General features: G+C 54.3%; 6 protein-coding genes and 2 long non-coding RNA genes across 14 annotated transcripts; 5 read left to right on the forward strand and 3 right to left on the reverse strand.

The window, feature by feature from the left end:
- Positions 1-1429: 1429 nt before the first annotated feature.
- NIN (ninein) lies at positions 1430-47871 on the reverse strand. Its single transcript, XM_086748720.1, is given in 28 exon segments — positions 1430-1565; positions 4509-4700; positions 8017-8115; positions 8647-8796; positions 9338-9517; positions 10779-10925; positions 11659-11772; positions 12294-12416; positions 13475-13588; positions 13978-14193; positions 15090-15159; positions 15790-15915; positions 17084-19138; positions 19862-20388; positions 21613-21734; positions 22046-22199; positions 23571-23660; positions 23977-24087; positions 24851-25025; positions 25203-25343; positions 26651-26787; positions 28249-28416; positions 29147-29293; positions 30461-30651; positions 32337-32376; positions 36553-36722; positions 43312-43393; positions 47689-47871. Coding segments are annotated over 28 exon segments (6087 nt in total). The 3' UTR covers positions 1430-1502.
- Positions 47872-57693: 9822 nt separating this feature from the next.
- On the forward strand, positions 57694-62857 carry ABHD12B (abhydrolase domain containing 12B). The gene is made up of 13 exons (XM_086749067.1): positions 57694-57790; positions 59288-59415; positions 59859-59961; positions 60047-60166; positions 60457-60487; positions 60642-60687; positions 60783-60912; positions 61151-61191; positions 61332-61411; positions 61601-61683; positions 62197-62275; positions 62418-62542; positions 62714-62857. The coding sequence occupies exons 1-13, from the start codon at positions 57708-57710 to the stop codon at positions 62733-62735; spliced, it is 1071 nt and encodes a 356-aa protein (XP_086605193.1). The 5' UTR covers positions 57694-57707; the 3' UTR covers positions 62736-62857.
- A 236-nt stretch (positions 62858-63093) lies between these two features.
- PYGL (glycogen phosphorylase L) lies at positions 63094-72947 on the reverse strand. Its single transcript, XM_086749066.1, has 21 exons — positions 72926-72947; positions 72206-72459; positions 70762-70863; positions 69935-70013; positions 69564-69667; positions 69102-69233; positions 68550-68661; positions 68391-68473; positions 67930-68073; positions 67653-67745; positions 67266-67412; positions 66325-66488; positions 66117-66231; positions 65866-65967; positions 65641-65788; positions 65469-65527; positions 64881-65022; positions 64509-64716; positions 64296-64430; positions 63683-63749; positions 63094-63482 (listed from the first exon to the last, which is right to left on the reverse strand). Exons 2-21 carry the CDS (start codon positions 72446-72448, stop codon positions 63294-63296), a joined length of 2568 nt encoding a protein of 855 aa, XP_086605192.1. The 5' UTR covers positions 72449-72459; positions 72926-72947; the 3' UTR covers positions 63094-63293.
- Positions 72948-74405: 1458 nt separating this feature from the next.
- Positions 74406-134414, reverse strand: TRIM9 (tripartite motif containing 9). 6 transcript variants are annotated; one of them, XM_086749290.1, is made up of 13 exons: positions 133545-134414; positions 101430-101525; positions 100867-100989; positions 93118-93228; positions 92171-92324; positions 89787-89932; positions 88058-88196; positions 83086-83274; positions 80668-80709; positions 80081-80104; positions 78751-79054; positions 77904-78066; positions 74406-76077 (listed from the first exon to the last, which is right to left on the reverse strand). In XM_086749290.1, the coding sequence occupies exons 1-13, from the start codon at positions 134358-134360 to the stop codon at positions 76015-76017; spliced, it is 2370 nt and encodes a 789-aa protein (XP_086605416.1). In that variant the 5' UTR covers positions 134361-134414; the 3' UTR covers positions 74406-76014. The 6 variants fall into 6 exon arrangements, with proteins under 6 accessions (XP_086605416.1, XP_086605414.1, XP_086605418.1 ...); XM_086749288.1 differs by having other exon boundaries at positions 89787-89944; XM_086749292.1 differs by lacking the exons at positions 80081-80104; positions 80668-80709.
- A 31574-nt stretch (positions 134415-165988) lies between these two features.
- Positions 165989-171930, forward strand: TMX1 (thioredoxin related transmembrane protein 1). The gene is made up of 8 exons (XM_086749216.1): positions 165989-166162; positions 166306-166421; positions 167015-167060; positions 167593-167721; positions 168892-168937; positions 169025-169126; positions 169820-169889; positions 170625-171930. Exons 1-8 carry the CDS (start codon positions 166020-166022, stop codon positions 170801-170803), a joined length of 831 nt encoding a protein of 276 aa, XP_086605342.1. The 5' UTR covers positions 165989-166019; the 3' UTR covers positions 170804-171930.
- A 3208-nt stretch (positions 171931-175138) lies between these two features.
- Positions 175139-177349, forward strand: LOC147600428 (uncharacterized). The gene is made up of 3 exons (XR_015258709.1): positions 175139-175379; positions 175505-176308; positions 176441-177349. It is a non-coding gene; the product is annotated as an uncharacterized LOC147600428 (long non-coding RNA).
- Positions 177350-179667: 2318 nt separating this feature from the next.
- LOC147600429 (uncharacterized) lies at positions 179668-186176 on the forward strand. The gene is made up of 3 exons (XR_015258694.1): positions 179668-180899; positions 185182-185433; positions 185647-186176. It is a non-coding gene; the product is annotated as an uncharacterized LOC147600429 (long non-coding RNA).
- A 31352-nt stretch (positions 186177-217528) lies between these two features.
- Positions 217529-234726, forward strand: FRMD6 (FERM domain containing 6). Of its 2 annotated transcripts, none has more exons than XM_086749528.1 (14): positions 217529-217663; positions 223982-224164; positions 224652-224742; positions 224999-225141; positions 225739-225815; positions 226533-226719; positions 227555-227710; positions 228987-229052; positions 229135-229203; positions 229329-229503; positions 230427-230762; positions 230878-231003; positions 231872-231963; positions 232071-234726. In XM_086749528.1, exons 2-14 carry the CDS (start codon positions 224066-224068, stop codon positions 232353-232355), a joined length of 1902 nt encoding a protein of 633 aa, XP_086605654.1. In that variant the 5' UTR covers positions 217529-217663; positions 223982-224065; the 3' UTR covers positions 232356-234726. The 2 variants fall into 2 exon arrangements, with proteins under 2 accessions (XP_086605654.1, XP_086605655.1); XM_086749529.1 differs by having other exon boundaries at positions 224999-225078.
- The last annotated feature ends 3566 nt before the right edge of the window (positions 234727-238292 follow it).

Raw genomic sequence — 238292 nt, forward strand, 5'->3', positions numbered from 1 at the left:
AAAAGAAAAAAAGTGACATTAGAGTCATTTAGAAAGCAGTTTTACAGCATTGCTGGACTGGATATTTTTCCAGATTAAGCATAACTTGCAGGGGACTTTCTAGCCAAGTTACCTTGAGCTATTTTTTGTAATTTGATTAGAATTGAAGAGCACGTCTGACTATTACACTTCGTAGTGGCTGCAGGAACCTTGAGTGAGTAGTTATGTGGAAACTAAGCATTATAATGGTCTCAGTACCTGTGATCCCTGTTTTTTGGCTTAAAGGTATTTGAGCATGTTCTATCTAACTTAATATTATTTCATGTTTAATGGGAGAAGCCAGCTTTAAGGCCATTAGAAAGGAAAAAGATCTTTGAAAGCAAACAGCTGAAATGGTTCATGGCTCCCAACTAGAAAAATCATAGGCCTTAAAGAGGTGCTTTGCTGACTTCTTCAAGTATTATAAAATCTACTTCAGTCTAGTAATTGGAGACAAAAGAAAAACTTGGAATGTTATCCAAGAAACAACCATGTTAATAGTTTTCCCTTTTCTGGCACTGCCTTTTAAATTTATGGCCACAGCAGCAGAATATGCTCATGTCCTATGCAAATTCTTTTCTTAAATCATAGAATCACAGAAGGGTTGGGTTGGAAGGGACCTTCAAAGCCCACCCAGTCCAACCCCCCTGCAAGGAGCAGGGACATCTCCAACCAGATCAGGTTGCTCAGAGCCCCGGCCAACCTGGCCTGGAATGTTTCCTGGGATGGGGCATCCACCACCTCTCTGGGCAACCTAGGCCAGTGTTCCACCACCCTCAGCATAAAAAATTTTTTCTTAAAATAGAGGGAGGTAGATTCAGACTGGATATTAAAACCCATTACCCCCAGTCCTGTCACAACAGGCCCTGCTGAAGAGTCTCTCCAATGTGCAGGTACATCTGCTAAAGAGAAGCTGAGTATCTGAACTTAAGCACAAAACCTTCCCAGAAGCCCTGATATAACAATGCTCAGTATCACGGACAAATATTTTGCCTAAAATTCCTTATTTCTTGTTCATAAAGCTGAAATTAGTGATACTATTAAGACAAGAGACATTATGTTTAAAAAAATTTTATTTTTCATTTACATCAAAAAAGTTGTCATCTTTCCCCTGTTAAAAAAGTTTATACATCTTATACAAAAATGTAGTATAAATACCCCAGATTTTCTTCAGATCTCATATAAAATTAGTACCGTTTGAGAAAAATAGTCTCTTTCCACACTGAACATCTCCACATTTTAAATAACATAAATAAAAAGTATTTGTAACAAATTAAAGACAACTTATAAACTTTCACAAAATAGCTTCTAGGCAAATAAATAGGAAATAAAATAGGAAATAACACTGTGGAGACATTTTTTTGTTATTTTTTTTTTATAAAAACCAGAAAATAATTTGATCCTCAAGTTTCTCAGCTTATGCCAGTTCGTGTGTTTGTGTGTGTTTATCATGGTAAGGAATGAGATCGTAAGCAGCCAAGCTGTCAGAGGTGCCCGATCCTCCGGTAGGAATCTGCATGCACTGCTCGCTGCTCCGGTAGCAAGGCCTAGAGAAAGAAGGCAAGTGGGATACTTCACCCTGATATCCAGATTTTCTTTTCAATACTTTGTTAAAAAGCAAACCGCCAATATAAGCGAAGCAAGCAACGCGAGACAAACAAAAACACACACGAAAGAAAACATGCAAAGTATCACATACTGGATTTCTCTAAATACTAGCATTAGCACTACAGAAATGCAACTGAGGAGATATTCAGGATGCATTTTCTAGATGCAGGGACTCTTTAGATGGCTCATCCATGTTTTTTGGAGGATTTAAAAGCATCAGTGGCAGTGCTGAACTTCAATTAGCAAAGCAGTTCAGTTTCTTAGAAGAAATAATCTGCCACTGTATATATATTTATTTTTAATATCACAGATTGCTGAAGAATATTTGTGAAAAATGTAGCCCAACTGACCTCCTTTGAAAGAATTTGCGTTTCTATTTGAAACCTAGTTGTAAGTCTTCTCCCGAGACAGGTGAACACGCTGTTGGTCTGAGGTGGTTTGAATTTTCAAATAAAAAGCTGAAGAAACGGGAACTTGAGCAACTCTAAGCACTCTGAGCAAAAATATTTGTTAGTTCTAAGACAACTTAGGAAAAGACTGGGTCGTTAACAGCTCCCAAATCCAGTATTGAGCAAGGAATATGGGAACAAGTGCAGCGAGTGGTACTGGGCAGCAGGTAAGAATCACAGCACTGGACATCGCACAAAATCATTTGGAATTTAGAAGAGTCCAGATAGGTTAACACAGTAGAAAAGGTTCAGGAACTTTAATTTAGTGAAAGTTGAATGTATGACAGTAGCCTTTGGAGGACGATTGCCCAAAACTTACTGTAAAATGCATGAGAACGCAGACCACCATAGCCATGATCAAAAAGCAATGAAAATTGCAAAGCATGATGAACACAAAAAAAAAAATTCCCAAAAGGAGGGGGATAACTTTGGATACCTTATTACACAGAAGGACTCAGGAGCTAAGAAAGCTGCAAAGTGCAAAGCAGCAAAACTAGGTGATTAAATTTACACAGAAAGCGTGGAGATAACCTGACGTTGTACTCACTGGTGAAAAGGTGATGAAGAGGGATTAGGATGCAATTTTTCAAGGTGCTAAAGGGGACATTAAAATGGACATAAGCTCAACTAATCCTAGAAATCAGGATGATGAAGAAAAATCAACACTGAGAATTAAAACAAGATGGGCTTACAGAAATGTCACAGTTGAGACAAACTAAAACAAATTTGGCCTTGTTTATAGTTGTAGAATGCATGTGTTTAATAATGATTTTAGAAAGTTAGCTAGTAAAGCCCATGGAAAAAAAAGCTGTAGGACATGTTATAAACTGGAATATCCACTCACTTTAAGCAAAAAAAAAAAAAAAAAAAAAAAAAAAAAGAGCAGTAGAAAAAAAAAGAGGACCAAGTGCATTAGTGCATTGACAGCAAATATTTGCAAAGCCTCTCAAAGTATTTTTAAATTCATGAAGCTTTCCAGAATAAAAAGCTTTTACAGGAAATGTAGAAGTGATTTATCTGTAGAAGTCTCAGTTCCAGGATGTGACGAGTTTGCAAATTGTTTCTCAGGCTTTCAAAGGCCAAATTACAAAGTCATCCCTCCTAATGCAATACAGAGCACATTCATTTGCAGATGCTACTGCTGTAATATGGCTTTTATTGATTTCAAAATTAGAGCGCACGCTCTAATTTCCATTCAGCTTGACCAAGTACATCAGCCTGTGGTAATGCACTTCTGTTGGGAGTCAGCTGGAAGTGAGAGAACCTTACAATTGATTTATTTTTACTTATCCTATATCATTTGTTGTTAAGTTCTTTTTTTGGGAAGAACTCTTTGATTTTCTACCTTTCTTAAAAAAAGAATTCTTATTCCAAGCCTTGGAAACTTTAGAAACTATTACTGCATATACTCTCTCCACAATACCTTTTTATCCAGAATACCCTACTAACTGTTCAGAGATTTTTGAGCATCAAAATCTTGCTCTTATTTTTTTTTTAAAGTGTAACTGCAATCTGAGTTTAAAAGGTAATTTTTTTTTTTTCTGCTAACAGATCAATAAAAATGTTAGCATTTTTATCTAAGTTATTTAGAGCTTTTTCTTTTCTCATAAGATAAAGCTGTAATATTATTTTAAAACCTATGGCCTGAGCCAAAGCTTTAGAGATTTAGAGATCTGGTTACTTTTCCAAGAGAAGAGTCATTTGGCAATCCTAGTCCCCAAGAGTAATTTTATATGGGAGATGCCGACTTTTCTACCGATTGCCTGTAATTCACTTTTGCATGTTAAAAATCCAAAGCAACACTACAAGTGACTTTGCCCAGTATGTGCAGTGGCTGTAATCTTCCTTGGAATTAGATTGTTTTTCCTCAGCAATGCCAATGTTGAAGTTTCTGTATAACAATAACAGTCTTCTCCAAACAATGTCTTGTCTTCTGGCCAAATAATGAAGATAGGCTGACCTTATAAAAAGGATTAATTTGTTTGTATTATGCTCTGCTGCAGCCGACAGACCTCCACGTGACAGCACCAGCCCAAACTAGTACTTTACGTGTGATGGGTATGTGCTTGTGCAATACATATAGTGTATTTTTTAAAACAAAGCTTCCAGACATGGATATTAAGTAAAGAAAACAAAACAAAACCTATAGACACTTACTGCACATGGAGCAGAAGGAGAAAAGCCAGTTGAATGTGGATGGGAGTGGTTTTTATTTCAAGGAGATTAAGAGGATGTCAGAATCAAGCTACGGCTCAAGCTAAATATGCTAAATAACAGGTTTTATTTGTACTTATCTTTGACAGAATGAATTTTAATTTTAATTTTTGAACTGGCATAAACAGAGAACGGATCAGAATTGAAAAAAAAAAAAAAAAAGACAACTAACCAGATATCCTTTAAAAGTTGTACCTTGCAGAGTAATGAGAGCTTTACCTGTTGCATGTTTGTTGCAGAGGGTCTGCTTTCAAGTTCTTCTTGAAGACGTTGACTCCTCCTCTCTGCTTGGAGTAGCTGGTGTTGGAGCTGCAGGAACTGTTCCTTGGGCACCACGGCACAGCCTTGCTGCTGGAGCTCCCGGGAGTGCGGCGAATGGCTAAGCATCACACTGGCGCTTGAGTGGAGCATCTGGAGAGTCAAGAAAATGAGCCATCAGGAGAAAGCAGCACTGCCAGTCATACAAGGTGTCTTCTAGGGACATCAGGTCAGTCCAGAACCATTTCTCGTACACCAGAGAAACAAGCCTGAACTCAATAACGGAAGCTAAATAGACAGCTTTTCTCTTTCCAATGAAAAAAAGATGCATCTTCGTGTGCAGTTCTGGACTCTAAAGGAATCTGAGCTTTGATTCGTAATTTCAGACCCGAGTTATAAATTCACTGAGTTTCTGATGAAATCCTATCAAAGTTAAATGGGCCTGTGGCGAGCTTGAACTTAGTAGTCCTTTTAAATTTTAACCTTTGTCTCAGCAGCTCTTTGAAAAATACCGTCCATTTACAAATGAGAGCACTAGCACGAGGCAGGCTGAAGAAGTTGTCCACCAGTGCAGATTATTTCTAGTCTTTAATCTAGGATCGAGATACAACATTCTGAAAAGCAAAACAAATTCTCAGTGTCATGTATGATGACTTAAGTAATTTGATGCCAGCTGCTATATTACATCCGGAATTCAGTATTTAGAATCCCGTATATCAGTGTTCACTACTCACTGTAGAAGTTTTAACACATTTTATTCGAGTCATGCGGAGTTTGATGCAAGTCTGGAGACCCCTAAGTGTCTGTTCTGCGTAAGCGAAAGTACACTCAGAGGGGCCCTGGAGATACGGATGCAGGTAGTAATCTGAAGTAGTTTAATTCCAAATTGAAGTCTTGCATTCACAAAAAGACTTGTCTACTGGATGAAGGCATTTCTGGATCTCCCTTCCTATGGTAGCATTGCAACCATGAGAGCCCAAGTTGGATAAACTGGCCCAGCATTAGATGAACTTTCGGACGACAGTACGACTGTTTCATGTGACTATTAGCATTTTTCTAGACTAAAGTAAAATCCAGGTAAGACTAGCTGACAGTTGTAATACTAAAAAAAGACCAGAACTGTACCGTAAAACCCCTGATGTTTCAGAAAAGCTGATTTGCAGCTTGAATTTGCATAAGATTAATACTTTCTTCCCATAAAGTTCAGATGACCACATCATAAAATTCTCACTTATTATCTCAAAACCAGTTACTCTGTTCCCTTAGGAAGAGGCGTATAAGATTTTGTTAGTGGTTTTAGTTTTCCTGTCACAAATGGTAGAATCAAGGCCTCAATTCATAATCATATTTCAGTTATTGAGCTCATCTATAACATAAACTATAAACATTTTTCATAATGGTGCAGCTCTTCTGGCCATGTTAGCATCTGTACATCTCTGCTGGCCCAGGTAAACAGAAAACAGGTTTATAAGTATTTTAAAATAAAACTATTTGTATTTTTTTTTTAAGCTATCAGGAGGTTCCCTTGAATTAACTTGTCTGTAAAGGAGCTGTTCTTTCAATGACAATATAAACAGTGAAAATAATGAGCTTTTGATGGAATTTGTTTAGGGCTTCCTGTAATGTTGTGAAGCACACAAGTATCAAATGAAAGAGCTGAAGAGACAGTCAGTTAACGTAACAGTATCTTAAAAATAAATACCAATTGTGTGGCTAATAAAAACTACATAGTCTTGCTGAATTCTTCTGTGGAAAAAAGTGGAAAAATAACAAACTTGCTAAACTATTAGGGATGGCACTGAGCGTGACCACGTATCAGTCAATATTACGGAAACACTTGACAGTCTGGTGACAAAGCATGCAGAGATCAGAGGTAAATATGAAAACACCTTCAAGCCTCACAGTCAATGGGTTAGTAGGACAGGGTTGAGCCACTTTTCATTTTCATACAATCAATTTAATCCCTTTTGAAGACAATTTATTATTTCTCTCTATTTTCTTGGCAATGCCTTAGAGAGATGCAACTTCTTGCCCTAAAGAATCAAATTGCATGATATACTAACCACGGAGAAGTTAGTGCAGCTGCCCGAGTAAAAATTTTACATAAAAATGAATAGTGGCTTCTTTACTTAGAAGATGCATGGAATTAAAAAAAAAATCCATAAAAGAAATAAATATTTGTTCCATGCTATGGTAGTACATTGAAAAATCATTGCTCTACCTTCGCACACTATTTCAGAAAGAGAACTGCACCCTTCTCTGCTAGTTCCAACCACTGAGTTCTAGACAGGTTAGCCACGAACAAAAGGAGAACAGGCACAAAAGAGAAAGTTAGAAGTCATAAAGTGCGAAGTGAATGTTACACACACCTGCTGTGAAAGTGTTATCAGGAGTAACAAAAGTCCTGCATGTTTGAAATACATTTTTTTAGGAGAAAGTGCAATTCCATGATTGGCGTTTATACTAAAGGGTTTAGCAGTGTTTGGAATTTTCCCAAAGCTTAATTAAGACTATATAAATAAAAGCGCAGGGCATATAAACAGTCTTTCAGTAATTTATCAAAATCTCATCTTTTCTCATCAAATCTTTATAATTTACAGCTAATTACACCGTATATTCAGCATAACATGTTTCCCATTTGCTCACTTGATGAAAAACATGAAGTGTATTAATAAGCAGTGTTGTAAAAGCCTCATCCAGAAGATACTTTGATTTACCAAACAAGTCAAAACTGGGTTTTTTCGGTTTTTTTTTTTAAATATTCTGTTTTAGACTCAAATTCAGAACACCAAATTTAGGCAAGACTGCTGAGAGACAACTCTGAGGTCTAGCTTGACCTTGGGGAACATGCTAACTTAACACAGTTAAGCTTGCCCGTTCCTGAAGCCAAGGACACTTAAGAATTCCGCAGTTTTCATAACATCCAGCACGATCCGTCTCCAGCAGTACTGGGCAGACATCCACATTTACAGCAGGCTTTGGAAGAATCTCAACTGAAGTTTTCCCTCATGCCTTTCGAGTAGCAGCAAGTTGTGTAAATTGTCATTCTATCCCGATCTAGATAAGACACCAAGTCTTAAATTTGGAAAGTTATCCCCATAGTAAATAAGCACAGGTTTCTACATTAAGAGCACCATTATGCAAAAATATTAGTTAGGAAACTGGAGGTTACATGTTTTAGGAAGTGTTAGCCTTGCCTCAAGCACAGAAGCAGATTTCTTCACTATTTGTTTTTCTACCTGAAGCCTTACGTGAATTACGATAAACCACCTGCTTCAGAGAAGCACGTTTGTCACACTTGACATCTTGATAATGAAAGATGAGATTAGGCATTAGAGGAGATTAATTCTAGTTTAGATTAGTTTCCTCTGTTCCTACACACCTAGAAGTTATTTTTAAGTTCATAGATTCAGTGAGATAGCAATAAAGCCCCACACTATGAGTATGGTCAACACTGATTGAGAAGTACCTCCATTAACTGATCATCCAGTTTCACTTGCTTTTTTCTTAGCCCGTCATTTTCTGAGCTGGTTTCCAGTTCGCGTTCAAGACAATTCATCTGACTGATCTATTAAAGACAAGAAGTTTCCTTAGAAAGATAATACTTTCTTATTTTATCTGTTTTTCTTCCAATACGCAAGTCATGAATCCCTGCACATCAAGACCATTCAAGACGAAAAGACATAAGTATTGGAACAAGCGTAATTCTTTGCTTAAAGTGACGTCTAAGACGGCGTTATACAGCGTCTCTGACACAAGTTTCAAGGAATGGGCAGGGTAACTGATTTTTAATCTAAAAGTGGTAATGCTAGCATACAAGTGCTGTGTGTTGCGGAGCAGTTAAGCAGGCTGAGTTTTGTTTATGGTTCCCATCTTCTACCGCTGAACTGCTCGCGCTGAGTAGAAGTCCTGCAGTGTATTGGCATAGACTTCCACCCTGCACGCTCTGCAGAAGCACAGGAGACAGGCAGCTCCTTGGGCCAGGGATTCATAAGAGACAAAGAGCGCAGAGTAAAAGAAGAAAATTGCAGCTACCCACGTTAGCTCTTAGAGATGGGAAGTACTGCACTGAGTCACGTATTTACCATCTAAAACTCACCTTCCTGTTTGCAGATGACAACTCCTTCTGAAGCTGCTCACACTCTCTCTTCAAGCTTAATTTCTCTTGCTCTATGGCTTTGACGATACCTGACTGGCTCTGATGCTTTTGGTGCTTTAGGGAAAGGACAGCGGATTCCAGCTGTCGGATCTAAAGAGACCAGAGATGAACAAATGTGGCAAGACATTCCAGACCATTCAACAAATCAAACTGCATCTACGTCATCTGAAATACTGAGCACTGAGTGATTTTGGACTCATAACAGGTTCTGGTACATTTTTGACATTTTAGCTTTGAGCAACGAAAGGCCTTTCCCTTTCCCCTTCCTGTAATCTGCCCAATACTGTGAGCCAAGAAACTGAACGTGAAGAATGCTAGGAATACGAAGAAGTTTTTATGAAAGAAAAAAAACTGAAGGGTGTTAACTAAAAGTCAGACCGGAATCTTAGATAAGAGTTACCAGGATTTTCTTTTAAAAAAAGAGCTGTTGGAAACATCATATGAGTGTCTGCATACTCAGTGCAGATAAAAAGGAAAACAATGCCCTTATGCATTCTTTCTGCAAGTGTTTCTATTCAAAACTAAGGAGCAGCATTCCTCTCCTGTATCACCCGCTGCAGAACAAGAATCCGTGACATTTTGCCTAGCACGCGGGGGCTGTCCCTGCGATCTGTCAGCTTGTTCGGGTTACCTTCTCCCTGGAGTGAGCCAGGTCTGCCTTCGTGCTCTGGACTTCTCTCTGCAGCCTTTCGTTCTCCTGCCTGAGCCGCTGCTGCTGCTGTTCCGTCAGCTGGTCCAGTTCATCCCAGTGCGGTTGCCTCTCTTGGTCCTGCAGCCCTGAGGAAGGCACAGCCACTTCTAGAACCCGATTCTTAAGACAGACAGAATTGCAGGGTTAGGCCTTAAACAAAGAAGAAGCAGACATTTTCTCTATTCAGGTGGGTTTTAAGTAGGCTTTCCGTAACCGCAGACTCTAAAGTCACAGGATTCCCATCTTCCTCCCAGGCCTACGCGCCGTTTTCCACCAAGAAACCCAACTTGCTAATCACAGTGCAAACCCAAAGCGCTTCCCTTCGCTAAAATCACAGATAATAGCTTTGCACGGCGTGGCTGATGTAAGTGCACGGAGTTCAACAACACCGAAAAGCAATTTGTGCTCCATTTCACAGCCTCATCAAGCAAAGAATAGAACTCAGAATTATATATTATTCAGTAATAGCTGTAATTTAGTTCCTGTTGTACGATTCTGAAACAGCCTATTTTCCATGTGGACATTAAATATTCCTTAATTACATGGCAAACAAGCCAAATTAGTAACTGAATTCATAATACCAATCCCAAGACTGCTGTCTACAACCTCCTTCAGCTACAGTTCCTCATCAGTTAAGAGAGGCTGATATGATACTGTGCGTTTCAAAACCAAGTCTGACTGAAAATCAGACCCCCCTGTCAATTAGTTTAACTGTTAATAAATGTATAGTTTTGATATGTGTAGATTAATACATTGTCCACAGATTTATTTAATTTTTTTTTTTGCACAAAAGATTTCTTTCAGGGAAGAATGAAGACTCAGGAGGTGGACTGATCATTGTGCATCCTCACGTTCAAAACTTAAAGTTTTTTAAAAATAAGTTTAAAATCTGTACATTATATACAGTCTGACAAGACTAATTATAGTTAACTATTTTTAAATGGAAAACTACTAAATACAGAAAACATCATTAAAATACGACTTTTTCTATACCCACTTCCTTTCAGCTTTTTTTTTTTTTTTTAATCATAGAATCACAGAAGGGTTGGGTTGGAAAGGACCTTCAAAGCCCACCCAGTCCAACCCCCCTGCAAGGAGCAGGGACATCTCCAACCGGATCAGGTTGCTCAGAGCCCCGGCCAACCTGGCCTTGAACATTATATCACTTGCTCAAAAAATAATTAAAAAAAAAAAAATCGATAGTTGTGTAACTCAGAGTCTACTTGCTCAAGCCTGCAGCACTATTTGCGTCCTTGTAGCGGACAAGCCAACCTAAAAAAAAATAAGTTGGCTACAGCAGCAGGCTACAGAGGGGAGCACTAGTGTCTGGAAAGCCTGGCATGCAAAGCAGAGCGACTTTGAGGCACCTGAAGATGGTTACCTTTTCACTGGCATTCTGCAGCTGCTTGTGTAGAGACATCACCTCTTGTTTAAGAGTTTCCTTCTCCTGCTGCGTCACCCGTAAGTCAGATTTTAGTCGGGACACTTGCAGGTTAGTGTTTTGCAGCGCTTCATCTAGACTCTGAGCCTGTAATGAGCAGAAGCACAGCTTGGCGTTTGCTGGACCAAGATTTCTTGTCAGCTTGATCTGCTAGGATGTGTATGCAGCACGTATCACACATATTTTGGATCTCTGATGGAAGGATTAAAGAAGTTACAATGCTCACAGCCTCCTCCAAAAATCCCAAGTTATTTTTTTAAAAAAAAACTTTCTTTTCCAAATTAGTAGCCATCCGCTTTGAATACAGCCACAACACTGCATTCAACAGAGATGCATCTTCCAGCCCTGGATATTTGTTATCATATGCTTGGATGAGATTTTTCTTGAATTATTTATTCTTCCTGGCAGCCCATGGCCAAGAAGAAGCTGCCAGGGTAATCAGCCAAGCAGATAGCCCTTCGTTCTCCTGCCTGGTGAGAGATGAGCCACCGCCAGAAGAGCGAGGAGCAACGGCAGAGCCTCTGCAGTGTTTTAGGAATAACTGCACAGAATGAATTGGCAAAAGGAACTTGGCTGGAGAGGCAAAACAACATAGCTTGTTCTCAGGGAAAAGAGTCCCTCATAGCATTTAACGAGTTTCCTCTCGTCCTTGAAGAACGTCACTTTGAAAGCCATCAAAGCGGCCATTCTTAGCTGCATGACATCTTTGCATGCATGAGAAGAGGGCTGTTTTTTATAAAAAAAAAAAAAGCACTACAAGAGATTTTTTTTTTTAAAGAATGCTTTTGATTTAGGGCTATAACAAACGTCATTATTATACCTTTTCTTGTGAAACAGTGAGCTGCGTTTTCAGTGTCTGACTCTGCTGTTCCCAGGACTTTTGTTCCTGCTTCAAGCTGCCAATTGCATTCTCTAAGCAGCTTACTTGAGCTACCTGAAACAAGATTATGTCAGTACGCCTGGCTCCTTCAGGATTCTCTTTAACTCCATTTGACTTTGAGACTTAAGCTAGAGGGAGTTACAGCTACGCAAAGAAAACACAGGAAAACAAAAAACCCCTCCGCTCCCAGCCCGCATCTCCGCACAACGGGATCATTATTTACAGCGTGCATTTACAGTGCTCATTTTCAGAGTTACAATACAGTAGAGTTGCAATAAAAGTGCAAGAACACTGTCTTCATTGTCCTGCTGCAATATTTATATCCAAGCCTCTGTTCCTTGCAATGTTTGGAATTTTCTACATAATCAAATTACAGTAAGGCTGTGCTTTAGAGTTTATGCTTTCTCTTTAAGACCAGCTAGGAAAAAAGGCAGTGGCAATTAAGGCTTTATCTGGCTTGAAGGTAAGAAAAAAAAAATCCAAAGTAGTTTTGGGTGATACAGATAATGATACAGGAATTTTAACAGCCCGTTCTAGCATATGTGTAGTGATGGGGATTTGCAGTTCTTCCTTACCTTATCAATACATCTGTTTAATTCCTCACTCAGGGCTTCTTTTTCTTTCTGCAGCTTTTCATTTTTAGTTATTAAGCTCGAAACTTCGTTTTGGAGGTCAGAGAGATCAGGACATCTGGGCAGCTGTGGAAAACAAACCCCCTCAGTTGTGTTTCAGAATTTTGCATGGAAGCGTTGCAGAAAGCTCTCTCCTCCTCCACGCCCAGCATCCGACTCGGGACAGAGCAGGAGAGAGAGGAGCATACTGCAGTTTGGTATGAGTATGACCCAGAGCATCCTTCCTACAACAGCAGTGCTAAGGATTCCTAACTGCCCCGTGATTCCTTGGATTTGCTTTAGGGCTGGTCTCACTCTGCTCATCTGTGAACGGGTTAAAAATACTGCACTGCTGACTTCCGATCCTTTTCCCATTTGACACAGTGCTTCAGCTTAACACTCTGCCTTCTCCTGTGCTGCTCTGTCTTTGCGCATTCAATCTTCGGTCTTTAATTACACTCAAGCCACAATCCACTCTCTAGTGAACAAGCCTCATCTGCTTTTCCTTTTTAAGACCATTATCTATCCTAAGTGTTGGGGGCATCAAATGAGTGCTTTACGCTGCAAAAAAAGTGACTTTGTGGAGCCCCAATCAGGAGAGCTAACTCATTTGTAGCCTTCATTATCTATGTTTATTAGCATGTATTTACAGCCAATTGAACCGCGCTTATACAGGCGATAACCAAGCCCTTCAGGAAGTTATCCTGAGAAGTTGTGAGACGTCAAAGTCTCCAGATGGGTTTAGCAATAGGAATTCTCTGCGAGAGGACGTGCTGGAATAGATCACTCCTTAAACAGAGCTATATGGGTATCAGCAGTTACACAGGAAAATGTTCCCCTGCCTATCCCGTCTGCACAAACTAGAAAAGCCCTGACTATTCCTTGATTAGAGCTTTAAGTCTTTGTCTTCATGGTCAAAGCCTGTCTTTGTAGATCCACTACTCCAGAAGACCTTTTGGCAAAGGCTAAGCAAAACCAACCTTATCTGAACAGTTGTGCATTGTACCCAGAGACTGTTTCAAGAGGATTTGTATTCCCCTACTGCTGTGACCTTTTTAAAAATAAACTATTTCTAACTCGAGCAAGGAGCAGGGCACATTGAGACAGCCAGCATTACCTGATGGCACTCAAATAGGATGCCGTACCTGTTTCGTCTTCTCGAGTTCCTGCTTGAGGATGTGGTTCTCCTGCTCCAACATATGAGCTTGAACCTTCATTTTCGACAGCTCCATCTCCAAGGAAGACACCATATTTGATGACTGCAAAAAGTAAAAGGCTCAGATTTCAACTTAGGAGATGCACAGGGTAACAAAGATTAACCAGGGGATGCTGCAGCCAGGGACATGGGTTAGAGCTGGGATGGCACTGGATGGAACAGAACAGGCATGCTGGACAATGCAGGTAAATATTTAGCATCGCTAAGCTCCATTTACAAGAAACTTGTAGGCTTCTACCTCCCTGCTTTTGGCTGCTGCTCTGCTTTCCTTCCACCCCTACTGCCACATGCAGTACATTTGCGGCTCGTACTTAGGATCTAAGTGCAGCTTTGAAAAACCACACACAACTCAAGAAAGAGATGCTAATTCCATAGCTCCTGGCATTCCTAAAAGTTCCATTGTTTCATACTAGAGACAGCGTAATCCCATACCTTTACTTTGGAGTTTTCCAGTTCCTCTTTCAGTACCAGTCTCTCCTTTTCCCACTCTTCCAGGGTACATTTTCCCGCTTCCCTTTCCTTTTGCTTCAGCACCCTTGCCAGCTGTTGATTCAGATCTTGCACATCTGCTTGATTTTTGGAGTTCCTCTGGCTAAGTTCTGTATTTTCAGAGTCCAGCTGCTGGTTTCTGGTCTTCAGATCCGCCACCTGCATTGGGACAGCAGTGTCAGTTATGCCTGCTTTTACACTGGGGATGAGATTTTAAAACCATTTCCGTTCTATTAAGGTGATTAAAGGAACTGACAAGTGTCACTCCAGTTCAACGGCGGCTCTGAGCGGTGGGGCGTAGCTGTTACTCTGCGTAACAGTCACGACCCCAGTAGCACTGCTTGCTTTATTTCCCTGTAGCTGGTTAGCTTGCTCCGTGCCCTAATTTTAGGCCAAATCAAGTAGAACTGTATTTAGGTGTAGGAATCCACCTGATAGCCTGGTGCACGCACGGTCAGCCTCACAAACTGTTAATTTCTCGTAATTGGCCTCAATTATAGCAGTTATGACATCAGTCATCTGGCACACCCCTCTGTTCCTCCTTCCCTTTGCCACACTGATGGATATTTTGAGGGTTATGCTGGTGAGCTAGGAGATTATTCGGAGCAAGCAGGATTTTAGTAAGTAATGCTAAGAGGGACATGAATGTAAGAGCTGCTAAAACCTTCTGCTTTCCCTCGCATAACAAACCACCCTTCAAATAAAAGCAGCAGTCTCATGGATAGGAGCAAAGGGTCACGGCTGGCAGCGTTCGTCGACCCAGCTAGCTGGGAAATTAGTAGAGGCTGAGTCACACAACCTCTGTTTCCCATGGGCTACTGCAGAGCGTTGCCCACAAAGATTACAAAAACCAAAAGATTTTTAACTTTATGTTTCTATTAAATAACCTTTCCAAGGTTATCTGGTCAAGCCAGCCTCATAAATCCCAAAGAGTTAATGAGAACAGTTACCAAAAAGTTTAAATTTATCTAATGGTCATTTTCTACTGCCTCTGTGGAACAGCTTTTATACAGTGAGGATTGCGACAGAGAAGGTTATGGGCTCAGCCCGTATACCTGCTTTTTCAGGTTGTCAACCATCTTCTGGACAGCCACTTTCTCCTTTCTCACCGCCTCTATCTTTTGCCTAAGGAAAAAGGAAAGCTCGTTAACGTTACAGTCACTTGTTAATATACACGCCTACAAGAATGGGCTGGGTTTTGACATCACCAGAAATGGTAATTTTGAATATTTATTAATGGTTTAGCATCACCGTCTTGCACAGGCCTGGCAAGTGCTCGTTTCCCTGAGATACCCATGCAGTTTTTTTCCTAAAAAGGGAGAATACTCCCAGAATCACGGATGGTTATCTACTTGCAAATGACCAAATCACTTACTCCGTGACACTACACCCCTCCTACCTTTTCTAAGGCTACACCAGCCCAACAAGCTGTGCCTTTGCTGAAGCAAGAACAATTGCATCAGGTCAGCTCATAAGCAGGTCCTGCGTTTGTGTGTGTTACTGGGTCATCCGGACTCCTACAGTTAAGCCCCTGCTTTCGCTCTAGGAATGGGCAGGACAAGCTGGGGCAGGGGAAAAAGGATGAGAAATAGACTGTCAACCAGCTGGATTTCCTGTGGCACTGTAAAATAAGTCCATTTCAAGTTTTGAAGAGTATCTAACACACGCTTTGAGAGCAGGGATGTAACCATGGTGTCTGCACCACAGCGAGAGCCCGAAGGCATACACGTGGTACGTGCCCCGTTGAGTTCTTACCGCATTTCTTCTCGGGATCCATTCAGCTCCCTCAGTTTCAGGCTGGAAGCACTACCTTCCTCATTCAGTAAAGTCACTTCATTTTTCAGAATAGCATTTTCTTCTCTGAGCTTCTCAGCTTCACATCTGCGGCAGAGAGATGAGACAAGTGAAAATTGTTTCTGCCTATTGTCTAGGCCCACAGGGAGAAAAATCCCTATACCTGTAATATTTCAAAACAAAGCTACAATTAACTCATTTTATGTATGAACAGTGTGTGGATTTTACATTTCATTTAGTAAAAGCGATCGCTGAAAAGGGGGCTTTTTGGGCATGCTTGTGTACGGCTAAAGTTAATTAAAATCCAAGATACCTAGTAAGAGCGTCACCTTTCAGTCCTTAAGTTACAAATAACAACTTTAAACAGCTTAACACCACAATATGCTGACTGCTAGGAGAGCGTGCTGTTTCCCCAGCTGTTTCTGGCGTCTGGGATGCTGGGAAGAGCACTGCTGGAAAATGCCTTTTCTGCTTGAGGTGGCTGTAGAGGAACAGCTTCGTCGTGGTGTAACACCCGAAAGAACAGTTTCCTGCAGAAAGCTGGTGCTGAACAATAATTAAGTCACTTGTAGCCACTTTATGGCCTCCAGAAAAAAAAAAAAATCCTTGCTGAAGTACAGCAGTTAAAAACAAGTAGGTAACCTATTATGTTCTCTGCGCTGTAATGGTATTTACCAGATCACACGCCTCATGGATTCCTAACACAAAGTGCTCCTGCTGGGAAAGAAATCACCGGAATTCTCTAGTATTAACTTAAAAATTGAGAAAAAACAGAAGCATTTTAGCATTCGAAGCAACGTTCAGCACTAGAAGGAAGCAAACCAAGTGAAGAGGTGGTATTAGTAAAAGCTGAAAGCATTCTGGAAGTGTTACCGTAGTATTTTGGACACAAAAATACAGGAGTTTCTGATGCACTGTCAGCTACGCGCTGCGAAGGCGACTGCATCTGCAGACAGAACGGCCGGCAGGTTGCTCCTGTTTTGTCGTTCAGTGTTAGGTCGCGGTCAGAGAGGAGTAAGTCACACACATTTATTTCAGCCGTCGTTATCCACGATTAATCAGCCTGCTTGCTAGTAATTAGAGCCCAAGGCACTCTTTGCTAATGAAAGCTAAACTACAGTGGTTAATGCAGCCACCACAGAGCAGGCAGGCGGCTACAAAGCGATGAGCGGGACGCTAGGTTAGTTTCTACGCGGCACATTCGATTACCGCAGGGCCGGCACGCTTCCCAAAAAGTTTGGCAAGTGTACGTTACCTCAGGAGATCGACTTTTTGCTGCAGCTCAGTGCACGTGCTTTGTAAGCCGTGCATCACTGGACTCCTCTCCTCGTGGAAATGCATCTCGTTTGGGTTAACCAGCATGGCAACGTCCTCCTTCAGCTTTCTGCTGGACTCTTGCAGCTCCCTCTTTTCCAGCGACATTTCTTCCACCGTGCTGTCGCTTCGGGCACACTTGTCTCGCTGACCTGCATGTTCTTCCAGCTTCCCAAGCTGGCATCGCAGTCTTAATTTGTCACCGCATGCCTCTCTGTTTCCTTGTGCATCCTGTTCTTGGACATCTCCCAATTCTTTATCTTTTTGGAGGAGCTGTGTGTTTTCCTCGCTGAACTTAACACTTTCCAGTTTACTTTCTTCTAGCTTGCCGTGAAGGCTTCTCAGCTTACGCAGGCTGTCTTCTAGCACTTTATTTTTTTCAGCTAACTTTAGCACTTCAGATTTCAGATCCTCGTTTTCTACCTGAATTTCTTCTTGTCGTGACAGAAGTTTAGCCTGTGCCGTTGAATTGTCTTCTAACTCTTCGACCCTCTTCCAAAGCTGAGCTATTACGCTCTTCAGCTCCCCGTCTGTTGACCCAGGAGCATGATCAAGCTGGAGAGAGGCTTCGCTTAGTTCTTCAGCCTTCTCAAGCTCAACCTGCAGCTTCAAAGCATCAGAAACAAAGGCTTTATTTTGGGGAGCCATTCTGTAATTTAGCAGGTGAGCCTTCTGCTGTTTAATGTCATCGTGTAACATTTTTGGTCTGGGAACTCTCTCAAGGTTTTTCTCGAGATCTCTTTTTTGCTGCAGCAGAGGCACACGAGCAAGCAGCTCTTGATTCTTGTCACAGTCCTGATGGCCATCAGCTTCCAGCGCTGCTTTACCTCCTTGCATCCCACCCCTCTGCACCTCCAGCGCACGGCCGCCAGCTCGGGCTTTCACACATGCTTTCTCCACGTCTGAATCCACCTCAGTCATTTCTTCCAGGTCTGTAGTATCAGCCTCCAAAAGCAAAAGGCCATTTGAATCTGTTCCCTCTTCTGCATCGTTACAATCCCTGGGCAACCCTTCGAAATCAGGATCTGTTTCATCTGGCAGCTGCGATCGTTCCGAGCCGGAGTCGGAGCAGCCAGGACTGGGAGGTCACGCGGGCTCCCGCTCCGCCGCTTGCAACCTGTGCTGCAGCCTGACGATCTCAGCAGCCATTCTGACGTTTTCCTTCACAGCTTGCTCGTGCACTTTCTGTAGATTTAAGAGGACATCCGCATCATCTCCCAGAGGTGCCACACCAGAGAAAGAAGCAATTTTGGTCTTTGCTTTGGCGTACTCCTTTTCCAGGACCCTGTAATGATTTTGTAGCGCAGAAAAACTGTGGGTCTCCCACTGCAATCTCTGTATTTTCTCTTGAAGGTCTGAGATTTCCAAACTCATCTCGGCCTTTTCCGATTCTGCCTTTACACAAATGTCTTTGTTTAAACTCTCCAGAGCAAGAAGTTTGGAATTGAGTTCTTCTTTCTCCTGCTTATATTCACTGTCAAGCCTCTCCAGCTTTTGCCTAACCATCTTCCCGGTTTCTTCCACCACGGATATATGCTCTTCTTTGTTCTTTAGCTCTTGCTCGTGGTCATTCTGCAGTTGCGCTATTTTATCATTCAGCTTTTTCTCTTGCTTCTCAGCAGCATTCCTCAGGTCTCGCAGCTCCTTCTGAAGCTGCTCCCTCTCACACACAAGCTTGTTCACTTCTTCCTTGAAGTTTTTCTCCAGGAGATCTTTCTCCTGGGTCAGGGCAGAAGAAATGGCCTTTTCATTTGCCAGACTTTGCTTCAGTTGCTCGCGGGCTTCAGCAACCTCCTGAGCAATTTCATCCTTTTCAAACTCCCACTGAGATTTCTCCTCTCTCTGCTGTTTAGCAAGTTCACGCAACTCTTGCTGGTAACGTCCTTCCAGATTTTGGATCGTTTCTTCGTATTTATTCACAAGCGTTTGTGTGTCGACAGAAAACTGAGTTTCTGTATGAGATGCTCTTCTGTTATAGTCACTTTCCATTTTTTTCCTAAACGTGGTTAACATAATATATTACTAAACTCTAGGCTAACTCAAAGAGATTCAAATGGGTTTATAGGCTGAATAAAACAAGGTAAAAATTACTTTTTCATGGAGTTTTAGAGGATGTGCTATTTGACCGGTGTTTCTGAGAGACAAAGTTAGATTTGAGGCTGTTTGTTGAAACTTCAAAAATAAAAATCTAATTGCTTTGGAAACAACTTATGAGATGTCCTCAGAAAAGGTGTCATGTACAATATATCCCCTCCTGTCTTGTGACCAGATGTGTGGGGGCAGATGTTCTTACTCCCATCCCTCCCTGTCACCCCAGGACAATTTCAGTTTCTTTTGACACTGGATCCTGGCTAAAGGCATTCACCAGCCATCCTTTTACTTCTTCAGAAAATAACAGCTCTGAAAAAATGCTTTAAAAGTGCAAAGCAGGGATTTGTAAAGCACAGGGATCCTGAACAGAGCCCAGATTAATCATGCCTGGTTATGCTTTAACACTATTCTTGCCTCTGGGTGAGCTAAAAATCAATATAAATATCTGCTTGAGAAAGGTCAGAGGACAGAGCCCCAGGACAGCGGCCCAGTGTTGCTGGAATAGAACAGGTAGCAGTGCTCAAATTACGCATTGCAAACCGTTTCTGCGCTAGGTTCACCTTGGTCACCACGCCAAGCCGTCACGGTCAGCGTACGCCACTCCGTCCCTGCCGGCAGCGACACTCACCTTTCCTCCTCCCGCTCCTGCTCGTGCTTCCTCAGCAGCTCTTGTTGGAGCTCTTCCTTCTCCAGGGCGTGCACCTCCGCCATCCTTTTCAGCTGCTCGTGGAAGCCACGTTCCAGCTCTCCCTTCTCTTCCTGCAGCGTCTGCACTAAAACTCTCATCTTTTCTTCCACCCAGACGCCGTTTTGAATCAGTTCTTCCCGTTCTTGACTGAACTTCTCATTTACCTGCTCCAGTCTGGCTCTAACGTCTTCTTCATGCTCCTGCCTCAACAGTTCTTGCAAATTGGCTTTTTCCTCCTCGAAATTGATTTTTAATTTGTTTTTCTCATCGTTATGTTTACAGTTGAGTTTTTCTTGCTCTTCTCTGAGCAGTGCTGCCTCTCCTTGCAGCTCCGCAATTTGATTTTTAAGGCCAGTTATTTCCTTTTCCATGACACGGATCTCTTCCACGTACTTCTTCCTCGCATCCTCTCGCTCCTTTTCACAGTGGATTTTTGTCTCCTCTAGCTGCTTCTCGTAATGGCTCACCTGAAAAAAGGAAAACAGATTGGGCTGGTTCATTTGCTACAGAATGTTCTACAGAGATATATTCTCAACATTTCTGTATTATATATTCCCCTATATTCTACAGAATATTTTGATTTACAGATTAGCCTCTTATATTGATTTTCTCTGCAAAGAACGCTGCAGTGCTCAGCTTAATTTCTTAGTGGGATAAAGATGATCATTACATAGTAGCCAGTGAAATTCATGCTTTCAAAATTCAAACAGATTTTGTCAGGGGGGTGCGGGGAGCAACTAGCAATTTTCAAGTCCTAAGTCAATTTTGCAAACTGCACGTGGGCTATTTATTTCAGTGATTACTTTTTTCAAAACCTCCCTCAAATTAAGAGGCAGATGAGGCCTTTTCCTTTAAAAAAGGCTTTTTTTTGGTTGTTTGAGGTGTTTGTTTGGTGGGAGTTTTTTTGTTTTGCCTGATGGGACCCCCAGCTTCTGGTCCTGAACTGACTCCTGCAGAACAAGCCTGGCCATCTCTGCGTCAGCGCGCTTCACCTGCGGAGCATGGCAGGGCTCGCTTGCTCGGAGCCATCGTCACCCCGACACTGATGCTAGCGCAGGCTGGGGGTGGGTGTTTGCTGTGCCCAAAGCTGTGCCAGCTTGCCCCACCACCACCGACAGGTACTGGAGCGGAGCTGCCCTGGCCTCCTAAGCCCATCCAGACCCAAGCTTTCTCCACGGAGAGCCAATGGAGATACTTCTACTTGTGTGGCAAGATTAATCTGAAGATGGACACTCAAAATGGGGAGCTGACTGCCCATTTTCAGCAGCACAGATATTATAACAGCAGCATTTCTATACTCCCACAGCACAGATCACATTTCAGTAGCATTCAGCAATGCAGGCTCCTGCCAGCAGCCCCTCTAACCCATAATTATCCCATGCCAGTGGGCATGAAGTGGTGAATTCAAATGCAGCAGGCTTTCAAGACAGGAAATGCAGTACTGCCTCGGAAAGGCTCGCTGCTCTCTCGTTAGCTGCTGGGTAGCGTGAGGATCTACTGCAGCATTCGTTCAGCCCTCCCCAGTGCCTCTCCATCACACAGCAAGATGCAGAAGGAGGAGGGAAGGTAGAGGCTCAGCTTCACATAAAAGTTATAATTTGACCAGGAATTAAAAGTCCTTCAAGACCGTTCCACCGGTATGAAGAGGCTGGACAAGTTGTGAAGCTCTGTTTTAAGTTAAAATAGCTTACTGTGTCTTCCAGCTCCTGTTTGAGGTGATGTAGATCTCTGTGATGCTGCTCCTTCATTTGTTCAATGGCCATTTCTGCCTCTATGCTCATATTTAATGGGTTGCAGTCTTCTGAACCAAGTCCTGTAAAAATAGTAATTATATATGCATTCTTGAAGCCCAAAGAGATACATTCTCAATAGAGTTATTTCTAATTAAATTTGTTTACTTGCAGCTCCCCAATTCCCATCACACACACAGAAGAAGCTGCAAATATTAATGTCAGCTTTGAATAGAGTACAGCATCCGTATTCCACGTAATGTTACACAGCAAAACAGAAGTGGTGATTGAGTCTCACTGAGAAATTTTGGGAAAATTTTGACGTAATTGCCTCTAAGATGTTATCATAAACACCTACAGCACAGAAGCTGGTCATACAGGAGATGTGCTTTACCTTGGTCAGGCTCAATAGCACTGTTGCCGTGACTTTTCATATCGATGTCGAACTCTTCCGACAGGGAATTTTTCAGCGAAGGCCTGAGCACTTTGCCTTGGGCACGGTACTCCTCCAGCTCCGACTGCAGCTCATCTATCTGGTCCTGCAGCTCCTGAGAGTCGGGGGGAAAAAGAAGCCTGAGTGAAAGCAACCAAGGCAGCTGAGCATCTGTACATCAACACATTCCCACCATGAGGAAACAAACCCCCAAAAGGGGAAAATTTTTTTACGCTGAGGGTGGTGGAACCCTGGTCCAGGTTGCCCAGAGAGGTGGTGGATGCCCCATCCCTGGAAACATTCCAGGCAGGTTGGCCGGGGCTCTGAGCAACCTGATCTGGTTGGAGATGTCCCTGCTCCTGGCAGGGGGGTTGGGCTGGGTGGGCTTTGAAGGTCCCTTCCAACCCAAACCATTCTGTGATTCTATGGTTCTATGACATTTAGGAGGGAATTACAGTAAAGACTTGTCATTAATTCTGCCATCATGCCACAGTTGGTCATCCTCCTGTCAGCAAAACAACGCCCTTCTCCAGCTTCCGACATGTGCAAGTAATGGATGCGCTTCTTACTAAAAGAGCAGAACCTTCTTCAGACTGAGGGCCTGAATATATTCTGCCTCTGAAGTACATCGTGCTCCAAGACCTTTCACTTTATTCATTCTTCCTATGACCTTTTTTTAAGCAGCACCTTAGGAACATTTTCAAACAGTTGAGAAATAGCTCCTCCAGCACCATCTACTTGAAAAATCAAATCAGAAGCAAGCGATCAAATTAGGAGAGAGATCCCCTCATTACTGCATTTACCATCTGGTACTTCTGCCCGCTTGCGAGCGGAACATCCCGAGTGTTTGTGCCAAACGCCATGCGCTCAGCTCAAACAACAGTGGTTATTGAGGGAAATGAATCCCTGAACGCGTAAACACACAATGCTAGAGATCTGAAGGGTTCAGAAAGCGAACCTTGAGTACTGACACATATCTGGCAGTACTCAAAAAAGAAAATCAATTGCATGTCCAAGCAACGTCTTATCAAGAAGTATCAATTCAACAAATATTTCTAGACAATCTTTGCTTGCTAAGAGAGCTACCGTGCTGTTTCAGATGAGACAGCCTTTTGCTGAGGCAGTCCTTTATTGAGTGAAAAGGTTCCTGCAGATCAGATGAGCCGAATGCTGTAACCATTGTAGTCATCAGAAAGGAGATATAGAAATAGGTAACTTGCAGGCTCACCTTAAAGAAGTATTTCAGCCATACAACATTTGGGAAGGCGAAGACAAGCTTTACACTTTCAGTTTTATTTTAAGAAAATACTACTGGTTTGGAAACCAGCAAAACTCCGATATATCTTATTGCTGCTGTAAGTTCCTGCAACTCTGAATTCAAATTATTTCATAAATCAAAAAACGGCTGGTGCACAGTTTGCAGGAAGGGCGTTCTCGGCGAACGTGGCAGATGAGCGGCAGGTCCCCAGCCCTGGGCTCCACTTACCCTGCACTGCCGCTCGTACTCGCTTCTCATCTGCGCCAGCCTCTCCTCCTGCAGGAAAAACTCCGCGCTGCTGGGATCCAGGTCACCGAACTGAAACGGCACGAACAGGACCCAGTCACCCTTCCACCGAACAGCCCTGCTCATCGCAGCCTGGATGCCGTTCGCAAGCAGTCCTGCAGCCTGTGCCCTCTCCCCCCTGGGTTTTGTTTGCTTTTTAAAAAAATTGTAAACACAGAAGCTCTGCTTTTTAAAAAATTTTAAGATTTGTCAACCAGGTAGGCTGTGCCTTGGTCACATCGGGATAGGGACCCCAAGAGCCTCCAGCTATGAGGTAAATTGGCAGCTCCAGTGTAGCAGCTGAAAAGCAATTTAATTCTGGAAGCACACTGGGAAGCGGAGGATTTACCTTCTCAGCCAGGACGTTTTCCAAGTTCCTCTGCAGTTTGCTTGCCAAACTTTCATACTCGGCCAGTTTTTCTCCCGTCTCCAATAGCTCGCTTTCCAGGCGGCTGTTTTCCTGGACCAAACAAAAAAATCCCCCAACAGCCTCAGCATTTGGAGAAGGAAAACATTAGCACGTGGTAACTCATTAGAGAGGATAAAAGAGTAATCTCCCAGTCACGTCAGAGCACAACACTGCTACAGGCTTCAGCCAAAGGCAGGGATTGTGAATTTGTTACCGTGCACACACAACCCCTCTTGCCACGGCAAAACAGCAACTTTTGTAAAACACCACCATACCATTAACTTTCGCTTGGTTTAAAAAAAAATTATATGGTTATGCAGCTGCCAGATTCAGAAAAAAATTGTGACTTAAGTGTTTTCTAAAAAAAAAAAAAAAAAAAAAGTTGGAAAATGATGTGAATCTGTGGGGTCATGGTGAATGATGCCATTACATTAAACAGCAGATAGTTTATCCAAGGGAAAAACAGCAAATTCGCTTTACATTTTTTTTTTTAATCAATATTTTAAGCTCCATCAAGATGTATTATCTCCTGGCTGGACAGCTGCACAGCCAGCAAGGCCAGCCCAGCCCATCCGACAGCCGTACACACACACACCCTGCACTTGATGGCAGCAGAGATTTGAACCGCAGCCTCACAAATCCGAGGAGTAACCTACCGAGGTGACCCAAAAACCAATTCTCACGGATACGCCTCTATCTTGCTGCTGGAATTCCTTTCAGCTAGCTGAACATGCGCTCTCATCCTCTCAACAAGGGCTACATTGCAAGCCTCCCTCCCCACTTCTGGGTCTGGCCGCATTTTAGTCCTCCGTACCTTCAGGGAAAGGGCCAGGCGGTCCCGCATGTAGTTCTCATCGGTTTTCAGCTTTTCGATCTCCTGCTCCAGCTCCAGCCGCTGTTTATTAGCCTGCTGCAGGATTTGCTCCCGCTCTCTCCGAAGCTCGTTCTTTAGAGCTGCAATTCGTTCCTTGTACTCCTCGTCCAGCTTCCTGTGAAGGCATTGGAGGCGAGAAGAGCTTGTAAGAAGACGCAGGTGGCAAATACCGCTGCGAGGGAAGCTTGGTGGCAATCAGCCAGCACAAAGCCACTACCTCCGTCACCAAGTCCCTGCAGTGCTGCGGCGGTGATCCCAAAGAGGAGAGGAGGGATGAACCGAAACACCGTACCTGAGGTTGTACTCGTTCCGGCGCTCAATGGCGGCGTGGTGGTCATCCACTTCAGAAGCCATCAGGGATTTCAGCTTTTCGGCTTTTTCCAAGTCTGACCGCAGCTTCTCTTTCTCTCTGGCCACTTGGTCAACCCGCTCCCTAGGGAAAGCGCAGCCGGCCTGGATTAGGTCACCTCCCCAGCTCCCACAAAGAAGGAACTTGCAAGAGGTTTGTCAGAGAAGAACAGCTCAGAAAGCTCTCCAAGGGTCTTTTATCAGCTGCATTTAGTCACTAGATAGGAACTTGCACATACAGTCTGGACCTGTCTTGACGTACCCCTTGGTCCCGAGACCTCCACATGCGAACTCCCCAGCTGTGTCTAGCTCTCCGAATTGCAGCGCTACACCATTTTGCTAGGCCACTTTCTGCCCCATTTACTCGTTCTTATCATTTTATGACCTTTACCACTTCATCCTACATCCAATCTAGTAAGATCCGTTACGTCGAGCAGCTTTCTTGATGGGAACTTAATAACCCAAACTATTCTATGATTCTATGAAATCTCTCCACTGAGTGAATGTAAAAAGGTATTTAGACGCATAGACGCAAATCGTCAGAAGCCTCATCATGTAGCCATAAAAGAGAAACAGGCAGCTTGCAAGTACAAGTGATAAGCTGGTAGGTAACGGGACGCGTGCAGTCTTAACGACCAGCAGAAGTCATCTATGGTTTCGCATAGAGGTGGATACGTAAGCTGATAAATATCTAAACTGTTCAAATATTTCAAGGCCAGGTTGGCCGGGGCTCTGAGCAACCTGATCTGGTTGGAGATGTCCCTGCTCCTGGCAGGGGGGTTGGACTGGATGGGCTTTGAAGGTCCCTTCCCACCCAAACCGTTCTATGATTCTATGAAATGTTTCCCATCTCCTACACTCCCTCAATAGAGAAGCCTGCATGGCAAGTCCAGCACAAAGTCAAACTGTGTTGACTTTCAGATGAAAAAAGTGGGAGCGCATGGTGTTTTTGTACCTCACACACACCTCTGTCCCACGGCAAAACCTATGTAACAATACTGCAAGAAATCAATTAGGATTAAAGTTGATGCTTATTAAGTTGCACCAGCCTCTGTCTTCAGTTTTGCCTTCCTTGGCCATCAATGACCACTGCAGATTGCAATGGCCATTTCCAGATCGCAGAGCGGGGCTGGAAACAGCCTGCTGCTTTGATTTATTTTTTTTTAAGTATGTTTTTCTGCAATGCTTGGGTTTGAGTGTTTTACCCATGCAAAACGAGAGAGCTGAAAGTTTCTGACCAAGCTAACAGAGAACCTAGCCTTCCAGCGACACGCCGATGCCCCTTGGAGAAGTGCTATGAGCCACCATTAATTAGCTGCTAGTTAAGCTCGGGCTTGGCCGCACGGAGAGGGCAGGGAGGAAGCGGCAGAGCCAGGCATTCTGGTGACTTACAGCAAGTGTCTGATTTCCGTTTTGAAGCTCGCCAGGGCTGCCTGGTGGACTCCGTTCTTGGTTATTAACAGCTCATTTTCTAGCGCCAGCGTCAGCTCTGTCAAGTTCACCTTCCCATCCAAGCTGAAATCCAAAGCCTGCGAAAACAACACATCGTTAGAGCAGAACGAGCTTTCCTGCCCTGCAGGAGCCTGCAGACATTTGTACATGAAGTGACAGAACACAATGAGGAGGCTCAGAAGAGATCTTTGCTTGCTGATTAATCTGTCACAAGATGCCTTTGGGACGATAAACCAGACATCTCTGCCACCTTCCTACGTTAAGGAGCCGCTGCCAGCTGCGGAGATGGAAAGCGTCCTGGTTGTGCTGCAAGACCAACAGGAAATTAAGCCCACGCCTGATTAAAAGTATTCACTCTCTAGGGGATTATGTATTCAAATGCAGCAAGAAAGTGGTTGAAAATGTTCCTGTTCAGCCAAGCCAGCTCTTGCAATAGAGACAACGTAGAGGAGGACTTCTAGGAGATACATGACAGCAAAGATCCCGTCTCTCTGAAAGCAAGTTATCATCAGCAACGGCTTGTAATTTCATGGAATCACAGAATGGTTTGGGTGGGAAGGGACTGTTAAAGCCCATCCAGTCCAATCCCCCAGCCAGGAGCAGGGACATCTCCAACCGGATCAGGTTGCTCAGAGCCCCGGCCAACCTGGACTGGAATGTTTCCAGGGATGGGGCATCCACCGCCTCTCTGGGCAACCTAGGCCAGGGTTCCTTCAGCCTAACTCTGCAGGGGCACAAAGCGCAGCAGGGCTGCGAACGCTGGAGGAACCACCCCAGCGACACCGGTGACAAAGCAAGCTACGAGCCAAGGAAAGCAACAAGCAGAAGAGAAGGCAAAGGCGTGCCCTGCGAGGCCGCTAAAAGCAGTACCAGGTTATCACGCTGGTCTGCGTGAGCCCGGGCTACAAACGGCTTTTATGGCCCGAGAGCAACAGCAGAGTTCTGGATGAAATGTTTGCGACAACCTGGATGTTCGAAATCCACGATTAAATGCCAAGAGAACCCTGCGGCCATCGCTGCTGGGAAGCTGGCGATGCTCTCGGAACAGACACGTGAAGTTATCTTCCCCCACCCATGGCGTCCAGTGAGACGGACAGAGATGGGGATTACTCCGGGTGTCTGATTTGCAGCCCACGTTACCCTTTCACTCTGTATAGCAAAACACTAATTATTGGGCAGGGTTTCAAGCACTGCCTTCCACCTCAGCACGAGCAATAATTCAGGTCCTCCCAGTGCTAAAACGTTTGCAGGTGCAGCTGTGTGGCGAGGCAAAGGAATTAAATTGCTTCCTGCAAATATACGCGACCTCTCCGAGCTCAGCTGGAAGTCACGTTACATTTTTATCTTTATCTTCTAGCTCTTTGGGATGCACCATCATTTCAATAGAGGAAATTAATGGAAATTTCCTAGAACAGTTGGATCCTTGTCACTAGAAGTCGGAATTTTAAAGGGGGGAAAAAAAAATCCAGCTACAATCCAGCATCCCACACTGGGGGAGAAAAAAGCAAATAAAAGGGGTGAGATGGAGCTGCTGTTACCTTCAGGATCTCCTGGCTGTTCTCTACGCCCTCCTGGTGCCAGCAGTCGAGGACACCCTCCACGCAGCCGTAGCCCATCCCGTCGTCCAGGCTGGAGAAGAGGCAGAAGCCGATGGTGCTGGGCATGGCCGAGGGGGTGGTGGTGCGCCTCCCGCTTTCGTCGAAGGACTGCCGAGAGAGGGGAGAGGCTGCGGCGGGGCGCGGGCAGAGCCAGGCATCTGGCCACCCCACCACAAGAAAGGCTTATAAATGTAATTTTGCTAACGGTACCCTGGAGATTAAGGATTTAAGTCTGCTTTTCCTCGCTGCCAAGCACACACCCGGCAGGAACGCCGCTGCTGACCTCACAGCACCGCAGCACAACCAGGCACTTCGGATTTAAAATAAATCTGAGGAGCAACAGTTCAGAGCTGCCCTCGATGCTCCAAAAGTGTTTTTCACTGTCCATTTCTGGTTTTAAAGCATCACCTCCCCTCAAAAGGCTGCAGGGAGCATGTGCGTAAGTGCTTTTGCTATAGCCCTCAGCTTTCAGGCAGAGACGAGTCGCAGACCTCAAACTCTAATTTGATTTTTTTTTTTTCTTTTCTTGAAGAAAAGATGCAGGACCTGCACACTCACAGCCTCCAGAGGAAACCTGCGGCATCTTCATCCCATCACTCTCACTTGTGCCCACCATGCCATCCCTTGCTCTGCTCTGCTCCGCTCCCCGGCACAGCAGAGCAGGGGAGCAGCAGCTCACTGCCACCACCTCCTACCTTGATGGGTCAAGGGGACCATCGCAGCTGCCCCACCACAGAGACAAACGGGGAGGAAGAGGAGGAGACAGGCCAGGTGGGATTTACCTAGGATTTCTCCCCCTCCTCCTCCTTTTACACCAGGATCCACCTGGGTTTCTCACCTGCATGGAGAGGTGGCGTTTCAGCTGCCTGTACGGAGTAGACGCTGAGGGTGTCATCGGCTTTCCATTTTTAAACAAGCCATAGAAGAAGTCCTCTATGCTCATGGTGCCATCCTGCTCCAGGTTTTGGAGCACCTCTTCAAGCACCTGCAAGAGGCAGGGGATAGAAATCACATCTGTTATTGCCAGTAACAGCACTGTGACAGTTTGGGACAGCAGAAAACATCCTACTCCCAAGGCCCCACAAAAGAAAAAAAAAGAAAAAAAAAGCAAAGCAAAAGAAAAGAGTTACCTGGTGCGCTGCATCAGCCTAACACTGGTACAGCAGCTTTCATACAGAAAATTGCAGAGCCACGTACACTACAAAAATCCTGCCTGGAAAAGCACGTAAGCTCCTGGTCATCTTGGAGCCTCCATCCTGCGAGGCAGCATGGAAAAAAAAAAAAACCACCTTGTTTCATCCTGCTCTCGAGACAGGGTTGACCTCAGGAGCTCAGTGCAAGGCAGTGAGACAGAAGATGCCAGAACCCCAGCAGCTTGAAGTGACCAGGCAAAAAAAAAAACCCACAGTAAGACACTGCAAGGTTATAATAAATCTGTTTTATGCTTCAGGGCAGTCTGCTTTCTGAAAAGCAAGACTGACCTTATTAGGATCAGAGATATTATGAGCAGTCCCTTACTATTTCTTTGTCTTCTTTTTTTTTTTGTTTTTTAATTTTTTTCCTACCTTGCCTATATTTTAATATCCTGAAAACATTTTGTTGCAAATGCCACAAAGGAATATCTTCTCAGAAACATGTTTTACGAAGGAAATAATTACAAGCCATGTTATTTTAAGATGCAAAACAGTCTGATTTTTTCATAAAACTAAATCCTAAATTGACAAGAGACTTTTTTGCTGAAGAAATAATTTTCTTGTGGACTCTTCCTGGAGGACAGAAACAGCCCACAGGCCTTCACAAAGTCAGAAGCGACCATCTATGAATATTTCAACCCGTATTTACTGCCTAGCTAGGAGATTTCTGGGATTAAGGAGACATGCCTGGAATCTAGGAGATGTTTTTAAATTCTGTGATTGCGTGAGAAGACACGCATGCCATGGTGCCGGCGAGGCTGGCAGCTGCCTTCTACTAGAGCATACTCCCACGTCGGATGGGTTGACACCGACAAACTCATGGGAAAGCCATGAGCTGGAGCCGAAAACCGCGTTCCACGTAGCGACCAGCACTTGTGCTTTAGGCTTGCGGTCAGCCACAGGACAGACTTTTTGGGGGCCACGCGCTGGTGTGAGTGGTTTTGTATGCGGGCACTCACCTCCCCGGCCACCGTTCGGAGCCCATACTGCTCGCAAATGGAGACAAGCTTTTTCCGGTTCAGGTGGCCGTCCCTGGTGATGCCGAGGTGCTCGCAGACCTCCTGCAGCTTCTCCTCTATCCAGTCCGGGGTGGGCAGCGATGCTCCGGGGGAGGCGTTCAGGTCATCCGGATTCCAGAAGCGCAACTGCCCTGGAAACAGGAGAAACTGCTCTGGTTTCTGCACATGCACTGCACATGAGTGACCACCAGAAGATCTGGGGGTTTTGCACATCACAGAGGACTTGCTGAGGGGAGACCTTGTTGCTCTCTACAACTGCCTGAAAGGAGGGTGTAGGGAGGCAGGTGTTGGTCTCTTCTCCCAAGTAACTAACAACAGGACAAGAGGAAATGGCCTCAAATTGTGGAAGCACTTCTTTACTGGAAGAGTGGTCAGGCACGGGAACAGACTGCCCAGGGCAGTGGTGGAGTCACCATCCCTGGAGGTGTTCACAGAACGCGTTGGCGTGGCACTCCAGGACATGGTTTAGTAGGCACGGTGGTGTTGGGTTGATGGTTGAACTTGATGATCTTGGAGGTCTCTTCCAACCTTAAAGATTCTATGGATGGAGAAGGGAGCCCTCCTCTTCAGAGCAGTTATGGGATGAAGGGAGAGGACTGAGCAAGTTGCATATGCATATGTACCTCAAGCAGGTTGAGAACTTCAGTGGTTGCCTGTCTCCATAAATGCCACCCCTCAGGTGCACCTGCCTAAACTCCCATCCCCTTTGAACATAACCTGTAGGGTATGTTTTGATATAAGTGCTTCCAAACACTCTTTCAGGGGAAGGAAAAAAAGAAAACCAATAGCCTTCAGCTGAACACATTTCCTCTACCTCCAGCAAATGCCTGGAGCAGTCTCACCCAGCTGGAAGCGCTCACTAGGCACAAATCAGTCAGAGCTTGCTCAGCTGCAAGGCCAGCTCCTTGCACCCGCTACCTCACCCTGGGGCTCAAAAAGTGGCTTTTGGAGCAAAAATTCAGAAGGCCACTGTAAGGTCTCCCTGGAGCCTCCTCTTCTCCAGGCTGAGCAGCCCCAGCTCTCTCAGCCTGGCCTCACAGCAGAGCTGCTCCAGCCCTCTCAGCATCTGCGTGGCCTCCTCTGGACCCTCTCCAGCAGCTCCACGTCCTTCTGGTGTTGGGGGCTCCAGAGCTGGACGCAGCACTGCAGGGGGGTCTCACCAGAGCGGAGCAGAGGGGCAGAATCCCCTCCCTCGCCCTGCTGCCTACGCTGCTGGAGATGCAGCCCAGGGTGCCGTTGGTTTCTGGGCTGTGAGCGCACGTTGCCGGCTCATGTTGAGCTTCTCGTCCATCAAAAAAATCAGAGTTACCAAACAAATCCAACATCAGTCCACCACCCAACATCTTTGCGTGCTGATGATTAGTGCCAAAGCCAAGAGCCACCCCGGGGATCCCCTCACTCCCTTAGAGGACAATTAGCAAACATGCTGCATGTGCTGACAGCTATTGCCTACCGTGCTCCACTACAACCAGTGGCCCTCAGAGCAGGAGAGGGGACCAGGACCAGCCCCAGGTGCTGCTCTGGAGGTGCTGGGGCCAGGGAGCACTGGCAGCAGGGCAGCCTCTGCACCGGGCAGGAGGGAGAAAAGAGGGCAGAGAGGGGGAGGCACAAAAGACTCTGCCCTCCAAGGAGCCCAGCTTTAGCTTTCAATTCCCAGCTTGGGGCTTGGTTGCCCCATGGGCACCTTGCTGAGCTCTGCACCACACCAGGTTGGGGCTGCCCAGGGCACCCAGCTGGCCTCAGACCACCTCAAAGCGCTCCTCCGATTCATCTTCAAAGCTTCAAAGCATGTACAAGTGCTGCTGCTCGCTCTTACCCTCGGCCTCGTACTCCTCGCTGTCTTGCGTCTTCCAGTGCTGGGGAGAAAACAAAAGGTTCCTGGGTTATTACTCTTGCAAGACATCGCCCGTATGAAAGAGACTCCGCGATCAGCATCAAACGAGACACGGGGCTCCAGCAACGCCGCCAGGCTTTCATCTCCCCGCTCCCCGCGGGCCGGGCTGGCGGCCCACGGCTCTTTGATGCTGCCTGTTTCTGGCACGCCAAGGTGCTTCGGTGGGGATGAACCACAGCTGCAGGAAAAGACGCCTAAATCCCGGCCAGTGACCCAGAAGAGGTGACAGATCAGAGGCTGGTGGGTTGATGGGGAGGGAGGAAGAGATTTGCCTGCCAAGCAAAGCGTGCTGCTTCTCTTCGATGTATCGATGAGGAAGATGAGGATGCAGGGATCACGAGCTGCACACAGGCCCCTGTAAGTCTGGGTTATCCTTTCCTTCCAGCACCCTGTTTTCAAAAATAGTTTGTTCCAGACCACCTCTAGGTCAGGAGACGGAGCCGTGCTGCCAACAAGCTGTCCGCTGAGCTAGCTAGAGAGAAAAAACCCAAAAAACCAACAAACCCATACTCTTCGCTGGTCTTAAGCCATCCCACTTCCTCTGTGGCAACACCACACCAGCTCAGGCGGCAGCGGGAGCAGAAGTACGTTGTCTGAAAGGATTTCCTCATGTACTACACATTGTCTTGTCCATGCCACCCCGGTCCCAGCCGAGGGAATTTACTCACACGCGACGCTCAGCGACATTAACTCCTGGTTTAGGAGCAGCATGGGCAGATGTTACTTCTCCACCGCTACGAGCGGATCCTTCTGCACGCACGTGACTGATGGATTTGAAGCCAAAGTCACCCAGGACGTAAAGAGGCTCTAAATCATCGTACAAAACTTCAACGTCTCGTTCAGATTACAGCTAAAAGCCATTAATCTACAACGTTACCATGGGAACTGGATTAGGTCACAGGACTTTTTTTTTAGCTCTGCTGCTCGCTCCCGTTTTGGCTGCTGGACCGGGCAAGGGCTGTTTGCTGCTGCAGCTTCTCAACGTCCCCCTCTGCTTTTGGGGAAGAATTGGGAAGAACCTCGAATGGAGAGGTGGGGGGGGCTTCACCTTTGCTTTCCCAGGTGGAAATCAGCCTGGCAGAGGAGGAGGACACAGGCAGGACTGGACACCATCCCACCCAAGCAGACCCTCTCACTTCAAGGACTCACCTCCAAACCAAGAACCCCAAACCACAGCCGACATGAACTCTGTAAATACCAAAACTTGAAGAGGCTGAAGATGGTAAGGGGTTTTCAGGCTGGAAACCCACTGCCACCAACCCCGAGGAGCTCGTGTGACCTCCCTCCTTGTGCCGAGGCCCCGCTGAGGAGGAGGAGGAGGTGGGGGTTCCTTTGTGCGGCGGGGGCTCGGGGTCAGCCACCGCTGGTGGGAGGACAAAGCGGGGCCGGGACATCCTGATGTCAGGCACGGCATTGTTTCCCCGGTCCCGGCGGTGCTACAGCTGGACGGGGGTCACGCACATCGTCGGGCCGCGCGCGGGAGCGGCGATTCCAGGAATGCGTTATTATTTGGGCAGGCGCGCGCTCGGCCGGGCTGAGGAGCAGATGGCCGCGGCTTTCAATGCTCGCCGCCCTCCAGCTCGGGGCCCGGGTGAGCATCTGCAGCCACCTCTCTTCCCCCTGCCATCTGCTTCAGCGAGACGGACCTTTGTTCTCTGCCAGAATATATTGCTAATTAAAATGACGATCAGGAGCGCACGCTGAGCCTCTTCTGCTTTGCACGCGGCAAGGTGAGCCTTCGCACCGACGCGAGCGGCCCCCATTTTTCCCTCCCCACGTTCTTGCCCAGGGATCAGCTTGCTGGGCTGAGAGGCCAGGGTAGAGACCCCCGAACGACGGCAAGTCTCTACAACTCGCTTTGCTGGTTGCCTCACATTTGTACAAGAATGTGAAGACAAAGAGGTTTGGGAGTCAGCATGGCCTTAAGACTGGCCACGTCTGGCTGGGTGCTGACCCGTGAGCCAAAGGGTGCTAATGCCCCTACCACCAGCATGGGGTTGGTACCCCGTGGCCACCAAACCCGCTCCCCATCCCAACCCTGCGCCACCGCCACCACACGGGTCATCATCAGATGGCACACAAGGCAATGAGGAAGCAAAAAGCAAGGTCCTGGCACTTCCCACACATGCTTGGCTAGCTCTCAGCTGGGCTTGAAAGCCCAACAAGACCCATCAGCCGCACCAAGAGTTTAGGACCAACAAGCTCAAGCGGCAGCCAGAGCCACAGACGCGCAGCTTTAACCCTCGCGAGCTTTCACCTTGCATTTCTCATCGCCCGTTGGCCTAGTAGCATCCGCGGGGACAAACTCAGGAACCTGGGGATCCCTACACCCCCCTCTGCTCACAGCGGGGTCAACGCTCAATTCAGACCCGGCTGCTCGTGACCTTGTCCTGGAAAGCCACCAGGGATGGAGGTGGCAGAGCCTCTCCGAGCAGCCGATCCCACGCACAGACCAGCCCTCCAGCCTCTCCTCTCGTGTTTACCGAGACGAGAAGGGGAAGGAAGCTTCTCAGACAGAGCCCGAGCCCTTTTAATTGGCACCGGTTGAAAGAAAGCACCAATTAAGCCACGCTGCCCCAGTTCTCAGGCCGGCAAAACACCCTGGGCTGGAGGCAGGCTCACGCAGCGCAGGCAGCAGCGTGTTTATACGCGCAGCAAGAGAAACCTGGGTAAAAGCTGTCAGTTATGCCAAATTCCAAGAAGTCAGTGGTTCAGGAGTCTCCAGCACCACCCAGCATTTCAGTCCCAGGACCCCCAATGCTTTCAAGCAACTGATTTCTATGCATACCAACAGGATCTTCTTTTACAGACAAGATAGTAATGCTGATAAAGATGAAAAATGGGGATTTTTACAAATTGATCCTGATTTTTTTTCTCAAGTTGCAAGCCACCCCGAAAGCTGTAAGAAGGGGTCCCACCAGGAGACCGATGCAGCCAACGGGGAGCACAGTGTGGTTACGTACCGGCTGAGTTAATTGACTCCCCCTGTTAACAGACCAGCCTTTTACACCTCCTCGACAGCTAAAACAGAGGAGTAAGATTAGAGCAGCCTTCTCTGTCGCGGGCATCGCTTCCCTGGGGCGCACGGGCAGATTAACAGCGATTTCAAGGCCAGGGCAGCCCATGTGGCCAGCACCAGGAGATGGATGAGCATCCCATGGCGGTGAGCAGAGGTTATGAGAACAGGGCAAAGCTCTTCTTCAAGTTGTTTTTTTGGGTTTTTTTGGTGTTGTTTTTTTTTTTTTAATTAAAAAAAAAAAATTAACTTTAGCTGCATAGGAATAACATTGGAAACCTGGAAACTGGAAGCCTCCCTTGCTTCCCCATGCAGGGCTGGGCATCCACCTATGCAAGCGAAGCCAGGGGACAGAGGAGGGAAGAAAGCAGCAGCATTTCTCCTTCCCGCTGGAAAACTCCCACCACACGCTCCTGAACACGCAATACTGAATCGACAATACTTGGCAAACCGGGCCTGGCTGGAACGAGCCCAGCTCCAGGGAAACGCTGCTGTGGCCGTATGCTAATGCGCCACCAAACCCAACCGCTCGTCACCTTTTGCTTTTCTGTTCTGGAAAAGCAAGAGGAGATTCTGAGGCTGAAAGTACTGGCATAAAGGGAGCCACTAATTTGGATCACTAAATCTGGGTGGGAAAAAAATTCTGGATTTCTGAGGAAGTACACGTGCAAACAGAGATGGGGCACGGGGGCTGCCGGGAGTCGTGCAGCTCTCGGGACGGTCAGCGTTTTGTTTTGGTTCTGGAGCATGCAAGCTTTTTGCTGGGAAAATAAAACACAGAGGACTGACCGGAGAAGCTGGTGGTTCTGGATTTAGGGCATCGTCCCAAGGCAGCTGCTCTGCCGCTCACCACTCCTCCTCCTCCTCCCCTCTACCAGAGCGTGCCGCAGCCACAGCCAGGATTTTGCGGACGAGCTAATGGATGAGGACGTGCTCCTTCTGCTCGCTTAGCTCCCAGCCCACACTTCGTTAGCCACGGAGGCAGCGTCGCGGCCCTTGCTTAATTGCTGGCCCGCGCCGCAGCCAGGAGCGCGGGGAGGCAAGCGGCACGGGTGCCCGGCCCTAGGATGGCGTGAGGAGCAGCGACATTTGGGGGGGACAGCCCAGCCCCTTCCCGCTCACCTCCTCGCAGCCGCTGGAGGCGATGTGTGGGGGACACGCTTCCTCGCCCAGCGGCTCGATGACCGTCACCTCCGCAAAGTCCTCCACCGACTCCTGGAACTCCGGCAGGGACCGCCGGCCGTAGCGTTTGCCGCCTTTGATATACTTGGGTTGCGCTTCAGGGGAAGAATCTGTGAAATTCAAGAACAAAGTGCATTGGTAACATGATTTTTGGAGATCCAGCACGCAGGGCTGGTTTGATTGCAGTGTTTCGAGCACCGAATTGCCATCACCATCCCCACCGTGCTGCTCCTTTCCAGGACTACCACCTTCACCGTGGCATCGGGCCTGATGGGTTGGAATTGATCCTGCTCAAAAGAAAAAAAAAGTGGAATCAGGGCTCCCTCAACCTTGCAAACACAGCCTCGGATGGAAAGTCCATTAGGTCTCTCCTCCTTGCACTAATCTTCATTAGTGGCACCGGGCAGGTTTAATTAGGGACAGCGTTGTGCTTAGGCAGCTCAAGTCTCCAGATTACACAGACACCTGGGTGACTGCTGCTGCTTTCGGCAGATTTAAATCACAGCTCGATTAAAAGTGTGAAAACAACCAGGGCAGTGGAAAAAAAAAAATAAATAAATTGGGAAAGTTTGGAGGTGAACATCTCCTGGGGGCTGACACGAGCAGCTGATGCGGGCGACGGCGGGGCAGGCCCCAGCTTGCGCTGTGCGACGAACACCAACTGCAAGATCTAAATAAATAACCCTTTGGAGTCGTCGTCGTCATCTAATTACAGGGGTTTGCGCGGCTCCGCTCGCATTCCCCGGCTCCAGCTTCCCGCAGCAAGCTCCTGCCTTCGGGGAATGAATTATCCGGGAGCACTCGCAGATGGGGATCAAAATGAAAAATAAATAAGCACGTTCCGGGCTATTTTCAGTACGAATCACCCGACGTCTGGAGCAGGGGGCAAATTAGACGAGGACCAAATTAACCAGGGATTCAATTAGGGAAAGGCTCTCTGCCACACTTTGTTTTGCTGTTTGCTAACCTTACCGTCAAACCCCCCCCCCCGGGACTCGATCATCTTTATTTTCCGCCTCTCACGGCGCACCGAGGCAGCGGCGAGAGCAGCAGCTTCTTAAAATTTTATTTGCTGAGCGCTCCGGTACCAAATAAACGCGAGAGCGCAATACTAATAAAGAGCAGGGAAGCTGTTCAATCACTGACAAACGGTACGGAGAAACCCCCCTGCCCAATTGCCTCCTCGGAAAAATATTCCTTTAGATATGGAAGAAGGCTTCAAGCTTGTTAGAGGAAAAAAATATTCTGCGACTTAGCGATGCAATGAATTATAAAATACACAGGCCTGGGAGTGCTTTGATTCCTCCAGCCCCGCGCGCCATCCATCCCTGTTGCAGCTCTAGGGAACAAACCCGGCGCCCGTGTTTGAACAAGGCCGCTTTAACAAGATTTGCGGCAGCTGGGACTCGCACATGAAAGTTGCGTGATAAAGTGCGCCGATAGGAGGAAAAAAAAAAAAAAAAGAAAAAAAAGAAAAAAAAAAATCACAATGAGACAGGCTGATTAAGTAAGAGCCCGAGAACAAAAGCAAACCTTATCGCTCCTATTAAAGCCTGCCCGGTGGTGAACAATCTCCATCCAGCAGCTCTCTCTGAAATGCTAATATTTGTGGCTACTCATTCACCCATTTATTTTCTCCCTGCCATCTCCCTCGCCCTTGCAGAAGAAGGCTGAGGGGGCCTTTGTTTGGTTTGGTTTTTTTTTCCCTGAGAAATAATTTTTCCTCCTCCAAGACAAACACACCTCCGTGCCCATCTGTCTTTGGAAAGATGTGGGGGGAAAGAAGCTGCAATTTAGCAATAATGAAGCGATGGCTTAATTTCCTTCTGGATTTCCCAGTGCTCAGAAGCGTCCCGTTTCCACCCCGACAGCGTTTAACCCCTGCGGCAGCTGAAATTCCAGCTGTGCATGGAAATACCAGTGCCTCCGTGCCGTGCTGCCCCGCGAGCGCTTTCACCGCGAGGAAACGCGAGGGTCTCCCCACTTCTGTGCTTTAAGGAGGCCGGCAGCTGATTTCTCTCTCTCCTCTTTGGTCTGAGCAACTGGGGGTGCTTGTTTTGCCTCTGCAAGTAAAAAATTCTGAAGCCTGAGAACAAATCTCTAGCAGGGAAAGGTGACCCTTCATGGTTTGAGAAGGGCAGAAGGTTTGCTCCTGCCTTGCAAAGCTCTGACTTTGAAACCGGCTCCGTTCTCAAGCCCAGCTACCGAGGGGACCTCAGCTCAGGCACCCCGAAATCCCGTTTCCAGAGCCAGGGTGCTTTTGTTACCGCTGGGTTACCACTCATCCCCTGCAAGCCCCTGTGCACCTTCGTGCTGTTGGCACACGGCGCAGAACAAAGCCCTCATGATACGGGGCCACGGGCATCTCACGGGCGTAAGGGACCGCGTGCCGCAGCCCCATCCCTGGGAGCACAGACCCTTCTCCTTCACAGAAAGCCCTGTGCGCCATCTCTCCGGGCCCCGTGGGCATGGATACCTGCCATACATGCAGCATCCTCATCCGCCCTCCTGCTTTCCCAACCCAAACTCCCAGCACAGCAGCCGGCACCCTCGATGCTCCCGCTGTCCTGGGTGTTTGGGGAAAGCTGAGCACACACGCTGACAAAACCCAGCAAGTTGTGCTCCCCGAGCACAGAAAGTTCACTGGTGAGCTGGACCGAGTTTCTCATTTCCAGCCGAAACTGATGAGGAGGGATGGAAAGAGCTGCTCAGTTGACACCTACTTTCAAAGACGCAGGCGGAAAATAAGAAGGAGATACCAAAAATCAATGCTTCTCATGAGACAGATGCCCATGAGACAGCCCTGCATGCTTTTTATCCCAAACACAGTAAAATATACCCCTGTTTTGAATCGAACACCAAGGGGAAGCTGCTCTTGCTGGACTCTGGCCTCTGGTGCTCCCTCCTGCAATCAGCAGCAAGGCGAGATGCTGCTCGTGGCTGACAAGCTGCGGAGGGGGAGAAAAAGAAAGGAGGTCGAACCCTCCCTGCATCCCACAGCCCTCGGCAGCGCGGGGTTAGGAAAACACACTCGGAGCCGGCGCCTAATGAGACTCTGGGGGCTGATCTGCCCCCCGAACTGCTCCCAGGTTGGGGGCGTGGGCAGGAGCTGCGGAGAGAACCTCTCACCTCCCTGCTCTGCTGCCTGGGGGTCTGTGGCCCCCAAAATGCCCCCTGAAAAAAACAAAAACAAACAACCAACAAAACAAACCGTAGATCTGCATTTCACAAGAAACCCCCCGATTTAAGCGCTGCAGACAGAAGCCATCACCTCCCCAGCTCGTTCCCCCCGTCCGTGTCGGCAGTTAAACATCTCCATGGTTAGATATTTCCACTTGATTTTCTCCTTTTCTGCGCTGGATAAGTCATTTCAAAATCCTGCTCTGCCCTCAGACGCTCGGGGAGGAGCGGGGGGCTCCCCTTGACGGCGAGCAGCATTTTCCTGGGCCCAGCATCAACGCCATCGAGCAGGGACAAAAGAGGTTTTAGAGGAGGAAGACCCTCGCCCCGCGAACCTGGAGTTTTGAGGTGAAATTAATTTTTTTTCCACTTAAAGATTTGGAAGGGAGGGATCCTCTTCGCGGCCTAGGATCCAGTCAATCCCAGTCCCTCGAGGCGCCAGGTTGGGTCTAAACCCCTCCTAGACCCCATTTCACACTTTGGGCTCAGCCAGCGAGGCGGAGGGGAGTGGCGGCTGCTGGAGACCCCCCGTCCAGGGCACCGTGACCCAAAACCAAGGCTTTTTGTCCCAGAGCATTGCCTCTGCCTGAATCACCCCCATTCCGATGGTGGGACTGGTTTCATACCTTGGTGGGACCGGTTTTATACCTGTCCTCACCCGAGTCTGCTTGCGGAGCCGGAGCCAGGCCTTGGCAGCCACGCGAGCAGCCTTTTCCCCACGGATGGGATTCCTGCAAGGGCATCATTGCCACCGGCTCCTCTTCAGGAGGGCACTTCTGTGCCAGGAATTTGAAAAAAAAAAAAAAAAAAAACCAAAAACAAAACAAAGAAAACCCCAAACCAAACCAAACAAACAAAAACACAAAAAAACTCAACAGCCCCTGGTGACCACAGGGAGGATGGCGTCAAAGCTGCTCTTTAATTTCTCCTGGGTGTTCCCGTAATCCTGCGCTCCACCCTGGTAATCCCTCCCTATCCCGGATTCCAACGCACGGAGCTGACTTTTTATCTGCCATAACGGGGAGGAAAAAAGCCTGATTATTGCTTTTTTTTCCCCCCCTAATCACCCACTCTTTCCCTCTCCTTAAATCTGTTTTATGTCCCCAGAGCCCCCTCACCGCTACAGTGACCCATGGCCAAAGAGCATCGGCAGCACCCACCCCGGGTCCCACGGGGCCCCCGGCCCCGCAGCACCTCTCCAGATCACCAAACCCCGGCAGCCACGCTCCCACTATTTTAAGACACATTCAGGGTTTTTTCTGCTTTTCTTGGAGTCTCCCAGCTGACGACGCTCTGATTCGCAGCTGGGTCTGTGTCCCCACACCAGCTCTGTCCTGGAGGGGACAGAGCTGACGGCAGCAGCGCCGGCAACTCCGCCTGCCTCGGTTTTCAGAGCTGCTTCCCAGGCGAAGCGCCCGCAGCACGCCAGGACTGTCCTCCCTGCCAGTCTTCCCTTCGGAAAGGGAACATAGCTTCTTTGCCAAAAATAAATAAATAAATAGATTAGCTGCTCTCTGCAAGCCGGAATGCCTCTCCCACCTGCTGCTTCCCCGCAAAAAGCGGGGAATCCCCCATCAGCCGCTTCTGCAGGAACTGCTTTTGCGTCCCACGGCAGTTTTGGTTCCTTGTCCCCAGCCCGTGGGTCCCGCTGTGACCCCAGGGCTCCGTCACCCACGGGCTCCTTGTGCCGAGCCGCCCTCCCCGAGCTGGGCTGCGCAGCACCCACGGGGGCAACGATGCCATCCCATGCCGGGTCCCCTCGGCCGCGTCGCGCCGGAGCAGCTGGTTTGGAGAGCAAAGCCACGAGCCCTCCGGCCGCGCGCAGACCCGAGGGACCTTCCCATCACCCATGTCACTGGGTAAAACCATCAAGGCACACGGCCGCTTCCTTACAGGGCAAACTCTCCAGATGCAGCAAACAGCCTGAAAAATCTGTGCTCTTTTTTTTTTTTCTCCTCAAATTAAATTTTCATTTAAACGATACGATTTGGAGCTCTCAACTCAATTTTCCCCACGCCCGCGGCGGGCTGTGACACCAGCATTTCCACACTCGCTGACAGTCTGACACCGACAGCACAAAGCGCCTCGTTCTCCAAATCTCTGGTTTGATCTAAATTAAAAGAAGCAAAGACTTTGGCGTTAACCGACCTGTCAAAACGCATTAAAAAATAAATGCCTGCCAGGCCTAGGCTCCCTACCTGCGCCGCGTGCCCTTTGATTACCTGCCACGCAAAGCCCAGCTGCCAAAACGCATCCCCAAGGAGGGCTCTCCGGCTCCAACGCAGCCTCTTGCTGGTTGCGTTTGTAATTTCCCCCGTGATAACCCCAAATGTAGCCCTTTCTAGAAGATTTGTTTATATTTAAATCAAGCCGGAGCTTCTCAGCTATACGATTCCCAAATAAATGCAGAGCGTCGGATTAGTTCTGGTTGGCCGGGGCCGGCTCCCGCTCCGTGCCGGCTCCTCTCCGAGGGGTTGGAAGGGATGGCGGCAGACCTGACCCCCTCGCCAGGCACCGGCGACGCTCCCCCCTCGCTCCCCAGCACCCATTGACCTGCGGAAAAACCGCGTGAAGGGATGCTCCAGCTGAGCTTGATGCTCCAGGAGTGGAAACTGGAGTTTCCCCTCTCCCCCTCCTTGCTAAGCTGTTTTCTCCTTGGGGGATTTCGCGCTCCTGCTGCTGCTGGGAAGGCAGGATTAGGGATTTACATACAGGTGTGACAGCAGGCAGACCCCCCAGCCCCCCACCCCCAGCTCCAGCTGGAGCCGCAGGGGCTCAGCCCTCACCCTGGCCCCACACCTCCCCAGTGCTCCCAGCCCCATCGCGCACGGGGAGGCACGCTGACGCTGCGGCCCTATTTCCTGCCGAGGGTCTAAAAAGCCCTGCTTTCAAGGCCGAAAGAAAGGGAAGGAGAAAAGAGGATGAGGAGGACTTGCAGCACCCACTGCTTTGTCCGACCAGCCCTAAACTGGTTTGTCAGAGGGCTGGTCTTGTTCTGAAGCATCTTTTGGGACTGTCTGCTGGGAGAAATACAGACACCTCTGAGCAGCCTCCTACAGGACTGAGCTCATCTTGGACGCAAGGAAAGAATGGACTTTTAAAAAAATAATTAAAAAAAAGGAAAAAAAAAAAAAAATCAGTGCTAGACAGGAGGGGTATTCCTGTGTCCACCTGCCAGCATCCTTGGCCACCAGCGTCGTGGGCTACAGAGACCTCAGCCCGTGTAGCAGCCAGGGGACATCCAGAGCGCTGTTAGCTGCCTACACGCAGACATCGCGTGCCTCTGCAGGCCTTTAGATCGTGCTAATGGGATATAAATATCTAATAGCTCAAAAAACGCTTTGGCACAAGGCTCCACCACAGAGCTTCACTCTCCCTTTGCCCTAGGCGTGGGCATCCAAGCAGAAGAGCTTACCTCAGCACCTAAAAAGCATTTTCTCTTCTGAGGTCCTCTGTGAGAGCCATCCACGTCTGCTTTGCCAAAGAAAGTGTGCTATTTTAGATAATTTTAGTATTTACCTGGTTCTTGGAAGTGCTCTTCATTTGACAGGGTTCTGGATAAGATGAGGATAAGTGCTTCTTTAAATTGATCGAAGTGGACCTGAGGGAAAAAAAAAAAGGAAGAGGAGGAAATCAGCTGGGGCAGATAATTCAATATCAGGCCAATAATCCGGCAGGAAGGCGGGCAGCAACGCGAATCCCTCGGACCGCCACGCTGAGCTGAGAGCACACCTATGCCTGCCGAGCGCCTCGGCAAGGGGCGCGGATGAACCTCGGCTCGTTCAGTTTTGGGGCCTGGAGAAATGACGTGAAGACACACCTGGTGTCTTTGAACATGTAAAAAAAATATATTATTATTATCACAGTGACCCAAAGCCACGGCTTTAGTGCATTAGTTGGGCTTTTCCATCAAGCAAGAAGTAAAAAAAAAAGGTGTCCAGAGGGCCAGGGAGCATCTCCACGGCTTGAGATGACCTGGGCAGCGTCGGTGGCTCCTACAGCGAGATACCAGTGCTGACCAGCGATGAGATACTCAGTTGTGGAAGTGCTCCACTGCCCTAATTAAGCTTCAGAAAACACTTTCCAAAGCAGATGGCAGAAAGCTGCATCCTTTCCAGGGCAGCCCTGCCCCGGCTCCTTCAGGTCTGCAAGGGCTGGACTGGAAGTACCAGGTCTGGAGGGTGGCTATGGGGAAAAACAAGGAGGAATGAGGTTGGGATTTTTTTTTTCTTCCCCTTTTTCATCTGTCTTCCTGGGAAGCCTCCTGCCTCACCGCCACGAACAGTTGCCAAGGGGCCAGAGCATCCTTCGCAGCCGCACCGGGGAATGCCAGCAATCCCAGCCGCGGGGGACGGAAACGCGGGGACAGCTGGGGAAGCTATTTGACAGGGGTCAGCGGCGAGGCAGAGCTGGCTGCCACGATTCCTTTCGGCTAAATAAATCTTCGGAGAGGATTTTAGCATTGAGCAAGAGACTTTGGATTTAAAGAACCCTCCCAGGGTGCTCTTGCGGTCAGTGTCGACGGCTGCGAATGCGGCGTGAGGGACAGGAGCCGCGGTCGGAGGGGGTTTTAACGTCACCAAGCAAGGCACAAGCTGCAAAGTCTGGGTTTAAAGTTTGCCAGCTTGTTCTCGGGGTCGAGCCAACCCAAAAAAGAGCAACAGCCTCTCTGGCAAGTGGGGGACGACAGCGGAGTGGGGAGGCTCAGCCACGGGCCCCCTGTGCTGTTTGAAATACATTCAAAGAAACTTGTGGGGGACGCCTTCATCTGAATACTAATTGCTGCTATTCATTCCCAAGGGCTGGAGTGCTTCAAAAAGGACAGTTTACAGAGATAGGAGGATTTGCCAGATTAAAAAAAAAAAAAAACAACAAAAAAAACCCCAAAAAACCAACAAAACTTGACATTTAGACTAAATGAGGATGAATAAAGATGAGGGTGTTGGAATAACAGGTCCCCCCGCTGCGGGATCTTCTCGGGAAGGGAACGGTGACAACGGCCACGGGGACAGACAGAGCCGGTCCCTCAGGCGGGTGCTGGGGACAGGTTTGGATGGGGCCACACGGCAGCAAGAAGATAAAATAAAAATCCCTTTGCATCACTCGTGCAAACGTGCTGGGCGAGAGGGCAGAGTAAAACCACCCAGGCAGGCGCAAAGAGCACCCCTAACACATAACCTGCCCTGCCTAACGAGCCCCGAAACTTGTGTTTGCCAAGAAGCGCTAACGAAGAAGAGGAAGGAGGAAGAAGAAGGGGGGGCTGAGCCCTCATCGCCGCAGCTGCGCACGGGACAGATGGCTCCGGCATCGAGGCCGCAGAGCGATTTTACCGTGACCGCCAATTCCAGAGGAGCCCGGGGAAGATTAGGATGCGGGGCAGGAGGCGGCCATCCTCCAGCCCCCCCGCGCCAGCGTCGCGGTTGGCCGTGCAGCAGGATTTTAAAATTTAAAATGCAAATCAGCAGCGCACGGGCTCAGAGGGGTCCCGCGACGCCTTCCGAGCGGCGGCGCCCAAGTCCGTAGGCGCAGCCCAAGCTGAGAGAGGGGGGATATTTTTCTTCAGGAAAACCTCCGGCCCGTCCTAACACCAGGTAACTGGGAAAATCTGTCTGTGTGTGGCGCACGTTTGACCTTGGATGCTGCATGTCTGTACACAGAGAGCACTTAAAGAGTTAAGAGAAAACGCAACCGTTAAAGTTAGAGCTGTGCTCAAGGCAGCCAAGCCCCAAACGCTCCGATATCTCACATTTTAAAGAAAGCCATCCTTTGCCAGTGCTCCCCAGCACCCTCCTCCCTCTCCATCTCCATCCCATTTCAACGCCAGCGCGCACGCGGCTGGGATGCGCATCCCCGGGAGACACGGAGCAGGCAGCGCCCACATCACGCAGCATGCCGCGCGCGTGTTGGAGGGATCCACACGCCTCCGGCGCCTGTGGGGGTGTGGGCAGGCACAAGCCCACGGCCACAGCCTGCAGTTTTTACTTTGAGAATATTCCCAGCAAAGGGACTGGGCCAGACAGCCCCAGGGAGGAGAGACGTGCACCGCGAGATCACGGCGCTGCACGGTGCTGGGGACACGTGAAGTCCCCGGGGAGGAGAATTTTCCCCGGACGAGTAAACGGGAGGCAAACAAGACTAACACGCCAATACGGACACAGCAAGCCCAGCCCTGCCTCCCCACAGCCATCAGGGACCAACCAAGCTGCCGAGCAACACCAGCACCTTTGAGAAATCTTGACGCCCACTTTAAAGCTGTGACTTATTAGCACTTAAAAAAAAAATTAAAAAAAATTAAGACTGTGTGTGTGCCAAGCAATACGAAGCAGCAGTCTGCAACCCTGGTCTCTGGGGCAAACCAGTGTTGGTGGCTCCTGTTCCAGCTCCCTCTCCATCTTCAGGCAGGGTCCTCTCCCCAAAAGCCTCGTCCCTGCTTGCAAACCGCTTCCAGCAGCAGCGGCAGGAAGGTCGCAGAAGGAAACGTCAGGCGGGGAAGACGGAGGAACAGGGCAACCTTGCAACCAAGCCTCCTGCCGAGCATCGCCTCCGCACGCAACCACGCGAGGAAAGCGGTTCTGGGATGGTTTGGCTCCGCTGTGAGCCAGGGCAGGGTTTATACCCCTCCGCCGGACCCCGGAGATGCCCAAAGCATCACGCAGAGCGGGACGCCGGCTCAGCTCCTGGTCCAACCCAGCAGCCCCATCGCGGCACGTTCATCCCCGGAGCGGAGCCCCCAGCACAAAAGCAAGCACGTGGCCCCACCGAGTCGCCCCCTCGGTGGACAAAATGCTTTTCCCCCCCCTCCCCAGCGCCCTCCCATAAAACCTGACCCCTGGAAGAGCGGCCAAACAAAGGCTGCTCCCACTGCCGAGCGGGACCATCTGCGGCAAGGAGCTGGCGGGGCAGGTGCAAGAAGCCGGCGCTCGGGGAGCAACGTGTTGGCTGCTCTTCTCCCAGAACACGCTTCCCGGGAAACCCAGGGGATTCGACAGCTATTAGATCAGGCTCACGCTTTGAGGCTAACGAGCACAAATGCCAGGGAAATGGGAGCGGACAACGGCACCCGAGCAGCTCGGGAAATCTACGGTGCTCAAGAAAATGCCGTGCCGCAACTCCAAAGGTCAGAAACCTCCGTCCGGATCCATCCGTGCTCCCGCACCAGCGTCACTCACTGTCAGCAGAAGAGCTACGGCCCCAGGGCAGGCGAGGAAGAGGAGGCTTTGTTCGTTAAAGGAATTATTTTGTTTCGCGAAAGCTGCAGTTTGATAGGAAATTGGAGTCGGGATAGCTGCTTAGCTCATGTCTGTCGAGAGCCCTGGCTGCCCTGCTCTGCGTTTTCTGATTTTAATGAGCAGTGATGGGATTTCAGGGCAATTTCGAAGGAAGCATCTGATGCAATCTGAGCTTTCATGCTGGGAAGGAAGGAACACAGGAGCACAAGGACATGGAGGTCCCCTCAAGGGCGAGCAGCTCATGCTCAACACCCTGGCATTTAACTCCATAAAGGTACAACTGCAACCGAAAAACCGCTTTGGGAAGCACGGTGTGCTCACTGGCCGCAGCTCCCCTCCGCCGGCCAGGGGGATGCGCAGCCCCGCAGGTGGAAGGAGCCATTTGTCCCCAAAAACCCCGTCCTAGGTGGGTCTGCGATGACCACACCTGCCTGTGGACACCCACATCAGGTAACATGGCCAAAGGCGGCTCAGCCAGCGACCGCTGGAGTTGGACAATGTTCTCTACTTCAGAGAAACGCGCGCGACTGCACGCAGCCCCACCAGTTTAGCGACAGCTTAAGCCGACGTAAACCACAGGCTCAAGCCTTGGCTTTAGGTCCCCATCGTGTCCCAAGCACCGCGGTGTTGGTGCAAGCCCCGGACCCCCGTGTCGCCCCAGACTTACCCTGCCTAGGAGGTTGCCTTGGAGGAGGGTCTGCTGCAGCGCCGGGGCCACCTCCTCCAGGTGCAGCACGTGGCAGAGGTCGGTGAGCTCCTCCTGCCCCAGGGACCCCGTCCCCGTGCTGTCGAAGCTGTCGAAGAGCTCCTTGAGGCGAGCTTCATACTGGTCCTGCTCAGCTTCATCCATCCCATAGCCTGCCACGCTCACCTGTGGGGAGAGATGGGGCTGGTGAGCATCGACCGTGGTGCGTGAAGGCAAAATAAACACCAAGGGAGAAGAGACGGGCAGCCCAGGAGGCCTTTGCTGCAGTTTTTGTTCTCATTAGGTCAGCCTGGTGCTCTACCACCCATTCAGCCTCTTCCATCCCACTGGGTGAAGCCAGAAGTCGCGCAGCAGAAAGAATCATAAAATGGTTAGAGTTGGAAGGGACCTTCAAAGCCCACCCAGTCCAACCCCCCTGCCAGGAGCAGGGACATCTCCAACCAGATCAGGTTGCTCAGAGCCCCGGCCAACCTGGCCTGGAATGTTTCCAGGGATGGGGCATCCACCACCTCTCTGGGCAACTTGGGCCTGTGTTCTACAACTCGCATTGTAAAAAATTTTTTCCTAATATCCAATCTAAATCTACCTCCCTTTATTTTAAAACCATTGACTCTCATCCTGTCCCAGCAGGCCCTGCTGAAGAGTCTCTCCCCACCTTCCCTGCAGCCCCCTTTGGGCACTGGGAGCCGCTCTCAGCTCTCCCCGGAGCCTCCTCTTCTCCAGGCTGAACAGCCCCAGCTCTCTCAGCCTGGCCTCACAGCAGAGCTGCTCCAGCCCTCTCAGCATCTCCGTGGCCTCCTCTGGACCCCGTCCAACAGCTCCACGTCCTTCTGCTGTTGGGGGCTCCAGAGCTGGACGCAGCGCTGCAGGGGGGTCTCACCAGAGCGGAGCAGAGGGGCAGAATCCCCTCCCTCGCCCTGCTGCCCACGCTGCTGGGGGTGCAGCCCAGAGTGCCGTTGGCCTTCTGGGCCGCAAGAGCACATTGCCGGCAAGAAAGACCAAGGTGGGGAAAAAAAACCCCTGCAAAGCCAAACCCTTGGGGTGGGGACAGCCCCAGATTGCACGTCCCTACCTGCCACCTCGCACCGGCTCCACAAGCGGCTCATCGAGCTCGGCTGGAGCAGCTGAGGTGCTGCAGGGAAAAAAATCATTCCCTTGAGCTCCGCTGGCTCCCAGGTGTTGCGGGTGATGCTTTATCCGCCTTCACGAGAAGCTAAACAACCATCCCAGCGGCAACAGCTCACTGGTGGCAGGGAGCAAAGCGTGGGGCTCTGCCTGCGGTGGGGAAGGCAGGAGATCCCAACCCCACACCCCAAACGCTTCAGGCCGGCCATCATACGCACGCCCCGCTCCGTGAACACAAACCACATCCCTGCGCCAAATACGCTCCCTTTTGTGCTGGCACGGGTCCAGGGACCCCCAAGGCAGCAGCCGCGGCCTTGATTTCACCAGCCGCGGGAGCAGACGCCAGCGCAGAGCAGCGTCGGGCTCCCCGCGCCTGCCGAGGGACGCGAGGCCGGTGCCAAGCGGCACGCAGGATCCACCGGACAGAAATAGCCCGGCCCGGCCGTCCTTCCTCCCGCGCTGACACAGCAAGGACACCACCATCACCGGACCTCGCGAGAGAGCAGACACAACCCCTCGCCATCCCCAAATCGCTCTACCTGAGCCTCACACCCTCAGCATCCTCTGCTTTTTCCCCCCCCTCCAGAGCTGCTTCAGCAAAACACCCGAGCACTGCGGGGAGGAGCGAGGGCGCAGACGCCTTTGCGTTCAACTCAGGGCGCAGAGGAAAAGTCAGCACCCAAAAAAACACCTCAGGTGCCTGCAAGCTGAAGGAAGGCGGCAAACTAGTTTCCCGGTTTTCATGCCGGCAACCCCAGACGTACATCCCGGCAGCCCCAAAACTCACAGTTGAGCCTGTAAGCAAATATGACTCCAATTTATGGAGTTTCCCAGGCATTTTTGAGCCTCTTCAGGGCCAGCCACCTCCTGTCGCCGAGAGACCTCTCCAGCACCCGACCCTACTTCCACACCACCAGAACCAGTTCCCCCAGTTAGACAGTGCAGAGAGCTAAACGCCACCTCCCAACACCTCCCCGAGCATCCGCACTGCCGGAGCATTGGGGTCACCTCCTCTTGGTGCCGTACTGGCAGGCAGCCCCAAAAACTTACCCCGGGTGGGCTGAGGGGGGGAGAAGGCACTGGGGACCCCATAAAACCAGTAAGAAAAATACAATCTCCAAAGGAGATGGGGTGCGGGGTCCCTGCCTGGGGCCAGACATGCCCTCCAGCCCAGGTGAGTTTTTGGCGAGGGCTTGGTGGGCCCCAGCAGCCTTGGGTGTCCCCACGGCAAGGGATGGTCGGAGCTCACTGGGCTCCGCACCAGCTCAGCATGGACCCGGCCACCCCAGCACGGCCCTGGGAAGGGATTTCACCCTTTCCAGTGTAAAAAGCATCGGAAATAGATAAAACAAGGGCAACGCTCTTCGCCTACCTGCAGTCACTCAGCAACGGCGAGCTGCCGGCAGCGAGGCGATCCCGCGCGCATCCTGCACAACCTCCATCTTAGGAAGCCGGCTCCGGCACGCAGCCGGCTGCGCAAGGTGACCCAAGATGCCTACTCCCGGCTGAATTATTCAGCAGCGCTTCCAGAAGGTGGAAGGAAAAAAAAAAAAACAAACAAACAAAACAAAAACCAAAACAAAAACAAAAAAACCCCGACAAAAACTCGACCCTCCTACCTGGTGAGCTCACGGGGCTGCCTGGCATCACCCAGCAGTCAAAATAATGAGGTCAGCGGCATCAGGGACCCGGCGCGCGCAGCCACCCTCCGCACCGGCGCTGGCGGGGTCGGGGATGGGAGACTGGCAGCAGAGAAAGGGCTGAGAGAGGAGGCGGGGGGGGGACTGTGTGGGGGGGTAACACCAGAAGCACACAAAGCCTTGAATTAAACCCCAGCCTTTCATCTCCGCTCCAGATGGGCCAGCAGCTGAGATCCAGGAGGGCGGCCGGGAGCTGGCGGGGATAATAGGGGCGGGCGGGCGGCAGCTGAGCGGGGGGCTCCCCGGTCCCCTGCGAGGCGGAGAGGGGCCCTTCCCCGCGTCGGGCATCACTTTGTTCAGATTTATAGCCGGCCTTGTTCAGATTTATAGCTGGCCTTCTGCGCCGCGTTAAGCCCCCGAAATAACCGGCTTGAGCAACGGGCGCAGAAGGATGCAGGTTTAGGACTACTTGGAGCCGTAACCACGTTATTCTTTATTTCTCTTCTCCCTGTAACACGTCCCGGGAAGCCAAGCGCTCTGGGATGACGAGAATAGGAAGTTTCCACTGGCGTTTCTTTCCTTCCTTTAAATCCACCCCCTCCTGTGAGCCAGATAACCTTCACAGCGCACAATGTACAGCCCTGATAGGACTGAATTCTCGGCTAAATTTAACTCAGACAATATAGGCGTAAGTGGCAATTACCGTTTCGCATATTAAATGCCTGGAATCAGCATCAACCTCCAAGCTTTAGCCCTGAACTAACGAAGACACGGATTACCTGGTCAGTCAATGGCACCACCACACAACGATTGGCACAACACTCCCTCTTTTTTTTGGGTGCAAAACACTATTCATTCTGCGCGGAGATTTCAGGGATGCTCTGCAAGGGCCTCGAGCAAGTCACCCCCTTCACGAGAGACGCTGCCTGCCCCGATGGCCTCGACCCAAACGAGGGCCTGGCGTCACGCGGCCACCTCCGAAACACGAGCACCCGCTCCCCGAGACAAAATGCTGGAGACCAAGGCCACGCGTCAGCAGGTTAAAAGCAGCTTGCCCTTCCCTCTGCGCTTGGGGCAACCAGGACGACATGAACACAGCTGGCAAAAAGGAAAAACAAGGAAAACCCCACCAGGACCCCAGGTTTTTAATGGCAGGGTTTGCAACAAGATGCCCAGCAGCCACCGAAACCAGACCCTCAGCCCTTGCTGGGAAACCGGAGCTGGGGTTCTCTCATCCAACTCATTATCTCCTTTCCCTAACGAACCGTCCCGCCCACCGTGGCTGCGGCACCGCGGGCGCTCCCGAACCCCCACGCCGCTGCCTTTGTCAGGGCGATTTTTGGGTTCGGCCTACCCCGCAACACCTCGGCCCCTCGTGGGGAGCGGCGGCTCTACGACAGGTCGCACCGAGAAACCAAAGAGAAAGGGGAAAAAAAACCAACCCAAAACAACCCCAAAAGGACAATGAAGCACCCAAATGTCAGTAAATCACTCGACAGCAGGCCCGGCTCTTCAAGGGTCACCAGCAAAGTCAGCTTTACAGCTGGCGGTTCCTCCTCCCCATTGAGCACCGTCATAATTTTCGCAGCCCGGCACTTTGCACCTCAATGCCACCTCTCACCACGCTCCCCAAAACACGGCCAAACCCTCCAAAGTTGGCAGAAAAGAAAAAAAAAAAATAAAAAAATTCTGTTAACCAAGCTCCACTCCAGATGAGCAAAGCAGCGATGGCGCATCAAGCGCTATAAATTTATGTAAAGAACATCAAAAGCAGCGCGGCGTTCGGAATATTCACGCCACCCCGGTATTTGCATTGTAATGGGGCCTTTCAATAAGCAGCCTTCCCCTCAATAACGGAAAAAACAAAGCGCCCATCTGTTTTGATTTTGCAAATCGGGCTGGAGCTGCGCTGCGATAATTCGGGGGAGCCCCGGGTGCGATAAAGCCCAAGGTAGAGGCGCAAAGCTGATTATTTCAGAAGTAAACAAAGCGAGCCGGCAATTCACCCAGCGACGCCTCGCGCGCCGGGAAATAAGGGATTGAGTAATTCTTGCGGAGCTCAGCCCTGCGCCGGCTCCGATAAACCCGGGCCGCGCTGCATCACGGCGATAACGCCGCGCATCCCTGGGATCGCCTCGGCGAGCCTCTTGCCGCCATCCCCGGCTCGGTGGGCAAATAAGACCGGGCAGGATAAACGCGCCCACCCAAACCTGACACCCACTTCCACAGTAAAACCCCAGCGCATCCGGCTCTGGTGGCTGACGCTCCCGGGCTGTGGATTTGGGCTTTCCTGGCTCGGGGCCTCAGCCCCAGCCTTACCCGAAGGTGACAGGCCCACCGTTTGTGACCCAGACAGCAGATGCCGTCTGGTGACGGCGAGGGCTTCGCTGATGGCAAAACAATTCCTCCAGCATTAATTCCTCCAGCCACAGACTAGGAGAGCTGGCCCAGAACCCACTCGCAGAGTTTTTGGGCCTCAGGAGCATCCCTCCGGGGACGGGACGGGGACGCAGCATGGGCTGGGGTGCCCTTGGCAGGAGGGCAAGCAGCGCCCAGTTCTGCTCTTCCTGCTGGACCACCGCCACCAGCATCAAGGCCACCACGGGGACCAGCTTCCGCAAGGGGTCACCCACCCCCTACCCACACAGGCACCTCTGTGCGCCCACTCACCCCTCCAAATTCCCACTGTACTCTTTGCTTATGAGGCCCTAGCCCCAGCATCTCCCCCCGCAGCATACCCCCCGCCACTTCCCAGCATCTCCTCCTTCTTCTCCTCCTCCTCAGCATCTCCCCCACCCTCCTCCAGCATCCCCCCTTCTCTCCAGCACCCCCACCTCCTCTTCAGCATCCCCCCCCAGCACCCCCCTTCCTCTCCAGCATGCCCCCAACATCCCCTCCTCCTCTCTAGCAACCTCCCCCAGCATTCTCCCCCCTCTTCTCCAGGTTCTCCCCCCACAGCATCTTCCCCCCCAACATCCCCCCCTCCTCTCCAGCATCTCCCCCCCCTTCTCCAGCATCTTCCCTCCCCAACATCCCCCTCTTCCTCTCCAGCACCCCCCCCAAGAGCCTCCCCTTCTCCTTTCCAGCATCTCTTTCCCCCTTCCTCCGCCTCCTCCTCCTCTCTTCCAGCATCTCCCCCCCAAGCTTGTTACCCCCCCCCCCCCCCCCACCTCACCGGCTGACCCCCCCTCCCCGCCGCCCCGGGAAGGGCCGGGATGCGCCTCAGTCCCGCCCGCGGAGGAGGAAGCGGTAGCGGCCAAGCACCCCCCGCACCCTGGGTGCCCGGTAACCCCCCTCCCCGTTCCCCGCTCCCCCCACCCCTGGGGTGCTGCAGCCCCGCTCCCCTCCGTGCTCACCCGGCGCGGCTGCCGGTGCCTCCGGGCGCGGCGGAGCGGAGCGGAGCGGAGCGACCGTGGCGGAGCGGAGGGAGGGGGACGGGACGGGAGGTGGTGCTGGGTTCAAATGCGGCGGTGTTTATTGGGCAGCGGCTCGGGGGCGGCCCCGGGACGGGGGGGGGCGGAACCGGCCGCCTTTGTGCGGCGGGGCCCCGCTGGCACCGCCCGGGCCCGGCCCCCGCACGGGCAACGGCACCGCCCCGCACCGCGCGTGACAGCTGGGTGGGGGCACTCGCGCTGTCCCGCACCCCCGTGGCACCACCGTGGTCCCCTCTGTCCTGCACCCCGGGGTGGCATCATCCCAACTCCCCGCTGTCCTGTCCCTCTGGGTGGCATCACCTCGGTTCCCAAAATCCCGCGCCCCAGGGTGGCATCACCCCAGCTCCCAGCTGTCCCGCATCCCTAGGTGGCATCACCTCATTTCCCACCATCCCACAACTCAGGGTGGCATCACCCCGGCTCCCCACAGCCCTGCACCCCAGGGTGGCATCACCTCGGTTCCCAAAATCCCACACCACAGGGTGGCATCACCCCAGCTCCCCGCTGTCCTGTCCCCCTGGGTGGCATCAACCTGGCTCCCTGCTGTCCTGCACCCCAGGGTGGCATCACCCCAGTTCCCCACTGTCCTGCATCTCTGGAGACACAGCACTGCACCTCCTCACTGTACCCAGAAAATCAGCTTGTGGATTCTCTGGTGGCTAATAAGGGGTTCAGCTCACACTGCAATCCACTCTTGCACAATTGCACAGCCTTATTTCACTGCTTTTTGGGCGAAAACGCTAGGGACGTAATAACTTGTAAGCCCTCTTCCCTTTTTTTTTTTTTTAAGGCCACTCTGAAATTGGTCTGTGGGTTCAAAATATTTATGGGGCAGGAGCAAGGGAAATGCAAAAGCCTCCCAGCCAGGTGCAGGGATGCGCAGCGGGTTCCATAAGCCTCACTTAGAGAAAAAAAAAACAGGCTTAAAATCCCACGAGATCCCGCAGCGGGGATACAGGCTGGTTTGCCGCACGGTCCCACCAGCCACGCCGGGGACAGCCGGGATCCCACACCTCAGCTAAAAGGCGTAATAAAACATTTAGCCCGCGTAATAAAATATTTAGGCCGAGTCCGCCAGCTCGGGGGACGTGGGACGGAGCTGAGCGGGTCCCCCAGCCTCGAGCAGAGCCCTGTGAAGGGACAGGGCCGTGTCCCCGCGAGGACAGAGGTGAGGAAAGGTGATTTTGAGGGGAAGGGGGCCTTGGCGAGCGGCTTGGCTGGACAGATGTTAGCAGCCGCGGCTTTGTGCCGGGGAAGGGCTTTTTGTTGTGTTTTTTAACATTTGCCATTTTTCTCCGATGCTTTCTTCTGCTTTGACACTTGCCGAGGGTTTCTCTTTCTTTTCTTCCCCTTTCTCTTTCCGCCTTTGCTTTTTCATCGCCGGTTCAAACCCTTTTTTTCGCCCCGTATTATGTTGAAGCTGAAACCATCTGGTGCTTTGTTTTGTTGTGAGCCCGGCAAGTGCCAGGACCCTGATCCCCCCACCACCCTCCTCCTCGCCGCGCCGCCGCCCGTGCCTCGCTAATCCAAGCGACAGCCCCGAAAAAGCCCCGCCGCCACCCACCAAAGCGACTCGGGCGCGTGTTGGCAGGCAAGGATGCTCGGTGTCCCCGTGTCCCCGGCACCACGGGGACGCGCGGACTCCGGGCTGGGCAGTACCAAGCCGTATAGCCGCTGTGCTAATTCCCGATTTGTTTTTAGGACTGGCTGTTAGCGAAGGCATCCTGATTTTATTTATTTTATTTTTTTCCCCTCTTTTCCCACATGTTTTTAGGAGCCACAGAGCCACGGACCCCACGCGCCTGTTTTTGGAGCCCCTTTCCAGCCGCATTTCGGGCTGGCGTTTGCGGCGAGCGAGCTCGGCAGAAGGGAAACCTCCGCTCGCCCACGCCGTCACGTGTGATGCATGCCGCCAAAAAAATTAAAAAGGGGCGCATGGGAAAATCCAGGACGCGGACGGACCCAGCGCCAACGGCCGAGCTCGGGGGGCTGGCACAGAGCCACCCGAAAATGGGGTCAGCGGCCGCCCGGGCGCCTGCGCAGGCAGTGGGTGACCCCTCGGCGAGGCCGTGGGTGCCCAGAAACGTCCTCCTGGCACGGCTCTCGCTGCCCCGTCACGCTTCCCGTCCCGTTTCCACCCCGCGCACAATGGGGTGCTTTGTTCTGCGGGAACCGGGGAAAAGTCCGGCTGCGGGCCGGGGAACTGGGGAGGGCTGGGCGAGGTACCCCTCACCTCGGCCTCTCGCCGGGCCAGGGAAAGCAGGGCCATAAAATTGAAAAAAAATGAACAAAAAAAGCTGAGAAACCATCAGCAAAAAATAAACAAAGGGAGCGTTTCGGAAAAGACGTCGTAGGAAAAATCAGCTGGAAACCTCCCCATCTCACAGCCGGTGCGGGAGAAGTTCAGACTGAAATAAGCCCAAACTTTGATTTTTTTTCTTTTTTTTTTTTTTTGCAGAAAACAATGGCGAGCCCTGCTACGCTGCAGCCGCGTCACGCCGCCGCGGCTCGTTGCTGCCATCGCACGTCCAGCCCCTCGCTGTACAAATTACCTTCCCACCGCTGCGATTTGGGCCCCTCGTCTCATTCCACTGCTGCAGCCCCAACAAAAAATCGGGAGGTGGAAGGCAAAAAAAAAAAACCCAACCAAACCTCTTTGTGTGTAAAAGCAGCCGGATCCGCCGGCCGCTTCCGCTCTCCTCCTGGCCGCGCGGCACGGGAAGCGCGGGTTGCGGGGCGGCTCGTGCCACCTCATTGCAACATCTGCTGATGGGGAACGCGCACCCGCCTGCCCACGGCTCCGGCAGCCCCGGTTCGACCGGATCCGTTTGTCTTTGGATTTGCATTGCGGAGGCTTGGAAAAGCAAGACGGCGTCCGCAGAAATGGCATCGGTTCAGGACGCCGCGCGTCAGGCCCTCGCCGAGCCCCCCGCCGCCGTGTCAGGTGCCCACCACGGGCTCGTCCCATCGTCACGTCCCGCTTCGGCCCCCGAGCACGGCTTAAAATATTGCGGGAGCTCAGGAAAAGAAGTGAAATGACGGCAGCTGGAATTCGCTCCCGGCCTTCCCGCGTTTAACGAAGCCCGCTCGGTTGCGGGCGTTGCGGGCAGGCCTGGTGACGCGGGTCCCAGCAGCGCGTCCTCCTGCGCCTGGCCGAGGTTTGCGGGGAACGCTGGCCAAACTGGGGGGAACACGTTTCTGTCCCGGTGGGGAACACGTTCCTATCCCGGTGGGAATTTTCAGCCCCAGGAGCTGGGGCCGACGCAGGCTGACAGTGCAGGAGTCGCAGCTGCGAGGGGACCCAGCAGCAGGGTCCTACCCTTCCCTTAAAGCCAAGCGACACCCAATTTGGTTTTAAACCTTTTATTTTTTGTAAATTTTGATTTCTTTTTTTTTTTTTTTGACCCAGAAGGTTTTCCTGTGCTCCTTGCTGTGGCAAGGCTGATTTTCCCGGCGTGCCCGCTCGCTGCCGCCCCGGCCCTTGGGGACAGGGACCCCCAGCCCTGCCGGGGTCACCCCCCTCCTCCCCCCCCCCCCCCCCCAAAAAAAAAACCCCGTGACGGCGCGGTGGCTCCCACGGCCCCGCCCGCGATGCCCGAAGGGGCGTGGCTTGTCGCAGGAGGGGGCGTGTCCCGCCGGCGGCAGCGCGGCTGCGAGTGGCGGGTCGTGCGTGGGAGTGGGCGGGGCTTGGGCGGGGCGGGGCGGGGCTTGGGCGGGGCGGGGCGGGGCTTGGGCGGGGCGGGGCGGGGCTTGAGCGGCGGCGCGGGCAGACGGCGCGAGGATGCGGCGACGCGGGGAGCGGAGCGGCGGCGATGGCGGCGGCGACCGGACGGAGAGCAGGGCGGGCGCGGCCCGGCCGGAGCGGTGAGTGGCCCCTCGTCCCCTCCGCGTGTCCTCGCAGCCGTGTCCCCACGGCACCCTGCCACCGCCGCCATCCCACGCCGTGGCCGTGTCCCCGTGCCACTGCCACCGCCGCCATCCCACGCCGTGGCCGTGTCCCCGTTTCTCCTTGCCCCGCAGCCGTGATCTCACACCGTGGCCATGTCCCCACGTCACCCTGCCACCTCCGTGGTCCCTTACCATGCCCATGTCCCCGTGTCACCGCTGCCATCCCACCCCGTGGCCGTGCCCCCCCCCCGCCACCACGACGCCACGCTGCATCTGCGCCCCCCGCGTCACCTTGCCATCCCCGTGCGGTGGCCCGCCGCCCCGCCGGCTGGCAGAGGTGCCCCTGGGTGGGCGCGTCCCCCTCGTCCCCCCTCCTCGCCGTCGGTTCTCACCTGCAGCGGGTATTGCGCAAGGGCGGGTGTGCGCGCTCGCCCCCGCGTTCGGGTGTTGGGTGGAGACCCAAGAGCAGCACCCCATAATTAACCGCGGCGACTGGGAGCGCCTCGCTGGCCCGTTGCAGCGGGTCCGCTCAGACCGAAATCTTGGAGGAGGGTTCCAGGAGCTCCCCGGAGCTCCAGCACGGCACAAGGTGCCACCCTGTGCCCGGGGGACCGTGCCACCCGTGTCCCACCACCCGCTTTGCGACCCTTTCTCGGCGTCTCGCAGCGCTCCCCAGGGCGGGCGGCGGGCTCGATCCGCCGCGACGGTGACCCCGGGCGCGCGCTGGCAGCAGCAAGCTGTGCTTGGACGCCTGTCAGAAACCTCTGCCCTCAATCCCTCGCCTCCTGGATTAGTTTCTCCTCCTGGATTAGTTTCTCCTCCTGGATTAGTTTCTCCTCCTGGATTAGTTTCCCCGTCGACCAGCTCGCGGGAGACGGCGACGCCAGCCAAGCTGCAGCTCCTGGTTTTCCCTTCGGGGCTGGCCGCTGGCTCGCTGCGGAGGGCACGGCCTGGAGCGGCTGGATGCATCCCTCAGCCTTTTGGAGCGGGACACTCTGGGAAGCGGTCACACTGGTGGCACTGGGGGACGTCGCTCTGGCGACTGGTTTCTCCCCGAGCCCCTTTCCCAACTTTCCTCCTTGTCCCTGGAGAATTGCAGAAGCCCTCGGTGCCAGGCCTGGGGACACCTCTGTGACCGCGTCCCGCCAGCCACGGCTCGGGGTGGTGCTGGTTTGGCTTGCAGCGCCCGTGCCCTGCCTCTCCCGCCCACCAGCATCCCGTGGGAGGCTGCGAGGGGACCGGATCGTGGCCTCTCGTGATGCTGTGTCGCGGCGGGGCTGCTCCCACACCTCGGCTCCATCCCCAAAAGCCAAACACAACCCCGGCGTGGGGAACCCGTTTCCTGACCCCAGGGGGGTGCACGTGGCCGCCTCGAGCCCCTGTTGGGAAAAAGCCGCCGTATCCGACCGTCACGGTTGGGGTTTGGGAATGGGGAGCAGGAGGGGACGTGCTAATGGGGTGTCTGTCTTGCAGGGACCGGCGGGCCTGGCGTCCTTGGCTGCGCGCCCTCCTCCTGCTCCTGCTCCTCCTCTACGTCTCCGTGCCCTTCCTCATCCGCCTCTTCCCCGCTCTGCTCACCAAATTCGTCTTCCTGAACTTACGTGAGTGCCCCGGGGCTGTCCCAAGCAGGAGAGCCCCCCCCCCCCAGAGATTCAGCAGGATGGGTGGGGGCAGGGGCCCCAAAAAGTGGGTGCACCCACACCCAGCACCTGGGTGGCACTGGGAAGCGCCCATCCGACCCCCATTCCTTGCGGAGGAGGCGCGGAGGGAGCTTTTCCCGTTGGCGCCTCGTGTTTTGCAAGCCGTAATAACGCGATCCCGCCGACCCTGTTTGCTGCCTGGCGTTGCAACACATCTGGGGACGCGCAGCGTCGACGGGGCGAGAAATTCGGGTGGGAGGAGGTGGCAGAGGGCTGCGCTCGCCTCCCTGCTCCCCGAGCCGGCCGTTGCGCGGTCCTTGGCTGCCAGGCAAATTATTTAATAAAAAAAAAAACAAACCAAAACCTGACACAAATGGGCGTGACGGCTGCGATTTGTCCCTCAGTGCCCTTCCCCTTCTTCGTGGACCTTCAGCGGCCGGAGCTGCTGCTCAACAACACCGTCAGCCTGTACCTGGCCACCGAGCCGGGCGTCACCGTCGGCATCTGGTGAGCGGGGCGGCCCCGGCATCCCGGGTGGGCGCACCGGGGTGAAGCCCCTCTTGGGGTAACCCCTCTCCGCCCCCTCTGCCAGGCACACGGTGCCGGGCAGCAGAGAGGCCGAGGCGCGGGGCAAGGACCGGCGCTGGTACGAGGAGGCGCTCGCCGACGCTCACCCCGTGATCATCTACCTGCACGGCAACGGGGGGACCAGGCGAGTACCCGCGGCCGCGCGCGTGCCTCTCCCGGGCGTTTCTGCGCGGGGTGAGAACTAGCAAACTCGGCGCAGCGGCCGGTCCCGCAGAGCCGCTGGCTGCTGCCGCGGTTTCCGACCCCACAGGTGGAGGAAAAGCCCGTAGAGTTAAAGGGGAACATCCAAACCCACCCACCCACCCCTGAGCATCCGGCTCTCTCCTCCCGGAAAATGTCACCCCAGTCCCTCGCCTGCGCCGGTGCCAGAGGGGAGGCTCCCTCCCCGAGCTCTAATCTTATTTTCTCCGTCAGGGCTGCGAGCCACCGCATCCAGTTCTTGAAGGTAAATGGTTCCCTGTGGGAGGGACTGGGACCTGCTGGGGGCAAGGCTCACGCTGGCTCTGGGGACCCAAGAGGGACCCTGGGCGCGCTGGGGCGGGGGTCCTGGGGGTGCATCCCCCACCCCGGGACGTAACGCGGTGCCACTCCTCTGACAGACGATGGGGGCTGCCGACTTCCACGTCCTGGCTCTCGACTACCGAGGTAAAGTCACCCCCTTGCCTCTCGTGTGATCCCCCCGCCCCCCCCAGGGCTGGTGTCCCACCCCGGGCCGTGACGCTGCGCCGTGTCCCCCGCAGGCTACGGGGACTCCAGCGGGCACCCCACGGAGAGCGGCTTCACCACCGACGTCCTGGCGCTCTACGACTGGGCCAAAGCGCGGAGCGGGAACAGCAGCATCCTCTTCTGGGGACACTCCCTGGGGACGGGGTAGGTGCGGGGCCGGGTGCCACCCGTGGGTGCACCCGTGGGTGCCAGCTGACGCTGCTGCCGGACCGGTGCCACCCGGGGACGGACCGAGGGGTTGGAGCAGCTCCTCGGTGGAGGCACCTGCAAAGCAAAACCCACCAGACAAAGCCCGGGGGGGGGGGGGGGGGGTCTGAGGGTGCTGCGCGTCCCACTGCAGCATCGCGGCTGCTCCCCCTCACCGCCACCTCTCTTCTCACAGAATTGCCACGAACGCCGCGAGGAAACTGCAGGAGGAGCGAGGTAAGGCCCAGCGTGGCGTCCCCCCCGGGGCTCTGCGTGCCCCTGAACGGATTTTGTGGGGCACAGAGGAGCTGGGGAGCCCCATCGCTCTCTGCTCGAGGATCAGGCTCGGCCTCCCCCCCCCAAATCTGTTCCCTCAGGGGTGCAGGTGGATGCCGTGGTCCTGGAGTCGCCCTACACCAACATCCGCGAGGCGGCCGCCCACGTCCCCATCACCAAGGTGAGCGCGGGGGGGCTCTGCGTGTGGTGTCCCCGCGGCAGCGGCGGGCGCGGGGCTCCGCCCAGGGGGGTCCCCCAAAACCAGCACCCCCGGCTGGGGGGTGACGCATCCTTCTGCCTGGGGAAGGATGTGTCACTCAACACCGCGGCTTAGCCCCCCCCCCCGTAACTCTTTCCCCCTCTCCGGCAGATCTACCGCCACTTCCCGGGTTTCGAATCCCTGATCTTGGACTCGCTCGCTCGGGGCGACATGTTCTTCCGCAACGACGAGAAGTGAGTGCCCGCAGGGATGGGGACGATGCTGGCCGAGGAGGGGCGGGGTTGGACGCGTCACACCACGCCGTCCCCGCGCTCTTATTTGTCTTTGCCCGGCTTACTCATGCCTTAAAAGCGGCTTTTTATTTGCCTAACTGCAGCTATCAATATTACTGTCGAGCAAAGTCCGGAAGCCGACATCCCTTTTTTGGAGCTTGCATCCCACCCGCGGTGCGGCGTACGCGGGCTGTGGCGGCGGGGCCTTTCCCCTCTGCGTTTTGGGGTGCCTTTGCCAAAAGCCACCTGGTTCAGGGCTGTTTTGGAAGCCTGAGCACCCCGTGTCGGTGATTTAAGGTTACAAAGCAGCGTGGGCATCATCTAAGCTGCCCTTGGGCACCGATGGGCTGGGACGGCAGCGCCCAGGAGGGGGTCAGGGTTGCTGGAGGGGGGTGTTTTAGCAGCACCCAGGGAGGCTCGCACGCGTCTGTCGGTTTGGGGCTGACCCCTCGGCGCTGCACTCGCTGCCCGCAGCGTGAAGGTGCTGGCCTGCCCGCTCCTCATCCTGCACGCAGAAGACGACGCCGTGCTGCCTCCGCGCCTGGGCCGCGAGGTAGGGACCACCGTCACCTCCGCACGGGATTGAAGAGGGGTGGGCGTTGGTTTAGACTGGATTGGGGGGGGGCTGAAGGGGAGGGAGAGGGGGGTTGGGGTCTCCTGTGCATGCCGCTAACCGCGCTCCCACCCCGCGGCAGCTCTTCGAGACGGCACGTGGCGCCTACAAGGACAAAAGCAAGGTGAAGTTCATCACCTTTCCCGAAAAGCTGGGCCTGGGCCACGACTACATCTCCTTCAACCCCGAGCTGCCCGCTCTGGTGAAGTAAGTGCGGAAACTGGGGGGGGGCACAGACCGAGCCTTGGCCCTCCGCCCCCGGATCGTCTTTGCCCCAAGCCCAGCCCAGCCCCAGATCCAGGGATCAGGGCTCGGGCTCTAGAGCAGCACGGGACGGTCGGTGACGCAGCGTTAAAGGTTTATTGCATCTTCTTGCAGAGACTTCTTGAACGTTCAGTGATGCCAGCCGCTGCGCGCGGCCACCGCGAGCACTCCGCTCCCTCGAACCCGCGCCGGGAAGCCCTCGGGGCGCTGAAGTTGCTGCTGTACCTAATAAAAACTACTGAGAAACTTTCTAATTTACCCGCCGCCTCGGGGATGCCGGAGGTTACGTGGGGGACAGAGATCCTGCTGCCTCAAGACGGGCGAGAGCTGCACCCCAAGTCCCGCTTCAGCGTCGCCTGCGAGGGCTCAGACAGCTGTGCCCAGCTGTGCCGCCCACCCTGAGCCCCGCAGCTTGCCCCCCCCCCCCACCTTTTTTCTGCGATACCCTCGGTGCAGGTGAGCCCGGTCCCTAATTTTAGACTTCAAACAGCCCCTTGGACTCCAGCGGCACTTTTATTTTTAGCGCCTACGCAAGCGACAGGGCGACGTGGTTTCGCTTTCCACACGACACTGAACGTTATAAAAATTGCCCCCCCAGCCCCGACCGTAGGAAAGCCAGCAGCAGCAACACGGAGCCTAGACAGCAGAGACGGTTGTACACCTCGCGCTTGCGTCCCCCGGCAGCGCCGTACCCCTACGCCGCCGTGCCGTTGGGGGTCTTGTCCTCGCCCGCGTCCCGGGGCTCGTTGGGCGGCGGGATCTTCAGGTCGGAGGGTTCCACGCGCCAGATATCCCGGGCGTACTCCTTGATGGTGCGGTCGCTGGAGAACTTGCCGGCCGCCGCGATGTTCTTGATGACCATCTTGGTCCACGCCTTGGAGTTCTGCAAGGAGAGTGGTGGGATGGTGGGGCTGGAGGCTTGCGCCTGTGGGTGCCATGTTAGCCACGAGACCGGATTTTGGCTGGGGAGCCTCCTCGCCAAGAACCCGTCTACGTGCGCGGCCCCACCAACCCCCTTCTCCAGGATGGGGGAATGTTTGTCCCATCACAGCTCCTCCACCTCACCCAGGGGCCGGCACTCACCAGGTAGAGCTCGCTGACCTTCTCCTGGCACTTGACGTAAGCGTCGTAGTCCGCAAAAACTTTAAACCTGTAGCAGCGAAGAAAGGGGAGAGTGGGTGACAGCAGGAACGCGTCAGTGGGAGCACGGCAGCGGCGCGCGCGGCTTGGGTGGCCAGATCCAGAGCTTCCTCCGACACCAACGCTTCAGAAAAACTCATCCTCCCCAAGCCCTGCTTGTACAGGGAGCTGCGGCGCAGGCTGGACGGGTGCCGCGGAAGGGCACACCCTGCGTCAGCTCACCGGTAAAATATTTCCCCAGCACGAACGCCCGCGGCCCTCGGCTGCTTAACGCTCAGGCCAGGAAAGCCCTTGAGATATCTAAAAAGCAACTACCACCTGGCAAGGGCTGCGCAACCCAAAATGCCTCTTAGCCTTAGGGTAGCCCAGGCTTTAATGCCGTGTGAAGGGCTGTACGTGGAGATCCTTGTGGAGCATCAACTGCTCTTCCACGTGCGCAACACCGGGGCCAGAAAAATGGGAGGGTATCAGCCGGAGGGTGGATGGTTGGTGCAAGGGTACCAGAAATTTGATGGGGAGACCCAACCCAGGGAATGGATGGCGTCCCAGGCCTCACCGGTCGTGGTGGAAGAGCATGTTGACCACGTCTTTGAAGAGGTCGGGCTCCTCCGGGGAGAAGAAGCCACTCCTGATCTGGTCAATGGCTTGCTTCAACTCGGGCAGCCGGTCGTAGTACTCCTGGGCGTTGTACCTGGTGGGGAAGGGTTGGTAGGAGACCATGCTGCTCAGGTGCCTGTGGTGCCACCACCACAGCCTTCCCAGCCCTCACCCTTCCCTGTCCAGCTCCGTGACGTCCTCCACCCTCATGCCAAAGATGAACATGTTTTCCTCTCCAGCCTCCTCGGCCATTTCCACGTTGGCTCCATCCATGGTGCCGATGGTCAGAGCCCCGTTCAGCATGAACTTCATGTTCCCCGTACCCGACGCCTCGGTGCCCGCTGTGGAGATCTGCTCTGACAGGTCGGTAGCGGGGATCACTGCCAACAAAACACACGGACACGAGGGGCTCACAGAGACTGGCTTTGGGTTGGCGTCGTGCTGGAGGACGTTAGACCTGCTCTCTCATGGTGATGGAGCCGCAGGCTGGTGGACAGCCACGGGGCGGACATCTCCACCCCACAGCGTGCCCCACGTGGGCTACCTTTCTCCGCCAGCGAGACTCTGTAGTTCTCCAGGAAGATGACCTTCAGCTTGCTCCCCACAACAGGGTCGTTGTTCACCACCTGAGCCACAGCATTGATGAGCTTGATGATCATTTTAGCCATGTGATATCCTGGGGCAGCCTAGGAGAAAAGCCGCGGCTGAGCCTGGAGGGCTGGTGCCTGGGCAAGCGAGGAGCACCCAGCTCCCACGTCCTGGGGAAGCACCCCAGCCCTGCTCCATCGCCTCGTCCAACCCATGTGTTGCACCACCAAGTTCTGGGGAGCTTGCATGACCACAAGCAGCATTTGGTTGTGGAAGCCCCCTGAAAACTTACAGCATCATAGAATCGTTAGGTTGGAAAAGACCTTTAAGACCATCGAGTCCAACCATTAACCTAGCACTGCCAAGTCCACCACTAAACCACGTCCCTAAGCACCTACAGGTCTTAACGTCTTTTAACTTGGTGCTTTGCTTGGGTTGAAGCCAACGAGTGCTACTCCAGCACTTCCTGGAGAGCTTCATGGGCATGGCCCCACAAGACATCTGCACCCAAATCCCTTCTTCCAAAACGCCTGACCCAACTTACCTTGCCCCCGATGATCACCGTCCTCGGCACAAAGAGCTTCGCAGGATCCCGCCTGATGCCTGGAGAGGACAGCGGGGCGGTGTCACCCTCTGTTTTGGCTGCAGCCCCGGGGGGTAGGGATGCTGGTGGACCCCCAGGGCAGCCTGTCCCCTCGGGGCGCGCGGTGGCTTACGGTTGTACATGGTGATGATGTGCAGGCAGTTCATCAGCTGCCGCTTGTACTCGTGGATCCTCTTCACGTGCACGTCGAACATGGAGGAAGGGTTGATCTTCACCTTGTACTCCTTCTCCAGGTACAGCGCGAACTTCACCTTGTTCTCCTGCGCGAGGGCAGGGAGCGCGTCAGCCCCCAGCCCGTGCTCCCCTCACCCGCGTCCCCCCACCCCGCGCCCCTCACCTGCTTCACTTTGGCGACCTCCCGAATGAAGAGGTCGTCGTCCACAAACTCGTGCAGCTTCGTCAGCTGGCTCAGGTCCCGCACGTAGTCCTCCCCTATTTTCTGCAATGGGAGCACAGGTACGCGCTGACCGCGGGACAGGGATGGCCGACTTCACCGGGCGCGCTGCTCCAAAACGGGAGCAGGGACTCGGGTGGACACTCAGAGCTTGACCATTTAGAAGACGTAAATGGCTCCCCCGGCGCCATTACCTCTGCGATGAGCTCCGCCAGCCCCGGGTTGCAGAGCAGGAGCCAGCGCCGCGGGGTGATGCCATTGGTCTTGTTCTGAAACTTCTCTGGCTCCAGCGCCGCAAAGTCCTTGAAGCTGCGAGGAGAAGGAGGAGATGACTTCAGGCTTGCCACCACCACCATTTCCAAGCAGAGGGTGATCCATCACCACCTCCCTCCTCGCGCTTACACTTGGGTCTTGACTATTTCGGAGTGGATCTTCGCCACGCCGTTGACGGCGTGGGAGCCGACGATGCAGAGGTGGGCCATGTTGATCCTCTTGGTGCCTCCCTCCTCTATCAGGGACATCCTCCGCAGCCGGTCCACGTCGTTGGGGAAGAGGGATGCGATCCGCTGCAGGTGGAAGCCAGACAGGTGGTGAGCGGTGCTGGTGTTTGGGGATGTCCCACCCAGTGGTTCCCATGGAGGGGGCCCTAGCAGTGTCTCCCGTGCACTTGACAGCAGCCGGAGTGGTGGCTTTCCCTGAACAGAAGGACCACCCCCAGCCCCATGGAGTGGGGCTTGTGGGCACATGCTTGGCGAAGATGGCCGTTTCGGCAAAAGCCTTGTGCTGCCAGACCAGGAGGCCAAGCCACCATCTCCTTTGTACCCTTAGAATCAGAGTCACACAATGGTTTGGGTTGGAAGGGACCTTCAAAGCCCACCCAGTCCAACCCCCCTGCAAGGAGCAGGGACATCTCCAACCGGATCAGGTTGCTCAGAGCCCCGGCCAACCTGGCCTGGGATGTTTCCAGGGATGGGGCATCCACCGCCTCTCTGGGCAACCTGGGACACTGTTCCACCACACTCAGGGTAAAAAATTTCTTCCTAATATCTAATCTGAACCTGCCTCCCTCTATTTGATCTCATCCTTCCTGTTTAAGGGAGCAAGAAAATGCCAACAGCCAAGTCCCTGGAGCAATGGGTGAAGTCTTTGACATAGCCACTGACTGCGAGATGGCAGTGTGCTGGTGGGAAGGGCCTTCCTATACACCAACTCCCAAAATAGCAGTCAGAACCTCGCAGCCACGCACCCGCCATCATCGGTTTGCGCACCCCCCTCATCCCGACAGCACGATGCGTGCCGTCCCCGTCCCCCTCTCAGCTCCCGCGCCGCCCCAAGGCGCTTACATCCAGGTGCCTCTGGTTGATCTCGTAGATGATCTGCAGGTGTCTGGGGAGCAGCTTCTCCACCAGGTCCACCGGCCAGCGCTCCAGGGCCTCGGGGAGCACCGTGTGGTTGGTATAGGCGAAGGTTCGCTTGGTGATGTCCCAGGCCTGCCGGGGTTAGAGCCGGCGCTGAGCGGAGGCAGCCCCAGATGGGTGCCAGCACCCACGCGGTCCTTCCGTGGTGGCCAGCAGCACGACTCCTCCAAGTCCATACTGGTTAAACCCAACCTGACCGCTCCGCATGGCTCCCCAGGCCACCAGCAGCTACCAAACTGGTTCCCCAGCTCCTCTGCCACTGGCGGGTGGGTGCAAGCGGAGGGGACTCAGGACCAGGTAGGGTCTCCCTACCTTGTTCCATGGCAGCTTCTCAATGTCCACAAAAATCCTCATCAGCTCGGGGATGGCCATGGCGGGGTGCGTGTCGTTCAGCTGGATGGCGACCTGCGAGGAGAGCAGGGGTGGCACACGGGGACACATGGGGGACACGGGGGCACCCCACTGCCCGAGCCAGCCAGGCACAGGCACCCACGGAGGGTCCACAAACCCCCTCCAGCCCTGGGTGCCGGACATGTGGGAGGTGTCAAAGCCAGCTCTGAGGCTCGGTCAGAGCAACCCCGGCTCGTACCTGGTCGGGGAAGGAATCGAACACGGTGCGGACGCTCTCCGTGCTGCCGAATTTGGACGCTTTGAAGCGGCGTATGATGTCCTGGAGGGTGGCAGCCACCACGAAGTACTCCTGCTTCAGACGCAGCTCCTTCCCCTCGAAGAACTGCGAGCAGAGGAGCGGGGCGCTGCGGGTCGTGCCGGGACCCAGGCCGGCACGTGGCCACCGCCCGGCACGGCGTGAGCCCCCGGCGCTTCTCCCGGCGTCGGCCGCAGCTCGAACCCCAACATCTCGCTTCCCAGCTTTCAGCGGCGGGGTTTGGAGATGCGCTGGTACGACCAGAGGTTTAAATCCCACCCCGAGCACCCGTTCTCCCCGGTTTGAACGTTTTGGCCGCAGAGAAAGGCGCTGGGGCAACAGGAAGGGAACCCGGGAGCTGCTTCTAAGAGAAGAATTAAGACCACCCCTCCATCCCCACTCACGTTGTCGTTGGGGTAGAGGACGCGGGATATGTTCTCCGCCAGGTTCCTGTCCAGCACGGCCTGGATGTAGTCCCCAACGTTGACTGGGGAGGAGCAGAGGGGTAAGGTGGGCGCGGGACCCCCCCAAACCCGCGCGGCACCCCGCCGACACCCACTCACAGTCGCGCAGGTTGAAGTCGTTGGGCGCCCGAGCCGACCACAGGCGCATGGTGTTGACGGTGTTGTTCATGTACCCGGGCACGGGGGTGTCGTAGGGCAGCGCCAGCACCACCTAAAACATCGGCAGGGCAGCCGGAACCGGGCTGCGTCCCCCCAACGTCCCCCCTGCCCCGCCAGAGCCCTCCCACCCCACAGACCCCCACGCAGGAGGGAGCTCAGGGGACGTGGGGACACGCTTGGTACCCCACCACCCCAGGGACATCCCAGGTCTGCCCGGCAGCTGGCGTTTGCCGGAAAAGCTCGGGATGGAGAGAAGCTTGGGAAGGGCAGGAGAAGCTGAATCTAAGCCGCCGTGCCGGGCTGTGCGCGGCACGCAGACCTGCTGGAGGTGCTTTTGGCTATTTCCCCAGTTTGTCCCCACCCCAGTTTGCTCCACTGCTGCCTTTTCCACCCCAGCGAAGCAGCCTCGCCGGCACAACCCTCCCACGCAGGAGCCCCCCAAGGCGACGGGAGAAGCCAGGAGAGGGGGGCTCCCCGCGCCCCAGCCCGTACCTGGGTGTCGACCCACTTGGTGCCGGCGGCGGTTTGCTCCACCCGGCCGTAGAAGTGCACGGGCAGCATGTACTCGGGACGGGCTTTCTCCCAGGGGTTGCCGTGCCGGAGCCAGTCGTCGGCTTCTTCTACCTGTCGAAGGGAGAGAGAGCGCTAAATTTGGGTTTCGGTGCCCGGAGGTGGGGCTCTGGGGGGGGTCTCCTTGCCAGAGGGGCGATGGATGAGGATGAAGGGGCGAGCTTCCCCGCTGCAGGGAGGGATGCTGCGTTCTTGCACCGGTTTAGGTCGTTAAACTCGTTTGAGAAAACATCCGACAAGTTTTAAATATCACAGCGTCAACCCCGGCTCCGGCAGCCGCAGGGAGGGGGTACACCCTGACCTAGGCCCGGCCTAAGGCGCAGGCCGGACTCGGGGCTCCGGCCGCGCCGGGGGAAGGCGAGGGTCGCACGCCTCCGTCCGTACCTGCCACCCGTCCCGGATCTTCTGGTTGAAGATGCCGTACTCGTAGCGGATGCCGTAGCCGTAGGCGGCCAGCCCCAGCGTGGCCATGGAGTCAAGGAAGCAGGCTGCCAGCGAGGGAGGCGAGCGGTGAGCGGCGCTTCCCCGGGGACCCCCGCGACGCGGCGGGTCCCGCTCCTTCTCACCGCGGAGAGCCCATGGCGCGTGAGCCAGGGCCAGTGGCCGCCGCCGCTTGCTCGCTGGCCACCCAGCCTCTCACCCCGCGTACGAAAAGGCCGGAGGAATAAACCCCCCCCCGCAGCGGATGCAAAGGCTCTGGGGCTGCCCCCCACCACCCAGGCCACGAGACCGCTTTGGGTGGGGGGCTCACTCACCAGCAAGCCTGCCCAGGCCGCCGTTGCCGAGACCGGCGTCCTCCTCGATTTCCTCCAGCTCTTCCATGTCCAGCCCGAGCTAGAGACGAGAGGATGAGGATGACGACGCGCTGGAGGCTCCCGGAGCGCCCAGCCCCACAGAGGGGAGGCACCGCACCCCTGGGTGCTGCCCTGAGCCCACCTTGCGGGTGGGCTCCGGGATGGGCGGAAAGGTGCAAGACCCATCCCCGCAGCCGGGACGTGCTGGTCCCAGGCATTTCGGGATCGTTCCCTCCCTCCACACCCCAGCCCCACGGGGGCCGACGTCGCCTGCCAGCTCCCCCAAACCCCGGGGCAGGCACCTGGGTGCCCGTCCTCCCGGCTCCAGGCATCGCCCCGTCGCCGAGACGCCCAGAGAAGCGGCCACGCCGCTTTTACAAAGAAATTTAAAAGTTTCCAGCCCGGGACGCTGTGGGAGGAAGAGGTTTTCCCTATGCAAAGCTCCTCGGGCGGCTCAGCGGGAAATAAGACGGCGCCTTGCCAGGGCTGAGCCGCCTTCTCCCACGAAAACCCCTTGGTCTGATGTCCCCTCTGATGTCCCACGGCCACAGCACCCATGCAGCGGGGGCCAGACCCCGCGCCGCTCACGGGCAGCGCCTTCTCCCAAACCGCTCACGGATAATCCCGGGGGCACCAGCCCTGCTGGTGTTTTGGGGCACCAGGCCACGCAGCTCCGAATTTCATCGGAGTTTATCTGCCAAGGCATCGCCGGCAGCTGAAGGAGCTACTTCCAGCCGGAGCGTGGAGCCCTCCGGGTCCGGATCCGCACGGATCCCCGCGATGCTCACCTGGTAGATGGCTTCGTCGCAGGCGTTCTGCAGCCCCAGGTTAATCATGGTGTTCTGCAGCGTCCGCCCCATGTAGAACTCCAGGGAGAGGTAGTAAATCCTCTGAAAGAGGAAATCACCCCCGGTCACCTTCCCCCGGACCCTAAAAGCCGCTATTGAGTGTTTCCTCGAAGCAAGAAGAAAAAAAACCGGACTTTAAAGAGAGCGGAGTGGTTTGTACTGGGAAATTGAGGGCTGGGGCTCCTGGGAGGCCCTGCTCTCCCACCACTGCCGTTTCCCAAACTGGGAAGAGGGTAGGACCGTGGCGGTTTTGTTTGGACAAGGCCCCCCGGCGCCCCATCCGAGAGCGGAGACGGCTCAACCCCGAGCACGCCGGCGAGCGCGGCGGTACAAAGTTAAACTTTAAAGAGGAGACGTTTCCCAACGTCACCCCGGGCCGCAAAGCCACCGGAAAAACCGAGCAAGCGGCCGGGGAACGCGGGGTTCGGTCTCAGGATCGCCGCACCCCTCTCGCCGACACGACGGGTGCAGGATGCGGCCGGTAAGGCGGAGACTTGCATAAGCCGTCAGCAGCGGCGGGTTTTAAGGAAGGATTTAGGCTGGAGAAAGGCGCTGAGCTGACAGGTTTCCCCCGGGGTCGGGCTGGGATGCGCTGGGCAGGATCGCTTGGGTTTACTGGTTTGGTCCCAGCAGAGCTGGGCGCGGCGACATTGGGCAGATGGGACCCAGAACGGCTCGGCTATACTGGACACTCCCCAGATGGGTGGTTTTTTTTTTTCCTCATCCCTACGCGACGCGGGGAAGGCTGAGCCATCAGGGGCTGGCCCAGTCCCAGCGCGGCGTCAACAGCGAGGAAATTGGAGGTGACAGAGCCCGCGTCCAGGTGTCAGGAGGGGATTACGGCTTAATCCCCCGGCACCCAGCGCCCCGTGCTCGCCGCGAGCCCGGAAACTCCTGCCCCAACCGGATCCCTCGGGCCCGTGAGCGCCGTGGCGCAGATCGGGCTTGCGCCCATTTTAAACGGGGCCGGTTTCGGGTCACCCTCCAAAGGAACTCGCCCCAGAAAGGCATCGCAGCGGCTGGCAGCAAAACCGCGCCCGGGCACGGCGAACGCCGTTTCCGCGTCCCACGCTCGGCCGAGCTGCGCGCTGTTTGTTTGGCCAAGCAAAGGACAGCGGCCTCGCTTGTTAAAGTCCAGTCCCGACCCTCCGCGGAACTTGGCAGGGGGAACATCCCTAAATCCAAGAAAAACCAAGCCCTTCCATTCTCGGTTTTCCCATCGCGCGTTCGCAGAGGGTTTGTGGCCGCGGGGTGAGGACGGCCGGATAAATTCCCCCCGCGCGAGGGAAAGGTGGGGAGTGGGGGGGGGGGTCACCCACCGCCCTCCACCCCACGGCACGGAAAACGGGCTCTGGGTCCCCCGCAGCGGCCCCTCGCTCCCCACCTTGGGGTCCTTCTCGTAGTAGTACTGCTGGGTGCGGATCCAGCGTCCCACCAGGTGGTCCCGCACGGTGTGGGCCAGGGCGAAGTAGTAATCGCGTGGGGTGGCCACGTTGCGGTCCTTGACCAGGGTGAAGTGGAGGTGCCGGTTGAAGCCCCGTTTGAGCTCGGCCACGTTCTCGGCCCCCACGATGCCACGGATGCTGATTTGCTTTCGCCGCTCTTGGTCCGACAGCGGCCGCGACATCTCGGCGTGGGCTGCGTGGGGTGGTGGGGGGACACGGGGAGGCGGGGGGGGGGACACGAGGTGGTCACGGGTGGAGGTTTGGGGAAAGGGATCGGGGTTTTGCCTCCGCCCCCCGGGGCTGAGCTACGGCGGCTGGGCCGGGCTGATGCCGCGGGCCGCCCACTCGTGGGGCGGGAGCGGAGCCTTTCCGCCCCGTGGGGGGGGTGGGGGGGGGGGGGGGCGAAGGGGGTGTCCCGTGGGCCGCCGGCACTAGGGCGGGGAGGGGGGGGTGCGAAGGGGCGACACCCCGGGGATGCACGGAGGGGGAGACCCCCGGAATGAGCAAAAAGGGGGGGGACCCTGAGGACACCCCGGGGTGCACGGGTGGGGGGGGGAACCTGGGGACAGTGGCCTCGGGGGTCACAGAGGGGCGCGGGGGGAGCACAGAGCCGGGGAACGGACACGCGTGGCCGTGCGTTCCCCCCCCTCCGGGCTCACCTGCACCGGGCGGAGCGGAGCGCAGCGGAACGGTCCCGGGCGCGGCCGCTTCCCCCCCCCGCGCCCCCCCGGCGGCGCTTATGGAGCGGCCCCGCCCATGGCCCCGCCCCCCCCGCCCATGGCCCCGCCCCCCCCGCACAGCCCCGCCCCCCGGCCTGGCGGGGCTCCGTGCTGCCGGGGCGGTGCGGGGGGGCGGGGACAGGGCCCATCCAGGGCTCATCCGACCGGTCTCGGAGGGAAAAGCCCCTCTCACGGCCGGGATGGAGAGTGTCACCACCCCACCCTGCTGCCCTGCGCCCCCCCCTTCCCTGCACCCCCTCCCCTGCACCCCACCCCGCACCTAACCCTCCCCCGCACCCTCCCTTCCCCGCACCCCCCACCCGTCACCCCCTTCCCCTGCACCCCTTCCCCTGCACCCCCTCCCCTACATCCCATTCCCTGCACCCCCCCCTGCACCCCCCTTTCCCTTGCCCCCTCTCCTGCACCCCCTCCCCTACATCCCATTCCCTGCACCCCCCCCTGCACCCCCCTTTCCCTTGCCCCCTCTCCTGCACCCCCTCCCCTACATCCCATTCCCTGCACCTCCCTCTGCACCCCCCTTTCCCTTGCCCCCCCTCCCCTGCACCCCTTCCCCCGCCGCCATTTCCCTCACCTCCCCACTTTTCCGTGCCTTTTCCACGACCGTTTCAGAAACGATCGGCTCCGGCCTCCTCCTGGCTCCGTTCCCGCCGTGCCCTCGGCCTCTGCTTCCTCCCGAGGCCGAGAACGGCCGGCGTGAGCACGCCGCGCAACTCCTCTTCCTCTTCCTCCAGCCACGGCCCACGCAGCCTTTCCCACCCCGTTCCCCAAAGCCAAACTCGGGGCGCAGATGGGGTTCGCCCAGCCACCCCAACTTGTCAGCTTGGCCCGGATCCAGCAGCACCAAGCTGCCGGCGAAGCCAAAAGATTCAGGAACCAGCCCGAAAAAATCCCGAAAGGCATGATCTTCCTGATTTTTCACAGGGTCAACGGAAGGATCGTTGTCCGGGTGGAAGCCTCGCCACGGTTTCCTTGCCCGTAGCCGCCAGATGCGGAGCAGCCAGGGGCTGGAGCGGGTGTTTGACACCCAGGACCGGCGCTCCGACGCGGGTGGAAATCGCAGCCGGGCTGCGGTGCCACGCAAAGCGCTCCAAGAGCAGGGCAGAGCCCCGCGGCACGGCCCGAAGGGACTTCCAGCGTCGCTCTGGGGGAAGCCGGAGCGGGGACGCGGCTGGCGAGCGGCCCGGGGCGCGTCCCCGGGTGATGGGTGTCCTCTGGCCCTGGGTCCCCGGAGAAAACGGGAGAGTGAGCCCTTGGGAGAACTGTCTCCTGCGCCCCCCTCTCCCTCCCATGAACCGAGTTCTGTCTGTGCTCTGCGGTGACAGCGCAGGGACATGCAGCGCGTCACGGGAACCGGAGCCGGGGGCTGTTTGCGGCGCAGAGACGCTCCGGGAAGCTCTGCCCTTCTCTCAGAAAAGTCCTTTATTAGAACAGCAAACATGACACTTCTCTTCAGTACAGCGGCTGGATGCAGCGATCATCGCGGTACAGGGGGACGACGTCTTACAATCACGGGGGGGGTCTAATAAGCACCATGAGCATCCTAAAGAACGGGGGATAACGGCTGAGAGAGGAGCCCCGGGTGAGCCGGCCACGGGGGCTCGTCAGGGATTCACCGAAGAGCTGCTCGGCGTTGTCCCGCAACACGGCTCTCCTGCAGCTGAGAGAAACTCCTCGGTGTTGAGTCGACAAGATAGCACCCATCCAAATAAATTAGGTAAACCGAATACGAGAGCAACCAGGGAGCGACGGGGACCGTCCCGGAGGAGGGCACGCTGGAAGGGAACGGGATATTTACACTGGTCTTTCTGCTGGACCGGTTCTCCCGTAGCGGCCCACCCGATCCCGGGTTCTCTGCGGCCAGGCTGGGCACGCCGGCACCCAGCCGGCAGCGACACCGCCGCCTCTCCCCCAGCCCCGCCGGGAGACGGCGAGGGACCGAAAAGCGAAGCGTTGAGGGGTGACATGTGCATGCAGGTGCCCTGGGTGCGGGAATGGGGGGGTGGCAGGGGGCACGGCGCCCACGACCTCCCCGCTCCTCTCCTGCCTCTGAATTACCAGAAAGTCGGGGGGCTAAGGGGGGAACTGCTGCCGGCAGCAGGCAGGGCAGCGGGCGCGTATTCCTGAGTGCGTGGCAGGGTTGTGGCCGGTTCTCCTTCCTCCCTATCCCCATCCTCATCCCCGACCCCGTCCCCATCCTCATCCCTGACCCCGAGCTCCCCGTCAGACCCTCGCTGCGGAACGGATTCTCTGGTGAACGGAAGGACACTGTCAGGTAGTATTTAAGGCTAGGCTTTATACGGCAACTGTAAAAAAATAAACACTCATCTCCGAAGAGCCGGGCGAGGGCTCCGGCGTATGGCTGCGGCGCGCGTGCCGGGCTGCGGGGAGCCGGGGGAGAGCACGGCGCGGGCGCTCGGCACCGAACACGGCTGCGCCCCACAGAAATGCCTTGGGGGGGGGGACGACGGAGAGGGCTGGGCGTTTTGGGAAGGACACGGAGACTGACTGGTAATCCAGAACCCACCTCTACACGTGACCAAGGGCACTCTGCGAGAAAGGCCACAGGGGAAGGGAATATCCTGCGACGGAACGGGGCTGGCGTGGGCGAAAGCTTTCCCGCGGCGGGGGTCCCTCCGGCCAGCCCCGCGGGAGGGGAAAGCACTCTGCCGAACGAGACGAAACTGCTCCCCCCCAACTCTGCCCCCAAACCCCGGCTCAAATCAATAAAACCAAACCTAAAAGCGGACACAGAGGAACATCTCAGGCTACCTAGGTACTTCATCAGCCAAAAGAGCTAAACAGCGAAGCGCGCACACACACAGGACAGCGCGGGAGGGCGGAGAGCAGAGGCGGCCAAAAGCCAGGTTCTTCCTTCCCCGTTTTGCCTCCCCGTCTCTGGCCGGCAGCCGAGCAGGGACCCGGCGGCTCGGCGTCCGGCCTCGTCCCGCAGGAGGGAACGGGCTGGCTCCTCTCGTCCCGAGAAGAGGCAGCCAGCTCCGGAAGCATCCTCACGGCATGGCGGAGCGCGAAGCGTAGAATTCGGGGACGGGCAGGCCGGTGTGCAGCGTCACCTGTAACGAGAGAGACAGGGCTTGGCCACGTCCCTCCGTGCCTGGCGGGACAGCCCACGGCGCGGCAGCCGGCGCGTCGTTCCCAGGGAGAGCGGGAGCAGCGCCCGCGGACAGGCAGGATGAGGCCGGAGACATGGGGAGCCCACCGCTCCTCCTGCCCCGCCGCGCATCCTCCCCGCTGCGTGGGGCCTGGAGGGCTGGGGGAGGCTGTCCCCAGGAGCACGGTGGTGGCTCCATCTCGTTTTTTCACAACTTGCTTGTGCTGACGGGGCTCCTACGAAGTGAGACTACTGGTACCAGCGGTACCAAGCCCCAAATATTCCCAGCTGGCTGTGGACAAATCCGGAAATACCGGAGACCCTGGTCCGTAGGAAGGAGTACAGGCAGACTCCGCTCCTACGGACTGACCAGGCAAGGGGCCAGGTCCTGCAAACACCCGCGCAGGCGCTGAGGAGCTGCGCGTGCGTGATTCAGTTCCTTCCACAAATACTTCTAATCTGGGAGGAAAGCACAATTCCTTCTCTTATTGGAACAGCAGATGCAGATTTATAGAAAACTTTGCCTAAACCACCAGTATCTCATCCTAATCTGAGCCATTTTTAATTACCTTTGAGGAAGGCTGAACGAATGGCTTGGGTTTCTGAGCAGCCTGGTATCGGCATCCCCTAGGATTGCTCCGTTATCGGGGATTTAAGCTCTGCCTTGCCCAGGGAATCGGCAGAAAGCAGAGGGGCTCCAGAAACGCGCTCGTCTCAGGGCTGCGGGGAGGATTGCGGCAGGAATGAAACCCGTCACGAATAAATACAGCAACCTAAAACCAGCGCAGACGAGATGGGCTTCTTTAACGTTTCCTAATTAAACACCGGCACGGCCCCGGCACGTTGTGCTGGCCCTTCTCTAAGCTGGGCAGACTCCTCCGCCTGCGAGGACGCTCCCAGTGCCGCTGGAAAACCGTCCCTGCCTTGGTGACAGCACAGTGCATCCTGCGCCCTGAGGGATAAAACAGAGAAGGCCCCAGTCCAGGGATCCCTAATTTACAGAGGGCACTCGGTGCCTCTGCCCTGACAGAGAGGTGATGCCTCTGCAGAAGACCGTGCCGAAACGCTCGACGCCCTGAGGTCACCCGTTGCGTGCAAGGTGTCTTAGGACGCGCCCGGGCGCTTGTGCAGCGTTGGAGGTGCGAGTGGTGGCAGAGCGGACATGCCAAAGCCAGGTTCGGTGAACGTGGAACACTCTTTGGGGGAGATGGCAGCAGGGATGTGATCAGCGAGAAGAAAAATGCAAAGAGGAAAATACCGGATGGGCCCAGGGAGCCACCGCCTGGTGATGTTCAGGAATGCTGAGAGCTTGGGAGAGAGGGAGAGAAGAGGGATTTGAAGCTCCCCAGAGGAAAATAGCCTTTAAAAGGTGCCCTTCTCCCTGGTAACGCTCCTGTCTGCGTCCTGGGAGAGGTGCAAGAGCTGGAGAGGCTCCTGTGGGGCAGTAGCACGAAGCGGCGTTGTCAAATCCCATCAACCAGGGCGGGCTGGAGAACCCTGGTGCTTCCTCAGCCCTCATGGAGAAACCTGGTGCAGGGAGCTGGAGGCAGCAACTGCGGCTGCAGGAAGGCCTGTCCTGATTTTAGAGATTCACAAGTGGTTTAGGGTGTAAGTTCAGCTCTTTCCAAGCCGCCCCTGTTGCACAAGAGCCCTCCTCGGCTTCACAAAGTCCCCACACTGCTGAGCACCAACACACAACTGCAGCCACAGCAGCGTTAGGAGTCTGCTGGCAAGCTCAGCCGCGGGGAACGCCGCTGTGGTGCTTCACGGCACGGTCAAAGCGCCTACCTGCACGTTCCTGTTGAGGCTGACTGCGGGGAAGAAGAGGCCCTCCAGGTTCTCGAAGGCGACGGGCCCTTGCTGGTCCTCGTTGATGGAGAACGTCAAGGTCCTCCTGGTCAAATCCAGCAGCACTCCCACCGTGGCGCCTTTCGTTATCCCACCCTCGGTTCTGCGGGGGCGGGGGAGAGAAGATCAGACATCTCTGTGGCTTAACGTCCCTTGGCTCAGGCCACGGACCTCAACAGCTGCTGACGCTGAACTTCACAGCTCACCCAGGAGCCAGGCCACGACCTGCAACCATCCCAGCCACGCTCGCAGGTCCCTGGGCACCTCCTCCTCAAGCAGAGTTGCTCTCCGCTCGCCGTGATGTCCCCGAGGGCAAAGCTCCCTACCAGAGCGGCCACAACAACACAACCACGGGGAAAAGAAAGCAAGTGGACCTGGGGAGATGGACCTCAAAACCCGCTGACCCATCGGGGAACGGGCCTCGAGGCTGCAGGAAGGTGACACCAGGTCCTCCCCAGGCTTCAAAGCCCCCAGCTCCGCCGGTGCACGGGGAAAGCGAGCAATAGCTGCGGCACGGGGACGAAGGCAGACACCACGTCCTCGTTGCGCGAGCTGCAGGGCGTTGGGTGTTAATGGGACGGGGGTGCTACACAGGAGCGGTGCCGTGCACGCGCGGGGGAAGAGTCGGCACAGAAAGAGCCGCAGCAGACAGGGAGGGAATATCGGAGCAGGGCAGAAGAACCAGGGAGGCAGGGAGTGTCTAACAGAGGCGATGAGGATCGATGTCACCCTTCCCGTGGGCTCTCCCGTTGGGCTGAGCTTGGGCTGCGGTCTCTGGAGCGCCTACCTGTTGGTGTGCGAATTGTTGTGCATGAACCAGCTCCGGTTATTGTCCACGTACATGGCCCAGGCCTTGTCGTCCTTGCCCAGCATGGCATCCTTCAGGACGTCAATGCGCGCCACGCCGAAGGCCGGGTCAGGGTGGTTATCGTAACGATCGATCGACAGCTCCCAGTAATGGAGCCCTTTGGAAAAGCCCGTTTTCCCCAGCACAACCCTGTCATCGTAGCTGTTGCAGGTGACAGTCAGGTTGTCGTTGGAAAAGATGATGTCGGCGTGGGCAGAGGCAGGATCGAAAGAAAACCAAGCAACTGGAACACACAAACGACATCAGGTTAGTCCGGCGGCAGCACGGCGGCGGGCGACGGAGCCGCGCGGAGCGGACACGGACCAGCGCATGCTGCATGCAGGGCCGACGCGCGGGGCGGAGGCACAGCGGGGGCGAGGGCTGCCGCCCACTGAGGCTGCAGCGAGAAGCAGTCGGGGAGCTGCAGAGCGGAGGGGGCTGCCGGAGGGCACCTTCCGTCACGGGGGGACGCCGTGAGCTCGCGCAGCCGCAGCCTGCCAGCGCGGCAGCGGTTTTATAGCCAGGGCTCAGCGGAGTTTTGCTCCCCCATGCCTGTCTGTCTCCATCCCCTCCCGCCATCCGTCTCTCTCAGCTCAGGAGCCCGCAGGATCCTCACGATCTCCTAAAATTTGGCTCTAGCAGAAGGAGAGGTGCGATCCCGGCCAGGTCTCCAGGCTCTAGCTCTCGTAACTCGCTCTTACGGCTGAGGGTCACTCATGCAAGCGACAGTTCGCAGGCTCAGGCCCAGCGTGGGAAGGGGACTGAGGACGAGCAGATAAACGCTGCGTGCGTATTTGAGGGCTGGCGCTCCTGGCAACCAAAAGCACACACAGAGCTCTCCACAGACAGAGACGCTACGTCACACCAAGAAACCTCCCTGCGGACAACCGGCCACGCGTAAGACAAGAGCTAACTCATGGGAAGGGCGCAAAACGCCCCAAAACCTCCCCGACTCGGTACAGCCGCCGGTTTAAATGCACAGGACTCGGTTACGGCAAATCTGACAGATACAGCGTCACATCCTCGACACCACAGAGGCACGGGGTTCCGCAAGCCACCAGCCCGGTTCCCCAGGTGGTTTTCTCCAGCGGTCACGGAAACGTGAACTGACACATCCACAAAACACTCTCACGCCTGCAGGAATCAACACGGCTTGAAAAACAAAACACTCCGGTGAGATTTATTCATCGGTTTATTGGATCGTTTCACGAGACAGCTCGCATGCACGCGGGTGCCCCAGTTTCGCAACTCGACGGAGGCGATTCCGTACCTGCCACCATTTTTTTAATGTCAACTGTGGTCATTCCCAAGGAAAGGCATGCAGGAGAGAAAACAGCAGGTAAAGTTGGGTAAGGAAAGGAACGAGAAATAATTTCTGCTTGCCTGCTTCTCCAGCGAGCGCAGGGACCTTTCAGCGTTTTGGGGAAAGGTGGGGAGAGATGGAGCGAGGTTGGGCTTGGGCTGGGCGATTCCCGAGGCGGGAATCCCGCCGGGCTGGGCACGGGGCTCCTTCTCCCGGTGGGACGAACAGGCCTGACCTTGCAGGCAGCCGGCACGGGACGGACACCCAGCTCCCACCAGGATCAGCTCTTAATTACGGGGCCGCTTCCAGAGCGCTGGCTCCAGGTTTCTCTTCAAAACCATACGGAAGAAAACTTAAAATGCCTTTACATCACACGGCAATCACCATTCCTATTCCAAATTTGCCTCCTGCCATGACATCCCAGAGTGCTCTGCAAGCAGTAAACGCTGCCTACTCGCCAAAGACGTTGAAGATTAAGTTAATGATTAAAAAATAAAAAAAAAAGGGTGAGTGATATGGAGTATGTGCCAGTTAATTGTAAAAAATATACTTGCCTAATTGAGAATAAGGCGTTCCTTGTGTCTCAAAATTGCATCCTATAAAGAGATACTACATTTCACACATCACGGCTAAGAAACAACAACCTGAAAAACACTCACGAGCGTTTAACCGTGAACTAAGCACCCAGCCAGCCACGGGAGGCTTGATTCATTAAAAGCCAGAGAGCAGGGAGCGGGGTCGCAAATACGACCCGTGAGTTTGGGCACGGGCTGTTGGCCGTTCTGCTGAGCCTCAGCTCCGGGATGTGCGGAGTATCTGCTCTTTCCTGGCCAGAGATCCCATCACAGCCTTGGAGAGCATCACGTCTGACCGCTGCCTGCTCGGGGTGCCAAATCAGTGGATTTTCCTCCAGAAGAGGGGCAGGAAATTTTAGCCTTGGCAGAATATCTTGGCCACTTGGTAAATACTCTCTAGATTGACTTAAAAAAAAAACCCCACGCAGTCCTTGGAGGCCAGGGACTGAGCAAAGAGCAGCCACCAGTGTGTCCAGTGAACAGGGACCGCCGAGCTCTCCCACGCTGCCTCCCCTGCCGCGCGTGCGGTCCGGGCAGGAGCGGAGCAGGAGAGGGGCGTCCCCGGGGGCTGATGCCGGGCCTCGGACCCCCGCTAGCACCCAAAGGGCACTGGGCTGTAGCTTCGACTGCAGCTGCAAGGGCAGGGTGCTCTTCACCCTCGTGGGACTGGGCTGTGCCTCACCGCTGGCTGCAAACACCTCCTGGGAGCCGGACGGCACTGCGGACCGATCCGGGAGCTTGTCCCGATCCCGGAGCTTGTCCCGATCCCAGAGCTTCTCCTTGCCAGGAGGGCAAAACGAAGCCCCACGTCGGCACTGCACGGGAGGGCATTCGTGATGGGTGCTGGGTTAAGGGAAGCCCTGTCTAGCTCTGCGACTGGTTTTCACCTCTCCGCTGGGAAGGAAGCAGGCTGCTCACCCTGCTGAGGCGCCGGCTGGTGGGAAAGCATCCGGCCGCAGTCGCGCTCCGTGCCGCGCCGCCGGCGAGCGCCGACCAGCACCTGCTGAGGCTGTTTTAATGAATCACACCCCGTGTCCCTCTTCCAAAAAGTGCTTTTCAAGGTCTCTGCGCATCGCTGCCACACCGATTCACCTGAGCGCGAAGAGCACGGACACACGGGCACATTCAGGACCCCGTTTCGCCCTGCCCCGCCACCCCGGACCGCGGCCGCAGAGCTCCGTACTGCACACCCGGGTATCGCTCACGGCCATCGCAGCGATCTCGGAGACTGGACACAAAGTGAGAAACGTCCGTGACAAAACACGAGTTGAAAGCCATTAGCGCACAGCAGGACGATGAGAAAAAAAAAGCAGAAAAAGCACAAAGAAAAGAAACTTTGCGGGGTCCCCGGTTATTTTGGCAAGGGTCATGCTGCGGCATTCCTCATTCCGGGTTATGGGATGGAAATTAAACGATCGAGGGCCCCCATTCTTCCCAGGCTCACACGAGAAGAAGCCGTGAATTACTCCACTGGAGCCCATGGAGCGGTGTAAATCCAGAGCGGCGGAAGAATCAGGGCCCAGGATCTTTAGCAACGGAAGATGTGCAAAGACTGGTTAGAAAACAGCTCGGGGAGATGCACTGTGCCCGCGGCTCCTTCGCCGGCTGCCCGATACCGTCACTCGTTCTGCCTGCGCTGCCTACGTCCCACCGCGGCCCGCCAGGACCGGGCGCAAGGAGGCAAGCAAAGCGCTGGCGGGCGCTGCCAGGCGAGCGAGGTATCGCAGGAGTGGTTTCCTCTGCTCTGCAGAAAACGAGACCTCGATACGATCACGTCTGGTTTTGCAGAAGCCGAGCTCAGCGCTCAAAGCTGGGTGGACGAGAACCCACGTCTTCAGCGTTTTAGGAAGCCAGACTGCAAGGGGTCTGCGAGCTGGCTTTAGTAGGCCTTGCTCACATCTAGGCTTGCTTTTTCTTAAGAGGAGTCTAGATTAATCAAGCAAACTGATTTCACAGAACAAATCTCACAGCAGAGGCTGTGTTTTTTGGCTGTACAGGGATAGCAAACCATGGAGATGTCCCCACAGGTTTCTCCCATGGAGGGCCTGTTCTTCTGACTGTCCTTAGACACAAGATCAACGCAAACTAGAGATGAGGAATCTGCTCTGCCGGCCGGCTGGGCGAAACAAGAGCAGCACCCACGGAAGGAGTTACTGTGCTGCTCCATCACCCCACGTGTAAAAACTGCCCATGCTGGTACGTACAGATGAACAACACCACGAGAACCACGCCGCCGAAAAGTCCCTCCGCGGCAGGAGCAGGCCACTGACAAACAGAAGGAGTTCCCCCTGCCACCCGCATGTCATGGGCAAAACAAAACACAACGGAACGAAACAAACACTTTGGAGATGCCCAGAAGCACAGATCAAGAGGAAATGCCAGAGGCACTCGGCTCACCAGCTGAATTCAGGGACTGTAAAGAAGAATGCAAGCTCAGCTGGTGGGCCGAAGATCTTAGCTCAAAGTAGGATCTCCCCGGAAAGCTGGGTTGTAGGTTAAGGGTGGAGGAGAAAGGACTCATCCTACGAAGCTGCGATCTTTCCAAAGGCACTGGAAAAGGGAGGGTCTGTTCTTCTGACTGCGTGTCTAAACGTAAGATCAATGCAAACTAGAGATCAGAAATCGGGTCTGCTGGTCACTCCACCGCCCGAGACCGGAGCTCGGACCAGAGCGCAGACGCTTCGGCACGCGCGGACCCTGCTGTGCTGCAGGAGCAGAAGCGTCTGGTGCTGTGCAACCCAGCCAGACCCTTCGGGAAAGCCTTGCCTGTATCGGCAAGGAACACATTTTCATCTTCCAAAACGTTCCCACGTCATCGTGACAAATTCATCACGCTTTTCTTTAAAGTGAGTCCTGCACCTCTTCACAGTAATGCACCTAAAAAAATTCACAAGTTACCACGCACGCTTCCCATCGTTCCTTAACAAACCTCGTACCTTTTTGTGCCCGTCAGAGGTGTGGAAGCCAGCCGGCTGGTAACGCCAGAAGGCATTCTGCAGAGCTGTACTAAGCTACGTTACCCTAAGTACCACCAAGCACCCACCTTACTCAAAGGTTGTTGGAGATGTTGTGTTCTTGGTATCCCTTTGTACCTGTCAAAACACATCTGAGCCTTACAGTAAGAATTTAACTCATGTGATGCACAGCAAAACGTCAGAGCAGAGGGAACCTCTCAGGTCATCGGTTTCCGTTCCCCGCAACCGCAAACGGTCACCTCCTGCAATTTCTTCCCTAGCCTTGGCAAGGGATACGTTAGCATGAAAATGCAGAATCCACCATCCTCCACACATTCCAACCAGACAAACTCCTGACCGCTGTATCCCCAGCCTTCCTGTCTCAGCTGGGAACATGGACTGAGGTGGAAATCACGTTAGAACAGAGAAAAGGAAGCATTTCTTTGCACAGCGGACTGTAACTTCTGCAACTTGCTGCTGCGTGAGGCTGTGGAGGCAAAGAGCGTCAGTGGGTTCAGACACGGGTTAGATAAATTATTGCACAACAGGTCAACAACGAGGGCCCAAGGTTAGGTAGGGACGTGCCCTCCAGCATCTACCAAGAGTGAGAGGAGCTACTACCAAGAGCTACTACCATGGCTCTCCCTAAGGACCATCTTGTGTTCCTACAGCTTCATGCAGCCTATCTCCCCTTGTGTTGTTCACCCCTTTCCAAAAACTGCCGGTTAAAAAGACCTGCTTGCTGCTGGGGGTCACTCCATGGCTGGTGAAGAACTTAAGAGTTCGGCCCCAGATGAGGAACTGGGCTTGAAAGAAGAGAAAACCTTCTGCTGCTCAACTAGGCTGGGGAAGGGCTCCCAGACTGCGGTGCCCAAGCCCCTTTGTCACATCCCCAGGGTGGCAGAGGCAGCTGGGAGCAGCTGCTCGTGATGTTTGCAGAGTTGGACAAGTCTGGGAACCCGGGAAAGGGGACAGCAGGGCACAGGGTGGGGCAAGCCAGGTGTTCCTCCCTGATCCTCTGCCCCATGGCTTGTGACTCACCCAAGAAACAAGAAGCCAAAACCAGGCTTGCCTTGAAACTGCAGTCATGCAAAAGCTGGAGACTCAAAGCAGTCGAGAGAAGGGAGAGCAGAGGCAGCTCCCAGGCACAACGCTGCGGGGATTCAGAAGCCACCTCAGAAACCCTGCAGAGAAAAGCAGCCCAGCAGCCTTGCCACCACGCGTTAGGTGCCTGCTCCTGGGAGCAGCCGCTTGCATCCCACCATGGCCATCAGACCAGAGCCAGAGGCTTCTGCAAAGCCTCTCAGCACCAAGGTAGGGTGAAAATGGGAACGTGCCAGGAGGAAAACAGACTGGGTCCCAAAGTCATCAGAAGACTGGCCAGAGGCTGGAGAATCTGCTGGGTGAGGAAAGACCAAGAGAGCTGGGGCTGCCCAGCCCAGGGAAGAGGAGGCTGGGGGGAGATCTGAGGTCTCCCACGGGCGAGGGCAGCCGAGTAGTGCTGCCACCGGCCAAGCTTCGTAAGCTGCCCGTGCCTTGGGACAGAGTCACCTTGCAAACTTTCTTCCAGACTGATTCCTTGGAGCCTGCTGTGACGGTCCTGGGAGACACTGGCTAAGACGTCCACAGGGCAAGAGACACTCCTGGGGCTGCTGTGAAACAGCCTGCCTTCAGCTGGGGAGAGGACACAGTTCAAGGTACGGATCATTGCCTTCAGCCCTTGTCGCCATTTGGCTGTGCTGATGATGAGGCTCTTCATCTTCATCCCTGGGAAGCCCCAGAGGGCCCAGCATGTGGAAAGAGCTCTGGGGCATAGACCTTCTCCCAGTTAGGAGCCACCTTGCCCAGCTGGTGGCACCAAGCACCAGCTTTGAAGAGTGAACTGGAATTTCCTCAGCTGGAAAATGCTGTTCCTTTGGGATGAGAAGATACGCCACACAAGGGGCTGGGAAGGTGCTCTGCAGCTTGCCATAGGCTTGCGTGTGTGCTGACCTCCCGTGGGACATTCCCGTTGGTGCTGCCTGGCTCACCTCGCCTGTTTGGCTGGGCAGGACCACCGAGGCAGCGGCCCAGCCTCAATTTTACACTCCTCTCATCCTTGTCCTCTTCAGATGCTGAGACCCTGCAAGACATTTCCCTCCTCGCCAGCCGCTCCAGCCATTTCACTGCTCACCAGAAGCAGAAGAAAGACTCCAGTGAACTTCCACAGGCTGTGGATAGGGATGCTGGGTGCCAGGACGAGCAGCCAGGTTTTCAATAACACCCTCTACGCAGAATTTCTCATAACCAGCGGGACAGCTACGCTCAGAGATGTTCTCTTCACATCGAGCCCGTCTTTTCCTTTGTCCCCGCTTCCCGCACAAACACTTTCCAGCAAGCTGCAGAGCACGGCCGAAGGGGAAAGCTAAGCCTGCTTCAGACAAAACAGCACTGAAAGGCCAGAAACAAAAGCCCAGCCAAGGTGGCTCTATTCACCAAGCCACTCGGATATCCAGAAGCCGCACATTTATGTCATTTATTTCATTTTGAGACGACCTCTAAGAGCAGAAAGCGCTCCAGGCCCATTTGACTTTTTTCTCCCTCTTTCTTTTGCGCTGGAATAACAAATGCAAAAACCCACTCGGTGAAAAGGTTAAATGCTACAAAACTTTCATCCGATGCTCAGAAGAGTGAAATGTGTTTGCTGGCACGGACCAAGGCACCAGCTCCAAGCACAGCCTGGCCTGCTGGGACCGTGAACAGCTACTTTCTCCCAGGTTCCTTTGTTTTTTGGAGCTGCGCAACCAGTGAGCTTGGCTTGACAGTGAAAACACCTACGAGAGGAAAGTAGAGCTGGAAAGAACATAGCAGGGACCCTGCAAACTCCTAGCTGGGATGACTCAAAGCCCAGCTGGTTTTGGTGAGAAAACTGCGTCTCAATTGGGTCTTAGGAGACATAAACGTGATGAGAAGCCAAAGCTCTGCTGTCTCCTGCAAAGGCTGGTGAAGCTGGGTAGTGAAGTGGGTGAGAACTGCTGACCTTCAGGATTTGGGAGAGGTCCTGGCCACCCCAGAGCGGGGCTGGATCCAGGTTGTCCCATCCCTGGATTTCCAGAGGAACACTGCAGCTTCCTCGACGCTGGTGCTCAGCTCTGCGAACACGCACACAGCTCTCAGACGGACGTGCCTGGGATTTTAGTTTTCTGCCTCTCGTATGAGAAGGGTTTGTCACAGGTTTGCTCTCCACTTTACTTCCATCACATGTGAGTCTCGTTCCTCACTGACCTGTCCCACCTACACATCCAAACCCAACACGTGCTCCTCTTGGGCTGGAACAGTTACCTCCTGCAGGTGAGTGCAGGCAAGCAAGTGAAAACACTGTGCATAGCCTTGCTCTGCTTTTGTCTTCTGTTCTTTCAGCAGAAACCCCTTTTTCTCCTTGCTCAAAGCCACCAGAGATGCTCTGTGGCAAGAAGGATCTCACCCTCCTTCCACCCCACCAGCAGCCTGGTGCTGCGGGAATACGCTGCTGCTCACCAGCCAGCTGCCAGCCAAGCCTGGCAACGGTTCCGCAAAAAAAAAAATCCTCACGTGGCTTGGAAAAGAGAGATTTCAGTCTGGGAGCAAGGAAAAGGGATTCCATCAAGCGTGGAAAACTCCCGAGGAGCGGTTTCTCGCCTGGCATGGGGCCATGGGGTAGCATACGTGCTGGGGACTGATTCCTTCCTTCACGGCTGCATCGCCCGCTGCTTCTGACTCCCACCTCGTTTTCTGGAGCTGGCCTTACGACTCTCCACCTGCACGTCAGGAGCAATCCAATTTTCCAGGACGGATTAAGTGCCTGGTGTGACAAATGTACTTAAGGCCAGGCGGGGAGGCTCCTCCGCAACCTGCAAGGGCGTGTTTAATATTCTAACCGAGCGCCTGCTGGGGATGCAGACGATGCCGGCAGGTCGACAAGGACACCCACGCGGCCCCACGGTCCCTCTGCTCTCCGTCGTGCACTGCCACGGGCTGGAGGACACAGCGTGTGGTTGCGGCGTTGTCCTCAGAGTCTCAGGAGCAACGCTGACAGCGTTGTTTTGTTTTAAATGGAATTAATGAAAACATCTGAGCTTCCCTTTGTGTAATACAAACCCTGCAGCAACCGAATCTGAAATACCTCTCTGCGGGATGCCCCTCACTGTGCCTCCCCAAAGAACATCTTCTGCAAAGGAAAGGGTTGAGAGAGAATTCTGGCACTGCTGAAGGCTCCTGACATGACCTTTCCGCCTCCCGACAGTGCTGGCTCTCCTGCAGCGCTTGCTGCGGGACCGGAGGACCAGCGGAGCGGTTCCCTCTATCGCAATGCTAAGCTTGGGTGTGCTGAACGCGCCCCCCGCGCGCGTGTGAGCAGTGTCCGAGCGCGTCGGGCTGGAGCCGTCGCAATGCCTTACCCTCGGATGTCTGGAGGACCAGGGTCTTGCTGTACGGGCTGACTCCTGATTTATTAAAGGCTTTGACACGCGCGCTGTACGTGCTGTTGAAGTGAAGCCCGTCCACCGTGCACATGGTCTCCTTGCCCACGTACACCTCCTGCAAAGCAAGCACGGGCGTGGGTTAGTGCCTGGGGTGGGAGAACAGCTCCCGGCGGTCGTGACGCACGGGGTTCAGCCGCGCTCTGCTACCTGGTGCAGACTTCCGAGCACTGGGTATCGCTAAAGTAGAGCAGAACGGCCCTACGGTTTGTTCCTTGACAATACTGGCCCATAAAACCAGTTTCTGTAGGGGAAGGACATGCTATTCATGTATGACCAAGTCATAAAGCATCCATCCTTGCCAAGCTCCCACTGAATCCTGGAGGAGCTCTGCCACAAAGCGGAATTTGTACAGACTGAACCCAGGACACTGAAACATCCTTGCAGAAAACAATTTTCCATGCTCTTAGGTGGCAAGATCCAAGTGTTCCCTGAAAGAAAACAAGGCGATCGCACCGAACGGGCGCTGACTCACTGGATTCTGCTGCTGTGGCCCCGCTCTGAGGGACGGAGCTGTGCGAGCAGGGACAGCGGTGGACAGGCCCACAGGTTACTGGAAAACATGGCTCTCAAAACATTGACTTGTATTTGGCAGATCCCAAGACAAAGCCCTGTTGGCTGCCCTTTGGGGAGCAGACGGAGGCTCCGTGCAGGCTGGGGCTGGGAGCAGCCCAAGCTACAGGGGACCTGGGAACAGTGATGGTCAGTGTTCGGGGTCAAGGAACACAATGTAGGTGTCCTAACAAACTGAGTGAGATCGGTGATGGGACGCTAAGGTGGCCCTGATCTACCTGGGGTCCAGCACCCACAGACGTCTCCTGCAGCCAGCTCCCCATGAGAGAGCACAGCTCCCACCTCACTACCCCAGGCTCGCTGCAAGGAGACCCTTTGTGGCTTCACACCCAAAGGCAGAGTCCTCTTGCCTCAGGACACTGTCCCAGCCTCTCCTGCCCATGGGAGAGGAGAAGATGGGCACGCTAGGGAACTGCCCTCACCTTGCTGGGGTGGCTGTGCTGAGCCCTGGTCTCCCCACAGCCAGCCTCTTGCTCCCTTCTCTCCCCAGATCCCACCCCCATCACCTCATCGCCTCTCTTCTGCCTCAGCTCTGCTCTGGCTCCCGCCTGCCTGAGTTTCTTGCGGATGAATTCAGCAAACGCGCTGGGCTGCTCCCTGCGCCTGCTCTCAGTGGCTGCGAACACGCCAGGATAATGATCAGCGTGTCGGATCAGAGAAAAATCATATTTTAATTGTGTAATTACCTCAATTTAAAAACCCTCAGGCCTTAAACACCTCTGCTTGCTGGCAGCTGGCAAACCGTACGTCTTTCACGGCAATTAGCACACCTTGCATGAAGTATTTAGTAATCTAAAAAGATGGGAGCTTCGAACGTGCTCTTTACATTTTCAAGTCATACTGGTCACTGGAAAGGTATTTCCACTCCCTCAAATAACCCTGCCCATCAAAAGAGCACGCAGCTTCTCTGCACCATCAGCTTCCCCGGGCACCCCAGCAGTGAGCCTCATACTCCCAGGGAAGGAGGGGACTACAAGAAGTCTGAGGAACTCTTTGGTGGCTTCATGGCAGGGCAATACTGGAACCAGGAGCAGCAGCTTGCCGCCGGGACTGGCCTCGTGCTGCGAGCACCTACCCTGAACTGGCCGCCGTTGCCGTCATCCAGCTCCAGGATGTAGCCTTCCACCTGCACCGTGGACAAGGGGGGCTGCTTCCAGGACAGGGTGGCACTGTTGTTGTGGGTGCAACACTCCTCCAGCTGCAGGATCGGGGGGGCCGGCACTGGGGAGGAAACTACACACAAATTAGCGTAACCCTGGCTGCCAGCAGCACAGAGGAGGAGCGGGGGGATAGCTGCTGCATGCGTGTTTCAGGTGGAGAACGGAGGATGCATTTCTCGTCTTGGAAGCCAGCACAGCACAAGAGATGCAACCGCGATCTCAGAGGTGTGAGGTGGGGAGGCAGCAGAAAGGACCGTTCTCCAAACAAGCTCCACCAAATTCCTCCACCCCGCAGCCGGGCGAAGCTGAGATTTCATAGAATCACAGTCACAGGATGGTTTGGATGGCAAGGGACCCGTAAAGCCCACCCAGTCCAACCCCCCTGCAAGGAGCAGGGACATCTCCAACCAGATCAGGTTGCTCACAGCCCCGGCCAACCTGGCCTGGAATGTTTCCAGGGATGGGGCATCCACCACCTCTCTGGGCAGCCTGGGCCAGGGTTCCACCACCCTCAGTGTAAAATTTTTTTCCCTGTCCTCGGCCTCTGCACACCGCTGGAACTGAAACTGGGAGGCCGTGCACCCTACAGCCTCCCATCAGCTACGCAGGGGACACAAAGGACCATCAGGGCTTCTTCTGCTCACATGTGCTGGGCATCTGCACGCGTGTAACACAGCCCGCTTCTGCTCTGCAAAGCATGAAGGGGTGACAGCACAACAGGAGAAGGGGATGCACACTGACACATCCCATTCCCTGGTCAGGGAGAGCCCTCCCAAACCTCCTCTCAACAGAGCTGCTTTTCCTCCATCCTCATCCTCACTGCTCAAATTCTGACAAGAGCTAGTGAAGAAAAGACACGCAGAATCCACACGAGATGTGGAGGAGCCACGGATGCCTGGGAAAGAGAAGATGGGCTCTCTGGCAAATGTTCACCATTCACCACCTCACTCCTCGTCTCCTGGGTGGGATCCTCAGCAGGAAGCACCAGGCTGAGGGCCTGGAGACAGCGAGTGTAGAAACCCTCACGTACAGCTAATTCAGCAGAAGGGACGCTGCTCGTGCCCAGCACGTGCCGGCAACGGATGCGGGACATCCTGTACCTATTGCTCACCTCCACTCTTTATCGAAACCTCTGGTGTTGCCCAGCCTCCCCCCGGTGCTGCCACTCGTATTTGGGATCCACACCCAACCTTCTGCAAAGCCTACAAAACGTCAAATTATTTCCGCAGCGAGGGCGAGACAAGAGGACAGCCCTTGTCAGCTCTGCCTTTCTCCACAGAGGAGGGGGGGCAGCTAAACTAGCAGCTGATTTGCTCTTATTAATTAAAAAGAACGCTCTGGGCTATATTGAAAGAAGGGAGGGCAGGAACACAGCCCTCACTGGGTTTGGCTCCTCTCGCTATCAAAAAATGTCACTGACACTTCAAATTAACGGCCTGGCTAATGCCGAGCAGCGACGGGCACTCCCAGTAGCCATGCCCAACGCACCGCTCTCACTGCGGTCAAATACCAGCAAGGCCATTAGTTGAAGCCGCTCGTTATCGTTACAGAGGAAGCGTGCGGTCAACAGCCTTCCCGTGTCGGACCGCTGAGCAATACTGGGGCATGCAAACGGCTCCCGAGTCAGGAAATCCAGCCACGGTGGCAAGGAAGAGCCGTGCCAGAGCCGCAGCCGGTGGCCTTTCCTCCAGGCAGCTCATTTGCGCCAGCTGAAGGTACAGGCCTACGTTCAACGTCCTCCTGAGCTTCCCTGCCTCACAGCCCACGTGCATCTTCTGTCAGCTTCCCAGGGCTTGCCAACTCACTAATTGCTCACGGGTTGCAGCAGCTCCTGCTTCCTGCAAAGCGATGCGAAGGCAGTGGCTCTCCGTGGTACGGCAGAGTGAGCACAGAGGGAACGGAGAACAAGGAGGAAATTAAAACTCAAACGAAGGTCTAAAATGACAGGGAGGAGAGAGGAAAGACCCTGAGCTCTTGGTGCCTTTGTGTTTGGAGGGACAAGGTGGCTGTCCGCAGCAGGTAGCTCAGTAGCTGGCCCATGCCAGATGCTGCTCAGCGCTCAACAAGCGAGCGCGCGTGAACAGAGGTTTGGGAAGTGCCTCGTGCTGCTCCCAGGATCCCGGTCCCAACCACCAGCTGAGCAGGGACCAGCCTGGCTCTCCTGAGGGTCTGGGGTGCTCAGTTTGGCTGGGAAAAGATGAAAAACTCTCCTCTCCTGCCCCTTCCCTGTGATGAGTTGGATGGAAGCACTCAGCGTGAGCAGAGATGGGTTTTTGAAAGGCACTGGAAATATTCTTACCTTTCATCTGCACGAAGTCGAGCTGATGGATGGACTGCAGCAGAGGGGCGTTGTCAAGGTTCAGGTCGAAGTCCGTGGTCATCCGGGGGGTGAGCGTCCCCTTTCCCCACTGGTCCTCAGTTAAGTGCACTCTCCTGATGAGAGCGTCGGAGATCTGGCGGCAAGGATCAGCCTCAGCTACCGACGGCCACCGGGGCCGTGTCCCTACCCTGCTCTCCTCCTTCCCTGCACCTCCCAGGCTGCCACTTCTCCCCCTGCCTGCGAAAGGCTAGGACATCACACGTGGTTTCCACCATCGCACTTGGCTGCGGGCTCAGACTGGCAGAGGGACTCCAGGAGCTCTGGAGAATATTTTAAAGGCAAGGTCTAGTACCATAGGGACCAGCCCGGGAATGAGTGGTGGGATGCAGTCTTCAGGTGCTGTATGCCGGTCTCTCGCTGGAGAACCATGAGACAGCATGTTATGGTCATTGCTCCAGAGATACACCATCATCTAGTGCAACTCTCCGGTCAGAGTAAGAAATGTCCCTGGCCTGGTTCTGCTGCTGTGAATCTGGAGGCGATGAGAGGTTGGTCCTTGATTTTATGGCTGGAAAAGCTGGGGACATCACTCTTGGTGTAACTCATAGAATCACAGGATGGTTTGGGTGGGAAGGGACCTTTAAAGCCCATCCAGCCCAACCCCCCTGCAAGAAGCAGGGACATCTCCAACCAGATCAGGTTGCTCAGAGCCCCAGCCAAACTGGCCTGGAATGTTTCCAGGGATGGGGCATCCACCGCCTCTCTGAGCAACCTGGGAGGTGCTCCACCACCCTCAGTGTAAAAAATTTCTTCCTTATATCCAGTCTGGATCTCCCTCAACTCTGCTATGTCACCCCTGAGCCCTCGGCTGTGCAATGCCTTTCCCGCTCCCCTGGCAGCCCCGACGTGAGCAGCTCCACACCAACCTGCAGGAAGCCGCTGGGGTCGTTCTCCTTGATGACCTCCAGGCAGTACTCCATCAGGCCCGTGGTCTGGCGCAGCTTGACCGTGCAGTGAGAGATCTGGTCTCGCACCACCTGCAACGGGACAGGGAGAGCAGCGTCACTCGGAGATGTCAGGTTTTGGGAGACGGGGAGCAAACGGGCTTTGGTGCTGCATGGGCACAGGGACAGGGTCAGGGTGATGTGAAGGGAGACAAGGACTCAAGGGAAGAGAAAAAGGCAGAATTGGCCAAGACTCATACACTAAATTCCAGATCCTTGGAAACCTGGCAAACAATGCCAAGCCTCGTTTAGCTCAAAATTTTTAACCCACATCATCATTCAAAGCAGTAGGGCAGCTCCATGCTCTGTCCTTAATTAAGACAGCTTCCAAATGACAGCTTACGAACTCCAGGCAAAGCGATGCCTGCCTCCATAGACACACAGCCTCCGTGGGGCCGCCCTATGCATCCTCGGCGCGGAGCCGGTCTGCGGGGTCGGCTCCGGGGCAGCTGCACCCAACCGCCCCGGGTGAGGAGTGAGCCTGGTATTTTGGTATTTCCAAGAGGAATGAACGCACCACCTCCCCCAGCTTCAGCTCTGACTGATGATCTGTTGGAGGTGCTCATCTGAGATGGGCCACGCTGCAGAATTGCTTCATTTTCTCCGCCGGTTCCAGCAGAAGCCTGGGGATGAGCTCAGAGGGAGAGGGGAGATAAATCCTGCACGCCTTGCGGCAGGGCTCCTTACGGCACGCCAAGCTCCGCGTGCTAAATCACAGCTTCCCCAAAACACAGCAGGGAGGACGGGGTTCAGGCTCCGACGCCGCGAGGGTGGATTTGAAGGTTGGCTGGTCCCTCACGCTGAATCCCCGCAGAAGGAGACAGCGCAGGTCTGCGCCCGGCGTCGGCGAGACATCTGTCGTGGGAGATTGGCAGAGCAGCTCAGGAAGAGAGATTTTATGCTTTAGAGGAACATGCCCACGGCAGATAATTCTTTTTTTTTTTTTTCTTCTGGAGGAGTTTTAAAGCTGTGTGAAGTTCCCCACTAACAAAGCGATGCAGCTCCAGAGACCGCAGCCACTCAGGATGTTACAGACAGCAAAGACGAGCTTCGCATCAGCATCTGCAGCTGCACTGCGATGGAAAAAGCCGCAATAAGCGGCGATGACGTTTCCGAAAGCACAGTAGTGTCCTCAGCACCGCCGTCGGTGAATCCCGGCGCCTGCGTGCCCACCGCTCCACAGGCACGGCAGCGCTGGAACCACCACCCCGGGCAGAGGGGCATCTCTTCTTGCGAGCATCCCTGCTGCTCCGAGGGACGGGGAGGCGAAAGGAAGCACGTGTCAGCCTCCTGCGGTGAATGAACCCAGCTTTCAACGGGGGCGAGGACTCCTGCAGGGCAATCAATCATATCATGTGTTGTTTAATTATAATTTAATCACCTCTACTTAATCACCTAACAGGAAGAAAAGAATTGCCGGTCTTGCAGCTCGGGACAACGTATCTGCCTCTGTGAAATGCCACAAAGCACAATTCTGATTTTTAAGGAGCAGCTTTCAGCAATCCCAGCCCCACGTTTCCAGAGGGAGACTGGAGCAATCCCTGGGACTGGGGAGGGGGGAGCAGCCAGTGCACCCCGTGTGCAGGGCACACAAGGCAGCAAGGGGAGCTCCCAGATTGCTCCTCTGGACCATGACGTGTGTACGGAAGCTTGCAGAGATGCTGGATCGCTCTGAGACCAGGGCTAACGAGCGGCGTGATGGGCACACGCTGGTTTTGACCTCAAATGCTGTCGTTAGAAGGATGAGCTCATTCAATGCCAGTTTCTAACACTGGAGTGCACTGGAATGGCTCTGCTGGGATGAAGCGGAGGCAACAGCTGATCCTGGAGATCTGGACTCCTCCACTGACCTCTGCCAAAAGCGTGGGCAAGCCCCTGGACTTCCTTTCTCCACGGGGATGGTCAGTCCTCCGGGGCAGGATCCAGAGGCACAGAGGGGTGCAAAGCCTTGCAGCAACCTGCAGCCCCTTGCATGAATTTGATCTCCTCTGCCCAGATAGAGGGTGCTGGGGGGGGGTTTCTGCTCTCGCAAGGGTTGTCGGCCGTGCGGATGCTGGGTCTGTCAGCTACAGATCGTGATGTTATCACTGTTTGTGAGATGAGCCCAGCCTGCAGACTCCAACCGTGCTGTTGGAGCATTTCCTGACCGCGCTGACTGAGCTGGAGCGAGGTTTTGGATTCCCTGCCTGCTGGGCTGCAGATGGGCAAGTGGGGATTCCACCTCAAAAGCCCAGAACAGCAACCTCCTCTTTCATGTGAGACCCCTCTCCGGGTAAATCCACACGTCGCCACGAAGACAGCAAAGATGGAATTGGTAAAACAATCTTCTTATCTCCTTTGCAGCTTAAATCTCTGTCTGGTTTGCCCAGGATAATGAATTTGTGAGCCTCTCCCTGCCGGAGTAGATGCTTTCAAAGTATTACCAGCAGCATTGCCATCTGCCATGGCCAGCCAGACACCAGCCTCCAAAAACCAGCGTTTCCTCGGTGAAGACAGGCACAGCGTCCCAGCACAGCCCTGGACACGCAGCTGGCACCCCCAGCACCCCCTTGGCCAAGAGACTGGGTTACTGGTGGGGCAAGGGGACCCGTCACCACCACTCCGGTGGCAGCGCAAGACCAGCGGGGCTTCCTGGCACTGTCTGGGAGGAGGGAACCGGGGCACGGAGACGCCAGCCCCAGCTTTGTCGCTCTGCCCTGCCCCGCTCCCCGGCAGCAGGGTGAGGTGAGGCCAGCGCCAGGCTCCAGGCTGATTAATTACCGAGCTTCCTGGCAGATTATCCCTGCGGATAAAGGGCTGGTTGGGAGTGGAAGTGCTTGTTGCAGGCTGCCGCTGAGGCTACGTGAATCTTTACGCATGTGGGTGCAAACTGAGGGACAAGAAATTCCATTTAAACATAAGTAAAAGGTTTTGTTTTTTTTTTTCTGTAAAGGTGATCAAAGACCAGAACGGAGAGGCTGTGGAGTCTCCAGCCATGGAGACATTCAAAACCCAACTGGAGGAAGCCCAGGTGCTCAGAAACTGCACCCAAAGCAGCGGCCATGGCTCTGTCCCAGCCCACACCTTTGGCCCCAGCGATCCTGCTCTGTCGCTCTGCCATCCCCTTTGGGTACTGAGCTCCTATTCACCTGGAGAACCGGAGCACGAAACAGCAGTTTAATTGCAGCCAACAGCGGAAATCCGTGTTCCCTTCACCACCAACAAACAGTTTTCAAGGCAAGAAGAGAGATCTTTGGTTGGGATCTAGCGGGGCTTTGTGCCTTTATGGCTTCCGCGCTCCACACGAGGGAAATGGAATGCAGACAGTGGGACTCTGAATCGCTTTGATCAGGGAAATGAAAAGTTTCAAAAATAAGACAGAAACATCTCCCAGACCTTTGAAGGCACGGTCTAAACCCAGTGGGGCCAGCGAAGCCCACGAGTTTTCCACACGGCCTTAAGCATCCTGTGCTTCTCCTCACGCGTCAGGGATTTCCCCTCCCCGGGGTTCCTCAGCTCCCAGTAATGAAGAGTATTTCGACGGAGAGAGCTGAGGGGGAAATCTGGAAGTTCCTCAAGCCTCGGACCCAGGTCACCACATGAGGCTGCTCTGAGCTGAGGGGCAGCCGCGGGAGGGCTCGAAGGGCTTGCGGCATTCACCAGACTGCCAGGAAAACCAGGCTGCCAGGAATTCCGCACGGAGGCAGACATTTTACAAACCTCTCCTGAAACTGTGCGGGTAACACACCTCACTGAACGCTGCCGTCTTCTGGGAAAGGGCTAACGGCTCATCTGGTGAGGGGATTTGGGCAGCTCCATGCCTTTTTTTTTCCATTAGGTGCCGAAGGAGGCAACAGCCAGCCCCCAGCTGCTAATTACAGCCTATAAAAAGGACATTCGCTGCGCACTCACAGCAGTTCGCTACCACCTTAAAATAGGAAATGTATTTCAAGAGCTTTTCTTCCCTGTTAGATGACATTAACTATAATTTACATGTTAATACTGCTCCTAGAAGGCAATAACGTCTGCACTCATCTCTACTTAAATGTCTTCTTCACCTTCCTCCTCTTTTTAGTACTCGGCGAGATAATCGGTTTTCAAGGCACTCAACCTCACTTGAACCTCAGCTCCTCAGCGCCTGGGACGAGCCCGGGCGGGGATGTGACGTGAAGGACACGGAGCCTCCTCCGTGGCTGGGCTACGGTCACCTGCACGGCCCTGGGGACAGAGGGTGGTGTCAGGGGGAGCAGCGCCCCAAAAAATCCCGGGGACAGATCCCGACGGATTCATCGTGCTGCATCCCACAGCCACGCGTCCTCTGAGCAGAGCGTTTCCAGGTGGATGTTTCCATGGTGATCTGCCTCTTGCTGTTGGAAGCAGAGGCTTAGGCTGGAGCTGGGAAAAACAGAGCTGCTGCGTTAACGCCATATCATGCTGGTGGCGGCACGTCCTGGAGGCTTGCACAGCCTGTGGAGATCAAAGGCTTCCGTATGGCACCAACAAGTGTGGGAAGGTGTGACATGGAGACCTGGCCTTCAGGGCAGAGCCACTGGAGAACACGGCACAGGGACAGAGGCTGCAGAGGAACAGACTTGATCCAGATCTTCAGCAGAACAAGCGGAAAGCTTGAGGGACATCAGAAAACCAGAGGCATCCCTGCAGCCTGATCACAGCTCTGCAGAGCTCCTTGTCCTCAGCACCCAGCTCCTGGTGCCGATGCCCACCTCAAGGTGGTCAGACACCACGGCAGGGGGAAAACAGTGCAGAGTGTGGAGGGATTTGTAAGAGAAAGCAGCGATCCGGTATCTGCACCTTTGGGAAACAATGCACCCTGACCTGTGCATCCTGTCTGGTGTTTCTGTACAGGAAACCAACCTGGGCTTCTGTCCTGCTTCTCCTCCTTTCACGCCAGTCCTGAAAACCAGCAACCTAATCCAATGGGGGACACCAAGATCCCTTGGGCTTCCTGGAAAATCCTGGCTGTACCCCCTAAAGAAGGGTCATGGACCAGCATTTCATCTTTGGAGAGCCAGTGCTACAGACAGGAGCCCTTGACGAGCATTTCCTACACAATTAGCTCCCTTGAGAAATGTGCCGAACGCTGTTTGCCTGCAGAGGCTCTGCGGCCAAAGCACCATGGTGAAATCACAGAGCAGAGGCGCCCCACGACCTGAAGGCCAGAAGAAGGCTTTTGAAAGCCTGGGTTCTTCATCTGAACCCAAGCGTAGGTGGAGGCTGAGGAAAGAGGAACATCCTTTCCAAGTTCACCTCCTTCCGTATCTCTCCCCCTCCAGAGCAATTAGTGTTGGCCCACAGGCAAACCTGGATTTGTGCCTCCCTCCAGGAAATACGTGTCAAGCCAGAGCTGGTCAGCCCTGAAGCCAAGTCACCACCAAATCCGGACGCTGCACGGGAATGGGAACTTGGGCTCCCCGGTGACAGGCGCCTGTGGCAGCGCACCAGCTGGCTCTGTCCCTCCGTGCCTCTCCTCCTCGCTCACACGCTGCCGAAGCGTGCCGGGATGGCCGACCTCCCAGCAGGCAGGAGGGACAGCCCACGGACAGATCGGCTGCAGCCAGGGTGCTGCGGCTCCACGTCGGCTGCTGCAGCAACCAGTTTGGATCTGAAAGGGCTCCTGGGTGGCACAGCTAAGTCTCACTGCTCATCTCCTCCTCAGCTCTGGGGACAGGGCAGTGACAAGTGGACACGTAGGCCAGGCTAGGATGCTCTGGACTGGTCTCCTACGGGAAGGGGTGAAGCTATCAGCACAAGTCAGCATTGTCCTGTCCTGCTGTGAACATCAACCAGAGCCTCGTAGCGAGAGCTGGAGGCTTTGTTACCCCTGAGCCAGCCCCAGCCTCGGGCTGTGGGGGGCACGTCCCGTCAGGAGGCAGCTGCTCCAGGCACAATGCTGCTTTCACATCTCATCGCGTTCCCCTGACCCTTCGAGAGAGACCAGCCCAGCCCGTGCCCAGCTGGAGCTGCAGGTGCTGCTTTTGTCTGGGGGGCTCCTTGGAAGGGGCAAAAGGGACATTGCCCTACGCGGTGATGACCTGAGCAGCCCCTTCCTCTGGGTGACAGAGCACGACGGGGACGGTGGCACTGCGGGAGAAGCGGGCACACAGGACTGGGTCGCAGGGTTGGTGGCAAACGCCCGCCTCGGTGGCCTGGTGTGGCCGGGGGACCCTGCGCGTGCACAGTGAGGACAGCAGGGAGGTGCCCAACACGACTGAGACTCCCTTGCACCCCTTGACCCATCTGCAGGTTGTGAAAGCAGCAAGAGCTTGGTCCTTCAGGGAGGGAAGCTCAAGGGCTGATTTTAAGAGTCTAGTCTGAAACTCAGGAGCTATTTCTTTTTTTTATGGGCCTTTTCTTTGCCTAATGACAAAGCCCAGCTGGTAACGAGGGTAGACGGGGGTGGGATGTAAGGGCACGCAGCTCCCTTCCTCCGGCCAAAAAGCAAAAGGTTGCGCTGAGCAGGGAAATCCCTTTGTGCTGCCCGGCTTTGTGGAAGTTTAATTAACCATGGCCTGAAGGGGAAGAGGGCAAGAAAGCCCACCAGGCAGCGGGAGTCCTCTCCGCGCCTAGAAGACAGGCCGGCGGCGTGGCCTGCCTGTCTGGGGTCGCGCTTTATGGTCGGACAGCGAGCGCTGGTGCTGGGCTCAGTCCCACAAAGCTGCTATTGTCCATCTCCTGATGGAAACGCTCACAAGCCCTTGTGTTGCGGTGTCCATCGTTGGCAGGCAGAACGAAGACTGGTGGCCTCCTCCCTCATTTTAGGCAGGTCCGGGAATCCCTCTGGGAGCCTCCTGGGTGGCCCAAAGCAAGACCAGGGGGGATGCAAGTAGAGGCAGAGAAGAGACACGCGTGTTTCTAGCCAGAACACTGAAATGCCCTTGGAAGAGGACAACTGGAAGCACAAAGCGATGTTGGTGTGGAATGCCTCAGCTGGCCCACACCAGTGATGGCCAGGGTGCAGCTACCTCATCCAACAGATACTGGGCGCTGTTACACCTGCCCCACCGCTCCCAGGTGAGATTTCGCCCTTTGCTTCCCTCCTCAGCCCCGAACCACCTGAAAGGACACAGCGAAGCGAGGGAAGGAACGATGCCAGCCCGGTTTCACAGCTGACCTCAACGCTCACGTTGAGAGCTGCATCTCAGCTCCCCCAAGGCCAACAATTCACCTCTCGGTGAAACCTGAAGCCATGAGGTGCTCACCAAGCCCAGAAATGAAAATGGAGCAATTCCTGCTCCTGCCTGACGACAAAACTGGCATCTCACGACACCAAGTGCCCCAGGACTTCAGCTGAAGCCAGCAGAAGTTACAGGCACTCAGCATCCTTCAGGATCATGCCCAGAAGCAACAGGAGACATGAACAAGGTCATTTTCCAGCCTGTGGATGCCGAACACACGGTTTTGCTGACCCAGTGATGAGTAACTGGCCCAGTAATTCAGTGGGAACGACGACCTGGAGGAAGCAGCACTTTGCTCAGGGCCTGTAACGCTGGGAGCGGGCTGGGCTTCTGCAGCAAAACGGAATGTAGCTAACGTGAAAAGCAAGAAGAGCGGCTTTGCAGCGACCTCCCCGCGGCGTTTCACCCCAGCAACAGCATCACAGTCACCGTCCCCGTCCACTGCCAACCCAGCGGGAAGCTCCCCGACCGCCCGAGCCGGCGGGCAGGGGCTCACCTTCAGCTTGTGCTCGTGCTCCTTGTTGACCCGGGCCAGCAGCTGGGCTTTCCTTCTGTTGAGGGCGTCGATGAGGGCGTCACACTGGGCCACCAGGCAGGCCTCGAACTCCACGCTGTTCTCCTGCGGGTCAGAGCAGAGCATCACAGTCCGGGGTGCATCTCCATTTCCGTTGGGAAATCTGATTTTTTTTTTTTTAGATACCACACGGGCCGTTTTCATATGTGCAGCTGCACCACCGCAACACACAAACCCGTACCGTTAGCACATGGGGTGCTTACGCCTTTGGCTCACGGCAAAAGTGGTGGTGGCAAGTGAGGAACAGGTTTGGTCCCTCCTGCCACATCCTTGGATCCACCTGCGGCAAAGACAGGAAGGGCTGGGGTCTCTGCTGCTCTCTCCATGGCAACTTTGGGAGGAGCAGTTTTTGGGAGGGCTGCAGGGGGGTAATATGAAAAGTCTCCCTTTGGGAGAGCATCTCCCTGGGGAGCTGGGACAGAGAATCAGAGAGGACAGCTCATCCTGGTGGGAAGGGGCCGCTCCTCAGCCAGGAGACACCGTACCTGGATTTGCTGCACCATGTTGCGGAGTTGGACCAAGAATTCTTTTGCTTCCTTGGCTCTGTCTGACAACCCGTTCAGGGCCTGGGAAAGCTGGCTCTGCAGGGGGAAAGAAAGAGAGAGGTCATTTCCATGCCCTGGTCTCCTCCTGGTGCTGGAGGAGCTGATCACACAAAATACCAACTCCCCCTTCCTCCTCCGGCGTTGGGGGTGGGAACGCGCACCCACAGCCTGCTCTGTGCTGAGCAGAGCTCCACAACACGGTCATAACAACGATCCTGTCTTCTGCTTTGGCATTTTCATGGCACCTTCCAAACATTAACTCCAGAATCTTCCCCTTTTGCTGGGAGTTCAGTTATTCGGAAAGATTTTGCCTCTTTGGTGGGCTGCAAAATGCCTGCAGACACCCCGCAGGCTTTGAGGTAGGATCTTTCTTTGCGGCAGACACAGAAGGGGACCCAGAAGATGGCTGATGTCCCCAAATCTCCAAAAACTTCATGCCACCGTCCCTCCTGCGATCAGGACGTCGGCACCGGGCTGGCACCCGCCCCGCCGTGCCGCGCTCCCCCGGACGCCGCTGCGGGGAGAGGGAGGAGGTGAGACGGGAGAGGGGAGCAGCGGGGTCACGGTGCAGAAGGGACACGATGTCACGGGAGCGCAGTGCCTGCTGAGACGGCGCTGGGCTGAAATAGAGTGAAAAAGGATTGCCATCAAAGAGACGAGGCAGCGAACGAATGGCGACCACTTAATGGCCTAGAAAACGACCTTTCTGCGGCTTCCCCGGGAGCTGTTAATACAACCCCAGCGATTTCTGCATTTCCTTTGCAATTTATCGTGCCCGAGTCGTTAGGATGTGGAGCTAATCAGCGAACACGTCTCTAATAAAAATGGGATGGGTAAGTCAGCGCAGCGGGTCTCCCCATCTCTCCTCCCTCCCCTTCCCCAGCCGAGGTCGGAGCCCGAGCTGCTCCTCACGGCACCGGCAGCCTCACGCACCGCAGGGACAACCCAGCCCTGCTTCGTCCTTCCCTGCTACGCCCCTGCAAGAGTCTCCATCACCCACGTGCGGCTCCAGCTCTCCCAGATTTAGGAAGACGTCTTAAGCCAAGCGCCGCAGGGCCCTGGTCTTCGATAACGCAGGCAATTAATAGAGAAAATCAGCGGGAGTTCGTTATGTTTACAAGCTCCTCATTAAAATTGCAGCACGATGGGTTTGTTTCCTTTAGTAAGGTCTTCAGAAGGCTTTTTCTTCTATCAACATACACCTCAGAAAGGGGATTTTTATATCAACAGAACTCTTTGTGGGTTTCCTAACGGGAAAGCGTTTTAAATGTGCTCCTAAAATTTAATAAGAGCTCTGCGACACCAGTGTGCGCCGTCCACGTGCAGCTCCTCCACCCTGGACACCACCAGTCTCACAGCACAACGGTTCCATGGCGCAGCCACAAAAAAATCCACAAAAAGATGGTCCATCCCCTTCAGACCCTCCCTCCACGTGGTTTTACACTCCGTCCTCCTCCTCAGCCCCACCGCACCCCTTTCCTCTGCTTGAGATGTTCTCAGTGCCACCAGTGCCTGCAGGCGAGGGGCATGAGCTAGTCAGGAAACTCTATTTTTTCCATCATCGTTAAGGTCGGTGAGGTGCACAGCGAACGTCCCTCATCCCCAGCATGGAGACTGGGGTGCTGACGCCGGCCTGCCCAGCTGACGGTGATGGGCAGTAAGAGCTAGCATCACCCGCGCAAAGCTGGTGACCCCAGTTCCTACGATGGGTGGCCACAGGGACACGGGAGCCCTAAGGTTTGGTTTTTCATCGGCGTAAGCTTCATGCCGATCTCCAGGAGGGGTTCCCATCACGGCGAGGCTCTCCTGGAGCAGAGACACGTTCCTGGGCACGTCCACCTTTGAAACAAGCATCTGCCCGGCTCTTCCGCCGCATTCCTGCTGCTCATGGCAAGAGTCACCCCGCCGGGGATTCAGAGCTGCAAGCCATCACGGTGAGCCCGTTAAAGAAGGTTAATTAATGCCATGCGACACGGGAGCGCGTATGGGAATGTGCACGGGGGCTGGCGGGCACGCCTGAGCGTATTCATTAAGGGCAGCGCTGCAGGCGCGGTGACAACGTGACTCATAACTGCACGGCGCAGAAAAACAAAGTCCTTCTGCTTTCTGTTGTTACGTTAATAACTCAGGAGAGAAATTAAACGAGTGATCGGGTCCGTAAATTCTACAGGTACCTTCCGTGACCCCTAGAGCAAGCCCAAGCTTTGACGCAGCGTGTCGCTTCGGAGAAGGATTTAATCACCGGACGCAGGAGGCAGAGTCACTGGTTTCCCACAAGTGTGTGATCTACGTGGAGACGGAGACTCAGGAGGGGTCCTCCACGCGGGGTCAGAAGGACCTCAAGCCGTGTCTCCTGCGGGCGCTGTACCAGGTCGCAGGAAACAAGATGCCGTTGAAGTTTCTGATGAATGCTGGAAGGGATTTCCTCTCCCCGAGAAAAGCTGGAACATTGCATCTCCACGTGGAAATAAAATCTTTGGTGGTTCTCGGGGCCAGGAACCCCACTGTGGGGATGACAGACGGAGACCCAGCGTCCTCCAGCACGCGGTGGGCCAGCCAGCTCGCATGCGCTGGACCGGAGCGGAGCCCCACTCCGAGCTAGTGCAGGCAGGGGAATTAATGAGTGTGAAACGAAGAAAAATCCCATTTAGCAGCATCTGAAAATCGAGGGAATTTGTTCTTTGCGGAAAGCTGGCCTCTTTTTCAACGCTCTTGTTCCGAGGGAGTAAGAAGAGACCTCTGTAATTCCCATTAGCATTAATGGGAGCTAAGCATTTAAATCTCTGTCCCCAGAGCACTTAGGAGAGCATCCGTCCGCTCTTTGTGCTCGCTAATAGCTCTGTAACCCTCCTTCCCAGGCTGGCTGACAAAGGGATTTCTGTCACTCTCTGATTCTCCCTTGTCCCTGAGCACGGATGAGCGCAGGCAGTGCAGAAGGCTCCAAGAAAGGGAGAAAAGCACCATTTTCAACTCCGCATCACCTCTCAGATGGAGCTGATCTGGTTCTCCTCCCATATAACCCAGTTGCCAGTGATGGAGCTCCTCCAGGTTTACCTTGAGCCAGCTGAGCCTGTTATTTTAGGAGGCGCCGGGTCCTGCTCGGCGTCAGATGCTGGATTTGCAGAGCCGGCTCTGTGTGACAGCTCCATCTGGCATACTGAGAAAAGTCTGAAGTTAGCTAGCGTTGGCCACCAACAAGGGCAAGAACAGTTGCTCTTGTTTCAAATCCCAACTGGCTTGCAGGCTCTGACACTGGAGAAAGTACCTGGAGTCCTGAGGAGAGATGAGTCCCCCAACATCAGAAGGACGTGGAGCTGCTGGAGAGGGTCCAGAGGAGGCCACGCAGATGCTGAGAGGGCTGGAGCAGCTCTGCTGTGAGGCCAGGCTGAGAGAGCTGGGGCTGCTCAGCCTGGAGAAGAGGAGGCTCCGGGGAGAGCTGAGAGCGGCTCCCAGTGCCCAAAGGGGGCTGCAGGGAAGGTGGGGAGAGACTCTTCAGCAGGGCCTGGTGTGACAGGGCAAGGGGTCATGGGTTTAAAATAGAAGGAGGGAGATTCAGACTGGACAGAAGGAAGACATTTTTTTACGCTGAGGGTGGAGGAACACCAGCTCAGGTTGCCCAGAGAGGTGGTGGGTGCCCCATCCCTGGAAACATTCCAGGCCAGGTTGGCCGGGGCTCTGAGCAACGTGACCTGGTTGGAGATGTCCCTGCTCCTTGCAGGGGGGTTGGACTGGAGGCACCTAAGATTTCAGATGACTGCACCTCCTTACCAGCCACAGATGGGGTAGGTGCTCCCTGTCAGCCCAAGACAGAAAACTCATCCCAGAAGAGCTCTTGGCATTACAGTGACGGCCCAGTACCTGCTCTGACATCCCAAGTGTTGCAACCAGCTCCTGTTTCTTCTCCCCTTCCAACCAAGTCACCTCGCAGCCAGTTCCTGCGCTGGACCATCCATAGGGAGGTAAAAGAGAGGAGGAATAAGCCATGGCGAGAAAGGATGCTGCTCCCAGCTGTCCTGCTTGTACCCTCCAAAGGATGAGCAGCTGTCACAGATGCTGGAGTCAAAGGCATGTGCTCCTTTCTTTTAACTGAAGCATAGGACCTACAGCCTTTCAACCTTGAGGCAAGCTTACTGTACGTGATGCCTGACTAATTAAAATCAGATGTTTAATTAAAACTTGTGTTCAGCCAGGAAGTTGATGAAGCTAAACGGCTGCTAATTGGCTTTCGGCTCCAGTCACGAGAACCTGACTTTTGGATTCACCGCTGCTCTGAGGAACAGAAGGAAAGGAGCCTGAAACCTGCTCAGAAACAGCTCCATCTGATCACCGCTCACAGAGAGCAGCTTCTAGGGCTCTGCCCGCCCACTCCTAACGCACACAATGTGACGTGACACCACGCAGGGCGAGGCACTTACTACCCGTGTGCACGTAAGAAGACCTCCGGCCAAAAACACCTTATGCCGCTGCACCTACTGCTATCAGACTTGAACCTTCTCAGAACTCCTCCTCTCTTCTTCTCTCCTGAAATTGCACTGGAAACACTGGCAGATGGTGGGTGACACCCCAAGGCAACCTCATCCCATGCCCAAAAGGTCGGTGAAGAGTGTCGCTGTCGTCATAGCCTGCTTGCTCTCCGCCTGTTGAAGTCCTCTGCATCTTTGGAGAGCAATCAGGCAGCAAACAGCCTTGAAAGCTGAGGACCAGCGCTCACTCCCAGGCCCACCTCGGCACGGCTCTGGCAGGGATGCTGAGTAGATACAGGCAACTGAAGCTCTGTGTCTGCTGGGTGAGCAAAGCTGGACCATCTTATGGATCTTAATCTGAAAGGATGGACAGAAGCCCTGAGAAGAAGGACTTGGGGGTGCTGGTGGATGAGAAGCTCAACATGAGCCGGCCACGTGCGCTCACAGCCCAGAAACCAACGGCACCCTGGGCTGCACCCCCAGCAGCGTGGGCAGCAGGGCGAGGGAGGGGATTCTGCCCCTCTGTTCCACTCTGGTGAGACCCCCCTGCAGCGCTGCGTCCAGCTCTGGAGCCCCCAACATCAGAAGGACGTGGAGCTGTTGGAGAGGGTCCAGAGGAGGCCACGCAGATGCTGAGAGGGCTGGAGCAGCTCTGCTGTGAGGCCAGGCTGAGAGAGCTGGGGCTGTTCAGCCTGGAGAAGAGGAGGCTCCGGGGAGACCTGAGAGCAGCTGCCAGTGCCCAAAGGGGGCTGCAGGGAAGGTGGGGAGAGACTCTTCAGCAGGGCCTGGTGTGACAGGATGAGGGGTGATGGTTTTAAAATAGAGGGAGGGAGATTCAGACTGGATATAAGGACGAAATTTTTTTATGCTGAGGGTGGTGGAACACTGGCCCAGGTTGCCCAGAGAGGTGGTGGGTGCCCCATCCCTGGAAACATTCCAGGCCAGGTTGGCCGGGGCTCTGAGCGACCCGATCCGGTTGGAGATGTCCCTGCTCCTTGCAGGGGGGTTGGACTGGATGGGCTTTGAAGGTCCCTTCCAACCCAAACCATCCCGTGATTCTCTGATCTTAGTTCCTAATAACCAACTCTGAGCGAAGGCAGGAGACAGGAACAGAGCGCGGGTCTGAATTACCCCTCTCCAAACACCGCATCGTTCCGCTGCTGCGTGTTTTGACATGGGTCCAGCTCAGGTTTTGCTGGCTTCCCATGAGAAGGATGTGCTCTCAGCCTGACATAAAGCTGCAAATAAAGTAACAGACGGAAGAGCCTACACTTGTCAGCACGATGCATGCACGTAGAGAGCCAGGTTTGTGAGCAAAGCCCTTGGGTGCAAGCTGCAGGGTAGAAACCAACTCTCAGGAACGGATCCTGCTCCCCTGGCGCAGACAAGGGGGCAAGCAATGGACGGGAAGGCAGCGATCGGTACCATGGAGTACTGGGGGCCTTGGTTCTCCTCCTTCGTTGCAGGGAAACTGGGGTATCCAGGAGGAAGATGATCCAGCAGCCCCTGGGAGAGGAGCTCCACGCAGGAACGTGCCTCAGGGCCGGGCTGCTCCTGGAGGGCAGCTGGACTCTGGCAAAGCAGATGATCCTCCGCACGCGCAAGGCGGGCCAGCTCTCCGGGGCCAGCAGGCATCTGCAGAGCGGATTATCTCTGGGGTAATTTGTATTGACATTGCAGTTAATCCCAGGGCCTGCGGAGAGGCCCCCCGCGTCTCTGGGAGAGGCAGAGATGCCACTGCACCCGCTACCATTAATCCCAGATCCTGCTGGACCCTCCTGGGGGAAGCACGCGGCTCTTTGCCGCTGAAACTCTGGGAAAACCCCAGGCAGAACCCGAGCAGGGAGGACATCCGAGGTGGGAACACATTGGGGTGTCTCACCTCCACGGCGGTGGCACCCACGTGCAGCTCCGCAAGGATTCCCAGGCCTGGATGGGGCACGGGTGAGGGGCAGCCTTTTCGGTGCAAACTGGGAGGGACGCGGTGGGTGTGGGATGCCCGAGGGTCCAGGTCGGCATGGCCGTATCGATCTGAGCGGAGCAGCAGAGCACCCAGCCCTCAAACCCCTCCGCAGCGCTGAGGGCACCCAGTGTCCCCCGACAGCAGCGGGTGCTGAGGGTGCTCAGCATCCCCAGGGACACAGACTGTGTTTCGCGCAAAGGGAATTTTCCTCCCGCAAGCCTTCTCCTTCCTCTCATCTTTGACCATTTTCCCCTGTCCCCGCGCAGCGACACAGCAGACTCACGCGTGCCACCCACAGCTGGGTGGAGTGGGAAGCCCCACTCCAGAAGGGCCTGTGGACCAGGCCAGGATGGAGGCAGCGGAGAAATCGGCCAGGAAAAAAACTCCTGGCTCCTCTGGCAGGCAGACGGGCTGTCTACAGCCCTCCGACGCGCTGGGGGTGGCGATGCAGCGGGTTTTGCCCCGTGCCAAGCCCCAAAGCCGGGCTGCTGCCTGCCAGCTGGGAGGATTTTGTTAAAGCCATTCATTTTTTGACAGCCTCGATAACAAAACAGCAAAGCCGTTCCGGGTGCTGCCAGCACAGAGCAGAAATCACCCCCAATCCCGGCAGCGTCAGAGTTGGAGTCTTATCAGCTCAGCCCAGGTCGTTTGTATTTCTTGCCGTGATTCATCGCGTACCGAGGTGAAATCGTACACGTGGACGTGCAACCATCCTCCCCTGGAACAAGGAGCTGGGCTAGGGGTGTTTGTTGGGTCTGGGGAGCAGCTCTTGGGATGTCCCCGCGAAGAGCAAACCCTGAGAGCTCCGGTTGCTCCCTGTGAGGCACCGACTGCAACAACCAGCCAGGAGCCGAAGCCCCCAGTACGGCCGCGCCGTCACTCGGGCGCACAGATGGCCGCGGCCGCTGGCTTTGTTCAGGCAGACACTGGGCCAGTGTGTTTCCTCAGCAGGCAGAACTGATTCAAAGGCTCCAGCCTGGAAATAAAACAAGGATATATTCTCTTCAAGCGTGACCTTGCTCAAACCCTTTCATTACCTCTCGTGCGGCTCCGGGATGTCCTGGCCCTGGGCAGCCACGCTGCTCCGCCTCCTCCCAGCCTTGCTGCGGGCAACACTGAATTCAAGCGGAGTTCCTTGCGTGTTTTATTTACCCTGCTCTCAGTTACAACCTGCAGCAGCAGCGGCAATGTCCATCGATTATTCTCGTCGCATGGATTTCAACGCACATCGTTGTTACGCCACAATTGCTGAAGAATTAATTCTGGCCTCCAGAAGCCCTGCTGGGACGCCCGGACTCGGGGTGCCTGGGGGGACAGGTCACACGTTGCTTCTTCCGCTCTGAAACAGCAGCGCGTTTTACTCCCGCTGTGAATCCTCGTGCTCGCTTGAACCCGCCGCACCCCGGTTCACAGGCCTGTGGCCAGGACAGCTGGTGCTCTGCAGCCTGCAGTCATTTCTCAGCAGGCTTTGGGAGAAGCCTGCACGAGGAGAAGGACCCGAACCCCCAATTTCCAGCATCCTTGTACTTTAACCCGACACTGAGGGTGGTGGAGCACTGGCCCAGGTTGCCCAGAGAGGCGGTGGATGCCCCATCCCTGGAAACATTCCAGGCCAGGCTGGCCGGGGCTCTGAGCAACCTGATCTGGTTGGAGATGTCCCTGCTCCTGGCCGGGGGGTTGGGCTGGATGGGCTTTGAAGATCCCTTCCAACCCAAACCACTCTGTGATTCTATGATTCTTCAAGGGGCAAACAATCAGGCACGCAAAACTCTCCAGTAGAACACACAGCTGCCAAGAGGCCTGTGAGATAACACGCCAGTGGCTTGCTTCCAAAAACCTGGGGACACCAGATGAAGTTATTAGATACCACCAGAGCCGTAGGGACCTTCTATGTCCCAGCCACTGCTGCGGGACCAATCTTGGTTTGGCTGCCAGCCCCCAGAAGAGGGAAGATCTAGGACGGTTCCTTGAGACCTGACGAAGGCCAGCGTTGCACACAGGGACGCTCAGCGTGGATCAGTCCACGTGTGGCCACTTGCTCGGCTGTTCCTAGCCCTTGGACTAAACAAATACAGGAGGTACGCGACGTCCTGGGCTGCTTCTTGCTGTGAAGATGTGTTGAAGATGATCTATCCTTGCTTTGATCTCCAGGGAGAAGAAATGTGAGCACCAAGATATTAGTAACAGCTCTTTGATATTGTCCAATTAATTCCTGCTTTGCTTCATTAACACTCAACAACAAATTATCTTAGCTTTTTGTTGGCAAAACTAACGCGCGTCCCTTTGAAATCACAGAGAGAACTGCCAGCTCTATTACAAGGATGTCGACAAAAACACGAGCTAAGCAAGGGTCTGCTGCCTGCCCACGGGTGCACAAACAAGGTAAGGGTGAGAAGCTATTTAAAGAAGTCAAATATTGTGGATGGATCAACAAAAATCTGTAAAATGAGTCGATGCTGAGGTCCATGCTCTGCATATTTAAGGAGAGACGCTTTGGACTCGCCCTCTCCTGGTCCTGCTCCAGCTGCTCCGCGTGAGGTCTGCTCCTGGAGCACATCTTCCAGGTTGTGTCCTGGAGAGGAGAGCGGGTCCCGCTGCCGCTCTGAGGGCAGGCATCGGGATGGAAGTGCAGCTTGAGTGTTGCAAATAGGTGTGGCAGCTGCTCACTGCGGGTTGGTTTTCTGAGCTGAGCGGTTTCCACATCCTGGTCTGGGCGGCAGGCTTCCGTGGAGTCTTGTTACCAAGATGACACTGATTGAGTCTGCTTTCCTCTGGGACGTGAACTCGGTGAGAAGGCCAGGAACTCTGCTGATGGCCGGTTCATTCAAGTGAGATTGGAATAAATTCCTCCCTGTCCCTCATGGGCCAGCTTAGGGCACGGCAGGCAGCAAGAACCTCAGCTCCCAGCTTAGAATCACGGAATCACTGGGTGGTTTGGGTGGGAAGGGACCTTCAAAGCCCATCCAGTCCAACCCCTTGCAAGGAGCAGGGACATCTCCAACCAGATCAGGTTGCTCACAGCCCCGGCCAACCTGGCCTGGGATGTTTCCAGGGATGGGGCATCCACCACCTCTCTGGGCAACCTGGGCCAGTGCTCCACCACTCTCAGTGTAAAGAATTTTTTGGCCAACAGTGAAGGGCAGTGAGGTTGCACACTGGTCCTCGTTTTGGTTTTTTACTGGGGTAGCTTTGCTGCTTCTACAGCTGGCAGCCACCGGGCTCGGGAAGCCTGAAGAAGCCCAACGCAGGCACGGAGGGCAAAGCCACGTGTCTTCCCTGCAAGACAGCGGTGAATGCTTAGAGCAATTAACGGGAAGGTATCAACTAAAAGCAGTCTTTTCCCACCGTCTTCATCGCGTGCACGAACCCTGTCGCTGCCAGAGGCCCAGATGAGAGCCCAGGGAAGAGGGTGTATGCTAAAGGAACGCCCTTTGCGCTCAAGAGACATACAGATGTGATGGATGCAGACACCAAAGCGACATGTGCCAGCAACAAAAGCACGAGGAGCTCTGTATGGGCTGTAACGAGGCTGACGGGAGGAAGCAAGGAGATGTTTTGGCTGGAAAAGGCAAGTTGAGGATCTTGGTGCAAGCCACAGCAACAGCAGCACGTAGCTCCCTTTAACGACGGTGCTGAGCCACGTCTTGAGGAGCGCGATGGCGATGATGGCCGATGACAGACAGTCACTGGTGACCCAGTTGGAGCACGCTGATCCATAGCTGCTGCCGTGCGGCCAGCGGCGTTTCCAAACCACCCTGGAAGCCAGGGCTCGTTTGCTGTGTGTCAGTGCTGTTACGTTTCTGGAGATGAATGACGCTGGTGAAAGGCCACCAAGACTGTTCCACGGGGCAGACCCGCCAGGACCATGCCCTGCTCCTCCTGGGTTTCCACACGCCGGGGACTGGATCCTGGTTCCCTCATGGACGGAGGAGTCAGGCGGGACAGCACGCACCCACCTGCCCTGGGGTGCCTCCTCTCCTCATCTGCAGAGGGGCATTCCCACCGGGCACGGCTTCCGCCAGGCTCTCCCGCTTCCGACCGCAGCTGCCGCCAGCACGGGGGCAGGGAGATGAAGCGAGCGGAGCTGAATCCAATTAGAGAGATCCGGAAATGAGAGAGGAGATGGGAACGTGTCCAGGTTGCTGAGAGCTCCGCGTGCCCTCATGCCAAGAGAATCACAGATGAGGAGCAGAGCGTGCCCAACGCTCCTCAGGGATGCTTTGGCCGAGCAGCGCTGTCAGAAATCTCCGGGTGAGAGCTGAGCGCGACACGAAGCAGCACGGCTTAGCATCACACCACACATCACAGCAGCCGACCCCTCCTTAGGTCACCGCTCCTTCTGGCATTTTTCCCTCTGAATAAGCCTCCGAGCCCTGGATTCCCCTTCCCACGGCATAGAAGGTGTAAGAGAACAGGTATTAGGCACTCAGCCTGCGTCCTGAGCTCGTGGGCCAGCTCCAAGCGTAGTCTCCCCTCCGTGCTGGCCTGTTACCCCAAGTGCTGTGGAGGAGGTCGACCGAGATAAAAAGACCAACAGCTCCGTGGGAACGCACTGGTAAGAGCAGGGACTCTTTAGGAGCTTTCAGGCATGCCGCAAAAGCGGGAGAACACGGAGAAATGGGCTTAGACAGAATTTTTTTTGAGTGATAAGGAGCGTGCTGGTGTTGCATCCATGCAGCTCTCCACTCCCTGCTCTGCACACGGCAGCTCCCCAGGCAACAGCACGCTGACACGCGGCGTTACCCTTAACAGAAGTGCTCTCGCTTGGCCTCAGGTTGGCAAGAGATCTGGGGCAAAAATTGCTTATTTTCTCCACCTTCTGACCCACAACGCTGCTGTGACCAAGACCAGCCTCTGTTCTCTAGGAAAACTACTTTGGGATGTAACCAATTAACCATTTAGCCCCCTCCAAGAGAAGGTTCTTCTCCACCATTCCTCCCACAAGCAACTGGAAGACCTCAGGAGAGGCAACAAAGCCTCTTACGGAGGTGGAAGGCCCTACATCCATCACGGGACCACACAACCACGATGCCACCATTGCTGTCCTGTGAGGATGTCATGCCTGGCCACCTCTGGCAACTGTACGTCAGGCACACGTCCAGGCAAGGCCCCATCACCCAGCTGTTCACGCAAGCATGACATGTCCCTCCCAGACATTCCAGGAGGGAACAGGCTCGTTCCAGCCCACGTGGCAAAGGCAGTGCTGGTTGCAGGGAAGAGAGAGGCTGTGGAGGGCTATGAATTCCCACCAAAGTTTCAGAGACAGAAGCAGCCTCTCTGGTCAACAGCAAACATCAAAGCAGGCCTCCGCACGATGCTGAGGGAACATCTAGCTAGGGTCAGGCTTGTCAGCTCTTCCCAAGGGCTCCTGTGTGCCCATGACACAAAGAGTAGGATGTGAAACAGTGACGGTGTTACAGACCGTGTTAATTAGACACACGAAGCAGCAAAACCCTCTCTCTCCTTCAGCTCATTGAGGTAAAAGGCTCAAGGATGTGACATGTTGAGGATGGGTCAATCCATCACCAGGGCTGCATCCATACTGAGACAAACCTTGCCCCACAAGATCCTCTCATCATTTTTTTTCTCGCAGAATTCCTTAAACCCACCCGTGCGTTGTGAAAATCCCCAGCAAACAGCCCACTGCCTGCAGGTCAGACTCGGGTTTGTTGGCACAGCGCTCAGGACAGAGGTTTGGTATCTCTCCCAACAAAAGAAAAGCAACGCAGCGGCAACCTGCTGCCATCTGCCTCGCAACCACCCCCAAGGTCAACGTTCCACTTCACCTCCCTTCTCCATCAAGCTCAAGAAGTGCCAGAGGGCTTGAGCTCATCCAGAAGAAAATGAGCTCCCCAGGGATCGCTATGGATTGCTCTGACTTACGCAGAACAAACGAGCTCCAGGGGAAGGACTGCCAGAAAAGGTCCGGGAGCGTCAAACCACTTCCAGCCAGGTCAGTCCTAGGGCAAGGCTTGGGTTTGGCGAGGCTGGAACAGCACAAACTACCGCTGCATCTTTCAATTCAAAAAATCTGGGGGATATTCCTGTAAACGGTGAGGGAAGTCCCACCAGGCAAACCCCGGCTCCTTAGACCCCGTTTTTCTCCATGGAAAAACATGTGAGCAAAGAGGTGCCCACCACCGATCTTAACGCTTTCTGCCTTAAAATTCCGCTCCATCTGCCTTCAAACCCAATTACCGCCTTCCCACTCAGCCTCCGTGGTTACTCACACTTCAGCTCTTCCATCCCATTATTGCGTTAAGTCTTTGAATCTGATTACTTTGTTTGAGTTAAATTTAACCCTGATTAACTGCATAAACAATGATTTTTACCAGTCCTAGCCCAAACAGAAGAGGAAGCAGGCTGAAAGCCCCATGGGGCAACTCCTCTTTCTGCAGTGAGGGTAGTGACCATCGTTTTTGTCTTGTCCTGTAGCCTCTAATCACCATCTGCGTGCGGTAGCCTGGCACGGTCGTAAACAGGCTTGACAGCCAGCCAACATCTTGACTTTGCTTTGACATTTAATTGCCTAGAAACGCAAATTGTATTGCGTCCCTCGGCTCTGAGCCGTACTCACTGAGGCGCTAAGGCGAAGGAATCCACCCCATCGCTGCCATCGGCCAGCATTCGCTGGGAGAACAGCAACTCATCAGCACCACCACTGCCAACCACAAAGTCCCACCACAGTGGAACCGCCTTCCTGCTGAACGTGGTCTTGATACGGCATCCAGGAAGCCTGCAGTCCAAGCCCTGCTCTACCACAGGTGACCAGTGTGATGCTGGGCAAGTCCACTTTTCCCATCTCCTGCCAGCGTTGACCAGAAAGCTCCAGGACAGTTGGGCGGGTGGGCACCCTGTCTAAGGAGGCCTCATGTCCTTCATACAAAGGCAAAAGCACAACTTTCAAATGGGCTTTCGTGCAGGCTGACACCAAAGAGCCTCAGGATCCTGGCGGCTCTGCGTGCTGTCGGTCCTGTGCGGTGTCTCACCAGCCACCTGAACCGAGCTGGTGACACACAGCAGCTTCCAGAGATCCCGGCCCGGCGCCTCAGCGGCAGCTTCTCATTTCACAGCCCTTTGCCTCTCTGGCTGCCCGCCAAAACTGGGATTTCACAGAACATCAGCAAGCTCTCATGGACTTAGCTGAAGGGAGGTTTTCAAAGACACAGATGGGAGATGGCATCTCATTCCCCTTGGCTATCGACACACAGGCCTTCCCTCCAACGGGAGGAAGCACGTGTATCCTCCTGGCATCTCCACGAAGCGGGGCTGCACCATCTGCTGGCATTTCCTAACGAATCCTTGATGCTGCAGCCTCTGAAGATGGGCTGGTTCACCCAAAAGCTTGTCTGCTTTTCCCAGCTGAGTTAGCCTAACAAAAGCTACCTCCTCTTCCACTCAAACCTTACGTGGCCACATCCAAAGTCCTACTAAACTGTTGCTTTTCTGCCTATATTCCTTTTGGCTGTTCGCTCTTAACCATCTGCCCCTGCGGAAAGCAATCTGGCATGCGCTGAAGTGAAACAGCATCGGCGCTGAAGGGGTTGGACCGGATCACCCTCAAGGTCCCTTCCAACCCAAACCATTCTGTGATTCTCCGACTACAGCCCACAGTTGGTCCTTCCCATCAACATCCCTGGAAACATTCCAGGCCAGGTTGGCCGGGGCTCTGAGCAACCTGATCTGGTTGGAGATGTTCCTGCTCCTTGCAGGGGGGTTGGGCTGGGTGGGCTTTGAAGGTCCCTTCCAACCCAAACTATTCCATGATTCTATGATTCTATCTCAACTCTAAATGCTCTCAGCCTCAGGCCATCTTTCCCAATCTGATGCTCCCTGATGGGATCCTGGCTAACAGCAGTTGAAGGAGACGATATTTGGGGTCACCAGCACTTATTCTAGCCATTGCCTTTATGCCAAAACTCCCAGCCGCAAAGCCTGCTCTGGGAGAAGTCTAGATTTAACCATATTTCCACCGCTACAGTTTAAGCACTGAACTTCTTGCTGCATTCATGGAAATAGAATCATAGAATCATAGAATGGTTAGGGTTGGAAGGGACCTTCAAAGGTCATCTAGTCCAACCCCCCCGCAAGGAGCAGGGACATCCCCGACTAGGTCAGGTTGCTCAGAGCCCCGGCCAACCTGGCCTGGAATGTTTCCAGGGATGGGGCCTCCACCACCTCTCTGGGCAACCTGTTCCAGTGTTCTATAACTCGCATTGTAAAAAAAATGTTCCTAATATCCAATCTAAATCTACCTCCCTCTATTTTAAAACCATTACCTCTCATCCTATTGCAACAGGCCCTACTAAACAGCCTTTCCCCACCTTCCCTGCAGCCCCCTTTGGGCACTGGGAGCCGCTCTCAGCTCTCCCCGGAGCCTCCTCTTCTCCAGGCTGAACAGCCCCAGCTCTCTCAGCCTGGCCTCATAAGAGAGGTGCTCCAGTCCTTTTATCACCTTCGTGGCCTCCTCTGGACCTTCTCCAACTGGTCCAAATACAAAGCCTGACACAGCTCTAGGCTTGAAGACGATCACAGCCCCCCTCTCCAACCTCCTCTTCTTCTCCTCTCCACGCATGCCCAGCTCATACATTCTTTCAAATTCGTTCACTGGGCATTATCATCTCTTACAGTGGGCAAGCACACCCCTACCCACCCAACCTCGGAGTACGCGGCAAACCCCTCTCTCTCTGCTTCTCTGCCACATTTTTAAGAGAAGGTGGGTTCTTTGTTCCTGTTTTTTTTCCTAAATGTTGCTCTTGGCTAGCGCTCTAAAGCTCGCGTTTAACGGTGAGTGCCCGATGAGCACAAAAGCGTACCGTTAAATCTCCCGAGACGTTCTGTGTAACAGGGATGCCCAGAGCCATCAGCGAAACGTGTTTCAGGGACCTGAGCATTTCCAGCAGCTGCCCTGAGCTCTCCCTCATGTCTTTAGGAAACGGCAGCGAGCTCCGGCTCTGGTACAAAGCCCCGTGCGACGGCTGAACCGCAGGCAACGCTGCCCGAAACAGCCACGTCCTTCTGACTCACCCAGCCGCCTCAGCCGAGACGGTACCAACGCTGGGAGAGCTCCGCTTGCTAGCAGTCACTGGCAGGCAAGACTTTACTGGGAGCAGAACATCGGCAAATTATTATTAATTTTATGCTTTCTGCTGGTATCACACAGCCTCGGCAAAAGAAGAAGAGGGGAAAGGAAATCAAGGCGCACAGGGATTGATAGACCTTTCTGCTTCCTTCTTTCCCACTCCAACAGGATGGGAAAATGGGAAACAGGCCTCTGGAGACCAGCCACTCTGGAAGGCTGCTTTCAGCCACGAGCCTCTTGCAGACTCCAGCCAGGACGGGTGACACACAAGGAGCTCCGGGCAGTGCTGGAGCATTTCTCACGCCTGGGAAGCTGCAGGGATCGTAGGTTTGGCTTTACTTCTTCTCATGTCTCTTCAAAAGGCTGGACTTCAGCTCCCTGAGGTCCCTTCTAATCTGAATTTTTCTATGACCAAAGCTGTATTACTAAAAAAAGAGCTTTTGCCTGCCATGAACATCTCCGCTCAGGCAGGGATGCTCCCACCTTGTCACCCACGGGGACTTCAGCATGGGGGCAACGCAGCCGCAGAGCAAGGCCACTGCCAAACCCCTCGGGCTTCGTGTAGTCCTGCCTCCACATACGTGATTTCTCAAGAGCGGTTCCTCTTCCCCCTCCGGGCAGACGGGAGGCTCTGCAGGCACACACACCGAGCTCCTGCTCATTTAAACCAAAGACCGTTGCCACTGCTGTGCACAGGGGAGGGCTCCTTCTGCTCTCCATGGAGAAAACCAAGGGCAGGTGAACAGAGATCACAGGGCGGGTCCAAGGACCAGGATTTCCTATTTCCCTTGAAGCACCACTTTAGAAATTCTTCCCATCACCATGAATACCGGAGCACTGGGAATGCCACGCTCACCACAGCAGTGGCAGAGATGCTGGGGTGGCTGCTGCCAGGAAAACACTTAAAGCAGAGCGAGAAAGCTCTGATCTCACCTCAAGTGCAGGAAAACCACAGTAAATCCAGCCTTCCTCCTGTGTTAACCTCTCCCTCCAAGCACTGGAGACTGAGCCCCTACGTCTGGATCCATGCTTCCCAAGTTAGAGAGGGCTGGATTTGCGATTACTCCCAAAATGTGGTAACAACCGGATTGCATTTGGTGCTGCAGACACCCAAAAAGCCAGCCTGCATCAGGGAGACTTCAAAAGAAGGAGGGTGTGCACAGGGGGCATCTCGCAGACCACTTGTCTTCCTCTGGCTGGGTGCTGGAGGTGGCCTTGGGCGGACAAGTACTGCAGCCCCAAGCTCCCTAGCAACCATCTGCTCCCAGCAGCGACGCCAGACCGGTCGGCATTTCTCCAGTAAGCTCAGGACACGCTCCAGCGGCTGCAGCACTTTGCTGCAGAGTCCATCAAACCAATCCCCGGGGACACGCCACGCTTTTTGACCTCTGAGGACGCTGAGCGGAAAGCAGCCCTGGCACGAAGAGACACGCATCACCCTGAGGTCCCGAGGCCTGGTCTTCCTCGCTCGCCGGCTTGCAGGTCTGTAATTCCTTCTGGAAGCAGGGAAAAGTGGCACAACACAAGGGAGGAAGGAACAAGCAGTTGGTGGAAGCGGTTTAATACCAGGTCCTCCAGGAAGCAAAGGCAGCAAAGCGCCCAGAGCGAAGGTGCAGCGCAGCAAGGTGCGAATTCGGCAAGTGAAAAGATTTAAAAATCTCTGAGGAGTTCAACTTCCAGCTCTCCTAACGAGAGGAACAAACCCTTTGGAAACCCCAATCCTTCCAGCTCAGAAGATGTGTTTGAAGTGGCCTCTCGAGAGGAAAATAAACCACAGAGAGAGCACTCGACGACGGTATGAAACTAGGAAGGGTGTTGGCAGGGGAGGATGAGAGTCGTTATCGGGAAGGCCAACCAAACTAACTAGATGGATTACGAGAAGATTGTAGACCCATTAATAAAAAAGGAGGAAGAATAAATCAATAATTCTGGAAGAGCTGAGATAACGAATGCCTTTAAAAAAATAATTCTTTAATAGGAAAGGACACACGGCTAATTAGGAAGTAATGAAGAACTTGTCAGCGTACCTACAGAGAGCGAGGAGGCGAGGGGGCTTAGAACGGAAGGGTCCATGAGTGACGGGAGCCGAGCGATACATCCCAGTGTCACGGGGAAAGCAGTTAATGGACTCACTGAATCATTCATGACTATTTATGAAGAGTCTAGGAAGTATCAAGGGATGGGAGGGGGAAAAGGTCACATTTACTTCAGTAATAGGTTTTTTAGAGGAAGGAAAGAGGTGCTTCCAAGACCTTAAAGAAAAACCAGCCTAAGGAGGAACGGAGCCACAAATACAGCGAATACCTCTGAAGAACAATACCCTGTGTCAGTGTGGGGAGGACATGCCTGGATTTTGGACTCTCACATTCTCCGTGCAGCCCAGGCACCACCAGCAAGGCCAGGGCTGACACCACGGGGAGCCCAACTCTCACCAACCTGGCCCCCGCCGCTTGGGAGGGACTTGAGAGCTTCTGCGAGGTCTTCAGATGAGTGGTTCATACAGCAATCACCTCCAACCGGTGTGGAATGAAAGGATGCTCAGGAAACAGCAACACGAGAAACGAGCTGAGGCGTGCAAGGAGCAGGGAAAGGAGCTTCCAGGAGGCCAGGGAAGTAAGGTGGGAGACGCACAAGGGCCTGAGAAGATCGAGCAGCTTGTGACAGTGAAAGGACAGTCAGGGATGACACAGAAGCGATGGCGATCTGTCCTTGGGATGTGACAGCCAAAGGAAGCCGTGAGATCTAAGGGGAAGGGCCAGTTCCAAGCTGGCGCCCAAGCCAGGGGCAAGGCAGGAGGGATGCGGTATGGAAGATGCCGTGACACCTCCAAAGCGAGCCTCTCGGGGTCACTGCGCAGGAGCCTACATCTCCCACGCGAGAGCTGAGCTGCATCCGTGTGCACCCCAAAGGAAAGTAGCAGAGGAGACAGGAGATGCACTGCCGCAGCCCATCACCTTGGTCTCCAACTCGCTGCTGTCGCTAGCTATGGTGACGCGACAACCCAATGGGAACGTGTGATTTTTAACTTCAGAGCTACCAGGGCAAAGGAAAATACTGGAGAACCTCTCCTAACTTAAACGTGTGAGCAGGGAAGGGGGAAATGAGAGACAGGCTTCATTCGCGGAAGGCACATCAAACGGTCGGCTTAAGCTGTAAGCTGCTGCGTGCGGAACGAGCAGGTGGCACCTCACATCTCAGACAAGGCTGTGCCGTGTTTATCTTCACACACAAAAGCCCTTTTACACCACAAAAATACAAACACTTGGAAGTGATAAATTTGATCTCTTTTACAGGAAAACTTTTTTTTTCCTTTAAAAAAAAAAAAGAAGTCTCCAGAAACCACTCTCGTTTTGCAAAGTCAGCAAAAGCCCCATTTTTTCCGCTTAGGTGAAGGGTTGGGTTTAAGTCACTGGTTTAACTTAGGGGGAGAAGAAATCTCTCGCAACACGCACGCTGAGGGTTTGAAACCTTTGGGGAGTAAGGTGCTTCAGTAATATTTATAAGCCCAGTTTCAAACCCAGCTGGCCAGCTCGCGGTAGTGGTACGCAGCGTCTCAGGAGCTCTGGGTCGCAGCCTCCAGCTCCGCCGTGATGGCAACAGACTTTAGAGAGAGTTGGGAGAGGATCTCACACCATGTGCTGGCAGGGGCTGGAAGCAGCTTGTTAAAATGCTCTTTGTTCTCCTCACTGCTGGGCTACGTGGATGGGAAGCAGCAGAAGTGAACCTCAGATGAGTTTCACTCCCCCTCCTACTTAATTCTGGTCTTACTTCATCGGTAAGCAACGAATACGTGCTCAGGGCAAGGGGCATCTGAGCACCAGCCTGTAGATGTAGCAGAGAGTCTAATCTAAACCTACCCTCTTCCAGTTTAAAGCCATCACCCCTTCTTCTATCACTCCATGCTCTCATCAAAAGTCCCTCCCCACCTTTCCTGCAGCCCCCTTTGGGCACTGGGAGCCGCTCTCAGGTCTCCCCGGAGCCTCCTCTTCTCCAGGCTGAACAGCCCCAGCTCTCTCAGCCTGGCCTCACAGGAGAGCTGCTCCAGCCCTCTCAGCATCTGCGTGGCCTCCTCTGGACCCTCTCCAGCAGCTCCACGTCCTTCTGATGCTGGGGGCTCCAGAGCTGGATGCAGTACTCAGGAGAGAAGGGTGCAGCGACCCCATGGGTGTTGAGATGGGATGTCCACCTCATAGAGCTGGATGAACAACAGACCTACTCTAGTGGGATTAGCCCAGTGCTCTGCCTGAGCTCATTAGTCCCGACTCTTAATTAGCTCCCATGTGGTCAGCTTGGGTTTCCCTGCCATGACCCCTTGGTTTCATAATCCATATGGACAGGATGAGCCCGGGTCTGTCCCACTGCTGCTCCATGCTCTTCGGCCTGTCTGTACCACCCAGCTCCGGGCAGAAAGCTGTATGGGGCAGCACGGGTCCTCACCTTCACCTCCAGCACCGTGGGCTTCAAAGCATAAATACTCTGACAGCTTGGAAGGAGTAAAGGACAAAGGCTGTGAAGACAAATGTCACAGAAACTCAGGAATGAGGGTGGTGGAACACTGGCCACGGCTGCCCAGAGAGGTGGTGGATGCCCCATCCCTGGAAACATTCCAGGCCAGGTTGGCCGGGGCTGTGAGCAACCTGATCCGGTTGGAGATGTCCCTGCTCCTTGCAGGGGGGTTGGACTGGGTGGCCTTAAATGTCCCTTCCAACCCAAACCATCTGTGATTCTCTGTTAAACTTGGGCTTTTTTTACCTGTCCTTCCTTTCCTACTGTCAAGCACAGGCAGGGTGCTCGCAAGCCTCTCAGCGAAGCAGCAGCAAAATCCACTCAACGCAGCACCAGGAGCAAACAGCACGGTGGGCTCCAAGCCACCACAGGCCCTTCCACCACGGAAAGCCACCGAGGTGGCACCTGTGTGCCACATGACGAGCCCTTAAGAGGAGGAATGTACTTCATGCTGCGGGGCGTAACAGCCCTGAAATAAAATCTCCATTTTGCAAGGCCCTTGTCTAGGCCCAGGGGTGTTACTGATATTTAATTACAGACACATACATTAGCAATAATCCTCTACGTATCAACTCTGTCGCAGAATAAATACCGATGCTTTATTACGAGCTGCGCCGTCGCTGAGGCTACCTGCTTTTAAAATCTCAGTAACGAAGAGGTCGATTAATGCATTTATGCACATGCAAAGTTGCCAACGCGGTGAGTTGTTACGTAAACTGTTCTACAAATTACCTGCATATAAATTTTCGGAGTCAAATTCCACCAACCTCACGCTGAAGGAGTAAATCACTTCGTGTCACCACAGTCGTTCCTGACGGCAGGGACCACCCCGCACAAACGAAGGAGGCAGAATCTGGCCTTCGATTAAATCACACACCCGACGCACGTTTGTGATATTACTGGTGTTCAGAGATCTCTTGGCTCCTCCAAACTGCAACTGCAAATCAACTCGGAGAGCCCAAACCAAGTCAACTGTCCATTTAAACAAAATGATGGCGATAGAATAAATATTGATTTCTGTGAACACTTTGCCGAGGTTAAAAGCTTTTCCCAGAGATGGTCATTAGGCACATAGCTCGGCTCCGCATCCCCGGTAAGCACGGTTATTCATGGGTCATAGATTGTAGCGGAGTCTCAGGCAGCCTAAATCAGCACAGCTCCTCTGAACTCCACGCTGCAGACCTTGCTCTCACCAGGTGATGACGTTGGTCCTGCAAGCTTCATTACCTTCAATTTAAATCAAATGTATTTTGGGGCACATACAGATAAAGTGGATGTTTTCCCGGGTTCAGGAACCCTGCCGTGACGCAAACTCTTCTGGAATGGCTTAACACCTGGGGGCTGCATAAATACAAACTCTACCTGTAAGTTTTTGTTCTAAATTACACTCATTTTACTGTTTATAATACACAAGGTGATGAAAAACACCTTCACTCCACGGGAACTGTTCCATGGCCTACCTGAAGGCAACTCCGCATAAATCACACTGCTTGATACGCTTCAGACAGCCTTGGTGGTCTCTGCTGGAAACCACCAGCCCTCAGATGCGTGCTGCTGCCACACAGACTTTATCGGGTGCTGGGGAGGACCACCGCCGGCGGGTCAGATCACGCGCCGAGTGACAGCCAGGGGCCATATCTGGAGCTGGGCAACCATAAAAAACCTCCAGTTTGGCAAGAGTATGTAGGTGGATCACTTGGTTTTTGTCAACTCTCATCACATGCGCAGAATGGAGATGGGACAAATCACTGTGGTCAATGGCACTCGATGGCACAACTTGCACGAGGCTTAAGACTATCAAGTTCTGCAGATGTTCCCGTTCCAGACCCACCTGGCATCAAACTCCTCAACTGTCACAGAATCACAGAATAGTTTGGGTTGGAAGGGACCTTCAAAGCCCACACAGCCCAACCCCCCTGCAAGAAGCAGGGACATCTCTAACTGGATCAGGTTGCTCAGAGCCCCGGCCAACCTGGCCTGGAATGTTTCCAGGGATGGGGCATCCACCACCTCTCTGGGCAACCTGGGCCAGTGTTCCACCACCCTCAGTGTAAAAAATTTCTTCCTTAAATCTTGTCTGAATCTCCCCTCTTTTAGTTCAAAACCATTACCCCTTGTCCTATCGCAACAGGCCCTCCTAAAAGGTCCTCCCTCCCAGATCTCTCTGGGGCCACAGGCTGGTTTAATAAAAACCAAGACTCTTGGACCTGATGTAACTCATGACAACGGTAACAATTCACAGCTTTATTGAAGCCACATCTGTGGCATATGGCAGGAAGGGCCTGTAACCTTCCATACCCTGCCTGCTGCACTCATGACGCAAATTATTCCCCCAACTTTCCTTCTGATGCATCACAAGATGAACCGAGACGCCAAATGCTGAGTGCATGCACTCCTGCAGAAAGATAATCGGTGCTAATTGCCACAAACGACCTTGCGCAGCGTCATCCTCCTGACATGGCCTCTGCCAAGCTGCAAATGGTCCCAGGAACAAAACCAGCCCCATAAAAGCATCCCACTTTGCTCACTCAGCAGAAGACACATCAGGTAATTGCAGGAGGTATTCCCCAGGTCACACTCATGTTGGAAGGGGGCTGTGTATCCCTTTGTTTCTAGAGGAGTCCCAGGGAAAGGACCACGCTCAGGGAGGAAGGCACTTAAGTAAATGGATCTACGTTGATTTATTCCAGCTGAGAAACAGGGCAGGAGTCTGGCGTGAAGAGCACTTGCTTTTAAATCTGATCTCACTGCTTCACTTCCAGTGGTTTCCGAGATCCTCAGCGCAGCCGGACTTCGCTTCCCAAGAGTGCCCGGTGTTCCTGCCTCCCTGTGCAATGAAGATTCCCCACGCAGCTACCAGCACCCAGACAGCGACAAAACCCTGGAAATCAAACCTGTGAGGCGCGAGCTGACAGCCAGCTGAAGCACTACACGAACAGCTCCACGAGCTTCAGTGTTTTTCCCCATGATAACCTACTCGTGCAAATCTCAGGATACCACCGAGAGGATGTGGATTTCTTGTTTCTCTTCCATCTCATCGAGGGATCACACGTCAGGCCAGCCAGCCACATCTGGCACATCTGCCAAAAAGCAAACACCCGGGGCACAGCAACACGAGCCAGAAACCTGCTGCAACAGGCAGCTGGTCTGCAGGCAGGGGAGATGCGGGCAAGTCACCTGCCAGCCAGAATCGGAGGAAGGATCCTCCTCAGAGCTGCTTGCAGCATCCTCTTCACCATCTGACAACCCGGCACCGCGGTAGGAAATCAATAACCATTGCCCAAATCACAGCTGGATCGACTGATAGGTCATCCGGCTCGCAGCTCCAGAAGCACAGCACGAGACACGCAGTCGATACGCTCAAATAACCTCCTCACCCCTCGAGCTGGGCTGTCATCCGTCATTAGCAGAGCAGAGGGGAAGGTGCAGCGCGCTCAGCTCCCCTCCATCCCGCTGAGCGGCCAGAGGGCAAAATTTAAAACGACACAAAACCACAACTCTTTGCGGGTACAGGATTTTATTTTTTAACTGCTGTGCTCTGGGGGAGGTGAGAAATCATCTCATAGGTGAGAAACTGTCTACGCACTTGCTCTGATTCACCGAGCTGTGGGCTGATGGTTGCGCTCACACGAGCCAACGCCCTTCATGGTCCTCATTTCCAGGGAATTCAGCGTCAGGATGGAAGAAGCGTTGCTGGGATGGATACAGGACAAACTTGGCCACGTCTGAGCCGTGGAGCTGTGTGGGTTTTACGCAACGGCATGACTTGAACCACCGCTGCTGCTCCTCCTAGAAAAGACTCTCGCAAAAAGCGGGCTGCAGATTAAAAATGGCACACGAAAGAGGCGGTCGGCTGAACTACAAAGGAGCGCCAATAAAATAAATGTCGGGACAATCAGAGGGGCACTTTGACTGCTTCCTCAGACAGCAAGACTAAGACTTCACCGGCTCTGCCATGAAAGTCAAGGCTTGTTTTACACTTCCATCTTGTGCCCTGCCAAAGAAAGAGTGCTGTGTTCCCAGAAAACAGTGGCAGCTGTCACCGAGCCAAGGGACAGCGCCAGCTCTCACCCTGCGCGCCGTTAATCCAACGCTGTTTGCACATCAAGGGCTCTCACGAGTTTACCATTTCAGACGCCCCAACTCAAGAAAGCATTGAGGTCACGCCTTTAAATCTCCGTGACTTCAATTTAAGACTGAGCATGTACGGCAGTGCTTTCCCAGGGAGGGAGGCTGATGCTGCCATTCTGTCCTCCACGGGATTTCACCCAGCCCTGACGGCTACCACGCCCTCTGCGTTGTTGGAAGTTCTCGGTACCTCTCCACGTGAAGCAGAAGGTGCTGGGTTATGAATTTGCATTACGCCGTGATCAGGTCGCTGGGCTGGAGGAAGGCTGTGCTAAACGGAACGTTTCTAAGAGGTGGTTTTGGCCAAGCTAGGGCAGCTCGAGGCAGGGGAAAGGACAGACAGGGAGGCCAAGCAATTATTTGTCCAGGAGAACAAAGCAAACCCTCAGCAGGGAGAGCCGACCTCCAGTCACAGCCATTGCTTCTTTTTCCAGCATCCTCAGGGAAACGCTGCCACAGATCCTTCCTCGCTGCAACGCAAACAGCCGGAGCCGCGCTTGCCAGCATCTTCCCACTCCTGCCCTGCTTCGGGCTGAATCACTGGCTGCTTTGGGTAACGCAGCCCTGCCCTGCCGGGAAGGGGAGCTGGGGAACGGTGGCTCTGACCCCAAAGCAGTCCGTCTGTGTCGTGAAATCAATAAATACGCCTTGTGAGAAAAGATTCATTTCAAAGCTTGACACAACCCCCCCCTTCTCTCAGCTTTACATACTCCAAGGGGGAGAGCACAGCAGAAAATCAAAGCAGCTTGTTTGGAAAGGGATGCTTTCCTCACGACACCCTGGTGTCAAAACCAGACCTCTGAGCCCACCTTACAGACAGAAAGGTCCTTCCCAAGCAGAAAGCCCACACGGCACAGCGGAGCCCCCGGCTAGCAAAGGGACAGAGAGCCCGGGCCGGCAGCGCACCGAGAGCGGGGCCGGGGGCAGCAGCTCTTCTCATCATCTACAGCTGAGCCTGCGAAGGGCAAGAGGTAAAAAGCAGGGCGGAGGAAAGCAGTGAAGTTAAAAGAATGAGTGAATTAACGCCTCTTGAATCAAAGGGCATTGGTCATGGGGGAAGGCAGAGGGATTTCAAGAGAGAAGACCCCCAGAGCTGCAGGTGGAAAGCAGCTGCCGTTCCACAGCCCGGGCTTGAACAAGCGATGCTACGGCTGCATTCTGCACCCCGGAGCTGAAAGCACAGCCGTAAGCCCTCGTTAATTCACACGCGCTAAACCATCCTGCCGCAGGGCACCGCGGCAAGAAAAGGGAACCCACGGCGCAGATCCAGAAAGACCAGCGAGGGGAAAGGGAAAAAGGGAACTAAATGCAAGGGTGTGACCCCCCAAAAAAGAAAAAAAGGGATCACTGGTTGAAAGATGCGCCACGGTCCCAGCGGTTAGATCCCTTCCAGAGCGCTTTCTGCTAGCTCAAGAAAATGTCAGCGTTAACTTGGCCCTACTCTTTCCAGCTACAAATTCTGCTCTCCTCAGAAAAGCCGAGCCCCCACTGAGCTTTGCCAGCCAGCTCCAGCCCAGGCTGTCCGCAAAAGCTGCCTCCAATTCTGAAGGCAAAATGTGAGTGAGTTCAGACCGCCAACAAAATCTTCTTTTGAATAGGAAGGGTGAATGCTGTGACATGCTGTTCTCAGCCCTTGTAAACTGCTGTGTCTCCTTTCTGCACCCATCAGTGAGGCGAGACTTGGGCCCAGTTTCTACATACATACGTCTCCTCGTTAGAAAGTTTAATAGCTTTCCTTTTAATGACTACCTGCTAGGACCCTCACCCAGTAAGCCACCCCTCAACGGTGGTCCCAGAGCAATGGTTTACCAAACCATCCTGCTTACACAGTCTTTTCAGTTACAACTTGGATGGTCCACGAGAATTTGAGAAACTTTCATCCAGAGAGCTTTGGTACCATTGCTGGACTTGGGGGTGCTGGTGGACGAGAAGCTCAACATGAGCCGGCCACGTGCGCTCACAGCCCAGAAACCAACGGCATCCTGGGCTGCACCCCCAGCAGCGTGGGCAGCAGGGCGAGGGAGGGGATTCTGCCCCTCTGCTCCGCTCTGGTGAGACCCCCCTGCAGCGCTGCGTCCAGCTCTGGAGCCCCCAACATCAGAAGGACGTGGAGCTGGTGGAGAGGGTCCAGAGCAGGCCACGGAGATGCTGAGAGGGCTGGAGCAGCTCTGCTGTGAGGCCAGGCTGAGAGAGCTGGGGCTGTTGAGCCTGGAGAAGAGGAGGCTCCGGGGAGAGCTGAGAGCGGCTCCCAGTGCCCAAAGGGGGCTGCAGGGAAGGTGGGGAGAGACTCTTCAGCAGGGCCTGCTGTGACAGGATGAGAGTCAATGGTTTTAAAATAAAGGGAGGTAGATTCAGATTAGATATTAAGAAGAAATTTTTTACAATGAGGGTTGTAGAACACTGGCCCAGGTTGCCCAGAGAGGTGGTGGATGCCCCATCCCTGGAAACATTCCAGGCCAGGTTGGCCGGGGCTGTGAGCAACCTGATCTGGTTGGAGATGTCCCTGCTCCTGGCAGGGGGGTTGGACTGGGTGGGCTTTGAATGTTCCTTCCCACCCAAACCATTCCGTGATTCTCTGATTCTACTCTTCACGGTAACTGGGCTCCTACCACACCAGCCTCTGCCTCTCCTCCTAGGACCCTACCTAAGCGATAGTCATCAGAGATTTATGCCACGAGCTCTCCCTGGCTTATGTGCTTGCTCTAAATAGACATTTATCCAATTCATCCCAGTAGGACTATCCGAACGAGCAGGGAATGAGCTGGCTTATTTATAAGCCAATCTAACAGGTAAAATGCATACTGCAGCCACACAGAATGCCTCATCCCCCCCTCAAAAATACAGAGCAGCCCCGAGAACGCGTTCCCGACCAAGATCCATCCTGCGCTGCTGTCAGCTCTCTGAGTGCAACCTGTGAAACCTGGTGAAGAAACAACGACGCCTTTTTCTCACTTTCATGTCATTGACTTAACACCAGGCACAGTGTTTGCTCTGCTTGCTAATTCTCCTGGTTTTTCAGGCGAGGGATGTGGCGACAGGAGAATCCCTGGGTGATACGTGCTGAAACTTCCATGAGAGACAAGAATTAGTCCACGGGCTGATTTTTCACCCATCTCAGCTGCCGTGCTCCTGACTTGGACCACAGTAAACGCAGCAAGAAATATCAAGTGGGATCCTTTATTCACAGAGTGGCCAAGAGAACACAAAAATCAGATACAACTGTGCAGGAAGAAGGGAAAAGGTTTGATATTTACAGAGCATAAAGGCACAGGAACCTTCTGGATGAAGATAGATCCCACCAAACACCAGTCTGCACGTTGAGATGCTTAAAAGCCTTTGGAGAGCCTGAGCACAGACGGTGCAACGCAGCATGGCCCTGTGCGGTCGGTGTGTTTTGGGATTTCCCACCGGAACTGACGAAGCCGCAGCGATTTACACCCGCTCCGAGACGTCCCCGGGCCCATTTCCATCTGCAAATAAGTAAGATGCCCTCTCCTGGCACCAAGCGCCATAGGGACTCCAAGAACACCCCGTAGAACTTGCTGCACCGCACTTCCTTCGATGAATGTAAATTTGTGGTCGCTTGTTCCTTCGTTAACTGCGGGAAACGCAGAGGGAACGGCCACCTGACAGAAAGCTGTTCTCTAAATAAATTAACACAAGAAGGCAGCATCACCTCTGGATCCTGGACAGGCACGAGCTGGTGTAAAACCACCGACCTCAGTGACATTTTTGCTTTTTTTCTGACTTCAGAGCATCTCAGCCGGTTTGCCGCTCTCAGGATTTGGCCACAAAATGGCCCTGCCGCTGCAGATAGCAGGTGATGGAGCAAGGGTGGTGGGATTTGGGAAGGCCATCACACCAAGGCTTGGCAAAGTGCACTGCTAGCCACAGGAAAAGATTAAGGATTCTCACCGCTTCTCTTTCAGCAGCAAATATTTTACTTTGCAAACGCAAACAGAGCTTTGTCACGCAGCAGCTCCCTGGATACTCCCCACAGGCGCTGCGAGCCGCAGGAATTCCCACGGACCCGACAGCGGTACGTTCACGGATGTCTCAAGAAAGCGACTCCCCACAAAAGTTTCTCTGGCAGCTACCGCAGAGGCCCTGCCAAGCAAGCGAACGAATAACGCCGTCCGCTTGTCGCTGTCTTGGCTGCGACGCTCGCTGTCCCCCAGGCAGAAACGAAGAGGCAGTGGTGGTGTTTTCCACCTCCCAGTTCACCCCAGATGTGCAAACCAACTGGAACAGTCGTGCCTAGTGGAGAGGATTTTTGGTTCTGAAAAGAAGAGCTCCTCTGCATCCCTCATCATGTCTGCGCTAGTGACAGCCTAAACGAGCTGAGGTCTAGAGAGTACCTCTGCTAATTAGCCTCTGACCGCTAACAATCATTACAGCTGATTAACAGAGCGCGTAACATCAGTTTTCAGGGTTGGTGTTACTGCAATCTGTGCAGAGATGCTGCAGGGGTTTGCAATCAGAGGACAGTTTGTGTCTTCAGCCCAGGCAATCCCATCCCGGGCAGTTAAACCCCACGCAAAAGTGTAACTGAGAGCACTGGTTACCTTGCACCGAGGTCCAGACCCGTTTCTGCTGCGCTACAAGAGGAACTGGATGCGCTGCTTCACCTGCTGCCCTTTCAGTGTCAAGGCAAAGCAGACAGTGGCCCAACCCCAGAGTCTTGGTTTAAGGCAAGAAGAATGTGAAAGAGATGCTAGTGGAGAAAAAAAGGCAGAGCCCCACAAGTCCCTGTAAAGAAAATCATAGAATCAAAAAATCCCAGAATGGTTTGGGTGGGAAAGGACCTTCAAAGCCCACCCAGCCCAACCCCCCTGCCAGGAGCAGGGACATCTCCAACCAGATCAGGTTGCTCAGAGCCCTGGCCAACCTGGCCTGGAACATTTCCAGGCGGATGGGATTTCAGGGCTGTCAGACAGCTGGGGACTGGACTGCGTGACCCCAGCGGTCCCTTCCAGTCCGTTTCTACACGTACGTATCAATCTCTCTCCAAAAAACCATTAGCAAGCTGCTGAGCCTGCACTCACCACACACATCCCAGCAGAAGCAAGAGGGACTCGAATGCGCAAAGAATAAATGATTCAGCTCCATCTTGTGTTCCTGCTTTTGACACGCCAAGCAGCACTCCGGCTTGTCAGGATAAAATCCCGACAGCTGCAATATATGTACAAAACTGGGACAGTTCAGATTAAAAACCCATTTTCCTCTATGTTTCTTTGAATATTTACTCCTCTCTCAACATCTGTCCCGAAAGGAAGCAAGGAAGAGAGAGGATTTCCCATGATCTGTGTCTGGCTTAGAAACGCTAGCTCCCTGAATTATGTTTGATTGTGCCTCAGCACAGATTATTTTGAAACGAGAACCACACAATCGGCGCTCTGGCAGAGGAAAGCAAAAAGGGGGGGCAGTTCCCAAAGAGGCCTGCAAAAAGCCCCTTGGTCTCCTCTCCGAAGCGAAGCCACGCCGCACTTAACAGCGATTGCCTAGGGCCCGGCAATCACGTACTGACGCGTGAACGCTGCTTTCAAGAACAACAGCTCATCAAGGCACTCTCGGGTCACTGTAGACTGCAGCGAGAATCACAGCCTCCTCGGGTCTGAAATAAAGAGCATGGATGTATCCCAAGGAATATTTTGCACTGAGCGGTATTGTAATCATGGAGAAGTCAAGTGCTGATGACTCCGTCCTTCCTACGAGCCGTAGGTACTCATCGCAACCACTCATCGCAGCAAAAAGATCAGGCAAAAAGGGACAGGCACCCTTTTTCAGCGAGTTTATCTTGCTGCCATTCCTGTCCCCTCAAAAAAACGGCACGCAGGCGCTTTTGCGGGAGGTTCACCAGCCTAAATCCGCGGGTGGTTTGGTTCCTAACGCCCGGTCTCAACCAGGATAAGGCTCGACGTGTCAATAACCTTCCTCCCTGATTCAGTCACACAGCACCCCGGGGAGCGCTTCTGAAATCTGTCCTTCACAACTGACTCAACGGGCTCTTTTCCCTCCCCTAACAAGCAAACGTGAGGAAACAGCAGCAAACCCCTGCACTCACACCAAAAAAGCCATTTTGACTACCTGCAGAAATACGGGCTCGCTCAAGGCAGGTGGGACTTCACTTTCCGATTTCCCAAAATCTGGGAGAAATTGCATGAAAAATCATTTCGACGAGCATTGCCGCGTCTGTTAGCTACATCTAGGAAATCCTGCACTGCTAAAGCTCTCCCCCGTGAAAAGGTGTTTTGAAAGAAAAGCTAAGCGCTCAAGGAAGAATACGCCGTCCTAATCAAGAACACAAGGACTGAAGTATCCGAGCACTCGCACACAAAGTTGTCCAGCCACTCACGCGTGTATCTAAGCGCCCTGCTGCACCTGAATCAAAGCAGGAAGGTGAAGCCAAAACCTTATGAATAGATTTCTCGTTTTGGAGAACACCGCCGAGACCCAAAGGGTTCATCCTCCCCAGGAGGACCAGACTCCGCAGAACAGGCTGTCCTCGCACGGCGAGCACTTACTGGGTTTCGTAACAGGCAAGGGGAGCACGACGCTCACAGCATCCGACGGCTCGTGCCACGCTAACGCGCCAGCAAAGGGAAGCCCCCGCGCTCCTGTGCACACGTCAGCAGGTACCTGGGCCATGGTGCATCCCGGCACCAGTTGGGTCTTCCTGCCACCAACTTTGGGAGCAGTGATTGCACTCCATGCGTAAGGACAAGGGCACACGGGATTCATCTTTGTAAGACCGCTGGAAAGCCGGGGAGGAGGTGCCCAGTAAAAGGAGGTGTCCCAATAAAAGGAGGTCAGGACAAGCACTTTCCGGCAGCAACAGGCATCACCGTACCTTTTCCTCCCACTCTGCGATGCTGCCCTCACCTCCCAACCCTCTCAAGGGGCACCACGACAAGCGACGGGCTGTCCCTGCATGCACCCACTGACCCAACACAGGGCACAGAGCGGCAGCCCAGCGGTCCGCATCCTCCACAGAGCCACACGTCGCCGTGCAGCCTGCCAGAGCGTGACAGGGACGTTCCCAGAAAGCCATCCGGCCTTTTGACGGGGGCGTCACACCTCCCCATCCCTTCCCAGCTCTTGTCACAGGCCACCTGCTCCTGCCTGCACAATTTGCTGGAGCAGGGGACAATTATTCCAATGTTCATCTGAGGAATGATGCCCATCCCCTTGCGCCCTGTCCACCCTCGTCCCAGTCACTTCTGCCCCAGTTCCCCCGGCGAGGGGGTCAGCGGCGCGAGGAGGGAGGCAGGCAGCAGGGTGGACGGAGCTGAGCTGAAGCTAATGATGGCTGCGTCCCTGCCTCCAGCACTGGGACCCTCTCCTCCAGCGAGGACGCGTGTGGGAGCGCGTACGCTCAAGAAGAGGTGATCAGTATGCAGCGAAAGGCTCTGCTACCGCGCTGCCCGCTGCCGTCCCTCCTCCTCCCAATGACTCAGTGCGCGGGAGGAGGCAGCAACCCTTCCTCAGCAGCACCCCACGGCACCCCGCTGCCATGTCCCCGTCCTCCCCCGCGGCAGATTTCACGCCTCACTCATCAGGAAAGCATCGCTCCCCGTCGCTTTCGCAGCTCTGCAGCGCGGGTGTCCCCCATCCACCCCCGGGCCATCACCCACGGGCCCTGATGGCTCCTTTGGCAGAGCCTCGGCTCACGGGGACCGGATGGCACAATTTGGGGACCATCACCTGCCCAACACCAGCCTCCCCATCCTAGGGGGGCAACTCTCCTCCCAAGCAAGGGTGCAAAACGCAGCCCCAGAGTGGGCGAGGGCGGGTGGCGATGCTCCCAGCCTGCCAGGTAGGACCGTGCGGGACAAGGCGTGCCGGACGGGTCTCCCAACCGCGGGGCTCGGCCACGGCTGCCGGCGGTGGCCGCCCCGAGGGCCGGAGCTCACCTTGTGGAGCTTCCACATGGCGCCCAGGGCCTTGACTTCGTGGCTGGAGTGTTTGCCCTCCTCCAAGCACTGGTAGCAGACGGGGCTCTTGCACTGCACGCAGTACATGCTGTGGTTCTCCAGCTCGTGGTCGGTGCAGGTGGAGATCTTACGGGGGCTGAGGCGGCGGCTGACGCGGCCCTGGGCCGGGGGGACCAGGCGGTGCTTGGCCAAGGGTCCCCGAGGCGGGTGGCAGCGCAGGCGGCAAGGGTCGCAGTAGAAGACGTCGCACTGCTCGCACATGACGGCCGCCTCCTTGGGCGCCTTCTCGCAGAGCTGGCAGCGAAGAGCCGCCGCTCGGCCTTGCTGGTAACGGTCGATGACGCCTTCCAGCAACCGGTTGCGGGGGAAACCCCGCAAGCCGCGTTCATCCAGCACCAGGCTGCGGTGGCACTGCGGGCAGGTGAGGCAGGCGTTGCGGGGCGGCGGCGGCGGAGCCAGGGCGGCGGGGGGCGGCGGGGCGGCCGGCGGGAAGACGCGGACGCCGTTGGGGGATTTCTGACAAGGGGTGGTGGGAGCGCTGGCGAAACCCCCGTAGGAACCGTAACCGCTGTCCGCTTCGCTGTACAGGCTCATCTTATCCAAGTCCAGGTAGTCGTAGTCGGAGACGGCCGAGCCCGAGGCGCGGCGGCTCTGCGGCGACTCCGACTCCGGTGTCTGCACCAGGATGTTGCGGGCGCACGCCTGGCACAGGTTGTGGGAGCAGGGCAGGATGATGGGCTCCCGGTAAAAGGAGCCGCACACCGGGCATTTCAGCTCCTCTTCCATCTCTTCCATAGGGGAGGGAAGGAAGGAGGGCGGCGGCGGCCGCAGCAGAGCCAACGCCAACCGACCCGCACCGCTCCGCGCCTCGGCGCCGACTGCCGCCCGCCCGCCGCCCGCCCGCCGCGCGCTCCGCCCCGCCCCGCCCCGCGCCTCGCCATTGGTCCGGCGCCGGCGGGGGGGAGGCGGACTGCGCGCTGCGATTGGTTCTACCGCCTGCCCGTCCGCCCGCCCCCTGCCCGCCCGCTGCTACCGGCGGTGCTGCGGAGGTTTCGGCTGAGGGTTGCGGTGCCCAGGTGCGGGGTTGTCCCCGCTCCGGCTCTTCCCGCCTCGGCTCGCTCCCCCGCGCCCGAGGGGACCGTCCCTCCCGCCACCGCCTCCTCTCCTTCCCGTGGTGCCCGCACCAGCCTGCCGCCAGCCCCAAGGGTCCCCCCTCAAGATGGCGGCGTCCCCCCGGCCCCCCTCGCCCTGCGGTGTCCCCAGACCCGCAGCCAGGCTGGCGAGGGGCTTCGCGGGGGGCTCGCCCCACGAGTGTCATGGCTGCAGCGTGGTTTGCAGCTTCTCTCCAATTTATTTATTTTTTTTTTAAGGGGACCCTCTGAGTGAGGCTGTGCCTTGCGGGGCTGCGGAGGGCTGAGCTGCGGTGCTGGGGAGGGCGGCGGAGGGAGAAGGAGCCCCCGAGTCCGGGCAGAGTGGAAGTTTTGCGGAGGAGAGGGCACGCACGCAATTTTGGGGGGCTCCAGCAATTTCCCCTCTGGCAGCACAAGGCGACTTTCAGAGCTGGGAGAGCTGGGTGATGAGGCTGTAGTAATAATTACACGCACCTCATTAATGCAGTGCCATCATCCCGTAGCTTTCTGTGAATCACACCAGTAAGACGGCTGCGCTGGGGCCCAGCCGCGCATGGGTGCGGCGGGGTGCAGGCAGGACCGCGTGGGTCCCTCGGCCTGGGACGTCCCGTGGGGCGCAGCAGGGCCTGGCGGCTCTCCCACGGCTGCCTTGTCAACCACGCTTTCTCTGAAGGTCGTCTAAGGTCTTTAAAACACCCCGGCAACGTGCAGTGCGCCATTTCAGCCAACAGAAAAATAAGATTACTTGGAACGTCTCTATTCCCTCATTTCCCTCACTCCCTGCACACATTTGGGGCTGCGCATTGGTGCAGTTGCTCTGTGCCTCCCGTGCCGGTGCCTTTGGGCCTCTCTTGGCAGAGGAGCCGTGATGCGAGAATCATAGAATCATAGAATGGTTTGGGTTGGAAGGGACCTTCAAAGGTCATCTAGTCCAACCCCCCTGCAAGGAGCAGGGACATCCCTGACTCGATCAGGTTGCTCAGAGTCTCATCCAGCCTGGCCTTGAGCGTTTCCAGAGATGGGGCCTCCACCACCTTTCTGGGCAACCTGTTCCAGTGTTCTATAACTCGCATCGTAAAAAAATTTTTCCTAATTTCTAATCTAAATCTACCCCCCTCTATTTTAAAACCATTACCTCTCGTCCTATCGCAACAGGCCCTACTAAACAGCCTTTCCCCATCTTTCTTGTAGGTCCCCTTGAGGTACTGGAAGACCGCTATCAGGTCTCCCCGGAGCCTCCTCTTCTCCAGGCTGAACAGCCCCAGCTCTCTCAGCCTGGCCTCATAAGAGAGGTGCTCCAGCCCTTTTATCATCTTTGTGGCCCTCCTCTGGACCTTCTCCAACTGGTCCAGAGGAGAAGCATGGTGTGGGAGCTTCAAGGTGGAGGATCCAGCCTGCGGCTTGAAATTGGAGCTCAGAGGCCCCTCAAAACCTCTGTGGGAGAAGTGAGGGGGTGAAGAAGGTTGGATTCAGACCTCATATGTGGGGTGTGGGGCCCTGGCCCAAAGGAAAGGACGAGCCCTTGCCACCATTCACTGAGGGTGTGGGGAGACTGGCTTGGGGATCCTGATGCTCGATGGCTAAGCCATGGGGTGACACGGGGGGATAGGGGGCAAAGCTGGGGAAACTGAGGCAGGGTCACAGCAACTGCCCCTCTGCTCCGCTCTGGTGAGACCCCACCTGCAGTGCTGCGTCCAGCTCTGGAGCCCCCAACATCAGAAGGACGTGGAGCTGTTGGAGAGGGTCCAGAGGAGGCCACGCAGATGCTGAGAGGGCTGGAGCAGCTCTGCTGTGAGGCCAGGCTGAGAGAGCTGGGGCTGTTCAGCCTGGAGAAGAGGAGGCTCCGGGGAGACCTTAGAGCGGCTCCCAGTGCCCAAAGGGGGTCTCCAAGAAAACTGAGGAGGGACTTTTGACAAGTGCATGTTGTGATAGGACAAGGGGTGATGGCTTTAAACTGTAAGAGAGCAGGTTTAGATAAGACATAAGGAAGAATTTTTTTACACTGAGGGTGGTGGAACCCTGGCCCAGGTTGCCCAGAGGGGTGGTGGATGCCCCATCCCTGGAAACATTCCAGGCCAGGTTGGCCGGGGCTCTGAGCAACCTGATCTGGTTGGAGATGTCCCTGCTCCTGGCAGGGGGGTTGGACTGGATGGGCTTTGAAGGTCCCTTCCCACCCAAACCATCCTGTGTTTCTATGAACTGCCCTGTAACCGTGAGAGAATGCTGGCAGACCCCTGTGGCTGAGGGTTTGGCCGGTCGGGGGCCAGTTCAGCGAGCAGGTACAATTCCACGCGTCCACATCGGTATTCAGAAGGGGAAGAAGCCCAAGAGCTGAGACGCAGGAGGAAGGCGCTGCCGTTTCTCAGCCTGATAAGGAGGGACAAGTGATAAGGAGAAAGGGACTTTCTGAGCGTTTCTCTCTTCTGCTGCGTGCAGGGATGCTTTGTTCTCTCCTTTCTGCTTCTTCAGGCTCCTGCTGCCTCTGTATTGACCACTGACACCGTGGCTTCCCCTGAACTCTGCTGAGCATTCCTCATTTGCTCCCGTTGGATGTCTGCTCAGAGTCGGTCATTTTTTTTCCCCTGCTCTCATTCCTCTAGCTGCCCTTTTGCTGAAGTCAAGCCATCGTTCCTTGTTTGCTCTGCCTCTTGTTTCCCGTGGCCGTTTTTCACTCTGGCAGATATATAATGCCATTTCTGCCGTAGTGATCATGTAAACAGGCAGAAAAACCAGCAGAAAAAGTCCTGCAAAGAGGAACACAGCCGGTGCATTTGGAAACAGCCCTTGGTCATAAACATTTCGCTATTTTCTTCTTGGCGTAGCAGCTTATGCCTTCACTTTCATCCCAGCAAGAGGCAAGCATCCCCGTGCTCTGGCTGCGGATTATTTACAATTGTCAGACTTGTTACTGCCCCGAGAACTGCATGGCATGCAGCTATGAACCTGCAATAATTACTTGGCACAGCTTCAACATTCATTTGTCTGAGGTCGCTGTGATCAGCGATTACAAGTTAAAGGATCGAGAAGTCATCTTGAAGCTGGCTCTTCCCTGAGGAGCCTCAGCTTTAGAAATGACCCCGGTTCCCGCTGCGGGAATGGCGCATCTCCGTTTCGGTCGCAACCGGCCTCTGCTCCGGGGGATGTGGGAGACACTGCTGGGCTGAGATACATTGGAGTCACTGTCAGCGCTGTTGCGTCCCCTTGGTGATTCTTAATAACAAGAAGGAGCGTTATCGTGAACATCAGCTGCCTGCTCCCGGCCGGTCCCCTCCGCGCCCTGCCAGCCTGCAGATGCGTTTGCTTTGTCTGCTGGAAATGCAGATGAGAAATCAGGATCGAGCTTGGAGATAGCGACAGGAGCGAGATGGGGCGGTGGGTGCTGCTGTTTGAATCGTATGTGGTGTGTTACCCCCCCCCCCAAAAGATCTCAACACCACTGCAGTCAGAAAAGCACAGTAATTGGCGTGTGACACGAGGGGTGGAGGTGGCCCACGGTGTCAGGACCTGCTCCTGCATCTCCCTCCATCCCAGCCACCTCCCTTGGCTCTTGGCACCCATCAGGTGCCTTGTGTCGCCGAGTTGTTCCTTGAGAAATAAGAATATGGGGCAAGAGAAGATGGGCAGATGTCATGAGGGCTGCAAGGGACCACAAATCAAGAGAGAAAAAGGGATGGAGAGCATGAGAATCCCTTGTCCCCACAGTTCCCTGGCAGGATGGAGGTAAGGGTTGGGGTGACGACCAGGACTTGGGAGCTGCAGAGAAAATCAAGTGTCATGTTCTGCAGTTATCTTGGGGAAGGGAAAATCTTCATCACAAACCAGGACAAAGCATCCGAACCTCTGTGTTTCCCCACAGCAGTTCTGCAGTATTTTGTTTTGTGAAATCCCCGTGGTGATGGTGACACAACGGTGGAGGTGGGCAGCTGGGAGCAGCGGGAGCGCTGCGTGGCACGACACCACCGGCACAGAGGGCTGGGAATCCTGCTTGAGAGGCAGGAGCTGTTTATTTAATTTTATCAACTAAATATTTTCTTCTTGTTAATATTACTTTGATGACAAATAACCTAAACTTCACTTGCTTTGGGCGACAGTGGTTTCTTGAACCTCCGCTGCTTTATATTTATGAATGTGTACGTGCAAACACACGTCCGCTACAAATTTTTCTGCTGAGATGCCCACCAGCGAAAGGATTACAGGACGGAAGGAAGGCGGGACTCAAGAAATCAATAGCGTTCACATCTTAGAGTGGAGTGAGGAGCAGCGGGACACGAAGCTGAAGGCTGTCTGTCGCTAATTAATCTGCCAGCATCATCCCAGTGACGCTGATCGATCTCCATCTGCCGGGGCAGAGAGCGAGCTCGCCTGGATCTCCCCGCGGGTGGGTCGCCGGCAGGGTCTCGGGAAGGTGGTAGATTGTCCGGCTCCCACCTTCGCTCCCTTGTACCGCACGGCATCCTTGGGTCCAGGTGGGATTTCGAGGGGAGAGGTGGACTGGCAGACGACGGCGCGCCAGCCAGGTAATGGGTAGCCGGGAAGGCGAGTTTGAGTTGATTTATGAGGCCCTGAGCCGGGCTAGAGCTAATAAATAAAAGAGGAATGAGCGAAGGCAAAGAGCTCCGCTGTCTCCTTTATTCATCGCACTCCCATAACACCTTGAAGAGACAAATAAGAGAGTGGACAAGGGCTTGGGGCTCCCCTCCTAAGAGGAGAGGGTTGGGACGTGCCTAGGGTGCCCCAGGGCTTCCCAGAGGTGCACCCACACTGCTGAAGAGGCTCTGCAAGCAGCAGATCTTCCACTACCACACAGGAAACCTGCTTCAGGCTTTGGAAATGTGTTCTCCTCTCGTGCCTGGAGGCACCATGCGTGGTACCTGGTCAGCTCCGCGGGGCCTCTCCAGCCCATTGTACAATAACCCTTGTGTTCCCCTGTGTCTACCGGGAACATCTCAGCGGGTGAAGCCTAGGATGAGCGTTGCCTTTTTATGACTTTAAGACATTGGCAGCTCATAACTCATCCCATGATCAACCAGTACACCCTGATCCTCCTCCTCCTCAGTCATTTTGAACAGATGAGCTCTTGGCTGACAGCAGAAAGCCTTGTTTATTAGTCCCTGCATGCATGCATGACCTTGAAATCCATATCCCTGTCGTCATTCCACCCCCCCAGGTCATTCAGAGCTTCTCCTTACTGAGGACACCTCCTGGCTTTGAGTCGTTAGCACGTTTGCACCCGCATCTTTGTGCAAAGATCATCAGCAGAAATGCTAGGTGAGATGTTCCAACAGCATCCCAGGTCTGAAACTCCCAGGACTCCAGCAGTAAGTGTCTCTCAGCAGAATTTTCAGAACTTACTCCAAGCACCATTCCAGGTGCACTGAAGAAGCTCAGAAAATCAAAACCACCTCCCATTTGTTTCTGAGGTCTCTTCTTTTCCAGGAAAAGTGCCAAATTATTGTGGATGATTGACCTTCATTGAACCCAAGTGGCTTCCTTGCCCTTTTTTTCTCACTGTCACCAACTTGCCTGAACGTGAGGGATCTGGGAAATACTTCATGCCTTCGTACGCTCAGGGCTTCTTCGGCTGATGGGCAACATCTCTAGATTTACGTACCCAATGCACCAAGAAAGTTATTCATCGTCACCCCAGAGTGGTTTTCTCTCTGCAGCAACTGTAGCCTGCACAGCGTGGGTGGTAAATAAACCCCTGGTTCGTATCTGCTCAAACCCCTCTGAAGAACCTGTGGAGGTGGCCAGGGCTTGCTCTGCGCAGCTGAGTCTTCGGCGGGGAGGCCCGGTCTTGAAAAACCCTAATGAGAACATTACCAGTGTAACCGTTTTAAATATTTAATGATTTTTTTTCCTTTAACAGACTTTAATTACAATCGCTGAGCACACACTTTCCTTATTAAAACAAGCACTTGAGCGCTAGCGTAAGGATAAAAACCCACGCGCTGAAGAACCGCTGCTCCTCTCCGAGGATTTTTCATCAGCGATGCCGGTGGTGACCGTGGGCATTGGCGGGCGGCTGAGCCCGGGGGTGGCACTGCCGCTCTGTCACCTCCTGAAAACATCTTCTGCAAATCTTTCAAAAGTGACAACATTTATTTTTAATTTTTTTTTTTTTACTCTGGGAGATTAAAATTTCTGATTTTAATCAAGAGAGGGCAGAAGCTGTTGGTAATACCTGGGAAGAGCTAAGCTGCCAGTATAAATTGTGATGCTCCTCTGACTGTTGCCTTCGCATGCTGCCCACTTACTCATCTCCCCTGAGATTAATGCCCCACTTCTCCGGCCTGTGACTCATTTTGGAGAACAGCAACATCAAACTCATCCCACCAGAGGAATCTGTCCTTCCTCCCACAGGCTGGGCTTGTCTTCTTCCTCCGTTCTCTCTTGCCCAAAGGCTCAGCTGGGCAACGTTTAGTGGTTTAGAGGATGTGCTGAAGGTGTGATGGCCCCTGCGTCTTCAGTTTTGGAAAGGAAATTCTCTCCCACCAATATTTATTGGCCTCCCAGTGTGACCCAAGGCTTCTTTCACCAGTCTCCGGTCTCTTCTGTGTTCTTTGCTGCAACCCAGAAGATGGCAGCCAGGCACTTGGGTGCACTTGGAGAGGTGACGTAGATGTCACCATAGATAAGCCAGTAGGGATCGAAGCGGGGTTTGAGGGTATCACGAGAGAGATGCTGAGGGAAGGAGGAGCCCATGGCCACGTGCTCCCTGGCAGGAGCTGCGAGGAAAGGACCTCAAAGGTCTCAGTTTAGCTCAGGTCAGTCAGCATGCCAAAGCCTTTCTCTCTCATCCCTGAGGTCCTGCTGGCAATTGCTCGTTGCCTAATTGTTTCCCTGGGTCTCTCGGGGGGGATCTGGCAGGTGCCCACCGTGTGTGAACCGAACCCAGGTGGTCTGTGCTGGCCGAGGCTGAGGAGGCTCAGGGCAGCCCTGGATTTCCTGAGCTGTCAAGCAGTGACAGATTCTGGGATGTCTGCGATGAATTACCACGTTTCACTGGAAAATAACTGGAAGGCTGATGGGATCATTTTCTCCCCCAGTAGAGACTGAGGACACGCACACGCCAGACCGCCTTCCCATGAAGTTTCATCCTTGCTTCTCACCAGAGGGGTTATCCTCAGCAACGCCCCAACCCAAACCCTGCATCTCTGGGGACGCCGATGGCAGCGTCCCAACCCCGTCCCTCTGCGATTGGGTGCTTTTCACCTCCATCTTTCTGCATCCTGGGCTGTCCCCTACCAGAAAAAGGGGTTCAGTGTGCTGCTCCTAACACCCAGGGTCCTTCCTTTGGCAGCGCTCCCGCTCCGCAGGCTTTCCAGGAGTTAAATCGTGGTTGCTAGAAGCCAAGCCCGGCTCCGCGTGGCGAGCTCGCGGCGCCCGCAGGTATTTCATCAAACGGAGCGTGGGAGCAACCGGTGCCGACGGGCGGTTATTTATCACGGCCGCCCCGCCGTCATTTCTCGTGGTGCTAATGGCTGAGAGGCTCAGGAGGCATTTTGCTTCTCAATTCCCAAGCAAGAGCTGTAAAAACCATCCTTTCATGGTGCACCAGGGTCACATCTCCGCCGGTGAGCTCCAGCAGCTCCTGGCCGCTGCTCCTGCGGCGCCCGGTGTGCGTCTCAGGAATGGGGCCCGAGGTATTTGCAGGATATTCCTGTATTCAGGCAATTCCTGCTTGCTCTGAGCGGAACACGGCTCAGCCATCATGGCCTAAACCCGTTCAACCTCTATAACCTCTGCAGCACAGCCTGCTTCATTGAGATACCTAAATAAGTAAAACTTGATGTGCTAACGAGCGCCAGCATCCACCCAGGCGTTAGAGAGGGGCTTCAGGAACAGCTTCCCCGTTAAGCTATTTCCTTTTCCAGCCTTCTTCCGCCCATCGCGGCTTACGGATGACAATTTGGGGCGAAATCAGTTGAAAAGTTTCGGGATGTATCAAATGGGAGGCCAAAAAATCTAATGTATAGCTGAGCCCAGCGCCGATTTCTTCTCGCTGCCATGGTAACCAAACTAACTAAAAATAAAAAGTATGCCCATAAATGTCAAAACACACCCCGCTTCCATGACGTACGGAGTATCTGACCTGAAATCTGTAATCATTATGTAACAATGCTCAGCATTACAGTAATTACATGGGGAAATTGTCTCCCAGTTAGACTTTTTGCATAACTTTGGGAGTCGGTCTGCTTCCCCGTCGGCTTTGATATTTCTGTTGTTAACGTGATAATTAGCTGCTTGGCATAGCTGTTTAACATCTGCTACGATGGGTGAGATGCGAAGGGAGACATTGCGCTCATGAAATCAGTGCCACTGTCCATCTTCTCTAAATAAACCACTAAAAAAGTCTGGACTTTAGGAAAATCTGCCCGTGCAGGTGGCAACACCGCGTGGACCGGGACAACCAGCCTGTGGGGAAGACCTGGTGGGCGTGCAAGGTGTGTTTCAGCAGATATCTCACCAGCTTGTAGCCCGCAGGAAGAGGCACCCCTGTCTGGTACCTCTGTCTGAGGACTCGACTCATCTCTTCCTAACTCAGATGTCTGAAATAAGGCGGGGGAGTTGGAAAGGGAGCCTGGGGAGATTTGCTCAGGTGCAAAGGTCTCCATGGAGAATCATAGAATCTTAATGTTGGAAGAGACCTCCAAGATCGTCAAGTCCAACCATCAACCCAACACCACCGTGCCTACTAAATCATGTCTTGGAGTGCCACATCTACATGTTCTTTGAACACTGGAGAGCATCTAATGTTAGGTGGGATGAGATAGATGGGCTGATACCCATGCGCTGAGTTTTTCTGTTGCTCCAAGTGAAGCCCGTGACTCCAGGACATTTGCCTTGCTTCAAAGACTGCACCAGAGGCTGGGGTTGTCTCTGCTGAGGTCAGCAGAAGGTTCCACCATGCCTCACCATGGGAGTTTGCTGATGCTCATGCCGCTGTGCCTTTCCCCTTCCAGGACAGCCGATGTGGTTCCTAAACAGGCTGTGGGAAGGGCAGGTAGACCCTTCACCCCTCCCATCGCTGCCCCTTTGGGCTGGGGTGGTGGCTACGGCGGTGGCTGAGCTCCAGCCCTGGGTGGGATGGGTGGCATTGATCCCATGCTCACCTTCCACACAAGAATCACTGCTTCCAGCTCCTCAGCAAGTCTCCCTCTCCTCCCACCACAGATAATGCGGCGTGGGTGTTCCCACAAGCCTGTTGCCATGCAGTGAGACGCTTGGATGAATCCAGGAGGTGTTGGAAGCGCTGAGGAGACGACGAGGTGGGAAATGGTTCAGGAGCCCTTACAACATTACCTGTCCTGTCCCCAGCGGTAGGACCAAGGCCACCACGCGCAGAGCTGAAGGTTGCTGCAGGGACACTTCTTTGGCACGTTCCCACCCAGCTCTGCCATCCGTCCAGCGCGTGGGCTGCCCAGGCAGGCACAGAGATGTCACAGACTGGATGTTTGGAGATGACGGTCATGGATGTGGTGGGGAAAGTCCTGAGCTGGTGTAGATGTGGGGCTCAGACTCCCTTTGCCGCACCAGAGCTAAGAGGCAGCCCTCCAGCCTGAACCTCCTACCAGAACAAGGAGCTTGCAGGAAAGAAGATGTCTGGGCCACGGAAAGAGGAAAAGGTGGACACCAGGACATTGATGCTCCACGTCTGCTCCACAGTAGGTAACTTCAGGCTCACAAACAGCCAAGAAGATACGTGTATAACCGCCCACGGATTCAACAGCAGCTGGGTAAGGCTGAAAGGAGAGCATCGACCAGCCAAGGCCGTGTTCATGGTTGAACTGTAGAGGGCCAGGACTTGCCAGACACTCTTCTTAGCTCTGAAGGCTCTTGCCTGTAACTCATCCTTCCCCCCTACTTTTGGCTTTATTTTTTTTGGCAGAGAAACATCGAAAGCTCATTCCAGGAAAGCAAAGAGGGCATCATTTGTACGGAGACTTCAGCCACCCACTTGCTACCACCGTACAATTTGAAAGGCTACTGAAATGCCAGCAAAATGAAAGGTTTGGGGACTTGTGTTTGTGCCTTAATGCAGAGCAGCTGGGAGCAGAGGGGTGTGGGGAACAGGGCTGCGAAAAATCAACCTACGAAAGAAAAGGGAGAGAATTAAAATGAGTCAATCTGGTCCTTCCAGACCTCGGAATGGCCCAGGTGAGGAACAAATCCGCTTTGATGGGCTCTTGCAACTGCTGGGTGTCCTGGAGCTGGTGGTGAGCGCCAGCTGCCTGAGCCCCGGGGCTCCAGCACGAGCCACAAGCGATGGGGACAGGAGAAAGAAACACTGAAGCATTTTTGTATGTAAGAAAGGGAATTTCTCTGTCTGTATGGGCTGCGGCAGCACCTCTGCCTGATCCTGGTGTCCTGTAGGCTCTAAAGGGCTTTTTTTCTCCTCCAAGGTAACGCTGCTCCCAGCTTCCTCCTCCAGCGACTGCTCTGCATCCACCCATGACCCATCCCCTCTCCTCGGCTGACGGGTGACTCGCTGGCACGGGGTGCTGCTGCTGTCACCTAACCGCCCTGCAAGGTGGCACAGAACCAGGGCCACCACCGGCTGCTGCTCAGCTTTTGGGTACCCAAGGTGACCCAGTGTGACCCATGGCACCCAGGAGCTTCCACCAGGTCTGCGTTGGCACTGAGATGCTGCTGGCTTTTTACTTTTTTGGACATCCCTTCTCCCAAACCTATTACTTGCTTTTTTTTTCCCTTTTCGTAGGTTTTTTTCCCTGCTGCCATGGCAACCTGGACAGATTCTGGTCACGGCTTTGGCCTCCCCGGCTGCAGATGGCCACAGAAACATCCATCAACAAGTGACACAGCTCCCTGGGGACCGGCATAGCTGGGGATGTCCCCTGCGGGCAGGGACCTCGCTGGATCCCCAGCAAAGAGCCGAGCTCGCCCACCCAGGATGTGTTTCCTCTTCCCTCTGCCCACGGCTCCTCCAAGACCGGGTGCTGGAAGGCTTTGGGGGGTCTATTTTGGGCAGCAGCTGCTGGGGAGAACCCCTCTGCACTCGCTCCTGCCTCGCCGGTGCCCAGAGGGGCGGCAGGAGCCGGGGCTGTGCGTGGTGATTCCACTTTACAGCCCTCCACTTGGGGTTTAAAAAATCCAGCTGGTTAATAGGGTTTGATCCTGCCCCGTACGCTGTCCCTCGCCTGGGGGGCACACCGTCACCCCAGGGCTCCGGCACATCCAGCACCAGCTCCCGTCCCTCTGTCTCCCCAACTCCGCTCTCAGCTCCCCTCGAGACCAAACCGTCCCCTGCGTAACCCCCGAGGAGTGTTTTGAGGGATATTTTGAGGTTGGAGGGTCGGAAATCCTGTGGCACCCCGCTCGAGGAGCCCCACCCTGTGTTCCTGAATTCGGAGCATCCATGAGCTCCTTCAATACTCGCATCCCCAAGGCTGTGGGTGTTGCGTGCCGCCGTGTCCGTGTGACAGGGAAATGGTGGGTCTCCTCTGCCTAAGCCCAAGGAGAGGGATTGTGTTGGTGCTGGGTGATGCCTGAGGGCTCTGGAACTCCCCAGGGCATGTCATTTGGCACGTTTGCCCTGAAGCCTTTGCCACGAAGCTGAACTACAGTAGCAAGGACCACGCTTGGTGACCACCATTCACGTGGGACAGGTGCTCCATGGTGTCTTCAGTGGAGGACTGCCGAGATCAGGTAATGGAGGGGGAAATCCCCACTCCAGGAAGAGCATCCTGCCAAGGAGCAGCTCCAGGCTCCATGGGACTTGGCACACGGGGAGCCCCAGGTAGACTGGAGGTGTGCAGGGAGACTGTCTTTTCCAGGAGACCTTCCCAGACACCATCCGCGCTCACCACAAGCAGGTGCCATTGCTACAAATTTAGCAAATCTCCAGAAAGTCCTCTTCCGTGGACGTGTCCACCCTCCCTTGCAGCCCCTGGAAATGTTTTGTAGCCAAACACTGTGCGAAGTCTGGGGTATTTTTGGAGTCTCCCCACCAGGCTCAAGAGGTCCCTGCTCAGCCCGTCGGGACAGCGATGTTTTGGATGTGGTCAGGCATGAAGAAAAGCCCAGCCCAGACTTGAGTTCTCCTCAGCACAGAGCCCGCAGGCAGAGGTGAGGGCTCCCAAATCTCCCAGGACGTTCAAGTAAAGGTCCTTGTGAACTTTGTAACCTTTTACTTTCACTGACAGTTTTTACTGCTGAATTCTCATTAACCCGGTATTTTACTTCACATCTCAGCTTTCAGTTCTTCCCCAAAAGTGGCTGGCCTGGCCTAGCTGAACATTTCCAAAGAGACAGGTATGAGAGCTGGCATGGAAAAGGGCTGCCCAGAGTTTGGGGCGATGCCGTAAGCCACCGATAAAGGTCTCTCGGTGGGAGGAGGTGGACAGCGTCAGTGATGGGGGATGATGTTGGCTTCCCCCTGCAAAAAAATCCGCTCCTCAGTTCTTCTTGCGACCAAATTTTATATTCTCTGTTGATGTACGTGATTTTCAGTGCTCAAATGGACCCTCAGCCTGAAGTTTATTTGCATTTTAATAAACTATCTTTGATGGAGAACACCCTTCTCTATTCATTACTCACAAAAGCAGAGTGAATTGAAAATTATGCAGGAACTTAACGCATCTGAAAGGAAATTGCAGGCTATGACTTGACTTTACTGAGAAATCTGAAGATCAAATGATCCCATCTGCCACGGACATCAAAAATGAGCAGCATCTGCTTACGCTGAGGCTGCACAAGGGAATGGCTTTCATGAAAGGATGCTCTTGAATGAAGGGTGCATATATTTAAGAAGAGAATACTGGTCACACGCGCTGGACCTTGGGCTCGGAGCTTCTCCAGCAGCGGCCAACAGCGAACACGTAGGGGAAAAGTAGAGGTTTGAGCACACTGATCCTTCTCCAAGCTACTTCCTCCGGTGGTTCGGGGACTTGGATCTGAATTGAGAGATTTTCCTGAAGACCCTATGGAGGCTGTGGGCTCGGGTGGGATGTGGTGCGGGTCGAGGAAGGAAGGGGATGGAGCAGAAAGGCCCCTCGAGGAGGTGGGGAGCGCAGCAGGGTGTGCGATGTCCTGTCACGCTGCAAGGCTCAGCGCAAACCGCTTCCATCAGAGCAGCCCGCTTTGCAGGATGAGGCCCAGGAGTGATGCTCAGTCGAAGGCGGGAGAAGTGTCTTCCCAGCTCCCTTTCTCACGTCATCCTCTTTGGGGGATGCTGCAGATACATCCGTGCCCGGGGGCGGAGGTTTGCCGGAGGAGGAGCGGGAGGTGGGCAGACAAAATCACCGAGGCGAAGGCAGCCAGAGAACGGGATCAGAGCGGCTGAGATCTTCATTGTCTTCTCTGCTATTGAGCTCAGGAAAATTTAGCAGAGCAAAAGCCATTTCTGCAGCTCTGCCATTTGCAGTTGGAAACAGGCTCTCTATTTATAGCTGCTCAGCAGCTGCCTCGCTGAACCTTCGCGCCGACGTGGGGCGACAGGCACGCTGGGGAGTCTTGGCTGTGGTTTCCCAAGCTGATCCGAGGGGATTTAAATATTTCCGAGTGGTAATGATGGAAGAGGTCTGTGTCGGTCCTGGGCTGGCTTGGGAACATCCAGCCCGGCTGTGCAGTCCCGCCTTGCAATGCTGGCTGCGTCACCTCCGGGGAGAGGAGGTGGGGGGCAGCGATGTCCCCATGCCACGCTTGAGGTCTCACCTTCCTGCGAGGGGGAACCCACCTCTGCCCTCGCCAGCCCCCTCCTGAGGCATAAAATATCCCAAATGCAGAAGTGTGAGGAACATTAACAGGGAAAATGCATATTATTATGGCTAGGAGGAAAATATCAGCGGAGAGAGGAGGGGAAGGAATGAATCACTGATGGCAGATGTCCCCACTCTGCAAATACCACCTGGCTGCGGAAAAAAAAATCATGTTGGCTAAAGGGAGTCTCACTGCTTATCTAAACAGCGATAACAGAGCAAAAACGGAAAAGGGTTGTTGCATCCCGTGGCAGCAAAGAGAGGAGCTACAGCAGATGCATCTGAAAAGCCTTAAAACTCAAAGGATCCCCAAAGACTGGATCATCTCTGTGATGACAGGACACCAGGAGCCCTTAAACCGCAGCTGCCCAGCGGAAGCACCCACGCCAGCCCTTTGGAGGGGACAAGGCACTGGCAGGGCGCCGAAGCCCATAGCCATTTGCTGCAGGATGCTCCCTGCACCCCGACCTGGTGCTTCACGTTGAAAGATTTACCGTCTCGAAAGGGCTAGGGAGGCTTTTCAAGTTGCCCCCATTTAGTCTGTCTTTTGAAAATATTTTCCAGGGTCTGGCGAGGCTCCGCGGGAAGCGGAGCTCCGTGTCAAATGGCTCCAAGCACCCTTACGCCGGCTTTCAAAACAGGCCCGTAAAATCTAATTTTTAGAGTGGTCCTTTAGCCCTGAGTAGCCCTGCTGAGGACCTTCTCTCCTGGTGCTCATTGCAGCTGTGGTTCTGCCTTTGTGCCGCAAGAAAGCTGCTTGAGGACGGCATGCAATTCATTAATTCCCAATTAATGGCTGTAATTATCTCCCCTTACATAAATAACCAGCTGTAGCGTGACACAACCTTACAGTGTCTGTACAAGGTGCCCTGACTCAGAGCAGTAGCAGGAAATAACATAAGCTAAAGAAAAATCTTTATCCAAGTAAGGAATAAAAATAAGAGAGTTGCCTTTTAGAAAGAGGATGACTCTAGAAGTAAGAAAATTCTGCACAACAGTTCCCAAGCATCACTGACTCATTGTATTTATAGGAGAAATTACTTTTCATGGGAAGATTTCAAGCAGCCATAGGAATCTTTAATCTGTAGGCAAAGAAATACAGCAGAAACCCCGCTGGTGCTGGTTTTAATTCCTACATGTCGCCCTTGCCATCCACATTCGTGCTTCCCCGGGCTCCCGGCCTGAGTCAGCCTCCAGGTCAGCTCGGCTGATCGCTTCCCCAAAATGCCTTCAAAAATATACGGCAAGGAAAGGTGCCCGGGAGAAGGTGCCATCTCCAGAAACGCTCTGGAAGGACAGCAGGGAAAGCCAGAGCCAGGCAGAAGTCGCAGGTGGCCCTTCAGAGCCAGGTCAATATGCCTGAGGATTTTATAAGCGAAGGGAGGCTCGGGGAGCGGTGACTCCTTCTTGACTGATATGGACGATGGCTCCAGCCAAGCTCCCCTCCAAAACGGTCACTGCAGAGGGAAACGAAACAACTTCCAAAGGTTTGGAGCATCAGAAGGTGCTTCTTTTCTCTAACACACGGCAGCGAGTGCATACAATGCTCCTGGTTTCCCGGCAAACTCTTGCCAAGCTCCCTGCATCCCCCTCAGGGCGTGGGGACACAGGGGACCGCAGGGCATGGGGCAGCCAGGGGACATGGAGGGGCTGCCGGGCGGCGGGGACACCATCGTGTTGCTTAGACAGGGTCTGTACGGGCAGGCTCCATGGCGTGAGCGAGGATGCGCTCCCCAAACTGCAACAGATAAAAATACCCAGGGAATACGCGTTGCTGTGACTAAAGCACTGCTAAAATAGAAAAGCGCACAAATCCCTGTTTGGCTGCTCCTTCCCAGCCTCCTGCCTTCCCTCCTGCTGGGCTCTGACCCGCAGATCGCCGGTGGGTCGACGCCACGCAGCCCTCATCACCCGCCCTCGCCATGGACGTGGTCCCCGCGTGCTACTCGCGTCCGGATGGGCGCTTCTCTTGCAGGGATTTTGCTTTGCACTCACTGGAGTGGGAATAAAGGGTGAGGTTAAGATATCACTTTGCTCGAGTTAATAAATTAGTCGTAAAAGGTTTTTTTTTTTTAGAAGTTCTTTGGCTTGGGGCAAACTGTGGATGTGCTGGTTACGGTCCCCTGGCTCTGGTGCAGAGTTGCAATATTTATTCTGTAAAACCTTCCCTTGTAAGATGTTAAAATAAAATCCCAGGATCTTGTGATGCCTTTCTGTTTGGAATACAGTCCTCCAGGTCCATTGCTGTCTGACCCGGCCACGAGACAAATTCTGCCATCCCTGCACACAGGATGGTTTGGGTGGGAAGGGACCTTCAAAGCCCATCCAGCCAAAGCCCCCTGCAAGGAGCAGGGACATCTCCAACCGGATCAGGTTGCTCAGAGCCCTGGCCAACCTGGCCTTGGGCATTTCCAGGGATGTTCCCTGATTCCTTTCATTGACGCTGAGCTCCATTTCACTCCCCGCAGCTGGTAACTACTGGGACACGCAGCCACCACGACACGCGGCTCCCCACGGCAGCACGCCCTCCCACACGGGTGGGCTTGGAGCAAAACTGCTTCCCAAAGCTGCAGCAAGGCTCTGTGGAGCCCCGGAGCAGCTGGAAACCCAACCCAAATGCTAGCGGAGCCCCAGTGACACCCATCCCGTGGCTCGGATGCTTGAGCTACAAAGCAGGGGACTCCGCACCAGTCGCTCCTGAGCCACACGAGCTGGCTCTGGAGAGGAACCTGCCAGAAGGATGGAGGGGAAGCAGGCACCCCACCAGGCTGGGGATGGGTCCGTGTTCTGCCGTCAAGCACCAAAACACGCACGCATTGTGAACGGCTCATTAGGATTCATTGGGAGCTGCCACTGCAGGCTGCTAAAATAGAGGTTGCTCTTGATGCTAAGCCAAATAATTTGTTTTTTTTTCATCTCGGCGATCGTGTAAACAAACTGTCAGACACCCAGACGTAGGCACAGAGAAATATCCACGGACTGTAACAGTGACAGGGCTCGGCAAATAGTCATTTACTAATCTGACTGTCGTGAAGAAATTAAACGACAGTGTTAGAAGTGTATTCCCTGGGCCTGTGTTCTGCTACGTTACGATGTGATGATTTGGCATCGGGGGTCACCGAGCAAATAAAGACGTGTCTCAGTGGTGAACTGGCCCAAAGCCAGATGTACGCAGCCCCTCATTTTCAAACCTGTAGGTCTCAAAGTGTGGGGTAACACGCTGGTATCTGCTCTCTGTTGTGGGGAGCCAGGAAAAGTGTTGGAGAAACAGCCATGCAAAGAGAAAATGAAAAAAAGTAGTGGCTTGGTAGCTCTCTCCCTCAGATCTAGGCCTGTTTTCCATTGGAAAATGCGTATCCTATATTTTAAGCAGAGGCACCGCGCTGTGCAGCAGTTTTGATCTGCTGAGCACGGTCCAACAACGGCCAGCGGTTCTGCATGGCGCAGCGATGTGATGGAAGAACGTCGCCCTCCGAGAGCGGGGTGTGACTGCGAGGCTCCGTGGGATGGAGAGTTTATCCCGTCCCCTGGCAATCTCTTACAGCGATTCATCACCTGCCGTCAAAAACGTGCATCTTATTTCCAGCTTGGATTTTTCAGACTTGAGCTTCTAGCCGTTGGATATCATTATGCACTGTTTTTATTAGATCAAAAAGGTCTCCAACACGTACCTCTTCCCCCTGGGAATGGCACAATGGAATTGCATCGCCTCTGCATTGTCTGATGGCGTGTGGCTTAAGCTTTCTGTTTTCCTCTGAATTTTCTGGCAGTTCTTTTCTAGGAGCCCCATGGAAGATCTCTACTGCTAAACACCACCAAGGGGAGTGAGAAGATCAGAGAAACAGCCGTGCTGTTCAACCCATGGTCCACGTAGCCCATAGAATCATAGACTTTTTTAGGTTGGAAAAGACCTTTCGAGTCCAACTGTTAACCTAGCACTGCCAAGTCCCCCACTAAACCACATCCCTAAGCGCCACGTCTACACGTCTTTTAAATCCCTCCAGGGATGGTGACCCCACCACTTCCCTGGGCAGCCTGTTCCAATGCTTGATAACATTTTCAGTGAAGGAATTTTTCCTAACGTCCAATCTAAACCTTCCCTGGCTCAACTTGAGGCCGTTTCCTCTTGTCCTATCACTTGTTACTTGTCTCCAGCTATGGGCTTAAGAGGATGCTGTCGCAGCAGGGCAGTATATATGATTTATTCCTTGGGTATTCTCCCAGCACCTGCCTGTTTCCTCACCTGTATGTGGTTTGGCTGTTTGCAAGGTCTCAGGAAGTCTCCCTTCCTAGAAGACACCCTATCTCCCCAACTTTTGGCTTTCCCAAAGGCCTTCAGCAAGGATTTCCCCAGATTTTCTCTATCTGGTACCGAGAGTCTTTGTGTATATAGTCCACTGGCGAGGTACCGCGCTCCTCCATCGCCTCTCCTAATGCAGGCACGCCACACATCACGCTGCAACCTGGGCACGCTGCTCCAGCAGTGGCTTGGAGCCCAGATTTCTTCAAAGACTCCTCCTGGCATCGATGCGTTGCCTCTTGGCAGCTCAGATCCAGCTCCGGTTCCCGATCCCATCTGCCTTGTGGTGGGGAGGCAGGCAGCTCTGCGGGAGGAGGCACGGGCGAGCCTGTCTGCCCGTCCTCGCTGCAATGGCATGTGGGGCAGGTGGAAGTGGGCTAAAACGGGCTTGGGCAGCCCCAAACTCTGTCTAGAATACTAAAATCTCCCAGGCAATACTTTTTGGGGACTGACCCCCCTTCCCTTCGCATGAGCTCTGGTGATGCTTTCCCAGGAGCGAGCGCTGGCTCTGCACCAGTTCCGCAGGGACACGGTCCTTCGCAGCGCTGGGTTGGAGATGAAATAAATTGTCTGTCTCCTCCGGCACCACAGGGTTGGTGGAGCTCCTGCCGGCTGCCAGCTGGCCGTGTGCGGGGTTTCCGCTCTGCCCGCTGGCCTCCGGCCACCGGGACGCAAGGGGACTCCCAGGCAGGCTGGGGAGAAGGCAAGGGATCCCAGAGCTGGGACTGGGACCCAGCTGTGCCAGCACGGAGCTTCCCACTGCCTTCCGGGGAACTGGGATTGGATCTGGGAGGGAAAGGAGCTCGGACATAAGGAAGAGAGGGGACCAGCTTAGCCTGGGGATAATTCCATGACGCTGCGTGAGTGTCAGCGAGGTCCCTTTGCCAGCCTGGTTCAATGTGGGTGCAGAGGGGTTCAGGAGGACAGAGAACGTGCTCCCACAGAGACAGCGGGACCGCGCAAGCATCGCACTACATAAACACAGAATAATCACCTGCCGAAGCAGAGCAATGGCTCCGTAAGCGTGTTTGAGCTGAACACATTGTCCCCGTCAGCAAAAGGCGGCGCCCAGGGAGCAGAGGCTCGGTGCGGCTCCTGAGCAGCGTCTTTCATCAGCTGCACCACGGATCGCAATCAATTCTCACTGAAAGAAATGAAGTATAAATGCAAACCCAGATTTCTCAGTTCTTTAAACCGATACTTTTCACTTGTTGATTTAAATGATGATTCAAATCACTAATTTAGACTCATTTTATTTAATCTGTCCCCTATCCAACCGGGCATCTTGTTCTCAAATGCTTCTGTTCCCAACTGTGTGTGCATCTCTGGCCTAGCAGCACTGCTATGTGAGCCCTGGTTCCTGAGACCTGCTGAAAGGATTTTGGTCACAGCCAACCTGAAAAGCAACCTTGGAATTGCAGCTGTATTTTCCTTTTCGCGTGGGCTTTTGTTTTTGTTCTGGGAGTTTTTTATAGTGTGACATTTTCCTATGTGACTAAAGAACCTTACAAACAAAAGGAGAAGGAGACGGCACAGGCAGAGATGCGTTGTTGATTGAACCACGATGACAAAGCCCTGCTCAAGCCCCAGCCTGAACTGTGGGTGTTCCCAGAGGGTCCCAAAATTGCCTCCACCTCTTTTCCTTTGGTGGCACCAGGTCAGCCTACGTCTCCAAAACCAGCAAGCTCTGTGGAGACCTCAGATAGGAGCTCAGGTTTGATCCCACCTCTGCTGCCAACACTCCTCTTTGGTACATACCCTTCCCCTGCTTCTCCTGTCGTTCGTACCTGCAGACTGGAGACCTCTGTGCTTTTTTTTTTTTTTTTGATGCTGGACACAGCCAGCCCTTCACCCAGAGGCTCTCCGGCCACAGACCGGGAAGTGTCTGTCACTCCACCCTGGACAGGGAGGGCACGGCATGCCCAGGAATGCCACCGCAAGTGAGACACGCTCCTGGAAAGTCCTCTGGCCACTGCACAAATCACTTTGCAGCCTCTCCTCTGCCCATTTTTTGGAGCAGAGCTGTCAGCATGCGGAGCCACGTGGCCACCTTGACCTCGCACACGCTGGCCCCTGCTCTCCATACCAGAGATATGTAAATGGGTCCATCGGCCAGAGCTGCCACTCACTGGCACCGTTTCGTCTTCAAAAGCACAAGGACAATCAGCATAATGACTTCATTTACAGTGGAAATCCAATTACTGCAGGGAAGCATTTCATTAGGGTGGATTTTCTCTGTGGTTGCCACACGTGGGGAGCTTGCCTGCAGAACAACGGGCTCGCTGATCCTGTGACAGCCTGGAGGACCAGCTCCGTGTGCCTGGGCACGCGTGGCGGTGACAAGGTGCGCAAAGCAGGATGTCACACCTCAGCCTGTGACCTGTGCCGTTCCCACAGCCGTGTCCCAGCTCTCTCCTCTCCCCTTCCCATTCCTATGGTCCTCAGCTGTAGCCCAGCAGGCACTGCCCGCCTCCAGACCCCTCTGTACGGGCTCACAGGGGGATTTTGTTCCCATCCCACCCCTGGGACCTGCAGTGGAGAGGAGAGCACATCCCATGGGAAGCACAGCAGCTCTGCCCAGAAACCCTTCGAACCACATCCCCACCACCTTGGGGATGCGGTTCACCCCTCCTCTGCGGCAGCCCTGATGGAGGGGAGGCTGACTTGCTCCGTTCTCTCCCAGCTCCTTTCCTAGCCCCTGGAAATCTGGCTGGTTAAAGCAAGCCTGGCCTGCCCATCCCTACATTATCTGCTGAGCGTCTGCGGCCAGCTCATACCTGTTTTAAACTGGGTGAAATTGGCCTTTTTAAAGAGTTCAGTACATCATCACTGATCTGCACCATATTTCTGCTGAAACATAACAAACGTTGGATGAATAAGACTTGGAAATGATCAAGCCTGATGTTACCGTAACGCAACCGGCAGAGCAGTAGATGCTGCTGCGGAAGAGGCGGCAGGAAGCGGCACGAGACACGTCTGCACAGGAGGTGGCTCCGGGAGGCGGCGGATCCGTGGGACTGCGGCTCAGGGGCTGCGAGGGAAGGGAAGGCAGTTATGATAAATTTTGATGAAGAGCGGAGTTCATCTTCATGGCAATGACAGATCACCTCCCTGCTATCGCTGCGTTGCATTACATTACCAAGAAAATTAAACAGTTTCTGTTGGGGAGTACTTTATTGTCTGGTTATTTGCTTGTTGGAAGATTCAGTTTTGATTCTAACAGTGTGCAGCAGACTGGGCTGTTGTCGACGTGGGAGAAAAGCGTAAATGAAAATGAGAGGCAAGACTGAGCGATAGGGAAGACTGCTCCTTTATGGACCATTTTATCAAAATGCCTCTTGTCTCTTTGGCCTCTGATTTAAATGCTTTGATAGAAACCTCTGGGTCTCATTTTTCCTGTGTTTGATGTTCAGCCTTCAGACTCTCCCCCAACACTTGCATCGTCTGCTCTTGCGGGGCGGAGGTCCTACACTCAGACGCAGAAGCACTGCGTTTAACGAGATGTCCCCATGCTTTTCCTTTGAGTGGCAAACAAATACCCCAGCACTTTTCAAACCAGTTCTGCAGCAGAGATGGGATTGTACAGCAGCTTTTTCAGCTCCTCTCAGCCCCTCCAGCTCCACATCTCTGTGCTGGGGCTGCACAAGAAGGACGCTTGTGTCTGTAGGTATGAGAGACCTGCATGTTGCTTCCTAGCTCATCACGCAGCAGGAAAACAAAAAAAAAAAATGACTCTGGTAGTGCTCTCCAGAAGCGCTCAAGAAAATGTTTAAGCGTGATGATCACCACCTCCCTGCCTGGTTTCTGATTCACCCTGTGACATTTAGTTCAGCATATTCTGGCAGAATAAATTGTTTGTGATGATTCCAGTGAAAGCTTCCTCGTGCCCACTGAGATATCCCTCTTCTCTGATTTAGCAGACTGAGCTCTACCAGAGGAGCACGCTTTGCTCTAGGATCCCTTTTTTCTGGCCCGGTGTTACCTTTGCTGCCTGCGGGTGAGCAGGTACACGCTGGAGTGGACTCCTAGGAGAGAAGCTTCTCTAATAAGCATGGTTTCTCGCTTGGTTTCTCAATGACATTTTGAGGCAGAGGCAGGCAGGGATCTGTGGGTGAAGGAACATTTTGCATCAGCCTACACAGCAGTTACAGCACCCTCGGTAAGTAGCGTGTGGGCACGTTGTATAGGGCTCTTCACAACAGAAATGCAGATATATGTGCCAGAGAGAACACCCTCTCCAGAACAGAGGGTAGAGCTCTTATTACAGAATCATTGACTCAATCATTCCCTGAAAGCATGTTAAAATGACTCTGTTTTTATTGCAAAGGGATTAATAAATCCATATTTTGTTACTGCAAATAGGTTTCCATTTGAATTTACAGAGGGCACACAAGATCAGCCAGCTCTTGCTCTGCAGGTAGCTCAGCGTAACCCCTCGGGCCATCAGCAACAGCAGAGAGCGGTGAAGGAAAGTGCAAGGGGGCAAAAAAGACATCCTGCAAGTGACCCAGCACGTCCATCCTTACCACAGCGTGTCCGTCACAGCCCCCTGCCGCGTGGCTCTGTGCGTACCTGGTCATTGTGTTGGGAGCCCTGCGTCTGGAATTGCAATTCTCAAAGCGGAAAAAAGAAGTTCGTTATAAAAACAGTATGAGAAGTTTTTATAAAACCTTACAAGGTGTCTGTCAGAGTGTATAAAGGTGCTACCAGCTGACCGCTCAGTAGCCCAATGCTGGGTTTTTTGGTGTCAGCAGAGGAGGGAGGGATTCATTCTGCCACGGTCAGCCAGAAAGGAGGGCAAGTCAGAGAGGGTCTTTGCTGACTGAGTTTATAACTGGAGACTGACTCCGTATGCTAAATCGAGGCTTTCTGTGGCCATGAAAAGAAAGTGTAAATACTAAATAATAATTATTTCAGGGAGTTTGGATCTCAAACTTTACTTTGGGCTCCATGCAAGTTCCTGCCATCCTAATCCCAGTCCCGGAGAGCAAGTACCCATCAGCACCAGCCAGCAATGGGGTAGTCACAGGAGGACTCCTGGGGAGAGAAGCGGAGGAGAGGTGTTAAATGCGAAATCGTGATGCGCTGTTCATGCTCTTGTGAGCCTGATTCAGAGCCCAGCAGTGTCAATGAGAAGATAATTTGGCTGGATAAGGATGGTTCCTTCTGGAAAAACAGTTTTTGTTCTGTTACCGTACTACCACTGTGCTTCTCCTTTCGCTGGAAAATCCAAACATCGTATGGAGAAATGTCCCCTGGGCTTGAAGAAGACGCCTTTGGAAGTGCTGTCTCCCTTGCTGGCCTCACCAGGGTCAGGAGTCTTGCTCTCTGCCTCGTTAGACGCTCCTGCTGCTATTTCTGTGCCACTCTGCTTGATTCTTTGATGCTAAGCACTCCATTTGAGATGTCTTGTTTAAAGAAAAAAAAATACCAACTTGATTTAAAACTCTTTTTCCAATTAACTAGCAGCAGGCTTTCTGCCAACAGCCAGCCAGCCCTTCTCCTCCTGAACGCAGAAACGCGTCCTGCTTTCGAGGTGCCACGACGCTATTTGTGGCACCGCCTGGCACGGTGTGGTTTGATCTCAACAGCAAGGACATGACTAGAAAGAGCTTGGCATCAGTCCCCACACAGGGCAGGCGTAAATTAAGTAAATTAAACAGGGATGTAACGAATGGAGGAGTGGCCTGATGCCCCCACAAAGAATACCTGGATGCCTGGGGATACGCAGGAAATCTCCCTGTCTCCCCATGGCCCTTCTGACCTCAATATCCAGGAAGATAATCTAATCTAATCTGATCTAATAATCCAACCTAATCTCCTAGAGTGTCATGAACTGCGTCTCGCCAGCATCATCTGATAGCAGTGAAGTGCCGGGCCTGTTACAGATTATGTTGTCTATCTAAAACAATTATTTTTGGCTTCAAAAGCAACATTACTTCCTCAGCAGTTATCCAGGAAAACTCTCCCAGCCTCAGAGACCACACTGCAAAGGCAGGTTGGATCTTTACAGCCTGTGCAGCTCCTAAGTCAGTACAAGAATAGCTGCACAGACCTTCGTCGTGCAAAAGTGACGTTTTTACAAGAAAACGGTTTTAATATCATTTTCCCCTGCATGTCTTCAGACACCCCGAGGCAGACTCCTGTGCTGGCCTCAGGGCAACAGGTTTCTTGTCACTAAAATACAGCAAATGGGTTTCAATCAGCACAACGTTCACTGTCTCCTGGAACCAAGAGCCACTCTCAGATTGGTGTGATGTAAAACCAGCAGGTCAGTAGGGATGTGTATCCGTATATTTCTGGAGTAAATAAATACTTGGAGGGCAGGAGATGGTAATTTCATCCCTGGTTTGAGTGTGCAAGACAGTATTTGGCTCAGCTGTCCCTTTACACACACGTGCTTTGTTCTGTTCTCTCTGGTTTGTGTGTCTTTTGCAGCAAAAAGCTATCAGCAGAGGAAGTAGCAACACTTCCATTTCTGGCTGCCCAGCATTTCCCATCGCAAGCCCCTGCTTTCAGTCTCTTCTCATTTTCCCGAGCTGAAATCTCGCCCGCTGACGTACTCGAGGCCACCTAGCTGCCTCAGAACAAATATTCTGGAAGGTTTTTGCTAAAATCAGTTCAGCAGCCGGAGACTGAGGCTTGGGAAAACAGGAGGCTTGCCTCACGCAACGCTGATTCTCACCCATGTTTCTCTGAGGTTATCTCATTCCTCCCTGATTTTGATGAGAAATGGGAAATTTGGTAGTTCAGCCCCCCTTGCCTCAGGAATATGCCTTCTGCTACTCCTGCCAAAGCTTGCCAATCTGGCTGCACGAGGGTCTTCCGAAAAGGTGGGGTGGTGGAAGAAGCAGGATCTAATCTAGGAGCTGTTGTGGCACAGCCCTGTGAGCTGAACAGTCTGAAAATGAACTGGCTCCTACGATGAACGCAGCTTTCCTTGCTGACAAGGGACAGAAATATTTGTTTGTGAAGAACTGAAACACCAGCGTGAGAGATCAGCCCCTGAGGAAATCCGTAATCCTGTAGCCAGCGCAGGGGAAGGAGGTCAGCAGCACGCAGGGGAGGGGGCTGAGGAGCGGCTGGCGTTCAAACACAGGAACACTGAATTCCCTTGGTAGGGGAATTCCTCCAGTACGCAGAGTCAGGCAGATGTCTGGAAGAAAATGAGGACATTGCTTTCTTCTTATTTCTTGGAGGAATGCTTACAGCAAAACTCTGCTCTGAGAGGCACGTTACTAGTGCAGGACAAAACCTTGCCCTGAAAGCCCATGAAGACAGGTGATGTGTTCATGCTGGAGTGGGAAATGGGTCTCCGGCGTAATGCTAATTATTTTCAGGACGTGACAAACTGTGCTGTGAGGGGAGAGCCAGAGGATGGCAAGATGCTAGGGAGAGAGCTGAGGGCAGGTGGGAGAGAAATCAAGAGATGGGGTGGGGTCAGGTTGCTGGAGAAGGAGGAGGGTTTGGAAAGAGAGGAGAGCAGGGACAGTTTATGGTCAGTTTATCAGCTGCTCTTCCCTAAAGTGTCAAACATGAATGAGAAGAAACACAGATTTGAGGAGTCCTGGGTGTTAGAAAAGACAGCAGAGGGGTTTGGGCAGGAGAAGCAGAGAGCAGCTCAGCTCACCTGCCAGTGCACCCTGGTCTGCTGCAGCTCACTGGGCTCCACGCTTTGACACTTCTCCCCACAGGTATGTCACAATCCCAAACTGAATCCCACCTGGAAGCCTCCAGAGATGTCCCCAGACCGAAGAGGGAAAGCAGAAGAGGAAGATGAAGCTAACCAGGGCTGCAAGGTGGCCTAGCAAGAGAAGAGAGGGCTGAATCCTTGAGGGAGCAGAATCTCTTTGACACAGCATTTGATACCAAAAAAAAAAGAGATAAAAACAATTTCAGATTAGTGCATGAAAGAGTTAAAGCAAATGAATAAACATGTGAGACAATATTAATTGTCTGAAACACAATCTGTTTGACTTTCGGTTTATAAAGATGTCTCCACTTTAGTTCCCATGGTAACTATTGCGCAAAACCACACTTTCCCTAATCATCTCCACAGAGTTTAAAGTAATTTTGTAATCCAATCAAATGTAAAGAAGAGAATTTGGGTTTGCATTGAGAAAACTGCTACCTAACGAGCAAACAGTGACTGGGAGAGGCTAGATTTACAATTATGACCCTAGAGAGACACTTAATTACTGAATAATTAGCAGTTACTGGAGTTTCTTAGCACACAGAGGAAGGGCTGATGGATAGCGGTTGTGAGAAGGGCTGTTGTAATTCTGAGGTCTTCCAAGCAGTTTTCCAACGGGAGAAGGGGCAAACCGTGCTGCGCGTAGCATTTTCACCAGCCGGCGCAAGCTGCAGTCAGGCACGGATTGCACAACGGCAGAAGCTGAGAGTGTGAAAGTCTTTGCTCACACCGAAGGTGAAGCTCTCAAGAACCTGAACCCCTGACACAGGGTTTTCTGGACTCTGTCAGCCTGTGCTGGGGCAGCTCAGGTACTGAAGAGCAGAAGGACTGGGCTGTTGGATGGGAATTGTTTTCCGAGAGGGATTCTCCGAGCACAGTCTCTTGTAAAGGGGAGTTTTTGTTAATTCTCCCCACGTTGACACGCACCAAGCCCCAGCTGCCTTCTGGGAAGTCAGTGGGCACCCTCTATGGGCTTCAGTTTAGGCAGGTAGAGTGGAATTATTTCTCCTGACGCAAAGGATTGTTCTGTAGGAGGAAGCATTGACACACACATTGTCCTCCTGGAATGAAATCCAGAGCTACAGAAAAGTAATTAGCTCTTGACTTTAATTCTTCTAACGCTGAAGCCCAGAAAACTGTTCTGAGTGGAATTCTAAACGCCAACTTTCCCAAAAGGCCAAAGCCAGAAAACGGCCAAATAAATTAGGCAGGATCAGTTTTTCTTCCTACAGCAGAACAAAATGCAGCTCTAGGCCTGCCTGGGACGTTCAGGGTCAGCCCGATTCCACCTTGGGCTTTAGGACAATGACTTCATGTCTCCTGTCTCATTTGATAACACGCAGGAAAAGTTCTCTGCGTAATCTCTTGGCATTTCATGAACGCAGGCTCTGTAAATGAGGTCAGGGCTGTGATGCTGTACCTCATCCAGGGACTGCAGAGCTTGGTCCGTGTTCAGAAATCATTACCTGGCCAGCACTCTGCTGTCTCAGAGCGGTCCTTGATAAGGTCTGCGCTCCTGCTGCTCATTCGTCTGCTTTAGTGTTCAGCTCATTGTCAGGACATGTAAGGGTACTTAAAAAAAAATAAGAGAGAGAAAATGCACAGAAATGCAGCTGGTTCAAGTTGTTCACATTTCAAATACAGATGAATTCACATTCTGCAAAACCAGGAAAAGAGTGGGTGAATCAGTGTGGATTTTTTTTTTTAGTGTGTTTGACCACTTACAGAACGGGTTGAATTTGGAAAACTTCTTCATCTCTGTGGCTTCAGCTTTGGGGAAAATGTTGAGACATTCAAAGACATTCAAGCATTTCAGTCTTTTTTTCATCTTCAGCTCAAAAGAAAACAAAACGCAAAGGAAGCCGAGTCTTTCTACTCCCACTCCTACCTGTGGGATCTGATTTTCTGAGGCAGAGACGTCATCAAGAAAGGGATGATTTCTTCATTACACGGGCATTTTTCGCTTTATCATCTTTCATCCTGCATCAGAAACAAACAGCTCTGTGGGCAGGAGAACGTATCAGCCGTGTTTGCTGGGCTCGGCGCCTCACGGTTGAACGTCCCCTTGTCTGACAAGTGTTCTTGCCAACTGAAGCTTTCCCTGTCGTTAAGACACACGTAATTCTTTTTTCCTCTGTCAAACATTAATCTGGGCTTGTGCTTCAGCCTCTTTCTGTGTTTTAGCAATGCTCTCTCTAACTGGACAACTCTTTTCATGAAATTTAGAGAGACTTGGTATTTTTGTAACCCCAACCTTGGCCAAAATGATGAGCAGTACTGATTGTGTGTTGGGGGGAAGGACTGTAGAATGACCAAAAAAATCCCCTTCTCCTCAGCTTTTTAGAAAAACAACCTAAAACCATGAGTAACTGGACAAGGAAGAAGTCCTCCGTGTTAACACCCTGAGAGGCGACAGGGTGCCCCTAGCAGGAGAGCCAGGTAATTTCTAACTGAAGAGGATTTTCTTCTGAGCCCTCAGTCTTTTCTGCATGGAGAAGCGGCCTCAACTCTGCCGCTGTGTGGCAGCGCTGAAAAAGAACACGAAAAAATCATCACTAACCAGTGAAAAAATCACTCGGCAGTGCAGAGCTCACCCCACTGGGTGAGAAAGCCCCGGCTCCACACTGCGGTGTCGATTTTACAAACGAGCATTTGCACCTTCTGACCTCCACCACCAGAACTTCATCCCACCAGAACTTGGTCCCATCAGAGGAGCCGGTGTTTTGCAGAAGCGCCTGGGGCTTTCTCGGAGTATGTGGACAGTTATGGCTTGCCGAAAAGGAAGGCTATGGGCAGTCTCACAGCAGTTCTCCAGGCTCAGGAGAATTTTCACCAATGATTCTGCTTTCCCCTTTGAGTGGTGGTGCAACTGGAGGCCAAGGTTGTTGATCTCAGCAGACAAACATCTTCCTGCAAGCACCATCACTGAATTTTAGCACTAGCACAGCACCTCCAGTAGGCGGGACCATGCATTTTTCGCTCTTCAGTACACAAAGAGGTGCAGACAAACTCCGCAAGAAGAGAGAACATTAAGGACCTATGGTAAAACTTAATTAACACGTGTTGGCCCAAAACTTAACTCTTGCACAGGGAAAAAGCCAAGAAGCCCAAGGATCCCTCTTTAGATTCAGGACTAAGCAGAGCGGGGCAGTGTCAGGATGCTCTTGGAGGCACCACAGGTTGGTCAAGATCAGAGTCACGGTGCTCCGCTCGTGAACATAAAAGCATCTGGCGTGGAGGAGTATCAGACGTCTAAGGAAGTGTGAGGGTAAGAAGGGCATTGGGCAGTGGTGAGTAATGGATTAAGCCAGTGCTGTCCCTGCAACTTTTTTAAAGCAACTTTTTTTTAAAAAAAAATCTCATGTCAACAATAACAGAGCAGCCAGAGCGGAAAGGAAAAGGGGTGGCATCAGGAGACATGTTCATTTCTTAAGGTCACGCAGAGCCATCTCGTGTTTGCTTGGTTATTAAATCCCTTCATTCTACCGTGAACCTTGAAAGATGTGGCTGACGTTTCTCCATTCAGCTTGGAAGGGCTCAGGTGAATAAGCTGAGTTAACATGCACAAAAGATAGAATCGAGGCTTTCTTGTTCTCAAATACCTCAAAACTTTACAAAGAAACAACACAATGTCAATGTAACAATAATGGAGATAAAAAGTAATTCACAATAGTCATTACCCTCAAAATAGTTACTGGAACCAAGCGAAGGAGGAATGAAGTCATCCTTTTCCGGGTCTGTTTCCATAGGGAGCTTGGCGTGCCTCTGAAGCTACTCTTTATTTACAGGGAACGCCTAGCAGCTCCTTTCTCCTTGAGCATTAAATGGCAAAATCACTTTTCCTGTCTCACAGTCCCACACGTGCCCTTCCAGGTGGGCCTTGGTCCCAGAAGAGCTCTCCTGTGGTGTCATCTAAAGGCTGTGTTCCACTTGCTTCTGTTGTTGCCAGTACGCCGTCGTGGTTTTTTCTCTTTTGTTAACCTGCACATGGATTAAATCAAATTTATCCTCCATGCAGTCATCCGTTTGGATGCACTGAAGAAGGGAACATTTAATCATCCTCTTATTCAGCATGAGTAAAAGGTGGGATCGTGCTTCCAGCCGCTTTCCCCAGGATGTAGATCAAAGCATGCAGTCACCCAACCTCCGCTCCACATGGCAACACAACACATTTGTTTATGCACTTGTTGTTCAACGCATCTTAAATTAGCAGCGTGTGTTCTGCTACCCTGAAGAACCAAAGACATCTCCTCGCATCTCTTCTCATTACTGACACAGAACAGAGGTGTGTTCTTGGATTATCGATGACAAATTTCAAAAATTCAATGGTGACTACAATGGAACGGCAATGAGCAGGGAGAGCGCTGCGAGCAGTGATTTATTACTGAGCCCTGAATCAATGAGTAACAAGCTTCATCAAGTCCTCAGCAATGCCTTCGTGTTCTTCCACAAAGGTACACATACACTATAGTACAGAAAAGTAGCCAGAAGTTAAAAAAAAACCCCAACAAACGGTGACGTATGCTTTTTCCTGCACTGCTCTAATGCCTGCTGCAGACCAGCTCTCTCCACTTGCCGAGGCCCTAAATCGTGGGATATGAAATTACGGCAAAGGCCCCTTTGAGAGATGCTGGGGAAGAAACGATCCAGGCAGAAAAGGAAAGGTGACATTATCATAGCCGCTCCTGAACAAGAGCTGGAGAAAACTTCGTGGTAGAGAAACTATGTGCGTATGGGGGAAAAAAAAAAAAAAAAAAAGAGGTTAGTTCCCTTGAAAAGCTTCAAGTGTTCAGACCGCAGTGAGATTAATGCGGGATTTGTCTGCTCATTGTGACCTTTTACCTGACTTTTGCTGGAGAACCAAGCACTAAGGTACTTTCTGCCATAAGAAACTAACGGTTGCCGCAAGGGGAACCTGCTCTCCCCGTGACCTGGTACCAGTTCCCTCACCTCAGCGCGGGCCACAACCTGCCCTGGCATGCCCAGAGCTCTCCCATTCCCCAGGGAAAGAACGAGGCACAGGGGAAGCACACAGCTGTAGCATTTGCTGTGGCTGTTTTACTCCTGTTCACCCGTTGGCCCTTAGGGTGTGAGAGGAGGCAAGGGGGGCGGGAAGCTGCCAGTGCGGGCCCCCTTGCTGCGCAGCTGAGGGGCTGAGCTCCCCGCGGAGACACCCTCCCCTGCACAGCAACAAGAGGAAGCGGCGGCTCTCCCCCACGTCCTCAGGCGGGGCTGGGAGCGGGGCTCGGCACACAAAAAAACCCACCGCCGCCACTTCACCGCCCCGCCACCCCTCACCGCCTGGGGGCAAGATGGCGCCGGTGGGCGGCGCCCTGTGAGGCGGTGGCGGCTGAATCCACGCCTCCCATTGGCCAAGCGCAGTGTCCACCAGCCCCTCTCCACCAACTCAACGCTCTATAGGCTGCCGCGCACCCTGAGCCCGCCCCCGGGCCCTCCCCGCCCCGCCCCGCCCCGCCCCAACAAGTGGCAGTGGAACTCTCCTTGCTGTGCCCAGCGGGGTGGGGAGCGCATGCGCCGTGCCGGTTGTGACGCACTCTCGGCTTGGCCCCTCCCCTTCTCGCTCGCCGTCGCGCGGCGCGGCGGGACAAGATGGCGGCCGCCGGGCGGTTGCGGGCTTTGCTGTGCCTGGCGCTGGCGGCCGGCGCGGCCGCGCTGGGAAAGCGGAGCCCAGTGAAGGTGCTGACGGACGGCATGTGGCGGGAGCTGCTGCAGGGCGAGTGGATGGTGGAGTTGTGAGTCGGGAGGGGGTCGCTCGGGCTGCCGGGGGGGTTGGGTTTGGGGGGTGGAGGGGGGGGCGGGGGTCTCTCAGCGGCCCGCTGTGAGGCCGCGAGTGACCGAGCGGTGCCCGTTAGTGACAGAGTTGTGTTCTCTCCAGCTACGCCCCTTGGTGCCCCGCCTGCCAGAACCTGCAGCCCGAGTGGGAGAAGTTTGCCGAGTGGGGTGAGGACCTGGAAGTGAACATCGCCAAGGTGGATGTGACGGAGCAGCCCGGTGAGAGTCTGGCGGGGCCTCCCCGGGCCTTCGGGCTTCTGAGCGCCCGGGGAGAACGTTCGGTGCGAGCGTGCGCGCTTTTGGAAAATAAACGGAATCAAGAGGAGTAGTCATAGGATCACAGAGGGTTAGCCCACCCAGCCCAACCCCCCTGCAAGGAGCAGGGACATCTCTAACCAGATCAGGTTGCTCACAGCCCCGGCCAACCTGGCCTGGAATGTTTCCAGGGATGGGGCATCCACCGCCTCTCTGGGCAACCTGGGCCAGTGCTCCACCACCCTCAGCATAAAAAATTCTGGGAAAAGGAGAACATCTCTCTCTGTGGAGAGCTGCAGCCAGAATAATTGAGTAGAGTGGTTATCCCCAAACATCTCTTTTTTTTTTTTTTCTATCCCTGTGGAGAGGGATCCCTTTGTCCAGGGACCTCGCCTTTAGACTGTGTGCAGTACTTTAATATGCACAAATTTGTGTTTCATTGCAATTAAAAATTGATACCTGGGAGCAGCTGTTTTTCTTTTGGTGTATAATAACATTTCTTGCCTTCTCTTACCTAAGGATGCACTACTGTTCTGAAAATAACTGTTTTCTTACAGGATTAAGCGGACGATTTATCATAACAGCTCTTCCTACCATCTATCAGTAAGTGTGCAATGCGCTGGGATTTTTTTGAGGGGAGGGGACACTTTTTCCTTTTTTGGGGGGCAAATGAATGAGATTTACCATGCTTTTTAAGAATGTGAGTTACTTCACACAGACACAACCACTGCCTTACCTGCTGTGACCCTACACACTGCTGCCAGTTGATTTTTTTTTTTTTTTTCTTTTCCCTTCAGGCCTCATTTATTCTGTCTTTTCATGGGTGTTTCTATTTTGCAATCTTTTCCCCGTAGGTTGATCTTAATGCAGTTGTGTGGCAAGTGCATTAGGAAACTCATTATCTTTTTACGGAATCGCATCCTAAAGCTACACAAGATACACGTGGAGTCAAGATTCTAAAAATACTTGTAGTCAAGATTTTTGGAAAACATTTTAGGGCCAGTATCATCTAAAGCAAAGTAAAAGTAAAAAGAAAAAAAAATAGGCAAGGTGACGGGAGGAAAGATGTTGAGTGAAAGCAAATGGTGCATGCTTAGACTGTCTGAAATAAAGGACTTTAAAATTTGTTTTACAGCTGTAAAGATGGAGAGTTCAGGAGATACCACGGTGCGAGAACTAAAACTGATTTCATAAACTTCATCAGTGACCAGGAATGGAAATCTATCGAACCAGTTTCATCGTGGTTTGGCCCTTCCTCTTTCCTGTAAGTTTTGGTGTGGTTTTTGTAATAATTTGTTGTCAAACGTGCACGCTTTAAGGACGTGCTGGGACAGGTCCTTGGGTGTGCCGCACCTGGTGCTGCCTCCTTGTTAACAGCTCATGCAGCGGCTCCGTGCTGCTGTTCAGCAGAAGGATGTTTTGCCCAGCGAAATTGTAGGAAATCAGCAATAAAAACTAGAAAATAATGTAGGAAAAGCGAAGTGGGGAGACTGTAGTCTGAGGAGAAACATGCTCTTTGGAAAGCTTTCTGGTTTTGAAGTGGTTTTGGTTGTTGCTGCGTGCGCCATGTGGTGGTTTCGGAGCGGGTGAGTAACTGAGTGATAAAGCCCGTGGGCTGAGGCCAGTATGCCCAGTTGCTCATGGTTTTTCTTCTGTCAGAGCAACGATGGCTGAAACACTCCGTGCTCCCTGTGCTGTAGCAGTGTTCAGTTTATGAAGTGTTATGCTAGACTGAAATTTTACATTTTTTTTCTGGCTCTTTTAGGAAGCTCAGCATTGTTACTTCGTCTGCTCACGATGCTGTTTTGAATCTTCAAACTGTATGGCTGATCTCCTACAGAGTATTAGCCCACACCAAGAAATGTGTGAGGCAGAGTACTAATTTTAGGATTAATAAGTTTTCTGTTAGTATTGTAAAGTACCAGCTCCATTTTTTGCACATACTGAAACAGTATGCAGACTTCGTCTACAGCTCACTCATTAGCAACGGTTGTTTTGTTTTTTTTTTTAAATAAGTTAATCTTTTATTTTAATAAAATGTCCGGATGCTTAACTCTTAATATCTTGAATAGAATTTCAGCTGGTTTCTCGTGGACTGTTGGTCCAAATAGAGCTTAGAACCTTAACAACAGTAACTGAAATTCATCTGTCGGCAGGTGCGAGTCGAGGAAGTTTGTGAATTTGTAGTTGTTCACATGTGGAACGTTGTACGAGCTGATGCTGGTACTGAAGGTAGCTTCGTGGGAAACGAGTGTTTATTGAAGGAAAAGACAAAACAGAAGATACAAATCAGTGCAGTTAGAAGGGAAACCAGATGTGAGCAGAAAGCTGTTCGACATGGGACTAAACAACGGCCAGTCAGGCAGATCAGAAGATGCACGTATGTGACTGCCTTGAAGGTGTTTTCAGTTTCTTTTTTTCTGCTTTGTTTCAGGATGAGCAGTATGTCAGCTCTGTTTCAGTTTTCAATGTGGATCAGGGTATGTGCTTGGATCTCTGCTTTATTTTCTCTTAACAGACATAATATTCAGCTGTTCTTGAAATGGTTCTCTTGTCTTTTCTTCCAGCACTGCCATGGTTATTTAACAGAAAGCGTTGGAATGCCGGTCTGGGGCTCGTATGCTGTTTTTGCGTTGGCAACTCTCGGCTCTGCGCTGGTACTGGGACTTGTAAGTGAAGCACTTGAAACAGATTGGTTTCTCACTGCTGTGTGCCTCAGTCTTTAATAGTAAAGACCAGTCGTTCTTGGGGTCCCCAGCCCCCCTGAGCTGGAAGACAGGGATAGGGAGCAGAATGAAGCCCCTTTAATCCAAGAGGAAATGGTTAGCGACCTGCTACGCCACTTAGACACACGCAAGTCGGTGAGGCCAGGTGGGATCCACCCAAGGGTACGGTGGGAGGTGGAAGTGCTCACCAAGCCGCTTCCCATCATTTACCAGCAGTCCTGGCTGACTGGAGGTTAGCAAATGTGACTCCCATCTGCAAGAAGAGCCAGAAGGAGAATCCAGGGAACCGCAGGGCTGTCAGCCTGGTGGTGAACGGAGTTAAATCCAGTTGGCGGCCAGTCACAAGTGGCGTTCCCCAGGGCTCAGTGCTGGGGCCGCTTCTGTTTAATGTTTATCAACGATTTAGACAAGGGGATCAAGTGCAGCCTCAGCGAGTTTGCAGATGGAGGGAGGGATTTGCAGATCCCTGGAGGGATTTAAAACACGTGTGGATGTGGCGCTTAGGGGCGTGGTTTAGTGGTGGACTTGGCAGTGTTAGGTTAATGGTTGGACTCGATGGTCTTAGTCTTTTCCAACCTAAACAATTCTAATGGGCAGGATGTTTGGACGTTTAAACTTGTCTGTCTTTGGTTTCAGGTGATGGTGTTCTTAGCAGACTGCATCTGTCCATCCAAAAGGCACAGACCGCCACCGTACCCTTATTCAAGTAAGCCTGCTGTGTACTTCTAACTCAGTGAAGCCGGTTGGTAAATCTTATTTCATAAATGTCGGTGCGTAACTTCTGTCCGCAGGACGTGAGAGTCAGTGTAAAAGTTCACACTTGTGACTGGTGCTGTGCTTTACCTGCAGCTGTTTGCCCGTAGGGTTTGTAGTGGGTTTGTATTTTGTATTTACCTAAAGCTGAACTATTTCTAAAAAACTCTTAGGAGACGGCGAAATGTTTTTACAGCATTGTCATACCTGCAAGATACGACATTGCATATGTGCAGGGAAATAAGGGTGGAGCTCTCAGTGTTGCTAGGTTGAGGGTTTGCGTAAGTTTTAAGGGCAAAGTGAGGATTAGAAGTGAATTTGCGTTTTCTGTGGATGGTAAGTGATTCAGTTTGGGGTTGGTCTCTGGAATTTTTCAAGGTAGGCTTAAAAAGTCATGGAAGAACATTTGAATGCTGGTTTGTGGTTTGTAGGAACCTGACTAATTTTTTTTTTTTTTGCCAAAGCTAGAGGAAGGTAGTTGGGGTAGTCTGTAATCCGTTGATACTTGACCTGTGGGTAGCTTCATGCTCGCAACAACTCTACCTAAGATGGCAGCTTAAGTGACCGATACCGCAAAGTGCTTCCTGGATTAAATTCCTTAAAATTCTGTGCTAGCCTGTGATGTTGAAAAAAGTGTCTTTCACGTGGTAATGATATTTGTGTATGCGTGTTTTCTTTTCTCCTTAAGGAAAGCTAGCTCCAGAGTCAGCTCATCTGCTGAAAAAGCTGGATGAAGAGCAAGAAGCAGATGAGGAAGACATCTCAGATGATGAAACGGAGGGTAAAGAGGTGTCCAACGGAAACTCATCACAGAATGCTGTAAGGCAGCGCCCGGTGAACCCTGCTGCTGCAACGGATAAATCTTAGCTTTGTTTGCAAGCAGGATTAGCGTTTGAGTCACCTGGAGATCAATGTCAAATCCTTCGGCTTCAAGAGAAGAATGACTCCTGTCATGGTAATATCGGCGCATTTTGTGAATTCAGGAGAAAAAAAAAGAAAAATATCTTTGGCATCAGGTATTCAAAACTAAAACATGCTGTTGCAAATGGCTGGAACCTCTGTCTGTGTGCAGAGAAGGGCCAGGAAATAATTTATGTGGTTTCCTGAATGACTTGTTCTATAGGGATTTTTTTTTTAACAGATTGTAAGCCAGTGTACGCATTGCGTTAGGGAACATTAACAAGGACAATGCACTAACCTGTTTGCTGTTAAAGCATCCAAAAATGTTTCTCAGTATAAATCTCTCTAGCTGTGCTCTGAAGAAATGCTGAGGGGAAAAGTTCCTTCAGTTATGGGACGCGTTCCAGGCTTTTTATGTGACGAAAACTGCTTTCTGCCGTGACAATGAGTGCTGCAGCCCCCCAGTGTTTCCTCTTCCAAAGAGATGGAAGCTGCTGTCTTCATTTAGAAGAAGTTACGCTCTGCACAACAGCTAGAGAGCGTGTCTTTGCCATCCTCCCAGGTGGAAGTGACCACAAGCGCTCTGTGTAGTGCGAATTCTCTGGCTGACCGGAAACCTGCTATTTGCATCAATTTCTTCTAGAAGAGGCTGTAGAAAACTACATGAGCTTCATGGCCAAGGAATTCTTCTCTAGAAAAAAAATTACAAGTAGCACCATGAAGTGTTGTTTGTCTCAGTGACCCCAGTTCAGATGGGAACAGTTTACACGCGGAGTTCTCTGCTGAGTGCAACCCCTGTCCTTTCATCCTGCTGTGTGGCGGTAGGACTCTGCTTCTTTTTAATACGTCATCAGTGATTCCTGCTTAATCAAGTTTTACTGCAAATCCAGTTTGGCTGTACCTGGTCTGAAGTTGAAATAACTGCTTCTTCATTTCTTCTACAGAAAGTTTTTTTTTTTTTTTTCTATTTTCACAAAACCATCTTGAAACAATATACCCTAATGACTTCTTTAAAAAAAAAAACCCTGTAGTCTGCTGTTTTCTGTACGGTATTTGTTTTCACTCTGTAAAGAAATAAAAAGGATGCACATGCGCGTTTGGGCCGGTGTTATCTTGCGTTGCTTGGAAAGAATTTTCCACTTTTATTCTTTCAGTTAATTTCCAGAATATTCGCAAGGGAAGGTTTATCCTAATGCTGAGCACACTTAGGTTTGTTTTTGGTTTGTTTTTTTTTTTTTAAAGCCTGTTCTTGCTGGGATTTTTGTCTTGTCTTTTTTTTTTTAGTTGTTTTTTTTTAAATTGTTCATCTGAGTGAGTTTGCAGGACTGGCAGTTGATAAATCTGTGTCAACAGTAAACTTGGTCGTGAGTAATTAAGACTGCAAACAGAAGAGCTCTTGATATTTTTCACTGCTGCCTGGCCCTCTGCAGCCAGGTTCTCCTAGTGATTATCAGGAAGACAGAGCATCACACAGGGAGCTTGTCATGAACTCTGGGATATGAAAAAAATTCTGGAAAAACAATATTCAGAGCTCTGGCAGGAGAATCGGCTCGTAAAGCTGTTAAGAATACTCCGTGTTTTTTGTCCGTGGTGAAGGCTTCTTTCGAAGCTGCATTTTAAGTGGATCTGATAGATCGTAGTTCATCCTCCATGTCTGAATGGGAAAAAACTATGGGATAACTGCTGCCTGAAAGGGTCCGTTTGGTTAAAATCCGAGTGTTCCTGTCGTTTTTAAACACCAGACTTTTCCTGGGGTTTGGATGAAGACCACTGCGTGCCGTAAATGCCCTTAAGGTGTTGGTCTTGTGACATTGCCTTAAGTTCTCTAAAACTTTAGATCTTACCCTTTGTCTCTAGTAAAATAAAGCAATAAACCCGAGGTGTGCTAAGGAGAACGGGAACAAACTGTCTTTGATAAACTGTATTTTGTTAGTTTGGAGCGGGCTTGAGAAGACAGGGGACACAGGGAAAAGTGTTGGATTGTTTTCAAAGCTGAACTACCTGGGCCGACTCCGCCTGCAAAATATTTAAATGTAGCTGCTACCAATGCAGGGTTTTCTAATTTTTCAGTTACTTTGAAACTGTTTGTGCAATATAGAAAGTATATACTGATAACTTTTGGCTAACTTTGGGTTTTAAATGAACAAACAATTTAATTTTTTTTCTTGCTGAACTTCTAGGCTCCTGGTTTAACGAGAACTTCTAGCACTGATTTACCTTTGCCTTCTGCACACCTACCTTTTCTTACTGCCTGCCTGCCTTAGGCAAGTAACCAAATTCCCAAACTGCCTCTTAGTCCCAAGTGTTCCCAGTTCCTGGAATCCAGCCTCTATGTGGCTCGTGATCAGTGTCGCTTCTCCAGGTTTTGTTTTGATTATCCACAGGCAGCCTGTGTTTGCTGATCTCTGTAAATGTTCGTATTTTTAATGATGTCATGATTTTGTCCTGAGAATATTTAAGTTCCTTGGTGTTTTCTTTTAAACTTGTATTCCAAAGGTGTTTACTGAGGCTGAGTGAAGGCTGCAATGGAACAAACGCGCGTAAGAGCCTGTCCTTCGTGTGTATCGATGATGCTTGAATATGAGTTTTGTAAAAGTCACACTGCCCCTTCCATGTTGTCACCTTGACCGAGCATGTCCAGTTTAATTCCAGGAGGAACGAATTAACTGTAAGAATACTTTTTTTTTTAATGTGTCGGAGAGTCTTCAAGTAAAAAATAACCACCAGCTTTGGATTCCTGTGTTTTGTGTCTTTTTTTTAAAGACTGTATTTTGCTGTTTAGCAGTGAAGCAAAACTGCAGCTAATTCCATGGAAGAAAAATTGTTGCAGCACTGGAGCGAACAAACCATTTGTGATGTCTCTTTGAAAATACAAGTTTGAATAATATTTCAAACTAAAGCTGCACTGAGGTACTTGGTTTTTTTTTTTTTTTAGTCGAAACTGGCTTTGACATCTTATGGTAGCGCGAGCCGGCCGCTTAAAATTTTGGTTAGATGGTTTGTATGGTTTGGGAAGGACCTTTCACATGTACCAGGCTTAGACAGCGATGGCAATAAAACTGATTCTTGTTTTGCAGAAAGAACGTAGGCTGGGTTTGACGAATGATGTTTAAATTCAGTTCTTTGTAACTTTTTTTTCCTGTATTTGCGTAAAATGCATGCGAATCGTGTTTCAGCTACAGATGGACTCCTCCCCTCCTCCACCTACGCTGTATTTCAAATCTTAGCAGCTGAAGGGATCAACAGCGGTGGGTTTATGCTGGAGTGGGAAGCCTAATTCAGAATTGTATGAGTTCTGAAATGAAAGAGCCTTCTTGAGAAGGAAACAAATCCAGACAAGGTTCGCTCAAAGCACTACAGAGTAATAGTGCAAAACTCTTGCCATCGGACTGTCTGTCTTGCCTGTCCCCGTGCTCTTTCCCTCCATCTCTCCTCTTGGGAGCACTGAGGACTTGGTAGCTCTCTGGCTTGGCTCTCAGTCTGAATCCGTGGAGTTTTCTGGGAAAGTGTAGTTCCCTGGCAGTTCCTCCCCACCAGGAACAAAGAGTGTGTACAACCAAGTACAAGGTCAAAATTAATTTGAAGGCTTCTTCGCTTTAAAGAAGAGGCAGTCTCTCTCCTGCAGCTCTTACCTCATTGTTTGCATCAGCTGAAGTTCTTGGTTTGACCTGAACAGCATCACCTTTGGCTCTTCTCTGAATTTTATTTGTGGCTAACACCACACTGTGCACCCTTGGGTCAGTTTTTCTCAACCCTGCTGAACTCCTTATCTTGCCGTGGGCTTTATCAACTTCGGTAACTTTCTAGAATAAGAGGTTCTACCTCAGTCTGCCCTTTCCCCTCACTTTTCCATATTTGGGTCTTTAAAACTTTCCATTTAGCACTGCCTGTAGACGTTTTCTTAACTGCAAGGCAGATCCAGAAAGCCAGCTCTTGGGTATGCATCTCATGTTTAATTCTTTAATCTGTGCAGGGAATAAATAAATTACCTTTATCTGGTGAGGTACTTGAGCGTATACATATCCCCAGCGTAGCATTTCTTGTATTTGACCTTGACTACTTGCCTACAGAAGTAGTTTTTTGGTTCCCTCCCCCCGTCGTGTGACTGGTACTTTCTCAGAAAGATTGTGTGTCTGAATCTTCCTTTAAACTCCTTGCCACGTGGGATGGTTACTCCTCTCTGAGTGGTTGCCGTATCAAGGCTATCGACTGAAGGGAAAGGGGTTTTCAAAGTAGACTTCTTCCTGACCCGTGGAAACGGCCTCCTGTGTCCCTGTGATTTCAGCCACAGGCAAGTTTCCATTGGGCCACAGCGTGTATTTGTCTTGCCGTTGCGGTTTCTTCTGTCCGAAAAAGGAAAAATCCGAGTAGGCCGAGCGTTGGTTTTGGGTGGCCTGAATTCTCTTGATCTTCTGCATCAATGGGGCGAGAGCCTGGAGCCACCAGAGATGCTGGGCACCAAGAAACGGGCGAGCTGTGATCCACAGCCATGCTGGTGGAGTAGCAGATCTGGTTTCTTAGACGACTGGATAGTGCTTCAAGGGTAAGTAGCCATTTCCTCCTCTTCCTCCTCCTCTGCCCGTCTCCTTGTTGAGTATTTGGGAAGGATATGAAGGCTGGTCTTACACAGAGCTTTTTTTTATTACTAATTTTTTTTTACTTCAACAGGACTTTGTTAACAAACAGTCCATCTTAGGCTAGAGCTTCTGCCTGTGGCCGAACTTCCCAGAGGTTTTGAGTTGCTGAAGGATCTGCTGTGAGTGGTGATATGAGAACGCAAGAGCTGATCAGTGAAATCCTACGCGGAGATGAAAAATGGCAAAATGTTTCCGAAATGTCTCTTGTTTGGGGAGAAGGAGCCACGTGTGATTTCTGCTGTGCTTTATTTTTAAATAGAGCAGTTTGTAGTCAGTTTGTGTGTGGTAGATGTTGTCATCACAGATTTTTACAGGAATTGTCTGTCTTGCTGCGTCAGTTGTCAGAGCCCTAGATGAGGATGATCCATCCCCTTCCAGATCCATCCAGGCTACAGCCAGTTGTCAGCCCAGCCAGGAGCGGAGGGATCGCTGAAGCCGACCAGGGACCCCTCCTAAGTTTTTCTTGGAGGTTTCTGCGTGTTTTCTTAAGCGTGAGAGACAGCAAGAACAAACCCCGCCAGCAGCTGTCGGCCCCCCGGGGGAGCGTTGTTTGTTTTGATGCTCTGCTGAAGTTCTGCGGCGACGACGAGAACTCAAACCACCGTGGGGTGGTGTAGCGAGACCTCGCTGGGCTGGAGCACAGCACCCGTCAGAGGCAGAACGAAGAGGTCTTTTTTAATTGTTATTTTTCCAAGGCATGCTGACTGAAGTCCCTCAGCTTGTCCACGATAACCTGATGTCCTACAGTCGCTTCTGAAAACATCTCATTTTGTCTTCTGCATGCCCAGGAAATCAAGAACCCAGCTGTAGCCTGCTACAGGGGTCTCAGCTTCTGGTGAGATTTGGGCTCAATCTGGCTGCCTGGGGAGCATGCAGATGGGGGTCCCCTGCCTCAGCGGGAGCTCAAGGAGATCTACTCCATTCTGGCTGTATATATATAATTTTTTTTTCCTTATTTTTTTTAAAGGGCTTTGGAGCAGCTCTCTCCTCACTGGAGAGTTGTGGAAAAGTTGCATAGCCAAAGAGAGAGGAAGTGAAAGGAGCCAGCTGGCCACGTGGTGGCAACACAGAGATGCTACTACGTACAGATTGCTTGGACCTGTGTGGCCCCTGGATGAAACATTACTTCTACAAAGAGACCTGAAGTTGTTTCAGAGCTGGGGGGATCTGCTCCTCTGTCGGCAGACGGCTCGCAGCACCCTTGGGAACACGTCTCCAGCGCTGTGACATGTCTCGTCGCTGGCTAGAGCACATTGTCTTCAATGGCAGATTCTGCCCAAGCAAGCTTGTCCTCAGAAGCTGTTGCCATTTGCCCTGCCTGGATTTCCTCTGCCCCTTCCTCCCTTTTTTGCTGCATATTGTGCTTGGCTGAGAAGATGGTGGAAAAGCATAGAATCTTTAAGGTTGGAAGAGACCTCCAAGATCACCAAGTCCAACCATCAACCGAACACCAAACTATGTCCTGGAGCGCCACATCTACACGTTCTGTGAACACCTCTGGGGATGGTGACTCCATCGCTGCCCTGGGCAGCCTGTTCCAGTGCCTGACCACTCTTCCAGTAAAGAAGTGCTTCCTAACGTCCAACGTAAACCTCCCCTGATGCGACTTGAGGCCATTTCCTCTCGTCCTAAGGAGAAGGAAGCCTGGGAACGTGACTGGGGACAGTGAAGGTGACTGGTGCTGTAGCTGGATTCCTGACTTCGTGGGGCAGGTGATGGGGGAACACCGGGGCAGGAGCAGCGTTTCGAGCCTGTCCATGTTGGAAGAAAGGCTCTCTGAACTTGATGGAGCATCCGTGCTTCGGTTGCTTGCCGGAGCAAGGGGCTGCCTGCAAAGCCCCACTGTGGTCCTCCCAAAGGCGCCAAGTCCACCCAGGCCACGAGATAACTGAAACAGCAGCAAACTGCTGAGTGGTAGACTTCTAGCCTTGTTTTAACTATATTTTATTATTAAATAACACTGTTGAGCCTGCAACTCCGCACCAGCACGGATGTTTAATACTGCTATGGAGAGAGCCGGGCCCGTCTGTGCGTGCTCCTCGCCGGGGCCGCGCGGGGCTCGGAGGGGAGGAAAGGCTCTGGAACGGGCAGGTGGTGAGCTGAGCCCCAGGGCTCCTGCCTGCTCTGCAGCTGCCTCGTGACTGAGGATAATAAAAAAAAATAATATTTGTCTTTAGGGCAGTAGATGTCAGGATTTTTTTCCCCTCTGCTTGCCGCAATGCCGTAAGCCGACTCTGCCCCGTGCGTGTCCCAGCGGGATCTGTGCCGGAGCCGCCGGCGAGGCAGGGTATGGTCCACGGGGCTGCCCACCTTCCAAGCGGAATCCCACCGCTGAAAATACCACAGAAAATGCACGCAGGGTTTAAATTGCCAAGTAAATGGCTGATTAGTCATCATTCCCATATTCCCTTATTCCCTTTGCCGTCCCTCCTCAATCCCTTCAATCCCGACGCGTATTTCTATCGACCAGGCCCTTCCCCTGCCTGGTTTTTTTTCTGGCTGGATTTGCAAGAAGTGGTTTATTCACAAATCTCTCCAGAATTGGCCTCTTAGATTAACAGTGACGCGGGTGTCGGTGGAAGGAAAGCTGATTTTTGACAAACGTGGCACGGGAATGAGAACAGATGGGGACTTTGAATTGGATATTGCTAAATGTTGTCCTCCTGCAAATCAGCTTGGTTTTCCCTATTAGCATAAGAAGCAGGGAAAAGGATTTAATTTCTCTAAACACTTCCCCTTAATGATCTACCTCTTCAGCTTAGAGATTTACGTTGCTGCTTATCAGCAAAGCAGCTGAATTCCTTCCACCGAGAATCGACTGCGATTTCGAGTTTATTTCTGGCACTTCTCCCTCCTTGGGGTGAGAGCTGTGCTTGGGAGAGGTGGTTGCTGTTTTTAAATGGTACCAGTTCAGGGGTTTTTATGTTTTTAGGTTGATGTAATGGAGTGATTTATTGAGATTATTTTTTATGATTGTTTTTTGAAGGGTCAGGAGGAGGCACCAGCTCATCCTGGAGATGCTTTAGGCTCTTTGCCCCGTCTGGCAGCGCTGCTGGCTCTCCCGCGCCCTGATGCCTCCGCCCTGGTGAGTCGCGCTTGACTTGCGCTCTGTTTTCTCCTCAGCCTGGGGGATTTACAGCCTGGCTGGGCAAGATCCAAAATCCCAGCAGGGATTTACTCCTGGCTGTGGGTGCATAGTAGGGCTGAAGCCGGCGGCAAACATCTCCATCGGGGAAGGATGCGATGCTCAGCGACTCGTCGCTCTTCCTTCGTGGTACCCATTTTCCCTTCCATCACAGCTCAAAAACGCGGTCCTAAGGGCGAGCGGGTATCCCGAGATCCGCACGTTGCCTCCGCGCGCTCAGACGCTAACCTCACTGCACCCACGGCACCCAGGGGTGGTTCCACTCATGGATGGGCTGCAACTGCAGGCGAGGAGCGAGGGGCTGTGAGGTGGGATGAGGGGGGCTCTGGGATTTATCGGCCGCCTAGGCGGGCGGCTGGGAGGAAGATGGAGCTGGGGCTTTGCCAAGGCTGCTCGCCGCCGGGAGCTCTGCTGGGTTTTTTGGCAGGCTGTTGGCAGAGGCTGGAGCTAGCGCGTCGTGGGCGCTCCTGGGCTTGGTGCTCTCTCCAGCCCAACGGTTGGCAAACACCATTTGCCTTTCTGCTTCCAGCTCTGACCTTCTCCCATCTCCTCCTACCCAAGGCCAGAGAGATGCTGCTCTGTGGATGCCAGGTACAGGCGTTGGGTTTACTGGTGACACTGGGGACGGCAGAAATGACCCTGTTTAACTTCTCCACGAGGACCCTGGAGTCCTGAGGGAACAGGGTCTCATGTTGTTTCGCTCTCCCCTTCAGAGGGGTGGAGTTGCAGGGAGGCTTTTTAACAGCTGTTTAATTATCCCCTCTGCCGCTTGTAGGTCTGAGCACGGATGGGAACACGGCATCCCCTCACCGATCCCTCAAAGGAAACCACTCGGGTCAGCGGCGCGGCAGGGATGGCGTGAGCAGCTGAGGACTTGCGCGTGGGGACCCCTGGGGATCCCCCCTGCCCCAAGGGGCTGCAAGCAGGGAGCACCCAGGGGCTCAGCCTTCCCAGGACAGATGCTGCCTTCCCTTCTAGGCCTGGGGCTAAAAGCTAGAAGCCTTGATTTTTATTTTTTTTTTTTTTCCCCACTCCTCTGTTTCGCCAAAGCCGCAGAGCTCTGATTCATCATTTTGGTTACGCTGTCTTTAGCGTTGTCCATTAATTTGGAAACACTGTCATCTTCTGCAACGGATTAGGTACCACAGCGTCTCCTTCTATGTTAGCCTGCCTTACCATGCCCGAGTCGCTGGATAAATGGAGACTGAAGCAAATCTTCTGCAGCCAACGGCCTGGTAGGCACTTTAATTTCTTGTGCTGTGGGCTGCCGTGAGCATAGAAAGCACGCTGGGGATGTGAAGAGCTGGGAGGGAGCAGAAATTTTCCCCACCTGGCTGTTGCCAGGGCTTGGTGTAAGCCCTTGACATCTCATAAAGTCGTTGAAGTTGGAAAAGACCTTGAAGATCATCAAGTCCAACCGTAAGATCGTCTCCTGTCCTGCCTTCCCATGGCGGGGCTGTCGGGGACTCGGTGCCTCGTCCCTGGCTGAGTTGTGGATAAAGGTTTCCTCCGTGCTTTGGTCTCCTGCTCCCCGAGCTGTCGCAGAGCATGGGACGGTGCTGCCTGTGAAGAGCCCGCTCCCTCGAACCCGTGCCTTCCTCCGTGCCAGAGCGGGCAGCGTCCGCTTTGGCAGCACCCCCAGGCACCCAGCCCCGTGAGAGTTGCTCCCTTCCCAGGGGAAGGCAGCTCTTTTTCCTGTGAAATACCGAGTTTTGGTGGCTCCAGAAAACAGCTGGGCAGCAAGTCCCAGTTTGGAGGCTGGGGTGCGTCGGCAGCAAATTCCCCGCTGGAGCTCAGCCGGCTGTGACCACAGGCTGGAGCCGGGGGCTGCTGATCCCACCGGACCTGTTCACAGCTGCCGAGAGCGACTCGAGGGATCCCTCGGTGTTAGATGAGACCTTCTGAATGGAATTTCTTCTCCATTGCGTGCCACCCAGCCAGCGGTAATGGGAAGGGGTCCAGGCACAGACTAATCGTCTTGATGCCCAGGGCTGCGTGCGTGCGTGCTTGCACAGGCCCGAGTCACAGCTTTGCATGAGGATGGGTTTTCCGCGGGCCTGGGGGCACGGAGGCTTCGCTTTGCTATTGCCTAAGAGCCCTCGCAGAGCTCTGGGCCCCGTCATTCTCCTCTGAAGGCAAAAAGCCTGGCTCCAGAGGGCTGAGGTCTCTAACAGCAGCTTGTCTCCAGCGATGGCCACGCTGTCCCTAGGGCTGATCTTGACGCCCGGCGATCTTCCCAGGCTCTCGGTTGCAGACTGCTGTCGGAGACGTTCAGAGGCAGGTAAGTAAGGCTGGAGAGCTGAAATCCAACCTTTTGTTTCTTGTATTTTCAGCTTTACTTGTGTGTGCTGGTGGCACCGGCCATGCAATGGGGAATTGCCTTCAAAAATCATAGAATCACAGAATCTTTTGGGTGGGAAGGGACCTCTAAAGCCCACCCAGTCCAACCCCCCTGCCAGGAGCAGGGACATCTCCAACCAGATCAGGTTGCTCAGAGCCCCGGCCAACCTGGCCTGGAATGTTTCCAGGGATGGGGCATCCACCACCTCTCTGGGCAACCTGGGCCAGGGTTCCACCACCCGCAGCGTAAAAAATTTCTTCCTTATATCTAATCTAAACCTACATTCTTCCAGTTTAAAGCCATCACCCCTTGTCCTGTCACTCCATGCCCTCATCAAAAGTCCCTCCCCATCTTTCCTGCAGCCCCCTTTAGGCACTGGGAGGCCGCTCTAAGGTCTCCCCGGAGCCTCCTCTTCTCCAGGCTGAACAGCCCCAGCTCTCTCAGCCTGGCCTCACAGGTGAGGTGCTCTATCCCACTGTCCGTGTCACAAACAAAGATGTTAAACAGGACTGGAAGAAGTCTTCTCTGAACTGCCATAGTCCTATCTTTTGCCTTCCACCTTGCTCAGACCATCCTGGAGGGCATCCTGCTGTCCCACAGAAGGATGCTCCCCACTCTCCCCACTCATCAGGATTTCCGAAGCAGCCTGTTGCAACATGCAGGTAAATAGCGAAACGGGAAGCATGCCTCCTGGGATGCAGAGAGACGTGCCAATAAATCCACGGGCGATGGATCCACCTGGCTGGATCGGGGAGAGCACGCGACTGTTGGCTCGGCTTGGTTCTTCGGCAGGGTGTTTCGGAGAAAAGCCAGCCTGCAAGATTAAAGGTTTAGTCAACGATGGCACAGATGTCTCGGACATCCGAGATGGTTCATCCAAGCTGGGGTTGCGGAGGTTCCCGGAGACAACTGGGAAGCGGTAGATGATCTTTCGTCTCTCACCCGGTGCCTGATTTAGTCACAAAAGGCACTCACGCGTCTTTGGAGCCATAAATCAGTCTAATGGCTCGGTTTTAATCGGAGATGGCAGGCCCCGTGTGCCGAGATGTGTCTGCTTTTCTGTTCTAATCACTTAATTGTATTGGATTTTCTGGAAGGAGAAAGAGTCCCTTTTTATGAACTCCTCCTCCAAGATTGAAATACGGAGTTTAATTATCTCCCCTTTCATTTATTTATTTAACCGCCATGGGCTTGCGATCCTTAGCAGGTGCTTCTGTGAAGCTGCTCTCCCTCGACGAGATGCTAAACTGAGAAGCTTCCAGGGACCGTGACTCATCTGTGGTGTGAGATCCTTGCTCCGCTTCGCCGAGAGCGGAGGAGACGCGATTACTCACGGCCGCGCTGGCAGGCGGCAGCGAGCTTAGAAGCTACGCAGGCAGCACAGGCGCGAGCCAGAGCGTGGCTGCACGGTGAATTATTGATAAGGGAATAATAGCAACGGGAGGTAATCCCGCTTGCAGAGTAGGGGGAGTGAATCTTCTCTGCTGTACAGGGAATAAGTCTCCCGCTTAGAAGAACTCTTCCCAGGCAGGGGAATAACAGCAGCAGCAGGTTCTGCTTGAACGGAGAGCAGAGAAAGAGGCCCTGGGAACTCCATGCAGCATTGCAGGGAAGGGATCTGGCTGCGAGAGAGACTGTTTTACTCACAGACCTCTTCATTTAGGAACCTCGATACGCTTGGCCAGGAGCTGCGGGTCTTCCAGGTGAAAGAGCTCATAGAATCACAGAGCCGGGCTAATTCCTTGCTGCACCTTGCCGTTGCACTCCATAGCTGGGTTGGAAGACTGCAGCTGAACTGAAACTGGTGGAGAAGTTTTGGGGGTGTGTTTTTGTTGTTTTTTTTTTTTGTTGGTTGGTTTCTTGTTTGTTTGGGTTTTTTTAAGTCTTAGGCTCCCATGTGAGAGACAGTTACTGCTTCTGAGCTTCTCGTTGCCATCGACGCTGGCTTTGCGGGAGCTGAGGGATTGCTTCAGATGCACCGTGCCAACGCAACCGTCTGAAAGGGCGTTGGGCACTGAGAGCGCTGGCCAGGTGGCCAACACACGCTTCTAGTATGTGTATGCTGAGTATTTGGTCACAAATAATAGAATGGTGTCAAAATATCCCGACTGTGATCTTCATCCTTCGTCATCATCCATGCTCATTGCCACCTTGCAAACGCAATGGGTGGAGAACAAGGCCTTGTATAAAAGGACAACCAGGAGGTACTGGAAGGGCAAAACTTTTGGTTGGTCCCATCCCAGACCGGTGCGGTGCATGCAGTGTCCTCCCTTCCCAGTCCCAAGAGCTGCCCCGCAACCGGGTGGGTGGCTGATGCTCAGCTCCCGATGATGACTGCAGCAGAAGATTGCCACAAAACCAGTGCGTTCCCAGTTTCCCATGGTTTGGAGACAGCTGGGATTTAAGTCAACCACAGAGGGTCATGTTTTCAAGCTTGGGTGTGTTCGCAGGTGAGAAATCTGGGCTTTGCATGGATCAAATAATTTTATTTCCAATACCCCTGCTGCAGACCTTCAACGCTAGGGACTGGGAGGGCCCCTCGGGCTCTGCGGCCAACGCTGGGTTTTCTCAGGTCTTTGGCTGGGTGTCGTCCGGGGCACCGTCTGTCGCCGTGCGTGGCTGGAAGGGGCGCTGGGGAAGTTTCCCAGTCGCAGGAGTTGACATTTTGGGGGTTGCGGCTTGGCTACACCACCGCGGAGAGCCACATCTGGACCGAATTTCTGGGAACCCATAGAGCTGAGCTCTGTGTTCTCACTCAATTACAGTGGGACACTTGTCAGCAATTTCTTGTTTTTATTTCCTGCGACTTTCCAAACTCGGTTGTTTTTTTTTTAAAAAAAAAAAAAAAAAAAAAAAAAAACAGAGGGAGAAAAAGAAAACAACAAATCTCCCAAGCATGTGACACGGGTCTGAAGTGCACCAAGAATGAATTTGTTTTTTTCTGGGTGGGAATGACTACGCTTCTGCTGTAGTGGTGTGTGTGCAGGGAGAGAAGGCTTCCAAGAGAGGCGGTCGATGCCCCATCCCTGTCAGTGTTTACGAGGCGTTTGGACAATGTTCTCAATAATTTGCTTGACCTTTTGGTCAGCCCTGAAGTGATCAGGCAGTTGGACAAGATGATGGCTGTGGGTCCCTTCCAACTTGAAATAGTCTCTTCCATTCCATCCCTGCTGCGGAGAAGAGATGCTCAGTGACCTCTTTGTGGGGCAGAACCCAGGAGCACCTTCAGCCCTTTCAGGGCGAAAGCGGTGGCAGCGTGATGCGGAATCTCCGCTCTGGTACCCTGGTCCCCGCCTGTGCTCTGCATCACCCTCTTGGTATGGGCACCAGAGATGGCCCGATCCTTTAGCCAGACCTGTGCAACACAAAACCAAGGTGGTCTTCCAGTAATCTCTGCCTAAAAGCCCATAATTAGCTCTGATACGTTGAGATGGGAACTTTAAATGCATTCAACGGCAGGTGTAAAAGAAGAATAGGCCAGGTCGGCCGGGGCTCTGAGCAACCTGATCTGGTTGGAGATGTCCCTGCTCCTTGCAGGTGGGTTGGACTGGATGGGCTTTGAAGGTCCCTTCCCACCCAAACCATTCTGTGATTTTTGTGAATACTCAAGAGTTGCTGACATCAGCAGTTTTCACTGCCCTGATGTACGTAAGAGCTTTTAAATATTTATGTTTGTTATTAACACCGTCAACATGAACACATCCATTTAAAACAGACTAGTGCTGAATTGCTTTTTTTTTTTTTATTATTATTTATTGGACCAAAGTGATAATAGTTGGCCATTTCCTTGTTTGGGACAGCAAATGTAGAACCACCTGAGCTTGTCACCCTCTGTCTCTCATCCTGCGTTCTTCATTTCGTCACCTTCTCCAAAAAGAGATCTGCTCATAGTGCGTAGCATTAACAGGCCTCATAAAATCATAGAAGGGTTTGGGTGGGAAGGGACCATCAAAGCCCACCCAGTCCAACCCCCCTGCACAGAGCAGGGACGTCTCCAACCAGATCAGGTTGCTCAGAGCCCCGGCCAACCTGGCCTGGAATGTTTCCAGGGATGGGGCATCCACCACCTCTCTGGGCAACCTGGGCCAGGGTTCCACCACCCTCAGCGTAAAAATTTTTTTCCTAATATCCAATCTAAATCTATCTCCTTTTATTTTGAAACCATTACCCCTCATCCTGTCACAACAGGCCCTGCTGAAGTTCCTCTCCATCTTTCCTGTAGGCCCTGTTGAGGTAGTGAAGACCATAAATGTCACATTAAGGTCTGTGTTGGACCTTAATTTCCCCCCAAACTCAACACCTGTTGACGCACTCTGTTGGAACAAGCGCTGCAGAGTCATCGTATCCGGCTTTTGCCAGCACGTTATCGTTGTGCGTGGGCATTGGATCAAACCCCGTTAATCGACGCAAGATCACCATCGCTTGGCTCCAACGGAGAGAAAAATCCCTCCTGGCCCGAAAACCTTGGCAGCAGGTTGGCAGAGCAAGCAGCCGGGCAACTTTCAGCCCTCCTCCTGTGCGGAGGCTTGGCTCCGATGCCGGCAGGCTGTCACCGGAAAGATTTTGCCCGCTTGGCAGTGTCAGCCAAAACGTCAATACGCCCTGATTTCTCGGGCTTTTTCTAAGCATTTGGAGTGAATGTGCCTTCTGCTGAAATCTCTCGCCCATGTTTTCTGTGTCTGTACAGAATGAGCATCTTCAGCGCAGACCTGGGTCGGGGATCTCGTTCCTCGGGAAGGCTGGCAGGAGGGCAGGCTACCCAAAATGTTTCCCAGCCGCTCCGAGCAGGTACCAGGAGCGTTTTCCTCTACCTGGGAGGACAGTTGAGACCAGACCTTGCTGCCAAGAAAGGTTTCATCTGCTGCTGTAAGAAGATCATTTGGGTGTTTTCCTTCAGGTGATGCTACTCAAGGCCATCGTAGGTTGGTCAAAGCAAGATTCTGTGTCCTACCTCTGCATGTCAATATCTTTTCTCAGGCAATAAGAGATGCAGCAATGGGATGTGAGACCCCATGCTCAGAGCATGGCCGTGCATGAGGTCTGTGGTGTCCCTTCTCCTGGTCTGGAGGAGCTGCACTGGGAACCTTACGCTTAAAGCCTACTGGTAGAGCTATCATTTAGAGTCACAGGATGGTTTGGGTTGGAAGGGACCTTCAAAGGTCTTCTAGTCCAACCGCCCTGCAAGAAGCAGGGACATCTCCAACCGGATCAGGTTGCTCAGAGCCCCGTCCAACCTGGCCTGCAACATTACCAGGCATGGGGCATCCACCACCTTTCTGGGCAACCTGTGCCAGTGTTCCATCACCCTCAGAATATTTTTTTTTAATTATTATTTGTGAATAATGATTTTATGATTTTCTGATTTTATGAATATTTTGGCTCTTGCAGTATCCTGCCCAACAAATTCCACTATTTGGTGATGGGTGTCTCCTTCAGTCTGTTTTGAATTGGACGCCTGGTAACTCCTCCAAGTTCTTACCTTGTGAGGAACCCCAAGTCACTTCTCCGCTCCCCTGGTGTCCCCTCGCTGGTCTCTGCCGTGTGCTCGCCCTGGTCTTTGCAGTGTCTCCTGCCTGCACACCTCCCCGCCTTGGCCATTTCCAAACTGCAGGCGGGCTGATTCGCCCTCCACCCCCTCTCCCAACTCGTCGAGAGACATCTGCCAAAGAAAATCCAGGCTCTCCTGCAATATTTATCACGCAGGAAGGTGCAGCAGCTGTTGCCTCCTCTGAAGCTCCCCAGGACCAGCATCCAGCTGCTTTTCCAGGTCACAGAACAGAAGGTGACACCAGCACCTCCGAGAGCCGCCCTGCATCCCGGGGTTGTCCTGCCACACAAAAAAGCGGTGCGAAAAAGTGTCGACGGAGGTAGACTTCTCTACTGTCATTTAGTTTTTTCTTCATCTGCCTTACAAAGATCGCCACCCAAGCCCCTCACCAATTCTGGGGTTTGGAGCTTCCCTTGTTGTCTCTCCTGCTTGTGTTTTCTGCGCAAGACCTGCTCTTCACTGCTCGTATGGCTCTGGGGAGCGTGAGCTGTGAGAATTTGGATGAAACCCACCCTCAGATCTCTCACTGATGGCTCTATTTGTCATTTCCCTTACATTTGTGGTAGTCAATACTTCTGATCTTCTCCTCGCCTCATCAGAGCTTGCCCCTTGTACTCTATCTCCGGAGTGAATTTGTTCTGTCACCTGCTCTCTCCTAGCTCTTGCCATGGAATTATTTTCTTCAACGCTGGGGAGGAAGCACCTGACAAGAATCCTTTGCCATCTTGGGTACCTGCAGACCGTGTCTGAGCCATCTCTTCATCAGTAAACCCAAAAAAAAGCCCCATCAAGCGGAGCTTCTGGAGCTTTGTTTTGTCAGGAGCGTTTTCCCGCTTGCAAGTGCTGCAGTTGCTGACTCCCCAAATTCACCCAAACGCTCCCGCGTCCACCACGGGGATGAATGGGGTGCCCCATGGGTATGGCCAGGACCCCGTGATGGGGTGGGGCTCTGATGGCGTGCTCACCGCTTTGCATCCAACTGGTTGAGCACCCAAGGGTGTTGCTATTTTTGGTGCTGACTGGTTGCGTCTCAGGTTTTGCCCTCTCCCATTTCATGGAATTATAGAATAATTAAGGTTGGAAGAGACCTCCAAGATCATCAAGTCCAACCATCAACCCAACACCACCGTGCCTACTGAACCATGTCCTGGAGTGCCACATCTACATGTTCTTTGAGCACCTCCAGGGATGGTGACTCCACCACTGCCCTGGGCAGCCTGTTCCAGTGCCTGACCACTCTCCCAGTAAAGAAGTGTTTCCTGATATCCAACCTAAACCTTCCCTGCCGCAACTTGGGGCCATTTCCTCTCCTCTACGGCCATTTCCATCTTGCCAGTCTGAGATGTTTCATTCAGTCTCGGGGCTGCTCTGGATTGCAAATCCCCCTCCAAGGCTCCAGTCCTGGCTCATGGGTCACGGTACGACTCATGGCCCCAGGGACGAGAGGTTCGGACACGGCGCAGGAGGAGTCACGGCACAGGGAGAGGGGAGCGGTGAACGCGTCTGGAAACGTAACACCCTGCTTTTAGCTGACAGACCACGGCCACGATTTGAGCTGTGTGATGCACGATGGATCCTCTTTTTCCCCTCCCCCCCCCTTTTTCCCCCCCTTCCCCCCCTTCCCTCCCCCCTTTTCCCCCCTCTCCGCCTTCTCCCCCCTCTCCCCCTTCTCCCCCTCTCCCCTTTCTCCCCCCTCTGCCCCCTTTCTCCCCCCTTTCTCCCCTTTCTCCCCCCTTTCTCCCCTTGCTCCCCCCTTTCTCCCCTTTCTCCCCCCTTTCTCCCCTTTCTCCCCCCTTTCTCCCCTTTTCCTCTCTTTCTCCCCTTTTTGTCCTTTTCCCCCCTTTTGTCTCCCCTTTTTTCTCCTCTTTTACTCCCCTTTTTTCTCCTTTTTTTCCTTCCTTTTTCCATTTTTCACCCTTCTCCCCCCTTTTCTCCCTTTCCCCCTCCTTTCCTTCTTTTCTCCCTTTTTCCTTTTTCCCTTTTTTCCCTCTTTTTCTTTTTTCCCTCTTTTCCCTTTTTTCCTTTTTTTTTTTCTTTTTTTTTTTACTTTTTTCCTCTTTTTTCGTTTTTTCCCCTTTTCCCCCCTAATTTTAATTTGTATTTATCTGCAGCATCAACCTCTACCCTTGTTTCTTGTCTGTGCCCCCGTGTGCGGGGCCCTAGGAGCCTAAGACAGCTCTCCAGTCCACAGAGAGGCAGAACCAGGCTGGGGGGGCAGGAGATGTCCCAGCCCGCGCTCAGGCTGGGGGAACCCCTGCTGCTCCCGGCGTGGGGAGCTCTCGCCGCTCGGCGTGGGGCAGCCGGCGGGGGGCATGCGGCTGCATGCGGCGACACCGGGGTGCCGTGCGCCCTCTCTAAAGTTATTCATAAAATTCACAAACGCCTGGAGATCGATGCCGGCGCCAGCTTGGCTCATCAATACTTCAGGGCTCCCTCCTCGGCGCGCTCTTTGAAGGGATTATTTCGATACGAACACCGCTCCGAGGACGCGTGTAATGAGGGGTCAGGCCGGATCTGACGTGATTCCTGTTCGCAAATAACGCGTCGGCAGCCGTGCCCCATCCTCGCGGGTCTGGCAGAAGGTTCCTTTGGAGCTTCCCAGCTCCCGGACACCCGCGGTGCATCCCGACCTCACGCAGCGTCAGCTGCTGTGACCGGAGGAAAGCCGTGCGCTGAGGACAACAACTCTCTCCTGGGGTGGTGGGGCCAGCGAAGCCCCCAGGCCGCTTCCCCTCCGTAGGCAATTGCCCGTTTCCTAATGGATGGGAAGCTCCTGGGAAAGGTGAGGATGAACATTTCTGTTTCAGCCATCGGACTGGGATGGCAACGGCGGTTTGATTGGGTTGATCTCTTTGGAAACCCTCAGTGCTGAGAAGGTCCCTCTTCCTCCAGCTGCTCCCACAGAGGATGGACCCACCCCGCTGCCGAACCGCGGCTTGGCCCGAGCCGTGGCACCGTAATTTCGCAGAAATGGTGATGTCACTCCTTTATGATGGTTTGGGGAAAAGACGGCAGCTCACTGAGATCTGATCGTGGGTACTCCACGGCGTGACGGGGAAGCGTGGCCCGGCCTCGGTGCAGGCGATGGGGCGCGAGCTGGCGCGTGGGAGTCGCAGGGAGCCGAGATCAAAGGCGCGGCCGCACCGAGCTTTCCCGACCAGATGTGGTTTTCGATAAAGGAACCGGGCGATTATTGCTCCGTAGCTCCACGGAGTGCAGGCAAATAATTATTAAACGATTATTAAATGCGAAGGCGTGAGGAAGAATCCACCCTGCGTGGCTCAGCCCCAGCACCGAGGGCGATGCGCCTTGATGTGCAGGAGAATTTGGATGGTCCAGCCCTCCTGAAGAGGGGCACCATGAACAGAAGAGCTGTTTCTGCTCCAGGGCATCCATTTATTTTGGGTAAGACTATCTTTGAGGAGATGCTTGCCCTCCCAGCATGCAGGGAGTCAACAAATCAGCCAAAATACCCTCGAGGAACTGGCCCTCGAGAGCTGGGGGCTATCTAAAGCCCATTTTGGGGGACTTTCTCATGAAGGATGGAGGTCAGCCCTCCTGGTGGGCTTATTTGAGCGTGGACCAGGGGCTCTTGTGGCCCTTTGGGACGAGACCCCTGGGGAGGAGATATCCTCCATGGAGGAGACCACGCAGCGGGTCCGCAGGATGAAACCCCCTCCAGCGCCGCAGGGCGGGGGAGCGCCGGCTTTGGGGTGGAGCGGCTGCCGGGACAGGCGAGGCGCAGGCGGCGAGAAGGCAGGGACAGGCAGAGCCGGCTGAGCTGCTTCCCACGCGCGCAAGCAGAGACGCCCTCCGCAGTGGCCGCAGGCTGGAGGCAACGATGAGGGGCCACGGTGGTTTCTCTTTCTCCGCCTTCGCCCCATGCCGATGAGAGCGGACGCTGGTGCTCGGTGGGTGTTTGCAGCTCCCCTCCAGCTCTTCTGCCACCACCATCTGCACCCCTCTCCCTTCCTCCTTGCTCTCCTGCCAAATTTAAGGAGAAAAGAGAGCCCACAGGCAGCCCTGTCCCCTGCTACCCACCCTCCCAAAGCCTTGGAGCCCTCCATCCCTCTAGCTTTGTCCCCGCTCCAAAGCTGTGAGGGGGTCCCGGGACAAAGGGAGGTGGCACTGCCACACTGGGTGACATCTGCCAGGAGGATGCTGAAGGCAGCAGCATCATGGTCCTCAGGGCTGATCCAGAGACGACGGCGTGGTGCGCTCTGCTCCGGCTCTGCTCGCCATCGGTCCCCGGCGTGGAGCTGCAGGGAAGGTGGCCGATGTTGGGGAATCACAGCTAACACGCTTCTCCCCAGCCTCTCTTCCTCCACATGGGCAAAATTAGCTCCTTTTCTTCCAAATGACAAAAAAATTAAAAAAAACCAGGGCAAAGTAAAGCAAACACCTTGGCCTTTGTTCGGGGAGACAAGGGCCACAGCCCGCTCAGATGGAATTTATTTTGTGCTCAGTAATTCAATCCGTTCGGGCTCAGGATGTGGCCGGGAGAGTTGAGCCAAAAAATGTGAGTTTAAAGCAACTAAATTTTATGCTGTGTATACAGTTAAGGTTGGGTTTGGCTGAGACAAGCAGTTTCCATGGTTTTTTGCAATTTCTGTTGTAGCAACGAGCTCCTTATGCAATGGGAGGGCTGGGAAGCGCGTGGTCCACCAGCGAGCCGTGGTCGGAGAGGGGCACGGGGGCAGGCCGGACGGGGGGACGGGGCTCAGCGCAAGGTGATTAATATGGGTCCAACTGTGCGACCCTCGCTGGGGACAGCATTTTTGGCCTGGGTGAGTGCATCCCTGCAGTCTGGCCTGGAAAGGGTTGGATGGTTTCCCCCAAGTCCATTTCTCCAAACAGCTCCGGTGCCAAGCGGGGCTGCTCCCGGTGTCGGGATGCGGCTGTGGAGCCGTGCTTTTCCTCGCCGAGGTGTCCTTCTCCCTGCCGTTCACATTTTTCAATGCCGCTTTAAAGCGAGGGCTGGAAAAGCTGAGCAACGCCGTGCTGTAGCCCAACAGCTGGACTGCAGATGTGCGGAGCAGCCCACGCCGGCCTGCGGCATCCCTGCGCGTCCCCATCCCCTGCGGCCTCGTCTGCCCTCCACGTGTGGGGGACACATCTTTGAGCAGGGCTTAATTAAATTATTAATGACAATCCTTAATTTTGCACAGCACCTCGCACCTCCATGTCCTTCCATGAGGCTGCAAAGCCGCTTTGCAGTCCGGTCTGCAATAAAAAGCGTAAGATTAAAACCAGACAAAAACTTGGTGATCTCAGAAATCACACACATCGTTTTTCCCCTTGACCAGGGAATTTTTATTTCAGCTTGCCAGCCTTCTCGGACCAGCCGTGCTCGTCCTCCGGCCGGGCTTTTGGCAGCGAGGGCTTCATGTGCTGCCCGGTGGGTGAGAGGCGGCCCCTTCCCGGCGGTGGGGAGGGTGGGTCAGGAACCCACCGCCTACAAAGACGTCAGGGCTCGGGCAAAGCAAACCTCTGGAAGGAGGTTTTCTTGTTAAACGGTATCAAGTGGCCCTTTTTGCTCCGGAATCATTCCCATGAAACCGCTGCTCTTTCGAGAAGTGGATCCCAGCGGCCCAGCTGAGCCCAAGGCACAGCCAGTGCCTCAGCCGTGGTTTCTCCTCAGTCCAACGGTGGGCTGGGTGGGATTCCCCTCCAGTTATGCCCCGTGCTTTCTTTGTTGCCATGATCGGGGCCAGTTTACAAAAAAAAATTAGCAGTTCATCAGGCTACCTACTTCTGTAACGTGCCTGCCAGCAACCCGCAGGCTTGGAAGCAGCTCTCCAAACGCTCGCTTCTCTTGGGCTTTGCACTTTTGATGGCAGAGCAGTGCATTGCCCAGCTGAAGTTAATCACAGAATCATAGAATCTTTAAGGTTGGAAGAGACCTCCAAGATCACCAAGTCCAACCGTCAAAGCAACACCATCGTGTCCACTAAACCATGTCCTGGAGTGCCACGTCTACACTTTCTTTGTGTCACCTCCAGGGATGGTGACTCCACCACTTCCCTGGGCAGTCTGTTCCAGTGCCTGATCGCTCTTCCAGTAAAGAAGGGTTTCCTAATGTCCAACCTAAACCTCCCCTGCTGCAACTTGAGGTCATTTCCTCTCATTCTATCACCAGTTACTTGGCAGAAGAGACCAACACCCGCCTCCCTACACCCTCCTTTCAGGCAGTTGTAGAGAACAATGAGGTCTCCCCACTATCCCGGCCAATCCTGTCCCACTGCCAAAGGCCCACGACAGCCATTCAGTGATGGATACTTCATCTTATGTGACCCAGCTCAAGGGCTTCCTGATGGGGCTTCTGTGAATTTAGCAACCCAGTGGATTTCTACTCCATGAGCTTCTCTGGTATCCTCTTGAACCCATTGGCATCCTCGGCATCCTGTGGTGGGGAGCTCAGCAAATTAAATATGTGTTGTTGGAGGACCCACCTTCTTTTGAGTGCTGTGAACAGGGCTCCTGTTGGCATCGTTTGATGCCTGCCTGAGCTGCGTTGGTAGAGAACGGCTACAGACTCTCTTTCCCGAAGCCACTGAGATTTCATAGCCTGCTGCTGCCTTATTTTGCAGCCTCAAGGCACCACGGGCTCCTTTGGAAACGTCCGTCCTTGCCCTGCTCTCCTCGTTTTCCCTGCACAGTGCCACCCTGCCCGTCCCTGAGCTTCTCTACCCAGCGTAACCCCAGCTTTGGGGTGCCATCTGCTCCCACCCTGCTCCACATCCATCCTCAACACCTGGTGCTTGGCCGTGGAGTAGCTCCTCCAGGAAACACGAGCTCTGCAGCTTTGCATGGCCTCAGAAGACCCACACCATGTGTCACAACCGCCTGGCGTCACTTTGGAGGCTGCTGTCAGCCATATGGCATGAAATGAAATGATAGCAGGATGCTGTGCATTGTTTCAGCCTCTGGCAAAACCCATCCTGCCTCATCCAGATGCTTGGGTGTCCTGGTCCTGCAAGAGATGGGTGCACACCTGGAAGACCTGCATCCATCCAACGTCACCTCGAGGGTGCTCGTGTCTTGCCAGCAAGGTACACGACACCATGGAGGTGACAACATGAGGTGTGTGGAGACCTGCTCCAGGCCACCACTGCGCTCGGGACAGCATCTCCATGTGTGTGGCAGGGCGATGTCCATGAAGAGGGCTTGTCCACAGAGCAGCCGAATAACAGATTTCCACAGGCCAGCCCGTAAACTGTTAACACATTAATTAAAAGGAGAAAAAGGAGTTGGTCCCATTAAGCTCACCATCTGTTTTAATTACCCGCTAAAGCTCGCAGAAAGCTTTGTACACACTATAATTGCATAATTAGAATGAACTGTTGGGAGATAGATGGCACGGAGATGGCCGGGGAGAGAGAAGCAGCCCTTGCTCCCGCTCTGCTGTCGCTCACGAGCATCGTAATGAAGAGGGAGCAGCAGAGCAACTCCTTGTTGGGCTGAGCTTAGCATTGCACAGCCCCCGTTGACTTCCGAGAGCTTTCTGAGGCCTCCAGCCTGAGCAGAAGCAACAGCATCACGAAACCCCGCTTTGCTGACAGCTGGGACGAAAGCCCAGCACTGGTCCAAGATGGGCGATGGTTTCTGCTCATTGCGAGCAAACTCCCCAAATCCTGGCTTCCCAGCCCAAATCACCACCCGGATGCACCTCACCCTGTGGCAGATACAACCCATAGAGCCCGTGGGTGAGGGGGGCCAAGCAGAACCGAGGGAGTTTGTTTGGCAGCTCCCAGAAACAGGCCATTGCTTCGTTCCAAGGGAGCGCGTCCAAAGCTCAGCTGGTTGCTCCTGGGCATGGAGCAGGCCGACTTGTTCTCATGGCAGAGGTTTTAAAATCGAAATATCGTTCTTCAAAACAACAATAAAAAAAAAGTGTAACAAACTTCCTGTGAATAGCAGTGGGAATTCTTTGCATTTTCTGGGATTTTTTTGTTGTTTGTGGAGTTTGGGAATTTTTTATGCTTGTGCTATTGTACTGATATTCTCATGTCTTCTCATTCCTTGTTTTTGCCAGATCGCTGCTTTTTCACATTCCCCGCAAACCCAACCTTTGGATTAATCCCTTTTTTTTTTTTTTTGCCATTAAACTTCTCATCTGCACTCAGAAAACATGATGAAGTCATCGCAAGTCCTGAAAACTGGAAAAAGTCCCTCTTGTTTGAAGCCCTCCTGGGGTAAGTCTCCGACAAGGAGGAGGTCCAAAACACAAGTGTTCGTGGACAAAATCTGACTTTTGCAATCTGCCCACACTGGATCAGGCCAGTAACGAGTTCATGACAAGCAACGCATTGGAACGTAATGAGAGAAGAACTCCGTAGCCAGCCAGAACCTCCCAACATTTTAAATGTCAGCTCAGAAACACATGAATTGCTTGGAAGGGTCTTCTGGAGCCAAGGTAAACTTTGGGGAATTGGGGTAATCTGCCAGCACGCCTTCAGAGCAGCGAGGTCCTGGTACCGGCTCGCTGCGGCGACTCCTCCTTGGATGATTTCTGCCACATCCCATCTCCCATGGGCTGATATTTTATTATAAAGTACTTTTCCTGGCAGAAAACAACGGTTTTGTCAAGCCCGAGGTGTTTTGAAGGAACATGGCTGACCCTCCTTGCAAGGGCAGGTTTTGACTTTTCCTTCAGAGACAAACTTTCCTCTCCATGACCAGAGGGCTTATCTTCTTTAAACAGAGCTGGAATAAAAGGTCGAGATCCATCCTAATGTCCAGTTCCAGTCCAGTTCCAATTTGGAAATTTGTTTCCTGGGAAATTTCAACATGTTTCTGAAACACCTTTGCAAACATGGAGCAGGCTTCTAGCAATCCTGGCAGGCAGCAGCTCCGAGCCTCCTACAGCAGAGCATCCAAGGGATGGAGAAGACCTCTCCACTTGCAACGGTTCATCCATGCAAATGATGCTGAATTAATCGGGATCCTACCAGAGGCCAACCCAAGCAAACTCCCTCTTCCAAGTGACGCTTGCCCCTCTGTCTTTTCCTCTCCCAGAGTTTTCTTCCAGACAAAAAGCTGGCGCTGGTTCCTCAGCTCTGCAAATAATCCTGGGGAAGGAGGCCCGAGGTCCAGCTGCCTCTGGGTGTTTTGTGAACACAAAGCATTTTGCCCGTGGATTACGGGTGAATAACACATCCTACGTTTTGCCGTTGGGCTCTGAGGCAGCTTGGCTGGGAGACAGCTTGTTAGGGGAGACCATTTCTTGCTGGAGCGAGACACCAGTTCACCGGTGCAGAACAGCACCCAACCCTGCCGAGGCTTTCCTTTATTTCTCATCATTAAAGAGCTTTAGAGAGATCTACAGGCGTTTGTAACTCCTTCAAGTGGTAGCATTGATATCTAGCGGGGGATGCAGTGATTTACGCCTTCACGGGGTCATGCAGAACATCACAAATTAAAGTAATGAAGTGCGGTCATACAGAGGATGGTGGCAACCAGGGAGAATCAGAGATGCCCAGTCCTAGGTGCAGCAACATGCACTTCAGGCTGGGGTCTCAAAGCAGTCAGAGGGCAGAAAAATCATAGAATCACAGAATCATAGAATCTTTAAGGTTGGAAGAGACCTCCAAGCTCATCAAGTGCAACCGTCAACCTAACACCACCGTGCCTACTAAACCATGTCCTGAAAAAAAAAGCACGTAATTGCCATTTTCTTGGAAATCCCACAAGTGCATCCCTGTCTGCCATGTCTAGACCTTCGGGTGGATCACCAGTGTGACCAGGGACGCTATTGGATACCAGTTTTGGGGCTCCAGGGAAGTGCTTTGAAGGGAGTTGGAGACCCCAGCCATGCCAAGCACTGGGTTCCGGTGAGGGATGCTCACTGGAGCATCCAAAATGACCTGCAACTGCTGCAACTGAACCCCCAAACCAGCAGTTAAACCCCCAAAGAGCAGTCCCCAGAAGATGTGATGGGCTAATCCTGCAGCCACCCCCAAATCCTGGTGGTCTTCCCAGGCTGGGTTTCCTTGCCCACGTGTTCTTCAGAAAACTCCCAGCCTGGGACTGGGAAGCAAATCTCATGGGTGGCTTAGTTCAGATGTATTTTGGCACAGGCCCGATGCTGCGGAAAATTTGGGTGTAGGTTTAATCTTCTCTCCTTTCTCCTCTTAAGCATATTTAAAATTAATTGAGCTAAGTGTTGGAGTAACTTATAAATAATTGCCTCGCCTCAGAAAAAAAAAAGATAGATATTTTTTTTTTGTTAAAACATGCAGAAACAGGACTTTTTAGCTAGTCCAAAACTCTCCTTTTGAGCACGCAGTTTGCCAGAGCATGTCTTGGTTTCATCAGCCATTGTAATGGGGAACCTCACAGCCACCATGTCTTGGGTCTCTCCCACCACCGATGCACTCAGTGGTGGCTTGCCCAGGGAAGAAAAACGTGGCAATTCACCCTAGGCTGGCTGTTCACGGGTCACCATCATGAAGCATCTTCTAGGAAACATCTCCTTCCTCTGGAGAAGGTCTGATTGGGAAGGCTCATGAGCACTCGTCAAAATGCTGTTGCTCCCCGGGGCAGACATGGATGCTGTCAGCGTAGGGGCCAAATCACAAAAATGGGAGGGTGCTGGCGTAGGGTGTCCAAACCAAGTGTGCTTCAGAGTTCTCAAAAAAAAAAAGATTTTTTTTTGGCTTTTTATTTCCCTATTTTTAACAAAAGCTCTGAAAAGTGCCTTGTCTGGACCCACCCAGAACTGCTTGTGGGACCAGCGCTGAGTTTATGCTTCTGGCGTCAGCCTCGCTGTCCCTTTTGTGCAGCAATTTTTCTTCCCACCAAGGTCAGCTGCTGAACAGAAAGCGCTGGTTGTTTGGAAGCAGAAAGCTTCATGTAGAAAAACACCCAAACGAAACGTTTCGACACCGGAAAACCTTCCCTCCCACCCAGCCTCGCTTGGTTCTCCGTGTGAAGCACCCCAACTCCCTCCCATTGCAAACCCGCAGCTCATCCCTCTCCCCCTGCTCTGCTCCTCATTACGTCTCCCGTCACGGAGATATTGTGTGTTCGGTCACGAGTCAGCTCGCCGGGAAGCTCAGTGGGTTTTTCTTTTGGAAGTGAAGGCAACACCTTGATTTTCCTTGCCAAGCTGAAAGCAGGTGTTTGCCGTGCTTGGAAAACAAAGCCATCGAGCTGGAATTGCGATGGCTCAGGTAATGCTCTGCAGAAATGTCCATCCCCGTGGAATAATCCAGGGCAAACCATTGCAGCTTGCAGAGCTCTTCTCCAGGCACCTCCTCGGTGTAGAGCCCATTGCGGATGCAGAGGGAGGTGGTTTCCCACCTCCGCATCGCCTTGAAGCTGTTCTCCCTGAGTTGCATTTGCAGGTCACTGCCCAGTCTGGCGCGATCCTCCTGAACTGGTCTTGCTCCTTTCTCTGCTGGGACAGTCCCAGTTGATTGCAAGATTTCTTCTGGTGGAGCTGGGCATAGAGGTCACGTTGCCATTAAAGACCTTCTGGCTTCCTTCTCTCCAAATGCAGGTGAGCCACGGGCAGGACAAACCTCCACAAATCAATCCCTTGTTCTCCTTTGATGCTCCCAAACTTGGGGAGCGTTTTCTGCCCCACACTTGGGCACAGTTGCTCCCCACCCCATGCTCCCGTTTTGCCTCCTTCTCCTTTTCCGTGTCGCCCACAAGAAAGCAAGGGGAGGAGATGTCTCCTGGACACATGAAAATTGGAGGCTGCCCTCCACCTCCTATGGCGTCCCCCACTGCAAATGAGAGCCATTCCACGGAGGCCGCTGGGGAACTGATCTCCTGGACCATGCAAATCTGAGAGTTGGCCCTTCCCAAAATCCTCCATCCCATGGCACGTGCCGCTTCTCGCAGTCCATGCCATGTAGTACATCTCTTCTGTGAAACGCATGCCAAGATCCTACAGGGAAACCTCGAAACCAGACAGAAAAAATTTAGGGGAAAACAACTTTGGAATGATCTCCTTGATTGCATTTCCATCATCCTCCCATACCAGGTGCAACCTGAAGGAGGGGAGATGTAATAAACCGTTTAAAAAGTAATATTTCAAGTTAACGAACCTTTTCTGATGCTCCAGAACAGCCTGTGCTGGGCTGAGCCGGAGTCTTGGAAGAAAACTGAAGGGTTGTTCTTGCTTGGTCTGAACCGGTTCGTTGAGTCATCCTCTTAGTTAATACCTGGCATCAGCACAGCACAGTCCTGCTGGCGGGGAAAAACTCACTCAGGGAAAGTTCAAGCCGTTCATGCTCCTCTAAATGTGGGGGAGAAGACAAAGACTTCTTGTTTCACAGGTCAGGGGAGAGGAGCGAGGAAGAGGCGGGCGAGGAAGAGGGGAGGGATGGTGGGATGGGGCTGGCAGCCCCGGCCAGGAGAAGAGGCGGATTCGGGATGCCTGCCCACGGCGTGCTGCTCGCTCAGCCCCAGCCGGCCGGGACGCATTTTTGCAATGCTTGAGCTGTGTCGGGAAGGGATATTCTCCATGCCAGAGGGGTGAGCGCCTTGATGGGGCAAGAGGAGACAAAGCACAGGTCTCGGTGGGATGGGAAGGGCAGGGTTTTGGGAGGGACATCAGCTCCCTGGAGAAGTGCGCTGCTGTAAGCGGGGAGAAGTTGGGATGGGAAGAGGGTGCCTGATGTACGGGAGGTGGGCAGGCTTTCCTGGGCAGCCAGGTTGATGGGTGCTCCATTGGTGCAACGGCTCAGAGGCTGGAGTATCCCCACGGAGCAAACACAAAGCATTTCCCCTGGGAAAACACCACGTGCAAGGCACCCACGGCCCCTTCCACTCGCCCCCAGCCGCCCCATCCCATGCCAGAAGAGGCGCTGAGAGAGGAGCAGCCGTTGAAGGCCCCAGGTCCACAGTCACGCAGCCTGCCCGAGCTCGGGCACCACAGGCCGAGGCTGCGACGAGGCGCATGGCGCCGCATCGGGCAGGCCAGCCTCCTCCTCCTCCTCCTCACCTGCGGCCTTGTCATCAAAGGGTCGTGGGTAGGTGTTTACCTGCTCCGCTGGCTGACCTCTAGGGCTCTATTAGGAAGGCAAAACTGTTTTAATGAGGGATGCCTTCAAGCTGGCCATCAAGCAAGATGCTGGTGGGTCTCTAGCGAAGATTTATTAGCTCGTGCTACGGAGCACCACAGAAACTATTAGGCAAATGTGATCTACTAAGCAAATAAATCTGCAAATCAGCTGCCGCACTGACAAGTTGCTCCATTTACCCACTGCCCTGGACCTGCTCAGGGCAGTGAGGTTGGGTAATTTCTCTTGCCTTGAATTCCAACCAGTGTTGCTATATGAGGATTAAACCTGGAAAAGCCATGGGAAGAAGGGGAACGACTCTGGGAGCTGAGCATTGTACCAGCGGTTCTCCTGGTCACCCCGTGCTGCTGCCCCTCAGCCCCTCATGCTCCTGGATATGAGTGCGTGCTGATGACCAACTTTGACTTCTTGTCCTCTGCTCCAGCCCATCCTCTTCAGCACGACTGTATCCCATGGGATGAACACGGCAAACCATGGGTGGGCAGGGGCTAATATCAATTAACCCCTAAAATAATGCCGGTGCACTTTATGTTATCTTTACATCCATATTGTCCCTCTCATCTCAATGTTGTTGATCATCTGAGTCAAAGTCTGCAATGACTTCTAGACCAGGTTGGAGATGGAGTGAATCATAAAAGTCATTTTGCATTGGCTTGCTCCTTGAATATGACTAACCTTAAGCAAGGTTTCCGCATTTAAAAGGGATGTTCTTTTTTTATCCCCGTACGCTTCCCGGGTAAGCCTTCCCCAGTTGCCTCCGTTGGGAAATGAGGCCGTTGCGTAGCTGCGAGCGTGCACCCAAACTGTGTTCACAACAGGTTTTGGATTTAAGAGCTGATAGGAAAAAGAAACAACAAAGCGAAAAATGTTCTCTTGGAAAATGGAAACTCAATTCCAAGGCGATCCAGAGAGTGAACGAGGTGGTGGGAAGAGAAGATGACCATGAAGGTATCAGGGCCACGCAGGGACAGTAGGATGGCTTCGATCGCTCTGCAGAAACGATCTGCCTGGTGCACGTTGGCATATCTGCTTGGGGAGGGCCCGTCAATAACAGGGAGCTGATTTTCCTTGCGTGGAGATTAATTACAGCCTGAGCAGCCAGCCCTGCATTTCAGAACGGGCACCGTCTTGGTGGAGAGGTTGTTGCCCCTGAGGCAGGAGGGCCGTGCTGGGAGGACGCGTTGCGATGTGCTGGGACCAGCGGGTCTACTTCCAGCTGTGGGGCTGCTGTGGGGTGATGCTGGACATGCCGCTCAAGGCCCAACTGGACGATGTTTTGTATGGGGTTGAATGTCACCCTGCTGAACAATCCCTTTTGGGGGCGTTATTCATCCAAGCAGATGGCTGCATGGAGAGGTGATCTCCCTTTTAATGTGTTATTTTCTTTAAATTTGTATTATTTTGAGGCTCCCTCAAAAAAAAAAGTTCTCCCACTGATTTGAGTGGTGGACAACTGCCTGCTGGGATCTCCTTGCCAGTTTTTAATCCTGTAATGTGGGCTTTTTTGACGCCCTGTAGCACTTGGGTTTTAACAGTGAGTTGAGGAGCTTTCGTTACGGCAACGTTACCCCTGGCTCTCCTGGTGCTGGCTGTGGGATCAGCAGTTGGTTCCTCTTTCCCTACCCACCAGAGCTTACATCCTTCTTCCTTGTGCCAATTTTCTCTCTTCTTTTTTTTTTTATTTTTGTGGGCACTGGCTGGCTCTTTGAAACCACCCAACTGGACAAAATCCCACTAAAATGGGAGAACGTTACCCAGCGTCTCCCACCTGCAAGGCATCGGGTTTCTTGGGGCTTGTTGTGCAGCTGAAGAGGAGACTCCAGCGCACTTTTCAGCAAGGAGTGAGATGGAGCAGGTTCCTCTGGTTAGTCAAACGGCTGCTTTCCTGGGATTCCTCTGAAGTCAAAATTGCGACCTGCTGCATCGCAACGCTCGATCGCCTACGGTGCGAGCTGCTGGAGGGCTGTGGTGGCATTTGCAAGGATTTCCAGGGTTTTTGCTCCCTTCCGCCCTTCGGGACAGCCCTTGCTGGAGTTCCTTGGCTTTTGGGGCAATCTGGCAGCAAAAACGGATTCCTGATACATCTGCATCCCTGTGCCTGCACTGGGCTCCTCTCCTTGTGTGCAAGGCAGCCAAGAAGCTGGTGGTGGAGAGTTTGGCTCCCTGGTTTTTAGAGTGGGGTCAGCATGAAGCAGGCACCATCCCCATGAGACTGAGTGGGTCAGGAGCCCCTGCTACGGCCCGGGAGGGTGGCAGAGGACACCACAGAGCTGAGGAGAGAGATCAGCCGGCGCTGGGAGAAACTGTCTCTCTCTTGCCCCGGGGTGGCTTAATTATAACCTCACTTCAGCAGCTCAGGGGCCCTTTGATGTGGGGAGCGCCCCAGACCTCACGCAGGTATCTCTGCGAGGAGATGTCTCCACCTCAGCCGGCCGTCTAGACGCCCTGTGCAGAGAGGACGGGCTGGGAGGGCGTGACTCAGCTCGGCTCGCAGCCGACGTCTGCATCCCACCCAAGGTGACTCTTAATAAAGCGGCGATGGAATTGCAGCCCTGAACGGGGAAGCCGCGGGGCTACAGGACGCGCTGGGGAACCCGTCTGTGCCCCAGGCACAGGGCGAGCTGGGGTGGAGTGGGCAGGGCTGGCAGGTTGCTCTCCCTCCGATGGCTGCTCCTGCTCCACGAACCCTTCCACGGACTCCCAAATTCACCGCCTGGGCAGTTTCCCCCTTATCCCAAATTGTCCCTTCGTATCGTATGCAACCGTCAGCGATACCACCCCAGTGCTGGCCACGGCAGAGACTTGTCCCCCAATTCCCCGGGCTGAACGTGGCCTTTCAGCTCTGCCACCACCGCCTCAGGTGTGCCTGGGTTCTGCTCAATTTGGGGTGAAACCAAGGCTTAATTGGAGCATGGGTGTCACCAGAATAGCTGCTGGCAGGCGGTCAGAGTAATTAAAGTCCATTTAGGGGATGGAGCTGCCTTTCCCATGGCGGGAGGCAGCAGCTTCATGCGCTCAAATGAAGTCAGGGAGGAAGGTATGGATGTGGTCATGGACACGGAGAGTTTGCTCGTTAGGCGCCTTTCAAGGAGGAACCATGGTGTGTTTGATTGACCAGGCAGGATCGGCTACCCCACCAAGCTCTTGAGGAGCCAGAGAGGAGCCTTCCAGGGGCGCAGGGCTACCAAGGCTTAGCTGCTCTCTTGATGTTCTCCAAGCTCTCGGTATGAATGTCCGGGAGCTTCTTCCAGACTGTGGTGACATGGAGAGCTGGTGTGGGGGCCAGCTACAAACCTCACTGGTACCAGGCTGGATTCCCTGGATGTAGGATCCCTGGGGAGATCCAGAAGATGAAGCTGAATTTGGAGGGTCTGAGGCCAAGAGGTGCTGCTCTGCCCTACGCCTGGCTTACCATGCACCTTGGGTCTGTTCCTGGACATGGAAAATACACCTGGCATAGGTCTAACATTGATGGTGTCCTCCCCAGCATCTCAGGCTGGTCTAGTGACCTCTCTGTGGCCACCACCGTGCCAGGGGATGCTTTGGAGGCCCTTGTTTCTCAGCAGAGCCTGCTGCAGGATTTGCAGAGCTTTGCTTTCATGCCCTTTGCCGCAGTACCGAGGCAGAAGGACGGGATACCCTGCAGGCTCTTCTGCTCCAGCTCTATTTCTACAACTATCTGAGGCCACCTGAGAAATTCTGTGGATTCAGAGGATTGATGCAATGTGGGACCACAGCTCCTGCAAAGCTAGGGAGGGGAAGCAGAGGAAGGACTGATAATTTGCCAGAGGAAGTGGTGGAGTCACCATCCCCAGAGGTGTTCAGAGAACATGTAGATGTGGCACTCCAGGACATGGTTTAGTGGACATGGTGGTGTTGGGTTGATGGTTGGATTTGGTGATCTTGGAGGTCTTTTCCATCCTTAAAGATTCTATGATTCTGTGATTTGGCCAGCGGCAAACACCATGCTTCCTAAATCCAGAGAAGAGGCAAACCGGAGTCCCTCTACAGCTGGCTCCTGCGGTTGGTGGCACCTTCCCCACTTGGCTTCGTGCTTTTCCCACTTTTGATCTTAAGAGACAAATAAAAACGCCAGACAAGCGAATGACACCATTTCTTCCCAGCCCTTCCCCACCGTCTGCAGCGCGGGGATGGCATGTAACTGCTGCCTTCCGGGTCCTGCACCCGTGACCTTTGGGAAACTGCCGTGGACAGAGTCGAAGATCGAGGCTGAGCAGCGGCTTCTTCCCCCGGTGTCGGTGGGCTTCAGTTCTGGTGTCCCTCGGCTGCACGCTTCCTGCAGACCTGCCTTGCAGGAGCGACCAAACCAGAGCAAGCGCTAGATTTCTGTGATTGCCAGGCTTTTCCTGGGGAAAGGGCTCCATTTTCCACCCCGCCTGCCCTCCAAGTGTTGGCTTAACACAGATCCTGCCTTCTGTCTCCCACCACTCACCGCTCCCCCAGTACAGAGCCGCGTGAAATTTATCTCGCCATCTTTTCATTAAAGTAAACCAATTAAGCAACGCTCAGGAATCTCTGATCCGGGCCGGCTCGGTCAGCTGGCGTATCCGTGTTTCCAAAGCATCTTCTTGCCCTGCTTTACCCTCAGATCAAAGCGAGCCAGGGAGCAGCCCCGTCCTTGGAGCGCTTCGGCAAAGTATGTCAAGAGATTCGGGAAACAGCTGATTTAATGCCGAGGAAATTAGTAACCAAATGAGTTCCTAGCCAAACGGCTCCTCTTCTTGATCTTGGGAAAAGTGGTGTTTAAGTTCTCTATCTCATGGTTTTAGACTCAGGAAATGTGATTACACATCTGTCATTATTTTACTCTTCTGTGTTGATGGCTCATATTAAACAAACCACATTCCTGCATCGCTTAGTAATCTCTGCTGTTCCCTTTCCTCGCTGAGGAGACAAGTCCTAGCTTGACATCCATGTACCTGTTGATCAGAGCTCCACTGTTAACCAACCGGCAGAGCCGTGGAGACACCAGCTGAGGGGAGCGTTTGCACCGCCGGCCTCTTTTCTCCAGCTTGCTGCAACTTTGCATCCCCTTTTTTTTCCTAACCGTTGTTTTGCCGAAGAGCAGGAGGAGCCGGGCGAGATCCACACCCCGCTGAGGCCCATGTGTCTCTCGGAAAGGTGCTCAAGCCTTCCGCCGTCTTCCACCGAGCAGGTAAGAACATGCGCTTTGGGGTTGGACACGAGTCAAAAAAGGGTAGGTCCCTCCAAGCAGAGCACGATTCCCAGGCATCCTGGTGCCTCATCAGCCCGGGAGGACGTGGAAAGCCCCACAGTCCCACCGGCTTCCGCAGGATGGAAGCCCACCGGCCGCACAGGAGGAACCTGCCTTGAAGTGTCCCACCTCTGAGCTTTTCTCTTGGTGGCTTTATCTTCCAGCTCTGCTGAGACATCCCCGAGCTTGCTATGGAGCTGCTGGAGGAACCCAACTCGTAGATGTTCCCAGCAGCAGGTAGGAAAACGAGTGCCTGTGTTTAATGGCGTTGGGCTGCGGAAGGGAAAGGAAAGGTGGTGCAGATGGTGACCTGGTGCTGCAGGGGCCATCTTAGCTGGCTCCCAGCCGAGCCATGGAGCTGTGGCGTTGACAGAGAAGTGCCTGTCCGTGTGTTGTGCAAACGGCTGTAAGAGCTTTCCAGCTGTTGGTAACTCAGCAGAGGGTCTCAGGACAATGGTGGTCTTTTCAAGCTTTGTCTTCTCCTGGTGAGGATACAGTTGGCCAAGTGTTGGCAGCCATGCTCCTGGGGGCTGCATTTTCCTTTGTCACGGCATTTTGGCACAAGAGCTCTGTCGGGAAAGGCACAAATCCCTGGGGATGCTTATGGAGGATGGTGCTGTCTCGGGAAAACCCCAAGCTCCTGGTGCGATGCCGTTCGGCTGGAACCGCTCGGTTTTCCCTCAGTTTTCTTTGTGCGATTTCCGGTGGTTGCCTGTGCCAAGCCCCAGATTTCTCCCGTCCTGGCAGCCGCTGGAGAGGGAAAGGCTGAGGTGGAAGGAATGCACTTCCCAGCCACAAGCCCACCATGTTTGCGCCAGGACTGATTTCCATGGGAGAAGCGAGGTCGGCACAGCATCGCCCTGTTCTTGGCCAGGCGCCTCGGAGAGGAATCCATTTGTTTTAAAATAACTCCTTTTGTCCTCTGCCATGTGAGATCCCGGGGTGTTTTTTTCTCCATCAACCCCTACAGGACAAGAAGGGAAGGTCCTGGTGAAGGGGGACCAAAACGAAATGGTGGTGGGAGTGGGAGAGCAAGGCACGACATGGGCAGCAGGACACCTCCTTGCCGTGGGAGGTGGGGTGGAAGGCCTAGAGATCACCTAGGGATCATTTTTGTGGCAGCCATGGCTCGGCTGTTTTTGGAAGGCATCACCTCTGGATTCCCCAAACCACCATGACACGGAGAGCTGATGCTTAGGCTCCCTTCCGACCACGGGGATGGGCAGACTGGGTGTCTTGTTGACCGTGCCGTTGCAGTTTCAACCCTTCCTCAAAAGCCTGGTGGTGATGGGGGGTCTTCCCCACTGCCCCATGGGGAGTCCTGAGTGGGGGGCTCCCTTGGACATGGTGCTGGGGCCAGGGTGGAGGAGGGAGCAACCCACAGTGGCTGCCCAGGAGCCAGTGCCACATTGAGCTGGACCCGGGGCAGGATGAGGCCTTCTTCAAGCTCTTGGGCCATCTAGAAATAGCCCGCGAGCGAGGTGCGATTTCTTCCGGACTGGTGGCGCTGCGTGCGTTGGGTCAGCCGGTTTGAGGACAGGGGTTTAGGAGCACTTCATGGCTCGCTGTTGACCTTTGCTTCTTCCAAAGCATCTGCAAGGTGCGAGGCCGGCATTGACACTGGCAAACTCCTCCGAACCCGGTGAAGCACAGGGCCGGGCGCTCTCCGGAGGAACGCCTGTAGGACGGCTCTTTTTAAACAATTAAGAGCTTCTCCAGCTCATTTCCTTCCATGCCCTCTCAGGGAAAAGCTGTTTAATTAGCAGCCTTCGTGAATAATTAATTTTCTCAAATTTTGTTGATAGCTTCTCGAAAGCGAGAGGAGGGCCCGCGGTGCTCCGGCAAGGCGCACGCTGCCGCCGAGCGGGTCCCGGCTCCGCCGCCGCTCTGCCTGTGAGACCCCGAGACCCATTCGCTCCACGATGGGCGGTGGAAACAGCTGAAAAATAGGGAGACAGGGGACCAGAGGCACAGAGCTGTATTCCCAGCAGCTTTCTGTCCCCGGCATCCCACGGATGCCGCGTATCGACGCCCCGGCAGAGCATGGCCGCTGGGCCCTAAATCGAGGATGAGAGGGGTTTGAGGCTCCCTGGCCGTAAAAAAATCAGGTTTATTTTTGCTTTATCTCTCTGCTTTTAATAACAGGAGGGTCTGCTGTTGTTTAGACCGAAGCGGAGAGACTTTAATTACTACTCCTGTGCCGAGAAGGATGTAAATACGGAGTCGGGGAAGCGGCGAGGGTTATTAAAGCGAAAAGGCTGTAATTGCTGCACCCCTCCCTCTCCATCAGATTTTCCTCTCTCTCTGGTTTGGAGAGGACCGGCTGATCCAGTCGGGCTGTCTCTGGCCATGGCTCTCCCCGGGGAGCCTGGGATGTATCCAGCACCCACCCGAATTCGGGCATCCGTCAGCCCAGCCCGCCGCAGGGAGGGCATCGCCCTCATCCATGCGGGAAAAGGCCGGAGGACCCCCGAGTTTTGGCACGGCCGCCTGGAGATGTTTGCGGTTTGAGGAGCAGGGCAAGCATTTTGGGTGGGTTTTCCTTGGAGAGAACCTTTTGCAGGGAAAGAAATTCCCAGCCCAGCTGTAAACAGCCTCTCTCGGAGGCATGGCTTTTTTTTTTTATTATTTTTTTAAGACATATCTTTGATTTCATTTAATAATGGATGAATTATCAGAAGTATGTGCTGGCAGGGAGCCCGGGTTTTGTCAGGAGGCAAGAGACTTCAGTAATGCATTGGTTGAAAATATTTAAAAAAAAAAAAAAAGAGAGAGAGAGAGAACAAATTTAAAAAAAAAAAAAAGAAAGTAAGTTAGTGCCAAAGCCTCCGGGGGTGGGAAAAAACCCAACTCGACTGCAGAACTTTTTCTCTCGCTCTTTTTCTTCGTGCCTGTGCAGAGGGTGGGACTCCCCTCGCCCAACTCTGGCGTCTCAAAGAGCACAGTGCCAGCCAAACCCGGTCCTCAGCGGGTGCGAGGGGGGAACTGGGAGCTGTGCCCCCCTCCAGGAGCCCCATCTCTTCCGAAACCTCCGGCACGGCCCCTCGGAAATGGGGGTGCGGAGAGGTGATGCCCCTCAGGCTCATGCGATGCTCTCCGCCGCGTCTCAACCCGCGCCCTCCTCCTTGCCCTGCACCCAAATAGCGCGTCCCCCACCCTGCGCCGTGACCCCCGCGCTGGGACCTTCACCCCACGGCCGGAGCCGTGTGGGGTGAAGCAATCCTGCCCAGTCATCGGGCAGGAACGAGGCGAAGCCGGGGCGTACGGGAGCGGAGAAGGCATCGCCTCCCCGCCGGCGTGCACCGACACGTCGAGCGGCGCGGCTGGCGGCACCGGCACTGCCTCAGCGCCGGGGTCCTGGCTCCGTAACGGGGGGGGGTAGGGTTCGATCCAGCCCTTCAAAGCCATCACTTTGGTCATTGTACAGGCTCTGGACCTGCTCGTTGGCTTCGAGATTAGCTATTGCGGTCGCCACGCCGTCATCTTCCCACGGCGGCGGTGGCTTTGGCCGCGCGGAAGGGGATTTCCCACCCGCCCTGCACTTGGCCAGTTTGAAGGTGAAAACAGAGAAACGGGGAGTTGCATCCAAATGGCCCAGCTCCATCCAAGCGGCTTCCTCCCGCTGGCGAATCTGCCTTCGTTTTCCCCGGAGAAAGGGATTTTCCTCCTGCAAGGAAAGCGGCGCCTGCGCGCGGCGGGTCCCCGCGGGGACGTTGGGGTTGGGTGCCCGGCGGCCCGGCCGCGTGGCCAGGACAGGGGATGCGCCCGCGCCAGATTTCAACCCACTCTTTGCGGCCTGAGTCAGCGTGAGTCAACGCTCCGGATCGCTCTCCCGCTGCCCCCGAGCCAACCCTGCGCATTTATTAGTTAATTCCTCCTCATTTCCTGCTCTTTTTGCCTCCCCCGGCTCGCCCGCCCCTCTCAAAGCAAGACCCCGCGCTTCGGGGACCTGCACCCCATCAGCACCTCCAGCACCCTCTCCTGAAAGCGTCTCCCTGCGGAGAGGCTCTGGGACACCGGCTCTTGCTCCCCCAGAAGATGCCAGGCCCTGTGCTGGCCTTTCCCTCGCTGTAAACCCACATTTGGCCCTGCAAAGAAACCCAAAACATCGTTTTTTAAATTGTTTTTCCAGCCGTTATTTCCTGGCCCTTCCCAGCATCCCCGTTTTCCCGGGGAAAAAATATTGCGCGCCCCCCGTGCCGCGGGAAGGGTGCGGGCTGTTGTTTCGGCGTCCCGACGAGTTATTAGCGGAGACGGATGCGTGGTAAGGATTGCAGGGAAGAGGAGGAACGCTGGGTGGCTTTGCGGACGGTTCGTCCTCAGGGCTGGTTTTGCTCCTTTTCCATGCTGGTCCTGCTTTCGGGAGGTTTTATCCCTGGGGAAGCGGCCGAGCGGGGCTGTCACCCGCTGGTCCTGCAGATGAGGAAGGCATCGGCCGGCCTCATCCTCCCCGTGAAACTGGGCTAAAACCTGCTAAAAACCAGAGCTGGCTGAAAAAAACCTGCAATCTGGCTCAGGCTGCTGGAGGAAAGGGTCTGACCCCCGCGGGGCAGGGGATGGGCACAGGGATTGGGATGGGGACAGGAATAGGGAGGAGGATGGGATGGGGAAGGGGACAGGCATAGGGTTTGGAACGGGAATGGGGATGGGGATGATCATAGGAATGGGGATGGGGATGGGGATGGGGATGGGGATGGGGATGGGGAAGAGGGTGGGAATGGGGATGGGAATGGGAATGGGGATGGGGATGGGGATAGAAATCGGCATGGGAATGAGGATGGGGGTGGAATTGAGGATGGGGGTAGGGATGGGGATAGGGATGAGGATGAGAATGGGAGTGGGAATGAGAATGGAGATGGGGAAGAGGGTGGGGATGGGAATGGGAATGGGGATGAGAATGGGAATGGGAATGGGGATGGGATGGGAATAAGGATGGAGATGGGAATGGGGATGGGGATGGGAATGGGGATAGGAATAGGAATGGGGATAGGGATGGGGATGGGGATAGGGATGCAGATAGGAATGGCAATGGGAATGGGGATAGGAATAGGGATGAGAATGCAGATGGGGATGAGGATGAGCATGAGGATGGGAATGGGGATTGGGATGGAGATGTGGATGAGGATGGGATGGGGATGGGGATGGGATGAGGATGGGATGGAGATGTGGATGAGGATGGGATGGGGATGGGGATGGGATGAGGATGGGATGGAGATGTGGATGAGGATGGGATGGGGATGGGGAAGAGGAAAGGGAAAGGGAGCACCCTCCTGCCCGCGGCGCGCAGGCTGCCTGCAGCCCTGCCTGCTCGCTGGCTCATCCAGCTCGGCTAATAAGCAGGTTCACCGCGCCTCGGCTTCCCCGCCTGGGTGGGGAGGATTTTTCCAGCACCTGGGTTTGCAACTGAGGCGTAAGAAAGCAGATGGGAACAGGCAGGTAATTTTATCCCCAGGAACTAAGCAGTGTCATTTCACTTGGAAAATGCATGAATTTTCCTGCTGTTTTCCCCCACTCTTCATTCTTCCTCATCTTGTTCTTCCCCCGGCCCAAAAAAAAAGCTTCTCCCTCTGCAAAAGATCTCGACAACATCCTGCAGCCGATTTTACAAGTGACTTACATTTTCCCAGTCTCCCAGTTTGCAAACCTATGGCTGGGAATTGCCCGAACTGGGGAAAAAAAATGGGGCCTTTCCTAGTTTTCTGCTTTCTTTGTGGAAGTTCACGAGCCGGGAGATCTGATTGCAAAACCAGTCCCAGAGTGAGGAAGACAAACGTGCAGGTGTTCACACTGTGCTTGGTGTGTCTATTCTTTTTTTTTTTGGCTCATCACCGCCATGGGTTTTACTTGCTGCAGTCCTAGGGGAGCCCAGTGCCACAACTGGTCATACTGGGACAGGGGTTTGAAGATGGAGGGCCAAGGACCAGACCGCGTGATGCTCCCCATTAAAGCGCTTGGAAACAGAAGAAGAAAATAAACGGCCCTGTGTTTCCTACCCTTCCCCCCAAAAAAACCCATGTGCAGCATTCCCGAAGCCTCTGGAGGACACTGGGTTGGCCCTGTACTGGTTGTCCAGCATCTCCCAGTGGCAGCTGTGGCCATGCCGGTGCTGGCGATCCCCTGGGCTGGCCATCCAAGCCCCAAAACTCCACTGTACTTAGAAGCAAAGGCAAAGGCGTTAAAAAAAAAATCGATCTGCAGAACGTTCGTAACCCATTTGCATAAGGCAGAGATGTTATTAATTGCCAATTAGTTGTCTAATGGCACAGGTGGAGTGAAGGCCCTCCCCAAGTGGAAAAACACCCGGTGCCGTGTAATTAAATGTCTCCTCCACGCTCACCGCGCCCGGCTGGCCGGGGGCACTGCTGCGGGAAGCTTCCCACGCTGCCGGGACGGGGCAGCGCCGGGATGGGGATGCCGCTGGGTCCCAGGGACGTGTTCTCCTTTCCCGGTGTATTTCTGGGATGTGTCTCCATCGGGAAGGCGGTGGAAGAGCTTTGAGCAAGCGCCGCAGCGGGCAATCGGGGTGGCTGAGGGGCAGGAGGAGGTGCGGTGTCGGCTTGGGCTGGGTGTGAAGCCCCACGCAAACCAGGGCAGGCCTGGTATTCTTCACGCAACGGCTTGAGATCCAGCGCCGGGATAAACACAAACGGGAGAACGCGACGGAGCATCCGATCCTGCTCCACAGGTAGGGCTGTTTGCTGAGCTCGGTGGTGGAGAAATGGAAATGGCCTTTCCTGCCTTGGAAACTGGGTTGATTATATCTGAAAAATAGGGATTTGTCCTTGGAAAAATATTCCATGAGCATTGTTTTGTCCGCCTTCATCCCATCACCTATTAGGATCACCAGCTGTGCCAGTGACCCCACACCCAAGAGCTAAGGAAACCCCCAGCCGCCTGGGGGACAGCACCGGGGTCACGGCGGGCGAGCGCCGCGGGGGTTTTCGGAGCCTTTTTGGATTTTCGGAGCCTTGCTGGATTTTCGGAGCCTTGCCCAGCTGAGTTTAGAAAATCTCCGACATTTCGCAGCTGCAAGAGGAGGGGTGGCTGTGGGGTCAGCGCGCGTCCCAGCCCCGCGGTGCCACTCGCAGCCAGCCCGGCCCCGGGCTCAAACAGCAGCTTTCCCACTGCCAACAGCCTTTCTTTTTAGTGTTTTCCTTTAAAAAAAACCCACCAAAATTCGTTGGAAATAAGTGCGCCATGGCGCGGAGGCTCTGTGCGCACTGGCACGTAATTCCCATCCCGACGTCGCGCTCCGGGGATGGATGGGTGTCCGTTACCGGGTGTCAGCGCTCCGCTCTAAACCTGTATTTCCCAGGGCTGGATCCTAAAAATTCAGAGGAGGAGGGAAGAAGGAAAAATTTTTTTAAAATCACATAAAAGGAGGTAATAGCCACAGCTGCTTTTGCTTTATCGTGCTCGTACAGCTCATAAACAGCTCGGCTTTGCTCCTGCCGCTGCCGTGGGGTGTTTGCGGTGGGAACGCGGCTGCGGGCAGGACCCCAAAAAAGGGGTAGGGGGGCTGCTGGGGTGGCAAGGGGCCAGGGTGTTTTTGGAGTGGCCCAGTTGGGTCCCCAAAGCCGTGGTTCCTCCCTCCTGTGCCGGCTTTTTCCCTCCCAGTCTGCTTTCATGAAGCCAGGGCCTGCATCCCGCCGAGCATCCTGGCTTCCTACAGCCCAGGGGTGTCTGGGGACCCCGGGAAGGGAGGGAGAAGGGCTCTCAGGGGTCTAAAAACCAAGCAGGGTCCCTCCTGGAGCTGTAGGACCCTGGGTTGGATCTGCTCCTACATCCACGGGATGCCAGGGCACCCGCAGCACCCGAGGATGGGTGACCCGGGCAATTATGTTCACCCCGGGGCGTCCCATCCACATTGGCCCGTGGAGGAATCCAGGATGGAAACCATCCGGCCCCCAGCACATCCCCGACCCGGCTTCAGCGTCCCCCCGACCCATCCCTACGCACGAATGGAGGCGATGTCATTTCAGGGCCATTTTTTGGGGCAAGTTGAAATCAAGACCTGCTTGCCCACACCTCGCCGGCTTCCCGAGGGATACACGTGCTTCGGGGCGGAATAACCGCGCCAGGTGGAACGCTGGGGTCAATCGTTTTGGCGCGGGGCCGTGCCAACGCCTGACTCACCATTTAAACATTTTTTTTTTTGCCTTTGCGCGCTTAATTGGGAGTTACATGTGCGAGCTGGCAGGGGAAACACGCGGCCGACGGAGACCGCGCAGCTGCCGCTTCCCGGGGAAATGGCGTGTCTGGGAAATGTTTCCATGGAAAATTCCCCTTCAAACCAAAACAAACCGGCGCGTTTCTCCGGTGCGGCGGGGCGCTGGAAGCGACGCTTTGATCTCAGGCGCTGAGCGATGGTCCGGCGGCAGCGTCGTGCCGAGAAATTCGGCAGCCGGTAATCGGAAGAGCAGCGTCCCGGTCGTCCCGCTCGCCTCTGGTGGGGTGGTGAGACCCCCACCCACCCCTTGCACTGGAGGGGAGCACCCCAAAGCTGTGCGTGGGAGCCCGCTGGATAAATATTAGCCAAGCGATGGATCATCATGGGGTGCCGCGGCCGCCTCAAAAAGCAGAGTAGTTGCACAAATCCCCGCCGGCGCCTTTGGGACCCTTCGCTCGAGGCGCCTGGAGCCCTCCAGCCCCGACCACCCAGCCGCCGGCGCTCGCGGGGCAATTTTGGGCTGCGACGGCCACTGTGTCAGTGACCCCGGCGCCCTGTCCCCCTTGGCGTCCGTCCGTCCGTCCGTCCGCTCACCGAGCAGAGCGCTGACCTTGGCTGGGGCCGCTGGGAAGCCCCAGCAGCGCGAACAGCGCTTCACGGCGGCGGTAAATCATTGATAGGGACGGAGCAAATCCCGTCGTGCTCCCCTACCCTGCTCCTTTGCAGGACTCTGACAGATGCCCTGCAGGCTTCCACCACCCCAATCGCACGAATTATTTTTCAGAAAAATAAATTCGCAGACCAGTTTTCCTCCCACTCCACCATGCTGGTGTGGATTCTCTGATGTCTCGTAGCATTGGGGCTGCTGGTGACCCCCCCCCGCCCCCCGAGGGGGCCCTCGCTGGGATTTCCCTCCTATTTTAGGGGATGGGAGCAGCCCTGAGATGTCTGCCCTTCCCTCAGATGTGATTGAAGTCAGCCGGGCGGCTCCGAAGCTCGCCGAGGGATGCCGGCGAGCAGGCACACAGACGGGCTAAAAATATTCCCCCGCTTCTGTGATCTTTCCTCCCCTCCCCGCTGCCTTTCCTGCTTTATAACACGTCTCCACGGGCTTTTCAGCAGCTCGGGCGGGCTGAGAGCAAACCCTGGGAATAATCCCCAGGCCCAGAGCCCCAAAAAAATCCCTTTAGGGCCCCGGAATAGGGAATGGATGGGGGAGCGGGAACAGGGGGGTGGGCTTGGGCTTTTCTGGGGGGGCGCTGCAGCAAAGCCAGACTTGTCACCAGCAAGTCCCGCCTACCTCACCCCAGGTTTATCGATAACTTGGTAATAAAACCCAGTTTGGGGTCCTAGGCTGGGCGAGGAGCTGGGGGTTTTGGTGGGGGGGCGGCGATCCCGCCTTTCCGTCCGGCCATCCCGAGGAATCTCGCAGGCTCTAGTCGCATCCGGCTGCCGCGACTCGATGTAACAGAGGATCCCGGGTTACGGGCAGCTGTAAATACGGCGGGGTAGATTAGCAGAATATTCCGTATCAGCACTACCGGCAGGGTGGCGAGCAGGGGGGGATGCCTCCCCGCCGGGACGCACCCGAAAATTTTCTCAATTTCTCCGATCTTTGCATGTTCAGGCTGGATTTTCTCTCTTTCCGGCCCTGTTTGACTTCAATCTTGTGAAATCCCTTTTTATTTTCATCCTGGCTGACTTCTCAGACAAAGAGAGAGGCTAGCAGGGTAATCAGAGAGGGAGATTTGGGGTTCCCCTGGCCAAACCTAATGGACCCCCTCTGCCAGCATCCCCCCCAGGGTTCCCGGGTTCAGGAATGCGTTGCTGGCATTCCTGCTCCGATGGCTGCGTGCCACCGCCGGCACGCTCGCCGGGTCGTCCTGGCTCCCCCCTTTCCCTGAGACCAGCTGGGGATGCTCAGCACCATCCAGGGCTGGATCCTTTCCTAACGCGTTGACTGGTTCAACTGGGGTGGACTGGGCTGGATGGAGTTGGGGCCGGCTGCCCCAGGCGAGTACGCTCAGGGAAATGGCAAAGTGGGGCAGCATTGGGGAAAAAAAAAACCTTTAAAACTCGGTGAAGCATGTGTTTCTGGCCCAAAATGCAGCGGCGTTCTCCTAACGGGACCGGAAAACCCCGGAGTGGAGGAAGCGCCTGCTCCCCAGTGCGCGGCTCCGGGGTCGGAGCAGGGAAGCATCCAGCCCAGCCTGGATGGGGAGGGAGGAAGAGCTTCCTCGGAAATCCCCCGTGAAATGCAAGAAACGGAGCGAGGCCCAGCGCCTCGCCGGAGTTTATAGCCGGCTGTTGTGGCTCGGCGACGGGCTTTTTTATTTATTTTCTTCCCCTTATGGGCTGAGAAACCACGCCGAGCCCGAGCGCAGCCCATCCACAGTAGCTGGCGTTTGTTTTCCTGTCTGACCCAGGGAAGAATTTCTAAACCTCTATGTTTTCCCAGCAAAACATCCTAAAAATCATCCGAGGGGGGGATGCTGAGCGCCGCGCGCCTTGGGTCGGATTCTGCAAATCCCCCGTAAGAGCGTCGGCCCCTGGGAAAGGGAGCGGGACGCTGAGACCCGGATGGATTTAGTTGTTACTCTGTCGCTTTGTTTATCATTTTTCTCCCGTTAGCAGAATCACAGGGAAACTATGTAGGAGATAAGAGAGCTCAGGCGTCCGTGCGGGCGGCCCGGCCGGTAACAATGCGGTTATTGAAACGCCGGGATGGAAGATACTCGGCTGGCGATAATGTGAGCAGCTGCTATTTCCCGTCCTCTTAATATAAATATAGCTAGTGCGAGAAAAATCTGTATATTTTATGTGACTGGCATTTTCAGTCATAAGCACACCACCTTTTTTTTTTTCTTTTTCAGAGATACGCCTAGCAATGCAATTAGCTCAGTTAAACCTTGTCCAAAAAAAGAAAAAAAAGAGTTCCATTTATTACATTTTCCATCTGTGTTTCCGCTTCTTGGGATTTCGAGTGAGATTAATTCCAGAATTGTTAAAGAGAAATGCTGCCGGTGTCTTTGGGCTTTTCCTTTCACAAAGGGGAGAGGCAGGCCGGACACGGGCTGATGTCCGTCTTTCCGACCTCGATCCATGTCGGAGCCTTTTCCGGAGACTCCGCTCTGGCCCTGAGAGCACCTCGCGTCGGTAGGAGCCGCGGCATTTCTCTTGGGCTGTATTAGCCTGCGTGGATGTTTATATATCGCCTTGCTGGTATTCCAGAGCTCTTCCTGCTGCTTTATTTAGCCTCTGCGGCAAGGCAGGCGCTGCGTTCCCGGATTTCTGGATGACACGAGGCCGGGGAGGGGTGCGAGCGATGGGGCAGGCGCGGTGCGGGAGAGGCTCAGCGGCACCCGCTCGTCCTCCTGGGCGTCACGCAGAGGGACGGGGCCGCATCCCACGTGCGCCCTCCCCAACACCTAAAATGTTTTATGAGTTGGGTGAAACGAGCCGAACGGCAGCTCTGCCACGCGCCTGGCCCATATCCCCCGGCGTTATCTGAGGGAGAGGCGTTTCCAGTGTGAATTTGGGGGAAAAAACAGACATTTCTGGCTGGGTTGGCGGCCCCTGCTCCGCCACGACGCTGCCCGACGAGGTGGCATTCGCCGCGGGCGGCTTCGCGGGGAATCGGCGCGCCGCAAGCAGGAGCGAGCTGCTGGGCGGCGACGCTCTCCGAATTTCACGTGGCGTGGGTAAGAGCATGAGAACAAACCCAAAGCTGAGGGTTTTCCAGCCCTGGCTCTGCTGAGGGGCGCAGCGCGTTGGATTCCCACCGCCGGTACCGCGCGCTTGCGTCTTTTAATTACCCAGCGCGATCCGTTGAGCCGCAAAGCGATTTCAGGAACGAGTGTCGGGGTTCTTCGCAGCGGAGCTGCTCTTTATTTAGGTCTGGGAACGAGCGACTGTTTTCTCCTGGAGCCTCGTAGAGACTGCGGGGGCAGAGCCGGCCTCGCAGGTCATCCCAAAAAACGCCTGTAGACATTTAAAAGTGAGGAATAAATAACTGCTCCGAAAACGATCTCACCAGATGGCACTTCTGAAGAAGGGAGATGCTTTGCTGGGTTTAATTTAACGGCGCGACGGCGACTATTCCCGTCCTGGGTCACCCGTGGGGAGAAATCGGGGTGTGCGGTATCTCCGTTACGTGCACTGAGCGGCGGCCGGCCTTGGCACAAAGGGGTCCAGCTCCCTTTTGATCCAGCTGTCGGGCCGTGAGTGGGCGCTTTGGCAGGGTCTGGCCCTAAAACTGCTCCTGCCTCAGCCTGATCCCTAAGCGTGGGTTTATGTGTCAGCCCCACAGCCGGGGCTGGGGATACTGGGCGGGCTGTGGGGTGAGGGGTGCTTGGTCTCCCCGCTCCAGGGATGTTTTGGGTCCCCACGGGAGACGTTGGAGTCCCCGCTCCGGGAGAAGCTCAGGTCCAGAGCAGGGTTACGTTGCCCACGGGACCCCCGGCACTGGGGTTTGGGGGTGGAGGGGTCGCTGCAGTCCCCCTGTCCCGGGGGCGGGTGGGGGGGCGGTGCCGGTGCCGCTCGGGGCGGTGCGGACCGGGAAGGGGCGGGGGCGGTGCAGGCTGGGCTGGGCTGGGCTGGGCTGAGCTGAGCTGAGCTGAGCTGAGCTGGGCTCCGCTAAGCTCGGCTCGGCTGGGCTCGGCTCGGCTCGGCTCGGCCCGGCTCGGCTCGGCAGCGCGGTCCCCGGAGCCGCAGGTAGGTGCGCTCCCCGGGTGGGGTTTAGTCTGGCCCGGCTCGGCTCGGCCCGGCCCGGCTCGGCTCGGCTCGGCTCGGTTCGGCGGAAACTACCGCAACCCCCGACCCCTACTTCGCCCCCCGGTGTTGTCGCGGGTGGGCCCGGCGTGGGGCCGGCGCGGCTGCTTGTTGCGCGTGGGGGGGCTGAGTCGGTGCCGGAGAAGTGCGAGAGGCTCCGGCTGCAGGAATGCGAGACATTTCCTCCGCCCGCCCACCGGGAGCTGCGGGCGAGCGGGGGCCGGGGCTGCCCCTCCACGGACAGCCCCCCCACCCCCCCACGGCCCTCGTCCGTGGGACCCCCTTGCTAGTGGGTCACACTCTCCCACGGCTCCCCTCGCCCGTGGGACCCCTTGCTAGTGGGTCACACTCTCCCACGGCTCCCCTCGCCCGTGGGACCCCTTGCTAGTGGGTCACACTCTCCCACGGCTCCCCTCGCCCGTGGGACCCCTTGCTAGTGGGTCACACTCTCCCACGGCTCCCCTCGCCCGTGGGACCCCTTGCTAGTGGGTCACACTCTCCCACGGCTCCCCTCGCCCGTGGGACCCCTTGCTCGTGAGTTGCCCGCCCCCACGGGTCCCCTCGCCCGCGGGACCCCTTGCTCGTGGGTCACGCTCGCCCACGGCTCCCCTCGCCCGCGGGACCCCTTGCTCGTGGGTCACGCTTGCCCACGGCTCCCCTCACCCGTGGGACCCCTTGCTCGTGGGTCACGCTCGCCCACGGCTCCCCTCGCCCGTGGGACCCCTTGCTCGTGGGTCACGCTCGCCCATGGCTCCCCTCACCCCTGGGACCCCCTTGCTCGTGGGTTGCCCTCACCCACAGGTCGCCCTCGCCTGTGAGACCCCTCACCCACGGGTCGCCCTCACCCATGGATCCCCTCACCCATGGGACCCTTTGCTCGTGGGTCATGCTCACCCACAAATCCCCTTGTCCCTGGGTCACACAAACCCACAGGTCCCCTCACCCACGGGTCACACTCACCAGTGGGTACCATCACCCACGGGTCCCCCTGCCCCTGGGTCACACTCGCCCTCACAGGACCCCTTGCCTGTGGGTGATACTCACCTTCCGGACCCCTTGCTCGTGGGTCCCCTCACCTGTGGGTTGCCTTGCCCAATGGGTCCCCTCACTCGTGGGACTCCCTTTTTTGTGGGTCACACTCACCCACAGGTCCCCTTACCCCTCGGTCATACTTGTCCATGCGTCCCCTCGCCTGTGGGACCCCTTACTTGTGGGTCACGTTCACCCACGGGTCCCATCACCAGTGAGTCCCTTTGCCCGTGGGCCACACTCACCAGTGGGCCCCCTCACCCGTGGGTCCTCTTATCTGTGAGGCTTCGTTTCCATGGGTTGCGTTCACCCATGGGTCCCCTCACTCATGGGACCCCTCGCCCATGAGCCCTCACGTCCACGGATCCTCCTGTTTCTAGGTCACAGTCACCAGTGGGCCCCGCTCGCCCGTGGGTGCCCCCCGCCCATGGGTCCGCTGCGTGGGTGCCGTGGCTCGAGGTGCAAGCTGGTACCCGGTCGTGCCGCTAACGCTCTTCTCCGTGTTTCCCGCCGGGGATGCGAATCCCCGCCGGGTTCCACGAGCGGCCGGGATAAACCCACACACGGCTTAGGCCAGGCTTTCGCCGACACCATTCCCGGTCGTGAGGACGTTTTTTCCCCAAACTCTGCTTTTCCACAGCCGCTTCGCCACGGAGCTGGGCACGCGGAGTTTTGCTGCCTGATTCCCGAGCTGGTTCGTCTCGGTGTTTTTCCACGGAGCTCGCCCTCTCCGATCCTTGGATCGAGCGGGGATTAATTCCAGCTCTCTTGCCTGAAAGCGACGTTGTTTCGGTTAAAACTCCCAGTCCCGAAGGCGTACAGGGGTTTGGGTTTTGGTACTGGCTTTTTCACTATCGGTTTGTAAAGGGGGTTTCTTTTTTTAAACCGGGTTGATTCAGGCTCTTTAAACCCAGAGTCTGTAAGCAATTATTCCATTACATGAAAGTCAGTACGCTGGAAAAGATTAATTCAGACCAGATGTAAAAATAAATGTGAATTTCAAATTAAGATGATGTCAGCTCCCTCCTGCTAAAAAAAAAAAAAAGGGAAAAAAAAAAAAAAAAAAAGCAGCTTTTGGACTCCAGATGGAGTACACAAATGATGGTGGTGGTTAAAATATCTGCCTGCTTCTTAATTGAGTTTTATGCTTTTTTTTTCCTTGTCTGAAAAGCAGGCTTAGGATATTTTTTGAACAAAAAAAAAAGAAAAAGCTTTTCCCTGTTTTTTTTTCCCCCGTTGCTGCTGGGGCAGGGAAGTTTGTGGAGGCTCTGGCGTGGCCGAGAAGCTCTCCCAGCCGAGGGGGGAAGATGAATCCCCTCTCTGCCTGCTTCAGGATTAAAAAAAAAAAAAAAAAAATTAAAAAAGAAGTAACTTGGTTTGGCTTAATTTTGCCGGATCTGAAGGCGAGGATGCCGCAGAGGGGACTCTGTATGTCCAAGGCACAGATATCTGCGTTTCAGCGTAAAACAGAGCTGGTTTTTGGGCTTTCGGCTGACGGCAAAGCGCGTTGCATCCTTTTTGTTTTTTATTTTTATTTTTATTTTTTTTTCTGCCCTCCCCACATGTGTTTCCCGGAGCAGGGATGGATTTAGGCGCTGATCCCAAGTATGGGAGCGGGGCGCTGGGGATGGGGCTCCCCAAAAGCATTTTCCTCCAGGAAGGAAGGGTTTCCCCAGGGCCGGAGCGTCTCGAGGGAAGGTTTATTAAATAGACACGTCCGTGGTTTGGAAACTTGGATGTGGGGATGTGGGACACTGCCGTAATCCCAAAGGCTTGAGGCAAACTTTTTCCGGAAGGAAATAAAATGGAAGGGGCTGGTTCAACAACAGAAGAGGGAAGAGGAAGAGCAGGCGCCGGCCCTCCCTTGCTGGATCCCATGCCAGCGTAATCCATTTCTGCGCGTGTCCTCGGCGGAGGCTGGGCAGCTCGATATATATATATTTTTTTTTTTTTTTTTTTTGGTGCACCGAAGTAAGGGAATGAAGAGGCCTGGAATGGCTGGTGGGTTGCAGGTGGGTGGAAAAATCAACCCTTTTTGGCCGGATTTGGCTCTGTGCGAGCGGTTTCCCGAGCTGCCGTGGCTCGGCCTGCGTTTCCTCAGGCCCCGATGTGTTTTGCGACACAAATAAGAGGGGACAGAGGGGCCGTTGTCCCGTTTTTGGGGATGAGGCGTTCGGCTTGCCCCTGAGTTTCCAGCATCCAACTGGCTTTTTGTGGCGGATGAAGTAATGTAATATTTATAACCGAGTCCTTTTTCCCAGTGAAGGTCTCTTTCATCTGCCTCTCTTCCTTAGGAGGAAACTGTTGAGTTCATGAAGAATTGGAGACGATTTTAATTACGGGGCAACCGCAGGCAGGAATTAATCTCGCTTTTGGGCTAGTATAGGCTGCGTGAAGCGAAGGCCTGAAAACTTGTAATAACAGCTCGCGCATACCTGCGCCCTGTGATGTGGGGTAAAACCGACTCTAAACCCTTAAAAACAAGAAATTCCTGCCCCGTGAATTCATCTTCCCATCCGGCCCCGCGCTTCGGGCTGCCTCTCGCTGCGGGACGGCCCGACAACGTGCCGTGCCGGATCCCTTCCCTCCTCCCCGCTGTGGTTCGGGAGGGCTGGCCATGGGTTAGGTGGCGGAGAGGGCGGAATTTTTTAAATTCATGGATGTTTTGGGGACCGGGGGTCATGGCTGGGTGGAGCGGTCGGCGCTGCTGTGGTCCGGTGGTGCTCCGGCACCTCCAGCCGAACCGGGCCTGGCCTCCACCTGCCCTCGGCCGCTTTTGCGAGACCCCGTGCTGAATAAATCCCCTCGCTGAGTCAGCAGCGCCGGCCCCAGCTGCTTTTCCAAGTTTTATTGCGCGATGTTTTCTTTACAGCGCAGCTTTGCGACGGCCTTTATCCCGTGGTGTTGGTATGAGGGAGGGAGACGGTATTCCGGCAGCCTGGGCTGGAAAACGCGGCGGATGGAGGGATTTTCTCCACGTAACCCTGGATTTACAAAACGCGCAAGGGGTTTGCGATGCCTTCCTATGGAGTTTTAATGTTATTTTCCCTATAGCGGGGAAAAACGTGGTTGGAAAACCTGGATATCCCGACGCTGCGGAGGCTGGTCTCTGCCTGAGGCCTCATTCCCAGTGGTTTTTTTTTCCAGCTCTCCGGATGGAAAACCCCTTGCAAAATTGCCTGGGGTTGAGACTTCCTCTGGGGTTATGGGGTCACCCCTCTCCGATGCAGCGTTCCGGGGGGGCTCTCCCTTCAATCCAGGCTTTTTCCAGCCCAGAACCAGCCGCATTCTCATCTCGCGTCGACGCTTGCGCCGGAGCAGAAGCGCCTGGGCGAGGGCAGCGACGCCGGGCTCCCGGGGAATCAAAGCTGACATTGTAGAAACGAACAGCAGATGCTCGGAAAGAATTTGCCGGCGTCTGGCCGGGGCCGCTGGAGGCAAATCGCCCTGGAAAAGGGTTTTTTGTGCCCGCTTGCTCCATCGGCGGCGGCTCCGCTTGCCGGGAGCTGGGGGGGTCCCGCAAAGCTGCCAGCCACCCCCATAGCGCCCTGCGATGGGGCCTTATGCTTCAGCAGCAAGAACCGGAGCATTTTCTTCACTAATAGCAAAATATATAGGGTTTTTGGTTTTGTTTTTTTTTTTGGCTCCGTGCACAGTGGCCACGCTCCGCCGGCGCCGGTTCGTGGCTGTCGCTGGGAGCCGGCGCTGGCCCAAGGGGAGCGGAGGTGGGAAGATGCTTTCGGGCACCCGTCGGGGCTGCGGGACGCGGCACCCTCCCTGCCACGGCCCGTGCGAGTCGCTTCACGCCCGGCCCCGCGTCGGTGCACGAGAGCTGCCGGGCGCCCGGCCGGGGCCAGGATGTTCGCCAAATACCTTCAGCTTTGTTTTTATTCGCTGCCATGATTTTTTTACTTTTTTTTTTTTTTTTAAATGGACCTTGAAACCAACCCCGTCCGCCGCGCTGTTTACTCCCGGTTGGGATCAATCGTGTCTGGGCACGGCCGCGATGTGCAGATGCAATGGGTGGCCGCGATGCACGGCCGCAACGCAGAAGTGCAATGCACGGCCATGATGCATGGGTTCAATGCATGGCCACGATGCACAGGTGCAATGCATGCCCACGGTGCACAGCCATGATGCACAAATGCAAAGCACAACTGCAGTGCATGGCCACGGTGCACAAATGCAGTGCACGGGTTCAATGCATGGCCACGATGCACAAATGCAATGCAGGGGTGCAATGCACGGCCACGATGCATGGCCACCGTGCACAAACGCAGTGCACGAGTTCAATTCACGGCCGCGATGCCCCGTCACAACGCGCGGCCGCGACACGGGGATGCGTTGCGCTGCGCGGGGCCGCGGTGCTGCAAACCCTGCGCAGCGTGGCAAGAGAGCATCGCCTCCGGATTTCCCAACTTCTGCAAAACCCCGGTAACTCCCTAACACAAAGTCACCTCAGGGCACTTCTTTTTTTTCCCCTGCTGTACAAATATGCAAGTTAAACTGTTTTGGAAGCCAAAGGCATTTTCGTTTAGACCAAAGCAAATATTTGGTGGAGAGGGAGACGCGATACCGTCCTCGGTGCCCGCATGAATCCATGGGTCAGGAAAAGTGGGACCAGTTTAGAGTTTAAAGATCCCTGCTCGCGGTGGTGCGCGTGCGGTAAAAAGTGCTTACGGAATATTTCCCTTCGACGGATTTAGCCGAACGCCGGGAAGCGGCGAGAGATGCCGATTCCCGCCCGCGAATCGCCCTCGGCGCCGGGCTTGGTTTTATTGAAGCCCCGTGAAGAGCCGGGGCTGGGGGGAACGATGCTGGGAGGGATGCGGGGGTCCCACCCCGGGACCCCGCGCCGGCCCCTCGCCCTCCTGCTCGCAGCAAAACCTCCCCGCGCCGTGGCCCTCCGGCAGAGCCGGCTTTGTTCCCAGCAGATGGACTTTTATTTTATTTTATTTTTTTAAATTATGCCAGGAAAGCCTTGCCTGAGGTTTTTCTGAACCCGAGCCGGGAGAATAAAACTGCAGGGTCAGGATTTTTGGGCTGGGCTGCCATCCTGCGCCACCCTGACCGTGGCGCCGGGATGCGGGCTGGCCGTGGTGGGGTGCGCTTGAGGGTTTTGGGGGTCCCCCCTGTCAGCCCCCCCAAAATTCTGGGGGACGTGGTGGGAAGGATGGATGTGTCGAGGCGGGGGGTGCCACGCGCGGGGCTCAGTCCCCCTCTCGCCCGCAGGGATGGCGCCCGCGGGGACCGAGGCCGCCCCGGCCCGCCGGTGAGGTGCCCGCCGCCCGCCCCGAGCCCCGAGCCCGGACCACGATGAACAAACTGCCCTTCCACAACAACAGAGTCATGCAGGACCGCCGCAGCGTTTGCATCTTCCTCCCCAACGACGACTCCCTCAACATCATCATCAACGTAAGGCGGCGCGGGGGGCCGGGGAACCCCTGCCCAAGCACCGATGTTTTCATCGCATCCGGGGGTTTGCAGCTAGGTGCAAGCTCTGGTTTTCATTTTCAGCCCTCTGGCTCTCACCCTGCCGTTGAAAGGCACACGAGTTCTTCCCCACGAAAGCTGCAAAATTGCTCTGTTTTTTATATTTTTAATTCCCCACCGCCCAATATTCGGTTTTCTGCCCCCAAAGCCATCTCCCCAGCGCCGAGCCGCTTGCAGCGAGGTCTCCGCCGGCGCCGCTGCTCTCCAGCTGCCCCGCGGTCCATCCCATCCCTGGGAGAGCTCTGCTCCTGTGCCCCGGGGTGGGATCTGGTTTTTGGGGACTTCCCTGTTGTCCCCATGGCCCAGCCTGTCACCCTTCGCTCCGCTGGGGGGTTCAGTGCCACCTGCCCGGCTGCGGGGACCACATGTGAGATTTTTGGGGTTTTTTTTTTTTTTTTTTTTTTTGTAGGTGAAGATTTTGTGCCACGAGTTACTGGTGCAGGTGTGTGACCTCCTGAGGCTGAAGGACTGTCACCTCTTCGGGCTCAGCGTCATCCAGAGTAAGTTGGGGGGCTTACGCCGTGGGTCGGGTGGCCGCGGCCGGTCCAGCCCGATGCCATCACGGCTTGGCGCGGGGCGCGCGTTTGCCCAAAGGTGGGCGCGAGTTCACCCAGCCCTTCGGTGGGCTCCCTCATGATGAGGAGCTTACGGACCCCCACCACCCCGTAGCGTCCTACCGATGGGTCAGGGCAGGGTCTGGCGGGATGTATGGGACGCGCGGGGGACACCGATGCCACCCACCTGTGTCCCACCCAGACAATGAGCACGTGTACATGGACCTGGCCCAGAAACTCTACAAGTACTGCCCCAAGGAGTGGAAGAAGGAGGCCAGCAAGGTCAGCGGTGAGGTCTTGCATGGAGAGCTGACGGCAGTAAGGCCACCTCTGTCCCCATCGCAGGTCACTTCCAGGACACGGGACGACGCAGCCGGGGGTCGGAGGGGGGGCGCTTGGCTGTGAGCCGGGGTGGGGGGCGGGCAGGGGTGCGGAACGAAACCCGGATGGTGTTGGATGGCCGTCACCGCGACTGCCACCGCGTGCCCCAGCTGGGACACGTCCTCCACGCTCCCCGCCCTGGAGCTGTGATTTTTTTCCTCTCTCATTTCCTTAATTTTCAGCAGAATTTTAAAATCTTGTTTCTAAAATCAAGCGTTTGGGTTTCCCCCCACCCCTGTTGGTGGGAAGGCTCCTGTGTTGGGACGGGGACTGGTGGGTGACAGGCTGGGGAGGGACAGCAGCGGTGGGGGGCTGCCGACACCTGGGGGGGTCTCAAAGCCAGCCGCCTGCTTTTTTAAATCCAAATCTCATTTGTGTTTCAGCATAGGGGGAGAAAAAAAAGGGTATCAAAGTCTGATTTAAGAAAAAAAAACACGAGTGGCTTTAGGGAGTGGATGGGCAAGGGGGTGGCTGTCACAGACCCGACCCCGGGCGAGCCGAGGGGTCCGAGGTGCCACGCTGGGGTCCCCGCGGGAGCCCTGAACGTCTCCTCCGTTCCAGGGGATCGACCAGTTTGGCCCCCCGATGATCATCCACTTCCGAGTGCAGTACTACGTGGAGAACGGCCGGCTGATCAGGTAAGGGTGCCACCCACCTGTCTCCACCGCGGCGGGCGCCCACCCAGGGGCGAGGGGCTGGCGGGGGAGCGCCCTGGGGTGCCCCCGGCCCCGGCATCACTCGCTGGAGCTGCGCAGGCTCAGGGTGATGCGGGATGCTGTGGGACGATGCAGGATGATGCGTGATGATGCGGGATGCTGCTCACACACCCGAAAGCTCGTCCCTTCTGCTGGGGCTGTTTGTCCCCAGGTGCCAGGGGACACCACTCCTGGCCAGCGATGACAGAGCCTTTTGAGGGGCCGGGGACATCGTCCGGAGGGTTTTGTCACAGCTTAACCCGGCCTGATTTTAATTCACGCCTGTGCCTGTGGCTGGGAGGGAGCATCAGGTCCTTTTTCAGAGGAGAAAAAAAAAATAAATTATTTTCAGGGTCTCGGGCACGTGGGGACACGGTGGCACCTGCAGCCACGTGGGGATGCGTTCGGGGGGATTTATTCTGGCCTGGAAGTTTCAGCACAGCGAAGCGGCCGCGGTTTTCCATCATGGGAGCCCTGGCTTTAATAAACGGGGGGGCAAAATGGGAAAAACAATTCAGCGCCCAGCCCTGCTCCCTCTGGGAGAGCTTCCCACCGGGAGGAAGGCGCCGGGGTTGTCTCCCACTCCCTGGTCTCGGTCATGGGTGGGTGGGTGTCCGGCTGGCTGCCGTCTCCTCCCGTCTCCCCTCTGCTCCCCCGCAGCGACCGGACAGCACGCTACTACTACTACTGGCACCTGCGGAAGCAAGTGCTGCACTCCCAGTGCGTGCTGCGCGAGGAAGCCTATTTCCTCCTCACCGCCTTCGCCCTCCAAGCCGACCTGGGCGATTTCAAGCGCAGCAAGCACTACGGGAAGTACTTCGAGCCCGAAGCCTATTTCCCCGCCTGGGTAAGCGATCTTCCCGCGCCATAAGCTCGGCTGTCGTCGTGGGCACCCCTTTGGGAACCGGTGTTCTCCGTGCTGGCGGGTGTAGGCAGCTCCTGGGACGGTCCTGGAGGGAAACTGAGGCCGGGCACGGGGTGACACCTGGCCCTGGGTCACCGGCAGAGCTGGGGCAATGCCGTCCCTGTGACTTTGCGCGGGAGCGGAGCAGGGAGCGGTCCCGCGTGGCACAGGCAGCTGCGGGCTGGGACCCCCCCGCTTTGGCTGGGACCCCTCTCCCCGCAGCGACAGCCCAGCGCCAGCCCAAAACAAGTCAGTTTATTACCAGAGAGGTAAATCTGAGTCAGAGAGGAGCGGCGAGGGGCTGCACAGCCACGTGTGATGCGCCCTTGGACCCTGAGCAGCTGGATCTCCCCCGTGGTCCCCCACAGCTGGGGCTGCCAGGAAGATTAATAAAAGCTGTAGGCACCATTGCCCGTTTATGTATTTTCTGGGTTTTGCCCCCAGATGTTATTTTTATTTTTTTTTGCGTGTGCCGCTGAGGAGCGATGGCCCTGGGGCCGCGTCGACCCCGTGCATGGCTCTCCCTGGTCACCGGAGCTCCACGGGACGGGAGCATGGAGCAACCGTGTGCTCCCCGCTGGGAAATCCTGCCGGCAACGTGAAGCTGTTGGCTGCTCCGTCTGTTTTCTTTTAGCTCATGGGTCTCCGTAACGGAGCGTATCGCTCCCTTTTCCCTGGAAATCGCCGCTGCCCGGGAGCGCCGGTGCTGGCGGCCAGCCCCGAGCGAGCACGGAGCGGCTCCCTTGATGAGCATCTCTCCTCTCCTCTCCCCACACAGGTGGTTGCGAAGAGGGGCAAGGACTACATCCTGAAGCACGTCCCAAACATGCACAAAGACCAGTTTGCCCTGACAGCCTCCGAAGCCCATCTCAAATACATCAAGGAGGCCGTCCGGCTGGACGACGTGGCCGTGCACTACTACAGGTTGTACAAGGTGAGACCCAGCTGCGAGCCCAGCCAGGGTTTTGCGTTCAATTTTATTTTTTTTCTTGAAAGGACCAAACCGGTGAGCGATTTCTTGAGAGATTTCTGAGATTTTGGGAAGAGCTGCCTTCGCCGTTCTGCCGTGTTCTACAAGTTACGGCGAGGCGAGAGGTTCGCCACTGTGTGAAGAGGCAGCCGGGAGATTTCTGGGCTCTTATTTTTTGATATCCTCTCCCTCAGAAATACATGCTGGGTTTTTTTTTTCTCCTGGGAACAAAGCAATTTGTTTGCTGGGAGCTGGCGCTTCGCAACCCATCTTCAAGTTAAAGAGAAGTTTGCCTTCAGGAGAGCGCAGGGAATGGCAAGTACGGAGAGCACCCGAGCATGGCCAGGGGGTACATTGTGAGGAAGGGCTGTAAAAAAAAAAAAAAAACCAAAACCAAAAAAAACCCCAAATAAAACCTTGTTTCCAGCCCCCAGGGAGATGTGCATAGGGGACAGTGGCTGTGTGCGTGGCCCGTGCCACCCATGCTGCTGTGGGCAGGGTTGGGCTGAAGCGTAGAAGTGCCCCGGCTCTGTTTCTGAAGGTCCTCCCAAGTTTTCAGAGGTTTTCTGAGGCCCGCTTTAGGCACTGGGAGGCCGCTCTCAGGTCTCCCCGGAGCCTCCTCTTCTCCAGGCTGAACAGCCCCAGCTCTCTCAGCCTGGCCTCACAGCAGAGCTGCTCCAGCCCTCTCAGCATCTGCGTGGCCTCCTCTGGACCCTCTCCAGCAGGTCCACGTCCTTCTGCTGTTGGGGGCTCCAGAGCTGGACACAGCGCTGCAGGGGGGTCTCACCAGAGCGGAGCAGAGGGGCAGAATCCCCTCCCCTGATCTCATGTTGAGCTTCCCAGCCACCATCACCCCCAAGTCCTTCTCCTCAGGGCTGCTCTCCATCCGTTCTCCCCCAGCCTGGATTTGTGCCTGGGATTGCCGTGACCCAGGTGCAGGACCTTGCCCTTGGCCTGGTTGGACTCCATGAGGTTGGCACGGGCCCACCTCTCCAGCCTGTCCAGGTCCCTCTGGATGGCATCATTAATTAAACAGTTGGACTCGATGATCCTACGGGCCTTCTCCAACCTAAATGATTCTCTGATTAACGTGGCCTCTACCGCACGCGGGTGCTGCTGCTGTGCGGGCGATGGGGTGACTACAGGAGGACACCTGGCCCAAGGGGAGCAGGTTTATCCACTTCATGCTGCAACCTGTGCATTTAAAATATTTAAAGCCATCTAATTTTGTCCCCCTTAGGACAAAAGGGAGGTGGAGGCCTCCCTGACGCTGGGGCTGACGACGCGAGGCATCCAGATCTTCCAGGTAGGCTGGAGCGAGGGCGACGGCTCCGCTCTCCGCCCGCTGCCAGCGTCCTCAGCTGGGCCCGTCCCTTCTCTTTTCACAGAATTCAGAGGAGGAAAAGCAGCTGCTCTACGACTTCCCCTGGACAAACGTGGGGAAACTGGTGTTCGTGGTGAGTGGCGCCGTCCCCGGGGCTCTGCCAACATCGCTCCTGGGCTCCCATTTGGGCTGGGGGATGACGAGGTGGGCTGTGGTGGGACTGGGTGAAAATTAAGAGTGTTTTTCTCTCCCACATAGGGGAAGAAGTTTGAGATCCTGCCGGACGGGCTGCCCTCGGCCAGGAAGCTCATTTACTACACGGGCTGCCCGCTGCGCTCCCGCCACCTCCTGCAGCTGCTGAGCAGCAGCCACCGCCTCTACATGAACCTGCAGCCCGTCCTGCGCCAGGTCCGCAAGCTGGAGGAGAACGAGGGTAGGTGTTCCCCTCCCAAAACCCTGGGGCGCAAATCCCACCCGTGACGGGCTCCCGCTCGGCTCTTCCGCCTGGTCCTGTGCGGTTGGGAGCGTGTCGGGGGTGGCCGTCCCCGCGTCCCCCTCGGCTGCGCGTGAGGGCACCCTGGTCCTGCCCGACGGGCAAACCCTCTCTGGGCGGGGCTGGGTGCCCACAGACCCCCCACCCTGGCTGTTTAGGGAGGGGTACAAGCCCCACTGGGGTCCCTGATGGTCCAGTTCCTCCCAGTGCCTCAGTGCAAGGCTTCCCAGAGCCCCACATCCCATCTCCAAGCTCAGAAAGCCCTTGTGCAAACGTAAGACCTTCCTCATCTTCCTTCTCCTCATCTTCCTTCTCCTCTTCCTCCTCCTCCTCCTCTTCCTCCTCCTCCTCCTCTTCCTCCTCCTCCTCCTCTTCCTCCTCCTCCTCCTCCTCCTCCTCTTCCTCCTCCTCCTCCTCCTCTTCCTCTTCCTCCTCCTCCTCTTCCTCCTCCTCCTCTTCTTCCTCCTCCTCTTCTTCCTCCTCCTCCTCCTATTCTTCCTCTTCTTCCTCCTCCTTGTCCTCCTCTTCTTCCTCTTCATCTCCTCCCCTTCTTCTTCCTCCTCCCCTTCCTCCTCATCTCCTCCCCTTCTTTCTCCCCTTCCTCTTCTTCTTCTTCCTCCTCTTCTTCTTCTTCCTCTTCTTCTTCTTCCTCCTCCTCCTACTCCTCATCCTCCTTTGGAGGGGTGGCACAGCACACAGCACAGCAAGTTTGCAGGTCCCCACCCCACTTCACCACCCCCAAAGACTACGGGGTCAGGGCTGGCTCCTGCTGTGCCACCCCGCTGGGCCTGGGTGACGGTGGCCCTGGGTGCTGGGTGGCGAGGAGGTCTCTGCGTGCTGACGGCGTGCCGCTGGCCTCGCAGAGAAGAAGCAGTACCGCGAGTCCTACATCAGTGACACCCTGGACCTGGACATGGAGCAGCTGGAGAAGCGCTCGCGGGCCAGCGGCAGCAGCGCCGGCAGCATCCGGCACAAGCGCCTCTCCCGCCACTCCACCGCCAGCCACAGCAGCTCCCACACCTCGGGCATCGAGGCCGACCCCAAACCCAGGGAGATGGGGCCTGAGGACGGCTTCTCGGGCGCCGGTGCCCACCGCAAGCTGAAGACCTGCAGCTCCATGACCAGCCACGGCAGCTCCCACACCTCCGGGGTGGAGAGCGGTGGGAAGGACCGGCTGGAGGAGGACTCCCAGGATGATGGTGAGACACCAGCTGAGCGTGTGCTCTCTGGCTTGGGCCTCCTCCACGTATTTGGGGTTGGGGGGTGCTCTGGAGAGGCACGTCAACGACTTGTCCCACCTGCTTCCTGCTGCAGAAATCGAGATGCTGGTGGATGACCCCCGGGAGCTGGAGCAGGCCGGCGAGATGGAGGTGAGCCCCGACATGTGTGTCTACATCACGGAGGACATGCTGCTGTCGCGCAAGTTCAACGGGCACTCGGGTAAGGCGGCCGCCGCTTTGATTTCCGCTTCCTCAATGCCGGTCACACCTTCGGTGGTCGGCAGAGCAAAATTATTCGGGGTGTCCACTTGGAGAAGCCATTTGCCCAGAGGGTCGAAGGAGAGATGGGGGGAATTTGGTGAAACTATAAAAAGAAGGGGTTGCCTGGGAAAGGTGCAGGTTTGACTCAGAGGAGGATTGATGCTCGGCACAGCCGCCCCGTGTGACATGGGTCTGTGTCCAGGCACACTGGGTTATTTGGAGATACCAGGGGACGATAGCAGGAGCTGCCCGTGGGCAACGGGCGTAATTTCGACGATGTTCTCCATTGCTGGCCCCCAGTCTCGATTTCATGACAACCTCTCCATGAGCACGGGTGCTGTTATCACACATGTGAGCCTGACTTCTCCGGAGCTGTGCCTGTTCTCAGAGAGTCACCTGCACTTCCAGCTCCCTGCTGGGAGCTACTGGGAAGTCTTTGGGATGCCAGACTCCCTGGGGATGGCTTTAGATGCCATTTTGGTGCAAATTCGGGCTGCTTTGTAGGTAAAGTGGTGGAGTCATCATCCCTGGAGATGTTCAAAAAACGTGTAGGCGTGGCACTTCAGGACATGGTTTAGTAGGCACGGTGGGTTGGGTTGGTGATTGGACTTGATGATCCTGGAGGTCTCTTCCAACCTTAAGATTCTATGATTCTGTGATTTAAAGCTGGTTGCAAGCAGAGCCATTAAGGCTCACCCCATCGAGCTGAGTGTGCCTTCACCCTAAAGCAAGGGCAAGCCTCCAAGCGCAGTGGGCACGGGTCCCAGGAGAGCCGAGAAGCCTTGAAATAACCTTCACGCGCTCCTCTTCCCCTCTCCTCCACGCAGGGCTTATCGTGAAAGAGATCAGCTCCTCCACCTCCAGCTCCTCGGAGACGGTGGTGAAGCTGCGGGGGCAGAGCACCGACTCCTTACCCCAGGTACGTGGTGCTTGGTGGAGCTTTGGGGTTCTGGCACTGGGATTTTGGGTTTCCCTGACCCCCTTGGCTGCCCAGCGGGTCCTGAGCCTCCTCTCTGCTTTACCCAGACGACGTGCAGGAAACCGAAGACGTCAACGGACCGGCACAGCCTGAGCCTGGATGACATCCGGCTCTACCAGAAGGACTTCTTGCAGTTGGCCAACCTCTGCCAAGACACGGCCCAGAGCTACACCTTCGGCTGCGCCCACGGGTTGGAGGAGGAAGGGCTCTACTGCAACGGCTGCTTGGCCCAGCAGTGCATCAACATCCAGGAGACCTTCCCCGTCAAAAGAACCAGCAAGTACTTCTCGTTGGATCTCACCCACGACGAAGTCCCCGAGTTCGTTGTCTGAGCGTCGCGGGGAGCAGGACTGGCTGGAGCTGGAGCTCCCTGCCCTGCCTCGGGGGACGTTCAACGCCGCCTCGCCCCGCGCCGCTCCCACACAAACCGAGGCCGTAGAAACCATCATGCTCGGAGGATCGCCCCAACGGCGGGCGGGATGGAGACCCCCGGACGTGGCCGAGTCCCGCCGGTGGTCTCCCAGCATCCTTTCTCCTCCGGATGAGTTTGCGCCAAACACAAGTTGTCTTATTTTGACTGGGAGAAGCGCAACTTGTTGGGGCTAGAAGAAGCCAAGCTGGGTTTTCTCGTTGCCTTGTGGCGAGGTGGCCTCTTCTCCTCCTTGCCCCCATCCTCAGCGCTGCCGGTGGCTCCGGCGGTGGCTTGGCAGCAACCGACGCCGGAGAGAAAGCGCCAGACTGTTGTGTTCGAGTCAAGCCAAAGAAATGTAAATACCCTAAAGGCCAGTATGGGGAGGGAGAATCAAGCAATAACCGGTCGAGGATCTCCGGGCGCAGGTGTTGTACCGCGGAGGACGGCACAGCCAGCGGCTGCTGGGGCAGAGCATCAACCCAGTTCTTCCAAAAAACCACGTGCTGGAGGCCAGGCAGGAGCGGTTCCAGCGAAGCGGATGGCGGCTGGGAGCTCTCGGAGCTGTTTGCAGCTTGGTTTTTTTTCTTCCTTTCTTGATTTTTTTTTTTTTTTTGAGAGAAAAACCCCAAAACTAAAAAAAAAATCCCACCCAGGAAAACCCAAAGCAAAGGAGAATGGAAAAGCTGAGGTCACCTGTAAGGATATTGCAATAACGCGTCCCAAGCTTTGAATATATAGAGGTTACATATATAAATATATCGAGGTATGTATGTTTATATATGTCTGGATCTTACAGACCCATTTGCATTTTACTTCTGCTCTGAAATCCCTTTTATAGAAAGGATCTGCCTCTCTTCTTTCATGAACCCTATAAACAATCGCATTTTTTTTTCCTAAGCACTAAGGTGAGAAAAACAGACTTTCCTCTTGAGAAGAACGCGTACGCGGCCGCGTTGTACGCGTGGCTCTTCCCGCTGCAGCCTCCGTCGTGCTGTTCACGCGTCTTTCAGTCTCTTGCAGTTGGAATAATTCTGCTAAAGGATGATGGCCACGCGCTGGAAAAACCCAAGGGCGGCTTCCTCGCCTGCCCCGGTGTTGTATTCGCCGTCGGTAAAGCGTTACGGCGGCCGATATTCCCGGCGCGACGCCTTTTGAGTCGATATTTTTAATCAGCGTTTAGCGATCGACAGCCAAAGTTTTGCCATGTTTTGATACGCCACCTATTTTTAACTGGAAACTTTTCTTAAAAAAAAAAAAATATTGTTTTATAAATAAGCACAATCTTATTTTTATAAGAAATGTTGGGGGTGGGAGAGGAGAAGGGGGAACTGGTACCAAAAGAAAAGGTGCGTAGCTAGCGGCACGGTGCGAAAAAATGGGTGTTCTTGAGGAAGGGGAGCGGGTAGGGGAGAGCGCCGGGCGTGGGGGGAGCCCAGCAAGCACCCCAAAATCCACTCCTTGTGGACACCACATCCCCACTCCAGACCCCCACCCACGGCCGGCTTCGCGACGTGCCGGGGGATCGGCGTGTGGGTCTGCCGCGCTGGAACCGCACGGGCTGGTACGGGCTGGAAAATCCCCTAAATTCATCCCCAGCCTCTTTTTTTTTTTTTTTTAATTTTTTTTCTCACGTGCCAGCTCCTGCGAGGTAGCGGGGCCGCAGCACCCAGCTGGGGGGGTCCTGCCGGCACCCACTCCGCCGGCGAGCCCCGGGTGCCGTCCGCAGAAAGACGTAGCCGGCCGGAGCGAAAGGCTCGGTCGCGTGAAGAAACACTCGACGCTCTTCGGAAAACGCGGGGAGCGGGGGCAGCCGGACCAGGGCCTCCCCATTTCTTACCCCCCGTTACCCCGTCCGAACCCGAAACGCAGCGTCCCAGGTGGGGAGGCGATGGTGGAGCGGAGGCGGACGAGCCGGCGATGACGGAGCGGGGCAGGGGGGACACAGAGGTGGCATTTATTCCGCGAGGGGGACGGGGTGGTGGCCGTGCCCGCCCCCGCTTCGCGCCGCTCGCCGCTGCGATAATGAAATAATGAGCGCTCTGTCTGCACGAACGCACTCGTCCTTTCTGTGAAAGGATCTTCCCGTCGGGGCGATGGGGGAGCCAGTGACTGTGTTGCGGAAAAAAAAAAAAAAATTTAAAAAAAAAAAATTAAAAAAAAAAACCCCCGCAGAAGGGAAACGATACAAAAACCCCGCAGCGAAATTCTTTTGTACCGATGAAGTTTGTCGTGTGCCTTTTGCGGTACGGCTGGAAATGACAATAAAGCGACAGTTGTTTGCGTTGTTTGGATTTTTTGGCGATATAAAACTCTCCCGGACGTAAAGGAGTGATGGAGCACGTATGGATTTAACAGATTCCTTACGTTTCTGCTGCTCTCCGCTCCGGCGTCACCTGGGTCAGGACAGGGTGAGGCAATTTCTGCCGTAGGGCGGGAGGATGGATGGGGTGATCCTCTCAATCCTGATTTTCGGTGATTTCTATAAAAGCGGCGCCCAGTTCCGGCGCTCCCGCGTCGGGATGAGGCACTGGGAATGGAGGGACCTGCAGGAGCTCCTGAAATAAGTGGGGACACGGCGGGAAAGGGTTGCAGACGGGAGTGCCCGCTCTCACCCCGCGCGCCCCGGTGAGCCCCGTGCGGGATGCTCGGGGTGGGGGGGGGATGTGGTGGGCTCTGCCTCGTGGAGCTGGGTGGGCCCAGCAATCCCAGTGGGAAGAGTGAGGGGGCTCAGGTCCCTGCCTGGGGCAGCAGGAGAGGCAGCAGTCACCAGTGTGATGAGCTGGCCGTCCTCTGCTTGCTGCGCTCCGCTCCTTTCAGCCCCGTTTCTCCTTCCTCCTCTGCTTGGAGAGGGTGGGATGGGGATCTGGGAGAAGCTCCGTGGTGTTCGTTAAAGACGTGACCCCCAGCAGGATCCTGCCCAACAGCCCGGGGCAGGGGAGACTTAATTTTTCTCTTTCCCGAGTTGATGGTTTTGAGTGAAACGTGTGGATTCTCCAGTGTCTGATAGAGGGCTTGTGCTGCAGCCACCCTCCCATCTCCCATGCCACTCGCGCTAATTAAACTCCTCAGAACATAATTAGCCAGCTCTTTTCATCTTGATTTTGCCAACCCTGGCACCTCCTTCCCCTGGGTAAGGTACTGGTAACCACAGCCTCTCTGCCACCCCTTCCCAGTTACCTCAGCGTCTCCTGACCCTCGGCGCGTCGATCCTCTCGCACCCGACCCCGCTCCTCATCGCTGAGCCGCAGGCGCCGGAGAAGGACTGAAGGTGCCCGATGTGACGAGTTTTCCGTTACCAGCAGCAAAATCCCAATTTCCTGCGGAAGATGAGATAGAAAGGTGACGAAAAGCCCGTTCTCCCGTGGGGGAGCAGCACCAGTAAAGCTCCCAGGTTCCTCCCAGCATGTGCCACCATCCCATGAGCCTGGACACGACGGGACCACTGGGACCACCCATCCCTCCTCCAAACGCCCCGGGAGAGGGACGGGGACGGAGACGTGGGGCTGACCGGGGGTGTCACCCTCGGCGGAGCGGTGCCAGGGTCTCGGTGCCTGATTGCTGCTGAGACCGGACATTTTCGGGGCACCTAATTGCCTCACACAGGAGGGAGGAGCGGGAGGGAGCTTCTGGGAGGGGGGCTGCTGCTCGGTACAGCCTCCAGCTTTCATCCTTGGCCTATAAAAGAAAAAAAATAATTTCTTTTTCTAAAACCAGATGTTAAATTACTATTATTTTTTTTTCATGAACCCGCAGAGGACGCCAGCCCTGGTGCCCAGGAAGGGCGGGGGGGGGGGTGTCTCCCTTCCCCGTAAGCTGCGTTTGGCAAAGTTTGGTACCCCCAGCTGCGCTTTTAAATCCACCCCCCCTTCCGTTCGAAGGCTTTTGATGGTTTGGCCTCCACTGCTCTTTCACCTCACGTGGGAGAAGTCCCCGGGGGATAAAAGGTCCCTTGGTTCCCAGCCGCTGCACCAACGTGCGCTTTCACAAGGAAAACCGTTGCGTTTGGGCCATTTCGCCTCCGGTCGCCCCGCTTCCAGTTTTCACCTCCCTGCCATTGATTCACGGCAGCCCGGGAGGCCGAAGACTTGGGAGGGAAAAGGCAATTTGTAGAATCACAGGATGGTTTGGCTGGGAAGGGACCTTCAAAGCCCACCCAGCCCAACCCCCCAGCCAGGAGCAGGGACATCTCCAACCAGATCAGGTTGCTCAGAGCCCCGGCCAACCTGGCCTGGAATGTTTCCAGGGATGGGGCATCCACCGCCTCTCTGGGCAACCTGGGACAGTGTCCCACCACCCTCAGTGTAAAAAATTCCTTCCTTCTGTCCAGTCTGAATCTACCCCCTATTCTGAAACCATCACCCCTCATCCTGTCACACCAGGCCCTGCTGAAGAGTCTCTCCCCACCTTTCCTGCAGCCCCCTTTGGGCACTGGGAGCCGCTCTCAGCTCTCCCCGGAGCCTCCTCTTCTCCAGGCTGAACAGCCCCAGCTCTCTCAGCCTGGCCTCACAGCAGAGCTGCTCCAGCCCTCTCAGCATCTGCGTGGCCTCCTCGGGACCCTCTCCAGCAGCTCCACGTCCTTCTGATGTTGGGGGCTCCAGAGCTGGACGCAGCGCTGCAGGGGGGTCTCACCAGAGCGGAGCAGAGGGGCAGAATCCCCTCCCTCGCCCTGCTGCCCACGCTGCTGGGGGTGCAGCCCAGGATGGGGTTGGTTTCTGGGCTGTGAGCGCACGTTGCCGGCTCATGTTGAGCTTCTCACCCACCAGCACTCCCAAGTCCTTCTCCTCAGGGCTGCTCTCCATCCGTTCTCCCCCAGCCTGGATTTGTGCTGGGATTGCCCCGACCCAGGTGCAGGACCTTGCCCTTGGCCTGGTTGGGCTCCATGAGGTTGGCCCGGGCCCACCTCTCCAGCCTGCCCAGGTCCCTCTGGATGCCATCCCTCCCCTCCAGCGCGTCGGCAGCACCACACAGCTCGGTGCCGTCGGCGAACTTGCTGAGGGTGCGCTCTGTCCCACTGCCCATGGCGCCCACAGAGATGTTGAACAGGGCCGGGCCCAGCACGGACCCCTGAGGGACGCCACTCACCACCACTCTCCACCTGGACATGGAGCCATTGACCACCACTCCCTGGGTGCGGCCGCCCAGCTGATTTACGGCAGCCAGTGCCGCTCTGCCAGGAGCCCTGAGAGCTTTGGGACAACGAGGGAGGTGACGCGCAGCCGCCGTGCCCCCTGCCCAGTGAACACATGAACGTACGGTCCACATTTACAGGGAAGGTGGGGCTGTTGGGACCTCAAGAATGCAGATTTGGGGGGTACAACCATGGCCACTTTATAAAAACCCACCCAGCCCTCGCCAGCTCTCTTGGGGGTCCCAAAATCTCCCACCTGGAAGCCTAAAAACCAGGGCTCTGACTGGAACCTTTGAGCTGGGGGGGGCTGGAGGGGGCTAGGAAGGGGGCTGGGGGTGCTGGTGGGGACTGGGGGTCAGGGTGCCCCACAGCAGGGTAGAGGTGTTCGAGCTGGGGGGTTTGGGGAGCTGGGAGGGGAGAAGGGGGGATCCAGGCGTGGTGTGTTTGGGGTGTGAGGGGCGGGGGGCAAAAGAGGGCAGGGCTGGGTGTGGGGGGGCTGTGGGGTCCAGGGGTGGGTGTGTGGGATGCAGGGTGTGGGATGGGTGCAGGGGGGTCTGGGGTGCAGGATGGATGCAGGGGGGTGTGGGTGCCAGGGATGTGATGGGTGCAGGGGGGTTGTCGGGTCCAGGGGGGGTGTGGGGTACAGGATGGGTGCAGGATGGGTGCAGGGGGGTTGTGGGGTGCAGGATGGGTGCAGGGGGGGTGTGGGGTGCAGGATGGATGCAGGGG

This window comes from Chlamydotis macqueenii, chromosome 5 (assembly GCF_036417535.1).
Source record: "Chlamydotis macqueenii isolate bChlMac1 chromosome 5, bChlMac1.mat, whole genome shotgun sequence".
NCBI lineage: Eukaryota > Metazoa > Chordata > Aves > Otidiformes > Otididae > Chlamydotis > Chlamydotis macqueenii.

Bases quoted from the DNA above. Each gene is read 5' to 3' on its own strand.
- FRMD6 (XM_086749528.1), top strand. From the start codon at position 224,066: ATGAACAAACTGCCCTTCCACAACAACAGAGTCATGCAGGACCGCCGC. The intron at 229,204-229,328 runs GTGAGTGGCGCC...TCTCCCACATAG, and splicing joins TGGGGAAACTGGTGTTCGTG to GGGAAGAAGTTTGAGATCCT. The intron at 229,504-230,426 runs GTAGGTGTTCCC...CTGGCCTCGCAG, and splicing joins CAAGCTGGAGGAGAACGAGG to AGAAGAAGCAGTACCGCGAG.
- PYGL (XM_086749066.1), bottom strand. From the start codon at position 72,448: ATGTCGCGGCCGCTGTCGGACCAAGAGCGGCGAAAGCAAATCAGCATC. The intron at 68,474-68,549 runs GTGAGTGGGTGT...GCTCCTCCCCAG, and splicing joins CGACTTCAACCTGCGCGACT to TCAACGTTGGGGACTACATC. The intron at 68,074-68,390 runs GTGAGTGGGGAT...CTCTGCTCGCAG, and splicing joins TCCTCTACCCCAACGACAAC to TTCTTCGAGGGGAAGGAGCT.
- TRIM9 (XM_086749288.1), bottom strand. From the start codon at position 134,360: ATGGAAGAGATGGAAGAGGAGCTGAAATGCCCGGTGTGCGGCTCCTTT. The intron at 93,229-100,866 runs GTGAGCCCCTGC...GTCCCGTTGCAG, and splicing joins AGCACGAGCACAAGCTGAAG to GTGGTGCGAGACCAGATCTC. The intron at 88,197-89,786 runs GTAGGTGCTCGC...CTTGCTTTGCAG, and splicing joins GCAACGGCGGCCAGTTCAGG to GAGGTGTACGTGGGCAAGGA.
- ABHD12B (XM_086749067.1), top strand. From the start codon at position 57,708: ATGCGGCGACGCGGGGAGCGGAGCGGCGGCGATGGCGGCGGCGACCGG. The intron at 59,962-60,046 runs GTGAGCGGGGCG...CCCCTCTGCCAG, and splicing joins GGCGTCACCGTCGGCATCTG to GCACACGGTGCCGGGCAGCA. The intron at 60,488-60,641 runs GTAAATGGTTCC...CTCCTCTGACAG, and splicing joins ACCGCATCCAGTTCTTGAAG to ACGATGGGGGCTGCCGACTT.
- TMX1 (XM_086749216.1), top strand. From the start codon at position 166,020: ATGGCGGCCGCCGGGCGGTTGCGGGCTTTGCTGTGCCTGGCGCTGGCG. The intron at 166,422-167,014 runs GTGAGAGTCTGG...GTTTTCTTACAG, and splicing joins GGATGTGACGGAGCAGCCCG to GATTAAGCGGACGATTTATC. The intron at 168,938-169,024 runs GTATGTGCTTGG...CTTTTCTTCCAG, and splicing joins AGTTTTCAATGTGGATCAGG to CACTGCCATGGTTATTTAAC.